General features: G+C 47.5%; 11 protein-coding genes and 2 long non-coding RNA genes across 26 annotated transcripts; 8 read left to right on the forward strand and 5 right to left on the reverse strand.

Moving 5' to 3' along the window:
- The first annotated feature begins 4,742 nt into the window (after window positions 1-4,742).
- Window positions 4,743-59,389, forward strand: SGIP1 (SH3GL interacting endocytic adaptor 1). The gene is made up of 25 exons (XM_051798707.1): window positions 4,743-5,066; window positions 17,981-18,044; window positions 20,931-20,955; window positions 23,723-23,779; window positions 24,236-24,290; window positions 25,186-25,361; window positions 28,697-28,708; window positions 29,336-29,347; window positions 30,242-30,266; window positions 30,650-30,701; window positions 32,022-32,107; window positions 33,508-33,600; window positions 34,863-34,937; window positions 36,779-37,222; window positions 40,124-40,245; window positions 41,104-41,230; window positions 43,785-43,844; window positions 44,632-44,691; window positions 49,756-49,867; window positions 50,238-50,393; window positions 50,766-50,898; window positions 51,190-51,392; window positions 52,226-52,290; window positions 53,367-53,531; window positions 53,941-59,389. Exons 1-25 carry the CDS (start codon window positions 5,057-5,059, stop codon window positions 53,961-53,963), a joined length of 2,412 nt encoding a protein of 803 aa, XP_051654667.1. The 5' UTR covers window positions 4,743-5,056; the 3' UTR covers window positions 53,964-59,389.
- Window positions 59,390-60,276: 887 nt separating this feature from the next.
- DYNLT5 (dynein light chain Tctex-type family member 5) lies at window positions 60,277-62,778 on the forward strand. The gene is made up of 3 exons (XM_051798662.1): window positions 60,277-60,398; window positions 60,480-60,604; window positions 61,083-62,778. The coding sequence occupies exons 1-3, from the start codon at window positions 60,362-60,364 to the stop codon at window positions 61,284-61,286; spliced, it is 366 nt and encodes a 121-aa protein (XP_051654622.1). The 5' UTR covers window positions 60,277-60,361; the 3' UTR covers window positions 61,287-62,778.
- A 39-nt stretch (window positions 62,779-62,817) lies between these two features.
- Window positions 62,818-64,708, reverse strand: INSL5 (insulin like 5). Its single transcript, XM_051798651.1, is given in 3 exon segments — window positions 62,818-63,050; window positions 64,293-64,479; window positions 64,481-64,708. Coding segments are annotated over 3 exon segments (534 nt in total). The 5' UTR covers window positions 64,595-64,708.
- Window positions 64,709-66,349: 1,641 nt separating this feature from the next.
- DNAI4 (dynein axonemal intermediate chain 4) lies at window positions 66,350-80,345 on the reverse strand. 4 transcript variants are annotated; one of them, XM_051798009.1, is made up of 17 exons: window positions 80,297-80,345; window positions 79,093-79,270; window positions 78,098-78,171; window positions 77,481-77,590; window positions 77,148-77,304; window positions 75,797-75,936; window positions 74,849-75,007; window positions 74,180-74,344; window positions 73,296-73,540; window positions 72,009-72,095; window positions 71,186-71,337; window positions 70,400-70,557; window positions 70,113-70,234; window positions 69,401-69,499; window positions 68,704-68,930; window positions 67,805-67,958; window positions 66,350-66,549 (listed from the first exon to the last, which is right to left on the reverse strand). In XM_051798009.1, exons 1-17 carry the CDS (start codon window positions 80,326-80,328, stop codon window positions 66,505-66,507), a joined length of 2,304 nt encoding a protein of 767 aa, XP_051653969.1. In that variant the 5' UTR covers window positions 80,329-80,345; the 3' UTR covers window positions 66,350-66,504. The 4 variants fall into 4 exon arrangements, with proteins under 4 accessions (XP_051653969.1, XP_051653985.1, XP_051653977.1 ...); XM_051798017.1 differs by lacking the exon at window positions 80,297-80,345 and adding an exon at window positions 80,144-80,287 and having other exon boundaries at window positions 66,352-66,549; XM_051798025.1 differs by lacking the exon at window positions 74,180-74,344.
- Window positions 80,346-80,479: 134 nt separating this feature from the next.
- On the forward strand, window positions 80,480-116,043 carry MIER1 (MIER1 transcriptional regulator). Of its 7 annotated transcripts, none has more exons than XM_051798269.1 (14): window positions 80,480-80,742; window positions 80,886-80,978; window positions 94,686-94,710; window positions 95,569-95,714; window positions 100,478-100,645; window positions 103,130-103,262; window positions 105,060-105,124; window positions 105,433-105,505; window positions 107,492-107,643; window positions 108,208-108,289; window positions 109,072-109,166; window positions 109,848-109,975; window positions 111,660-111,799; window positions 112,949-116,043. In XM_051798269.1, the coding sequence occupies exons 4-14, from the start codon at window positions 95,616-95,618 to the stop codon at window positions 113,272-113,274; spliced, it is 1,461 nt and encodes a 486-aa protein (XP_051654229.1). In that variant the 5' UTR covers window positions 80,480-80,742; window positions 80,886-80,978; window positions 94,686-94,710; window positions 95,569-95,615; the 3' UTR covers window positions 113,275-116,043. The 7 variants fall into 7 exon arrangements, with proteins under 7 accessions (XP_051654229.1, XP_051654250.1, XP_051654260.1 ...); XM_051798300.1 differs by having other exon boundaries at window positions 80,656-80,801; XM_051798290.1 differs by lacking the exon at window positions 95,569-95,714.
- A 378-nt stretch (window positions 116,044-116,421) lies between these two features.
- SLC35D1 (solute carrier family 35 member D1) lies at window positions 116,422-125,962 on the reverse strand. The gene is made up of 12 exons (XM_051798496.1): window positions 125,706-125,962; window positions 125,151-125,184; window positions 124,989-125,075; window positions 124,577-124,644; window positions 124,030-124,101; window positions 123,275-123,343; window positions 122,898-123,000; window positions 122,242-122,334; window positions 119,951-120,018; window positions 119,522-119,600; window positions 119,236-119,318; window positions 116,422-118,669 (listed from the first exon to the last, which is right to left on the reverse strand). Exons 1-12 carry the CDS (start codon window positions 125,927-125,929, stop codon window positions 118,561-118,563), a joined length of 1,089 nt encoding a protein of 362 aa, XP_051654456.1. The 5' UTR covers window positions 125,930-125,962; the 3' UTR covers window positions 116,422-118,560.
- LOC127476173 (uncharacterized) lies at window positions 122,981-123,546 on the forward strand. Of its 2 annotated transcripts, none has more exons than XR_007906491.1 (2): window positions 122,981-123,085; window positions 123,226-123,546. It is a non-coding gene; the product is annotated as an uncharacterized LOC127476173 (long non-coding RNA). The 2 variants fall into 2 exon arrangements; XR_007906490.1 differs by having other exon boundaries at window positions 123,242-123,546.
- A 2,267-nt stretch (window positions 125,963-128,229) lies between the features above and the next one.
- IL23R (interleukin 23 receptor) lies at window positions 128,230-144,454 on the forward strand. Its single transcript, XM_051797994.1, has 16 exons — window positions 128,230-128,380; window positions 129,969-131,254; window positions 132,296-132,378; window positions 133,317-133,622; window positions 133,736-133,859; window positions 134,710-134,897; window positions 134,989-135,134; window positions 135,799-135,958; window positions 136,571-136,653; window positions 136,915-137,131; window positions 138,778-138,975; window positions 139,373-139,456; window positions 141,275-141,325; window positions 141,919-142,015; window positions 142,451-142,541; window positions 143,208-144,454. The coding sequence occupies exons 2-16, from the start codon at window positions 131,127-131,129 to the stop codon at window positions 143,823-143,825; spliced, it is 2,574 nt and encodes an 857-aa protein (XP_051653954.1). The 5' UTR covers window positions 128,230-128,380; window positions 129,969-131,126; the 3' UTR covers window positions 143,826-144,454.
- Window positions 144,455-149,315: 4,861 nt separating this feature from the next.
- IL12RB2 (interleukin 12 receptor subunit beta 2) lies at window positions 149,316-166,084 on the forward strand. The gene is made up of 16 exons (XM_051798737.1): window positions 149,316-149,687; window positions 152,875-152,940; window positions 153,975-154,298; window positions 154,739-154,853; window positions 155,069-155,244; window positions 155,443-155,582; window positions 156,289-156,433; window positions 158,142-158,224; window positions 160,524-160,740; window positions 161,348-161,548; window positions 162,600-162,701; window positions 162,780-162,935; window positions 163,420-163,557; window positions 164,249-164,336; window positions 164,964-165,063; window positions 165,330-166,084. The coding sequence occupies exons 2-16, from the start codon at window positions 152,883-152,885 to the stop codon at window positions 165,855-165,857; spliced, it is 2,571 nt and encodes an 856-aa protein (XP_051654697.1). The 5' UTR covers window positions 149,316-149,687; window positions 152,875-152,882; the 3' UTR covers window positions 165,858-166,084.
- Window positions 166,085-168,325: 2,241 nt separating this feature from the next.
- On the reverse strand, window positions 168,326-186,963 carry SERBP1 (SERPINE1 mRNA binding protein 1). Of its 4 annotated transcripts, none has more exons than XM_051798408.1 (10): window positions 186,494-186,963; window positions 183,174-183,333; window positions 182,042-182,179; window positions 181,830-181,901; window positions 181,176-181,250; window positions 178,815-178,992; window positions 175,643-175,690; window positions 172,584-172,757; window positions 171,587-171,625; window positions 168,326-170,652 (listed from the first exon to the last, which is right to left on the reverse strand). In XM_051798408.1, exons 1-10 carry the CDS (start codon window positions 186,852-186,854, stop codon window positions 170,596-170,598), a joined length of 1,302 nt encoding a protein of 433 aa, XP_051654368.1. In that variant the 5' UTR covers window positions 186,855-186,963; the 3' UTR covers window positions 168,326-170,595. The 4 variants fall into 4 exon arrangements, with proteins under 4 accessions (XP_051654368.1, XP_051654362.1, XP_051654379.1 ...); XM_051798402.1 differs by having other exon boundaries at window positions 181,830-181,925; XM_051798419.1 differs by lacking the exon at window positions 175,643-175,690 and having other exon boundaries at window positions 181,830-181,925.
- Window positions 186,964-188,844: 1,881 nt separating this feature from the next.
- Window positions 188,845-192,294, forward strand: LOC127476193 (uncharacterized). Its single transcript, XR_007906504.1, has 3 exons — window positions 188,845-189,247; window positions 189,931-189,999; window positions 190,728-192,294. It is a non-coding gene; the product is annotated as an uncharacterized LOC127476193 (long non-coding RNA).
- A 10,286-nt stretch (window positions 192,295-202,580) lies between these two features.
- GADD45A (growth arrest and DNA damage inducible alpha) lies at window positions 202,581-204,614 on the forward strand. Its single transcript, XM_051798665.1, has 4 exons — window positions 202,581-202,764; window positions 202,844-202,945; window positions 203,019-203,232; window positions 203,833-204,614. The coding sequence occupies exons 1-4, from the start codon at window positions 202,721-202,723 to the stop codon at window positions 203,944-203,946; spliced, it is 474 nt and encodes a 157-aa protein (XP_051654625.1). The 5' UTR covers window positions 202,581-202,720; the 3' UTR covers window positions 203,947-204,614.
- Window positions 204,615-206,820: 2,206 nt separating this feature from the next.
- Window positions 206,821-224,981, reverse strand: GNG12 (G protein subunit gamma 12). The gene is made up of 4 exons (XM_051798693.1): window positions 224,878-224,981; window positions 216,701-216,758; window positions 208,393-208,509; window positions 206,821-207,839 (listed from the first exon to the last, which is right to left on the reverse strand). Exons 3-4 carry the CDS (start codon window positions 208,486-208,488, stop codon window positions 207,714-207,716), a joined length of 222 nt encoding a protein of 73 aa, XP_051654653.1. The 5' UTR covers window positions 208,489-208,509; window positions 216,701-216,758; window positions 224,878-224,981; the 3' UTR covers window positions 206,821-207,713.
- Between the last annotated feature and the right edge of the window lie 1,447 nt (window positions 224,982-226,428).

Below are 226,428 nucleotides of genomic sequence, written 5' to 3' on the forward strand. Positions count from 1 at the left end.
CTTAACAGGGCTGTTGGCACAGGAGTGGGTGCGACCCGTCCTGCCTGGTCAATAGTGGATACTGTTGGTCCCACAAGATGCTGTACTTGGTTTTGGGGGAACTACTGCCCTTCTCCTACCCTGCTGTGACTGTGCCATGGCCTTCATTAGGGGATTTCTCATGTCAGGTATGGTTTGGGGTCCTGTGGGATGCTGCTGTGCTGGGTCTCAGTGTGGGCTGGGCTCTTCAGGGGTGCTTGGTGAGGTCTAGAGCATTTTGGGGGTGAAAAGCACCTTGTAGGGTGCCCTATGGGGCTGTTTCCTGGGGGCAGGTGCTGGGGGGAAGGGGGACAGCATATGCCTGTTCTGTGCTGGGTCTGTGTTGCTTCCCTGGGGAGTTCATTCCATGGTGGAATTTTGCTGCTCTCTGTATTCAGAGAACAGCCTGGTGCACTGAGTCTCCCTTCAAATGTACGATAAATATATTTTTCCCAGTGCTGTTGGGAAAGCAGGAACCCCATCTAGGTCTCCTCCTCTCCCTCATATGTCCCAGGGGTGAGGGCTTGCTCCTACATCCCTTACATCTCTCCTTGGAGCAGCTCACTGAGGTGGGAAGGGCTCAGTGGGAAAACTGAGGGTGAATAGAGCAAAAAACTACTACAGCAGAAGGTAACAGGCTCCATTGTGGAACTAGGAGCAGCTGCATCCTGAGAGGGCTCTGACTGGGCAGGGAACATGGGATATGCTCCATTCCTCCTTCCAGCACTGAGCATCCATGGTCCTTCCTGTTCCCCGTGGGATGAGATGGGGGCTGGCAGGGCTTGTTCCCATGAGCTCCTCAGGCTGGTCCAGCCCTGCTCCTGTCGGGAGATATGGGATGCACATGCAGTGCTCTGGCTGTGCAAAACAAGTGTGGGGTGGTCCCAGGAGCATCTCCAGATGGAGCTTCTTTGGGTTCTGCTTCACAGGCAGTGGCATCTGAGGGGTATGTGCAGGGGCATTTGGTGCTCGGGACCTGGGTGATAGGATGATCCACCTCCATGCCCTCCTGAGCTCCTGGAGACTTGGGTGAGGTGCTCCTGGTGATGCCTTATGTCTCACAGCCTTCTTCTTTGTGGGGAGATATGTTTTGAGTAAGGAATCCTGTAAATAGGCTACAGGGAGACCTTAAAGCCCCTTCCACTGCCCAAAGGGGCTCCAAGAGAGCTGGAGAGGGACTTGGGACAAGGGCCTGCAGGGACAGGACAAGGGGGAATGGCTTTCCACTGCCAGAGGACAGGGATAAATGGGATATTGGGAAGAAATTCTTCCCTGAGGGTGGCGAGGCCCTGGCACAGGTTGCCCAGAGAAGCTGTGGCTGCCCCATCCCTGGAAGTGTTCAAGGCCAGGTTGGATGGGGCTTGGAGCAACCTGGGATAGTGGAAGGTGTCCCTGCCCATGGCTCCTATAAACTTGGTTTTATAGGAAAAGAAGCAAATGGCTGACCTTTTCTGGAAAGCCTGTTTTGCAGGTGAGGGGGGAGCAGTCCTCAATACTGTGGTGATGGGAGCTCTCAGTAAGGAGGGGCTGGGGATCTGTCCCCAGCATTCCCACCAGGAGCAGACAAAGGATGAGCCTATTCTTAGCAAAGGTTTAATTACGGGTTAGCGAAAGGGTTGTGGGGCCATGTATGGGGAGATGTAAACAACCCCCTGGCTGTCCTTAATGCCAGGGGATTTGCCAAGGCCAGATCCTGGGTGAGGATGAGGCTGGAGGATTGGGGTTTTATTTAGCAAATCCCCCTCCACACTGCTCGCCCGCCCCAGGGCCACCGTGTCCCTGCGGCCGGGGGCCAAGCCGGGCTCCTCCGCTCCGCTGTCACATGGACCTCCAGTATGACTGTGCTGGGGTATGAGTAATGCACTCCGGTGACTCATTTGCTGCCTCTTTATTTTTTATTTTTTTTTTTAATCTTAAGGCCCTTAGCTTCATCTGTTGCTGTTTGCTGGCAGTTTCCTGACGTGTCTCCTTCAGGAGCTGCCCGAGATTTCCAGTGTTTTTGCTGAGAATTGTCCTTGTGTCAGTTAGAAGGGTTGGAAATAATTTGGAAATCTGTAAATATCAGTTTTACCTTGAGCAGAGAGGGGCTTGCTGGCACACTGCCCTCCCTGGGGACATGGGTGTGCTCTGCCAGGGACCTGGCTGTCCCTGTGCCACCTGCCTTTGGGAAGAGCCCATGCCAGGAGCAGGTTTGTGGTGTCCTTAGTTTGGGGTTAATTTTGCCCTGAGGAAGGTGAGTTTTGGTCTTGCCACATGACAGGAAGGCTTTCATAAGGCCAAGAACATCCTGCAGAGCCAAGGAAAGCTGGAGCTGTGCTGGGATGAGCAGTAGCCAAGGGATCTCAGCTGTGCTCAGGCAGCAGGCACCAGTGGCAAACCTGCCCAAACCCAGCACTGAGTGGGGCAGTTTGGTAAAAAAATTTATTGACCCATTGCCCAGCCTGGGAGGGCATTTGTAGGGGGGTATCATGGTTCTTCTTACTTGGTTAAGGAATATCAGCCCTGTGGAACATCACAGGAACTGTGATGCTGTGGAGCTGTGGGTCTGTCCTGGCTGGCAGTGGAGCCACCGGGATGTGGGATCATAGAATCCCAGACTGGTTTGGGCTGGAAGGGACCTTAAAGCTCCTCTTTTTCCACCCTCTGCCATGGGCAGGAACACCTTCCACTATTCCAGGTTGCTCCAAGCCCCATCCAACCTGGCCTTGGACGCTTCCAGAGATGGGGATACAGGGACTGTGCCCTGCTGTGCAGCAGCTGTATGAAGTTTTGGAAGATAAGTTATTTTAGTGTGTCCAGGAGGGGTTTGGACACTGCAGGTGTGTGCTCATCACTGGGGCATCCTGCCATGTGTGCCAGCCTGGCTCCTTGGGGAGTTCTAGGGTTGGGCTCAAGGAACAGCAGGGTAACATTCAGTGCTTTTTGCTTGCCCTGGGATTACAACTGGAATTCCTAAAAGCACTGGGCACCCTTCCCTGTGCTGGAAGCACAGGCAGTGCAGGCAAGTCACAGGAGCTCCTTGTGTGGATTAAGGAACCATCTGTTAAATAATCTCATCCCTTTTCCGGGTGCTGTGGCATTTCTCACCAGCTGGGGTGGGTGAGGGCTGTGCTGGAGACACTTGATCTGGAGACCCTGTTGTGGTGCTGAAGCACATCTCCTCACTGGTGTATCCACACCCTTGGAGTTGCTTGGCTTTTAGATTAATTTTTAAAGGTGGAAAAATATTTAGGGTTTTTTTAATTGCAGAAAAATGGGGGGGGGGAAAGGGGGGGAACTGATGTTGTTTGTTGGGTTTTTTTAATGGAGAAAACCATTGTTTTTTGTTTTAATGGGGAAAATTATGTGAGTGTTGCTCTCCCTGTTTGTGAGTGAAGTCCTGAGAAACACATGTGGCTGACTGGGATGATCCTAAAGATGCTGATGCGCAGTGAGAGGCAGAAGTGAAGTTTCCATTACTGATACAAGGTCACGCTGAAAAGCCACATTTGAGTGCGCTGAAACGGGCTGGTTGTCCCTAAAATGCCACTGTTGTGCCCAGCAGGCAGCAGAGAGGGGGAGGCAGCTCATCCATCGGGCAGGTTGGTGTTGATGGTCCTGATCCCGGTTTTTGCCGGGTGCTGGAATGCGGTGGTGCCCTCGGAGAGAGATACTGGTTGTCCCCTGGGATGGGGCTTTCCCTGCTGTCCCTTGCAGCAGTGGGTGCTGTTTGGGATAAGGATGCCAAAGATGCACCTTCTGCTCCTGCAGCCAAGAGTGGGAACTGCTTCAGGACAAGAGTGAGTTTTACAGTATCTTTCCTGCCAGCAAAAAAACCAAACAAAACCACAAAAACAATAACAACAACAAAAAAAAAAAAAAAAAAAGAAAAGGGAAAAAATCAATAAAACAAACAAACAAGAAAAAACTCGAAAAAAACCAATCAAACAAAAAAAGCTTGGACTCTTGGAGCTGGTTAAAGATCTTGCATTTCCTTGGATAATCCCAGTAGTGTCCCAATAACTCCTACATTGGCATTGCCCGTGCCTCCAGCCGGGCTCCCCCTGCTCCTGCAGCAGCTCTGAGAACTGTTTTGAAGGTGGCGAGGGTCGCACACCCCGTCGGGGCTGGCAGGGGCTCGGGGAGGCTGGATGCTGTGGCTGGCAGAGAAATGGGGTGACAGGGTGGTGCTGGGTGGCATCTCTTCGGGCATCAGCTGATGAGGGGACGTGGAGGGTCCCCAGGCAGAGCCTGGCTCGGCTCTTGCAGCCCCCCCGCTCCCTCCCCAGCCGCTTTTGTTCCCCGCTCCGGAGATGCTTAGGCTTCTCTTCATGCGAAATTAATTCCCGGGCGCTGTTAGGAGGCAGTCGGGGAGAAATTTCTTCCCGCATCATCCTTTCGGGGCTAATTGCTGGCGATGTGACGTCAGCCGATGGATTTCTCCCTTGAATGGCTGCGGGAGAGACGAGGAGGGCCCAGCACCCGCGCTCACAGCCCTTGTGCCGGAGCGAGCTCCGCTGCCTTATCCAGCCGGGATTGATTTATTCTCCCCCTATTCCCAGCCGGGCTCCCCGCACGCTCCTAATCTGACAGCGCCCGGTAATTAATCTGGCTCCCCCGGCCGCTGCAATAGGATTAAGGGAGGGGAAGTGCGTCACGAGGCAGGAGAGGGGTTATGCTTTTGGTGAAAGTGGGGGGGAAAAATATGGGAAATAGGTTGGTGTGTTCCCGGGGGGTGTGTCGGGAGCGAGCGCGCATGTGAGGAGGTGCGGGGCGGGAGGCATCGGCTGCGCCGGAGCCGAGCCCGGCTCGTCCTCCCTTTCTCTCAGCATCCTCCGTGATGCGATCCTGGAGGTGATACAGGCACAGCAGCATCCATGGCCTGCCCTTAGCGCCAGCATTCCTGCTTTATCCTCCGTGATATTCTGGCAGCGAACCGAGCCCGGCGTCGGAGGCGTTTGGTTGGCGAAGGGCTGACGTTGAGTGGCTGGTAACCGGGATCGTATTCTCCTGTATTTTTTCAGGCTCCTTGGAAATTGAGGAATGCAATTCTGCCACCATGATGGAAGGTAGGTGATGAGCTGAGCGTGTCTTTCGGGATGGCTGGAGTTTGTGAAGCCACGGTGGAGGATGCACTGAACCTGTCTATGGGGATCCTTTCTCTTTCCTAAATAAAATAATAATAATAATAAAAATTAAATCCTCCCCTCCCCCTAATCCCAGCCCAGCCAGAGCTCCCTGCCTGCTACCGGGGAGCTGGCGGATGGTGATATAATATCAAGCCCATCAGATTATTTGCAGTTCCATCCCCAGCCCTGTGTAGGCAGCTCAGGGTGTGCAAACACTCAGTTATCCACGGACCTGCTGGTTCCTCCAGAGCCCAGATCAGGGTGGGTTGGCCGGAATTGGGGATCCTGTAAGGATTATTTTATCCTCTGCCTGGAAACCCTGGTTCCCAGCCTGACGTGATGCACAGGGGATGAATTAGGGTGTTTTCAGACCTGGGCTGTGCATCCTGATGGAGTTTGGTGTTTTTAGCTGGATGGAGGAGCATCATTTCAGTAGGAAACAAGGAAATTGGAAGTTAAAGTGATTTTTGCAATGTCGTGGCACTGGTTTGGAGATGCAGGCTCTGGGGAAGGGGGGTGGGTGTTGGGTTGAGGCTTATTGGAATAAAAAAGGAAATGTGAAGGAAATATGGGCTCAGGCACAAGATGCTTCAGGGAGCGTTGGGAGACTGTGTCTGATCCTGTGTGGGAAAAGCCTCTGGGCATTACAGGAATTTTATCCAATGCCGTCTGTCTCGACCATATGTAAAGCTCTTTTTTTTTATAATTTATTTTTTTAATGCCTTCTGGAGTAAAATGCAGGAAGGGATTACTTTAATTGCATTTTTTTTTAGCAGAATAGATACTTCAGGGCCAAGGAGATCAGAATATCTATATTTTTTTGGTTTTATGGCCCGTTGGTGGCAGCAGCAGGGCCTGTCTCGGCGGAACCACATCCAACCTCGGGCTTGCAGCACTGCCAGCACATGAACCAGGCAACTCCCGGCCTTCCTGAGATGACAGGCAGAAATCGGGCTGCCTCTTGGTGTGTCCCTGGAAATCAGGGTCTGCTGCCCTGCTCGAATTAACCTGGAAAGGTGTCAGGCCTCACAAAACCAGGACTTATTGTATTGGTGTAAAATACTTACCTAATCTTGGGAATTCGGGTGTAGTCATGGCCATGTGTGGACACACAGGAATGGCTTCTCCCTGGGTTTTTTTTTGTCTTAAGAAAATGAGTTTGGTTGTCCTTTGATATGAGGAAGTGCCTTCAGTGTCTCCTCTAATACTGATTAGCAAAAGAGATTTTAATTTTAGCCCATGATATCAAACTCATCCTACCGTGCCGAGAGACACGGCACGTTGGGAACCAGGCACAGCCTGGGCAAGAACAGGGTATTGTAGAGAATATGTCATTAACAACGTGGCTTCTCTCAAAAATTTCTGTATTTATGAAGGAATTAATGTAGATAAATTGAAATTGGTCTGTTATAACCTTGGTTTGGGTTATTTAATTAGTTTGGAGGCTGGTTGGGGGAAGTCACTTGGTCTTTTTAGGTTCTTTTGGGATTTGGGCGTTTTGTTTTGGGGTGGGGTTTTTTGTTGTCTTTTTGTTTGTTTGTTTGTTTTATTTTTATTCCTTGAGGATTTTTGCCTTGCTTATGGAATGCCCGCTATGTGCTGCTGTGCAGGAGCTTTGGCCACCGTAGCTGAGGCAGGTGGGGGCTGGCAGGAGGTGCCCAGCCCCATGGTGGAGGTGGCATCCAGCTTGTGCTCTGGTAGAGGTGGAATCACCTTTCATGAACCAGTCTTGCACTTGGAAAAAAAAAATACTAGTCATAAAAACTGACTTATTAAACTACTTGAGATGTTGTTCCTCAACTACTTGATGCATACGAGAACCTAGAATGGAAATGAGAAAATTAGGAGAAATGATTACTGCTTTTGATGAGTTTTAAATGGTTGGAAGCTGGTTGTATTTGTGGAAGAGTGGAACTTCTATCCAAGATCCTACTGAACCAATGCACTTCTCAGAGGTGATTTATTTTAATATAAGAATGGTTTTAACATGCTCAGTTTAATTTGATCTGAAACTTTTAAACCCATACAAAATGCTGGGAGTTCCCTACAGTAAATATCTTAAAGGGGTTTTATTATTATAATGAATTATTTAAATGACTTGTCTGGCCAAAATGTTGGACACTGTGCTGGAAGTGCAGGGTGGAGCTAGACTGTGATAGTGCAGGATGTGAAGCCACCCAGCATCACCCAGGGCCAGCAGGATGAACCTGGCTCAGCTGATGGTTTTGGATCCTCTTCTTTGGAAAGAAGGTGATTTGGCTCATTGGGAATGGTGCAGAATGAGCAATTTTTACTGGATATGGTCCTTATACTCATTTATATGGAATATTTCTTCATTCTCTTGGTAGATGGGGGGAAAGAGTATGTTTTTCACTTTATGATTAAAAATCACAACAATACCTAAAATAACTGTGGATGCTGTTTTAAGAACCCAGTCCTTGCTGGGAGGAAACCAAACCTGTGCTGTGTGGTGCCTGAGCCACCAGAAGAGGATGGTCCTCCCCCTCCATGTCACGGGGGTGAATGAGTGTTGCCGTTGCCCACCCTCTGCAATGGGGATGGACTTTCTGTGCTTGGCCTTGCCTGAACACGTGGAAAGAAGGTTTTGGGCATGGGGATTAAACCCCATCATGTGCTGGGAGAGGCCCCTGCATGTGTGGCTGTAGATGTGAGAGGTGTTTAGATGTTCCCTTTGATTAAAAAACAACTCTCCAGTCCTTGGAAATGCACTGGGTGTGTCGTCGAGGTGAACAACCGAGCACAAGAACAAGTTTGTCTCCTTTTTTAATCCCTCTGTTGCTTCTCCAGTGTACTGAAGGCATTTACACAGCTTAATTAAGTTTTGAAATCACTGCTGCACCATGTCACTCGAACCAGAAGCTCCACAATGTGTGGAGAAATTAGACAATGACGTGGCAAATGGGAGCAGCCAAGGGTATTTTGGAGAGGGTGGTTTCTTCTTCCATGGGAGATGGTCCGTGTGTTTTTCCAGACCCCAAATCAGATCTTTGCTGGGGAGAAGCCTTCCCAGAGTGGGAATTTCTCTGTAACTCTCTTCTTTCTGGGAAGTTTGATCACTCAGGATGTCCCATCCCTGGAAGTGTCCAAGGCCAGGTTGGACAGGGCTTGGAGCAACCTGGGATAGTGGGAGGTGTCCCTGCCCATGGCAGGAGGTGGAATAAGATGAGCTTTAAGGTCCTTCCCAACCTAAACCGTTCTGGGGTTCTATGACTGGTCACATCCAAAACGATAAAAACCTTCTTGAATCATCTTTTAGCACCAGTTGTCTCCAGCCTTTTATTTTCATTGTGCTGAACAGATAGAATTGGGACCAGAGGCATCTAATGTCACATTAAAAAGTCTTTTTCTTGATTAGGCAAGAAAATTGACTTTATTATATTTTAGGTGATCTTGTTTCAGTAAATGGTGTATTTGAATGTGCTCAGTGTTGTCTGTGGGACTCAGTAAGGAAATGACCTGGTAGAAAAATTTGGGTTTTGAGAATGCCTCAAACCTTCTGCTGGCTGTGAACAAAAATTCAGGCACGGTTGACAAAACCACCCTGGAAAATACATGGAGCCCATAAACATTAAATTAGGACCTGTATTTTTCAACATGCTTTTTGAGCAGAAACCCATGACTGAGCTTGAGCTTGCAAAGAAAGTCAGGGCTGTGGTGTGGTTGGGCATCTCCATCTCTGACCTCTGAGGTGGAAGGGGGATCTGCTGGAACCTTCTGCTGAACTGATAGGCCTGGCATTGGTGAGAAAAGTCGTTTCTTGTGGATGCAGGAGAAGATTTTTTTGACCCTTCTGTCATGCCCAGCAAAGGGTGATGCTGAGTCTAAGCCAGTGGCTTAGCACCCCTTGTAGCCCAAAGTGGGCAAAGGGATGACATCCCACCACTTCTCAAGTTCAAAGATGTGAATGAAGCCTTTTGGGATGTGTTTGAAGGGCTGACGCAGGGGGCGTTGAGTTCCCAAGGATGAGATATGTGGAAATGGGGGCTTGGGAAGTAAAAAGTTGGAACAGGAATGAGAGGGAGCTCTGTAACTCTTGGTTTTGAGGGTTCAATAGCAGGACATAGGGCCAGTGTGTCCAGCCCAGAGCTGCTCAGGGGATGGTGATGTGCTCCCACACTGCGTTGTGGTGCTCCCAGAGATGTCTTGTGCACTCTGGCCTGGACCAGAAGAGCATCCCAATCAACACAGGTTGAATTTGTTCATCAACCTCTATTTAATTGGGGGAAAGAAACCCAAATGATTCCTTTTTTCAGGCATTCAAACCCTTCCCACTGAACTGGTTTGGGTTTTTCAGCTCTAGTCCACTGGCAGTATGTCCCTTCCTGCTAAGGGAGAGGAAGGAGCAATGGCTGCCGCTCAAAATTCACAAAGGCCCCACCCAAACCCTCTGAATTTGGAAAATGTTTTGTACTGGGGCTGGTGGTACTTGCCAGTTAAAACCCGGATGGTGCCAACGTGGTGGTGTTGAGAGTTTAAACCAAAACATGGGCGAGGCGGCAAAACCTGAGGTTTCCCTTGCACCTGAAATGTTCAGTGGAAGGGAGGGGTGGAAGCAAAATGCCGACAGAGTTCTATTTTGAGAAGAAAGAATAGAAAATATGGGAAAACTCAACTACTTCATGTGATGCAGGTCTGCAAAACTCCTCCTTGAAGTGAGCCCCAGTTTAAAATGTGCCCTTGGGCATCTCGAACTGCTGCCCAAACATAGTAATTTGGGTTTCTCTGCCAAGGCAGAAACTTTCTGCATGATTCATTGGCCTTACTCAGATTTTAAAGACATTGTAGAAAAAAAACACAGGTTAAATCAGGTGTTTAGTCACCTTGAACCTCCATTCCAGGGTATTCTGTTAAAGGTGGAAAAACACGGTTGGTGGACCCCGACCCACCACTGGAATGGGAGAGGAGCAACGTGCAGGGAAAAGTGGAAAGGAGGGGAAGGCAGAACTCCTCCCCAAACCAGTGACCTGGAACTGTTTGGATGCCCAAAACCTGTCACTAAGGATCCATCTGCCTTTAGGAAGCGATGGGGGTGGGATGCTGGCCATCTCCCTGCCTGGACTGCCAGCAAAGCTCATGTCTGGTAGCATTCCCATTTTCCCTGCTAGCCAGTTATTTTATTTCTTTTTTTTTTTTTTTTTTTAATTTCATTCAATATATTTAAATTTTTACATGTTTGGTAGGAAAAAGGCAATCTCTGGATGCTGTGCAGGTGGTTTATTAGAGGAGCGAGTTGCTCACGTGCAGTGCAGGAGCACAAAGTGGGGCCCTGTTTGCCTTGCCAGCTATTGAGTAGCATCAGCTCTTTGTTTTTAACCAAAATTCACTTGCAGACTGATGTTTCTGGGGGCTTCCAAATGTTCTTTTGCTTCATCTGTGTGAATGGAAGAGGATCAAGGCTGGCAGTAGTTACAGCTGCTGGTTTTTTGCACTTGCAGCCTCACAGAATGATTTATTTTTAATCTCCAGTTTAGTTGTAGGTGGTTTTTTATTTTAGAGTGTGTGCTTTCCTGGGAACCAGAGATTTTGGGATGGTCCTTCAGGAGCAGGCATGGAATTCCTACCCTGTCCTATAAATCCCCATCCCCTCCCCTGGCGCCAGTGGGCTTTGCTGCAGGGGTGGGAAGGGGAAATTCCCTCCCACGTCCCTGTTTACACTGAATTAGCACTGATAATGATGATAATGTTTGAAAGCAGTGAGATACCAGTGCTGAAAAAATCCTCCTGTATTATCTGAGAGCCGTTCCTTGCCTATCCCAGCCTCGGAAAAGCACTCATAACACTGGCACATCTTTCTTGGTGTTTAAGCTATGATTCTTTTTGTGTGTATTTTGAGGGGTTTGTTTAGTGATGTACTGGGGGGGAAAAAAAAATCTCTTAAAGTTCTCCACCCACGTATTGCAGGGAATTTAAAACATCAGCTAGAGATTAGTATCACGTGTAGGATGCCTGGAAATAATCTTGCAGGGAGGTTTAGGATGGGTTGGGATGAGGAGAATGGAGTTTCACATCCTGCCCTTGTCACCTGCTTCAGGTGCCTCAAGGATTTCATGCAGCCCCACAAATATATTGGTTTTCTACAGCTGGATTTGTAGAAATCATTGAAGATGCACCTTGTTATTAGAGCTAATCAATAATCCTAGAATGGTTTGGGTTGGGAGGGACCTTAAAGCTCATCTTGTTCCACCTTCCACTAGTCCAAGATGCTCCAAGCCCGATCCAACCTGACTTTGAGTGCTTAAGGAGGCTGTTTAAGTTTATTAATAAGAAGATAATTTATACTGCATAAGTAATTAATAGTAAGGTCATTTCTGCTTCATGTTTACCTGGCTCCTTTCACCTGGGGACCTCAAGCTCCTCTGCAGGGACACAGACAGGTGGAAGAAGCTCTGTCAGTTTTTTTTCAAGCCCTGCCTGGAAATTAAACCTTTCTTTGGGTCATGTCTCCTGCTTCTATTTTTAGTTCCACAGTTAATCACTGCTTTAAAATCAAGGTGCTCATTTGGCAGATCGTGGGAGGAACAGGACAGTTAAGGGAACTGGAGAGAAGTGTCTTGTCAGGCTTCATTTTGGGTGTAAATCCTCATCATATGCAATTGTGAATATTGCAAATTTTGGGTTGGATAAGCAAATTCAGGGCAAGTGATACTTTTCCCTGGTAGCTTGCCCAGAGTTGTACCTTGTCCCCAAGGAAGTGGCTCCTGCATCACACAAGTGACAAAAGCCACCCTGACAGCCCAGGTCTCCTGTTTGCCTCCTGGGAAATAGGGAGTGGGAGTTGGAGGGTCACGGATGTCCCTGCAGTGGGGTGGCTGGACAGTTGTTTTAATGTCACACCCAGGCAAGGGTTTAGGTGGGTTTAATAAGTCCTTATGTTCTGCATAAACAGTACAACACCAAAATTGGTGGATTTTCCATAAATATTGTCACAGTAGTTGCTGGGAGTCTGTGGTGTGTGTGGAGGTGATGGATTTTAAGGAGATACCTTTTACAACTGGGCTGTGAGATAGGACAGGCTGTTGGCTGAGGAGCAGATGGAACGGCAAAGCCTCATGAAGAAAAGGAGAAGTTTACAGTGAGATTTTTTTCTTAGGGGGGAATACCAACATGGGGTATTCATATTTAACTATATTTAAAAATATATTAATATATATTTGTACATATAATGTATGCAGGTTCCCCTGGATGTGCTATGTGAGCCCAGTGCCCTCCTGCCTCTGCAAGGAGCACTGTCACCTCCCTTTCTTTATACACCAAAAACCCCCTAAAAATAGAAATCTAAGTGTCATTTGGGAGGGAGAGCCTGTCCTGGACAGCTTCTTAAATAGCACAGCAACCTTTGGAGGCGCATCTGGTGTTCCTGTGTCTGTGCCAGCCAGGAATGAAAGCCACAACTGTCTCCAGCTTTAATTCCTTGATAGTATTGGAGGAGATGTTTGTCCCGTGGCCCTCAGTTGCTGCACACTCGGGATCTCAGAGCTGATATTAAAAATCTAATCTTTGGGGAAAGTAGGCGGTGAGAGATTCCTGCAGCTGCTTCACTGAGGTTGGTGAGGAACCTGTGAGCACCAATTTGCAGCCTTCTGATATTAAACAGTTCTGGGATGCTCAGCTCCTTTGCAGGAGGATGAATTGATGCCCTGTTTATTGGGATGCATCCTGCTGATGCTACCCTCGATTTTAAGGACAGCCTTTAGCTGCTGGCCAAGCAAAGCTTTGCTTTGGGCTTGGGTCTTGCTCTGTGTCATTTATTCCATTTATATATGGAATATAAGTACATTTCCATGGTTTGGGGTGTATTCCCACATCCTGAGGCTGCAGTTAGGTGCTGGGGTCTTGTTCCTGAGCTGCAGGTACATGAGGTATTTGAACTGCCTGCGAAATGAAGGGGTTGGACTAATGCCCAGGCAAAGGTTTTTTTTATCTGGGTATATTGAAATGCCAGGAAGGTTCAGGTTGGATATTAGGAAAAATTTCTTCGCTAAAAGGGTTGTCAAGTGGTGGAACAACTGCCCAGGGCAGTGGTGGAGTCCCCATCCCTGGAGGGATTTAAAAGCCATGTGGATGTGGCACTTGGGGACATGGGTTAGTGGTGGCCTTGGCAGTGCTGGGGGAATGGTTCGACTTTATATTGGAGGGATTTTCCAACCTAAATGGTTCTGTGATTCCAAATCAGCCAGTGTGTTCTCCCTCACTGTGCTGAGGGTCTGCAAAGAGTGGGTTTTGACTCCAGGGCTCTGGCATTTTGAACTCCTGGCCCCAACTACTGCAAATGGGTATTGGGGGAGTTTGCAAAGGGAAGGAAGTGCAGACCCACAGGAAGGGGCAAGATGTGCAGGTCTTGGGAGCTTGAACCCCTGTTGGTACGTTGGGATGGACACTGGACACATGTCAGCAGCCACAAACCCAGAGGTGGCCACAGGACTTCCTCTAATTACTTCACATCTCATAGCTGGAATATGGTGTTTGTTTTTAGAAATGTGTTGGATGTTAATTCAAAATCTCCTCAGCCAAAGTTTACCACAACCTGATCAGAGACTTAATTACTGTCACATTGGAAATCTGACTGTCTTTTTGAGTCAACCACAGGATCTTGTGTCGCATCTGTCCTTTGGAGTGGAGATCCCTCACCACTGCATTTCCATTCCTGGGTAGGCACTTGGACTCCAACACAGCTGTTCTAGATGTCCATCCAGCACAGCTCCAAACCCACAATCTCCTGCAGGTGCCCATCTCCATCTGCTCCAACTTCCTGGCTGCCCTGGTCCCTCTCCCATCAGCCATGTACCAGCCCAGGGGTCACCCCAGGCTGAGCAGGAACAAGACTGAGTGTGGTGCCAACTCTCTGTTCCTCCTCAGCATGACTCTGCTTGATGGTGGGGCTTGGCTTTACTACAAAACTTTGGATCTCCTTGATGTGACTAAGACCACCATAGCTGGACTCCTCAGTGGTTGGTGACATGTACTGCATCTCAAAATTCTATTATTCACAAGGCTCAACCTCCTGGGACTTTGACCCAGGACCAAACAGTCCTATTGCAGGAGAAAACAATCCCAGAGCAGTAACTCATGATGTTTTATTTTGTTCAGGCTTATTTGTGATTTTGTTTTAGACTCTCAAACACTGCTAGTCCTCCAGTGTCTCCCAACTGAAATTTCTGATAAGGACCAAATTTTTCAGCATATATTTAAAAACAAAAAACAAACAAAACCCAGCATATATTTAAAAACAAAAAACAAACAAAACCAATGACCAAGTCCACAATTGTTGCTCACTTTTGTTTTCAAGTATTTCTCTTTTCCTGAGAGCCACAGCAAGATGCCAACAATGTTCTGCTCTGGCAGCGAGTGATAGAACTGTAGTGGGGCCACCACCCCTTTTCCCTCACTATTTTTTTTTTCCCTAAAGGGGAGAAACTGCTGTGAGCATGTGGAGGACTGTAATCATAGAATCATCAAATGGTTTGCATTGGATAGGACCTCAAAGCCCATCCAGTCCCACCCCCTGCCATGGGCAGGGACATCTTCCACTATCCCAGGTTGCTCCAAGCCCTGTCCACCTTGGCCTTGGACACTTCCAGGGATGGGGCAGCCACAGCTTCTCTGGGCAACCTGTGCCAGGGCCTCACCACCCTCTCAGGGAAGAATTCCTTTCCAATATCCCATCTAACCCTGCCCTCTGACAGTGGGAAGCCATTCCCCCTCATCCTGTCCCTCCAGGCCCTTGTCCAAAGTCCCTCTCCAGCTCTCCTGGAGCCTCTTTAGGCACTGGAAGGGGCTCTAAGGTCTCCCTGGGGCTTTTTCTTCTTCAGGCTGAACAATACCAAATTTCAAGGTGATGGGTTTGTTGCTGGAGCCTGGTGGCACCACAGCAGGCACAGGGAGCAGCAGCAGAGCTTGTCTCCTGAAGGATTTGTGCTACAACCCTTTCTGTGGTCTGCAGGGCTGGGCTGGTGCAGGATGAGCCCTTCGGCTGCCACAGGAGTGGTGCCATCACCGCCCAACTGCCACTTGCTGGTGTCCCTCGGTTTCTTCTCCAGAATAAGGTCTGTAATTAGACTTGTAAATGAAAGTGGTTGAAATATTCATGACTTTATCAAGGCTGTGTGCAGAGGGCTCCGTTTTTCACTGCATTATTGAGGCCACTGAAAGGCTGGTACTGTGCTTTAATGCAGAGGTTGGTATAGGTAAAGCATTTTATGTAATGAAGACATATAATAATTACAGATAAAGTGGACAAAAACAAAAACTGAACTGAAGCAGTGTGGCTTTTCTGCTGCAGAGGATGAAGCAATTGGGAATCTCTGGGTTTGTAATGGACCAAAATGCCTGTTTTCATGTCAAATATGACATTGGTGGTAGATTCAGACTGCTACATTTGAGACATGACTGTTTGGGTATTTATTTGGGGCTTGATGTGGTTATACCCTCGCTTCTGAAAACTTGATTTACTGTTCAATTTTTCCTCTGGATGTGGCTCAGAAGTTTTCAGTAGTTTTGTCTGACCTTTGGTTCTATCTTGCTGAGCAGAGAGGGCTGTTATTTCTTTAGTAAAGTGGACCAAAACCAGAGTCCTTTGGCTATGGAACAGCACATCTCTGGACTCAGCAAAGGGATTTGGTAGGAGCTACAGGTTTGTGTGTGGTGGGGAAAGCAGATTGTTCAAATCCAGCTCTGAAAAACCCACACACAACCAAACCAAAAGAAAATCAAACTTAATAGTGACTATTTCTTATTCCCCTACCCTATTCTTCTCCCTTCCTTCTTTCCCCCTCCCCACAGGTACTTTGGTCTTGAGTCTCTGCCATGGCCATAGATAATATTTTTCTCTGCACAGATGAAGTAGAACTAATTTCGAGCATTTTTTTCTTTAGTTTTCCTAGAAGAGCATTTACACTCTGTCTCTCCTCTTGGAGAGGTGTGTTGCTTACGAGTTCCATCCTCCTGAGTAAGTAACTCTTTCTCCATGGACCCCCCTCAATATTTGGGGCTCCAGAGGCAGCAACTGCTCCCACTGCATGGGGATGGAGGGCAAGGGACTGGATTTGGGAGAACAGGGTTGTTTTTCTTCTAGAGGTGTCAAGTCTTTGGTGTAGAAAATAAGATGTTGGTAATTCTCAAGAAAACACTACGAAGCTTTACATATTTTGAAGTAGTAGTTCCTGTTTCTCAAATCCCAATTCTTGGTTATGGCAAGGAAAAAAAAATAATAGTAAATTAAATATGAATTATACCCCACATGGATATATATACTCTGTTTTCTTTCATGCTTTCTTCCATGCTTTCAGCCTTTCTGCTGCTTCACTGACTCTTCTCTGCTGTCTGTCCCACTTACCATCACCTTTTCTCTTCCGGCAGTGGATCTCTTATCCTGTGAGGTTCCAATGAATCCGTAGTATCTCCATGTAGCATTCCCTCCACAGACAAGATCTTATTATTATTTTTAAAATAATTGCTCTTGCCAGGACAGGTTTTATCATCCTTCAGCTACTAAAAACAGCTGAAAGGAGATTTGAGGCCCAGAGTGTGCAGAACCTTTCTGTGCACAACTCTCGCTCAGCCCCTGCACCACTGGATGGGGCATTTCACCATGTCAGGGGGGACACGAGCTCTTCTGAGCTGCAGCCACTGAAATTCTGGGAAAATTCTACTCCTGGAAAATCACTGTGTCATACCCCACTGACCTGAAGACCTTTCTGATTTCACTATCGGGGCAGTCAGTGGCATGCCCTGCGGTGACAGTGGGGTTTGGTGGGGGACCTGCTCCCACTGGCTCCCAACAGCCATCTCCAAAGGAAAATGTCAATTTTGTTCTCCCTTTCCTAAATATCCCTTTTCCCCCTCAATCATAACCACTTCAAGCAGATGGTGGGCCTATTATATAACTGAGCAGAAGGCTGTGTTACAAAATTTAGCCACATTGGGTGCTGCTTCAGATAAGACTAAACAACTCATTTCTGGGGGTTTTGGCCTTTCCTGTTCTATTTTGAGTTTGGAGGATGAAGTTATTCCGGGGGGAGATTAATGGGAATGTTCCTCTGTTATTAATGACTCATCTGAGTCCTGAAGAAAGTAGGAAAGATGAAAGGCATGGATATAGTAACACCAAAACTGTCCATGAAGGTGCGGGATGAGTCTGTGGGTTCCAGCTGCTTGTGTTGCCCTTGGCAGGTGGGATGTATGGATCCCATAGGCTGGGGGTGTATGAGCAACCTGGACTAGTGGAAGGTGTCCCTGCCTACGAATGAAATAAGCTTTAAGATCCCTTCCAACCCAAACCAGTCTGGGATTCTGTAAAAAGCGGGAGAAGCTTGGAGAAACCCACTCTCCTCCATCTGGCTTCCAAGTGTTGTGGTGGTGGCTGGTGCCCTGATGGGCTCTGGGGCTTCCAGGACTTCCCACTTCCCATCTGGCTCCAGCATTACTGGCACCAGGCATCATTTTAAGCACTGTGCAGATCAAGAATCACCACAGAAGATAACCAACCTCATGGTTTAAACCGTTTTTTAACACCAAAGAGGGGTTTCCCCTCCATGCATTAGAGCCCACACGCAGCACGAGGGTGTGATTAAGACAGAAAGCTTAGAAATATTAACTGTGAAATACAGCCCCACACGCTGGGATCAAGTTAATAAGTGTTAAGTGAACAAATAAATGGCATAAGCAAATGTACACACAACCTGCAAAGTCCTGCTGGCAGCTTCTGGGGTTTGGCTCTTTCCTTGTTTAACCTTATTTATGGATTACAGCCAGCAAGGGAATAAGGAACCTTTTGGAGGATTTACTTGAAGTGTTGTATTAATATTGCATTTCTTCTGTGTTCCTTCTACCCACAGGATTGAAAAAACGTACCAGGAAGGCCTTTGGTATACGGAAGAAAGAAAAGGACACTGATTCCACGTGAGTCCATGAGACATAAACCACATTAATGTATAATGATGCCAGGGAGGAGTGGATGCCAATGTATCAGGACAGGCAGGAAGCTGGGCCATCACAGGCATTTATTAGATCAAGTGTTTAATAACAAATATGTTGAAGCTGCTTCCCCTTGTACATCCAAGGGCCAACAAATCAGGGGTTTCCTCGGTGTTGCTGCGGAGATGATCAAGCAGGTTCTCTGTGTGTGTGCGGTTTACAGTGACAGTGAGTGGTGATCAGAGGAAATCTACTCCTCTGAGAGTTTCAGCAGATAAATCTCTGCCCAAACTACTAATTTGCCTTGTCTGCTGAGCTCTTTATAGATGCCAATTCAATTTAAACAGATGCTTGTGGAGGCAGTGGGGCTGTGTGGTTGGGGCAGGCTTGGGATGATGGGGAGCAGGGGGCTGGTGGAGCACAAGATCTTTTGCCTCTGCTGTGAGAGATAATTTTGCTTTCCAGGAAAATTTGTGGGGGGGGATCTTCGGGTAGCTGGCAGGGGATGCTCTGTGTGGGTGCAGAGCTGTTGGTGGGGTGCTGATACCAGTCCAGGGATTGTTCTGGAGAAGGGTCTGGAGCACCAGGAGCTGCTGAGGGAGCTGGGGGGGCTCAGCCTGGAGAAAAGGAGTTTCAGGGGGGACCTTCTCACTCTCTGCAACTCCCTGACAGGAGGGCGGAGCCAGGTGGGGGTTGGGTTCTGCTCCCAGGGAACAAGGGACGGGATGAGAGAAAATAGCATTATCTCAGACCAGGAGAAGCTTAAGTTGGGTATTAGGGGAAATCTCTTCATGGAAAGAGCTGTCAGGTATTGGAACAGGCTGCCCAGGGCAGTGATGGAGTGCCCATCCCTGGAGAGATTTAAAAGCTGTGTGGATGTGGCACTTGGGGACATGGGTTAGTGGTGGCATGTGGTTAGTTAGTGGCAGTGCTGGGAATGGTTGGACTTGATGGTCTGGGAGGGCTTTTCCAACCTCAGTGATTGGCCACCACTACTGTGGCTTTGGGGTAGATGTCCCAAAGCATTGTGACAAAGGAGCCTGTGCCACCCATAGCCTGGGAACAGAGCAGGAGGAAGGCAGCAGGGAACCCCATTCCTGCATCTGCAGCATCACTCAGGTGCTTAATGTCTGGCACAGCAGACACTTCAAGGTTTTTTTTTATTTCATTTAGATTTGTTTTCCTGAGCTGTTTTATGTCTTGGTGGCTGGGAGTTTGGAGGTTTCTTGTGCAAAGGGACATCTGCAAGGCCTGGCCATGCACTGGGGCCATGGTGTGCCTGGTGCAGGGCTTTGTCTGCTGCAAAGAGGGGACCAAAAATAGGCAGACATGGAGCACATCTCAAAAGAGGGTTGTGCAGCACTGAGCTGTTCTCTGGCTGGCAGAGAGTGGCTTGTCACCGGGACTGGTGGCATCCATCCACCAGCCAGGCAATCAGTGGGACAACCAGGAGCTCCAGCCATGTATGGGTTCACCTATAATTTATCAGAAGGATGGGCAGGAATCAGCCTGCTTTGATTTTCCACAAGAAGGGGAAACAGCTGGGTCTCCCTCCTGCCTTACCCAGTGCCACACTTTCCATGCCTGCTCTGTCCTGCCCTTCCGAGCGGCTGTGGGAGCCGGTGCCATGGGAGATAAGGAATCCTGGGGTGCTGGGGGTGGGAACTAGTTCGCAGAGAGGCCACTGTGGAGGACACTGCAATTAGCACAGCAGTGATTAGCAGGCGCGGGGTCACGGCACGGTCACAGCCCCGGACGGCTCCGAGCGCTCTCCAAATCCCCCGTCCGGGCTGGGAGGGGCATTGGGAGAGTAGCGGGCACTGACAGGCCCCCGTCACCCTCTGCCATGGCCAGGCCACCACGGCCCCCAGTCCTGGTGGTGGGCACTGTGGTGGTGGTGGCTCCGGAGGTGCTGCCTGGTCCTGGAGAGATGTGGGATCTGCAGAGCTGCAACACTGTAGTGAGGACCTTCCACCTCTTCCCTCCACCTGAAGAACAATGATAATCTCCACAGCAATTCCAGCCAGGATATGACCAGGTGACATCCCCTACACTGGGAGGAAACACAGACGAGATTTTTGCTTCTCCCAAAGAGTTTCAAAGACCTTTGTGCAAAGAGATTAAGCAGAAGATTGGAGAGATGGGATGCAGATATGTTTGAGTTGGAGGAGTCCAAGGAAAGGAGTTATTCCCTGCTAAAACAAACAACTCCTGACAGGGTTACCAGGATGCCCTGAGTCAGACATGAATTGGTGGCAAATCCCATAGATTTGCAATGCATAAGTCTCGGGAGCACATGGGAGGTGGAGAAGCCTGTCTAGATTCCATAAACATTTGTCTTTGGTAAATAACTTGGCACCCCTGGGCAGTGTTGAAATGTGGCTGTGGAGCTGCTGTGACCGAGCCCAAATCCCATAATCAGTTGGGGATTAGGATCCCTGAGGAGCCTCATCAGTTTTCAAATCCATTCCAAAGAGAAGTGACTGTCCTTCTGGCAGAATGAAATTCTCGAAATTACTGTAGAAATGGTTTTTGTCTTCTGCAAAAGAATGTAGAGCTGGAACAGAGGTGTGGCCATGGGAGGGTGCAAGGAGCCAGCCCAACTCCTCGGTCAGGACAGACCATCAGCAGGAGCACTTTATCACTAATAAACATAAAATTTGTCATTTGATAATGAGAGGACAATGGTTCTGAGACCACTGGGTGGGTTTCACAAGGAGCATGTGGGACAGTTAATTCAGGTTTGCTGATAATTTCATAATTACGACCGTTGCTGCTGTGGATTCATTAAGAAAACCATTTCCAGAAGTTAATTAAGCATTGGTGTGGTTTGGGCACTAACACAGCTCTGTTTCTTTCTGCTCTTTGCAGGGGTTCACCAGACAGGGATGGCATCGTAAGTATTGCCCAGACCCCAGTCCCACTCCTATTGTGGCCCCTAAAGTGTCACTTCCCCCACCCGCCACCATCAGCATTTTGTGAACAGTCTCCTCATTTCTGTTTAATATAGAAAACAAATTTCAGTAAGAACCTCTCTTTGAAACAATGACCTATTCCAGGTTTCCTGCAAAATTAACACAAAGAAAATAACAATACAGGGAGACCTGAGGAGCTCCAGGGCAGAGGGACCAGGTGTCCTACTAAAACCCTCAGCTCCTCATCCTTGTTTCCACTCCTGCTAATTGGCTTGGGTCAGATTTGCTGTGTGAGGAGTTAAGGGGAAATTGTCAGAGCAGCTGCTTCCAATATCTATTTTTATTTTCTATATTAACCTGAAAACAAGGAGATACTTGAGGTTTTTTTAATTATTGCTGCTTTTATTTCTTGTGTTAGGCAGAAATGTCCCTGCTAGGTCTGGGTAGTAGATGGGCCCTGTCTCCTTTAGCCATTTGATACCAATAAGTCAGATTAGGAGTGTGCTGACTTTATTTCTCAAACAAATGATGTTAAAATTTCACCTTAAAAATGAGCCCCTTGGGAGGCTCAGCAGGGAGAGCAGTGCTGGGGTGTCCTTTCAAAGCCATATGAAAGTTAAGGTACCAAGCTGCTCCTTCCAAGGGATCACTTTTTTCCCCATCTAACCCCAAATCCTTGGCTTTAGGCTTGCCCTGTGTCTGTAAACTTGTTCAGAAATAGAGATTAAAAAATCAGCAGCTCAGGCAACACTTTAACCAAGGCTCTATTCAGCAGTGGTAAATGAATAAATAACATTAACAGGTTCAGGTTCAGCTGTGTCAGGGAGGTTCAGGTTGGACATTAGGAGGAATTTCTTTCTGGAAAGGGTGGTCAGGCACTGGAAGAGACTGCCCAGGGAGCTGGTGGGGTCGTCCATCCCTGGAGGTGTCCAAGGAATGACTGGACGTGGCACTCAGTGCTCTGGGCTGGGTGACAAGGTGGGGATTTGGCACAGGTTGGACTCAATCTTGGAGGGCTTTTCCAACCTTAATGACTCTGTGAACATGCGGAGAACAGCCCAGAGCTGTTCCTTCTGCCACAGAAATGCCTTGGGCAGCTTTTCTTGCCAGATGGGGGTGCAGGGACTTCAGGTGAGCTCAGGTGCCCTCTCCATGGGGCTCCTACTCATGTTTTCCAAGTGGCTTGTTGTTTGAGGGGGGTGCAGGGCAGGGTCTCCAGTGCTCCAGCAAGCTGAAGGATGCAGAAATGCAGTTTTTGGGGGGTATAATGAAGCTGCTGAATGTATTTGAAGCAGGGGAATTGGAGATGAAGACACTGAATATAATTTTTCCTCCTAAAACATGTTCTCCCCATAATGTTTGCAGCCACTGGAGTAGCCAAGAGGCAAATCCTCCAACTGCTGAATAGAGCCCCCAGTAAAAACTGTGCTTAATCCTGATGGAGCCATAGCTGAGCCCTCCTTTCTTCATAAATCAGTGTTTGCTAGTCCCTTGTGGTTTATTTTTGTGTATTTAAAAAACCAACAACCAAGGAGCAGAGACTTTTAACCCTTTTTCTGCCACCCCCCATCCCTTGCAGCAGCCCAGCCCTCATCCCAATGATCCATCTTGCAATAGCAAACCCGAGAGTGCGCGGGAAGGAGGAAATAACTCGGTAAGGAAAGCAGAGCTCGGTTCACAGCTACTAAAGTGTCCTTAAAAACAGTGAGTCCTTCTTGGTTTGAAATCCAGAATACAGAAAAATACTCTTTAGGTTCAGCCAGGATGTGTGTGGGTTGGTAGAAATGGGGTTAAATGGAAACGGATGGGGGAAAAGCAGGAATGCCAAGGAACAGCATCCAGAAGTCCCACACAACAGCATCCAGAGGATGTTTCTTCATCCTTGAGCCTCTCAGGAAGCTGCTCCATCCTTAGGCAGCATCTTGAGGTCTGATGGGTAAGATATGGAGGGTGAGGGTGCTGGGTCCAGCCCCAGGCCAGTGCATTGTGTCACACCCTTGGCAGGGTGCTGGGGTGAGGATGCTCCCTCTGGCAGCTCAAGGGAACTGGATTATCCAGTTTAGGTGTCCAAAATTGAGCCCAGCCTAAGGTGGGTCCCCACTGACATGGCTGTTCATTGGCTGTGGTGGCCAGTGGGAGCTCTGGGTGGGTTCTGGGTGCCCAGAGCAGACCAGCAAAGAGTCCCCCAGGTGATGGGTGCCCAAAGCCTCCTTCCAAACCAGATTCCCTTGATCCAAAGCAGCAATAACCTCTGTGTTTGTTGGTGTGTCATGACATGCACTAACACATCATCCCAGACACCTGTAACTGCTCCATCCTGGCATCACCGTGGGCTGGGGCCATAAATCCTGTCATGTTGGGTAACAGAATCTGAATCCTTTGTGGGTGAGGTGTTTGTCTCCTGATAAGTTGTGATGTTACCTCTTGCTTGACAGGCATCGGGAGCCCCCACTGCCACCAGCTCTCCCCATGGGCTGGAACATCCCAGCACATGGAGAAATGGTGTCATTTGGTGCTTTTCCTTAAGAAATGTTGTATTTTCAGCTAATGATGTTCCAAAAACACTCTTTCATCTCTCTGGTATGGGAGACCTTCCAGAAACGGGGAACGGTGATGTATCTCACTGATGTGCACGTGTGGAAGTTCCACAGTGGCATCCCAGCCATGCCAAGGCACAACTACAAGATATGATGTCTTCTTGTTTCCTTCATTTAAAACATGGAAATTTTCTTTTCCAATGTGTTGCAGAAGAAGACAAATGGAGCCCCGAATGGATTTTACGCAGAGATTGACTGGGACAGATACGTAAGTGTCCCGCAGAGCTTCCCGTCATCCAGCACATGTACAGATCCTTGTGGGGAACTCAGGCTGTTCCCACACCCTGATTTTGGGCTTTTTGGGTGATGTCTGGGTGTCAGTTGTGTCCAGATTTCCATTTCATATCTGCAAGTCAATCAGGTCGTATAAAACTGCCCAGAAATGAGGTGCCTCTGGAGAGCTCTGTCTTGGCCAACAGGATGTTGTACTTTATCCAAAGAAAACCTTGGTTTACAACCAAGAATTAAAAATGCTTTCCTGCAAAAATTGAGCACTGCAAAATTAATTGTGAACTTTGAAAGCTGTGCCACAGCACAGGTTGCCTTTGCTCTGTGTAGCCCCAGGGGCTTGAGTTTTGCTGGACATCACTTGCCACAGGAGGAAAGAGCTGCTCCAGCTTTCCAGGAACAGAATTAATATTCCTAATTCTATATTCCTACTCAGAACTCACCTGAGCTTGATGAGGAGGGATACAGCATCCGACCTGAGGAACCAGGCTATATCCTTTATTGTTGGCTTTGTCTCTTGCGTTAGAAATTGTAAGATGAGCTGGGGTTCACAGTCAGGCCACTGGCTATCTTTATTTCATTTTTATTATTTATCATAATTTATTTCCTAATTTTTATTTTCATTTTGAGCTATCATTCCACGGCTAAAACTAAATTCCAGAGGGAATTACCTGAGGCATTAGAACAGAAGGTGATTTTAATTGCCTTTGCTCCACTGGTGTGGAGTGAGGAAGCGTGAGGAATGTGGGAGCATCCCAGTGGGATGCCCCCTGGAAACCACCATGTCCACCATTAGCCTGGAGAAAAGGAGGCTCAAGGGGGACCTTCTGGCTCTCTGCAACTCCCTGACAGCAGAGTGGAGCCAGGTGGGGGTCAGGCTCTGCTCCCAGGGAACAAGGGACAGCACAGAAGGAAACGGCTTCAAGTTGTGCCCAAGGAGGTTCAGGTTGGATATTGGGAAAATTTCTTCCTGGAAAGGGCTGTCCAGCCCTGGCACAGTTGCCCAGGCCAGTGGTGGAGTGATTTAGATGCCGTGTGGACATGGGTCAGTGGTGGCCTTGCCAGTACTGGGGAGGGTCGGACTTGGTGATCTTAGAGGGATTTTCCAACCTGAACAATTCTGTGAAATCCAGATGTGGATACAAACCCCTGTTGGACTAAACCAGGGCTGGAATTACCCCTGTGAACGCCACTTCCATGTCCTCTGCCCACACATGGATGAAGCAGTGAAAGATCACAGCAGTGACAGGCACAGCAGGAGGATTCACTCCTGCCCTTGGGCATTTGGGATAAGCATTTGGGGAACACCTGAATCCTGCTCTCCAGGGAGGCTTCAGCCTTGGAGTGCCAGGGAAGCAGAAGGAATCTTTCTTAACTGTGCTCTACCTACCAAAGGAAAGCACTTCTACTCTTCAAGTGAATCCGAGGAGGAAGAGGAGGCACACAAGAAGTTCAACATCAAGATCAAGCCCCTGCAGGCCAAGGATGTCCTGAGGAGCGCGGCCACTGTGGATGAGCTGAAGGCCTCCATAGGCAACATTGCACTTTCTCCATCCCCTGTGGTGAGTCCTGTGTGTTTCCCTCTCTCCTGCAATTCCAAGAGCAGTGGTGTTCCACAGGGAATCATCCCAAGCACGTGGGAAGCTCTGCTTTCCATGCTGATGCTCCATGAAATGTTGAGGTGGAGCCTCTTCTCTGCCTGGGTGAGAGGGCACTTTTGTAGGAATTATTCTGGCTGCTTGAGCTGCAGCCACTAAGGCAGAAGAGTTTCGGATTCCAACCAGTTTAATGTTATTTTTTCCCCTCCTGAAACACATAACAGGATCTTAAAAGGCAGCTTTTTGGTGAGGTCTCAGGCCTTGATTTGGGAGTTGACTTAGCAGGTAGTTGATGAGGTCTGTCACAAAAATTTCTCAGCTAAATTATGGAGGAGGGAAGGAAAGATGACATTATACTGTAGTCTTACTAGTGCCTTTGGAAATGCCTAAAAGTGCTACATATAAACTATAAATGAACATGAACTGTATATATTCTTATCATGCTATTGTGGCTTCACATCATGCTTTGGGTTGATACTATGCTGTAAATGAATATAAACTATAAATGAACATGAACTGTATATATTCTTATCATGCTATTGTGGCTTCACATCATGCTTTGGGTTGATACTATGCTGTAAATGAATATAAACTATAAATGAAGTGTTACATATAAACCATAAACCCAAGGGAATGACTGGAACTGAGTCAGGGGAGGTTTAGGGTGGACAACTGAGATCAGGATATGTTATTCCTTTTTTTCCCTTTTCCCTCATTTTTTAATGTAATCATCATTCAGAAGATAAAACAGAAGGGTCTTGTCCTGATTCCCAGGACAAGGAAAGTATCTGGGGGTTTTCACACTGCCATAGGATGTTAGAGGGACATTTCTCATCCTGGGGGTGAATCCTAGTTCCTGGAAGGAAAGATCATCTCTTCTTAGTCCCTCCTGGTATAAATACCATCACTCTCTGCTTTTCCTAAGGCTTGTTAAGATTTCTGTTGTCTCGCCTCAATCTGTTCAGCCATGAAAAGATTGGGTTTTGGTCTTTCAGTGGTTTTTAGTGTGGGCTTTAATGTCTTTCCAGATGATGCTTCCCATGATTTATAAATAACCTGTATCTGAAGTGTGAATGAATCTCAAACCCGAAGCAAAGATGAAAGAAAATCAGTGTATTTTATTTCTTCTTCCTTTTCTGTCTGTTGGCATTCAAGGGTTAGAAATTGCAGTTGGATGCTTTGAGAAGCACAAAAAAAAGGGGGGGGAAAACAACCTCAAACCCAACAATTAAAATAATAATAATAAAGCAGCAAATGCAGAAAAATGGGAGAGTTTGAGACTGGCAATTATTTGCCAAATAGGCAAATAATGATTGCAAGATAATTATACTAAATATAGGACTAATTTATTGTGAAACCAAGCAAATTCTGGCTTGGCAGAGTGATGACCTCAGCATTTTGTTGCACATGTGTATGTATGTAATGTAGGTGACATTGGGAGGAGAGAGGAAAAAGTGCAATATTTTAAAAATTGGAAAAGGAAGGCACTGAGAATTTATTTAAGGGGCCGAGTCTGTTTGTTGCTTAGATTTCTGCATCCCTTGCAGGGATGCTGCAGGTTGGGAAAGTGTCCCTGCCCATGGCAGTGGAGTGGGAACAAGATGAGCTTTAAGGTCCCTCCCAACCCAAACCATTCTGGGATTGAAAGATTTATTGAGAAAAATTTGGGCGGCCACACAAAGGTCCTGGCAGCGCAAAGATTCTTGGTGGTTTTAATTTTCATTGATTAAATACTTGAAGAGTTTTGCACTGATATATGAGGATTAGGCTGTTGTGATCAGCATCTCTTCTGCCCTTCACTTTCTCCAGGAAAACCAAATTCCCACAGAATGTGAATTTTGCTAAATAGGATTTTTGTCTCCTCTTTTCCATGGTGTTTTTCCTGCTGAGGTGGAGGGATTTTGCCATAATTTAAAAAGGGTTTAGCCCCTGGGGAGGAGGATGCCTGTGTGATGTGGTCCAAAGGCTTTGGGTGCTGGGTTAGGACACTGTGTTGTGCCTTGGGATAATCCTTGTCCCTGGCAGAGCTCGGCCTTGGGCTGGAACCTGTTCTTCCCTGTAAAGCAGTGCAGACGTGCTCAGGGAAAAGCCCTGTGCCAGGCTGGACAGAAGGATCCATGCTGCTCACCCATGTGGGGATCCAAAACCCAGTGTAGGTAGCCAAGGTGTGCAGATGGGGAGTGAGCAGTGTCGCTGCCAGGCACTCCTGCTCTCCGGATCCTGGCACATGGCACTGCCCTCACTGCCCAGGAAAGCACCACTGCCCCAGGCAGAAGCTAGCTGAAGGAGTTTTGCATCCACAGGAGTTCCATGCTTGCCTGTCAGGTCCTTGTCCTGGGCTTGTCTTCCCTCCAAAACCAGCTGCAAAGCCCTGCTCTGGCATTGCATCCTCCTGGAATAGAGCAATGGGATGGTAGACTGTGGAATCTCAGACTGGTTGGGTTGGAAGGGACCTTAAAGCTCATCTCATTCCAGCCCCTGCCATGGGCAGGGACACCTTCCACTATCCCAGGTTGCTCTAAGCCCCGTCCAACCCGGCCTTGGACATTTCCAGGGGTGGGGCAGCCACAGCTTCTCTGGGTAGCCTGTGTCTGTAGTCACTGTCCTCCCCATGCCTTTGGGATGTGAATTCTTGTGCTTTAAAATTTAGAAACAAGAAGAAAACTGGAGATGCTGGTGTAAACTGGTGTCAGATGCTCCCTCTGTTTGAAGCCCAACAGCTCAAGGTCCATTTCTGGTGCAGAAGATCACAGGTGTTGGTGGCATAACCTGCTTGTGCCATGTGCCCTGCCAGCACAGCCCAGATGCTTCAGACCTCCCACCTGTACCTCTGCTCCTGCTGGCTTTGCTCTTGGCTCCATGAAAACTCAGACCCAGAAACAAGGATTTTGTGGGAAAAACAGTGACTGGCTTAAGATGATGAGTAACAGCCTTAAACTTAAGCACTTAAAAACAACATTTCTGCCCCTTTGACTTTTCTCCCACACGGACCCTTCCAAGGAATGAAGTAGGCTGGGAATGGCTGTTGCCTATAGCCAGTGGGACCTGTTAATGATAAAGTGAATTGCTTCTATAAGATGGCTCAGACAAAAGTTTTTTATATTTCCATATGCTCTCCTTCTGTCCAGTCTCCCAGCTGGATGGGTGACAGCCTGGCTGGTGCACTCGTGACCCTCTGCTTTGCCATGTCTTTAACCTGATGCTTTGGTCATAATACAAATCCTTAATTTCTCTGTTACCCTTTTGAGAAAATATCTTATATTCTCATTCTTTTTTTTTCTCTTTCTGCATTCTTTTAGAGGAAAAGTCCGGTAAGAAACACAATTTTTATCTCCCTAATACTTTAACCCAGCCTTGTATCCTCTGGTCACACAGTGCCTGTTCTGCACATCTCTAGAGCTGAAATGGAAAATGTAAATAACAAATCCTGCCCTTCTAGAATGATGTTTAATTTCCTTTATTGTTGACTTAGAACATTTAAAAATAGAGCATTTAAAAATAGAGCTAAGCTGTCTTTGCTTTGAGTGTTCAGTCTGGGGGTGTAGTTTGGGTGAAAGGTGTTTGGACAAGATGCGTAAGGGCACTCTTATCTGTGGATTGTGGCACATCCAAAGGTATGAGAAGGCAGAAAACCCATCTGTGATCCATCACTTGTGTGATTCCTGTGTGCAGAGGAGTTGGTTTCCTCAAGAGGACTGAGCTACCAACTGTTCCGAGCCCAAAATGGGGAAATTCACCCAATTTCCAGGGTTTGGGTTACCTCTGGGTGACTGGGTGACCCACAGGGTGTTGTGCTCTAGTGGTGGAGGCTGTGTGGAGGAGAAGCCCACCCAGTGCAGTGGTGACAGAGGGGTATGATGGGCTCTGGGGGACTTGGGGTGCTGACCTGTCACTCTCTGACCAGGTGTCTCTTCTCTCTTCCTTCTCGCTGACCGCAGCGGCGCAGCCCGGTAAGGACCCACTCCTTTCCCCTTCCTCCTCTACTGGGAATGGGAGTGCTGCAGGGAGCTAAGTTAGTGCTTGATGGGAATAGGGAATGGGGACTGGGTGCCAGTTCCACTACCCACCCTGCTGTGTGACCCCAGGTGATGGTGGGATCAAGGGGATTGCCTCCCATTGGTAATGCAAAGGGCCCCTCAGTGATAGGTGTTCTCCAAGGCTCATCCTGCATCCTTGCAACCTCCTGGAGAGCCTGCTTGTGGTCCCGGGATGTCCCCACTGACCCCCTCTTGTGGGGCTCTTGCTCCCCTCTCTGCTGCACAGCTCCAATTCTCTGACTGGGGGGATTTGGCTTTGGAACAAGCTTCCCAAGGCCAGTGCTGGGGTCCCCATCCCTGGAGGGATTTAAAAGGTGTGTGGATGTGGCATTTGGGGTCATGGGTCAGTGGTGCCCTTGGCAGCGCTGGGAGATGGTTGGACTCGATGATGTTACATGGCTTTTCTAACCTAAATTATTGTGTGTGGGGAGGTGTGTGGGAGGTGGCAAGAGCAAGGACTTAAATTTACTAAAACACATTATTAGATTGATTTGCAGCCATCAAACATAAGGATTTGGGGCTTATGCCATTATTAATGGGGTGAGGGTGTAACTGACCCCCCCCACCCCAAGGCACTGGTAGCTGGGATGTCTTCAAAAGCAGAACTGCCAATGATGGCTTCAAGTGGGTCAGAAACCTCCTGGCAGGGTTGTCAGGGTTGTCTGCTCTCTGTATTTCAGCCACATACAGTAAATGTCACTTTAGACAATTCCTGCCATGTCTGCTAGGCTGTTTTGCTCCTGGGTGACAATTGGCATGTGCCTATGTCCCCGTGCATCCCACTTACCTCTGTGTTTCTGTTTCCAGGGGACAATTAAAAGGAATTTATCCAGTAAGTATCTTCTGCAGCCTGGAAAAACAGTCAGCACAGTTGGTGGAGGTGTTTGGGGTAGGGGGGGAAGGGAGTGGGGAAGGTTTGCTTTGAAGTGGTCCTGGCAGAAATGATGACACCCAAAAGTTTTCCTTAAAATGCCATGTGGGATATTCTTGGGGTACCTGGAGTGTACTACAGGGAGTATAGTGTGCTATAGCAGTGCAGCTCCCTAGTTCAGTGCTCTACAGAAATAAATCTAAATTAAAAAGCAGATTCTTTGCTGGGGTGGGATGTGTGCCGTGCTGGTGGCACACTGGGTGTGAGCCCTCCTGCCAGCACAGGGTTTGGGAGGAGTGGGCAGGGAATGACTCTCACCCTGTGCTGTCTGTCCTGTGCCACAGGTGAGGAGATCACGCGGCCCCGGCGCTCCACACCAACACCAGACCCTGCCAGGTCAGTACAGAGCCCCTCAGTGGGATTATCCAACACATCCATGTCCAGGCACATCATCCCAATGTGGGTTTTGAGCATTCCATGGGCAGGTGAACATTTAGACTAGGCTGAATGTGTTCTCCTGCAGGTTTTGATCCTTTATCATCTACATCAAGGTAGGGCAAACACAGAATAAAGAGCAAATTCACTGAGTATTTGCTACCCTACAACTGTTACCAACCCATCAGTGAGCTGAGCTGCTCCAGTTTGGCTCATCAAAGGCACCACTGCAGCAACATCACTTTTATAACCTTTTAGGCTCCTGAGACAGCTGAACATCTGTGTTTGGCTTTAAATACACTGAGAAAATGCAGGATGCAGCAGGCACAGGGAGATTTGGGTCCATGGGCTCTTTGTTGGATTCTGGAGAAGATAAGGCTCCCAAGAGACCTTAAAGCCCCTTCCAGTGCCTACAGAGGCTCCAGGAGAGCTGGAGAGGGACTTTGACAAGGAATGACAGGACAAGGGGGAATGGCTTCCCACTGCCAGAGGGCAGTGTTAGATGGGATATTGGGAAGGAATTCTTCCCTGTGAGGGTGGTGAGGCCCTGGCGCAGGTTTCCCAGAGAAGCTGTGGCTGTCTCATCCCTGGAGGTGTCCAAAGCTGGGTTAGATAGGGCTTGGAGCAACCTGTTCTAGTGGAATGTGTCCCTGCCCATGGCAGGGGGTGGAATGGGATGGGCTTTAAGGTCCTCCAAACCCAAACCAGTCTGTGATTCTGGCAGAATTGAGAGACTGTGATGGTAGTGGCACCCCCAGTTTCAAATGCACAGTGTCCATCCTTGTACTCCTACAAGAGCAGCAAGGACATCCACTCCTGGAAGCCACCTTGAGCCTGATCAATAGGGAGAGCTGACAAACGTTGTGCTGGGGGGATATATTGATTTAGAAAAGCAAACACACAAGTTTATATGGAGTAAAGCCAAGTGTTACTGTGAATGTGCCCCAGGTAGCTGCAGGGCTCGACTCAAGGTGTGTTGGACCAGAGTGCGGTCCAGACCTTGACTATTTTTAATAATCCTTTCCCATGCAGTTTTGACTAATTTTGAACCAACTTAAACTGTCCCAGCAGCTGCTCTGGCACTACAGGGTTGGCACCACAGTGCTATAGCCAGTGCTACCACTGTCCTTCCCTTTTCACTGCCCAAACCCCCGTGTTTGCCCAGGTCCTTGTTAGTCTGAAATGTAAACACTCCCTGAAAATATTCGTATTTGCTTCAAACTCTTGGTTTGAGCACAAACCTGATCCTCATGGCTCCTCTGTGCTTGTCTCATCCTGCAGCAAGAAAACAGGGGAGGATCCTGCTGCACTGGCTCCACTCTTCGGGCCCCCCTTGGAGTCGGCGTTCGAGGAGCAGAAGCTGGACGGTGGGCTGGGGACAGGGGTGGCATCTTCTGGCAGTGCCTTGGGGACAGCTGGCAGCATCCAACTCTGCCAGCAAGCAGGGCAGTGATATGAGAAGAGGAAATAATCTCAAGTTGTGCCCAAGGAAGTTTAGGTTTGATATTGGGGAAAATTTCTTGATGGAAAGGGTTGCCCAGCCCTGGCACAGCTGCCCAGGGCAGTGGTGGAGGGATTTAAAAGCCATGTGGATGTGGCACTTGGGAACACGCTGGATTGGACTTGATGTTCTTAGAGAGCTTTTCCAACCTAAGCAATTCCCTGATCAGGTTCCTAACCCTCCTCTTAAAGAAGGAAAAAGAAAAAGCTAAAGCTGAAGGCAAAGGGCAGGTGACAGGGTTCCCAGTCTGGGGTTAATACGGGTTAGATGGAAACAGAGCAAGTGTTTAAGTCAATTAGTTAATTATGTGGTCTGGGACAGATCCTGACAGGGAACAGCTAATGAATATCAAAATTATTGACTCTCAAATCAAACCATGGTTATACCAAGCCCCTCGATGCTCCCCAGAGTGTGGGGAGGAGTTTAACACCACCCCAACACCTCAGATCTGCCTTCAATGAAATAGCAGGATGCTGGATGGAGCTGTTGGACAATGCCTCCATTCTCAGGAAGATGCTATCTCAATAATGTCATTTTTTCCCCAAAACCAGTGTTTGCTTGGCAGAGACACTTTGCTCCTCCCCAGGCTTGATTTTTTTCCCAGCTTTCCCAAAGTGCAGTGATCTTGCAAGGCTTGTTTTCCTCAAAGAACAACCCCATTCACCCTCTGGAGCAGATTGTTCCCAGAGAGATCTTCTCCTCCTTCTCCCAGAGCTGGCAGACTCTGCTCCCAGGGAATGGCCACTGCCCTTGTAGCCTCGTTATGTCTTGTCATTTATGACTCCAGTTAATTCTTTTAATCAAAGCTATGTTTGCTTGCAGTTCTCTGCACACAGCCCCTCCAAAAAGTACAATAAATTTAATTTACTTAGAAAATTTTTTTCCCTACAACCTCTGTGAATATATTTGTATCTTTTCATTTTAATACTTGATGGGGTTTTTTTGCATATCCTAAAATATCAGACAATTTTTGCAATTAATACAATGTCTCCCTCCATGTAATAAACCTCTAAATCCATCAATGGCATTGTTTTGTTTGTCAAGCAGCATGAGTGTCAAACTAATTGCATGTCCTGTTTCAAAATCAGGCAAGCTTTTAATTATTCACCATTATAGAACCCCCTGTCTTTAATTAATGAGAGATTTGTGTCACTGTTTGGTTCCTCTTTTCCCAAGCCTCAGATGAAGGTGTTTTGGTGTTCAGAAGAAGATGGTTAGTTTTCTCATTGCTTTAAAAGGTTTATTTATTTATTTTTGATTTTTCAGCTGCTCTAGATCAGCCTGAGATCTGGGGTTCAGTCCAGCCCATCAACACAAGTGTAGAGTCCCCAAAACTTCCGAGACCTTTTCCAACTGGAAGTAAGTGACTGTGCAGGTTGTCAATCAAAAAATAATATATACAGAAATCAGGACAAATATTTGACTTTTCCTCATCTAGACTGTGCGATTCCATAACGTTTTATGTTTGAGGGTTTTTTTTTCCCCTGGCTTGACTTGAGCTGCAGTACTGCAGGATGGAAGAAGGAATGGGATTGGGTGAGGGATGAGATGGATGGTACTTGGGATGGGAAAGAAGGGTGGACGGTACTCTGGGCGTGAGAGGTTATGCACAGCCTCCCTTAGGATATGTGCCACTGCCACGAGAGCTGGGTTTCCAACGTGAAACCTCTCCAGCCAGGACAAATGTCGTGCTTGGGAGCTGTTGTAAAAGACACGCTGCCTTCAGAGGCCAGGAATACCAGATCATGCATGTTAATGATCTGGCTGGAGAGGTTGGAAACACCGGGTTTTTTTGTCTGGGTTAACATATGGAAGATCAGCACAACCCCCAATCCCTGATTTTTATTGCAGCTTTCCCCATTGCCTGAGGCAGCTGGGGAACTGCAGCTTTTCCTCCTCCCAAGCCGCAAGGTCATTTTTTCCTCCTTTTCCTACTCTTCCCACCTCACTAGCCATGAGCCCAACGGATTTCATGCCAAACCCACCCTGGCCCTGGTGCTGATGTGCCAAGGTCAAGGCAGCTTCTGGGCACATCTCCACCTTCCAAGGGGACTGGGATACTGATGATGGAAACCACAGTACCTCACGGGCTGCTCCTCCAGGAGGTTTGGCCTTGGATCTGATTTGCATCTGCTTGGCAAAAATGCCTCTGTAAAGCAGTACTGGTCAATTAGCCACTGTTAATTAGCCAGTGTTCCTGTTCCCCTGTGTGCATCCTGACTCTGTGTGGGATGGGCACATGAGAAACACAGAAGCAGATCTGTGCCTCAGAGGCTACAGGTTTAATTAAAATGGTAATTCAGGAGTTTAAAATGTGTGAGTACAGTCTGAGAATTAAAAGTGGGGGAAATAAAATTCATAAAACCCAGTAAAAATGGCATTACACTGACAGAGGGTAGAGATAGATGGGATATCGGGAAGATATTGTTCCCTCTGAGTGTGGTGAGGCCCTGGCACAGGTTGCCCAGAGAAGCTGTGGCTGCACCATCCCTGGAATTGTCCAAGGCCACGTTGGACGGGGCTTGGAGTAACCTCATCACTGTCATATCCCCCATTCCCAGTAAAACTGTGTTTCCTAAGACACTGTAACTGAATTTATTCCCCTCTCTGCTCTCTTGCAGCTCCTCCACCACTCCCACCGAAGAACATCCCGGCCACGCCGCCGCGCACCGGCTCCCCCCTGCCTGTGGGAATAGGTAAAACTCAGTGTGTGCCAGGGTACAGCCTGAGAGACTGATCTAGAGCCTCCAGGGGTGGTGCTGGGTGGGGGGTGGTTCCCCATGGCTGTGTTTGGGACACAGATTTGGTCCTTGTGCATCCTCTTCCCTTTGCGTTTGTAGAATTCCAGACTGATTTAGGTTGGAAGGGACCTTAAAGTTCATCTTGTTCCAGCCCCTGCCATGGGCAGGGACACCTTCCACTAGAGCAGGTTGCTCCAAGCCCTGTCCAACCTGGCCTTGGACACTTCCAGAGATGGGGCAGCCACAGCTTTGTGGATGCTGCAGTTGGGGTGATGCTGTAGAAGCAGCACAAAGATGCCTTTGGCCCCCAGGTTTGTGTCATCCTGCTGAAATTAATGTTTTCTCCACTCTCCCTGACTTTGGGGTCAGTCACTCTGGAAATGCAATGCAGCATAAGCCTTAATATCCTGCTCAAAATTGGGAATATATAGAACCCTGTTACCACCTGAAGCAGCCCTGAATGGTCTGTGGTTATGGAGTAACAGGGCAGTGTCTGCCTGTGTCAGGGAGCTGCTCCTGCACTCCCTGTCCCTCAGATTCCTACTGCTGCCAGGGAATGTGGGAAAAGCCCCTCCTGGTCTCCCAGCCTGAGCTAGAGAAGAGAGAATGGAATGGTGCTGGGAATGAAGGACAACCTGAGGACAGGGAGGGAAAGAGATTGGTTGCAGCCAGAGAACATAAAGTGCTTATAAGTATATAATTCATGGTGCTGGCAGGGTGCCATCTGATGGAGCAGCAGGATTTGAGGAGGGGATACAGTGCCTGGCCTTTGGATAGGGCACTGCATGGGGACAGACAGAGCACCTTGGGATGAAATTACCTTTCCATGAAGAAATCCCCTGCTCTGACCTCACTGCTCTATCCATCAACATCTCATTCATGCTCCCATATCTTGATTTTTTCCTATTTATTGGAGCAGCCAGGCTGGCAGAGTGTCCATCTCCATACATTGATTCATCCACAGGAGCAAATGTCAAGCCCAGCCATGTGTGTCGGGCCATTTGCTGGGCTCTGCCTTGTGCATCATGTAAAGCAAGAGGCTGAGGTCTACGTTGTTTGTTTGAGAAAAATTCTATTTTATCCCAAATGTAGAACAGCAGATGGCTCCCCCAAACATGGGAGCAGAGGTGGGGTGATGCTGACACAAGGAGCCCAGAGAGCATGTTAGTTTTAGGATCTCCCTTCCCTGGATATGTAATGTTTGGCTGATGGATCATCTCTGTGTTGGTCATGGAGTCAGATGGGAATGTTGGTGTGTGGTGGCTTGGTTAGTGAGCAGAGCTCTGAAATCCCCTGATCTGCTGCTGCTTGTGACTGAAGAACATTCACCCTGTCTGCATCCCGTGCTGCAAACCAGCATGTTCAAGTATATATATTTATACATGTGTGTTTATAAATATATATATATATAGTGTGGGGTGTGCCAGAGCGCTGAGTGCGTAAGTTTAATATCTGCTGATAATCCAGAGTGATGGTAAGGACATGCTGTCATTTAGAGGACATGTAAAGGCTGTAACTTTTGGGATGATATAGTACTGTTGGATGTGAGTGATGGAGGAGCAGGGCTTGGCTCATGGTGCATGTTTACTCATCCAGCCTTTCGACCCAGTGTGGTTCATTTTATGTTGCACATGGCCTGATGTAGAACTTTGTTGCACATGAATTATATTCCCCAGCAGCTTATAAGAAACCATGTTTTTAGAGCATCTCCTCTAGAAGTAGCTGGCACAGAGCCCGTAGAGAGTAGTGCAGCCCTCGCTTAATGCCAAGTGTAAAATAACCTCCTCTGACCACAGGAGGGGACCAGGCAGCAGCAGAGCCTAAAAGGGACAAACTCCCGTCCATCAATGACTTGGACAGCATTTTTGGCCCTGTGCCGTCCCCCAAATCTGCTGCTGCAAACGCAGAAGACAAGTGGGTCAATTTTTCTGATCAATCCCCGGAAAACGCGGCTCCAGAGTTGACGCCCCGGGAAAAAGCGGGATCCCCGCCGGCGGCAGCGGCCGCTCCAGCCACTGCTCCCGCGGCGGAGCCCTCCCGCCCGCTGCCCTCGCCGCTGCACCTGGAGGAGGTTCACAAGAAGGTTTCTGAGCACCTGAAGGATGAGAACGTGGAGCCGGTGGCCTCTCCCAAAGATTTTGGGCCGGGACAGAGAGCGACCCCGCCGCCCCCTCCGCCGCCCACCTACCGCACGGTGGTCTCGTCCCCCGGACCGGGCACCAGCACGGGCAGCACCAGCGGTACGTCCCGCGGCCGTGGCTGTGCTTCGGGGGGGCCCTGAGCGCCTCCGGCGTCCCCTCCCGCCTGGCTGTGCCTGCGCCCGGGCCCGTCTCGTGCTTCCACGTCCGTCGTCTGCCCTCCGCCTCCTGTGTCCTCCCCCTGCTCCTCGCTGCGTGTCTCGTGGTGGGATGGGGCTGATGATCTTTCCCCAAAGCTCCCGGGAGCCGCCCTTCCCACCTCTGCCGTGCACAGAATTTGGGATGGGGTTGCCATTGCTGCAGGTCTGTCCTCAGTAGGTTTGAGTAAACACAGTCAGAAACATTTCAGGCAAATAATCTGAGCAAGCCTCAGCTCCAGGGTCCTTTAAATCTGTTGCAGACAGGTCACCACACACTGTCACCCACCCAGCTCAGAGGTAGCACAGGTCTGGACAGTGCTTGGTCCTTTTTGGCTCTGAGTGTGAAGAGCCAGGAGAAATGTCTTCCAGAGTGAGCCTCTCCCAGGGCAGAACCTGATTGGTCTGTCTGGCATGTGCTAGCTGCCTGCTTAATTATAAATTATTATTATTAATTATAAATGTCAGTGCCCATTAGGGCAAATGAGCTTAGTGCAGGTCAACTTACACACACTTTCTGAGAGTGTTTGAGGGGGTGCAACCTGAGCCTGTTGTTTTAGGGGCTGACCCCCAAGGGTACTTACTGGGCACCTGTGCTGCCATCCTGCATCCACCAGAAGTTATTTTTGAGGGAATTACCCCCTCAGGGCCCTGAAGAACCTCCACCCAGGTGGGGGAGGTGAGGGGTGTGTTGGGTGTGCAGCCCCCAGACCTGTCCCCCAACATGTGACACCAGCCTCATGGAAACTTGGAAGAAGTGTCATTCCTCTGGGTTGTCACCTCCATGGAAGGGGGGTGGAGGGGCTGCTGTGGGTGTCCCACCATGTGAGGCTGGTGCTGCAAGTGTGGCTTTGCTTCAGTGATGGTGGCTTTTCTGTGCTGGGAGGGTGGGAATCCATGTGGGGGCTGCTAGTGGCAGTGGTTGGAGCTGGGACTTCTGGAGTTTGGCAGCAGGAAACAGCAAGATTCTTCCACCATGCTCTCCAACCTCATGCCAACTGAGTAACTCCTTGTGGGAGTGAAGAGCCACAGGATGGGGACATGCCAGGGCTCCCCATGTAGGGATGGATGGAGGAGCTGTTGTTTCCAAGAAGATCCAAGTCTCTTCTTCAGGAATTGCCTCCTGTCTCAGTCTGGACTGCTTTACATTCCACTGTCACCTCAGCCTTCCCCAGTGCAGCAAGCTGGAAAATGCAAAGTGTTAACGTACCCACAGAAAAATTGTGCGAATATTCCAAAAACTGCATCCCCTGGCAGATGGATCCAGCATCCCTCACACTCCTCTCCACCTTTCCAAGGCCCCTGGTTCTGCATTTGGTCCTGGGCCTGTCCCGTTTTTGGATGCTGTGGAGCAGAGCCACCACAGGATGCCCTCCTGCCTTCACATCCCATGGGAGCCTGGGCTTGTGGGTGTCACTGAATCAGGGCTGGGGATGGGTGTAGACTCATCATGGAATGGTTTGGGTTGGAAGGGATCTCAAAGCTCATCTCATTCCAACTCCTTGCCATGGGCAGGGACACCTTCCACCAGACCAAGTTGTGCCAAGCCCAGCATCCCAGCAGGCTTCCGAACTTGTGCTTATTTCCACACACTGCCACAGTTTCTTGTGGCAGGAAATACCTATTCTGGGATGGAAGCCAATGTCTGGCAGGTCTTTGGCTACCTGGTGGTCACAGGACACTCCCTTGAAGGCTCCATCCTGCCACACTCATTCAGTGCTGCAAGGCTACTTTCCCTGAATAATTCCTATTTTATCAGGCTTTTATTGGGATAAGTAAGGAAAAATTCAGACTCTGATTCCCAAATTAGGCTTTTAATTAAAAATGGCTTGTACTTTGAAGTTGTGCCAAAGAATGACTGGAATTTACTCCGTTTAAACAAGCCCCTCTCTTGGCTTAGCCTGCTCTCCTTTACCTCCTGGTCTCATTTCTATAGATCTAGCTTTGGTCTTTCCTTAATCTGAACTATCACCCAAAAAATGTAGGAAATGATTCTCTTGTAAGTCAGAAAAATAAAGCCAAAGTCCTTGTCTTATCATCAGTCTGAGCCAAGCATGGAGCTGCTGAACTCTGTGGAGACTAGTGGCAAATGCCATGTCAGTTGTCCTGGGAATGGGGTCTGAATTTCCTCCCACTCCTTGTGCCCCTCATGTCATGGTACCGTCTCTGACTGCTCTGTACAACACCAGTTATTGCTGAACTTCTTTGGGAAGGAATTTCTGTGCATGGAGCAAAAGTCTCCTGGATATTCTGTAAAGCATTTGTCAAAATTTCCATCTGATTACAAAACTTCCCCTACACAGCAGGACAGCAACCGCTGGGGACCATGTGAACACCACTTGTTCTGCAAGACTCTTCCAGAGGGTTGGGAGATGTTACACTCCCAGCAAAACTCATAACCTTTCTGTTCTGCCCTCTCCCCTCTTGCTGGGACAAGGCTTTGCCCCTACTACCCATCCTTTCCACCAGTTGTGCCAGCCCTAGAGCTGTGGCACCAGCACCAGCTGCTGCAGGGCTTCAGCACCATATTCCTCCTGCCTACATCTGTTTTTTGGGAAAGCCATAAGTCTCCTCTGATAACAATTTTGCCTAAAGCTCCCTGGCTGAGGGAGCGGGATATTGGGCAGCCCTTGTGAGGAATTCTTCAGCATCTGCAGTCCTGGAATGCTCTGTGCCCTGGTGTGAGGCTGTTGTTACAGGGAGCTGTGTGGGGTGTGCATGGGCACCCCTGGGTGGGTGGAGGGTCTGGGGTGGGGAGCGCTGGGGGCACTGTCTGTGCGGTGCTCACGGCTCCCGTTTGTTGCAGGTTCCTCGTCGCCGGCTCGCCCTGGAACGCCACTGGCCACCTGTGGCACTCCCCCGCCACCGCCCCCCCGGCCCCCCTCCCGGCCCAAGCTGCCCCCCGGCAAGCCCCCTGTCGCTGATGTGGTACGTTGGGAGGGAGCGGGGGGTGGTGGGTGGCATTCCCAGTCCTGACACGGATAACGGAACAAGTGACTGGCAGGGGCTGCCAGGGCAGGTTGGGGTTTTCTAGGATTTGTCCACTGAGGTAGGTTCCACCTGGGAAGGGCTGTAACTGCTTCTGGTTGTCCATATTGCGTATCTGGTTACCATGCATGTGGTTATCAGGTAGCCCAGCCTGGTAATGCCAAGCGCAGGGAAACCATGGTCTGCAGTCATGACAAAAGGCAGAGAATGGGGTGGGGCAGGAGTGGGAAGGGTTTGGGGGTAAAGCAGTGTGGATCCAGCTGTCCTGGGAACGGTAGCTGGCTCAGGGGGATGCAGCAATCTTTGGTGGGACTGCCCAGCAATCTTAGGTGGGGTGTTCACCACCGCACCATCTGGGCTGTGACATTCTGTCCTGCCACTCCAGGCTGCTTCAGGTAGGTTGGGAGAGTTTTTTGATTCAAGATTTGAATAAAAAAATCGTCCCTAAAGGACCCATAAGGGCCTGATAAGCTGCTCCCTGGTGAGATGGCACCAGATGGCACCGCTCCCTTCCCAATGCTAAGTGCATTCCATCCATCCCGCGGCCTCTGGAGGTCCCATCCTCAGTGTGGATGGGAACTTCAAACACCCAGGCCCACGTGATGGTGGGAATCACCTCTCATTTTTCCAGGTCTTAGCTCTAAAAGAACTAAAGTCATTCCCTTTACTCCTCTGGGATGCCAGCAGAGCAGCTGGCTGGAGTTCCTGAGGTTCACGGCTTCAGGGAAAAGCTTGTTTGTTTGATGCAAACGTGTCTGTGTTTTCTTTAACCTTGTGTTATTTTATGTTTTTCTACAGTCCAGGCCTTTTAGCCCTCCTATCCACTCATCCAGCCCTCCTCCGATAGCACCTTTAGCCCGTGCTGAAAGTACTTCTTCCATATCTTCCACCAATTCCCTGAGTGCAGCCACCACTCCCACCGTTGGTAAAAACATACAGCTCTGCTGTTCTTTCACCTTTCCTACCTCTAAATGTCCTTAAACGATTCTTGAAGCCTTTTGATTTGCTAGATTATTCTTTGGGTTCACATTAATTACTTTTCATCAGGTTTTTTAAGTGCAAAAAGGGATTTGAGGGGGCATGATGCATCAGGAGGGTGATGCTGTCAGGCAAGCTTTGGGGCAGCTCCAAATGTTGTGGAAAATGGATGTTTGGTGGAAGTCAAGGTTATCACTAAGGGAAATATATCATAAAATACAGTTATGGTCTGTAAATTTGAACAAAATAAGGTTTTTTTGCAGGAGATGCTTGTGCTGGGAGGGGGGCTGGAAGCCAGACCTTGGGATCTGGGAAACAATTTTAAATCTTTTTGAATGCCTTAATTTTGCACTTTCCTTTAAAGTGGTAGTGGGAAATGGGATCTTGGAAAAGGTTCTTCCAAACCATTTAGCTTGGCACATCCTAAGGCAGAATAAAGTACTGCAGTTTTCTTTTGGAGGAATGTCCTGAAAAACATGGGGTTTGCCAAACCCCCCAGATGCCTGAGACAAGCAATGGGAATAAAGTCTGGCTGGCAGCTCCCAGGCTCCAGGTGCTGGGTCCCCCTGTGCCTCCCTCCTCCATTCCCTCTGTCCCCACCTCCCTTCCATCCCGGTTGCTGGCACTCCGTCTTCTGCCATCACTGCCATCCCACCTGGCTGCCAGCTCTACTGTTCCTCGCTTCCTGCAGCTCCATCTTCTCCAGGATCTCCTTCCTCCTTCTTCTTTTCTTTCCAACCCTCCAAAAACCCAGCCTGGCTGGTTGGTGTGTACTTAGCCACTGGCCTGGCTGTGGCATTTGTCACCAGCTGTCACCTCACAAGTGGTGGCATCACCACGTGTGATGGCTGGAAGGTGCTGGGTGTCCTGAGCCGTGTGCCAGGCGCTGTCCCCACGGTGCCAGTGGCACCGAGCCCTCCCTGTGGGTTTGCTGGAGTCTCCAACCTGCGTCTCCATCCTGTTGTTTGCTTCACTCTCAAGGTGTCGTAGGTGCTTGTACTTGTTCGCCGGCTGTTGGTCACTGTCACAGCGTGTTGCTGGAAAACAAAACACCTGGAGAAAGGGGCAGCCAGCCCTGAGCATTCCCAGTGTGTTGGTCCTGTTCGTGCCTGCTGTCCCCCACAATGCCAGTGGGATTGGCACAGTGCCTGCTGGCACAGTGGCCATGGGGCACCTGGGACTACGGTTTTGGTGGGGGGACCAGCCAGGCTGAGGACAGGGATGGTTGTGGGGGCTGCAGGAGGGTGGGAAAGGGGACATGTGTGGAGGATGCATGCTGGTCCTGTCAGCTGAGCAGGTCCCTCAGGCTGTCATATAAATTTATTTTTTTCTCTCTGACGCGTATGTTTTTATGAACAAAAACTGCTGCTTGATGTTTTTAATGACCTACCCATGCTGAGCAGTGGGCATGACACTGCTGGGGGGGTGAGAAGCTGTGCCCGGTGGTACTAGCATCTCCCACCCTCTCCATGGGGGATTTTCCTTGCAAGACAGCTGAAATCAGGGCTCTGGGGTCACCCCTGGACTTGGGAACTCCAAATGGGGCAGCCAGGAGGAGCACCCCAGATTGCAGCTGTTGTACTTCCAGCTCCATACAGACTAAATCATAGAATTCCGGAATATCTTGAGTTGGAAGGGACCCATCAGGATCATTGAGTCCAACTCCTGGCCCTGCACAGGACACCCCAACATTCCCACCATGTGCCTCACAGTATTTTCCAAACACCTCTTTAGCTCTGGCAGCCTTGGTGCTGTGACCACTGCCCTCGGGAACCTGTTTCAGTGCCCAGCCACCCTCCGGGTAAAGAATCTTTACCTAATATCCAACATAAATCAAGCAGCGGATGCCACATTGCCAGGATTTGGCTTGGGAAAAGCTGGCTGGGGTAAGGCAGGAGCAGATGGGGTTTGGGACCCACTCAGGGAAAGTCCAAGCATCTCCTTGTCCCCACCAAGGCGAGGGTGGGTACTGGTGCTGGATGAGCATCCATGAAAATCCATAGTGAAGGAGGGAGCACTTTTGATTCCTGGGGATTTTTGTGGAAAGAGGAAAAGCTGAAGTGGAAGGTGTGCAGGGATGGGCAGGTCAAGGACCACTGTGGGTCCTGGGGGGCTGGGACAACCCAACCCAGCTGGGGCTGCCTGCAGCCCTGTGCTTACTACAGGGTCCATCTCCAACACTCTCCCCGTCTTCTGTTTCCTGTGGCAAAGTCTGATGGAGTTTGTCCAAGAGCATGTGAAGGGTTGCTCCATTTCCATGTTGTCCGTGCTGCTCTGGTGTGCTTTTCCCGTGGTTGCATGTCAGTCTGAATAATTTCGGGCAAAGAAAGAAGCTGTTGCTCCCGCGTCAGTGCCCCTTCCCTCATTTCTCTCGTTAAATCACCTCTCTGTCTCTCCATTGATACAACGCGCTGCTTGGTTTCAGTTGGGATCCGTGTTCTCATTCTTTGTGTTTGTTTTTTTTTTTCTTTCCTTTGCGTTTCTTCTGCTTGTGTTATCAGAGGATGATGCTTTTATTGACAAACTGCCCGCGTTTGAAAGGCGCAGTGAAATGCCAGCAGGTACTGTACTGGCAGGGAGCTTTCCAGACAATCCGCCTTTGGAGCGGGCGACACCCACCGCTCGCATCACCTTGCATGACAGTTTCTCAGTGACCAAAAGGACTTTGAGGTGGAAGGTTGTCACCTCCTGAATTCAAGGAGCTTAATTTAACAGCTCCAAAAGCTGTTTCCCCCCACACACCCCGAGTTATTTCAGCAGTACCTGGAGTCCAACGTGGCTTTTGAGGCGGTGTGAGAGCAGGGAGCTGGTGGTTGTGATGGGAAAAGGAAGATTCCAGCTAGGCAGCTGCTGCTCTGTGTGCGTGTGTCTGGTTATCTGCAAGTGTAATGTCCTGAAATGCAACAGAGAACACTCCATTTCACTGTCACTGATTGTGCACACCGGTGTGGCATGTGGAGCAGCATCCCACCGGGAATGCTGGCGGAGACGACGCCGGAGGCGAGGAGGACACGGCATGTTTGCCCAGATCAGCGCAGTTAGAACATGCTGATGGAGTGCATGAGCCGACAAGCCTCTTCTACTGTAGCCAAAAAAAGAGAAAACCTCTCAAAACTCCTTACCAAGCAAAAGGACTCTTCCATCTGGGCTTCCATAGCTTTGCTTTCTGCTTTCTGTCTCCCAAGCCAACGCCCGAGTTTAAAGCCCCCGTCCCTGCACGTGAACGGCTTGCAGCGCCTCGCCCCCTCCCCGTAGTGAGATAAATGACCTGCTCTGTGACTCACACTGTGTCCTTCTCTCTCCCTCTCCTTAACCTGTCCCATCCCGCTTCAACTCCTGGCCATACAGAGAATGAACAGCCTTCCCTCGTTTGGTTTGACAGAGGAAAGTTTTATTTGACTTTCGAAGGTAAGTAGTGCATAGCATACCCTGTAACGACTCGCTCCCCCTGCTCTCGCTCTCTCACTCCCGGGGTTCCCTCCCAAGGCTCCATCCAGTCCGACTTTCCATGCGAAATGCTATGGCTACTTAGATGACATCGCAAGTTCAAACAGAACAATTTTGATTTGATTTGTGCCATTTGTCCCTGTGATCTCTTTCCTCGTTTATTTATTTTCTAAAAAAATCCAACCCAAACAAAGCAAGACCCGAAAGAACATTCTGAATATTCCCGTACGGAGGCTGCAGTGAAAACCAGAGAGCGGAACCGCTTGCACTGCCAAGGAACTTGACTCTGTCAACCAGAGCTTCTCTCTACTCTCCCTCACGAGCTGCTCGTTACCCTGAGTGGGCTGGGCCACGTGCTGTTAATTAACACCCAAAGGATGATGGGTTCTCTGCCAAGCTGGGGCCTCCTCCCCACCTCCCACCAGGTTTTTTGGCAGTGAAGGGTTGGGAGCTGAAACACCAGCAGGTTGTGCTGCTGGGGTGGCTGCTTGAAGGTCTTGGGGCTTCTGGGGTCCCCCGTAGATGAGAAGGATGCAGGGAAGGGAAAAACTTGTCGTTTGTTCTCCAAGCAGCATCAACTCCCAGGTAGGGCAGAACTGTAGGTGGCTGGGCAGCCAAGTCCCACTCCGAGAGCACCAAGGCTTTGGGGGAAGCCTCATCTCACATTTTGCTTTTTAAAAACAGAAATAAAATCAGGAGGTTTGCTTGCAGCAGGAATAGGTGCTTTTAATCGCCAAGCAAGCAGTTTGGAGCTGTTGTAGTGCTTGCAGGCAGGGCTGGGGTGAGCTGGAGGATGCTGTTGGCACAGGACATGCCAGAGCACTGTTTCCACATGTGAGTCCCAAAGTGTGTCCATCCCAGAAAAATGCCAAGTGGCCTGGGATGGGTACTGCCAGGCCACTGAGGATGGGCTTGGAATCACGGAGCAAAGCCCATTCTGGTGAGAGTGATGGAGTAGCAGCAGCAGAAGGCAGGAATTGAGATGGCATTGACCAGGGAGTTGGTTCCTTCCTTTCCTCCCTTTTTCTTGGCCCAAGGTCCCTGCTCCAACAGTCCCTGCTTTGATGGTCCTAACTCCAACAGCAGCTCTCAGCTTAGATCCAGGGGGAGCTGCTTCTTCCTGGTGCTCATTGCCATTTTGCTGTTCCCTGCAAAAAACCCTTCCTGGGTTTCCCAGGTGCCACCTGCCTGTCCAGAGCTCCAGAAAGAGCTGAGGACAGCAGGGACAATGTTATCCCTCAGCACAAGTATTCCAGCACTGTGCATCCCCCTGCTCTGTGCTTCCTCCTCCCCTCGCTCAGTCCAGCACCAGCCCCGCGAGCACATCCACCTCTTGGGAGTTTTCTTGTGGTTTTGAGTATTGAAGTTATTGGAATTCTTTGACTTGGTTCTAGCAGTATGAATGGTGTGGAGAAGGGAGTGAGTTTGTCCTGGAATGCCAGCACAGCAGCAGGCCTGCAGGAGTATGGCACTGCCTCTGGGCTCAGGTCATGTTCCAGAAAGGAGTTATCTCACTTTCACACACTGTATTTCCTGATTTATTTCTAAATATCTATGTCCAACTTTTAAAAAACCCCCGAACTTCAATGCTCATCTACAGGGAAGTGAGAGGAGACCTTTTGTGTTTGGCATCTGAAACTCTCAGGACATGGAAGGCCAGAAGAGTAATAATAGTTTCTTTCTGAATTTTGAGGGTTTTTTGTCAAGATCTGTGTATTTGCTGAACATGGGGTAGTTTATTTGTGTGTGAAAAGATTTGGTGATGCTCTCCTGGCCAGGATTGCTGTCACTCATGTCTCCTTATTCCACAGCTGTATTTTCCACTTTTGCATAGGGAAAAATAAGGCAAATGAACCTAGTTTGCTGCTTATGACTGGATTCAAAGCGCCATAAAATGGATTTGGGTTTTTTCTCTATTATTGTCAGGTCATTTGCCCAAATGAAAAGTTTCTAAAAATTACTTTTGAATCAGTCACTAAAAAGCCAGGTTTTGGGTGGACGTGTGCCATGGTAACTGAATTTGTCTTGTGTTTCTGGAAAATCATGTCATTGCTTCAAATAGATTATACTTTTCTTTTTTAGTAAAAACCTTAGTGTCAAAGGTTATTTGTTCTCTGAAGTCATTAAGAGAAGAATATGCAGGTTCATGAAGAAAGTGGAGGGAATCAAGAACCTCAATTCCATCCACATGATTTTTATTCAAAGCTGGATTAGAAATGAGGATGTTTTGTTGCAGTTGCTGCTCAGGTGAACTCAGATTCCCACAGCCTGGCTGAGCCTGGTAATGGGGATCCATGAGACCAGCCCTTTTGTTCCTGTAGAGGTGATTTTTCATTCTGGAGAATAAAGGAATCTTATATATGTGCAGAGGAACATGGGGAAAAAGAGATGGGAAATCAGGGAAAAGGTGCATTGGTATGAGAGACACCTGCCCCTCATTCCATGCTCTGGTGCAGGGTCCAGGCTAGACTCAGCTGCCATTATGAGGTGGTTTTAGTCCTCTCCCAAGGAATAATGATTATATTGCTAGGGATTGCATGTGGGCAGCTAAAGCCCTTCTCACCTTCCCTATGAGACAAGCCTGATGCTCCTCTGCTGGGTGTCACCTCCGGTCTTTCCCCTCCATAACCAGCCTGCACTGACACTTCTGAATCCCATCTGTATTTCTGAGTGGATGTGATGGGAATATCCCACTGGATTTGGCTGGAGGTCATTGCTGAGTGTGTGGGGAGCAAGAATCACCCAACAGTGGTATTATGGAAAGAATTTATCTAAAATATGTTACCCCAGCAGTCCATGGTGCTGCTGCTGCATGTTCTCTCTGTCACAGAGCCAGGAAATCAATGTGTCCCATGGGTTTGGGGAGCTGCCCATGCTCTCACACATGGCTGGCACTGGCATGACCACTCTTCAGCGGGATGTTCATCCTAATGGATAGCTCGGGGCTGTGGCCCCAGGAGCAGAAGGCTTGGGGAGCCACAGGCTGCCCCGCTGGGCTCATTAGGATAATTAATGTGTGTGTGGTGATGGGTCTGTTGTGTGTGGATGAGATGCTCTGGCTGCCCATCCCATGTGCTAGGACACTCAGATACCATTCCTGATTATCCTCATTCTGGGCTGCAGCTGGAATCACTTATTCCCCTGAGCCTCTTAAGATGCATGACTGAGGTATAGACATGGCTACATGAATTTTTTACACCTTTTTACGCTACATTAGAGATTTGAAGGGAAAACCCCATCACTGGAAGGGCTCATCTGTGCCTCTAGGAGAGAGCACTTGGGGTTTATCCATTAATGCACAGGTGCCTGGGTAAGGTGTTAGGAATCCTCCTTGTTGGCAAATATCACAATTTTTTCAATTAATATATCGAAACTCAAAGTGTGATTGAAGTGATGAAAATGTTTTCCCCAGGAGATGTTATGAACCCCAGTTTTCTGCACCCAAACCCTGTTATTCACTCACAGTGGTGGGAAGCAGCAGATAAAGAAGGGGAGGGATAATTTTGGAGGATAGCCCAAGCAGAAGAGCAGGAGCTCATCAGGAACATGCCACATTTCGCTTTGCTTTCCCCTGGCCCTGCTGCCTGTGGAGGTGCTGCCCTTTCCCGGGCTGGCATTGGAATTCCTGCAGCTTTGGCTGGAGCTGGCACGTGCTTGCATGTTCCAAACAAACTCCAGGCTGGATTCATCACCCCTTTCACCTGCCTGACTCAGACCCTGGCGATGAAGGTGACGGAGTGAGGGGTGTTGTGGTCCCTGGGTAAGGTGCCCCTCTGGAGACCTTTGTCATTCCTGGTTTGGGGCAGAATAATCCTCGTGCTTAACCTGATGTACAGAATGTGATGTAAACAAAAAGGTCCCAAAACGGTGCATTGCAGGAAATAGATGAGGCTGAGTCGCCAGTGCCAGGGCAGGGGCATGACCTCTCCAGGATTTTTTGGGTGTCCATGGGTTTAGCACCTTGTACATTGGGTAGGTGACCTGACACTAACCCTGGGCTGATCTTTGGACACTTTCCATGGGGAAAAGGTGACGACTTTGCTGTGCCAAAAGCACCTTAGACTCCCCTGGTGGTGGGCACAGGGAGCAGGATGTTGTCTCCCATGCAGGGTTTCCAGCACACTTGGGGCTTCTGAGGTGCACTTGCAGTGAAGATTTCATCTTCAAATTCTTTTGGAGAAAGAATTCCTGGTCAGCAAAGGGAAACCTGCGAGTGATCCTGCAGGGCTAATTATTTTAGAGTTTGCCGGGTGTCCGTGGATGCACAGCATGACCAAAGCAAACTTTTCTCCTTTATTTTAATCATGGAATCCTAGAATGGTTTGGGATGTCAGGGACCTCAAAGCCCATCTTGCTCCACCCCCTGCCATGGGCAGGGACACCTTCCACTAGACCAGGTTGCTCCAAGCCCATCCAACCTGGCCTTGAACACTTCCATGAATGGGGCAGACACAACTACACTGGCCAGCCTGTGCCTCTGTAGTTTCAGATTTTTGATGATTTTCAGATTTTCTGTGGGGTACTGTGGGATTTGTGGGGTGAGTAAGGAGTGGGGGTCCTCTTGGCTCACTGGGCAGGAGAGGAGAGGGGATTGCAGGAGTCTCCGCAGGTTGGGGTTCAGGCATCATGAGACTGCTGACACCCTACTTTCCCACAGGCAGCCTGAGCTCTCCGGTGAAGAGACAATGAACCCCCCTAGCCCCTTTTTCCGGGGCTCAGAGACCAACTGCAAAAACTGTCATGCAAAGCCTGCCGTGTGGCAGCCCCCATGCTGGGGGGCCACGGCCCTGCATGCTGCTCCTGCCTGGGGCTCCTCCATCATTTTCTTTGCTTGCTTTTGGAGGGGGAGGGAAAGATAATTTAAAACTGTTTTTAAAGCCTCATCCAAAGCCTGGGGGATTTTTTGTTATTATTTGCCCATGAAGTGAGGCTGGGGTTCCTGGTGAGCACCCCCTCGCCCTGGGCTGGGGAGAGTGGGGCTGTTCATCTCTGTGGTCCCAAGTGGGGGTGTCTGCTCTGTTGCAGGGTCATCACGGGGGCCCAGCCCCCTCACCATGGGGGCACAGGACACCCTGCCTGTCGCTGCCGCCTTCACAGAAACAGTCAATGCGTATTTCAAAGGGGCCGACCCCAACAAGTAGGTGCTTACCAATGGGGTCTGGATGTTGATATGGGGGTCTGGGACTGCAACGGCTTGGGGTGCATCCTGAGGGTTTGGGAGGGAGGACAGGAGGTGCTCTGGGCTCAGCACGTGCATGTTGGGGTGTCACTGCACTGCACCAGGTGGGGGTCCAGCATCAGGACACTCCTGCAGTGCCCCATGACCATTGCCCCTGGCGGGCTGTCAGCCTTTGTGCTTCTTCTGCTCACTCTGAGAATGCAACAGTGTCATTACCTGGGGTGGGAACTGGGGGGCTGTCACCACCATCCTTGGTGCAAGCCCTCCCCTCGTGCTTCATTTTGAACCTCCCTTTCCTGACCCTCCGTCTCTGTGTCTGGCACTGCAGGTGTATCGTGAAGATTACAGGGGAGATGGTGCTGTCATTTCCAGCAGGCATCACCCGACACTTTGCCAACAATCCCACTCCGGCGGTGCTCACCTTCCGTGTGCTGAACTACAACAGGCTGGAGCATGTCCTGCCAAACCCCCAGCTCCTCTGCTGGTAAGGACCCACCTTGCCAGCGTCCCAAATGAAGGCGGGTTTCCAGAAAACTAGGGGACTTTATAAAAAAACACAGACCCATGCCAGGTAGAAGAGCACCAGCAGTGAGGAGCCAAGTGCTTTGTTTGTCCTTTGCTCTGCTCATTAAACCTCCTCTTTGCAAAATGAGATGACCTATGGGTTATATTTGCTGTGCCTCCCTGGAGGCAGCTGAGGACAAGCCAGAGATGTGTGGGAGGCAGCCAATATTCCCATAGATGTGGGACTGAGTGCAGTCACTCACAGCTGGTTGCTGCTGTCCCATGTGCTTTGTAGAACAGCTTTCTCCTGCCAAGGCAGGTTCTGTAAAGGGTTAACTCTCTCTGTCTGCAGTGACAGCATGCAGAGTGACACCAACTCGAAGGAGTTCTGGGTCAACATGCCAAATCTGATGACTCACCTAAAGAAGGTATCGGAACAGAAACCGCAAGCCACCTATTACAATGTGGATATGCTCAAATACCAGGTAGGGGTTTTTTGTAAGATAAAACTGTGCCAAAAAAACCTCTGCTGAATTATAGACGTAAAAGCTGGTGTTTCCCTAGTGCAGAGTGTAGCTAATGTGAGGTGGGGGCATGTTATCCCTTTAGTCCCTTCTTGTGGCACTAGATTGTCTGGCTTTGAGCCTAGTACGGAGTTTTGGTGGGAGTACAAGGTATTGCCTCCTCTGAAACCGAATGCGATGAGCGCGGCTGTAAAACGGGACTTCTCCCTTCACCCCTATGGAAACTAAATGTTTTTTCTGTCATTTTGGAAGGTATCTGCCCAGGGTATTCAGTCTACTCCATTAAACCTTGCAGTGAGCTGGCGGTGTGACCCTGCAAGCACTGACCTCCGCATCGACTACAAATACAATACAGAGGCAATGACCACACCGGTAGCTCTAAACAACGTCCAGTTCCTCGTCCCCGTCGATGGAGGAGTAACCAAACTTCAAGCTGTGCTTCCTCCTGCTGTCTGGTAGGGATTGAGCTCCTTCCCTCTCTCTGCTGTGTCCCTGCCTAGAACTGCAGGAGCAGGCTTGATTCAGGAGGGTCTGTGGGTGGGAGCTGGGGGCACACTAGGAACCAAAACCTTCCCTCCTCTTGCAGGAGGAAGGCTGCAACCCCACTGTGATTTATTTTTTCTTGCCATTCCCACAAGAAAATGGTCAGAGATGAATGCATGTGTGTGGGCAGCAGAGCATCAGCCCTTATTTTGTGTTATGGCTGCTTTTTCCGGGGCTCAGAGGGGTGCAGGGCCATCACTGCCATAGGCCCTGGCACAGGTTGCCCAGAGAAGCTGTGGCTGCCTGCCTCATCCCTGGAAGCATCCAAGGCCAGGTTGGACAGGGCTTGGAGAAACCTGATCTTGTGGAAGGTGTCCCTGTCCATGGCAGGGAGTGGAATGAGATGAGCTTTGAGGTCCCTTCCAACCAACCCAGTCTGGGATGCTGTGGTCCTATGGAGATATGCACGGCTGTTGCTCCCATAGGCAGTGGCATGAACATTTCCCGGAGGGCACAGCACTGCCTCTTGCCCATCGCTCACCTGCAACCCAAGGACAGCTTTTTCCTGCTCAGCTCATACAATCATAGAATTATATTGGTTGGAAAAGCCTTCTAAGACTATCAAGTCCAGCCATTAACCCAGCTCTGCCAAACCCAAATCCAAGCTCCCAGAATTGCAGCTCCAGAGAGCAGCACCGGAGCAGGTCGCCCCCACCACCAGCCCACACAGCCTTTAGCAAAATTCAAATGACTTCTTGGCAATTTCTTGTTTCCTACAGAAATGCTCTTCTTCGTTTGTTTTCAGGAACGCTGAACAGCAAAGGATATTGTGGAAGATCCCTGATATCTCTCAGAAGTCAGAAAATGGAGGTAATCCTCAAAATATGCATGTTATTAACTCTGAATCCTTAAATCAGACACTGACCCGTTTATCATGCCGGCACACAAGCCCAGACACACAGATTCCTGCTGGGGCTTGCCAGGGAGAATGCTATTTAAAGCAGAGCTTAGAAAAGCAGGGCTACGTGCCACTGGTGCTGCTTTGCCAAGTGCCTTGGCATCACAGGAGGGTATTAACACACCAGGTTTGGACGTGGTGGTTTGCCAAGTCCTTTTTCCCTTGACCTTCTGTATTTGAAGGCTGAGGCCCCACATTGTGTCCCCATTGAGGTGACCACAGTCTCCCACAAGTGGCTTCTCCATGTGTAACCCACATACTCAGCTGCTCCTTATCGCTGGGGTGTCTGAAAAGTCAAATTCTGCTGAGAGGATGAGAGGAGTTTGCCTCCTGCCCCAGGGATGCTGGAGGGTTGGGGAGCCCCATGAGACTGGGCTTCACCTGCGATGCTTTGGGCATCTCACAGAATCACAGAATATGTGAGTTGGAAGGATCATCAAGTCCAACCCTCAGCCCTGCACAGGATCCCCAAGAGTCACACCAGGTGCCCCAGAGGATCATCCAAATACTCCTTGAGCTCTCTCAGCCTTCGTGCTGTGACCACTGCCCTGGGGAGCCTGTTCAGTGCCCAAGCACCCCCTCGGGGGGAAGAACCTTTTTCTAAGATCCAACTTAAACCTTCCCTGACACAATTTCAGGCCATTCCCTGCTACTGGTCCCCACAGAGCAGAGATCAGTGCCTGCCCCTCCTCTTCCCCTCCCAAGGAAGCTGTAACTGCAATGAGATCCCCCCTCATTCTCTTCTTCTCCAGCTGAACAGACCAAGTGCCCTCAGCCGCTCCTCCCACAACTTCCCCTTAAGGCCCTTCCCCATCTCCGTTGCCCTCCTTTGAACACTCTCTAATAGTTTCATGTATTTCTTATATCATGGGGCCCAATATAAGAAACGTTTTAAGCCATTAGAGAGCTTTGCTGGCAAACCCAGTGCTGGGGTGCTCCGTGTGCCTCTCCAGGCTTGTAAGGGTTTCATGTGGCACTTCCATTGCAGGTGTGGGGTCTCTGCTGGCCCGGTTCCAGCTGTCAGAGGGGCCGAGCAGCCCGGCCCCGCTGGCCGTGCAGTTCACCAGCGAGGGCAGCACCCTGTCCAGCTGCGACATTGAGCTCGTGGGCGCCGGGTACCGCTTCTCCCTCATCAAGAAAAGGTTTGCAGCAGGTAGGTGCCTCGCCAGCGGCTCCTCTCTGCCTGTGCTGGGATGCTGGGAATGCTCCTGCTGTGTATTTGTTGGCTGCTCAAGCCCAGAGCTCCTGCCACAGCTCAGCGTGATGGGGCTGGCTGGGGACAGAGGGGCAACAGCTCCACTGCATGACATAAATCCTGCTGCCACTTATGGGAGCCTGGAATTGCATGGGCTCTTTCCTGCTCGGGTGTTCCTCCATGAAAGGCAAGGTCTGGGATCTGCTGCAGAGAAATACAGGGATTCTTCCATGTATTACATTGCTGCAGAGAAATACAAGGATTTTCCCGTGTGCCCTGTGGGAGCGGGGCGGGTGGAGGTGGGCAACCATCCCTTAGGAACCAGGGCTGCTCCCTCCCCTCAGTTGATTTCTGATCCCATTTCTAGGTAAATACTTGGCTGATAACTGATGGAAGCTTATGCAAGTCTGTGGAAAATACTATGGAAAATACCCAAGGACTGCTGTGTGTGGAACGGGTTTTAACTACAGTTTAAGGAAAATGAACTAAATCCTGCACTTGGGACATTTCTGTTGGAAGTGTCAACAACTTTCAGCATTTTTTTTCCTTGGAAAACACCGTCTTGACCAGTCCTACAGTATTTACTTCTAGATGTAACATTGTTAATGGTTTTAAAATGTAATTATTGTATTTGTAAATTGTACTCATTCCAGTAAGGCTGTATTTTGGCAGTTAGACACTTGAGTTTTAGCATTTTACCATTCATGAAATGGATGTAATTTAAACTGTGGTATATAAATCTAATAGTAGTACTGTTGAATGGCACAATGCTTACAGAGGTAGATTACATTTTGTCAATATATACAATTTAAATACAATACTGGTAGCTGTTATGAAGGGGGTGCCTCATCAAAAGAGAGTTCAGTAGAGCCCACATGCTGATTTACTTTCCCTTCAGTCTTTAGTACGTCTCACAGCGATGAATAAAAGCTTAATCTTCAGGTTTAGCTGGTTTAACTCCAGAGAAATATCGCTGTAAAGGTGGAGGTTCCTAGCACAGTCTCCCAGGAAAAAAATCTACAAGGAGTATTTACTCCAAAGTCCCAACCTGCCCCGTGTTCTCTTACAGCTGCAGATTCCCTGTCAGGAGTCCTGGCAGCATGTAGGTGACCAAAACGTTTCTCTTTACCCCATGTCCATATATTTTGCAGGGATTCAGATAAGGAAATAAGCAGCAAAGAGACTGGGTGGTAAATCTGAGCTCACAGCGCTGTCAGGAAATGTTCCTGCTGTTTTTAAGGATGCGTTTTCCGAGCTGCCTCCAGATTTTTGGTTGCATTTTTACGTTCCTTTGCTCGCTTTTCTGCCTTTTCCCCCATTTTTGAAAGCCCTATGGGTTTAGAAAATGTTTTAAAGACATGCAGCCCCCCAAGGCCTTTCCATTTTACCACTAAGGCAGGAAAGTGTGTATGGACTGGGAAACAACTCCCTGGGGAGCTGCCAAAATACAGTGGGGCAAGAGCCAGCCTTGCTGGCACTGGGAGCAGCTCTCTCCTGGAGATGGGAAAATACATGAAAGTGCTAAACGGGAGGCTGGGGATCAAAAAATTATCCCTCTGTGTTTTTCCTGGGAGCTGGTGTCCTGCTGCTCATCCCTGTGCAGCGTTTGGGATCTTGTTGACGTTGGTCTCATCCTACTTCTGGCAACATGGTGATAGCACTGGTGGCATTAATGGCACAGCATCTGCTGAGATGTGGAGCTTGTTTAATGGGAGAATTTGGCAATATTGGGAAAGAAAAGAAGGGCTCTTTACAAAATTAAACACAGTTGCAGTTCAGATGCACAGAGAAGCTCAGGAGCATCCACTGAACTGGGTGCTGGAGACTTTGGGAATGTGTAAGATGACAAATAGTTCTGATTTTACAGTCACAAATGTTGCCAGGATTAGGCTTGTGCATTTGCATAGGAAAACTTAGACTGAGCATGTTAGGATGTGCTTGATTATTGAGCAGTTTGGATTGATGTAGAAAAACAGAGAGCGGTGCCCATCTGAAAAAAAATAAGGAAATTTGGAGATATTTCAGGTCTGAGGTGACTTCCAGGCTGTGATTTGTAAGATTGAGGGGTGAGCTGTGTGTGTGCATTCACAAAAGGCAGCAACAGGGAAGATAAAGCACAATTTGGTTCTGCAACTTCCCACATCTTGGCAGATTTTGGAAGTACACTCAGCAGTGCTCCTGGATGGAGTGTCCCACTCCATTAATGATTTTCCCCCTGAACTGGAAATATGTATAAAGTGTGTAACCCACCCCTTTCTGACACAGGAATACAGGGCAAACCCTAAGAATCACATCACTTCATGCTGTGTACAACTGTTACAAACTCATTCTTCCAAAAGAGATCTATGGCATAGGCCCAAAAATAAGGGGTTTATTGTGTAAATATTCCCAGAACATAGAGATTTTACTTTATATTTCATTCGAGAGACAAGGTGTTTACATAGCATTGGGTTTTTGAATGCTTTTTAAACAGAAAAACCCATAACCCAAAGCTTCCAAGCTCATCCCATTTGTGCTGTGGCACAAAATGGAGTCACTTTTTTGGGATGCAGCTCCTGTGGCCTAGGTAGAGAGACGGGACAGTTCTGTGCACTTTCTGGGGTGAATTGGCTGGCAGGGCTGTGTCCAATGTGCCATCACACTTCCAGCCCCACAGGGATACGGTTTCCCCTCCAGCCATGGGCAGGTGACACCAAACCCACAACACCGGGACCAAAACCAGCAGTTTGGGACAGAGGACAGGTTCCCTCCATACTGCTTTGGCCAGGTTTTTTGCATAGTGCTTTAGCAGAGTGCCACAGGGATGCTGGTTTTGCTGGGCGTTTGTCTTGCACGTACGAATGTGGCGCCCCAGTGTTACCCCATGCGGGGAACACAACTGTTGTTCCCGAGTCCAAAGTGCAGGAGCCTGGTCTTCCTGCCTGGCTTTGAGAAGGTCTCAGCAGAAAAAGGTTATGGGCAGCAGCTTAGGTTGGTCTGAGTGTTTAATGTAGAGCATCAAATAGGAGCATGTATAGGGATGTATATCGCTCACAGCCAAGAATTACTTCCCAATATCCCATCTAACCCTACCGACAGTGGGAAGCCATTCCCCCTTGTCCTATCACTCCAAGCCCTTGCCCCAAGTCCCTCTCCAAGTCCCCTTCCAGTGCCCCTTTAGGCACTGGAAGGGCTCTAAGATTTCCCTGGAGCCTTTTCTTCTCCAGGATGAATACCCCCAGCTTTCTCAGCCTGTCTCCAGAGCAGAGGAGCTCCAGCCCTGGGAGCAATCCTAGCGGGAAGCACCACTGCTCTGTTTCCCAGCATGTGGTCCAGCAGGTCTTTTGCCAAGTCAGACTGAGGCTGGAAAGGGGGCTTAGCCCTCTGGCACTGCCCAGCTCTAGCACTCCTGAGCTCAGCAGCACTCTGATCTATCTGAGTGAAAAAAAGGACAAATAAAGGAGGCATTAAATAAAAATATATGGATGCATGCATAGAAAGGCTTTAGCTCAGTTACTCCCACGGACCCTTCCCTTTAGACTGTGTCTCAGCAACCTCTCCCAGAGGAATTTTCCCCTGGGAATTTCAGCAGCCCACACCTGCAGAGTCAAAGTTCCTCTGATGGAGCAGGAGGGTTTTCCCCCACAGACACCCGAAGACTTGGGTTTTTAGATGTCAAGAGCAGGAAGTAAATTTTTTTGGTAATTTTTCTCCTGTTTGTCGTAAGCAGTCAGGATTCTCAGTCAGCTTATGGTGCTCCTCACAGGAGACCTTTCAGACCAATTTTCTACTTTAACAGTATTTCTTAATAACTATGAAATCACTCACTAGTATGAAATACTACCAAATAATGAGCTTTTCATTTGGTGCCTGCATTTGGTGCCTCTTAAATATCGCTCTCCTGTTCAATAATTCTTGTTTTTTCTGTCATTCAGGATTTCATTTAAATTACTTTGCCTTTGATCTGCCCTTTCAGGTTTTATCTATTAAAAGTTTTTTAAAACATAGATGGGAAAAACCTAGAAATTTCTGTTGGAATGTTATCCTGTTTTAGCCAGGCAGGAAGAGGATGGAGAGGGAAGGCTGCAGCCACCCAAGATTCCTCTAGCACAAGTATCACATAAAGAGTTACCACTTCCCTTTCTCCCAGCAGAGGCATTTTAAAAGACTGGAGTGCACTGAGAAGATTTTTAAAAGACTTAAGAAGGAATCAAACATCTTTTACTAAAAACATTCAGACCTCATCCTTGGCTACCAATCTCTGTCAGCAATTGTTTCCGGGCCCACTGGGCACCTGGGGCAGTTTTGGGTCACAGAGGAATCCTGCTCCATTCCACCTTTTTTTTTGACATACAGCCCATGGATCTGTTACCCAAACACCCAACATCTTAAAAAAACCTCACATCCATACACTAAGTATGGAGTGGTTTTCCCCCTACTCTTCTGTTGGTTCTATGTGAAAACATCTTGGTTAAAGCACTTAATTTTGAAGCTTGACATATTTTATATGTAACATCATGTCATACTTTCCTGATAAGAAATTACTGCCTCAAAGATTTCATTTCATAGCCAGAATTCTTCTGTTCTTCTTTTTCTCACCATTTCCCAAGGAAAGTAATCCTTGCAGAGCTGGGGAGGTTTTATGATAATCAGGATTTTAGTTCTTATTTCAATCAGGATTTTAATTCTTATTTCACTGCAAGGCTAGAAAAAGATTTGCAGGAATACACCCTGCTCCTGCCTTCCCTTTCCCTTTAGGAGGGATGATGCTGCTGGCAATGGTTCTTGAAACCATGAGCGTTAAAGTGGTGATGCTCTTCCAAGGTTTTCAGACAAGCAGGACTCTGCAACAGGCCATGCAGGATGTGGTGAAACACAAGAGGTTTTAGTGAGGTATTTGGGATATCTTGTTCCTCCATTAGAAATCCCACTCTTTCTGGGTACAGCCGTCCTGCTGTCAGGTTTCTCATCCACACAGGGATGGGCTTTTCCGCTCCAAAATGCTTTAAGGTTGATGAAATCACCTGGTTGCTTGGATTATATAAAACATGTGGAGATGTTCGTTGTGGTGAGCTAGGAATCCCATTGGGATGTGTTGTGAAGCTCCTCTCCTGCAGCCAGGGCTGGTGGGTGGAGGGCATGGAATGCAGGAGAACCTCACCAGGACACCCCAGCAGTGAATCAGATTTCCCCAGGTATCACCCTGTATCATTTTATTAACTCCCTCATGTATAAAATGTTTATAAATATTTGTGGATTAAGATACACAGGTCTATTTTTAAGATTTAAGTTAAATAAGTTAATGAATGGCTGGCCTTTTTTGCCTAAACGTGCAATGAGATGTATTATACCTTTAGTCTATGATGGCCTAGGTACTGCTTAGTCTGTGATGAAAACTTTGCTGCTTTCCTACTGTTCTCAGAGAAAAAAAAAAACTGTAAAAGACGTACAGGTTTGTTGCACAGGGACTACTGCAGCGAAGCTTTGTATTTGACCACTGGTAATATGAATGTGTTGTATTGACTTGTTGAAGATAATCATGAAACAACATATTTTAAATGTTACTTGCCTTATAGATTAGAGTACAACTATGTGGATATCATTTTTGTAAATACTGTTTTTTATAAATGTCTCTCCTCCATTCTCCCTGTCACCCATTTCACCGAATCTCGAATATGCAATTATTTACCACGCATAACGTTGCGACAGATAAATCCCCATGTCAGAACAAAGTTTATTAATTCTATACATAAGATCCACATTAAATACCCAATTGAGTTGCAATTTAAATGTGATTATTATTTTTTCCTTGAAAATAAACAAAACCAGTAAAACAATACTTTTTCTGAGTGAGCTTTGCTTCCATAAGCAAGAGAAGCCAGAGGAGATGGGCAGAGGTATCGGGGGCTGGACCAAAAAAGGGTCCCTTACCCAGAAAAAATCATCTCTGGCCCAAAACCTGTCATCGCTGCTGGAGTTATGCACAGTGTCCCACATGGGGACGGGTCAGGGTTGGCATGTGGGGACATTGGGAATCCACAGGGACCACGGGGACGGATGGAGCTCGAGAGGACCCATGGAGGCCATGAGCATATGTCAGGACTGTAGGGACATGTGGGGTCTATGTGGATCCACAGGGGTCATAGGAATCTGTGAGGGCTATAGGAACCCATGGGGACCCACAGGGGGACCATAGGGACGTTTGGGGGAGGCTGTGTGGACCTGTGGGGGCCACAGGGACCTGGGACTTTTAGGTGTACGTGGGAACCTGTGGATACTGTGGGGACCTTGGGGGAGTCTGTGGGAACATGTGGAAGTCGTGGGGACATGTGGAAGTTGTGAGGACATGCAGGGACCTGTGGACTCTGGGGACCTGTGGGGGCTGTGAGGGAATACAGCGACCTGTGGAAGCCATGGGGACCTGAGGGGGCTGCGGGGACATGCAAGGACCTGTGGAGACTGTGGGAGCCATGGGAAACCTGTGGGGGATGTAAGGGGACACCAGGACCTGTGAAAGCCATGGGGACCTAGGGGGCTGTAAGTGCACACAGGGACCTATGGAAGCTGTGGTGACTTGTGCTAGCCATGGGCACCTGTGGGAGGTTATAGGGACTGGTGGAAGCTATGGGGACCCAGGGCAGCCGTAGGAATACATAGTCCCCCGGGAGGCTGTGAGCACGCAGGCGGAGGCCGGGAACGCAGGGGCCGGGAACGCGGAGGGCGACCTCCCCCTCCCGGTGGCCGCCGCCCGGCACTGGCCGCCGCCCTTCCGCCTCCCTCCGCCGAGGGGGTGGAGGAGCGCTGAGGGGATGGATGGCGGTGCGGCCTTGAGCGACCCCCGCTCGGGTGGGTCTGGGTACGACTGCACCTCCAAACCGCCTTCCGCCCGGCAGCTTTTTCCTCATAAGCCCGAGCTTTGCCTCACAGGTCCTTCCAAGCGCTTCCCGGGGGCAGCAGTGGATGAGATCCTGAGGGATGTGGTGGAGAGTTACTTGAGGGAGCAGCGCTACGAGCCGGCGCAGTGCAGGGAGGTGGCGAAGGACATCGCTGAGGTAGGAGGGAGCAGGTGGATATTCTGCCCTCATGGTTCGATGGGGTGTGAGGGAGGTGGCTGCTGGGGAGCTCCCCAGATATCCCCCAAAATACCTATTAAGTGTGAAATAAAGGGTGGAGGAGGGTTGCTCTGAGGAGGGTGCACGTGGATACGAGTTAATAGAATGGTTTGGGTTAGAAGGGACCTTAAAGCTCATCTTGTTCCACTCCCTGCCATGGGCAGGGACACCTTCCACCAGACTAGGCTGCTCCAAGCCCTGTCCAACCTGGCCTTGGACACTTCCAGGGACGGGGCAGCCACAGCTTCTCTGGGCAACCTGTGCCAGGGCCCCACCACCCTCACAGGGAAGGATTCCTTCCCAATATCCAGTCTAACCCCATCCTCTGTCAGTTTAATACTATTTCCCCTTGTCCTGCCCTGCTAAACGTCTGTCTCCATCTTTGAACACATGGACTCAACTTGTTTTTCTCTTGCAGATGGTTAAAGCGCGGGTGAAAGACCTTGTGATCCCACGGTACAAGATTGTGGTGGTGACACACATTGGGCAGCTGGATGAGCAGAGCATGCAGATTGGGAGCAGGTGCCTGTGGGATCCTGTGAGCGACACGTTTTCATCGTATGTGTTCAAGAACACTTCCCTGTTTGCTGTTGCAAATGTCTATGGTGTGTATTTTGAATAGGGAGGTAGTTGAGCTTAACAGCAGAAGAAATGGAAGTTCAGCCTAACTCTTCCTGTTTCTGTTGTTGAAAACATTTGTGAAGGACCAAAGTGCTCTCACCTGTTTTGAAATGTGGCTACTATGAGCCTTTGGGTAAATGTAATTAACTGTTTCCCAGAGCTTTCTCTGGGAAGTGGTTCTCTCTGACACACTGTTTTGCACCTAATTCTTGCTACTTTCAGAACTTTTCCTGCAGGGAAAATAATATTTTAAGAATATTCCCTATAATGTTTTTATCTCCCTGAATTTGCCTTCATTCCATGATCCCCGAGCAGAAACCACAGAGGGTTTTTTGGAGAGTAAAACAAGAGCATTTTAAGACAATCTCTGTTAATGATGTTTGCAGGCATTTAGTGCATGCCAGGCCTGAGCACAGAAAAGGTGGCTGAGAGAAGGTAGCTAGTTCTGCTTGAATCATAGAATCCCAGACTGCTTTGGGTTGGAAGGGATCTTAAAGCTCATCCAGTCCCACCCCCTGCCATGGGCAGGGACACCTTCCACTAGACCAGGTTGCCCCAAGCCCCATCCAACTTGGCCTTGGACACTTCCAGGGAGGGGTAGCCACAGCTTCTCTGGGCAGCCTATGCCAGGGCCTCACCACCCTCACGAGAAAGAATTTCTTCCCAATTTCCAATCTAACCCTGCCATCTTTCAGTTTGCTACCATTCCCCCTTGTCCTGCCACTCCATGGCCTTGTCAGTCCCTCTCCATCTAGGAAGAAGAAGACCAGTGAAATAAAGTGAAAATTGTCTTTAAATGATACTATGTTTAGAGTATATAAATCTGACATATCTGGGCCCTTCTAGTGAAAGTGCTTGAATCGAGAATACTGAATTTCAGCTGTGGTTCTCAGCCAATACCTGCCCTTAGATAAGAGATGCAGTACAGCCCTCAGCTCAGAAGTGTGTTTTCAGTCTCCCTGGGTGCAAATTAACTGTCTGTTGAATTGGACTTAAGGGAAATGTTATTGAAAGCAGCTGGATTAGGAGATAAACTGTGGGTTTATGCCCATCCAGTTTAGAGGCTGGGGCTGATGGTCCCAGGTCTCTCCCAGTGCAGCCTTTCCCCACTGGTTGGGGTCTGGCTGACCTTGTAGTGTGACAGAGCTTCCTGTGCCTTCCTCTGATTCTGAAACCAGACTTTTTGCTTCTCCTGTTTCCCAGCTGAAACCTGCTGTTGGATTTTCCTGAGTAAGAGAACAAACCTATCATAAATTGCTTATTTTATTACATTTTACATGCAAAGCTGAAACTAGAAGAGTAGTTAGTTAGAAAGAAATATTTGTACTCATGAATGAGTTTAACTAAACCTCTTGTAAACCCTGTGAAACCCAGTCAACCTGAACTGTTACTGCAACCACTTGCTAGTGTGCACTATGACATTTAACACTCAAAAGGGTAAAGCTACAATTAAAGAACACAACTAATTGTGGTTTATGTCATGATTATTTTAATCCATGGAAGCTGTGATATTGAGCCTCAGCAGCCCCGTTTCAGCACAGGGAGCTGATCTCCCTCCTGCTGCAGCCCACGTTGCAGCAGGATGTGGTGAGCAGCTTGGCTGCCTCACGCTTGCTTAGCACAGACATTTTGCTGATGTGCAAGTCTTGCTCTGGCTTGGACTTGACCTCGTGGGTTTCTTCGCGGTCGGTCCCCAGTCTCTGGTCTGTGTAGGTTGAGGAGTCGGCGTCACCGCTGTGTGGGAAAGGCTGGGGGTTTTCACTCTCTGGGGCATAAAAATTAGAAGCTAAGAGTTAGAAGTCACGGAAAGATGAGTAATTTAAGTATTTATCTTTACTAGAAAGACACACCAACCTACAGCCGGGGAGGGAAACACTCCATGTTTCTGATGTGAGCAACCAACATGTACCAGATCACTGACTTGCTCACAGTCTGAGCAATGTGTTTAAAAACCCAGTAATTCATGGATTTATATTTAAGAGTATTCTTTGTTGCCTTGTCAGTCTTACACTGATATATTTGCTTCCAAGGGAAAAACTGGTTAGATGTGTAAATGGCACTTGACTGGCACATTAACTTGGGCCTGCCTGTGGGATTCCTGATATGCAAGTTTTGCATTAAGGCATCACCTACCCCACAATTTCATAGTCCTGGGTGTTCCCACTTCAATTACACTAGCATTTCAGCTGCATTTCAAACACTTTTGGACATCTGGGCACTGCCTTCTGGAGTTTGTAAAGGTGGAGTAGTTCTTGCTTAGTGTAGCACCAGACTCTCACGGAGGGTGTTGTGGGTGGCATTTCTTTTTGTATTTGTTTAGAGCTGCTGCTATAAGAAGTTTTCCAAAAATGCAGGTGTGGGAAGTGCAGAAAGTCTCTATTCCTGTCATCTGCTTCAGTTATTTTCTTATTTTCTATTTATTTTAATCTGTCAGAGTGCAAATTCCTAGCAGCGCATGTAATGGCTGAATTTTCTTGCTATCCAAAAATGTGCTAACGAGTATAGATATACACAACAGCTTGTGAAGATACTTAAATTGCAGAGTAAATATTCAACATGCTTTATTTATAATATTCTTAAGTTGTGATAAAGTTTCTGGTTTCCAGTGGGGAAAGTGCAGGCAGCAGTAAGACACTTGCATTGCCTGCAGCAAAGCTCACCGCTGGCACTTGAAACGAGATGGCAGAAAGATTTTCAATGATAGCCTTGGTTTTACTCCTGTTCCTCAGGTGGACTTGAAAAATCTTGAGCTAAATGTTTGGTTTTTTTAGCAAAATAGCACAGGGAGCTAAGCTAGGCAAGCTGGAAGGAGAGAGAACATGTGGAGCTGCAGTGCTTCACTTACTGTCTCCCAGCACAGCCCATGCTGCTGGTGCTGAAGCTATTGAGGGGAACAGTGGGAGTGGAGGGCTCCTGAGGCACAGCCTGCAGGGACTGTGCTGCTTCTGAGTCCCCTTGGAGCTGGATGCACTGGGGATGAGCCTGTGATGCTTCAATTGGTACTTACCCAAGAGATAGCGATGATCAGTCAGATGCCTCTTCCAGCGTGAGCCGCCACAGGTGAACACGACAGCTCTGACAAAGTCTCTCCCACAGAGCCTCACAGTGTTTCCTTCCCCTTGTCCTCCCTGTGCCACGATCAGGAGAGTTAGACAGGCCAGTGCCAGCGCTGTGCCCCTCATGGTGCTGAGGGTTCTTCGTGCCTGGTGTGGGCAGGGCAGGAGGGACCAGCCACGCCGAGTGCGGAGCTCTGCTGGAACCTTCCCATTTATACCCACAGCCCGTGCGCTCCACTGGGTAATGGCCCATTCTGGGGGTGACTTCATGTTTGCTAAAAACATGTTAATCACTTGTTTCCGGTCATGTTTGAAGTGCTTTGGGATCTTGGTCAAGTATTAAACACTTCTTAAGGCTCCGTAACTGGTTTACTAGGAACACGTGAGGTATAACATGTTTATGGGGTACGGGCTCAGGTGGATGCTGTTAATGTGTGTTCTGCAAGAGCAAAAGGGTGTTTATGACATGATCTGTAGGTAATGGGTTCTATGTCTGTTCCCCACACAGGTGTGCTGAGCAGCCTGTTACCCAGTTCTGCCTGTTATCACAGTTTAAGCAAGGGGGTCTTTCAGTGTTAGTGATCCCAAAGAAAAAGGGAGTTAACTCCTTCCATGATGTCTGCAGTTGTGCACCTCTTCATTCCCTGCCTTATTCACAAGCCAAGCTGGTGACTGAGGATGACTGGGAGGAAAAACCTGCCAGTTCCAGGCCTCCATGAGAAAATCAGGTATTGAGGGGGTTTGGGGGCTGTGAGGCCTGTAGTTGTGGCCCTTGTCCAAAAAGGCATAGAAAAGAGGGGGAGATGGCACTGAAGAAAGCACAGAATAGCTACAGGTCAGCATCCTGGCCATCCTTTGATTTTTGGTAACACCTGAAAGACAGAAGTGGGTCCACTAAAGCAGTGTGGAGCTGCTCTGGAACCAGATATCAGTAAATTGGTTATAAACACAGCCCCTTCCTAATGCTTGGGATGTTGTTGGCTGCAGTTGCTGTAAGCTTCTATAAAAAATTCTTGCAATAAAATGCCTGAAGGAGAAAATCTATCAAATACAAGGTTTGAAATTCCATGTTTAACAAAAATTACAGGAGGAACCTTGAAGATCTTGAGCCCTTCCTAACACCACAAGGGTTTTCCAGCACCATAATGTTACAGTTAATTAGCTTTCACTGTGTGCAGGGTGGGTTAGGATGTGTTACAGCCTTGATAGAAAGCTTGTTTTGTAGCTGCAGCATTGGTAAGCAAACAGATGATGGAAAATACATGGTGTATTTTGTTCAGATTTGTAATAATGATTAACACATGATTCATCTTAATGGGTGTCTGTCTTTGAAGTGCACAAAGATTTATTTTATGTCGGGTAAGTTTGCATGTTCCCTGTTGGATGTGCAGCACATAGAAATGAATGTTAATGCGTCACAAATGATCCTTAACTTCAGTGATGTGTTAAATGTTGGATGTTTATTGTCAGGGCAATCAGAGAGGCTGAACGTTGGGTATCTATAAAATACACATCTCCACACATAATGTGCTCGCTGGGCAGCAGGGCTACGACTTGTGCTTGATCACTGCTCTGTGGGGATTTTAGTATTTTCTGTGGGCAGGAAGTCCCTGAAAATCTTTTTTTCTGTTTCTTCTGCTCTTCCCCCCCAGAATCCAGCCTAGGCAGCCAAACTCTGCCTGTTTCCAACCAGCATGCAGGCTGAGCAAGTTCCCTGCCTAACATCACTCAAAACTCAGCATTCACCTTTGGTGGTGGGTTATGGGAGAAGATGGAACTGATGGAAAGTCCATGTATTTACTGGGTGATTTCACTGGGAAGGTACAGATACATCTAGTAAGGGCTGAGGTTGTAGCATGGAGGTGATTTTTGGTTTTGAATAAACCAAGGAGAAAAGACCTTGGGGGAAAAAAAAGGATAAAGACTAAAGGAGAAAAGACTATGGAGACTTTCCCATTATCTGTATTACAGAGAAGGCCATCCATGTATTAACACTGTTTGTCTAAGGAGGGGGACTTCTGGGGGAAAAGTTAGGGCATTTGAAAGCAATTTCTAACCAGTGTGGTTTCAAAGAGAAACTTTAATTATTGCAAAGGAATAAATGTTCATACTACATCGTGTCTTTCCTGCTGTTTCCCAACAGAGAAGGGGCAGCAGTTACTGTTAAACAGCTCCAACTGGACAAACGATGTCATGCAAGGTACCAACCTGTAAAACAAGAGGAAAAAGAACTGGTTCTTCCTTGGAATTCTGTTACTGCTATGGTTACCTCTAAGAGTACTCCTGGAAAACAGCACTTTTTTGGCAGACCTGGTTGGATTGCATTTGTACTGTCATGTTTGACAGCATACACAGATATATCTTGTTTATAAAGGAAGTTAATTTTCAAGATGATACCTGTATAGTAGCTACACTTAGATGTGATTGTCCCTGAGCATTAGCTGTAGTATGGCTATAGTATGGTCATGCTGAGCCTTGTCCATACCCAAGCCTAGGGAGACTTTGCTGCTACAAGAAAAGGGAGTGACAGAAATGGGTGATGCTGGAAAGTGGGGCTCCCTCTGGATAATGTGACCAGTTATGCTACTTGCCCAAAGCCTATGAAGTGAAGCACTTTCATTTCTGTTCTGGTGACATACTCAGGAAATTATCCCTGTGCTGAATAACTGATGAACTTCTCTGCTCAGAGGACTCAGGCAGCTTCATGGTGGTTTGTGGGAGAAAAACCCACTAATTTTATTTTCTGAGTTTAACAACAATAGCCTCCCTCACTTTTTGTTTTTAAGGGAAATATCGTTGTGGTTTACAGCACTTGGCAAATGAGGCTGGTAATTACCAGGATTTCTACCTGCAGTGCTGACAGTTGTGAATTATTGATCCATAATATCCTAAGAATGAAGGTTAGATTGACGTCAGCATTTTCCTTCTCTCCAGCTTCAGTGTTTTGCGCCGTGTAATCTGAAGGGATTTATAAAAAGCAGCAGTCCCACTTTATAAACTGGCCACAGTTACAAGGGTCTGCTGGGTCTGACACCCACATGGTGAGACATTGTGTTGGTGGCCAGGGGAGGACACGTTGTGTCTGTGGTGGAGCAGGTGAGGGCATTCAGCCCACTAGAGTCTCCTGCAGACTGTTTAGAGGGAGTGTCACCTCCCTGCTCTTGCATCCCAAATCCAACTCTGTGTTGTACCTCTGGATTTGCAACCGAGTGAAACCTGCAGTTGACCTTCACTTGCAGTCAAGTGAACCCAACATTGACTGAACTGTTCCTGAAGTTTCTAGTGGTATGGCAGCAGAAGAGCAGGAACAACCTCAGCTTTAATCTGGTTATAGAATTGTATGTGATTCCACCTATTTCAGTATCATTAGTTGGATCTTTCACAGTAGCTCCTTCCTGAGGAATGAGGCCCCAGAGCAGCACTCAGCCTCTGAGCACACCGCCCTTCTCCAAGCGTGTCGTACCTTGTTGCTGCCAGGAGCATCCAAGTTGAACAGCTCCCACACCCCAACTCCACCGAGGCTGTCTCCCAGCAGAAGGCAGTTGGTGTTCTTGGCAAAGAGGATGGACGTGAGATTGGCTTCTGGGTTGGCAGCGTGGGAGATCACGGGGTTGAAGCTGCAACCCAGACAAGGCAGGAATTAATGGGTACCTTGCACTGACCTGAGTGCAGTGGCCTGTCAGTACAGCAGCCTGAGAAGTGCTGCATGTTTCACTTCTTGTGTTCTAGATTAACTCAAAAACTAGGAAGTGAGGCAATATTTTGTTTAGTCTCTGCCAGAACAAAATTTCCAACTGCTATTAACTAAGATATCCTGGTTGCCTAAAACCTGTCCTATTGCCTGATCTGGGGGGTGGTGGGTAATATGGATATTATATTAATAACTTACATTATGCTACTGCAGGATTTGGGGGCCTCTGGATCCACCCTGGGTTTGACGCCGTCAGTAATAAATACAGACCACCCGTGCAAGGCCACAGATAACTGAGCCACCCATGATTTGTGCATGTGGTGCACAGGAGTGGGAAAACATGAGAGGTATCTCAGCTTCAGACCATCGTATTTTATAAAAGTAGCTCAGTTTTGATGTTTTGTCTTTTAACTATGGCAGTGGTAAAATCTCTGATTTCTGCAGAAAAAACAGGCAGTTTTACCCTTTATCAGCTCCGTGAGGCATCCAGCTCCTGTTCTAACTCCATTTCTCTGGTAATAGCATCTGCTTTTACAAAGTGAGTATTTCAAGATGCAGTGCTTTCAATAGCTGAATAAGCTGTCCTGATCTGATAATTTCGATTAGGCAATAATTTGTAGCCTTCATGCCATAAGGTTTCAGAATTTTCTTTGAGAAAAGTAATTACTTACATGCTGACACTCAGATCCCAGATTTCTACCCTGCTTTCCTTCACTGCTGCAAATATGAAGGCTGATTTTGGAGACCACATGATGTCATGAACAAAAGCTCTGACAGAACTGAAAGTTAAAAGGGGCGTCTGTGAGTCCCGGTGCCATAAAATGGTGCTCCAGTCTGCAGAGCAGCTTAGGAACATGTCTGTGCTGGATGGATTCCAGGCCACTCTGTACACAGGACCCTTGGAGTTTGGGGAGAAACAAAAAACAACTTGGTGTTACTGTAGAGCTACAGAATCTCTTGTAGAGCTACCCATCTTTCTGTCAGAAATAAGACTATTTACCTGTACAGGACAATCACATTACTGATTATTTTCTTAAGCCAGGACTAAAGCTTTAAACCAGTTTATAGAAGTTTTAATAACGTACTTAAAAAAACCCTTATAGCGTAGAAAGTAATCCTGTAAGACTGTGATGCTTCATGCCAGGGGAATTCATTCTTAATATAAGAAGAGAACTTTTGGTTTCTTTTGTTGCAGATGTTACATTTATAATGTTACATTTATAATGTTACATTTATAATGTTACATTTATATATACATATATATAATTATATATTATTAGACATTATAATATAAGCAAAGAAATTGTTACATTTTTGAACTTAATTGAATGGTTTCTGCTGTCATTATGTTTTCTGTACATCACTCACTTTATGGCCTCTGTATGTTCCCAGAATCTGCTCTTTGCCTGAGCAAGAGCACTGGTAGATGTGGCCCTCATCTGTTCCAGCAAGATAAATATCCGTATCCTGAAAGAAAGGTAAAAAAAGCCTCAGTTGGATTAACCAATTTATCGCTTATCTAGAAATCGTAAAGGGCTGGATGAGTATGGCAGAGACAGGCTCTGAAGAGCTGAGGTGGAGCTGCTTTGTTGGGCCGAGGTGTGTGAGGTGAGTATAGGGGGGTCAGAATGTAGCACATTTCCTGTATGTGTTCTCTCAATCAATGCAGAACTTATGCTGGGATTTTTGACTCCTGAAAACCTTGGACATTCAGCAGTCCGTGTGGAAAAGGCATAAATTCTTCAAGTGCTCTGCGGAAGAAAAACTCAGCTGGATAAAGAGAAGCACAGCACCCTATGTCCTGGACTTGGGAGATGTTGAACAAATCCTCACAGACTTGGTGAACACAGAGAGGGAAACTGCCCCAGGGTCTGCCCAAGGAAATGTGAGTAGCATGGCTGAGAGGACAGAGCTGCTCATGGGCTTGGTTTACCATTTCATCCTTTTGGGGTAAAACTTAGGCTTCAAATCCAGTGCCGAGTCCCCGACTAGTATTGAAGTAGCTCCAGCTGAGGATCCCACCTCTGCTATGTAGTTTTCCTGGGCAAAACTTTAGCCAGGATGGACTTTCTGAGCCTACCTCTGGGTGGAAGTCAAAGCACATTCCAGCTGCCTGTTGAGATATCGGAGCTTCACTTTTCCTTTCTTTCTCACCTGGTAATTTCTTCTTCTCCCTTTCTGTTCGCCTTAGTTTCATCAGATCTGTGCAAATAGAAGGAGTTTTTGTCAAACAGGTGTGTGACAGCCCTGTGAGTAACTCATGCTGCTCTGGAATGCCGAACTTAAATCTTTTGTGTATGATAACTGGTGTAAAGAATGTCACCTGAAATTAAACAAAGCAATTTCAGATATTTTTGCTCTGCTCACCAATGCAGTCCAGTCTTTGCTGGATGAGCCACTCAGTTACTCGCCCATCTGCTGAGATACACATCAGTCTCTCCTTTTTGTCACCTTCTGTTGCACCTCTGTCCTGTTCCACCCACCTCAGCTGCCACACAGCACCTGTATGTTTATTTAAGGATGCACTGGAACACAAGATGCACGTGGTAAATCATATCTGAACGAAGACAAGGCAATATAATTGAAAAATAATTAATCTTCCACTTTGTAATGAGTGTCAGATCTTATGATAGAAGTGTTTAGCTTTTCTTTAAAAAAAATAGTCTGAACATTGGTTGTTTTCTCCAGGAAAATTTTTTCTCTATTAAACATGTTTGATACTTAGTTTCAGGGCACTGTTTATGTGCTGATACCTTTCAGTGACACCTGAACCATGAAATCAATCTGTACCTTGTAGGAGAGAGCCCAGATCTGGGGAGCTGCCCTTAGGGCAAATGTCTCCCTCATCACCTTCCTCTCTCTCTCATTTTCTTCTTAATTCCTGCTCACTCCTCACCTGTTCTGATGTTCTCTGCATTTCTGGCAAGTGGAATCAGGGAGAAAGCACCAAAAGATACCACTGGTCACACCAAAGGATTTATTATCTGGGGCAGGATTGTCTTGGATAGGACATGGAGTATAAATGATATATGGTGGTAACTTGCTGCATTTTCTTAAAACTTCAAAGAACAGGACTCCTTTGTTTCACCTTTCCAAAGTGTTATTTGGTGAGAGGTGCCTGGAGTGGGAGGAGATGGGAGATCACAGCCTCACCTGCTGTCCAAGAACGCGGCGTTGTTCTGGCTCCTCACATCATAGACTGCAACAGATCCACTAGATGTTCCAACTGCTAAAAGGTTTGGACTTGCCAGGGAAAAATCCACAGCAGTAACACCATGGTCACACTGGAAAATGCGCTCTGGCCACTGACCAGGAGAAAAATACCAAGTATGTTTTAAGGTAGTTTCTTAATTTACCTCCATCTTCTCAGCACTGGGCACTAAATTGCTCTGCTGGAAAACTCAAGTGACCATAGTGACTTCTAGATAGAAATCAAGTACTGTGTTCTAAACTGCTCCATTTATTTCTTGCTGCAGCTGATAAAATTAGGAAAAAATAAAGATTGTGCAGAAATATGACACTGTAAAATAAGTTAGATTGGGTTACTCCAAACCAAATATCTAGAAGGGTCTATGGTGGCATCAGGGAGTCACTAGAGTATTTGATTGTTGTTGATGTGGTAAAGATGCATCACAGATTTGAATATTCATGGCTTAAATTAGTCTAATACACAGTTTTGACGAAGTAAAATTTGTAGAAGAAATCAAACTGAAGTTGTGTAATTTGATGGCAATCAGATGGTTTTTACTGTGACACTTCATTACTGAGATTTCCAAGATTTTTTTAAAATGGCTAATTTTAAAAGGATTCCTTTCAAGATAGATCTGTAAAGTATATATGTTATATCTATGCAATCCACTTTCTTTTTGGCACTATTGTGAGAAGTTAGATTAGATAATTATAGTTAAAAAGGAAATAAAGAAGAAATAGTACAGAGAAAAACACATTGAAGAAAAGCAAACTGGCTGCTCATTACCATGGGGTTCTTCAGTGACCAACAGCAAGCCAAGCCTTTCTTCTGATCTTTAGAATCAAACTCTCCGTAACCAATGGCTAAAAGATCCTGAAAGCACAAATTAACAGAAATCTCTCAGTTTAACTTGAATTTTAGTGGTGTATTTCCAAACAACAATTTTGTGTTAGCAGTGACCGTCAGGGCAAAGTCTGGAAAAACAATGCTCATGTCATATGCAGGTGGAATAACACACAAGATGAACATTGTTCTATAACTGTATTTGATGAGCAATATTTAATGGAATGCATAATAATACTTCTGGTTTTCTCTCTCAAGGTTACTTATAAAAGGAGCTTCAGTGAGCACCACAAACTCCTGGCTTTTAGCTTTCTACAGTGGGGTCCAATGAATTCCCGTAATTCCTTTCCATGGGCAGAAGTGAAAAACAGCAGCAAGACTTCAGTCTTCAGCTCCATTAATTTCTCTTTTCCTACACTTTCAAAGTAGGTGTTTGTTTGCCCTGTATTCTAAGACTGGGGCCTCTAAATGTGGCCAACTTTATAATATCTGGGGATCTGGTGTACTAAGAGTATGAAATGGTCTTTGTTTTCTGTCTTTTTTGCCCTTACTGGTTTTCTGTTTCATGTCCTCACCTGCTTTTTACCTTCCTTCCATTCATTATTTTTGTGGTGTGGGGAAAACTGAGCCTTACATGCCTGAGTATGGAGATGTCTGAGTCATTCTCACTTCCACTGAAACCAAATTAAACAAACTTGGGCCAACTGCTTAGAAATCTGTGCTGTTATTATTTATCTTATCCTTAAAGTTTGATGATTGCTGCTTTTTTGGGGAGATTACTGTTAAAGCCAAAGATGTGTTTTCTAAACTATCATGAATAAACTCCATCACTGGTGATAAAGTTTAGTAGTAGGAGTTTAAATTTCAACTGCCAGTTCTATCACAGACCAAATTTATTAATGTCGTTGTTCAGGTGACTGCCCAGGGTAAACTTTGCCCTGAGGGTCACTGCTAGCAGAAAATTGCCTTTTGGAAATACACTGCTAAAGTTCAGTTAAATTTTGGACCAATTAAAGCTGTTGTGATACATGTGTAGGAAAGCCTGGTGCTGCTGTTCAACCTGTAGATTAAGGGAACGAGGTTGTTATGTGGAAGGCCAAAAACAATCCACATGGTTGCAGGGATGGATCCATCTCTCTGAGATCCCTCCCAGCAAAGCACACCAAAATCAGGACTTTATTTACACTGCCACTTGCTTGTAAAGAGCTCAGGAGTGACTTGTTAACTCACAGGATTCACTTTGTTCCAGGCCATGCTGCTCACGCTGTGGCCGCTGGTTAAATCACACGTGTAAGACCACAGCTGTTCCAGCCTGGGAGCTGCATCTTCTTCTGGGGTTTTATTTATTGTCATTGATGGGTCAATTAATCCTTTTCCTTCTTTTCCCTCATCCTTCTTTTCCTTATCATGCTCTTCCTCTTCATCTTCTTCCATGGCTGTTGCTGTATCACCCCTGTCCGAGGTAATGTCAGGCTCTGAAATGCACAGATATGGTGGAGTCTGAGTAGGAACATTTCACTCATCTCACTCCAGTAGTTCCCATCAGTGGAAAAAATTTGCCCAGCAGATATTTTGCAGCAAAAAAAATGTGAAGATTTGAGGAATTGAGACATCCTAACTTCTAAAACTGTGGTTGAAATATTGCTGGGGACAGAGAAAACAACTCGACAAGGCTGTGGTGTGCCAGGTCTGTACTACAGGTGTGAAACGAGCATATTTAGCTACCCAGCAACAAGGTAGGAATTTATGTCCACCCCCCACCAGGAATGTTTCTAATCTCATGTATTTAAAAATGTGTTTAAATAGATTGTTTTCAAGTTAGATGCCAAATTTTAAAGCACCACACTACACATCAATGCTGTAACACCACAGCTGAGTTTCACAATGCTGTGATAAGTCTCCTTCTAAAATTAAAATTAAAAAAAAATATAAGAGATATTCCAATGCAAAAAGTGGTGAGAGAAGTAGCAGAATTTATCTCCTATCTCTAGGAAACAAGTTTGACTAATATTTTGAATAAGTCTCTATTTGTCCCAGTGAGGGACATAACTCCCTGACTTCCAATAGGACGTAAAGCCTTGTGCTGGAAATGGGATACTCAGTAAGGAACAAACCTATAAGGACAGGAATCTGCCGATAAGCTGCAAGTTTGGGTTGAAAAATATTCTCCATTAAAATCCTCTCCATGATAACTAAATCCTGCTTTAAGTTTTCTGATGTTAATATAGCTTCTGAATGGCATTTCTCCTCTTCCTGGCTCCTGACAGGAACAGCACTTTCTGAAATCATTAGAGAAGAAGTTGTGATGCCTGATAACAGATAATATGGGAAATAAATGGTTTTAACACAATAAAACTTTGCACATAAAAGTTGAGAGATAAGAATTCTCCTCCACCTGCAAAAAGCATAGAAGAATCTGTCAGGATCAAAGAATACTTCCATTATGAGTTTTTTCTTGCTTTAATTTTGTTTTCTTTTATTGCTCAGATACTCAGTATGATGAGATATTCTGGAATTTTTCACAAATGGCGTTCTGCTTCTACTGTCCCACGTGAGTGAGTGAGTACCAGCAAGCCTTGTCCCTGACTATTTATCTTTATTTAAGGTAATTTCTGATGGCAATGGACAGCAAAGGCCTCAGTGCAGCCCTATCTAAGATTCTTTAGCAAACTCTCTTTCAGGCACCAGTCAGGCCAAGCACGTTCTTCAGGTAGTTTCCCCACACAGATTGTGATGTGCCTGTTTTAGAAGGATGAAAACAGGGCAGAAATGTAAAATGTTACCTCTGTCAGAAGAGACAGACACAGTCTGCTCCTGCTCTTTCGTTGTCGGAGATTTGCTGCTTCCCCCTGTTGTGGCTCCAGATCCTTCTGCCTGTGACGTAGGTTCTGTTTCTGATGCATCCAGTGAATTGTCCAAGTCCCAGGAAGTGACCATCGTCCCTGGCAATGAATTTCACTGCGTTATACACGTCTCTCATTTTGGTACATTATTACAAGGGCCTTGAGCAGGGCCAGCTCCCACCCAAACCTCACCTTTATATGCTCAGCTCTTCAAACAGGGGTTGGAACAAGCCCTGCTGATGCTCAAGGCACTCAAAAAAAAGTGGCAAATACGTTTTCAAATCAGATTATCTACTTCTTTTATTTTTTCCCTCATTTTACATGCACTAACAAACACAAAGGAAAAATGTTTTAGACAGCATTTCCCATAGTTTTCTTTGGCCTCCTACACACAAAAGGCACATTTTTTTTAGAGCGCTGAGGTTGTACATTCCGTAAAATTGCATCGATCTTGTGAGACTGCCAAGATTTCCTGCTTTCCTCAAGGTTTTAAATCTCATCACAGAGGTTCCCTTCTTTGCATTGAGACAAACAGAAATAGAAACCAGCATCACTGAAAAGTTAAAGGGGGAAAAGGAAGCTGTGTCCTTTCATGTTCCAAGGGAAGAGCTGAGGATTAGCTGGAGAAGCTCTGCTTGCAAAGTGCTGAGGCAGGCAGGGCACAGCAGCTCTCATTTAGTGTTCATGACTATTTTATTGCAATGGATACATTGTTCCAGCAACAAGTTCACATTTTAGGAGGGCCAGAAAAGGCCACCACAAATCACACTGCCCTGTCTGAACTCAAAGCTCTGGAAGTGAAAGTTGAGGAAACATCCCAAGATGGAAGAAATAAAAAAGCCCTTTTCTCAGTGTTCTGCCGGCTGCAGGGAGTGTTTTGAGTTTTACCTTTATCTTCCATGATAATTGTCTCACATTGCACTTCCTTGTTTTTGGCAGCCCCCGCCAGGGTTTGCACCATTCTCTCTTCAAAGCGTTCGCTGCCAGCTTTGGTTTTGCACATGTCAGCGTAAATCTTATTCCGCTCCCTCGAAAACAAAGGAGACAGTGTTTGGCAACTCTCTGAAAAACTTCTGCATTCAAATTCTCAGTGTCTTTGAACAGGAGAGGACACTCCATTTTTTACATTTATTGCTTGGATGTTTTTGGATTGCTAAATGTTATTTCAGTGTTTGTATTTCTCTCAGCAGCTGTTTCTGACCTTTGTGATGCTGTTCTAAAACAGGAATGGCTTGTAGAGAGCAGGACCAGCAAAAATCCCTACCCCAACTACCTGTACATTTTGGGGGAATTCTGAGGAGTTCTCTTCACTTGGGAGTGAAGAAATACGTAGCTCTCTTCACTTGGGAGTGAAAGGCAGAGCATCCAAGACACAAAAAGGAAACTGCTCCATTTCTATTTCCCCCAGCCCTCAAGTTCTGTAGGGATGTCAGTGGGAATTGTGAACATTTTTTATTATTTTGGTTTCACTATTTGAGCAGATGATGTGGGTCATACCCCACTCCTGCTGTGCTCAGGAAGAATTACTGTTCCTGTACAGCTGGCCATACCCTCTGTGCACACCAGTGAAACCTGATTCGTTGGATGCTCATCCTCTTCCCAAAAAGCCCACCAGTGTGATTGACAAACATTGGGGTTGGAGTCCTACCATGAACTTGGTGTGGACACAAGCAAAAAGAGCTTACTTAGAGGAGTTGTTTGACTTGTCAGCTGCAGCTTTGGGGCTTTGTGCTTCCAAAAGCTGTGTGACAGGTCTGTCACATGGAGAGAACTTTGCTGCTCTCTGCCCCAGGCAGCTCCTGGGAATAAGCCAAAAACCTGGGTTAACTCCCCACCAAAGCTCATGGGAGTCCAGGGAGGACTCTGAAGTGGGAATACTAAGGGGAGATACAATATTATGGTTCCTTCTAACTAGAAGCACTGTGAGGAGCTTCAGAGGAAGCCAACATTTAGTATGTTTATCTCTTCTTTATTAATAAATAATTAGCTGTAAAGCTACACACAAAGATGAATGCAGAGGTTTGTGATTTCCTACTGTTTTCATGAAAATTTAGTCATGTAATTCCTTATCACACGCTTCTCTTTCCCTGACCCCCTGCTTTTCCTAACCTGCCTTAATTTTTTCAGTGAAAGACAGAATGAATTTCATCAACGTGATGGAGTTGCAAGAAATTTAGCCTTGTCAAAGAGAGACCCAAGGCTTTGAACACAGATGAAATGGGGGCCAATCTATACCTACAGAACTCTCCCAGCATCTTCTGCTTCCACAGACACCATGACAGAGGGCATATCAAACATCCAGAGTGTGTCTGTCTCTGAGAGGTAAATATCCACTCTCTGATCCAGGTCTGCCTCTGTTAATTCTTCTTCCGTCTCCTCCTGCCCCACCTGCACAGCTGAAAAATGAGGTGAACAAGTGCTTTTCTGCTCTGAATTTAAAAGAAGACAAATTAATTCTTAAAGTATTGTGAACTACCGAGTTCCTTTGAAGTGCTGGGCTGACTCAGTGTCTCACAAATCCCAGTGCTCCAAAGAACAGTTTAAATCTATAATTATAGTGTCTGTTCTTTACCAGATAAGCTCAAAGTTGGGTCTTGTCCAGAGCCAGGTTCTGCTGTTCCCTCGAGGCCAGACTTGGTTGTTGATTTGTTTGATATCCAAGTGCTGCTGCTTCCATATGTCCTTCAGTGACAAGAAATAAGCAGAAATTGTCTCAAAAAAAGAGATGTCTTATTTTCAGGAGATACTTTATATTTTTTAAGTCATTTTTTGTCTATATTTGCTCCTGGTTGATATCCCAGCCTCTGGGATTATACGTTGTAACAGCCAGCCTGGGAAACATGACAGAAGGATGGTCCTCAAAGAGCCATTTCTTTATCTTAAAAATCACATCTGCAGTTATTTATTGCATTTTGATACAGTGATGTGGCTCATGATTTTTCAGTTTAAACACAAATAGTTATTTACCTTCTTTTTGTATGACTTAATTGAATTTGTCATTTGGATGCACATAATCACCCAGAGGTAACTGGTTTAAATTAGTAAAAGAGAGAATGTTAAGAAGATTTGTATATTTTTAATAATTTAATGTTTGGATTTATATATTTTACATTTTTGTAAAAAAGATTGTCTGTACTTAATAAGTATTATCAACACAGATAAAATACTTGAAAACAAAGTTTGCCTTGCCTGGGTGTGGCAGTATTTGGGTCTGACTGGAAGAGGGGATGCGGTGTCACATTCTTCCCATCTTCATCAAAAACCTGAAGAAATATTTAAATAATTAAGATAATTTCACTGTGTTCCCAAGGAACAGGGATGACACTTGTGAAGGGGTTTGCATTCCTTCAGGGATCAGCTCAAGAGGGCTGATCAAAGTCACCTTTGCCTGGGACTTCTTTGGAACCCTCTTTAATGGGCGGAAATAGCTGGAAAACCCCATTTCTCTTTGGTCAAACTTTGTGGCTTTTTCAGCTCATTTATTCTCTAATGACCTCCAGGAGTGACTGAACTGTTGAAGTCCAATTAAAAGTGCAGCCAAAGTAATGAGATAATTATCCATCTTTTTAATTATAGTGTTCAAGGTATTTTATTGTAGGAAGGTCAGTCACGTCTTTAAATGCAGTTCCTGACCCAGCCTGAGTGCGGGAATAGAAAGAATTGAAAGCCATGGAGCTGTTAGAGCAGGTCCAGAAGAGGCCATGGAGCTGCTCCCAGGGCTGGAGCCCCTTTGCTCTGGAGACAGGCTGGGAGAGCTGGGGGTGTTCACCTGGAGAAGGCTCCAGGGGGACCTTAGAGTCCTTCCAGTGCCTAAAGGGACTCCAAGAGAGCTGGAGAGGGACTTGGGACAAGGGCCTGGAGGGACAGGACAAGGGGGAATGGCTTCCCACTGCCAGAGGGCAGGATTAGATGGGATATTGGGAAGAAATTCTTCCCTTTGAGGGTGGTGAGGAGCTGGGATGGAATTCCCCGAGCAGCTGTGGCTGTCCCATCCCTGAAGTGTCCATGGCCAGGTTGGATGGGGCTTGGAGCAACGTGGCCTAGTGGAAGGTGTCCCTGCCCATGGCAGGGGGTGGGACAGGATGAGCTTTCTGTCCCTCCCAACCATTCTGTGGTTCTGTGATCATTCCTGCAGGTCGATTTTGGACAGCGACCATCGTTCAGGAGGTGTCCCTGGCTCTCACCTGCAGGGGCCCCTGGGTGCCCACGAGGCCCCCCCTGCGCACTGGCCGTCCCTCGGAGGCCATGGAGGTCCTGCGGGAGCTGCTCACGGTGCTGCCCCGTCTGGGGGAGACAAGGACCCCCCCGGTTCCTGCTCCTGCTCCTGCTCCTCCTGCTGCTCCTTCTTCTCCGGCCCTGGCCCTGCAACACCCACAGAGGCTCCTCCTCAACCAGCACAACACCCAAAACAACACAGCACCCTCAAGTTCCAACGGCGCTTTACACGATTGAAAGGTTTAAATAGAAAAGATTGTTTAAAATATAGAGGATTATATTAAATAAAAATGTATCAGATTATGAAATAGAAATGATTATTGAATCTAAAGGATTAAAAGGGTTATCATGTTATTGTTAACCCTACACAATTGGCCCAGCCCTTGTGAGACAGGACTTAATATTATAAAATATCATAAATGGTAATAAAGGATTTTTACCATTTATTTATTATATTTTATTATTAGACTACTGTGTATCACATATCAATTATTTTAAAGGATATAAACCATTTACAATTAAGTATTTTTATCATTTCATTATAATTTATTATATACAATGAATTATATATTATCAATTACTTTAAAGATTTAAACCATTTACAATAAGGTATTTCACCATTTATTCTAATTTAATTTATTATATGTATGTTCTAATGTATTATATATTACCAACTATTTTAAAGGATTTAAACAATTTAGAATAAAATATTTTTATTATTTATTATAATTTACCATGTATTATAATTTTTATTTATTATATATTCTAATGATTGTATATTACCAATTATTTTAATGTATGTAAGCCATTTATATAAAGGATTTTTACCATTTATTTATTGTAATTAATTATATTTTTTAATTTATTATACATTATAATTTATCATATAATTCCCAATTATTTTAAAGATGTAATGAAGGATTTTTATCATTTATTATCTATTCTAATTTATTATCTCTGCTATTATATATTCCCAGTTATTTTAAGGGATTTAAAACATTTATAATAAAGGAATCTTACCATTTATTTATTATAACTCACTTTACATTACAACTTATTATCTATTCTAATTTCTCCTATATTCCCGGTGATTTTGAAGGCTCTGAGCCATTTTTAACATTAAATAATATTTGGATGTTTGGAAGGTTTAAAGCCCTTCCCGGTCCCACTCACGGCGGAGGCCGCGGCCCGGCGGGGCCCGGCATGGCGGCGTCCTCCGTTACCACGGCAACGCCGCCCAACACGCCGCGCAGGGATTGGCCGCCAGCACCGGCACCGCCCATAGGCGGGTGCGCGCGCGCGGGCCGCGCTGTCCCCGCTCCGCAGCCCCGGGACTGCCCCGGGTTCGGGTCCCGCCCCCGCCGGCACAGCGGGAGCCGCACTGGGAGCCGCAGCGCCGGGGGGGCTGTTCCGCCCTGAGTCAGCGCAGACCCCCGCGGGTGCTGCTGTGGGCGCTGGGCATGCGGCTCCTCGCCTGTGCCTGACCCGCGCGGTTCGGGCGCGGCGGGGGCTCCCCGGGCCGGGGCGGTAACAGCCCGGGGCGCGGTGTCCGCGCTTTGACAGCCATGCCCGCCGAGCGCGGCCCCGCGCCCGCCCGGGCACGGCGCTGAGCCGGGCAGGTGAGGCACCGCGGGCTGCGGGGAGACGCGAGGAACGGGACCAGACAGCTGCATTTGGGGTGGGTTGCCTTTTTGGGGGGATGGTTTTCCTGGGTTTTTGAGTGTTTTTTTAACCTCGAGCTGTTCTTCTTGTGCCACCCAAGAGCCTCACGCACGGCAGGAGCCCCCGTTGCCCGAGGACATTCCATTCGCTGCACGGCCGATGCGACCCGCTCCGCCCCTCTGCGGCTCCGCGCGTGAGTACGGCAGCGGGGCCGGGGGAAGGGAGTGGCACCGGCACCGTCCCTGGAGCGGGAGCGGCGCGGGGCGGTGGTGCCGGTGCCGCGGAGTCAATGGGGCGGGGCCGGGCCCTCAGCGCTGGGGGGGCGCGGCCTGTGCCTTGAGTGACAGGCGGGGCATGGCCTGTGCCTTGAGTGACAGGCGGGGCGTGGCCTGTGCCTTGAGTGACAGGCGGGGCGTGGCCTGTGCCTTGAGTGACAGGCGGGGCGTGGCCTGTGCCTTGAGTGACAGGCGGGGCGTGGCCTGTGCCTTGAGTGACAGGCGGGCCATGGCCTGTGCATTGAGGTCTGCGAGGGGGCGTGGTCTGCGTATTGAGTGACACCTAAGGGGGCGCGGCTTGCACACTGAGTGACAGATAAGGGGTGGGGCGTGAGAGACGGCGGCGGGATGCGCTTCAGAGCTGAGGGGGGCGCGACCTTGCGATTGAGTGACAGGCGAGGGGGCGTGGCCTGCACCCAGTAGCTTGTGAGGGGGCGTGGCCTGCGCTCTGAGTGACAGGCAGATCCCGCACCCTGACTAACAAGCAGGTGCGTGGCCTTGCGCTCCGAGTGACAGGCGGGGGCATGACCGATGCCCTGAATGACAGATCATGGGGCGTGGTCTGTGCTTTGAGTGACAATGAAGGGGCTCGGCCCCAGTTCACAGGCCTGGCTTGGTCTTTGAGTGACAGGCTGATGGAGGCGTGGCTTTGCGCCCTGAGTGACAGGCGAGGGGGCGTGGTCTTGCGCTGTGAGTGACATGTGATGGGCGTGGCCTGAACCCTGATTAACATATATGGGGTGTGGCCTAAACCCTGAGTGACAGGCCAATCCCCTGAGTGACATGTGAGAGCTTGGCCAACACCCTGAGTGACAAGCGGGACCCGCCGCCTCAAACACCAGGCTCAGGGGGCGTGGCCCTCAGCGCCTGCCTGGGGGGCGTGGCCCGCGCCGTGATTGACAGTCGCGGTGCGCGGTGACGTCGTGCGCAGCGCGGCCCCGCCCCCTCCCGCCGCCGCCGCTGCCGCTCCCGGAGCCGCTCCCGCCCCGCTCCCCCCTCCCGGGACTGACGGCTCCTCCCGGCGATGTGACCCTTCCCCGCGCCCTCAGCGACCATGGCCGAGGTGAGACCGTCAGGGGGGCGCACGGGGAACTTGTTGCGCGGGGCTGCAAGTTTGTTGCGGGGAGCGGAGGCCCGTGAGCACCGGAGGTCCCGCCCGCTCCCCCCCTCCGGGGCCTTCAGCCCCCGGGACGGCCCGAACAGGCCGTCCCGGGGGCTGAAGGCCCCTGAAGGGAGTAAGCGGGCGGGACCCAGGGCGGCGCCTCCCGCTTTTTGTAGCACCACGTCTATTTATTTGCTTTAAATATCTTTTTTTAGTCGTTAGGACAAAGGGGGGTTGGTTCAGAGGTAGGGCAGTGGTCCTGCGAGGGGAGAGCCTTCTCCTGGGAAACGCAAGGTTTCCAAGGAATTATTTGGGGGTAATCAGTTGTGTTCTATTAATGGGGATAGCATAAAATAATGAAAGGGTAATAATGGGGTAATTAAAACAAAAATAAAACCAAAAACACACCTCTTTTTTGAAGCATGGAGTCATTGGCGGGGTGGGTTTGTCCATCCCAGTGGGATCTGGGGGAGCAGCTCCTTCCCCTGCTCAGGAGGAGAGCTGGGACAGATGGATGGGTGTTTCATTAAGTTTTCTTCGAATTAGCCCCAGATGCCAATCTCTTGGCGTTGGAAATGCTGAGTTGAGAAGTACCTGTTGGGAAAATGAAACCTGTGGGACAGGCGTCACTTCCAGGGGAGTTGGAACTGTCAGGATTAGGATATTTTATACATGAGGCTTCTTCCCTTGGAATTCCTGAATAAACACAGATTTTCCCTTAAATTATTTTATCTTTTCCTCCCAAATGAGAACTGTGATGGAGCATTCTTCCTGTTGTTGAGACAACATGTCCTGAGCTAATCTTAGGAGTTAGAAGAACCTGCCTGTTTGGTTTTTTTATCTTGAGAGGGGGAGAATCACGGCTCTGATCCTAAAAAATGTGAATATAAAAGTCCTCCCATCTCTAGAGCTGGAGAGACAGTGGGGCCTTTGCTCTGGGCATCACAGGATTTGGGATTTGTCTCTCACGGAATTCAGGATTTCTGTCTTGAGTTTCACCAACTGCCTGGAAGTTCTGTCATTTTTTTTAATTAACCACCAAATCCTGTGATCTGAACCCCAATATCCTCTCAGTGCTGTGTCCTGGGGGGCTGAGCCTTTTGCTGATGCTCAGGAACTTCCTACTCCATGTCACGTCCTCGGCACTCTGAGGGCTGGGGAAGGCTGTGCTGCCCAGAGCAACAAAAACGCACTGGAATGTGGAGCTTGGGTTTTCCCTTCATGGATTTTCCAACAGCTGGGGCCTTTATTGGTCTTGATATTTGGCTAAGAAAGGAAAAGGGTTTTCTTCATCTTTGCCATTTTGAAGGTGAATTCTTTGTGCTGTTTTGGTGTTTTTATTTGAGCAGAAGGAGTAGGAGGAGCAGAAAGGGCTGGGAGAGCTTGGATCTACCTGAGAGAGCTTGGATCCACCTGTGGATGAGTTCATGAGCACGTGGTGTTCATTCCCAGTCAAGTTGTGCAGGAAACTGTTGTGTCTGAATTGAGACAAAATCAATACTTTCAGTGATTTAAACCAGGAGAAATGTTCTGAATATGGTTTGTGTCTCTGCCCATGGCAGGGGGTTGGAACTGGATAGTCTTTCAGGTCCCTTCCAACCCAAACCACTCTAGTATTCTATGAATTTAGGGAATATACAGGGACTAGGTTGGGAATCCTCCTTAGCATGGCATTTCCTCTTAGCTCTGGTATCGAACTAAAGGAACTGAGGGTGATGAAAATGTGGGTGGAAAGGCTGTGAGGTCTGAGACTGCTGTTGTGCCTCTTGCCCTCTTCCCCATCCTTCCTTCCCCAGTGGAAAATTGTTTGTGACTGTTCTGAAGGAATGCACAGGAGCTCATCCCTCAGGCAGGAATGATCCTAAAAGGTTGTGTTCTAGAGAATCAGCTCCAGATCTAAACCTCAAAACCCAATGTAACTATGAAACTTGATGGGTTGGACAGGAAGGCTCTTCAGAAAGCAGCACCCAGCATGGTTAGTGAGAGAACGAGTCCAGAAAGTGAAACTAAAGTGACAAAAATGCTGGTTCACTTTTGCAGAAGCAATTTGAATACAGGACAGACAGGAAAAAAAAAGGCTTTAGAATATATATTAAACTGAGTTTAGGCTTGGGATTAATAACCTGTGTTAGGGTTCTTTTTACATGTTCACGTGATTCCTCATATTCCAACATGTTAGAAGTTTGTTCCAGGCATAAACCAGAAAGAAAACACCTCTAACTTAAGATCAGCTGAAGCTTTGTGACTGTTATAATATCCTGCATTAAGCTGCTTACTGAGTGTTTGTGGTGGAGGAAATGCTGATACACAAATTTTCTCCAAATACAAGTATTTTAATGCCTCCTGAGAAGAAAAGATTGGGACCGAAAAGCTCGATTAGCAGCTGAAAGAGAATGTTTTTGTTTATTCAGCCATTATAATGTTTGAATAAAATGTAAGTGAGAGAATGAGATTTTCTGATCCCAAAACTGGAAGAGCTGGGCTTGGACTTTTGTGTTGAAAAGAGGCAGCTCAATCAATACCTACTGCAATTTCCAGAAGTGCCAAATTCCTGCTGTTGTTCCATGATAGGATGCACATTTACAGGGATGCTACAGGATACTGAACAGGAAAAAATAAAGGGAAAATGACAAGGTTTGTGTTTGGTTTGGGATTTTTTTCCTAATTCACTGAAGAATAGAAGTATCAGGGCTGCTGTGTGGGGAAGAGGGTGGTTGTGTTTGGTCAGAGGTGGGTTGGGAGCATTGGGAACAAAATATCCCTGATTTTTGATTTGCATATTTTGGTTCTAACCAGTTTAATTATGGGTTGGGATGATCTAACAGTTCCTGGCTGCTCCAGGGGGGAGATCCTGCTCCTCCTGCTGCTTTTGAATGGGTGCCCCTGAACTTCTCCTGTGGGTTGATCCCTCTCACTGGATTAGAAAGGAACCTAAAAGCTTCCTGCAGGGCAGGTGTCAGCTGATGGAAAGATCCTGCGGGGACTGGACCTGGAGTGGGGATGGGGTGGGACAGCAGATCCTCAGGAGGCTCCAAGGGGACCTTCTTGCTCTCTGCAACTCCCTGACAGGAGGGTAGAGCCAGGTGGGGGTCAGGCTCTGCTCCCAGGGAACAAGGGACAGGGTGAGAGGAAATGGCCTCAAGCTGTGCCAGGGGAGGTTCAGGTTGGATATTGCCCAGGGCAGTGGTGGAGTCCCCCTCCCTGGGGGGATTTAAAAGCTGTGTGGATGTGGCCCTTGGGGACATGGGTCAGTGGTGGCCTTGGCAGTGCTGGGGAGTGGTTGGGCTCGATGGTCTGGGAGGACTTTTCTAGCCTAAACCATTCTATGAATCTCTTCATGTTGCTGGAACATTTGTTTCTCCCAAAGCTTGACCAGCTCCTGGTGTTTCTCACCCATCACTGAGATTATTCAGTCTTGTGACCCACTGGAGTAACAATTTAAACTTTTCTTCTTCAGAGGGAATTTCTGTGGGGCAAGTATGGGAAGAGGCAGGAGCTGCTTGTCCTGGAGCAGGACCACTCCTCTTGTGGTGTCAGTGGACAATTAAACGGTTCAACCTAATTTCTTTGAAGGCACTTTAATGTTGTTTGAGTTTCTGAAAGTTTAGTTGGTTTTGACCAAAAAATCAGTTTATTAACATCGTGTGACAGTGCTCTAATAAGTCATCTTTAAATTCCTATTGTGTGGAAAAATTTTCCTTTCATCTCAATGCTATGCTTTTTTCAATGGAAGAATTCTAAATTTTGTGAATGTAACCACATTCTATTTTCATATTTTGAAACAGCTTCAGGACAGATGTTGAAGAAATACGTGATCTAATAACCATTCTTAGTAACCTTTTTTACATTTTTAATATTTGTGTTTTTACTAAGCTTGGCTATTGCTTTAAATCAATCTGCATAAAGCTGTAGTAGGAAGCAGTAGTTGAGTTCACACAGTCACTAATGTGGTTGCAAATTGAGTTGTTTGAATAGTCGGGGGGGGGGGGGTCAGAGCTTTTGAGTAACACCTGGATACAAAACAAGGTGAAAACAGATTAAATCCAGGTTTCCTACTGACTGATCTAAACCATGATTAAAGTTGGTGATTCACATCAATCTGTTCTTTGAGAACAATTATATTTTTTTTCTTGTTTCATCTTCATGTAACTAATTGTCTTTTTTGTGTCATTCTGGAGCAGCGTTTGTAGAATGCTTTACAGAGATATTTGTGAATGTAATGTACATCTGGGAATTCAGTTTTTTCAATTCCTTGGTAAGGGAATAAACCCCAAAGTGGCTGGGTTTAGCCACCGTTTGTATTTCCTCAGTTTTGATACGAGGAAAGGGAAAGCACAAGGGAATGGCAGGGAAAACAATGGCATTCTGCATTTCTAATCTGCAAAAAGGGGATGGCTCTAGGGTGTTTTTGTCATAATAGAAGAGATTTGTGAACATTTTTTGCATGTGATAAAATCTTGATGTTTCTGGGTTTACAGCTCAGGACTTAAAGTTCTTCCTAACACAAGGATTGAGGCAGACAGTGGAATTCTTGTAAAGTTCCATTTCTTTCTGTGCTTTTTCCTAGCCAGAAGCTCCAAGTTGTATTAATATTTCCCTTCTAATCCATTAACGTCACAAATTATCCATAAGAATGTTTTCTTGTGGTGCTTGGCATATGACTGTAGGTGGTTTCATCTGAAATCCTATGGCATGTTACAATCATTCCATAGACTCTCAATTTTCCTTAGCAAGATATCTTGCTAAGATTATTACAAGAAGTCAAGGCTGGTACTGTATTTTGTCGTGGAAATGGGCATTAAATAATTAGAAAATGTTTATTTGAAGTGTGTGCTTCATGCAAGACAGAGATGGTGTGTTCTGGCGGGCTGTTATGGTTGTGTTCCCCAGTACTCCTTGGAATGGGAAGTTCTCTAGGGAGCATCATGTCCTGTCAACCAGGGCATCCTCTGATACAGCTGCCTCCATCCAGAAGCTCCTTCAGCCTGGAGCATCTCCTGAGGACTCAGTCCTTTAGGAAATTCCCTGCGCATTGCTTATTGGGATACAACTGGTGAGTGGGTCCTGGTTCCAGCCATCGACTCTGCTCAGAGCAGGAGATTGGGTTCCACTTTATTTTACAGAAGTCAGTGTGTGATTTCAGCAGTGTCTTCATGAGCTGTTGGACAGAAGCTCCTTTCACCACCCTGAACTTTGCTGTTCCTTCCTGGGACTTGGAACCCCGAGAACTACAGCTCCAACTGCTCTGCAGGACTTCCAGATCTTTGTGCTCAGCTTGGGGAGTGAGTGTTCAGGCTGGGATGGTCCTGATCCCCCAGTCCCAGGGCGGGGATCGGCCGCTGCCCTAACGCTCATCTGTCGTTGTCACCTGTCCTGCCTTGTTGTCCCCACTGGAGACCTCAGAGCCCCTCCCAGTGCCTAAAGGGGCTCCAGGAGAGCTGAAGAGGGACTTGGGACAAGGACACAGAGTGACAGGACAAGGAGGAATGGCTTCCCACTGTCAGAGGGTAGAGTTAGATGGGATAGTGGGAAGGAATTCTTCTCTGTGAGGGTGGTGAGGCCCTGGCACAGGTTGCCCAGAGAAGCTGTGGCTACCCCATCCCTGGAAGTGTCCAAGGTCGGGTTGGATGGGGCTTGGAGCAACCTGGGCTAGTGGAAGATGCCTCTGCCTGTGGCAGGGGGTGGGACTGGGTGATCTTTGAGGTCCCTCCTGTCGCAAACCATTCCATGATTTTCAGGGTACTATTTCCTCTTGCTGGAGACTGCTCTCACAGCAGTGGTTGGCAGAGAGGAAAGTATGACATTGTCACTCATGGAAGCCTGTAAATCCATATGGGTTTGGGTGCACCTTCATGGTATGATAACCCCTGACAGTGGTGTGGAGCAGGTAACAGGCTGGGAAAACGTAAACACCCCGGGAAGATTCATCCCCTGACACCCTTCAGCCTGTGCCTTCCCCTGAAGCACTGATAGTTTTTTTTCTTGACTTTTTTAAAATTGCTATTGCTACTTTTGTTAGTGTTGCAGCTGAAATACCTTCCTTTTTAGGGCTTTTCATTACAATGTTGATGTCCCCAGGGGATACAGTGTCTTCACTGCCAAAACTAAGTTAAAAAGGCTACTTAGGAGAGTCATGATGTGTAGGGATGTCTGAAAGATCCACAGAAACAATATCCCTTCTGAAATATTCTGCATAGTCTGCTTTCTGACTTTTCCTGGTGAAGGGATTTAAGTAGGTTGGTACAGGACTGAGTCAGTTGCATTAAAACTGGCCTGTGGTTCTTGCCAGCTGGGCCCTCTGGAACTAGTCCGGCAGCTTCTCCACAAACACTGACACTGCTGGGTTTTAGGTTTGTTTGGCTGGGGTTTTTTCAGTTCACAGAATCCCAGAATGGTTTGGGTTGGAAGGAATCTCAGAGCTTGTTCCAGCCCCTGCCACAGGCACGGACAACTTCCACTAGCCCAGGTTGCTCCAAGCACCGTCCAAACTGGCCTTGGACACTTCCAGGGATGGGGCAGCCACAGCTTCTCTGGGCAACCTGTGCCAGGGCCTCACCACCCTCACAGGGAAGAATTTATTCCCAGTATCCCACCTAACCCTGCCCTCTGGCAGTGGGAAGCCATTCCCCTTTGTCCTGTCACTCTGTGTCCTTGTCCCAAGTCCCTCTTCAGCTCTCTTGGAGCCCCTTTAGGCAGTGGAAGGGGCTCTAAGTTGTCCCTGGAGCCTTCTCTTCTCCAGGCTGAACAATCCCAGCTCTGTCAAAAATGTCAAAACAGCATTATGAGATAATTTGGGGTGGAAAGGAGCTCAGGAGGTCTCTGATCCAACCTTCTGCTCACAGCAGGATCTGCTCTGAGGTCTCCCTGGCTTGCTGATGGCTATCTCCAGTCTGGTCTTGAAAACTTCCAAGGAAAGAGGTTGGGAAAAAGTCATCTTTATAGAGGAATCAAGTCTCAGAAAGAGATGACCAAGCCAGGGGACCTTTGCTGAGGTGGCAGTTTCAAGGCTTAGATGTACATGTCTGGGATCTGTGAGTTCAAATATTGCACTCAATCCTTGTGTTCTGGAAGTACAAGAGTTTTGTCATTTACCAATCAAACTAAGAAGGTAAAATTCCATGTATATAAAGGCTTCCATTTCAGGGGTGTCACTGCAGTTTGGGCTGTAGAAGCGTTCACATGTAGAACTGTTAAATGAGGACCAACAGTATTTTTCTTTTTTCCTTACTTCAATATGTTGCTATTTTCTTCATGAGGTAAAAATGCCGCTTTTCCATTTTCTAACACAAGCTAATTTGATATACAAATCGAATATATATTGATTATATTGAGAGAGGGAACAGGCCTTCCACTGATGTACATACCTGGTTATGGAAAGGGACACATTCCCTCTTGAGCAAAGGATGCTCTTCATTTAAACCAGTCCTTTTCTCTAGGCCATCATTTAGCTCAGCTCAAGAGAGTTTATTAACTTTAGGGTATTTTCCTGTCACAGAGTTCAAAAGACCTGAGCAAATTGATGGGTTTGTCAGACATATTGCTGTGAATATAGAGAGAATTTAATCCAAGATTTTAACTGTTTTATGTAACAGTTAAAGAGCTGTTAAAGGTAACTGAGTCAATTTGAACAGGATGTATATTTGTCGTGTAGATACTGCTGATTTTGGGATGTTTCATTATTACTTGTTTATATTAAACAGTGTGAAAGATGGTAGCAAAGACAACAGTAGTTTTGTGGGCAGAAATGAAAGTCTGTAGTGTCCTGTCAGTCCTGTTCAGGTGGTTTTGCTGTAGGAGAAATGTGAAGAGAGAAAACTCAGTGCATTCCTTCCACAGTTTGGAGTATCCCATTCCAGTCTAAGCACCTCTGAAGTGTTGGAATAAAACCTGGACATCTCCTGCCAGCATCCAGCACTGGGCATTGCCTGGAATAAACTGTGCACAACTGGTGTCTCCTGAAGGCTGTTTGCATTAAATAAACTGTCACAATGCCAGTTTGGTTTTAGTTTATCTTCCATCACAATTGACAGTGATCCAGACACTTCCCGAAGTCCAGGCAGTTGTTGTTGTCAGAGTAACACTGTGGATGTTTCCATGTCTGGCACGTGTTGCTGCATTCACCACTTGGCAGTCAAAGATGTCTGGCCAACTTCAGTCCCATGTATTCCTCTATCCACGTGCTGGAGGATGTATTGGATATGATCTTTTGGCTGGTTCTTGCTGCAAGTGTCTCTAAGCTTCTGAAAACATGTACTCAGCCTGGCTTTCCTGAGACTCCAAAAAATACACATGGAATAAAAACAGTGACATTCTTTTAGTGCTGATGTTTCATGGTTCAGTGTCTTTTCTTCTCTCTACCATGAGGTTTGTTTTCTTCATACCTCAGAGTTGGTATTTCCTTCTTGTTGCTCAGATGGAACTTGAACAAATGTGCTCCTTGGTGTATCGGGACTCCTTGGCCACTTGAGTTTTCCTTGTTGTCCATGGATTAGGAGTTCATGAATGTTTTTTCATTCTTTTGAACCCACAACAGAGATTCACTGTTATCTTTTCTGATGGTACAATGCATAGAAAATTGGAGTCTGTCAGCCTGTATATTGTCAGTATCCTACAGTTTTTCTCTCTCAGGCCTTGGATACCATTATCCATTGATAGGTAGCAGCTCTTTGTTCCCTTGAGTGCCCTTGAGGCAAAACACTGCTTTGTGCTTCTCTCTGAATGGCTGCAGCAGAAAATGAAAAACCACTGAAGTACAAGGGTGTCCTTTTCACAGGAACTCCTGTTCCATTGCCATACCATAGCTTAGGAATTAGGATCTGCTGATGCCAATGCAGCCATATGATCTTTAACCACTGCCAGGAATTCTTTATAATCAAATGCCCCCAAAGCCATCTGTCCTACCCTGACCAGAGTCACCATCACTTGGAGGCACGAAATAGGACTGATTCGTCCAGCCTTGCAGTAACTGCCTTGCAACAACTCTTAATCAGAGGGTGCTCTTTCCCCTCCTGTGTGATGCTGACAGACTGTCACTGAAGGGTTTTCCAGGCCTCCCACCACATTCCCTTTTCCAGGTGTTCAACTCCAAGCTCGTGCTGGGGACTGTTTGCAGCACATCTGGCAATCGCAGAGGCCCCGGATAAAGTCCTTTGGCTCATGGATAGAATGGAAAAGTGGTGTCAGTCATCTCTGAGATGGGGCTGCTGAACCAGCATGTGCTGCAGCTTCCAGTTGACTGGGCCTGGCACAAGTGGCAGAGACATGGAGTGGTGGGAAGAGGTCAGGACTACCTTTGGCAGCAGCTGCTCATTAATGCAGATGGGTTGTAATTGGACACTGTATGTACCTAGAAATAGAAGGAGGAAATGATTGGCAGTGCATCACACAGACTGGAAACATAAAATGCAGAGAGAACAATCCACAGATGAGGCAGATGTGGTTGGCAAAGCTTGGGAAAAAAGAATAGAGAACCAGAGGCTGCTCTCCCAAAAGCTGCCTGTGGAGTCTGTGGCAAAGAACGGACTAGAACCTCTCAAGGATGGAAATGGTGTTTCTGCAGGTGGCTGGATTTTTACAGATTTCCTGGTTTGACATTTGTATCTATTTTCTCCTATAGGCTGGGATTGTACTGGTTCTATGTTTTGGAGTTTTTAAAGTCCCTTAGCAGCATTTCAGGCTGTAGGGAAGGTTGTTTCCTTCTTGAGCTGTCAGGCCTTATCCGTGCCATTCCAGAATATTGGGAGCTGAACATCGTTCCTTCAAGTGTGCTTGACTTTTCTGAGATCTTTTCATGCCCCACTGTGGGTTTTGTCCTCTCTCAGCAGGGAAATCCTTCATTGTGCTCAGCTCCATTGCAGTCTGTATTGGAGCACTTTAGTTCCAGAAGTGTTGGAGTTGGAAGGAACATCTGGAGATCATTCAGACCAAGCCATGGCTCAGGGCTGGCTCAGCAAGAGCAGGTTCCCAGTGCCAGTCTGGTTTTGTACACCTTGAGTGCAGACACCACAACTTCTGGGGGCAGCATGTTCCCACATTTCATCCCTTTTACAGGGAAAAAAGCTTTTCCTAGTGTTTAAACATATTCCAGTTTGTTCCCACTAACTCCTGTCATGGGATGCCATTGAGAAGTGACTGGCTAAGTCTTCTGTTCACCCTTCTGTCAGAGATTTATGCACATGAATCTGATCCTCCTAAGCCATCTCTTCTCCAGGCTGAACATCCCAGGCTCTCCCAGCCTCCCACCTCTTTGGAATCCCCTCTACATGAGGCTCATGGGCCAAGACCTTCTCCAGCTCTCATTGGCAAGTCCTGAACTGTGGCTGAAAGCAAGGCTGTGCTTTTGGGGTTGGATTTTGGAGTCATGGCTCCCTGAACTCCTGTTATTCCTGATTTATATGCTATTGTTCCTTCCCTTCCCCTTCCACTTCCCCTTTTCCTTCCCCTTCCCTTCCCCTTTTCCTTCCCCTTCCCCTTCCCTTTTCCTTCTCTTTCCCCTTCTCTTTCTTTCCTGTCCCCTCCCAATGGATTGCAACCCTTTCCATGAAGAAAAGGGAAGGGTCTTCATGGTTTCCTTCCTGGCCTGGCAATATTGAATTTATTTGCTTTTCCACCTGTGATTGCTGCAATAAATACACTGAAGGTTTGTTAACTCACACTAATAATCGTGTATTACATATTTTAAATCACCCAGTTTTGCAAGTTTATCAAACAAAATGCACCAAATAGAGGTCAGTTCTCGCTGGCTGATCTTGATACTCAGCTCAGTATGTGCAGGAATACTGGACTCTGGAATTTGTTAGCATAATCTTTGCAAATAAAGACTTTTCTGGATGTAGTGATTTGCAAAACTTCCTCTGGCATTGTGCAATATTTTGCAAAAATGTTTTTAGTTCTTACCCACTTCGTTTGAGTTTGTCCAGGGAGACCTCAGAGTCCCTTCCAGTGTCTAGAGAAGTTCCAGGAGAGCTGGAGAGGGACTTGGGACAAGGGCCTGGAGGGACAGAGCAAGGAGGGGGAAGGGCAGGGTTAGATGAGATATTAGGAAGGAATTCTTCCCTGTGAGGGTGGTGAGGGGCTGGGATGGAATTCTCAGAGAAGCTGTGGCTGCCCCATCCCTGGAAGTGTCCAAGGCCAGGCTGGACAGGGCTTGGAGCAACCTGGGATGGTGGAAGGTGTCCCTGCCCATGGCAAGTGGTGGGACTGGATGGGCTTTAAGGTCCCTCCCAGCCCAACCCATTCCATTATGTGATCCTATAATTCAGTATTGTCCAGGTATGATTTTCCTTGGCTTTTAAAGCTAATCCTGCCTTAGATACCATTTCTCCAAGTCAGCAGGGATGCTCCCCAAAAACTAAAAATATATTTGGATGTTAATAAATGTGGAAAAATCCACCTGTGGTGGCTCTCCCTGAAGTCAGTGGATATATTCTGTATTTTCTTCAGGCTCTGCAGTGTTAGGAGAGCACAGCTTCTTCTCTTGTATTTTCTCTCCTCCCTCCAGGCACCTTCTCCACCCTTTCTGCTTGACACAGGGAAATACATTTTGAGGTTCTGCAGCTCTGAAGGAAAAAGTCTGTTTTCCTAACTCGGAAAAACCCATTTCACTAGGTCTGTGCCTGAAAAGAGTTGAAACATTTGCTTGAATTATCAAAACAAATGAGGTTTGAATGTCTGACATGCAAATGTCATCCCAGGAGCTTAAAGACTGGCAAAGGTATAACCAAGGGAAAGCAGAATGTTGTTTGTTCACATTATAAATATCAGGTTATCAAATATGCTGGGCCAGAAGGTGACTCTGTTACATGTATTATTGGGGAAGTCTCGTTTTCTTCCTATATCTCAAAAAAATTATTAGTTTTGTAGCCTGTGTCCATATTAATTTGTGTTTTAAATGTACTCAGGAAGAAAGTCTGGTTTGTAAAATATTTTTTTTTATGTTTGTTTGGTTTGAGGTGGGTTCTTTGTTTGTTTGGCGGGTTTATTTTGGTTTGGTGAGGGGGTTTTGTGGGGGTTTTATTGATTTTTTTGTTGTTCATTTTGGTTTGGTTTTTTTTGTTTGTTTGTCTGTTTGGTTTGTTTGTTTTTGTTGGTTGGTATTTTTCCTCACAGCTGGGTCAGAGATTTAAGATTAAAGATTGCTTTTCCCTTTGTCCCCTGAGGAATTCTCAGAGTGATTTGGGATTACCTTTAAAAAATGTGGCCCTGTATTGAAATAGAACTGGGAATTTGTGTTCAGCTTCAAATGGGAAGAATGATTTCTCTTCCACTGTGCTTCCCTGCCCATGTAATCTGGGATATACCTGGGGTATATTTGGGATATTCCTTCCAATCTGGGATATACCTAGGTTGTGGAAAGGGGATTTAGTTCCTGGAGTTAGAACAGAGCTGGATCTTTAAGTTACTATTTACCTTGGAGCTTTATTTATCAATATGTTTTTTATAGTGACTTGCTTCATATCAGCTGAATTATTAAATTGACTTTGTACAAACTAGCAAAAATAATTTCCTTTCTTTTCTTTTTTAGCCTTCTGTTGAGTCTTCAAGCCCAGGTAAATATTTTTTATGATTTCCAAGGTTTTATTGGCATCCTACTAGTGGAAAAGCTTTCCAGGAGCTACTTGAGCTGGACTGGTGTTATCTCTTGAGCTTTTATTTCTTTCAGAGAAATAATTTATTGCTTTTAAGTTAAACCTCGTAGTCACACGCTTAGTGTGAGTACAAGCTTTGGAAAATGAAATTTAAATTGTCCAAGAACGCAGGTGGAAAAATATGAGCAGGGTTGGAATTAAAACTCAGGTATTGCTGAAGGACATCTGCCAAACCATTCATCCATCCATTTCTTTTTCATTGTCACAAAATATAACCAGACCTCCCTACAAAGAACTGTGAAAAATAAAGGCATGGGGGAAAATAACTCAGAAATAAAATCTGCATAACTCTGAAGCTTGTTTAATGTAAATTTTGGAGAAGTCATTAATCTGTCTTTGTAGTTGTAAACAAAGAAGCTTCCAAAGAATAAAGGGAACGACTGCCCGGAGTTTGTATTTTATGAGTATTTCTGCTCCCAGTAGAACTCGATTTAGGCAGGTTTATGGTTATTTAAGAGTAAAGTGTTCAAAACCTGAACATTTTCCAGACATTTAACTAGGGCCTGATGTCCAGGGCTAGGGAACTGGGCGATCTGGCTAGTTATTCACTCTCCTGGTTCTTTCTGCCAGGACCTCTCCCTATCCAAAGCTTTCCCTGAATAACAAGCCTGCCTTTCCCTAAGGTAAAGGATCGAGGCAAAAGATTTGGATTTCTGAGTATAATCTACGCATTAAAATGTCATCAAATTAATAAAAATAAATTAAACTCTGTGAGGCCATAATGTAACTAAAAACATTGTTTAAAATGTTTCCCATCAGGAGGTTCAGCAACATCTGATGACCATGAGTTTGACCCATCAGCTGATATGCTGGTGCATGACTTTGATGATGAACGGACATTAGAAGAGGAGGAAATGATGGAAGGAGAGACAAACATCAGATCTGAAATAGAGGATCTTAACAGGGTAGGTGGCCTTAAGTAGTCCTAAAGCAGAACCACAGCCTCACACAAAACATATGCAGGGTTTTAGCCCTTATATTTGGAATTTTAAAAAATAATCACCCCAAAACTATTAATAGGTAAATAATAGAGAGGAGGGGGAAAAGGGGCTGAACTAAATGTCTCAAAAATTGCGGAAAAGAAACCATTACATAAATACCTCATATATATATATATATATATATATATATAAAATAACTACTTAATAAACATATTTTATATGTAAATAATATACAGATACTATATAGTATACATATACTGTGTATATTATATATGCACTTTATATATATTTCATCTATATAATATACACATACTGGTACGGAAATACTTTATATATAACATAAATAAGATACATATTTTATATATAAATACTTAATATACATATGGTATATATATTATATATACTATGTATACTGTATATACATTTTAGATATATATATAATATACACATACTGGAACATAAATACTTTTTATACATAAAATAAACACTTAATATACATATGCTGTATATATAAAATACACATATACTGTGTATAATGTATATACATTTTAGATATATATTATAGGTATAATGTACATAGACTGATACAGAAATACTTAATACTGGCACATAAATACTTAATACTGGTGCATAAATACATAAATACTTAATAAATGTATAAAGCTGTTCTTCTTTAGTTTCTTTTTCCTTATTTTTATTGTATAGGTTTTGCATTTTAGAGATTGCATTTTGAGTTAATATAAGTTAAAATGTCCTCTGACTAGACTTGTATATTCCACCTGATTAGTGCAAGTTATTATTTTATAAAGCACTTGCACTTATATGTAAAGAACACGAACCTCATAATTTTGCTTATCTTTTGCATTTTTATACAAATATCTATATAATAATACAGTGGAGCACATAGGAATATCATAATTTTAAAGGAAAATGCAGAGAAAATTATGTATAAATCCTATTTAACCTAAGTGATTATGCCCATATGACTTAAAATTAATTTGGTGCATTTAATCTGTAGTTCCAATGTAAATGATAATTTCTTTCTGGTGATTTCAGGTTATGGTGTCACTTATGTATTGTCTTCAATTATTTCTCAGGCAGGAATAATATCCTTAAATTACCAAGTAGGTTTATTATAAATGCAGAGCAATTTGGGTACTGTCTGTGGCCTCGTTGTCTGCAAAGGCCTCCAGAACAGCTCATTAATGATTCACAGATGCATATTCAATGTACAAATCCTATTTAGCATAGGTAATTATGCCAATATGACTTTTAATTAATTAGTGCGTTTAATCTATATTTCCAGTGTAAATGATGATTTCTTTCTGGTAATTTCCAGGTTGATATAAAATGGTAAACATAAAGCTAAATAAATAGTTGGTTAAGCTAAATATGCTTCATCAAGATCAAATGAGAAATGGAGCTCCACATGTGTGTCATGTGGATTTTAAGTTGAAAATATGGCGCTTTTCCCATCATATTTTGTGTAATTTTATCACCACATTACAACTCTTCAGTTTATCTCCTCATATCCAGTGCTTACCTCTAGTTGTGGGATAGCAGGTTTATGTGTGTGTATATATATATATATATACATATATATATATACATACATATATATATATATAACTTTATCTTTTTTAAGTCCTGGGTGACAGGCCATCTAAATCTCAAAACTACTGTCATGACAAGTGCTATCCTCTCATTTTCCCCCAAAATTTACATGTATTATTTCAGATTTCCCCAGGCTGGGAATGTCCCTGATTGACCAGTTCAGTTGGGTTTTGCAAAAGCATTTTTGAACTTTAATGGTTTCACCTCTGATTGTCATAAAAATTCCCCCTTCCCTTGAGGGTCGGGGTCTTTTCTACTCATGAGTTTAAGCTCTGGTGCATCTCCAATGTGTTGGTCCTTGAGGAGCCAGGCTGGGAAAGATGGGGGTGTTCACCTGGAGAAGAGAAGGCTCCAGGGAGACCTTAGAGCCCCTTCCAGTGCCTAAAGGAGCTTCAAGAGAGCTGGAGAGAGACTTTGGACAAGGAATAGAGGGACAGGATAAGGGGGAATGGTATTAAACTGAAAGAGGAATGGGTTTAGATGGGATATTGGGAAGGAATTCCTGGCTGTGAGGGTGGTGAGGGGCTGGGATGGAATTCCCAGAGAAGCTGTGGCTGCCCCATCTCTGGAAGTGTTCAAGGCCAGATTGGACAGGGCTTGGAGCAACCTGGGATAGTGGAAGGTGTCCCTGCCCTTGACAGGGAGTAGAACTGGATGAGCTTTAAGGTCCCTTCCATCCCAAACCATTCCAAGATTCCATGACTATGAGGTTGAGCAGCACCCCGTGCTTCTCTTTGCATTTGTTTAAAGGCAGTAGAATATCTGCATCTGCAGACCAGGAGTCACCCTCTGCTGCTCTAGTGTGGGAAACAACACAGTTCCCTGAGAGCAGAGCAGTAGGAAGGGGATCCAACTATTGGATTTGGTGGTTCTCAGTGATACATCTTGAAAGTTCAGGTTTTTTGAGCAGGAAAGCCCTGCAAAGTGGTACAGCAAATTATCCTTGATCATACCCAGACAAGTATTCCATAATACCATTTTTGTGTGTAGGAGTGTCTGTACCAGATGTGACCAAGTCTCCCTCACCTACTTCTGCTCCAGACACGAGTTATAATCCATTCCTTATGGAATCAGGGAATGGTTTGGGTTGGGAGGGCCATTAAAGCTCATCCAGTCCCACCCCCTGCCATGGGCGGGGACACCTTCCACTATCCCAGGTTGCTCCAAGCCCCGTCCAGGTTGGCCTTGGAGACTTCTTCCACATAAGGATTTTTGATGTCTTGGATAATCACTGTGATCTTTTCAACCTTTTCTATTTTTGCAATCCCAAAGCAACAGAGAAATCACATTTTGTATTTTCTCTGTGAGAGTTGTTGGTCCTTGGAGCTTTTTGAATTGTAATGAACTATTTGAAGTTAGGAGGCTCTACCCAAGAAAAATGTTGTAAATACAAAACCCCTTTCCTAGGTAACATACAGTCAGTAATATTCCTATTGCATAGTTCACACATACCTGCAAATTGCAGTAAAAGTTCTTTTTAATTCTCAGTTGTCTTTACAAATGGGATAGGGGTGCTTAAAGAAAGTATATTACTTTCCAAAATGTACTGGAGAACATTTGTATAACTAGGAATAGGATTTTTCTGCAAGCTGTGCCAGATTTTAATTAAGACCACAGTCCTTTCATGTTGTCTATGTCAGTAAAATATTAATTTTCCACTTCTAAGCGTTCTTTCCATTAAATGACACGATGGGAACCAAGAAATCAAGAGGGAAGGGGAGGACATTTAAGTCCACATGGTCTGTGTGTAAAGCTTAACCAAAGAGTAGAGCACTAAGTGGCAGAATAGCTTAGTTCTTTGAAGTAAAATAAAATAAAATACACAGACAACAAGTACTGGGAACCCCTGTGTTACTCTTATTTTTACAGAGCAGAACTAACTCCCCTTGCCTTTTATAACTGGTATTTTTAGGGTGTTTCCAGAAACTAGAAATCTGTTGATCAGTGAAGGCCCTTAGGAAAGGTCAGCCAATACTAAAAATATCTGATTCACATTAATTAGAGCAAGCAAACACCTCCAAATAATAAACAGAGGATTTGATCTTGTGAGAAAGAGAATTTTAAAATGCTCTCTGAAAACTTCTGCTCTGAAAAATCTCCTTAGGGATATCACATACTGCCCCTGAAGGCTGGATACTGAATATTAAAAGTAATAAAAGAAGCAATGTGCAGACCCAGCAATTAATAATTTTTATTAATAAAGTGAATGCATTAGGTAACAGTTTGGGAGCCACTAAATTTGAGAACGTTTGAAATGTCCCTTCAGAGGGGACTAGCTTTCTAAATATCAATATTTTTAAATGTGTACATATATTAGCAGATTTGCTTCCAGCTGTGGATGGATTTGTAAAGAACCAGCTTAAAATATATGTAAGTCTGTAAACATTAGTATCTTAACCTGGATATCAGGTGATCCCTCATTTTTTGTTTTGCTCAGAAACAGGAGAGGTACAGAGAGATAGAGAGGTGCATATTTTGGGTGTAATTTTGTATTCAAAACCAGGGTTGTAGAACACTGTAGAACACTGTCCCTGCGGCACAACTTCCCAACAGAGACTTAATTCCACATTGCAGCCAGGTACTGCAAGTTCTGGGCCTCATTGTACTGAATTCTTGGAGTCACTGCAGAAATTCCTGCCTTGCACTAGGACAAGTTTCTACCTCTCACTGTCTCAGCTGCCCGTGTGAAGCAGTTGCTGCTGACACACAACTTATCCATTTCTTCCACAAATGTGTACTAAATACCATCATTTTTTCCACTTGTTTTTGGGCAGCAGAGGGAATATCAACATATATTCCAATAAGGAGTGTGTTTGCTCTGGGTACTGAAGGGAGATGATAAAACCAAGCCCTTTTAACGAGCCTTGTGAGATTGTTAGTACATGGGGTCTGCTGTAAATTTATAAAGATTTGGGAAATAAAGTTATCTGCATAAAAATAACACAGCATATTTTTCATAGGAGCCGAAACTTCAAATTTTGCCTGCCCGTTCCTTTTGGAGTGACCATCTTGGTGTGTTGCTGTTATAAAGTGCTCACCTTTGTGCTGTGGAGCAGATGTGGGATGTGGAATACCCGTGTTAAAATCCCAAACTTTGTTTGGATGTTCCTCAGGAGAGTGATATGCCAATCCAGGAGCTGCTCAGCCGCTATGGCTACGACGGCACCATCCCACCGCAGGAGGAGGAGGACGATGAAGAGGAGGAGGAGGATGAGGAGGAGGGAGAAGATGATGACGATGTTGATAACGATGACAACAGTGGCTGCAGTGGGGAAAACAAGGTAAGTGTTTATCCTCTTTTGCATATACATGATTTGCTTACTGCTCAACCATTCAAGATCCCAGGTCATGGCAGAATATTTTGTAATAAAGTTGATTTCAGATGCTTTGTGTACTGAACTCTAAGGTTTATTCTTAATTACCCATCTGTATTTCTCTTTAATTGCTCTTAATTCCATTTCTGTCATCCTAAACTGTTGCTGAGGCAAATTAAAATACATGAATACCTACAACATTGTGTAAGAAGGGATCGTAATTGCACTTCAAAACTGACATTTTAAATGCCTGCAGACACCTTAATAGATGTGGCTGAATACTTGTTTCGAGGTGAAAAGCTGATTACTGAAACTCCTCAGTGTAGAATTGAATTAAATGTGGCTCTGAGTGTTGCAGATCCTGCAAGTTTTGCAGCTTGAGCATTGTATTTTTCAGCCTGGCAGCCCTGGTTGTACTTAAATTAACTGAACCTAATGCTTCGAGTACCTTTGCAAACTGTTTAGTTTTGAGCTTAGCATCTTTAAAATCCCATTCTGTGTGCTCTTAAAGGAATTTTCTGATTTTAGAAGTCTTTTCTACTTGGAATGTCCTATATATTTGTAACAATTCTGTCACAGGCACAGCTGTAACTTCTCCATTACTGCTACCTCCTGAATTCCATTAAAATACAAATTCCTTTGAATTGTCAGTAAATGAAAAAGCTCAGGCATTAGTGAAAGTTGCATTACCTAATCTGGCTTTAAAAAGGATGCATTTTGCTTTTTTGATACCCATTTTAGAATCTCTGGAATGTGACAGAGAGACGAGGAATGATCCACCTGATTCAGAAAGTGAAGTTCTTGGGATTTACAAGCTTTCTTGACAGATGCTGTAAAAGATTGTTATTTGTGTAGGTTGAATAGTTCAGAAGGAAGATCCATAGTTAGATTACATAGGGAAAGGTTTAGGAAGCTGGATAGAGGAGAAAACTTATGTAACATGAAGGATGCAGGAATAATTTTGGGAAGAGTTCTTCGAGGAATAATTTCTTCCTGGAAAGGGTGTTCAGGCATTGGAAGGGGCTGCCCAGGGAGGTGGTGGAGTCCCCATCCCTGGAGGGGACTGGACATTGCACTCAGTGCTCTGGGCTGGGTGACAAGGTGGGGATCAGTCACAAGTTGGACTCTGATCTTGGAGGGCTTTTCCAACCTCAAGAATTCTGTGCAGAATCAAAATAAGACACTCAAGTGTTTATTTTGTTGTGCATGGTGAAGTCTCACTTGCTCCTTGTGCCTGTCCTTCTTAATTCCTTCCTGACACAACTTCAGTGTTCTGCAGTAGCTGATTTAAGACCTTGCCTATCTTTTCACTGGATGACATGTCCACATGTCCCTGCTGTGAGGAGCCACCTTGTCCCTTTGCAGGGCTCAGACCCTCTGTAGGACGATGCAGAGCCGGCGCCTTCCTCCCGTCAGCACCCACAGCTCAGGGTCTGCCCAGTGACCACCAGCAGTTCAGCCTAATCCCAGTTTGGCACCTGGGAGCAGGTGTTCACCAGTCCCACCCCAGTTTGGATCAGGCTGGAGCCAGGGTGATGGGGAGTGAGCACGGGATATGGGATGGGAGCTCTGAGGTGCTGCAGGCTCTGGAGTGGAGAGGCAGAAAATACAGCTGTGGGGGTGGAATAATTGTATAAATCATTCAAGCTTTCTCTGCAAGTGCTCATCTTTGTACAGCCTATTTAGCTCTTCTGCACTTAGCTGGGTTCTATTTTTAATCTGCTTTAAGCTGCTCATGTGACAATACTCTGGTTGCTGGTAAAGGTGCACATCAATGTGTGCTGGGCCTGATGCTTCTGGGTTAGAAGTAGCAATAAAATACAGAAAAGATACAAACAACATGCACTGAAATAGAAAGCATGGATTTTTTTCTAAAAAATATTTATGGTTTAAATTTTCCCTGATTGTAATAATTCCCATAGTTGTTGTGGTTTATCTTCTCATAAAGAAACTTGTCCTAATTTTTGATCTTGACTCTACTGATGTGCTGTTTCTGTGGGGTTGAACCACTCTATTGATGTTAATTTTTATGGAAGGTACCATTTCCATGGAAATAATTCCTCCCCTTTTTGTTGAAAATTCATTAGAAAGGGTTTTAAAGACCAAATTAAAATTTGAAATTAAATGAAAACCAGAAGGATTTGCTTGACTGATTAAAAAAATTAAAGATTAAGATTGATTTGAGGTTTATATTTGTGATTTGTATGGTAGAGTCTGAGTGTTTGTTATATTGATCTGCTTAAAATGCTGGTCAAAAAATAACCTGATGATGTGTTTACACATTTGTGGTGGCTCAGCCTGGACAGGCCACAATCCATCCAGTCACTTCAAGTCAGATAAAAGCTACTTGGATCTGATATATTAATAATCCTGGAAAAATGTCTCGCTAAAATAGTGTTTGTCACATACAAAGGAGTAACTGATCTGCTCTTTGGTTTTTTTGTGTGCAAGGAGGAGGCCATAAAAGATTCATCAGGGCAGGAAGACGAGACACAGTCGTCGAACGACGACCCGGCGCCATCTGTTGCATCTCAAGATCCCCAGGAGATAATTCGCCCTCGTCGGTGTAAATATTTTGATACAAGTATGTCCAGTTTAATGCTCAGCACAGCAATCTCGCTGTGATTGACCTGATTCCTAAAAACATTGGTTTTTCTTGTTCATTCTGCTCTTGGTTAGCGTCACGCTCAAAAACAGGAAAACAAATTCTTGGTTTTAGCTGAATGCTAACTCTGCTCTGCTGACTCTCTATAAGGCCAGGAAATAGACTTTCCTTAAAAGAAAGCATGAAATTTCTGGGGAAATTTAAATTTTACAGTTTTAAAGAGCAGGCTCTCAGTCCAGTTTATCCTGCAAATTGGTTTGTAAGGATGTGCCTTCAGAAAAATTACCTTGCACACGAGTCTGGGTGCAGTAAGTGACTATTTAGTATGGAATTACTTTGCCATCCTGGTGTCAGCTGCCAGTTCACGTTAAGGATGGAGGTAAAAATATTTGCAAAAATATTTACAAGTAGGAAATGCTCTGTTCCAGCCAGATAATTGCTATGCAGCATGTGGTTATCGTGCCAAGGCTGGGTTTTGTCCTCACCCAAAGGAGCTGAGAGTCCAACTGAAGGGAAAAGTAAAAACTGAAATTTTCTACAAATAGAACCCAGATTTCTTCAAGCAATAAAATCTGGAAAAGGCCAAGAATGGTTTACCCTGAAATACCAAAGTGGGAGGTCACAATGACAAAAATTTACTTCAAGAATTCCACAGTTCTTACTGTTGTCAGCATTGAACTGATCATTTTCTCTCTTGTTTTGATTAAAAACTGGTTTTGCATCCCTTTGAGACTGTTGGCTGTTGTAGCTGTCCCTTCAGACAACTCCTGTTTCCATGGAATCTTTCCTGATGGGACCTGAGCCTTTAGAGCTGGCAGCAGGGCCCTACGGACAGCAGATATTTTACCTTTCTTTAATGAAAGTGACTGTTGAATTCCTATTGCTCTGTGTTTTAACAACACTAATTTCCTTACCATACCTTATTCTTGATGCTTACTAATCATGACATTGTAAAAATGCAATTTTCTAATCTGTACTTTATTTTAATCCAAAGTGGCCAAGGAATCTCAGTAGCTGTGCAGAGAATTGCAAATATCTTAAATAAATTCCCATTTTTAAGCATACCAACTGTATTACATTAGGTTTGGGGTTTTTTACAGTGTTCAGCTGTGTATAAAATGTAATTTAATGTATAAATAATTTTAGTACTGCTATATCACATCCTATGCATAAACCAGTACGTTGGGAAAGGCAACTGGGCTATATCATAAAGAGCTTAACATTTCTGGCAATCCTTATCCCAAATAATCTATTTTAAATGCATCCAAGGCTCCTAAATCCCAAGAAGACACACTTACAGATTCTCACACCTTGTGCTGACATGTCCCTTAAATTCAGTGCCAGCTGCTTTAAGGGAAAAAGAACAACAGGAACTAAGCCAGGAGCTCATGGAAAAGGGTGTTGAAACCCACATGTGGGTGCTGAACATCCACAAAAAATACTTCCAGAAACTTCAGAGTGAATTTGGATGTGGATCACTCAAAGCTGGGTGAGGGAAAGGAAATTTTATTTTAATAGCAAAATTTATTTGTGCCTTAAGTTTTCAGAGCCTGTTGTGTATCTTAACCCAAATGTGAACCTTGGGTGGGTCAATTTTTAATCTCGTCAATACTGAAATATTTATGTTGACCCTAAAAGTGCTGTTAGCAGTGGTGTGGGATGAGATAAGGGGGGAGGGAGGAGAGCAGGGCTGGAGCCTGGTGGGGTGACAGGCTGGGCTCCTGTCCCCTGCCAGCCTTACTGTTTTTGGCTAAATGTTTCAACAATTTCTTGTAGATAGTGAAATAGAGGAGGAATCTGAAGAAGATGAAGATTATATTCCCTCAGAAGACTGGAAAAAGGTAAATGCTAAGCCTATATTTCATAAATAATAAGTTGATGTATTACCTAGTAACTGTGAGCTCTGTAGAGCATCCAAGTCTTCTCCAGTTTTTCCCCATAAATAGAGTTTTGATAATGAGAAATGTTGAAGACCTCCTCAAGCAGTTAAAAATCCATTTCCATATAGTGCCTGTTGACTGTGTTTTTAGATTTTAAACAAGTCTAAAGTTTAAAGCAGGGGGGGAAGATGTTGTCATCCTTGTGTTTGCTAACAAAAAACAGCAGGGATATGGTTGCTTAACTTCTTGTTTCTGGTATTTCAAAACAGGAAATCATGGTGGGCTCCATGTTTCAAGCTGAAATTCCAGCTGGCACCTGCAAATACAAAGAGAATGAAAAAGGTGAGATTTGGCACTGTGACCATTATTGCTGTGTTTGTGATTGTTGTCTGTTAGGGAGAAGTAAAACGTTTGATTGATGTCATGTGTCTTGTGAAATAAATGAGGTCCTTCAAGTGAAAACTCTGGTCTCAAACTGTACTTCATCCTATACTTGACCATCAGAGCTTGAGGCTGGGAAGGGGAAAAGAAGGATGATATTGCTGGCCTGGTGCCTCTTGAACTCTTGGATTAGTGATGCAGACCAGGTTTAACATCTTATTTATTTACTTTATGTAAAACCTAATAGCTAATGGGGATATTGTGTCTCTGGAATTGGATTAACATATTAAAAAGGCAAAATGGTACCAGCAGCTTTGGCTTTCAACCTTTTAAAGGTCTTCAATCAATAACAAAAATGTTCTGTTTTTGGTTTTGGGTTTGGGTTTTTTCCCCTCCTCGCAACCAGAGCCTTTGGTGTCCTGCATAGGGCCAGGAGTTGGACTCCACCGTCCCTGTGGGTCCTTTCCAGCTCAGGATATTCCATGATTCCATTGACTTCAAGCAGGGTTACACATTCTGGACTTTGTAGCCAGAGAGGTTACACAGAGTGTAATTTATATAAGTCGGGAGCTTCCATTAAAAACAGAAAGTGGCAAATTAGAAAACATCTGCTTTTTAGCTGGGAAGAAGCTGCTCTTTGCAGGCTTTCCTGCTTCTGACTGGAAATAGAGCTGGAACTATGGATTTGCCTGAGGTGCAGTACATTATGCTTTACTGGTCACCTGCTTTTCCAGGTATTTACTCAGCTCTAAATGGCTTCTGGCCTTCAACAATAAAACAGAAATAGCTGCTCTGTGCATTGCAGTACCCAGTATAAACCATTTTTTTATCATCTTGCTCACTGCTGTTTGCAGGGCAGAGAACCTGCTTCAGGGGCAGGAACTACTGAGGGGAAAATTAAACTGTCACTAATGGTGCTGTTGCCCAGAGAAGCTGTGGCTGCCCCATCCCTGGAAGTGTTCAAGACCAGGTTGGATGGGACTTGGAGCAACCTGGTCTAGAGGAAAGTGTCCTTGCCCATGGCAGGGGGTGGGACTGGATGAACTTTAAGGTCCCTCCCAACCCAAACCATTCAAGGATTATATTTCTATGACGATTTCTCAGATTTTTTTCCCTAAATGAGCAACCAAACAACAGATTAGTTCCAGCCTTTGAAACAAAAAGCTCCCAGAAAACTCTTGAGAGCTCTTTCCAAACTGTGTGTCATCAGTGAAATGAAGCTCCTTTCTTTGCGAGATGATCATTTTCCTTACCAATTTTGGGCTTTTATTTGTATTTACTTTCCTGTTAAAATACTTTTCTTTGAGTAGAAATGTATCTATTAACCCTCTGGCCTTCTCCCCTGCAGGGAATGCTGCTGTATCTTCCCTTCCTGTGCTGACCCTGCTTTCCCAAGGGCTTCCTTCTTCCTCTTGTCTCACAGAGCAAATGGAATCAGTGTTAAAATTTCTTTCTTACTGTTTTTTTGTATGGTTGTTAAAGACCACAAACAAGATCTGGATACTTTCCTGATTCTAGTTTTTTTAAAAACCTGAATTCCACTTGATTTTGATATACTAATATTTTAATTCAAAGCTTGCAGATTCTTCTGAAATCAAACTGGGAGGTAATTCAGAGGATATGTCATTTGCCTGTGTTTTTCCCATTGATTTCAGTTTGTATGGCTTTCCTGGTCTGAAATATCCTGTAAAAGGTCTGGAAAAAATGGAGATTTTGTAGTCTTAGTATTCTGGAGTTTCATAATGGATCCTGGGATCTAGAGAACAGGTTATGCCAGAGATCTGAGGGCAGTCTAAAGTATAACATCCAAATCTTACTCTTTTATCTGTCCCTCCGTGTGTTTGGGATTAATGTCAGTGCTCCAGTGACCTTCCAGGGTTTCAGAACCCCTTTATCAGAGAGAATAAATGTCTCTGTCATTGTTTTATCTTGCTTGTGTTCATTCAGTGTATGAAAATGATGACCAGCTCCTCTGGAATCCTGACTTCCTACCAGAGGATAAAGTGATTGAGTTCCTAAATGAGGCCTCAAGGCGGACGGGTGAGGAGAAAGGCCTGGATGCAATTCCTGAGGGATCACATATTAAAGACAATGAGCAGGTATAGAAAAATAAGTAGGATTTGTAGCTTAATATTAGAGAATTAATCATCCCTTTATTTTGTTTTACTGCCAAGAATTAAAATTGTGTTTGAAACAGTTTTATTATTCCTTGTGGAAATAGAAATCTGATGGATTTTCTACCTCTCAATGAATATTAAACTGTTAACTTTGCTGTATATAAAATAAAATGCACCAGTGCTTTATATAACATATAAATGTGTGTGAATTAATTCTTTCAGTTATAGAATTTTTAAAGCTGTATGAATGCACACTTATTTTTTTCTTCATACCCAGAAAAACCCCACATCAATTTTACAAATGTATGTAGTGGATATAAATATTAAAACACTTTGCCTGGATATATTCTTGGTTATGTAATTAGAGCTTTGGAGATTTAAACACAGGAAATATGTCTTTGTGCTGACTTAAATTTTATTAAATTTATTCAAAGCGTTTATTTTTAATCTTAATAGGTGTCAGTGATTTTCTAAATATGCTGCTGTGGCACAGCATAAATCAGGTGGTCTCTGGAATGTTAAATATGTGTGTTTTCATCTCTCCAGGCATTGTATGAACTGGTTAAGTGCAATTTTGATACTGAGGAATCGTTACGAAGGCTGAGGTTTAATGTCAAAGCAGCCAGAGGTGAGCAGACACTGAAAGGGGAGGTTCTGTTCCTGACTTTTCATTTTATTTGTTACACAGGTCTTGAGGTTTGCCCAGAGCTTAATTTAAATGCAGCCCTCAGTGAATCTCTCATTGTTCTCTGAGAGAATGGAATTAGCAGATGTGTAAATTCACTTCCTGTCCATAGAGCTTGATATAAATATCTGTGACTTCAGCCAGCACGTTAAAATTGAAACTTACTTCTTAGCAACTCAGTTGTGCATTTCTCAGGCATTTTGTCTGTGTTCTTGTAGGCCACTTCAGTCATCAAAGTGAATGCAACAAACATGAAATATAAAATAATTCAGAGTTATAAATAAAGGAGAAAGAGCATCTAAAACTTTTATTTAGCAAAGTGTAACACTAAAACCCCCCTGTTTTTAAAGGTGCTTTTGGAACCTTGAGCATTTCCTAGTCTATTATTGATCTTTGTGCTCAAAGGAACAAGAAACTAAGAGAAGACATGAGTTATTTTCCTACACATTGATCTGTTGGTTCTGCTTCCAAACCTCTACTGAGTTCCCTGTGCAAAACAACAAGACAGGAATGATCACATAAAGAAGATTAATTTGTTCTCCCACTATTTTAAACCTTATTTACTTGTGACCTTTAAAATCAATGAGGCCAAATTATATTAAGTTTATAACAGTCCCTACCAAGTAGCTCCTCCAATGTGTTTTCTGTCACTTCAGTTGTCTTTTATTGATTGGCTTTTTGGTTAAGTATTTTCTTTATTGCTTTTTTTTTTTTCTTTTCTGTAGAAGAATTATCTGTTTGGACAGAAGAAGAGTGTAGGAACTTTGAACAAGGGCTGAAAGTCTATGGCAAAGATTTTCACGTGATTCAGGCAAATAAGGTAAATGCTGAGTTTAAGTGAAGTTCACATTTTTTATATTTTAAAGCAAAGTAATTGTAAATAATTTCTTATCTTAATTTCCTTAATAAATTACTATATTTACTTCTTTTATTTTTTTCTATGGAATCACAGAATCCCAGACTGTTTGGGTTGGGAGGGACTTTAAACCCATCCAGTTCCATCCCCTGCCATGGACAGGGACACTTTCCACTAGACCATGCTGCTCCAGCCTGACCTTGAACACTTCCAGGGATGGGGCATCCATGGAATAATCTGTGCCAGGGTCTCACCACCCTCACAGGGAAGGATTTCTCCCTATATTTATGCTCAAATTGTTTTCTCAAAGTCCAGAATTCTCTGTGACTGTGGCTGTGAACCCAAAGTGCAGAAATCCTGCAAAGTCCTCTGAGAAGAGCTGCCTCCTCTGAAAAGACTGTGAGACAGACTTGGAATATTCCCCTAGAGCTGTTCCTTGCAGCACCTCACAATATCTCCAGTATTTTTAGAAACACTATTGACCTTACATCTCAATTCCAGGCCTCTGAAATTTGGAGCCAGGAGTTTCCATTGTCCAAAGCAGCATTGACTTGGAATTTCACACCTTTTGATTTGAATGCTGGGGGGTTATGGCAAAAAAAATGCTTTTAAATTGATGCAGACTTGCCTGGCATTGTTTCCTAGGTCCGGACACGCTCCGTGGGGGAATGTGTAGCATTTTATTACATGTGGAAGAAGTCGGAGCGTTACGATTTCTTTGCCCAGCAAACCCGCTTTGGAAAGAAGAAATACAACCTGCACCCTGGTGTCACGTAAGATGGGCATCATTTCATGTGTATTGGGTCTAAATCTTTATTTTATTCTGCTCAGAGCTGAAATGGAATGAAAACCAAGGGATTCCAGAGTCCCAGTTTGCAGCAGGAAAACAGCCAAGGTGTCAGAAAATTGCACTAGTGTGTATAATGTGATGTCTTAAATAAATTTATTTGGAATAAGGGCAACAATTTGCATTGAGCAGCTTTTGAATTTAGTTTGTTTTCTTTCTAAATGTTTCACATTTCTGCAAATAGGGGTGGTTTTAATCCTTGTTTTATTTTAAATATGTTTTATAAATGTTTTATACAATGGCATCAGTCACATGTTTCAGGTGGGATTTGCAGTACGTTGGCAAGAATTCTGGCCAGCACAGCATTCTGCCCCAGGGCTTTCTAAGGTGCCCATGGCTCCTGTTCCCCTTTCATATCCCTGCTGGGGAAGGAGGGAATGTCTGAGCAGAACTGCACCCCCTCAGCTCTGAACCAGCATGTTCTCCTGCCCCTCATTCCAATGCTCTGATTTTATATCCCACTCTTTCCGCTGATTCTTGCCAAGCCTTTTTACTATTATTTTCATTTCTCATTTGTTCCTGGCTTCTCTGTTGATCCTTCTTTGGAATATTATTGTTTCTCCAAACATTTTAGAGCTGTGTGTTGGACCACTGCAGTGAACTCGCAGGGTGACAGTCAGAGTTGCCATCTGTGGCTTTGGAGAGTGTTACAGAGAGTTCCTTAACTGCTTGTCAGGGACTGTCTGTCTCCCCTTCTTCTTCCATCTGGTGGTGGGGGTTTTTTCCCCTTTTTTTTTCCCAAATTAGTAGACATTTTTGGTGGTTAATCACTCAAAAGACTCTCTTTTTGCAGTTGGCTGCATATGGGGATCAGCAGCAGTGGCATTCAGGATTGTGCTTGTCTGTTCTTGAATGATTTTGCAGATAAATGTGGGAATTCAGGGTGCAGTGTCAATTCCAGCAGAATTATGTGTGAGGATATGCTGTTCCTGGAGTTAATCCAGACTTAACACCATTGGTACAAGGGCTTTACCAACCAGCTTTCTTTGTTTAAATCTTTCATAGGAGATTTACCATTAGTGACCTGAATTGGAGGACTGGAATAGATGGCAGATTTGGGAATGTCCTTAACTCTGGAGTTCTTAATTTGCTTTTAACTTTACCCCTTTGGGGTTTTTTTGTGCACCAATGTTACTTACTTTAATGGTTTGTTATTGCTGATGCAGCAAATTGCAAGAGCTTAGTGGAAATCTGCCAGAAAGCATCACCGTGAAATCACAGCCCACAACACAGAGCATATGGAATCAGGGAATGGTTTGGAATGGGAGGGACATAAAAGCTCATTCGGTTCCACCTCCAGCCATGGGCAGAGACATCTTCCACTGCAGCTGGGCAGAGACATCTTCCAGGTTGTTCCAACCTGGTTTTGAACACTTCCAGGGTTGGGGCAGCCACAGCTTCTCTGGGCAACCTGTGCCAGGGCCTCCCCAGCCTCACAGGGAAGAATTTCTTCCCAACACCCGAACTAAACCTGCTCTCTGTCAGCTGAAAGCCTTTCCCACATAGAATGTGAATTAGCCACACTTGCAGTGTGTGCAGTGAGTATTTTTTCACCAATAACACCAACACTTCCCACAGCCAGGGCTGAATGAGCTGTATCTGTTGTCTAGAGATTACATGGACCGGCTCCTGGATGAGAGTGAAAGTGCTGCTTCCAGCAGAGCTCCGTCCCCTCCTCCCACAACCTCCAACAGCAGCACCAGCCAGTCGGAGAGGGAGGACAGCACGACCAGCAGCAGCAACCAGAATGGTGAGTGTGTGCCCTGTGCCCCCTGAAGAGCTGCCAAATCCTCACAGAATCCCAGAACGGTTTGGGTTGGGAGGAACCTTAAAGCTCATCCCGTTCCGCCCCCTGCCATGGGCAGGGACACCTTCCACTAGACCAGGTTGCTCCAAGCCCCATCCAGCCTGGCCTTGGACACTTCCAGGGATGGGACAGCCACAGTTTCTCTGGGAAACCTGTGCCAGGGCCTCACCACTCTCACAGCCAAGAATTCCTTCCCAGTATCCCATCTAATCCTGCCCTCTTGCAGTGGGAAGCCATTCCCCCTTGTCCTATCCCTCCATCCCTTGTCCCATGTCCCTCTCCAGCTCTCTTGGAGCCCCTTTGGGCACTGGAAGGGGCTCTAAGGTCTCCCTGGAGCCTTCTCTTTGCCAGGTGAACACCCCCAGACACAAACAGCCTACTTTCCCAAGGTGTGAGCAGCTCTCAAGTAAAACTGGTTTTTAAAACAAGATATATGTTTGCTTTTAGACATTGGTCATGTATGGAAGATAAATCTCCACTGGAATTTCCTTTTAATTGGAATTTATGTGTTCTTGTTTCCTCTGTGCTGGTATAGAGGTGTAATGTTAATGCAGTGAGGAGTCCTGTGCAGGATATTTAAACATCTAGGGTGGGAATTGGGCTGTGATGGAGCACACTGGTGCTCCTCAGGGACACCAGGAGCTACTCCTCCCAGCCATGGGCATGGAAGGGAGTTGGGAATGGGAGAGGAGCCAGGGCACACTCCCTGTGAAGGAAGAAAATCCCAAAAGTGAGCAGAGCTGTGCTCTGCTCAGGGAGCAAGAGGAGGGAGGAGCTGGGGACTGAATCAGGTTGTGGAAATCAAGAGCAAGCTCCAGAAACTGCTCAGGTGAGGAGAGTCCACCTGTAGCTTGTGGAGTTATTGGACTCTGGGACATTTTCAGTTGCTTTTAAGGGCTGCCATAAACTCCATCATGGTAAGTCTGTCATTTGTGTGCACATAAATCACTAGTTCAGTAAGGATAAGGAGAACAATACTGGCTTTTTAGTTCAGTGGGACTAATTAAAACTGTGCTTTACTGACCTGTCACAGACTGTTCTGTTCCTCCTGATGCTCCTGTGCCTTTCTGATGCTGTCTCTCTCTCACACAGGTGTCTCTGCCAATGGCCCAGGGGAGGCACCAAGCAAAGAGGAAGCAAAACTCGAGGGATTGCACGTAAATGGACCTTCCAGTGGCAAGAAAACACCTCACACGGAGCTGGATACAAATGGGTATGAACCTGAAAACCTTGCCATTGACCCCAAACTGGCTCATTCAGCCTCAAGAAACGACAATGATTTGGAAGAGAAAAGTGAAAGACCTCTAAAAAGAAGAAGAATTAACAGCAGTGGGAAGGAGAGTCCGGGGGCTTCAGAGTTCTTCCAGGAAGCAAACTCCCATGGGAAGCTTGAGGAACTGGAAACTTTGGATGACTGAGTGCAAGGAGCTGGTTTTATTCCTTGGAGTAAATTTTGGGTGTCTGAAATTTTCAGGGTTGATGGGTTACCTTACAAAATCCAGTTCCATAAACAATCTGCTGAGATTTTTTTGTTTTGTTTTCCGGATACCTTTTAGTTGGCTCTAAAAATCTGATTATTTGATTTTTTTCAGTGCTGAAAAGCAGCAGGAGAATATTGAATTTCTCAGAGCTGGCAGCTGCAGTTCTGGGCTAAGAGGCTCTTAAATATTTGAGGAACAAATCAGTGAGTTTCTGCAAAAATACTCCCAGCCTAATACATTAAAGAATGTGTTAATACACCTTTTAATGTATAATACACCTTTTAATCATTGGCAAAGTGAACAAAGCATCCTATTTGCAGCAGGGGCTGGTGCAGATGTTGCAGGAAGTTAAAATAAAACAGAGAAAGCCAAGACAGAGTAGACACAGAAATTTCCACTCCTGCTGGTGAGAGGAAAATGTCATCCCATCACTAAGGAACCCTCATGAATCCTGAAAGTTATGAGCACAACTATTTTTATATATAGAAGTTTTAAAAGGTAAATAAATAAACCAAGTCAGGTTTGTCTATGTAAAATTGTTGACATCAATGATGTCTTTCCATATTCTTTATCTGGGCTAAAGAAATACATTCTGTATTTTTCCAGATTTCTTTGTAGCCTTTGAAAGATTTTTACAGTACTTATGTCTTGATTGAACTGTCCTTTCTTAAAACAAAAGCTTGTATAATTTTCTTACCTTGTACAGTTGGTAAACTTTTATGAGAGAGTTGATACCCTGAGTCTAATGTCAGCTTCCTTTTATTTTGCTGAAGTCTTTTCTAAAAAAAAAAACCAACAAAAATAACCCCAAACCAAACAAATTGACTTAAAAATCAATCACCAACGTGTTATATTCTTCCCAGAAACTGGTAAATAATTAACATAAGAATGGTTAGGAGTCATTTGATTTTGGAAACATGTTTTTTTTTCTTCTGTTTTATGGCAAATAGTGATGCTAAAAAATTTGTTACTCATGCTGCTTGCACTGCACACATTTCCTTGCTTTCTTTTCTCACTTTATTTTGAACTTAGATAATTTTCACAGCAGCCAAATGCTTGAGTTTACTAAACCTTCTTCACCCAGTTCAGGTGTTAATGATCCACTGATATATTTTTCAGTCTGTGTCTCACCTGCCACATTTCACAGAGCACAGGAAAGGGTCCAGTCTGGCTGTACTGGGTAGGAATGGATGTACAGCTGGAATCTGGTGCTGGACTGGAATTTCTGAGGACCATAGGGATGGTTTCAATGGGAGCAGGGAAAGCACATACAGGTATTGGCACCCAGGGACACCTGGGAGAAGGGAGAGGAGGAATGGATAACTAATTAAAGATTAAAGTATGGTCAACTAATTTAAGAATAAAGTGTGAGAAACAAAAATTCCCGATAAATAAGTGTGGAGGGGGTCATGTTCACCCTCCCATCAGCACAATTTGAAAGTTGTGGAAATAGAATTTACCATCCATTTTTAATCTGAATTAATTTTTTTTGGGTTTGTTTTTATTTTTAAGCCACTTTTTTTGGTTTTATTTAAACTGTACTTCTACTCTGTTAAAATTAGAGAAATGGTTCATTTGTATAATTTATAACTCTGTGTTCTCCTCCTTACAGCTGTGCTGTTAATTCTTACTTGGTTATTTTAATTTAAGGTTCATAAGTCTTTCTGATTCCGGTTTAAATGAACGGTCCTATGGTTTGAAATTCATGTATGCACCCAAAACCCACCTGCTGAGGGGCTGGGTTGTTTTCTCCTCCAATGACCTGTACTTGGACTTCATGATGATTAATGATCCAGATTTGGCCTGGATATGTTATGGATGTAGGAACTTGTTCCCAGAAATGTGGGGAATGATCCACATTTGGATCACTGGAATAATGCTCTACCTGGTTTAGAGGGTGACGCCTGCCAGGAATCAGCCAGCCCTGTACCTGGAGAGACTCTGGGTGAGGTTTGTTAATTAAAACCTGCATTAATTAAGGAATTAAGTGATTAATCCCAAGGCATAGGTTGCTGTTAACTCTCCCCTCTGGATTAGTAACAGAAACCCAAAGTTTCAGCCTTAGATCAAAGACGGTCACGAGACGGTTCCAGACAACCAGAGCCCTATTTTCAGTTTTATTTTTATGCATTTTTTTGTTTGTTTGCAAGTTGGAAATACTTCCAAAAATTTATAGGAAAGTTTCTAAGTGAATTGTCTCAGGCCTGTGTGTGAAATCCAGCACTGTGTATGTTTTCAGGAATGTTGCTTTGTTTTTTATCTTACCTTTTTTTTGGTGATATGTAGAAGAGACCTGACATTCCATAATCAACTATGTAATGCTCAGCTAGACTTTAAGAATATTTAATTATTATTTACCTTTTGTTTATGCTGGTGTTTTATACAATACTTTGTTCATGTTTCAAACTGCAGCCACTATAACTCGGTAAGTCATTGCACTACTAAAGCTATTTAAAATCCTGGAAATCTGGTAACTTTGGTTTCATTTTCAAAGCCTTCAGTACAGTTTGGAATCCAGTTCAACAGAGGAAATCCTTGGTGGGCTTCCCAAAAGGTTAAATGTGAATAAAAATCCAACCACACACACACAAACTTACAGATTAGTTGTATCCATTTTTCTGCAGAGTATTTTGCACTGTTAGTAATTCCCTCCTCTTATCCCCACTCCCCCTCTGCAAAAAGCTTATTAAAATATTTTTAAATGTACTGTCTGCATTAAAAATTCCTGAGTTTTTTTGCTGGAGTTTTCCTGCTCAGAGGACAACTCTGTTACTGCTGTTACTCTGTTACTGCTGTTACTCTGTTACTGCTGCCGTGAAACACATGGAAACAAAATACCCTTTTGGGTTCAACTTTGAACTGCTTCTTTCATTCCCTCAAAACAGGCTTGTGCTCCCACATCCCTCTTCCCTTCCCAAGGAATATTTAAAGCTGGAAAACCCAGGAGATCCACCCAACCCCCACTTCCTCCACTGGGCAGAGCCCCCCTGCGCCCCTGTTTTATTCACCCCCCAGCCATCTCCATCCTCTCCAGCCTTTTCCTGCAGTTCCAGAGAAGTGAGGGATTAGGCAGGAGCAGGCAGGGCAGGTTTGGTTCATTGGTTTATTTGAAGCAAATACAAAAATACAGAGGCAAATCCTTTCTGCTCTCATTACTGACATCCAAAGCCTGCCATACATTCAAATCAAAAGGTTGCCCTTTTCATCACTAAAATGCTCATTTTGTAAATAGATTCTACATAGAAAACATTTTTTTTTAGTCAATTAATAGCATAGAAAATACTGTTAGAGGAGCTCTTGGCTTTCCCAGTGTTTTGGATCCCATCCCAACCCTGGCACACACAAAATAACCTTTAAAAATACTTTACCATTAGGACACCAAATCTAACCAGTAGATTCAAAAATAAACATAAAATCATAAAAATCTCCTTTGACAGAATCAACATCCTGACTGTGGACACAGCAGAGTCAGAGCACATGTGGAAAACAGGGATTTGGGAATGTTGCAGCGAGGGGAAGATCCACCAGCCCCAGCACCACCTGGCTACTGGGAGCCAGCACAGCACCAGTAACCCCATGCTGGGGAGAGTCTGGGCAGCTCTGGGGCTTCTGCACAGCAGGAATTGTTCATCACCTTCCCTCTCCTGGCAGCGCAAAGCCGAGGATTTACCAGAATTTGGGAAGAGACAAAAATAATCAGGGATTTTTTATTTTTGTTTTAATTTCTCCAATTCTGTGTGAGGGGGAACCTGCTGAGGAGCTGCTCCAGGACACCCTGACTCAGCCCTCAGTTACCACACCAATTCCAAAGAAAAGGGAAGTCCCTGGTTCTGGAAGAGCTGGCAGACTCATTTCACACCTTTACCAGCACCTCAGGCTGTTGCAGCATCATCCCAGAAAGTCTCTTTCATACCTAAAAACTTCCAATAAACTCCAACAAATGCGGCTTTGCCAAACAGCAGCCACAGTTTTAGCAAATATCTCCCAAATATCTCAGTGGCTAGAGCAGCTGTTTGCATGGATACAAAAAAACCTCTAAATACATTGTTTTACCAAAATTTTTTTACCCAAACTTATAAACAATTCTTTTTAAACCAAAAGGCAATCCAGGGAGACCTAGAAAGAAGTGCTGTGCAAGAGAACCTTTAAAAATCAGCAAACTTATTAAACTGCCCAACTTATTAAAAATCCCATTCTTTTAATGGGTCACAGACCCAGAATGACTTATTCCATGAAAAACACAAATTGTGGGATAGGGCTTGGCCCCCCTTCACTTGCCAAAAGGTGATTTCAGTCCCTGTGCCTCTTCCAGGTGTGTGCAGGTGGGTGGGATGGGGATTCCAGGGGCAGGAGCAGCAGCTTTTGCTTGGCACATTTCCTGGACCATGCTCTGAATGCCAGGTGGGATGAAGTCCTGTGAATCCTGCAGCTTCTCCCTGTTGGATTCAAACTGCCCAGCGAGGTCAGTAGCTTTCCCAAATCCAAAAGTTTCTGCCCCGGGGTGGTTTGAGGGAGGCTGCCAGCTCTGCCAAGCTTACCAGTGGCAGGTAAAACCTTCCTGTTGGGAATATCCCTGAGCCTTGAAAAGCAGGAAAGAGAGGGGTGAACGTTTGCAGGGCTCTAATAAACCAGCAGGGCAAACCCAGCTTTAGAAGTGGGTTAATGAAACAAAAAATAAACCCAGAAAACAACTAAAATTTCAGTTCAGAGAGCACTGAACATTCATCCAAGAGGTTTTAGCCCAAATCAGGAGCATCCTGCATCCTCCAGGGGAACACCTTCCATGGTCACCTGCCCTCGGAGCCGGATCCCACAGCCTCCCTTTCCTGCAGCAGCCAGAGGGACCAGGCTGGGGGTACAGAGCAGAGACAGAGGCAGCCCCAGCATCCCAATCCAGGCTGAGTAGATCCATGGAGCAGATCCAGCCAAGGCTCCCCCGACACCTCCTCCTCTACTTGGCGCCGCCTGCTGCTCGTGCCAATCTCAGCTGCCAGATCTCAGCTTGATTAGAAACCTGTTAATTCCTCATGATCAGACTTAATTAGATGCATTCCTCCCCGTGCAGGCAGTTCCCTTCCCAAGGATTTGTAAAGGCAGCAATCGAGGCTGTGCAAATTAAGAGCATCACGGTGGCTCCTGGCAGGCGCCCCGGATTCCTTCCCGCATTCTGCCCGGGATCAGCCGAACAGAAAGAGGTTGTTTCCAAAAAAAGCCTCTCCCTGGTCACACAGAGCTTTTTCCTTTAATATCCAGCTTGCTGCCAGCATCAGACTCCTTGCTCATTTGCTCCTCGGTGAAAGTGATGTAGGAATACACCAGGCTTCCAGCAATACTGCAAAAAACAGTTGGGGATGAGATAAATGGATCAGCCACACAGCCCTGCCCATCAGCTGCCAAGGAAAAGCCGGAACCATGGGACTGAGATCTGCTGAAAGCATCAGTTTGCATGAAAAGTCCCTGTTTTCCTCCTAAATCCAGGTGTTTTGTGTAATTCCTGCCCAAACACTTCCTAGCCTGGTCCCAAACCTAATGCTAGATCTGTTCCACCCCCAAAGGGATCCTGCTGAAGGACAGGGAATGAACTTTCACCATAGGAACACACACAGAGAAGAAAGGAGACTGTTAAAAAAGCTAAATAAATAAAAAAAAATACTTTTTTGCCGCCTTAATTCCCTGACTCTGGTTGGCAACTCTGAGAAAACTCAAGTTTGCTGATAAAATACTCCTGTGAGTCCTCCTAGCTTTAAAACAAGCTGAGTCTGGGAGTTCCCCATAAATACCACTTCCATGCTTCTTTTTTTTTTGAAAAAAAAAAACCGCATTGATTCAGTCAAACCAGTTTCATCCCAATTTCCACTGACAAATCATAAATAAACAGCCAAGGCCTGACGTTCTTACCTGATATTTAGACCAATGAAGTTCATCCATGTAAAAATATAGTCTCCTCCAAAAAACATCCCAATATAGGTTATTAAAATATTCTGCAAAAGAATAAGATTTGAGGAACAAGAACACAAGTCTGAGACAAGGGGAATGCTCCATGCATGGAAATGGGAAACCCTTGGATGCAGAGTGTGGGATATGGAGGAATGGGGACTGCAGCAGCTGGTTAACACGATTTCCAAGGAATAATGAGTGAGGTGCTCACCTGACATTTCCCCTGGGATCAGGAAAAGCCACTCACCTTAATGCAGCCAACTATTGTAGTTGTAAGAGCAGAGTTATACTGAGTGCAAAGAACCGTGGAATACATCAAAATAAATCTGCGGAGGAAGATCCAACATCATCCCATCAACCTGGGCTATGGAAGGAGTCCCAGCCCAGAGCATGGGCTTGGAACAAGGTGAGCTTTAAGGTCCCTCCCAACCCAAACCATTCCAGGATTCCATGATCCCTTCCCCTCCTTTCTCCAGCAGTATTTATCCCTTTTTTGGCTAAACCTGCACTGAAGGAGGGTAGGAGATAATTTCCACCTGCCACAGCTCTCAGAAATAGGGTCCTTATCAGGACTGAAGGTTTATTATTAATTTTTAATAGTAATAGGGCACCAAAATTCCCTATTTCTGGAACAGAGATGCCTGCCCTGCTCCCATCCCAGCACCCAGATCCTTACCCCATCACACACGACAGCATGAACTGCACGAGGAAGAATGTGTCTGCCCAGCCCTGGTATTCCATTGCCTGCAGGAAACACCAGCCTTTAGAGGAGGAAGCACAGGAATTCCCAGCAAGACAAGGAACAATCCCCCAGCCTTGGCTTTCATGTCACAGCAGGAAAAACCAATCCAAATCTGAGCCTGGTGTGACATCCTGGGCTGAGGAAGGCTGGATCCACACGAGCATCACCTCCAGCTGCAGCACCCAACTCATCCCTCCTGAAAAAAGCAGGGACTAACGGTGCCACAAGCCAGAGGAACCAGAAGAGACATTCCCTGCTGGTTATTACCCAGAAATGGACAATTTTGGAATTCATTCATTGCAAACCACAACACTCAGACAGCACATCTCAAGGGAATTCTAACCTCTGGAGATGGTGCTGACTACGTGACTAAAGGTAGCCTGGAATTCATGAAAGGGTTTTTGCCTTGTGCTTTCAGTTTCTTGGAATGCCTGGAGTGCTGGGTCCAGCACTGGGCTCCAGTGCCAGAGACAGGGACAGACTGGGTGGAGTCCAGAGGGGTCACTAAGATCCTGCAGGGAGTGGAGCATCTCCTTGAGGAGAGGCTGGCAGAGCTGGGACTGCTTGGCTAGAGCAGAGTAGGCTTGGGGGATCCCACCCAGGTGTACAAACACCTGTGGGAGGGAGCTAAGGGGATGGAGTCCAGTTCTTCCAGAGGTGCTCAGAGGCCACAGGCACACATGGACACACAGGAGGGTCCCTCTGGATGTCAGGAGACACCTTGTGAGGGTGACTGAGCGCTGGCAGAGGTTGCTCAGGGCAGTGCCAGAGTATCCATCCCTGGAGATACCCAGAACCCAGCTGGAGTACTCACGTGCTCCAGGGGGACCAGAGGAACTCCAGAGATCCCTGCCAGCCTTAACCAGGAGGCAAAGGCAGAGCAGGTTGAGAACTGGCTCACCCATTCCCTTCCCAGCTGGACAGGGCTGCCAAGCTCCCGGGGATCCTGCCAGGCAGCTGGGAAAGCACTTCCCACCAGAGACACAAAATGCTAGCCTAGGAGGGCCCTTCCTGCAGGTCATCCATCCCTGTCACCCCAGGAATTACTTGCAGGGCACACCCATTTCTTCTCTCACAAAGCAGCACATTGTTACCTTGGATGCTGCTGAATGAATACAAGACTTCCCAAATGCACAGGCATGGGAAAGGGTCCCAGCACCCCCCATCCAGGACGGAGCCCCCAGCCCCGGCCACAGGCCCCTCACAAGGGGGTTTTCATGGAGCTGCACACGCGGAGTTTCCTGGCGGCAGCCCCGGCACAGAGCAGAGCTTTGTCCAGCACCACAGCCGGGAGCTCAGCCCGGAGAAAGAAGTTTATTCAGGGGAAAAAAAAAAAAAAAAGGCCATTTCTCTCTCTGGGCTGAACAGAGGCTGCACAGAGCACACAGAGCAACGTTTTGCTGCCCCTGCGCCAGCTCCTGCTTCTAAATGAGCACTTTATCCCCAAATCCTGCCCTCAGAGCTGCTTGCTGGGAAGGGCAGGTCTCAGCTACCTTCAGCCCCTACCATCCCTTCTCCTTGCAAATCCCAGTCCATTATCCCAGGGCATTAAGCTCACAATGAGGACAAAGTCACCAGGCTCTGCAGGGTGGGGATGGACAGCAGGGGGGCTGCCAGGGCCCCCACAGGGTCACCCATGGGGTAGGTGACACCTCCAGCTTTTGCCATCTTAATTCCCTCCACAGGAAGAGGGAGATGCCCAATGAACAGGCATGAAAAAGGAGTCTCTTGCTCAGCAGGGCCAGCCCAGTACAGCTGTACATCAGGGAGTGCAAAAAAAATACAAATAAACAAAAAAAAATAGTAATAGCAATAGTAAGAATAAGAGTAATTTCACAAATACAGGACCACAGGTAAATCAACCCTGATAGAGCAGCACAGGCAAACGAACTCTCAGAGCAACTCAACAAAACCACCTCAGCAGAGGGAAGGACAGAAAAAAGTTTGAAGAAACTCATTTTTTTCCAAAAATACTTAAAACTTCTTTAAATAATATTTGGTTTTGCTTATTGCTCTCCACTTCCCCATTCCTCAGGCATTACAAAAATGCTTGAATGGAGCAACTCTGTGGATTTAAGTCCAATGTAAGGCTTACAGTTACTTGCTGCTGACGTGGTTTTGGGGTAGTGACCCCACCATCCCTTCCCCCACCTCCTCCTCATTATCCCATTCTCTTCATATGACATTGTGCCACAAAAAGCATGGATTCTGGACAGGAATCCTACCTTCTGCGCGTCTCCAGTGAAGTAGGCAATGGTCAGGGTGGGGAGGATCATGAACAGTGCATTGTAATAGAGCAGACCATATTTTCCCAGCTCCTGGAATCAAGAAATATCCATGTATTTAACTTGGAACATGAAATCTTATTCATATTGCTACTGAGAGTGGGGCTTGTAAGGTAAATCCAAATTCTCCAAGACAGAGGAGTTGAAGGGTGGGGGTTTTTATATATATCACAGAATCCCAGAATGGTTTGGGTTGGAAGGGACCTTAAAACTCATCTGTGCCACCCCCTGCCATGGGCAGGGACACCTTCCACTAGCCCAGGTTGCTCCAAGCCCCTCCGAACCTGGCCTTGGACACTTCCAGGGATGGGGCAGCCACAGTTTCTCCAGGCAACCTGTGCCAGGGCCTCACCACCCTCACAGGGAAGAATTTCTTCCCAATATCCCATCTAAGCCTGCCCTCTTGCAGTGGGAAGCCATTCCCCCTTGTCCTGTCCCTCCAGGCCCTTGTCCAAAGTCCCTCCCAAACTCTGGACAGGAGATTTTGGGAAAGCAATAGGGTGTCACCAGGAAAGCCTCACTCCTTTGCCCTCTCAGATGCAGGTTGGTGGCAAACGAAGCCCAGCCCTGAAATGCCAGAGGGAAGGTCATCCTACCTTTGAATCCAGCTTCTGTTTCACATAGGCACCGTTTGCAGCTGTTAAGGCATCATTAATAAGGATAAAAATATATCCTTCCAGGTCGAATGCCAAGTCAGCACTGGGAAAGGGGAAAACCAGAAGTTAAAGCTCTAAGCTGGGCAGAGACAACGCTTGGAAGATTCCTTCCACCTCCTGTTGAGCCAGTAAGTTGTCAGGAAAAGTTAATCATGGGAGGAGGGGTGGGGATTTGGTTCAGTAAAACATTCTTTCCTACTAGAGAGCATGTCTGGGGGGGGGAAGTTAGTGTTTAATCTGCCTTCTTGGGACATTGGATTCTCTTTAGCTTGAACCCTTTGCAGACACAGGATGGGGACAGCAAACTGGGAGCTCACCTGGCAGCTACGAAGGCGCCAAAGATCATAGCAAATACTGTCATCTGAATGCTCCAGGAAAACTTCTTCCTGGAAAAGAGAGGCCGGAGGACATGGCTGTCAGCCACAGTTCAGTCCTCGGGAAAGTACTGCCAGGGCTCTGGAGAGGAACAGGGGACACACATGGAAAGGGGGAGAAAACCTCAAGGAAACCAACCCGTGCAAGAGCCATGAGTAAAAGACACTTTTAGACAATTCTCTCTGTAATTTAAAAATAAATAACTTGGTCTCGATGAAGTGTGAGTTTATGGAGAGCTGAAACCCTGCCTGGTGCAGAGAAGGGCTCAGCTAGGCATGGAGCAGCTCCCAGCCCCATGGAGCCAGTCCTGGGAAAAGGGCTGTTGGCACATGGTGGGAGCAGTATGGGGGTCCCTGCAGGCACCAAGGGCTGGTACAACACCCTCCACATCCAAAACAGTGCTGCACAGCCAGGCTGCTGCAAGTGGAGACAGAGCACAAACCTCTGCCCCGCCTGGCAGCTCCGCAGGGCCCCGCGTGTCTCCCAGCTCCCTCCGGGCATGGGAAAGGGCTGTGCAGATCAAGGCAAGTAGCTCCCTGTATCACTTCCTCCGCCCACCCTCGCTCCCAAAACCCAGCCCGGAGCCAAAACCCCTGGCCACACAACAGCTCCCTCACACTGGGCATCATCCCAACACCTCTCAGTTTCTGTAACTAACCAGGATCTGTCACTGGGAGAAGGGGCTGGAAAGACTCACTTGAGTAAGAATCCTTCGGCAAGCATCGTAAACAGGATGGAAAACCTTCGCAGGACAGTGAACATGGGCAGGCTGCAGGAGGAAGGGGCAGCAGGGTGAGAGGTTGTTCCTCCCTCCCCGCTACAAAATGCAGCTCTGTGGCCACTCTGGAGCGGGCGCCGGGATATGGGCTCTGGAGAACAGAGCATGGGCAAGCCTTGCCCATTCTCTTATGAAAATGGCATTACTCTCCTCCCCAAAAGGTATCGCTTCTATCAGACCCTGACAGGGCAGGGTGCCCTGGGGACACCCCCACACCCTCACCCACAGTGGGTGAGGGCCAGACCCATGTCCCTCTGTGCCCACTGGCTGTGGGAAGCATTTGAGAACATGCACGTGGCACACATTGGCATGGGCAGAGAAGAAAGAGCATCACCCCGAGTGGCTCCTGCCAGGGTCACCCACAGCCTTGCACAGCCCCAGGGCCCAGCAGCAGCTGCCTGGGGTTCTTGGGGACCCCACAAGGACCCCATTAAACACACTCCCCCATACAAAAAAACATCCATACTTCAGTTTCTTTGTGCTGAACAGTCCTGTGATCTGGTTCCCGAAATACAGAAGAGGTAGAGGAAATGTCTAGAAATAAGAGGGATAAAGCTGAGTGAGCAACCGCAGGAAGCTGGGGAGCTCCCAGAGCACCCTCAGAGGATAAATATAGATATGAAGTTATTCCCACCCAGCCATGGAAACGTTCACACACACACACACGTGTGTGGCTCCTCAGCCCAGAGCTGCTCAGTGGCCACAGGATCCCGGGAACACAGACACAGGGATTCCACTGCCAAACAGCCCGTGGTGCCACGGGGGGGTGAGGGGATGGGGCAGAGACACTTGGCTGGCCCTGAGGCAGAGGAGAGGTGCCCAAGGAGGGGAGTTGGGTGCCCAGGGAGGGGACTTGGGTGCCCAGGTTGGGGTCTTACCCGCCGTGGGACATGTCTGTCGAGGTCAGGGAACTTCACCACCCGCAGCGCTTTGCCCGCCCAGAGCACGGCCACTGTCGCCAGCATCTGCAAGAGAGGGGGGGTGTCACCCCACAGCCCCCCAAATGGGAGGTCTGGGGGGGACAGGGGCATCCTACTCACCTGGCCCAGCCCTACGCATAGCGAGGAGGGAAACCTGCAGGAAGAAAGCAGAGATCGGGGGGGGGCCCAACACTGGGGGGCATCCACACCGGGGGTCCCAGAGGCCACACACCCCATTGTGTGTGTGTAGGGGGACAGCAGCAACCCCGTCCCCCCAAACCTGAGAGCTCACAGCCATGGGGGGCACTGCCCAGGGGAATCCCCAGGGGAAAAGGGGACACGCAGGGAGGGAGTGGCAGTGCAATGGGCTCCTGGGGGGGAGGAGAGAGGGTACGGGTGGAGGGGAGAGCCCCACATTAGGGGGTGCATAGGGGGTGTCAGGGGCTGTGCAGGACCCCAGGGCGGGGGGGCGTTCATGGGGGTCCTCGGCCTCCAAGGACGAGGGGAGTGCATGGCGGGATCCCCATGCTGGTCCCCCGGGAGGGGGGTGTCCAATGCCCATTCCCCGGGGGGGGCTCCGCGATGCCGATTCCGTAGAGAGTCCCCACGCCGAGCCCCCCGAGTGGGGGGGTCCCGACACCGCTCCCCGGGGGGGTCCCGCCGGCCCGGCCGTACCCGTAGGTGGTGAGGACGCTCTTGTTGACCACGACGATGAGGAAGGAGCTGAGGCCGTAGAAGGCGGCGGCCATGAGGCGCAGGCAGAGCGGCGGGGCCGGCGCCGCCATGCCCCGCTCCGCATCGCCGGGCGCGGGGGCTCCGGCGGGGGCTCCCCCCTCGGCCGCCCCCTCGGGCCCCCCCCCGGCACCGGCTGCGGGGCGTCTGCGCGACTCGACCGACATGGCTGGGGCGGGACCGGGGCGGGAGCGGGCGGGCGGGCGGCGCGGGGAGGGGCCGCGCAGGCGCCGCGGAACGGGGGAGCGGGGGCAGAGACTGGGGGGGCTTCGGGCGGGGGGCTGGTGTGGGGGAGGTCCAGTGTGTGGGGGGGCTGGTATGGGAGGGGCGTCCGGCAGCGGGGGCATTGCACGGGAGTCTGGTACGGGGAGCACTGGCGGAGGGGGTGATCGCCCAGGGGGCTGGTATGGGGGGGTCTGGTATCGAGGGGTCCGGCACGGGAGGGCATCGCACGGGGGGCTGGTATGAGGAGGGCTGGTAGGGGGGGCATTGACGGGGGGCATAGAATGAGGGGGCTGTAGGGGAGGCATTGCAAGAGGGGCAGGGGTCTGGCGCGGGGGCGCTTCAGGTATCGGGGGTACAGCACGAGGGGGCGTGGCACTGCATAGGGGTGGTTTATGGGGGGGCACAGCACAGGGGTCTGGTATGGGGGCATTGACGTGGAGAGTCCCGGGGGGCATTGTGGGGGGGCCTGAGAGGGGGACCATTGCCAAGGAGGGCACCGGGCACGGCAGTGGGCTGGCGGCACTGCAGGGACAAGGGGATGCCAAAACCACATGTCCTCTCTCTGGGCAGGGGGACGACGGTCCTTCCCTGCCTCTCCACAGCAGGGGAATCAGACCCACTCTGGCACTGCTGTCCCAGACACAGTGGCTATGGGGGCCCAGCACCCTGCTGGGTGTTGCCCTCGGGTGACCCCACACGCAGGATTTTGGCACTAGCCCTTCCCTTTCCGAGATTAAATCTTCCCCTCCAGGCCATGCTCTACCAAGTGGAAAAATCCCTAAACAAGCCAGCTTGAAGCACAAAAACACCTCCATCCTACAGGGTTATAGTGGAGAGAACGGATTTTGCTGGGAAACAGGACTGACACACTCACCTCAATCTGTCACTGCTGGGGAATCCGCTTCCCATCATCCTGATCCAAGCCAAGGAGCCAGATCCTACCGAGCACCAGCTCATGGTCCCCATGGGGCAGTTCAGGGGGGTCTGTGTCGTGCAGCCCCTGGAGGGATAGGACAGAGATGGAGGGACAAAGCTGCAGCAATGGAGATGCTGCAGTGGGTGGCTGTGGAGGAGATGGAGGGTGGGCATGGGGGCTTGATGCAGAGGGATGTGGGATGAGCCCCAGTTCGGCAGCCACAGCACTTCCATGGGATCTTAGGTTGGAAAAGACCATGAAGTCCAACTGCCCCCTCAGCACTAACAAGGCCACCACTAGCCCATGTCCTCAGTTCCACAACCCAGACATCTGTTAAATCCCTCCAGGGTCATTTTTGGGGTCTTTCCCAATGTGAGGAGGGAAGGCAGCAGTGAGACATTCATTGCCTGTAGCCATGACGGTGTTTACAGAGGAAACAGCCCTTTTTGGAGAGCTTTATTGGCAATTATCTCCCTGCCACGACCTGCCTGGGCACAGCCAAGCCCTGCAGCCTCCAGTGGAAAATGTGGTGTCGTGGCCCCACAGGCACAAGCTGCCGCTCGTCCTGGCACACTCAGCTCACCCTCCCCTTGCAGTGAAAAGTAAACTCTTTGCCCAAACTTTCTTTTTCCTGGCTGATTCATGTCCCTGTTGCTGCCCCACTCATGGGGAAGGAGCAGGAGCAGGAGCTGTTCCCTGGCATGGCTCACAGGAAGGACAAGCTGACTTTAAAGTCCAGGAGCAATTTCTCCATATCTTGGGTGTCCTTTTGCCCTGGCCAAAAATCACAGTCAAAACCTCTTTCTCATTGGCATCAGCTTCCTTGTTCCTGCACTGAGCCCTATCCGTCCTTATCAACCTGCTGTGCGGTCTTGGACTTGGGAGTATTTATTCCTCCAGCAGCAGAGAGGAACCTAATCCTGCACGGACACCAGTGCCAGCGGAATTGACGCAAGCAGCACTGATTCCCAGGGCTGCCCTCCCTCTGGCACAGCCGTGTCCCCCAGGGAGCCCCACTGGGGGTGCAGGGAAGCCCCCATGAGTGCAGCGTCCACAGCGCAGATGCCACTGTGGTGGTTTCAAGGTCAAATATTTGAATGTCACCCCCACAACGGAGCCAGCACGGCGAGAAGGGGACGAGCCTGCACTCCCAGGATGGCCATATCTGTGCCACCTACATCCTTGGCGTCCCCCGTATCCCCCATGCCAAGCACAACTCTGAGTATGACACAAGTGCTCCACTTTTAGCAGCAGAGCCGGGTCTGTCCCGACCTTTCCTTCCTGCTGATCTCAGCCTCTGAGTCAGGGCAGGAATCCGAGCGTGCCCACCAAAAATAACAAATGTTAAATTAATCCAGTTTAATCTTAATCTCGTTTGACAACCAGCTCAGCCGGGGGTGCTCCCCGGTGTCCAACTGACCAGGACTCCGGGATGGGGGGAAAGGGAAAAGGGCTCCGGAGCCCGGCACCCCACACGGTATGGGGACAGAGGGAAGTATGGGGGGCACGGGGGTGGTGGCAGGAGCCAGCAGCTCCCGGTGACAGTGGCAATGGGGGTGGCACGGGGGCCAGGCGGGGCTGGTCCCGGCACAGCGAGGAAGTCACGGTGAGATCCCTATCGCCTGCGCGGGGGCGGCCGGGAAAGGCACGGTACAGCGGGGGCGGGAGTGGGGCCGCCTGAATTCAGGGCTGACAGTGCCCCCAAAACCTGGGTCCTGCTGTGCAGGGGGAAGAGGTAACTAACCCCAACCCTGACTAGTGTGCCAGACTGGGGAGCACCTGGATCCCGAGGGAAAGAGGCACTAAGGGCTGTAGGCACTGTCCTGGGTGTGCTGGGAGAAGCCTGCACGGCTAGGCTGAGCCATGCCAGCCCCTGGAGGGACTCTCTGTATGGCATTTCCACTTCTGGACATAGAATCACAGAATCCTGGAATGCTTTGGGTTGGAAGGAACCTTAAAGATCACACAGTCTCACCCTCTGTCATGGGCAGGGACACCTTCCACTATCCCAAGGTTGCTCCAAGCCCCATCCAACCTTGAACACTTCCAGGGATGGGGCAGCCACAGCTTCTCTGGGCAACGTGTTCCAGGGCCTCACCACCCTCACAGCCAAGAATTTCTTCCTAAATCCAATCTAACCCTCCTCCCTCAGTCTAAAGCCTTATATCTGGCTGTAAGGAATATCTAAACGAACCACAAAGAGCCCCGAATGAACAAGAGGTGTGATGGGGTTTGGAATGATGGAGCAGTGTAGCTGCCTCAGAGGAAGGCAATAGCAACTGAGAATCCTCAGCATGGGAAGGATAAATCCATGGGAAAGAGTCTGGCATGAGGGCTCACTCTGCTTCCGCCCCGCTACGCACTGAGCTGCAGCTCGACATGACTGCTCAGGAAGAGATAAGGAGACATCAGTTTAACCAGCACCAGAAGATCAGTGGTATGGGAACCAGCAGCTCAGAGAGGCTGTGACACCTGTCCTGGGAAGGCACACTACTCCACGTGCCACTGCTCTGTGCTGGCTCCAGATGTGCTGCCCTGGCTCCAGATGTGCTTGTCCTTGGGGCTGCCCCAGCCCCAGATGACTTAAACGGGCTCCAGATGTGCACACTTACCATCCTCTCCCAGCTGTGCAGCCCCAGCCCCAGCTGTGTCCCCACACACCCAGAACATGCCAAAATGAAAATTCCCACTGAAACCCTCCCAGTCCTGCTCCTGACTATACAGTACCATAGCCATATAGACGCGTTATATACATTACTATCCATTACCATGGCCATACAGACACATTATATACATTACTATAACCACACGTTATAGTTTCATCACCCAGTGAGGTTTTACTCCCACTGTGCTGCCAGCAGGCTCATGCTCTCACTTCCACTAAAAAGTCCCCATGGATCAGACAAAACCTAGAGCAGCTGGCACTTGCTGGCAGAGGAAGGCTCTGTCTTGCCCTGGGGGAGAAAAATTCTGTTCCCCAACATTTCCCTCTTCAAGGCAGAGCTGGGAGCTGTGCGGTATTTCCTGTGGTTGCAGCCTCTAATGAGGTTAACACTGTTTTTGAGGTTTAACTCTTCAACCGACATGAGAAAGGAAGCCACAGGCTCTGCAGAGTCAGGGTTTGGGAGCAGCAGGGAGCCAGTGGGATGGAGGGCACTGGAGCATCCCTGGAGCCTTGGACCTTTCAACCCTGGGAGTCTGCAGCTTGGAACATCCTTGGATGAGCTGGTGGCCAGCACAAGCAGAGGGGGTGCACTCACTGCTGGTGAAAACAACCTCACTCATTAAGGACTCCTCATTCCATGCTTCTGGGATTAGCAGGAAAATGTCCTTTCCCTGATGCAGCTCAGCCCAGCACACTCTGCTGTGCTCCTGTCACCTTGTACACAGCAACACAACCATAAAAATCCATTTGGGATGGATTTAACTTTGTTGGGGTGTCTCCAAATTCTGTAAGAACTTTCAGAAGACACTCCTTCCCCCAAGGCTGCTCCTTTAAGGGATGCTGGGTTTTCCCATGGACTGACTCAGACTGGAAACTCTCCATTTTTGGTGCTGTTATCTGGGTCAGCCCCACTGCTCACCTCGCTCACACTCACCGATGCTTCTTGCTGCGCTCGGCAGCTCCGAGCAGGAGGAGGATCCCAGCAGGATCCTGAGGACAGCCAAGGTAAGAACCCTCTACTCTGCCCAGCTTCCAGACCCCTACATTTAAATACAAAATATGCCAGCTCATTGTCCTCACCTGCTGCTCCCATGCATTATCCCCTCCTGGCACAGCTGCCGGTGAAGATTCCACCTGGTTTGGGCTTGAACAACAGGACAGCTTTTTCCTTCTTTTTTTACTTCCCATTTCTTTAGCTCTAATGCACGAGGAGACTTTAACAGAGACAAGATCAAAGCCCAGCATCTGCCAGCAAGGGAAACAGTCTTGTTCCTTTGGCTTTGGAGTTTGAAAATGCCTATAAATTGGAATAAAAATATGAATGTGAGTGATTCCCAGGGGAGGCAGAGCCTGCAGTCCCTTGTAAAGCTGCCAGTGGGCAGAATTAGTGTGTTTTCAGCTCTTTTTGTAGAATACAAGTTGTATTTTTTCATTTGCTCTGACTTGCAGAAGGTTCATCTGCTTCTCTTAGTAGGTCAGGTAATAGGGAGGCACTTAAAATTTGACTCACTAGTGATGAGTATTTGAACATCCCTTAAACCAAACAAGGTCAGTTCACATGGCAGGAGAAATACCGAAGTACTTGCTGCTGCTGGTGGCCTGGTTTGGGTTGAAAAACAGCATTTTGAAGCTTTCACTGTGGACTCTGCTGTCTCTCCAGGGAAAACTTGCCATTCCTGACTTCAGGTATTGCATGGGGTTATTTGAAAAGAAAATGAGGGAGTTGTGGGGCTTTTCTGGATGTTCAACCCTGGGTAGGGGAATGGGGTGTCAGGTCTGGTCAGGGTCTGCTCCCAGGAGGATGTTTTTCATGAAAAAGAGCAATTTTCCCCCAGGGAGTTGCATTTCCTTGCACTTCAGTCCGTATCTTGGTTGTTTCAAAGCTGACCCATCCCCACATCCCAAGTCCCACAGGGCTGGTGAGATTAGGCTTCCCGTCTGGAGAGGGTTTGTCCTGGTGGGATGCATCCAAAGAAGCTGGGGAGAAAGTCAAAGGGAACAGGGAAAAATTTAGGCAAGACTGTGGGATGCAGACACAAGAGTGGCTCCTTGGGGAGAGGTGGGAAGCCCTGGCCTGAGGTTTTGGGGCTGTCTCGGGGGGTTCACTGCTTGCAAGAGCCATTGTTCAGCTTGGACAGGACCTGTGGGAAAGATCTTATGGAAATGAAAGTTTTGTCCCACAAAACCATGTCTGAGCATCCCAAGGGATGGAGACTGTAGGGTGAGCCCTGCTGTGTGGTTAACATTAAAGAGCTTTTTCTTATGTTTAGCTGGAATTTTCTGATTTCCAGTGTGAGCCCATTGCCTCCTGTCCTTTCACTGGGCAATGCTGGGAGGAGTTTGGCTCCCTCATCTTTACTTCCTCGTCTATACCCAAGGATTTAAGCCTCTTTGAGCCCCTCCTCTCCAGCAGCTCTCCCAACCCTTCCACATTTCCCAGGTGCTCCCCACCCTCAGGCATTTTTGCTGGACTCCAATCTGTCCATGTCTCTCCTGTCCTCAGGGGAGCCCAGCCCTGATCCCAGCATTCCAGATGTGCCTCCTCAGTGCTGAGCAGAGGGATACCATCCCCCTGACCCACCAAACCCGTCTCTTTCAAGGAAGGTTTTCAGCCTTGATTTCCCTGCTGTAAATCCACGTTTTCCTGCTCCCATCGCCTCCTGGTGCTCCTGCCTGTGCTGGAGCTGGTTTACAGGAGGATTCCCTCCATCCCCTTTCCTTCCACAGACTATGCCATGCGTGGGCAGTGGCTGCAGCCCAGGCCATGGCAGGGTCTGGCAATGCTTTGGTGCTCTACATCCTGGTCTGCTGCCTGTGCCAAGGTAAGTGGCCACCACATGGCTCAGCACGGCCACCATGGTCTCGCTGACCACCAGAGCATACCCTGTGGTCCTACAGGGGATTTAGGGTGGGAATAGGACAGTTGTAGAGCTACAGCTGTGGATTTTGGGGGGAGCACTGCACTAGCATTGCAAAGGGGTCCCATGTCCTGCGGCACCTTCTGTTTCCCACTGACATCCTTGGAGCAGGACCATGTCCAGCCTCATTGCAGTGGCTGTGCTAAGCAGTGGGATGTGCCTCCACAGGCATAGCCAGAGCACAGCCTTGCCCTTTCCAGGAAGGCCAGATGGAGTCTGATAGTGGCTGTGAGCCCGAGCTGCCTGGGCTAGTGCAGAGCTCCATCTGATAGCGCAGGGCAGCGCACGCCTCCGCCGCCCTAATCAGGGGATCAGAGTTCTCGAGACTGTGGGTTATTTCCCTGCACTCATTTAAACATTAGAGCAAAACCTAAAATTGTCTGTTTCTGATCTGCTGGGATGAGTCACTGGGTGCCGGGGCATTGCTGCAGGCAGGGGTTGGTTTCATCACAGATTCATAGACTGGTTTGAGTCGGGAGGGACCTTAAAGCTCATCTTGTTTCACCCCCTGTCATGGACAGGGACACCTTCCACTATCCCAGGTTGCTCCAAGCCCTGGCCAACCTGGCCTTGGGCACTTCCAGGGATGGGGCAGCCACAGCTTCTCTGGGTAACCTGTGCCAGGGCCTCACCACCCTCACAGCCATGAATTCCTTCCCAATATCACTCATGACCCCTAGTTTCTCCCTATCCCATGGGGTTCAAGGGGGTGCTGGCATCCCCTTGCTGCAGGGTCCAGCCATGCTGCTGCTGCATCCCCTGTGGAGTGGTGCAGCGCAGGGGCATCCCTTCCTGTGGGACACCCACCCAGAGCCACCCTGACCCAGCAGGTATTGGCACAGGTGCTGCAAACATCAAGTGCTCAGGGCACGTCTGGGTCGACCCCGCGCCCGTAGTGCAGATGGGTTCCAACATCTCCATCAACTGCCTCTCCACCCTCGGCTGCCCCTCAGCCAAGTTCATCATCCTCCTCAACTACAACCGCACTGAGGGTCCCCTACACCCCCTCAACAGCAGCTCCGTCCAGCTCCGGCTGCGCGATTTCCGGCTGCCCTTCGGGGCCATCGTCTGCTTTGCCCGCTGCCCCAACAGCGGGAGGGACCAGCTGGTGTGTGGCACTGAGGTCCGGGCCGGCTGTGAGTACCTTGGAGGGGGGGCTTGAGGGCTTTTGCTGAGCACCGAAAAGTTGGGGCATGCAGTGTGTGGTTTTGGGGGATGACCATACTTTCACCTGTCCTTACCCCTGCAGACCCTCCAGACCCCCCCAGCAACCTGAGCTGTGTCATTGCCGAGGGCTCGGAGCACCTGGAATGCAGGTGGGATGCAGGGAGGCCGCCCCACCTGCTCACCCACCACACCCTCCACCTGCGCAGGTGAGGCCCCCAGGGAGCAGGGGGGCTGCAGGGATGAGAGGGAGCGCGGGACCGGCACGTGGCAGCCACAGAGCCGGGTGACAGCAGGGCTGCTGTGAGCGGGTGCCATGCCCTAGTTACACTTCCTACAGCTCACGTTTGCTCATCTTCTGCTCGAAAACCACACGTTCCACCACTGGTTGAGTTCTGCATGAGTAACCTCCCGCACTCAGTGCCGTTACTGACCCAGCACACATTCCATCATGCTGTGGCACATGGAAGCAGCACGTTGTTTTCAGGTGCTTGGACTCTCTCTGAGCTAAAAAGAGGGTGAACCTAATGCTGCCCAAATCCCAAAACTGAAACTCCAACCTGAAGCAGAGGTGCTGGCTGCTACATGGTGTGCCACAGCCCATTCTGCCCATCCCAGGATGCTCCCTGCTGCTGAAGTCCCCATGGCACTAGCCTGGTATGTCACAGTCCATCCTGGGATGCTCCCTGCCACTGAAGTCCCCATGGCACCAACCTGGCAGGCTTTCAGTTACTCTGACTCAATTATTGAAGACATTAAATTCCATCATACTTGGCTTTATGAAGAGAAGGGATAAACCTCCTGTCTAAATTTGCTTGGGATCAAACTGAACCATGCAGCCAGAAAGAAAAGTTCCCTTCCTGTCATGAAAATGCGAATTCCCAGCAAAAATGTCAGGAACTGAAGGGAATAACTTTCCAGTTTGCTTTAGGAGTGACAAACTCCGGGTTTGGGGATGACCATGCCCTGGTCACGAGCTGCGACACCTCGGGAGTGTCACCATCCCAGTGGATGTCTGGTGCTGGGATGGGCACTGACAGGCTGCCTTCTGCTTCCCAGGTTCGCGGCAGAAGATGAGGAGGGTGCTGAGGAGGAGGAAGAAGAAGAGGAGAAGGTGTTTCCTGCAGACTCACCAGTGCCCCTGAGTGCGCTGTGCAACAGGAGCCACTATTCGGTGTGGGTGCAGGCCAGGAATGCACTGGGCACTGCCCACTCGGCCCCACAGCTCCTCAGCCTGCAGGACATTGGTATGTCTGCCCTCCCATCCATCTGCCCACCCATCCCTCTATCCATACGAGGGCAGCCCCCCACCCCACCCGTTTCTGGCTCTCCCCACAGTAATCCCCACTCTGCCCCTGGTCACTGGTGCTGAGACAACAGAGGCATCCTCTCCCACCACCACGATCCACTGGAGCCGTCAGACACAGCTGGAGAACGTGCACTGCGAAGAGCGACACCAAGCCAAGGGCACTCCAGCATGGCATGTGAGACCCCCAGGACTCCCCAGACCTCCCCCATGTGCAGCATCAGGCCCTGTTAGGAGAGGTGCAAGTCCTAGTCCTGTTGGAAACCCTCTTAAAAATGAGAGCATTTGGGGTCATTCAAAACCTACCCATTTGCTCTGGTACTGGTGGGGAAGGTGCACCCCAGCCACAGGCAGCTCCCGCTTTTGGGGTGCAGGAGAGCTGGTGCCATCTGAGAGAACAGGTGGCAGGGTTATCTCAGCTTTACAAGCAAAAGGGCAAAATTCAAAATGTTTCCAAACATTATCTGCTCTGCAAGGACAAGACACAAAATCCTCTGGGATGCTCAGTGCAGACCCACAGATACAACTACACTGGGGCAGCTCCACCTGAGTCCCTTTGGAAACATCCCTGGGTGCTGGCAGGGGCTGAGCTGGATCCCAGTCCCCATAGGAGCCCCCAAAATCCCTGTGGTGTCAGAAGCCCAGCAGAGAAATGGGATGGGGGTTCTCTCTATGGCTCCACAGCTTGCCCAGTGCATTTGTAGAGGGGACAGTGTGGACTCTGCCCATCCCCACCCATGCAGATGAGAAAGGCAGTGACCACCACTGTGTCTGGGGGCTGGTGGTGGCAGTGGGGGCCCGGCTGGGTCCCACTTCCCCCCAAGACCCTGCTTCCCTTGCAGGTGGAGGTGTGGGACAGTGCAGCACAGGATGGGCCCCGCTGGCAGCACAACCTGCAGAGTGACACCCAGTACCTGTTCCAGGTCAGGTGCAGGCTCAGCATCCCCAACAGTCCCTGGAGTGCCTGGAGCCCCCCCTTTCTCTACACCACCCCGGAGGCAGGTAGGCTCAGCTTCAGAGACACCCCTGTACATAGCATTTCCAGAGTGCCCAGAGCAATGGTGGAGTCCCTATCCCTGCTTTTTAAATCCCAGAGATTTAAAAGCTATGTGGATTTGGCGCCTGGGGACATGGGTTAATAGCGACCATCCCCCAGTGCTGGGGGAGTGGCTGGACTTGGTCATTTAGAGGGCTTTTCCAACCTAAACAATTCCATGATTCCACGATTCCACAATCATTGATAGCCTCTTGCCCTGGGTGGAAAAAAATCACACCAGTCAGGGTGTCACACGAGCCACAAATATCTGTCACCTCGTGCCAGTTTCCCCCTTTTCATCCTGGCTGCTAACACCAGGATGAGGTTGGAAAGGGCCGGCTCAGTCATCCCGGCCGGCAGCGGGACGAGATGCCCGAGGAGCGTTGCCCTCACATCCCGGCTGTAGTGAGGAAGACGTGCTCGCCCCAAAAAGCAGCGCCCGCTGCTGTTTCCTCTCACAGCGGCAGAGACCCGGCCAGGCAGGGCTTCCTGCTAGGGCTGTGTGTGTTGGGGGGAGCCCCGTCGGTGGGTGTCCCCCGGTGCCTCAACCCCCATCCCACGCTCTCTCCGTCCCGCAGCCCCCGCCGCGGCTCCCGACGTCTGGCGGCGCCTGGGCCCGGCGTTCCCCGACGGCAGCCGCGAGGTGACGGTCTTGATCAAGGTAAAGCGGGTTTTGGCAGCCTCTGTGAAATTTTGGCGTGCTCTGCTCCTCCCCGAGCAGAGAAGGGAACGCCCTCCCTGAGAAGCCCTTCGACCAAAGGGATGGGCGGGGAAGTGACACCCCAACGTGAAGTAAAATCTCTCCATCTTTGTAAAATCCACGTGTGTGCCACCCAGCCAAGGGCACATCTGTGGGATGTGTCTCAGTGTCACATCCCACACCCGTACCCACGGGACGGACTGTCTGCCTTGCCGTTCACAGCCGCTGCCCCCCCGGGACGCCCGCGGGAGGATCCTGGGCTATGCCGTGGCTGCCGAGACCCCCGGAGGAATGCTGGTCCTCTGCAACACCTCCAGCACGGAGTGCGATATCACGGTGCAACCGGGAACCCACACCCTCCTCATCACTGCTCACAACTCCAAGGGGGCTTCCAGCCCCGCCAGCATCACCCTTGGCCAGGGTGCCAGCAGCCAGGAAGGTAGGATGTCACCTGCAGGTGTAAGGATGTCACAGGCCACTTGCAGGTGCAACAGAGACTGGCTTTTATCAGGGTTGCAGGAGGAAAACACTGAACTGTGCAAGGGAAAATCTCGGCAAATATTTTCCCTCAGCAGCCCACTCTGCTGAGGGAACACAACATCCCCCAGGCAATTCCAGCATTCCCTGGAGATGGAGATGCTATACAGGTGCATATAGAATCATGGAATCCAGGAATGGTTTGGGTTGGAAGGAACCTTTTTAAAGCCTATCCAGTCCCAACCCCTGCCATAGGCAGGGACACCTTCCACTATCCCAGGTTGCTCCAAGCCCCATCCAGCCTGGCCTTGGACACTTCCAGGGATGGAGCAGCCACAGTTTCTCTGGGAAACCTCTGCCAGGGCCTCACCACCCTCACAGCCAAGAATTCCTTCCCACTATCCCATCTAAGCCTGCCCTCTGGCAGTGTGAAGCCATTCCCCCTTGTCCTGGCACTCTGGGTCCTTGTCCCAAGTCCCTCTCCAGTTCTCTTGGAGCCCCTTTAGGCACTGGAATATCAGCCCTTCACCACCTAAGGCTGTAGTACCTTGGCTGGCAGAGCAAAGGGTGCAAGGCTGCTCCTTTGCTCCCTGCCCCCCAAAATAGCTCCTGCAGCCTCTGCCAGGGAGTCAGCCCCTGCTGTGAGCTGGGTCCTTGCAAACAGAAAAGGAAAAAGTCCTTTCTGAGCCACAGGCTGTGGTTTTCCCCACAACCATGCTTTCCTATTTCTGAAAAACGTCTCTTTTAATGAGCAATGGAAGGGGAAAGTCCCATTCAAACTGAGGACAAATACATGACTAAAAAGAAACTGAAGAGAATTGAAGTGGAAAAAAGCTCTCTAAGCTCTCAGTTACCTGAATCATGTGCATTTCTTGTAAGAAATTACAGGTAAAGCATTTCAGGGACATGACAAAGCTGACAATGTGTTTTTGTAACACATGTACATAAACATAGGGGAGGGAACGGAGCTGGGGAAGGATCTGGATCTCCAGAAGCAGCTGAGGGAGCTGGGGGGGCTCAACCTGGAGAAAAAGAGGCTCAGGGGGGACCTTCTTGCTCTCTGCAACTCCCTGACAGCAGGGTGGAGCCAAGTGGGAGTCAGGTTCTGCTCCCAGGGAACAAGGGACAGGACAAACAGAAACAGCCTCAAGTTGTGCCAGGGGATGCTCAGGTTGGATATTGGGAAAATTCCTTCCTGAAATAGTTGTCCAGCCCTGACACAGCTGCTTGGGGCAGTGGTGGAGTCCCCATCCCTGAAGGGATTCATAAGTGGATGTAACACCTAGGGACATGGGTTAGTGGTGGCCTTGGCAGTGCTGGGGGAATGGTTGAACTCGATCTTTAAGGTCTTTTCCAATCTAAATAGTTCTATGAAATATAGAACGATATATATATAAATATATATAAAAATCTATCTTCGTATATTTTGTGTGTTTATAGATATTTATATATAAACCCCCATATTCTATAATTTCTTGTTCCCTCTTCAGTTTTAAAAAACTTCCAGGAAAGACACATTTTGCCTGGGCTTAGCTGACCCTTCCCAGTCTCCTGCTCTCCAAAGATGAGTCTGTTGGGTGACACTTCCCTTGCCATCTCTCTCGGCAGAATTCCCAGCACCAGTGGCTCTGGAGGTCAAGCCCGACAACCAGAGCAGGGTCTTGGTTCACTGGCAGCCCCCCCAGCACAGCAAGAGCCCCCCACTCTGGTTCATAGTGGAGTGGGTTTCCACCTCCCAGTATCACCAGGAGGAGCACTATTTTTGGAAGAAAGTCCCATCCCAGGAAACACACACATACATCCAAGGTAAGATATTCCAGAAGTCCTTTTGCTACTTGGTGCAGTTCATCAGGACATTATAAATCCAAAATAGATTATAAAGGTAGTTTCATTTGAAGCTGAGCCCCCACCCACTTGTTTCTGGGGAGTGGTACAAAGAGTCCTTAGGAAACAAGAAGTGAAGAAACAGGAGATGTGAGGACAGACAGTGGGATTTGGTTCCCTGGGTGAAGGTCACAGGGAAAGAATGAAGTGACAGGTGAGCTGGCAGCCAGGGAACCACACCAGACCTGTGGAGGCCTGTGCAAGCACAGGAGATGCTCCATCTACTTCCACCACTCAGCAACACGCCCTTGAACAAACCTAGAGCCCTCACAGGAGGCTACAAACATATATTAAAGGCAAACCTTGGTTTTTTTCCCAGAAGAGGCAGCAGCTGGGTTTCGCATCAATGTGTCGGTGTACGCGGTCTACACCGGCGGAGTCAGCAAACCCAGCTCTGGCAAAGGTAAGCCTGGGGGGGGGTGGAGATGCTGCTGCTTCTTCCCACAATCTGGCAGTTTGGTAGGATTACTTAGTCTCAAACACAAGATGAAAACCCCTCCCATTGACCTGAGGAAAGCAGAGCTCTAGATGGCATCCTCTTGACTACGGGATATGAAAATAGAGGTTTTTGTCAATATGTCTCTATTAAAGCCTTCTCTAGGTGATCTTTGCTCCTGTGCAAAGATCTAATGTATTCAAGAACCACATCTTACTTTATAAGATACACCAATGGACTCCTTTCCCCTTTAGAAAGAATGAATTTGCTGCTTTGCACATTTCACAAGTGGTTCAGACAAACCAAGACACAGAAAACAGCTTCTACAGAGACCAACTGGCCCAGCCACAGCTCACCCCTCCTTACCTGGAGCGGGAACCATGGAACACTTGGGGTTGGAAGGGACCTTTTAAGATCATGTAATCCAATCCCTCTGCAATGAGCAGGGACATCTTCAACTCCACCAGCAACCTTCAGTTCTGGAAATTGTTTTAGGTAAGAGCATGAGCCAACTTGCAGAGGAACGTCAGCATCTCCAGCATTGTGGCCTGGCTTTGGTTGTCCTCAAGAGCTGGGCAGGTCCCTGAAGACAAGGGAGGGATGACATCAAGTCATTAATTCAGACCAGAAATTTGACCTCTAGAGCCCCTCTAGCACAGCATAAGTGGAGACTGAGGGCCCAGACTGAGCTTAAATAGAGCCCCTGGGCAGGGGTGTGGGTGGAGGTCCCAGGTGAGGCTGGTCAGGGTCATTAAGACCTGTCAATGCTCTCGGTGCCCTGACAGAGCTGGATGTACCTGCAGGAAGCACCTGAGGATGTTCTTCACTGTCCTGGGCTGTGATGCCATTTTAGATGGGTTATCTGAAGCCGCTCAGATACTTTCCCTATGACAAACCAGCTCCCTGTTTCTGTTTGACACCTCTCATGGCTTAGAGAAGGGCAGTTATTCAATTTTTTTGCCAAGAAATGGAAACAAATATTCCTGACCAGTTCATCTCAGGCTATGCACAGTCATTAGCTTTGTCCTCACGGACACACTTTGGCTCTGGACAGGACCCCTTTTCTGCAGCAGCAATGGCACCACCTGTCTGTAAAGGAGAAGAGACCCCAAGGGAATTGCTGAGTTTGGCCTGGACGGAAGCTTGCTGCTTATTGGAGCAGAAATACCCTTCTTACCATGGCAGGCTCATTAGTTGCAGATCTTCCCTCACCACACAGCCTGCCACACAAGCAAATTATTAGAAATTCATTCCCATGGGGTTCAGGTAGTTTGGGAAATCCCAGAGTCCTGGAATGGAAGGGACCTTAAAGATCATCTTGTCCCACCCCCTGCCATGAGCAGGGACACCTTCCACTACCCCAGGTTGCTCCAATCCCTGTCTATCCTGGCCTTAAACACTTCCAGGGATAGGGCAGCCACAGCTTCTCTGGGAAACCTGTTGAAAAACCTGTAGGTGCTCATGAAAAAGGATGTACAGTTCCCCAGCCAAAATAAATTCTTGTTTCAGGTGCTGAGGGGAGCAATGTGTGTGGAAGATGTTTTGTAGTTGTTGATCAATGTCTCATTCAATTGGATCTCTGAGAAACAGGATATTGACCATTGTCCAGCCAGAGCTGGAGTTATTAATTACTTCAGGGATTATTACTTCAGCTTATTTTTTCTCATTACACCATTATTTATGTTTCTAAATAATATTAACAAAGTAAAACCCAGACATAGCTTCTGTGTCACCCACAGTCCTCTAAGTGAAATTATGGACATTTTTTCCCCTTCTCTGTTTCAGTCCCTCCAGAGGAGCCGCTCCTGGGCAGCATCTACAGTGAGAATCCCCATGGTAAGAAGACCTTGGGTAGCTCAGACTTATTAAGCCAGGCTTTCTCCTTGGCCAGCAGTGGAAGGTTTAACCCAAGAAGCACCTGCAGCATTTGGGCATGCTCGCATCAGCGAGCTCATGTACATTTGGGGAGATCAGAGCCAAAAAAAGGGACCTTTCCACTCGGTGGGGACGTGACCCACCTGGAGGGAAGGCTGCAGTGATCTCACATAATGCAAGCCTGGAGTTTTGCTTTCTTATGAGACTTATAATGTACATTACAATTAGGAGGTGAGAAAACAAGGAAAACATAATATCAACATATATCACAACAGCAAGAGGCTGTTTCCATCTTGCAGTTTGAACCGGGGACTCATTTAAGCACCTCCCACCCATTTTTCTAACGTTGGTGATGCTCTGGTTTGCACATATTCTGGTAGAGGTCACGTTATGATCTGTTGCAACACTTAAACCAAAAGCAAAACCAACATAAGCTGAAGAATTCACTTCAGCATTTCTGGAAGGGAAGGTAAGGCCATGTAGGAAATGGTTACTGACTGAATCACTTGACTGAATCCCCTGGCATGACCTCTTCCCTCTCCATCCTTTTTCAGATGATGACATCAGAGTTTTCCTGGGACTGGGCATCAGCATGGTCATATTATCAGTTGGTTTTGCAATTCTGATGTTTAAAAAATCAGTCAGAAAAAGGTATTATTTTCTCTTCTACACATTTTTTCCTTATTTCTAGCTCATACCTTTTTTAGTATGTATTTTTAGTATGTAGAAGAAATTTCTTCTAGGATATTTTAAAATCAACTCCAGAAGCCAGTCTTTTCAATGCAGCCTTTTCGCTGAGGGCAGCATCACCCATTCACCAGGTTGTTGTATGAAAAGACATTTGTGTGCTCTACAGTAAGGCAGAGACCAACAAAAAACCCCAAAACATAGAATCATAGGATTGGTAAAATCATAGAAAGGGGAAACCCACCTGTATGGGGTGAACCTGCAGCTTCCAAGCCACCCTCAAAGTCTGGATGCACTTTGTGTTCCCTCCTGCCAGGACAGTTTCATGCTGCATGAGGAATAACTGATTGATAAAATGGACTGATATCTTGGGCTTTATTTTTTTTCTTTTTGCTAAAGTATTAAAGTCACCACTGTGCAGCTTTTGCCAAAATGGCTGTTTGAAGAGTTTCCCCACATGGAAAACAGCAACGTGGTAAAGTCCCTCCAGGTAAGTGCAGCAGTATCTCCTTTTGCTTCACCTCAGATTAAAGCTTAGAATCATAGAATCACAGGATTGTTTAGGCTGGAAAATCCCTCTAAGTTGAGGAATCGAGTCCAACCATCCCCCAGCATTGCCAAGGCTACCACTGACCCATGTCCCCAGGTGCCACATGCACATGACTTTTAAATCCCTCCAGGGATGGGGACTCCCCCACTGCCCTGGGCAAGTGTGCCAGGGCTGGACAGCCCATTGCAAGAAGGAATTTTCACTAATATCCAACCTAATACTCCCCTGGCAGAACTTGAGGCCATTTCCTCTTGTCCTGTCACTTGTCACTTCGGAGAAGGCAACTTGCTCTGTTGCTGTGAAAAACGTGGATGGGAAGACGATTAAGCTCTAAAGGACTGGAAACTGCTCAGGAATCATTTCCCAAGCATTCGTAAGGTGTATGACAGCCCAGATTAGCTGAAGTCTTTAAACCTTGCCCCAATATAGTCTGTATTTAGTGGCCACAGCTGTCTCAAGCTGGAAGGGACCTTAAAGCTCATTCTATTCCATCCCCTGTCATGGGCAGGGATCCTTCCACTGGAGCAGACTGCTCCAAGCTCTAATGACAGATCTCCTGTTAATAAAATTTTCCAGTTTGTTACTACAGTCCTCATTTTTTTCCAGACCAAGAGTGATTTAATGAGTGACAGTTTCCAGGATCCACTCCTGGACACCAGCGACCCCACAGTTATGGAAGTCGAGGAGGTGCCGGCGCATGAGGCACACGAGAGTGTGGCCACCCCAAGGAAGCCCAGCAGAGATGTCATTGAGGATGGGGAGAACCCAGGGGCCGTGGCTCCTGCCAGCACCACAATCCTGGAGCAGATCAGTGACTACAAACCCCAGATATCCAATGGGAACACACTGGGATACATCGCTGCCAACATTTACCAGACGCAGCCCCCCACAGTCCTCCCAGAACCAGAGATGAGCATCTTTGGAGACTACACGAGCCCCGTTCCACACCTGTGGGATGGGGAGGGAGGGGCACCCCAAGTCTGTCTGCTGGAGAAGATCAACCTCATCCTAAACAACAGTCGGAGTGGGCAAAGCCAGATGTTTGTCCCAGCCCAGGGGGGACACGCGTCCCTCCCAGAGAGCCAGTGGGGACAGAGGCTGCCCAGCCATGACCAAGAGCAAATGCTGGTCCCCAAGGAGCTACTCTCCTGCCTCAGATCCATGAACAGGGAGTCAGTGGATATAAAGCCCTACTTTCCACAAAGCATTGGAGGGTTATTTTGAGAGGAATTGTAATTGTGGTTAAAACCCCATAAGTGGTGACCAAGGCAGGTATCAGATATTTGAGATCACCAACAGCAGAGCTGGAGCAAAACCCCCAGTCAGAAATTTGCCCTCTTGCTCACTACAAGTTCTTGTGGCTGCCTGGAAAACTTGGGCCAGTAAATCACAATTTTAAACTTATCTTGTATTGACACAAGCAAAAAAACTGTAAAACCTGGATTCCTGTAGGAACTGAAATGCCAAGCAGGTGATTCTTGCAAGGTGCAATGTGTTTTAATTATTATTCAACATCGTTCTCTTGTTAAATATTTGGAGCATTTCGTCCTTGGAGATGATTGTGGTTACCATTGATAAAAAAAAATCCCTCAGACATCCTGCCAGAGGTGTGTAAAATATTTTGGGATTACTCCTGATGAAGAGACACTGCACCAAGGAGGATTTATGTATCATACATAGGTGCCAACAACTCTTCTGTTTGACAGAATAACCCAATTTCATTTTCCTCCCATTCCATAATAAAAACCCAATGAGGTAAGAACAAGCCTTCATTGCCTGCCAGGCTGATTTAAAATCCCTCTGAATCAGTCCCTGGCCTAATCCTTCACTTTGGGTGAGGGATTTATCACCTCAGAGCGCTTCTGTCAGTGCCTCAGCTTACTGTGTGAAGCACAGTGTGGCACAGCAAAATGATATTTTTTTAGGCATGTGACTGGGAATTTGGATCTTCTGACATCCAGAAGGTGAAATGCAGGAGTCTTCTTCCTGCTGAGCAGTCATGAAACCATTTACAAGTTTTCCTGGGACTTACAAAACATTCCCAAAGTATATTTCTTTCAATTTTTCCTAGGCACTGTATGCATTTCTCTATCAGCTGTCGCACAAATGGATCAATTTTGTTGTTTATCCTGGATACTTCCAAACCAACATCCTTGTGGGCTGTGTTTGTTTTCTTCTAACACCCCGAGAGATCTGTCACTGATATTTCTGGAGTAGTAGATACCTGGCTAAGTGGGGTAGGATTATTCTTCAGAAGCAGCAAACTGTTTCCAAGGCAGAAATGTGACTGTTTCATGTAGGTGAGTCTAAAATTAGTGATTGCTGCCTGAGCAGGAAGGAAATTGTAGAACAGCTACATACCATCAGTGTGAGATGGGGAAGGTATTTTTTTCAATGTCCACATCCTGAAACTTGTGCTGAACTTTGTCACCTGAACTACCAAAGCTCACAGGGGAAAATGCTTCTTTTGTCAGCAAATAAGGCTGAAAGCTTGGTCTTACCTTTCAGGCTCTTGCTGGTTGAATTTCCAGCCCTAATAACTCCCTCCAGCGTGGATCCCTGCAAATATATCCACGGCCAGGGGAGCACAGGGATGAAACATTGCCCAGATCACGCCATGGATATTTGCCTCAGCAGTGCCAATGCTCCCACTGATTTCTTAGGTGCTGAAGGAAATATTTCTCCTTTTCATGGGTGTGGGGATGCATCTGGTAAATTTGGGCTGGTTACTGGAGGAAATGGAAAGAGAGGGGCACAAATGTATATTTACATAGTGCTTCACCATATATATATGTCGATACAGTGAAGCCCTGGCACAGGTTGCCCAGAGAAGCTGTGCCTGCCCCGCCCCTGGAAGTGTCCAAGGCCAAGTTGGACAGGGTTTGGAGCAACCTGGAATAGTTGGAGGTGTCCCTGCCCATGGCAGCAGTGGAACTGAATGATCTTTAGGGTTTCTTCCAGCCCAAACCAGTCTGGGATTCCGTGATTCAAAACACTGGGCCAGGTTGTTCCAAGGCCCGTTAAACCTGGCCTTGGACACTTCCAGAGATGGGGCATCCCATTAACCAAATCATGATGTCACTCTCAGTAGATTTATTTTAACATCTCAGATTCCCTCCCTCCCTCCCTTAAATATTACATACTCCCTAATCCTTGATATCAGTATTTTCTAACGTTTGGTTTTACTGTTGGCAGTTGGATCTTGTGCCAGCGATTTCCACTAGTCATTTATCAGCTCAGGAATGAATTTTATGGGTTGTTCAGTGCCATCACAACCTGGGTTTATGTACCTTGGAGGCACTTAAAGGAAGGGTACACTGAATAATGTCTCTGCCCACAGAGAGGGAGCACCAAAAACAATGACTGGTGTAACTCACTGATTGCAAACTCCTCTGTCCATGATCCCCTGCGAGTGACATCTGTGTGTCAATACTTAATGATGAGACATCCTTTGTTCTGAATGAGTAACATGGAGCAGTGTTCTTACACGTTACTTACACCTACGTGTACTGTAATAACTACCAAAGCAGAATAGCTCACGACCCACAGAGATGCACCACAACACGGTGTCCCATCGCTACCCAAAGTTCTAACACAACCTCCCTGAAACAGATACTTTTATAGAAATAGAAGGAGAGAACAGATGAAAAAGAAATAAGAAATTGGGTGTTCAAAGCTTCAGTGGGTTTGGAGAACAGCAGAGTCATCCACTCCTGCTCTTATCTCCATCCCCTCCGTAGAGCAGGGTGTATCTACTGGGTGTATTGAGTGTGACCTTGAGGCAATAGAAGTTACCAGCACCACTCCCTGCGGGACTTGTTTACCACCCTTCTTCAAAGAGTAGAGTTGGAGATTAATTAAACCAAATGCAGAATGCAGAGATTATAAATAAATTTGACATGTAATAAATTATGCATCAAATGTACATCAATAGCTACAATGTTATATCATTTATACCTCTTCTCTGCCCCTGTTATCATGCAGGAGGACATGGAATTCATTCTGGTTTGAGGTTTGAAGCACAAGAGAGCTGGGTTTAGTCACAGCTTAGTCACCAACTCACCGTGTGACCTTCACAAGCGCTTTGTCTTCATTTCTTATTCACAGAGTCTGAATAGTAACAACTACCACTGGTAAAGCCTCAGGATCTGAGGTCAAAAGCACCTTAAACTCTTTGGTAATAGGAACGGGACAAGAAGATCATTGAAACATCTTCTGAGTAATATTGTGCAGCTTGATTTTATTCTGTGTCGCATTTACAAACCCACCCCAGGCTGGAAGGTTTGCAAGGGCTTGGTTGTCAGTAAACTGTGGGAGAGATTCAGTGGCAGATAAAGATGCTGCAGAGGCTAAAATTGGATTACAAACTTGAGCATTTCACAGAGCTAAGTAACACCCGTCGACCTCCGGGGATTTCTGAGTGCACAGACCGAAGATCAAAGCCCAGATTGTGACCAAGGCTCGTGCAAAGCTGCAAAGAAGTGCCTGGATCAGCAAAAGCCTTCTGGAAACGTGGCAAGGGGGAAACGGTCGCAGATGGAATGACCTGACAACAAAAGTGGGAATATCCATTAAAAATTATGCTATTTGGTGTAGTCTCTTCCACCCTGAGTTTTGGGGGGTTAGTTCTTATGGAGGGAGGATGAGGAGTTGTGCTCGGGGTGGGAGGGCTGAGAACAGCGGCAGAGACTGAAACCAAACTGGCATTTCAGAGAAGAGGATGTGAGAGGTGAGACTGTGGTTTGGGTCTCGTCGGGCTCCACTGAATGCCACCTTCACAGGGAAAATCACATGAGAATGGCTCTTGCAAAGCCATTGGAGCAGGGCTTGGATTCAGGAGAAAAGGAACCTTGAAAACAGCAAAAAGAAAACAAGCTACAAAGGTGATCTAGTACAGGGGATTTCATGATTGCTGCTTACCAACCCAATCAAGCCTTTCCTGAACAGAGAGGGATTAATCTTGCCACAAGAATATTAGAAAAACCCAGTATTCTTAACCTCAAAAGGACCCAGGTGTTGATGCATCTTGTGCATAATCTGTATGATTTCCTAGAGGGTGTGATTTCCACACTCTCCCTGTGGATCAAGCCTTCCTTGGCTTTCTTATGTGCAAGAGGAGACAGAACAATTACCTTTACCAAACTAAGTGACTCATTTCATCCTGCTGGATGAAGGCCAATTCAATGAGAGTCACTGGCACACAGAGCAGATGGAAAACTAACAGAACCAGAGCAGAGGGGACCTGCAGTACTGAAAACAGACACCCCTGCACTGAGTTATTGCTCATTCTGCTGCTGCAGCTGTAACTTAACAGTGCTGGGGGCTGGGTGCCACAACTCCACTGTCCAGGCTCCAAGGAACCAAATACCTGAGCAGCTCAAAGTCATTAACATGAGAAGGAAGCTATAGACCTGTTGGAGTGAGTTCAGAGGAGGACACGGAGCTGCTCCAAGGACCTGAGCACCTCTGCTCTGGAGACAGGCTGGGAGAGCTGGGGGGGTTCATCTGGAGAAGAGAAGGCTCCAGGGACAACTTAGAGCCCTTCCAGTCCCTAAAGGGGGAGCCTAAAGAGAGCTGGAGAGGGACTTTGGACCAGGGCCTGCAGGGACAGGCCAAGGGGAATGGCTTCCCACTGCCAGAGGGCAGGTTTAGGTGGGATATTGAGAAGGAGTTTTTGACTGTGAGGGTGGTGAGGCCCTGGCAGAGGTTTCCCAGAGAAACTGTGGCTGCTCCATCTGTGGAAGTGTCCAAGGTAGCACTGGGCTTGGAGCAACCTGGTCTGGTGGAAGGTGTCTCTGCCCATGGCAGAGGTGGAACTGGATGGGCTTTAAGGTCCCTTCCACCCAAGCAAGTCTGTGATTCTGTAATTCTCAACAAGCCCTCTCAGCTCTTACATTTACATGCCTCTTGGTGTCTGCTCAATTCACGTACAAGTTCACCCCGTGCAGTCACTGCAGACCAGCAGGGCTGGGGCTGGTGGAGCTCAGCCAGCACAGCTTCCCCTGAGCTCTCTGAGGTGACACTGCAACCACCAGTGTCCTCTTGCTTTGTCCTCCCCCCATATGCAGCTTCTGTGCCTCACACACGGCTCCCTCTGCCACTGCCATCACCCAACAGCACCAAATATCACACCCTTCTGTCAGGGTGCTTTCCCCGGCTCCGCTTTCAGACTCACAGACACCCCCTCCCCCTAGAGAACGGATTACTCTGTACTTTCCTTGACATCACCCCATGCCAGGGGCACCAGGGAGGGTGGTACAGCATCTTCAGGGCACCAGCAGCTCCATTGGCAGCAGGACCTTGGACTCTGGTTCCCTTTGGCTGTGGTGAGTACCACATGCTCAGCAGAAGTCAATGAAGAAAGAATTGTAGGAAGAAGCAGAATTTGGTGCTAAAAAATAAGAGAAAGGGAAAAGGAAAAAAGGAAAGGGAAAAACGGAAAAGGAGAAAGCAAAAAAAAAAAAACGGAAGAAGAAAAAAATAAGAAAGAAAAAGGAAAAAATAAAAAAGATAAAGACAACAAATAAAAAAGAAGAAGAGAGGAAACGGAAAAAGAAGAGAAAGGAAAAGATATAAAATATAAAATAAAGGGGGAAAGGTAAATTACAAAAGAAAATTAAAAAGGCTTAAGTACAAAAGAAAGGAAAAAAGGTAAAACAAAATCAGAAAGCAGAAAGAGAAGAAAAATAAAATAAGAAAAAATAGAAGAAAGAAATAAAAAAGGAAGCAACTTCATTTTATAGAGGGTAATGGACTGGGGATTTTTGGTTTAGCTGCCTCTCACTAAAACACAAAACTCACCTGGACCATCTGATCAGCATCTTCCCTTAAATATATCCTGGATGAGTGAGACAGCCCCATTCCACTGCTCCCAGCTGAGCTCAGGGTGCGAAGAGTGATGGAGAAATCAACACACGGGACCTCAGCAAGAAACACGGATTAGATTCCGTATAACTCCTATTGGTGTCCTGGTTTAAAATCAGCTGAATCCTGGTCTGGCCGCGTGGAGCTGGAGCTGTGCTGGGAAGGGCTCTGTGAAAAGGCAAAGTGTAACGTGAACTGATGAAGGCAGAGGAGAAAGAAGAGGTAAAAGAATATGTTGATATTTGGGATTTTGTGGGGTTCTGGCTCACCCAGCTCACTCTTGGCATGTTAATGATATGATGGCAGCTCTGGAAAGGAGCACAAATGTTGCTCCACGCTTTGGGAGGAGGAGAAGCAGATGGAGGCTCAAAGGCAGAATTTGAGACTCTTGGAAGCTGCAAATGTTGTTCTCCCCCTGCCCCTTCATTTCAACAGCTGCCCCTGAAATACCTATGCTGTGGTTCCAGGTAGGAAAATGTGATTGTAATCAGTGAGGAAAACTGAGTTGATGTTAAGAGAAGGAACAATAGCAATAAGATACTCACTCATTGAAAGCTCTCTTAAACATAGTGGCAGGTTGTGGGAGTGCTGAGAAAAATGAGAGAAAGCAAAAATCCTGTTAAAGAGAAGATAAAAATCAGTGTGGGTGCATCTCTGGACAAGCCCCTTGCTCCTATCAAGGGAGGTTGGAATTTCTTTTCTTTTCTTTCTTTTCTTTTCTTTTCTTTTCTTTTCTTTTCTTTTCTTTTCTTTCTTTTCTTTTCTTTTCTTTTCTTTTCTTTTCTTTTCTTTTCTTTTCTTTTCTTTTCTTTTCTTTTCTTTTCTTTTCTTTTCTTTTCTTTTCTTTTCTTTTCTTTTCTTTTCTTTTCTTTTCTCTTGCCCTGCTTTCCCCTTTTCCCCCCGCCTTTCCCCTCCTGTCCCGTTCCCGGATCCCTGGGCGGGGGCGGGTCGGGCCATTCCGTGCCCTCCGCGCACACGCGGGATCCGCCGCGCCGGGAGCGGCCGCGGGGCTGGGGGTGAGTAACCCCCGCTCGGGGGGCGGGGGGGCTGTGGGACGGGCATCCCCGAGGGTACCGAGGGTGGGGATCACTCCTGAGGAGCGGTATCCCGCTTCGGGCAGCAGTATAGCGGCGCGCTGGGAAAGGTGACATCCCGCGAATGGATGCCCCGGGATGCTGCTGCCTCGGGATGCTGCTGCCCCGGGATACTCCCTGCCTCGGGATACCCACTGCCCCGAGATGCTGTTGCTGCAGGGTGCTGCTGGCTCGGGATGCTCCCTGCCTCGGAATACTCCCTGCCGCGGGATGTTCACTGTCCTGGGATGCTGCTGCGCTGGGATGCTCCTTTTCCCGGGGATTATGTTGCACTGGGATACTCTCTGCCCCGGGATTCTGCTGCCCCGGCATGTTCACTGCCCTGGGATGCTGCTGCCCTGGGATATTCCTGCCCCGGGAAGCTGCTGCGCCAGGATGGCGTTGTGCTGGGGCACTCACTTTCCCGGTGATACTCCCTGCCCCGGGATGCTGCTTCCCTGGGATGTTCACTGCTCTGGGGTGCCGCTGCGCTTTGCTTTCTCGCGGGGATGCTGCTGCACCGGGATGATTCCCTGTCCCGGGATGCTGCTGTCCAGGGATGCTCCTACCCGGGGATGCTGCCCATCTGGGCACACCACCTGCCCTGGAATGCTCACTATCCCAGGATACCTCCTGCAGTCTAGGATAGAGCTGCCTGAGGAGCGCAGAGCCCATCCTCTAGGAGCAACTCTGTCCCTTTCCTTCATCCCAAGAGGTCTGATTAAATTCCTCGCTCTCGGTAGCTTTGGGAAGAGCCACCAGCCCTAGGCGAGATGTTCCCAAGGCTGTGGGATGACCCGGGTGCCACTGTCCTCAAAGGGCCTGGGAAGCCAGGACAGCCGGGGGGGGGAGTTTCCCTAAAATGCAGCCAGTGATAGTTGTCAGTTATAGCTGGGGCACAAACAGTGGTTTTTTCTGGGTGAAATACAACACCACAAAATGTTCCTGTTTCCACTGGTTGTTCCTGTGAGTTCTTAGAACACACAATGAGCTTTGCATGGAGCTTTTTTTAGGGAGAGGTGGGGACAAGGGCGTAAAAGGTTGGTTCAAGGCCAACTCCCAGGCTGTTGTGCTTCACAACTGGTTTCATTTCAGAGCTCAGGGGCTGTAGTTACAGCTTGTGTCACTGTGGCACATCCACGGGGTCACAGACTGTGTGGCCCTGGTGCTTTCAGCTGAGATTTCAAAGATAAGAGCACAAAGAGGCACCACCTCAACCCCCACAGACTTCTCATGTACTTCCTTCCACCTTTACTCCAGGACAATGTCCTTTGTATTTCTGTACTCTAGGTGTAGCAATAGCAATTTTTCTCATTGCTGTGGAATATGGGTTTTTTCCTCTTAATTTTTTCCCCATATATCTCTATCCTGAGCTTAAGGTTGTTTCTAGTTCATTTCTCATCATTCACTCAATCATGGTTTACGTCTCACACTTCCCCAACCAAACCACTGATTAAATTATTTGAAGCCAGACTGTTTTTGCCTGTTGACTCAAATATTTTGGGTAGTTTTGCTGTCAGAAGAAGCTGTCTGAAGGGTGTTTACACAGTCACCAGGCAATTTCAGTTTATTGGAAGGCAGAGCATTTACTTGAAGAACCTTGGGGTGCTGTGTTTGCTCATCCTGGCAGTTACTAATCATCTACAGAAGGCACCACATGAAGAGGCTTTGGGGAAGCTGAGGCACTGCAGCAAGGCTGAAAGTTACAGCCTGAGGAACATCTGGATTTAGTTTAAAAACATTATTTATAAAACCTGGCTTATTGCCACAATATGCATTTTGGCAAATCTTATGTATTTTACATTCAATTTGAGTATTGGATCATTTAAAAACCATCCATTTCATTATCTAAAAACAACCTGAAATAACCATTTTTGTTGTTTTTGTATTAATATTCACATGGCAAAGACTATACTGTGCATGGAAATGCCCCTGGCATGAAAATCAGCCAAGATTTAAAGTAGTAATACTGGGATAAAACTACTTTCAAGCAGTTTGTTTCTGGTATGGCATCAGGTGCTTGTTGTGTATTCACTTCTGAAGTATCCAATGTATTCCCACTGCTTCTATAGTTCTGCAGGTGAAGGATAAAAAAGGGAATATTTGTTAATGCTTGTTGTAAAAAGTATTTGAAAATACTGAGCTCGGTTCAGGTTGAGCTTGAATAATTTGTGTGAAACATTTGTGTTCAGAACTTCCTGCATTGTGTCCATTAGAAAGGTCTCCTGAAATGAGCATTTGGGATTTTCTGAAGTTGTAAATCAATAAAACATGAAGATCTGTAAATTATATCCCCACTCTTTAAGAACTGTTAACGGGAAGTCATTTCTCTATAGGCAGCAAAATGCCATTTGCATGGATCGTGCCCTCAGCAATTTGGCTGGTGATGCACTTCACAGCAGGTAAGATAAATTTTTTTCCCTTCAGAAAAATGGTCACTTTAAAAGAAGCACCCAGGCTAAATAGGATGGGTTTTTTCAGCTTCTGTGTGGAGTGCTAGTGAACATCTTCCTTATTGGAGAGCAAAGAGTTGCTAATTAGTTATGCAGGGAGGTTATTAAGTTTATTTCAAGGTAGAACTGTTGGTTACATGAGAAAACAGTTCCACAATGAGCTCCACTGAGACTGGCAGAGCTCATGAACAGGGAGAAATGGTACTCCAGCACTTTCACAGAACCATAGAATGGTTTGGGATGGAAGGGACTTTAAACATCATCCAGTTCCACCCCTGCCATGGGCAGGGACACCTTCCACTAGACCAGGTTGCTCCAAGCCCCATCCAACCTGGCCTTGGACACTTCCAGGGATGGGGCAGCCACAGCTTCTCTGGGCAACCTCTGCCAGGGCCTCACCACCCCCACAGCCAACAATTCCTTCCCAATATCCCACCTAAGCCTGCCCTCTGGCAGTGGGAAGCCATTCCCCTTTGTCCTGTCCCTGCAGGCCCTGGTCCAAAGTCCCTCTCCAGTTCTCTTTAGGCTCCCCCTTTAGGCACTGGAAGGGCTCTAAGTTGTCCCTGGAGCTTTCTCTTCTCCAGGTGAACACCCCCAGCTCTCCCAGCCTGTCTCCAGAGCAGAGGGGCTCCAGCCTTTGGAGCACCTCCATGGCCCCTCTTGACTTGCTCCAGCAGCTTCACATCCTTCCTGTGCTGCCTGCCACAACTTTCCTGACACAGAGACACATTCTTAACCCAAAATGAAACAAGAGTTCTGGTAGATTTTCCCTGGGGTCGTGCTGGTTCATTGGTGACTGATTGTGATCCCGTGGTTGCTGATCCCAGTTAATCAGACTGGGCACAGCAACATCCCACAGGTTACCATGCAGAGGCAGGAATTCTTGGATAAGACATTTGGGGAAACTCTTCCTTGAGCAAAATATGTTGTGGAAGACAAGGGATGGATTCCTGTGAAACTTTTGTTTTCCGATTCTGTTGCAGAAGCCTGCAGGAAAGGGATCATGACTTCCAGCAAAGCTCCCCGTGGCACTGAGGAAATCTGTGATAAAGGCAGAATGACGGCCAACACTGCCAGTGCCATCCAGCCTGGGACCAACGTCACCCTGTCCTGCTACCTGGGAGACTTGCAGACACCTAAGTGCAGGATAGGGATTTTCCTTAACAACTCTGAGCAAGCTAAAAATTCTGGCCGTTCAGTAAGCAAAACATTTCCAGTCAATACCTATGGCAGACACACCTTCACATGCAAAACGATTTGTGGAGGAAGGAAAAAACTCATTTGTGGAATCGATATCAAGTGTGGAAGTAAGCAGCATTGATTATTAATTATTCCTGGTTCTCAAACCTTTCCTGTGGAACCTCTGAGCCACATGGTAGAGACTGGCAGTGAGTGCCCTTGTCCAGGACAGGTGTTGTCTTAGAGGGGCTCTTTGTATTTAAAATATCCCTGGCTAGAACTGTGCAACTCTGTTATTCCTGAAGGGAGAGATGCTAAATCAAACTGCCCACTCAGAGCAAATAACATCCTCTCTCCCAAGCATTTCCTAAAATGTTTCGTAACATCTTTAAGGAAGAAACATTGAAAGCCAGGCTGGACAGAGCTCTGAGCAACCTGGGCTGGGTGATGTCCCTGCCCATGGCAGGGGGTTGGACTGAATGCCTTTTAGAGGTCCAACCCAAACCAGTCTGTGATGTTAAGACTATATCTGTTTAAGATCTAAGATGCTAAGAAATATGTGTTTAAGATCCTCCAGATGAGCCAGGAAATGTGTCATGCATCCAGATGGGAACAGACAGCCACCCCGTCTGCACCTGGGATAAGGGAAGGCTCACATACCTTGACACCACGTATGTGATACAGTGAGTAATGTGGGGATATAGATGCTTCAACACCTCTAATTACATCTTGGAGCAGTTCAAACCCCTTTTCTGGTCATGCACCACAGCAGGTTGGCCCCAGCTGGGTTCAGAAGGTAAAGAGGGAATGCCAAGACACCCCTTTGGAATGGGATCCATGTCCCCACACACCCAGGTCTACAGAAGAGCAATAACCAAACATCTTCCTTCTGTTCCAGGCTCTCAAATGGGACACATGACTTGTGCTTTTCAGAAGAAAGTCTGAATAAGACATTTGGCTTGCTGGCTCTGAGAAAGTTGAATTTTGACTCCAATTACACGGTTGTGGTTTCTGCCTCCAATAAGTTGGGAAGTGCTTCTTCACAGCCATTCACCTTCACATTAATAGACATAGGTAAAGCAGGACCTTCCACCTCTCAGTCAGCCCTAGCCCTTTGGGAAGACCGGAGACATTCTGAGCACTTTCTTTTTTAAACCTCTTGGGAAGATCCTCCATCCAGCCTAAACTAATAACTCTGTGTTCCATCCAACCCCCATTCCAAGTTGTGTTGTGTTTCTGAGCATCCTCTGCTTCTTTCTGTTTTGCTACCAGTGAAGCCACATCCTCCTGACTTTTTAATGGAATTTGACAGTTCTTCTGCGACCAACTGCACTCTTTTTTGGCACAATGAAGCACAAGCACAGCACTGCAGGCTGAGATACCGTCCCCTCACCCGGCACTCCTGGAGCACGGTAATTGTCTCTGGGATAAAGGAAGTTATGGACTTGCTGGAGAAGAGAAGGCCTTAGGGAGAGACCTTAGAGCCCCTTCCAGTGCCTAAAGGGGGAGCCTAAAGAGAGCTGGAGAGGGACTTTGGACCAGGGCCTGCAGGGACAGGACAAAGGGGAATGGCTTCCCACTGCCTGAGGGCGGGCTTAGGTGGGATATTGGGAAGGAATTGTTGGCTGTGATGGTGGTGAGGCCCTGGCAGAGGTTGCCCAGAGAAGCTGTGGCTGCCCCATCCCTGGAAGTGTCCAAGGCCAGGTTGGACAGGGCTTGGAGCAACCTGGAATAGTGAAATGTGTCCCTGCCCATGGCAGGGGGTGGAACTGGGCTTTAAGCTCCCTCTCAACCCAAACCAGTCTGGGATTCTGGGATTCTACAAAGTCTTTGCTCTTATTTTAAGTGGCAAAAGAAACCTATTGCTAGAAGTTGAGTCAAATCACACAAACAGAGATTTTGCTATTGTCACATAATTAAATGAGGGGATTTTCAGATGAAGCCCTGCGAGCCTGATGATTCATTGCATCATTCTTTGAGTTATTACAGCCACCTCAAATCAGGGTTTCCCTGTTGTTTTTTAAAGCTTCACATGGACACTTGTGATTCAGCTGCCACCGCCTTCAACCTCTGTCTCCTCGTGAGTTTAATATTACATGTTCTTCATCTCCATTAAAGGTTGAAATCTTCAGCAGTGAACAATACCACCTTCATGGGCTGGAGCCTGACACAGTCTATGAGTTCCAAGTCAGCTGTAAAATTCACCCCGAGCGAGGGCTGTGGAGCGACTGGAAAATGAACCAAACCCGGACTCCGGAAGCAGGTAACACAAACCTACACTAAACCTGCACTAAACCTGTGCCTAACAGTTGCATTCAATGGGTAACTTCAGCTAATGAAGTCAAACTGCTGCTGGTTCATTTGTGGAGACACTGTGGATCCAGACCCGGACCAAGAGAGAAGTAGCTCCTGTAAGAGAATTGCTTTTTTAATGAACAAAGATGAAGCTGTCTGAGTTTCTTGCAAAACAGGAATTTCAAGAGTTCACTGAGAAGAGCTGAAGGATAAAGGGGTTGGAATAAAATGATTTTTAAGGTCTTTTCCAGGCCAAACGATTCTGTGATTCTCTGATCTCCTACTTGGCTTTGGTTGCTCTTTTTTGTGAATTACTACAAGCCCTCCAGGCTTGGGCTGTTATTACTCATCCCATTTACCACTGTGAGAGCACCAGTTTCTGTAAGAAGCATTGATTGATGCAGGAGATGTGAACTTTTCCTTCCCTCCCCCACCTTCCTCTCAACAGTTTTCTCCACTTCTTGTTGCACCCTGACGTTTGTGGTCATCACCCCTCTCCCCAGCCCTGCTGCACAATGAGAATGAGAATGTTTTTAGCTGATCAAGGAACACTTTGTGTCACCAGATGAGGTGACTGTGAGGGGAGGTTGCAGACTAGAAGCTCTGGTACATCATGTTTAGTCCTTGTTGAAGGAACTGAAGTTTTATGCATGAACTGACTTGTTGCAAATCCAGAATTACACCTTTTCAACGGGATGTTCCTTTTCCTGTTCCTTTTAGCTGACCTGCCACGAAAGCTGCCTTATGCAAGCCCTGTTCATTAGTGAGCATATCTTTTTCTTTCCAGCCAATTCACGCGGTTCATGAACTTTCAGATCCAGTCTGGAGGCCAGCAGATGCAATCCCATATCCTACTTTTTCTGCTCCCTTCTGAGGGAGCTCACCCCTTCCTCCCTCACTCACAGCCGGTGAGCTCTGGTTTTATTTCTGCTGTTGCTCCTGCTTCTTGTTTCTGTTCCAGTCACTATTTGCAGCTAATACAGGACAAACTGCTCCAAACATCACTGACATGGAGGGGTTTTGTGTCTTTGAATACAGCAAAGAGCAGGCAGCCCTGTCCTTGCTGGGTTCTCCATCAGCTGCCTCCTGCTCTGACTGTTAGCAGCAATTAATATTTGAATTTGATGAGTTTATGTTGGTCAGGGACCCTGAGGAACCAAGCTCTGTCACATCAGCTTTCTTGACACGTGTATCTCTGGTTCTGAATTTTTGGAGCTCATTCACCAGCCAGAACTTAGCTTTAAAGACAATTATTGCCTAGAGCCAAACAGCAAAATTCTACAGATCCCACAAACCCCATCATCCTGTTGTTCCAGGATTGATTTAGCCAACCCCAAGGACCTTAATAAGCCTCAGATTTTGCAAAGACAAGAGATAACACTGTCCATTTGATGTGTGGGTTTCCTTGGGAGCCATTCCAGTTATCAAGGGCAGAATAAAGTCATCAGAAGAGCAGAACTCCCTCCCTGGTTTATGACTTGTTTTCCTCACGATACCCATCCTCAATGAGCTGAACTCAAGAGCAAACATGAACTATCACATATTGCATCATTTCAGGGACATTTTAAAACTGAAATTTTCATTTTCTCAGGGTTTTTACCCCCTTTACCTACTCGTTGTCTTCTTTGCTTCAAACCATGGCCACTCATGCTGCTCACCTTTTCCTTCCACCCCAGAGCCGACCGGGATCCTGGATGTCTGGTACCGGCAGGAGCAGGACCTGGGCTCTCAGCAGCAGAACATCTCACTCTTTTGGAAGGTAAGTTAAGTGAAACCTAAGCAGAGGCAGCAATAACCAGCAAGGTTAAAGGGCAAACCAGTTTATGTGGTTCTGGGAAAGGACTGAACCCTGTGAGAGCACAAGGCCAGGGCCAGGGCCATGGACCAAGGCTCACCTCCCCTGGGAGGAGATTCAGCAACACTTTTCTACCTACAATTTCTTAGAATGTCAGGATGATTTGGATTGAACAGGATCTCGGACATCCAACCATCTTGTTCCAAACCCCCTGCCATGGGCAGGGACACCTTCCACTAGCCCAGGTTGCTCCAAGCCCCATCCAACCTGGCCTTGAACACTTCCAGGGATGGAGCAGCCACAGCTTCTCTGGGCAACCTGTGCCAGGGCCTCACCACCCTCACAGCAAAGAATTCCTTCCCAATATCCCACCTAAGCCTGCCCTCTGGCAGTGGGAAGCCATTCCCCCTTGTCCTGTCCCTGCAGGCTCTGGTCCAAAGTCCCTCTCCAGCTCTCTTTAGGCTCCCCCTTTAGGCACTGGAAGGGGCTCTAAGTTGTCCCTGGAGTCTTCTCTTCTCCAGATGAATAATGGACAACCTCATAGACTTCCTAATTTGTTTTCTAATGAGTATCTCCCTCTCCTCATTCTCCATCTTGTTGTTGTTTTCCATGGTTGCCATATGTGGTCAGGACAGGAGCTCAGGGGGGGCAGGTGGACACCATGGCTCATGTTCTCATATGCACTCACCTTGGGTGTCTGCTGCCTTCAGAGCTATTTCAGCTCTGCTTTGTTTATATGAATCACAGAATCATTTAGATGGAAAAGCCCTCTCAGACCATTGAATCCAACTGTCCCTCCACCACTGCCCAGGCCACCACTGACCCATGTCCCTAAAAGAAGAGCAGAGCAATGAAAAATGGAGGAGGCTGAAAGGGCAATTTTTTATAACAACCCCTTAAAAGGACTGAACTCCCCAAAATCTAAGAGCTGGATATAGTTTAGGCAGTGGCAGGGGTCCCGTAGGGTCACTGCTGTGTGGAGGGATGGGGTCGGAGATGTTGTTGTACAGCAGGAAGAGGAGCTTTCTCCACAGGTGTAGAACCACACAAACAAGGGTTTCTAATACTAAAGCTGCAGATCTGAAGCTGGACAGAGTGAAAAAAGCTGGGGTATCTTCCCCCCACACCAACAAGCACCAGGCTAAAAGTGAAAGCAGAAACTCTCATGTGATTCTGTGACCCCAGACGTTGTGGCTTTAACTTGAAGACCTTTATCTTGCAGCACTTTCTTTATCAGAACTGACTTCCTGCAGCATCATTCATAAAACGAGGCAATGAACTGCCTCTACAGTTTTCACAAAAGCTACAAAGCAAAAGGTTGAAAGTACAACATCCTACCAAGAAATGTGCTCCTCTTTTCAGACAAATACCCAAAAAAGGGCTGCAAATTTAATTTCAGCAGTTCCTCAGAGTGGTTCCAGTGCTGTGTCTGTCCTGAGCCACTGCCAAAGCACTTGTAACACTACCTTTTCCTATTTTTGAAAGTGCTTTGTTTTGTTATGACAAAATTCAGCCAAACAAATGAATTCACATTATAGAAACATCAGGAAACTGTGAAACTGAGACTACAACTGCAGATACCCAGAGGGGAGGAAAAACCAGCGTGAGGTGTTAATGGGATAGCACAGACTGTCAGAGATGTGTTCTAAGTGTTTCAATTTAAATAGTTTTTTATCATGGCTTTAGGTAAAATCCATATTTTCCACCTAAATCAAAAATAGCTCATTTAAAAAAATTCAGGTGCAGTTAATACTCTTTTTTTTCAACCCTTGGGAAAAACTTGGCTTGAACTCAGCCTCAGGACAGGAGAGGGATAAGTGTTTCACCATCTCCAGCTCTGCTGCTGCTGGGAAAATCAGCAGCTCACAGCAAAAGTGCTTCACTAAACTGGAATTAAACGGGAAAAATTAATCGTGGGATGGTTTGGGTTGAGAGGAAGCTTAAAGATCACCCAGTCCCACCCCTGCCATGGGCAGGGACACCTTCCACTATCCCAGGTTGCTCCAAGCCTCGTCTACCTCGCCTTGAACACTTCCAGGGATGGGGCAGCCACAGCTTCTCTGGGAATTCAATCCCAGCCCCTCACCACCCTCACTGGGAAGAATTCCTTCCAATAATCCCATCTATCCCTGCCCTCTGGCAGTGGGAAGCCATTCCCCCTTGTCCTGTCCCTCCAGGCTCTTATCCAAAGCCCCTCTCCAGCTTTCCCAGCTGACAGCATTTTTTCCAGAAGAAGACAGTAACAAATGTACTTTCCTCACAGGCTCTGAGCAAGTCAGAGGCAGGAGGAAGAATCCTGGGGTACAGAGTGACCTTTGAAGCCCTGGACCATCGGAACCTCCCCCCAGAATCCCACCAAACCACCCACACCAGCTACTCCAAAGTCACACCAAGGGGGGACTACAGGATCACAGTCACTGCTCAGAACTCTCGGGGCAGGTCCCCCCCTGCATCCATCCTGACCAACCTGGGCATCCAGGGTAAGGCTTCTGCTGAGTCTGGATCACTGGGAAAAACACCAGTGCTCTGTTGTGCCACACACTGTGGATCTGTTCTGGTCGCACCACCTCGTGCCCATCAATGTCCACTTCAATGGATCTTCAGGCATCTACAGATCCCGTTTTCCCTGAGGTCTCCCTGGAGCCTTCTCTTATCCAGGCAAACACTCCCAGCTCACCCAGCCTGGCTCCAGAGCAGAGGGGCTCCAGCACCAAGAGCATCTCTGTGGCCTCCTCTGGACTTGCTCCAGCAGCTCCACATCCTACCTTATGGCTCCAGCATAGCAGTGGGATTTGGGGATGTGCTGTGACATCATCTTCTCAGGGTTTGGGGATGGCACAGCCAAGCAGTACTGTGGGTGTTCAATCCAATCTGCTAAACCATGAGACAAGAAAAGAATGTGACTGTTCCTATCAGCATAAACCTTACTCTCCCATAATGACATTTTCTTTCAATTATAGTTTATTTTTATGCTCCACATGGTGCCAGACTGGACAAGACACAATAAAACATATCTTAAAACTTAATGGTTCCACTTGAGGTTACAGCAAGTTTGTGCTGACAGTGTCTTTTTGTTTGGTGTTTAAGATCTACCACCTCCTCAGCAAGTCTCTGCCATGGCCATGGGGAACAGCAGCATCCTGGTCAGCTGGAAACCACCCCTCAGATCTGCTGTGCCCATCAGTGGGTACGTGGTGGAGTGGGCAGAGACAGGGAGGAACCCACACCTGGAGCCCCATCACACCTGGGCAAAGCTTCCTGCATCCAACCTGTCCACAGTGATAGCAGGTAAATATACCCCAAGGTTGGATACAACCAAAGTACCAGTTTATTTTGGAAATATTTTAAGGAACAAGTCAGATTGGAATTTTGCCTCCAAGGCCAGGTTGGATGGGGCTTGGAGCAACCTGGTCTAGTGGAAGGTGTCCCTGCCTGTGGCGGGGGGTGGAATGACATGAGCTTTAAGGTCCCTTCCAAACCAAAGAGTCTGTGATTCCATCATTATTACTAATTCAGCATAAGAAATTATGGCATTGAAAGCTTTTTGTATAGGAGAGAAAACAACTGGTGGCTGCCCTGGGCTGAGCTCTGCAACTGCTCTCAGCTGAGCTTTGTATCTGAAAGTAAAATGTCTCTGAAAAACCAATCTCTCCAATATGAAACAAGCCAGATAGAGGTACCAGAGATCAAAGGCCTAAGAAAATGTTATTTCCTTTCTACTAATTTTGGTTACTAACCCCAAGCAGCACAATGTGTCAGTGCTCTGCACAGTGATAGCCGTGAAGTTACAACAGAGGTGATTGTGAGAACCCTCGTTAGTCTTCCCTATCCTCTGTCCTGGTGCTGTGTCTCTATCCTCTCATATCCCTGCTCCAAATGAGCTGGAAAAAGCAGCATATTCCATAGAAACCCAGACAGGTTTGGGTTGCAAGGAACCTTAAAGCCCATCTCATTCCACCCTCTGTCATGGGCAGGGACACCTTCCACTAGACCAGGTTGCTCCAAGCCCTGTTCAACCTGGCCTTGGACACTTCCTGGGATGGGGCAGCCACAGCTTCTCTGGGCAACCTGTGCCAGGGCCTCACCACCCTCACAGGAGAGAGTTTCTCCCTAATCTCCAGTCTAATCCTTCCCTCTGGTAGTGGGAAGCCACTAATTTTCAGTTTAATGTCCAGTAAGGCTCTGCCTAGATCACAGAGAAGGTTTCTTTCCCTTCTTTATGAAAGACCTATAAATAATCAGAGGATCCATCTCAGATTTAAGCAGCTGATGCAGACACTTTGGCCAGTAGTGCAAATACTATAAAAGGTAACTATCCACTTTTAATTCCTTTATCTAGAGCACATCAAAGATAACATGTGCTACCAGATCCGTGTGTTTGCTCTCTACCAGGACAGAGCTGGACAGGCAGTGTCAGTCAGAGGATACTCCACAGCACAAGGTAAATCACAGTAATGATCTTCCAGATGTTTTCAAGCTCCTTAAGCTCAGCTTTCAAAGCCAGTCCTATGTCTTGCAGCCCCATCAGCTGGGCCCCAGATGTTCACAATCCCGCGGGCCACCGGCGTCTTGGTGTCATGGGAGGAAATCCCTGTTCCCCAGCAGAGGGGCTGCATCACAGGGTACCACGTGTACCTGCAGACCAAGGACAGCCAGGGAGACCCCCAGGTCTATGGTGGGTGTCTGGGAGCTGGAAATGCTTCTCCTACTCCCATTTAATTACTGAAGGTTTCTAGTGGGATCATTCCAAGCTCCTTTGAGTGTGGAACTATCAGATTTCTTTCTGCTTCTTCCTCTTCTTCTTCCTCTTCCTCCTCTTATTATTCCTATTCCTCATCCTCACCTTATTCCTCTTCTTCTTCTTCTTCTTCTTTTTCTTCTTCCTCTTCCTCCTATTGTTCATCTTCTTCATTTTATTTCTCTTCTTCCTCTTCTTTTTCGTCCTCTTTTTCTTCTTCTGCTTCTTCTTTTTCCTCTTTTTCCTCCATTCCTTGCTCTTCTTCTTCCTCCACCTCTTCTTCTTGCTCTTTCCTCTTCTTCATCCTCCTCCTCTTCTTCCTCCTCATTTTTCCTTGACTTCATTCAGAACTTCATTCCAGCTGAACACAGTAAAACCCTGGTGCAGGTGCTTCATGTCCTTCTCCCCCTTTTCCCCGCAGCCATTCCCAGTGGGACGGCCCCGGGGTCCCTGTACATCCCGGACCTGCAGCCAGGGGAGCTCTACGACCTGTGGGTGACAGGGTCCACTGCGGCCGGGGAGGGGCCCCCGGGCAACAGCGACCGGCTCCGCCTGGAAAGTAATGACACTGTGCCGGGGTGGGGCCAGGAGGGTCCTGGTAATGCTTTTCTTGCTCCTCTTTAATTACCAAAGGTCTCCAGGAGACCTCTTTATATTCTTCAAATGCTGAATATTTCTAATTTCAGCTAATTTTAAGATGTAGCATTTCTTTCTTTGCCTTCAGGCTCCCAGTTCTGTACCTAGATATTTTCTTGGAGTCGAAGGGTGGTTTATTCATAGAATCACAGAACAGTCTGGGTTGGGAGGGACCTTAAAGTCCATTCCTTGCCACCCCCTGCCATGAGCAGGGACACCTTCCACTAGACCAGGTTGCTCCAAGCTCCCTCTAACCTGGCCTTGGACACTTCCAGGGATGGGGAAATCCCTCTCCACATTGTGGGAGCAGGGCTGCTCTGGAGGCAGACTTCTCCCATTAACTGGGGGACAAATCCAGGGCGGTGACCAGGAAAGGAAATTAAAGAAAACAGGGCACCTTAAAAGAAAAAGGCTTCCTGGTATAAAATCTGGATTTGAGACAATTACATTTTAAGCAGACAGCGCAAGGGCAGTAAAAAAAAAACCATGCTGGTATGTTTTGTGAGTGCAAACACCAGTCAGGCCATGACTTCTTATCGACCAACTTGAACTAGTGTATTTAAATTTTTTAATTCTTTTTGATGAAGCTGAATGAAGGGTGCTCTGTATTTCAGGTGCCAGGGGCTGGGTGACTCTGGTGCTCACCTGCAGCTTCTTCATCTTCTCAGCCTGTGTTTGTTCTGTGCCTCCAGTAAGAAAAACGTGAGTGGATCCATTTGTTAAATAAAAGAATAAAACTGGAATAGTTATTAGAAGGGATTAACCCAAACTGGTTTGGGTTGGAAGGGATCTTAAAGCTCATCCAGTCCCACCCCCTGCCATGGGCAGGGACACCTTCCACTCAACCAGGTTGCTCTAAGCCCATCCAACCTGGCCTTGGACACTTCCTGGGATGGGGCAGCCACAACTCCTCTGGGCAACCTGTGCCAGTGCATTGTAATCATCTTCTTCCTAATAACAAATCTAAATTGATCCTCTTTTAATTTAATACCATTCTTATTCGTCCTATGGGATGGTCATGTCCTCTCAGGACACCTGGGAAACAGTGAGGGTTGTTTGGAATGCAGGTTTCAGAGCACATAATAAAAACACCCACTGAGATTATAATATGGCAGTAGTTCACAGATATTGTGAGTTTTTAGCCCAGATCTTAAGGTCTGCTTCCATCAAAACCAAACTGAAGGGGTACAAGCCTTGGGAATTAACCCCACCCAGCTGGAGGCAGATCCATGATCACACCAAGCTCCTGGGTTAATCCCATCCCAAGGAGCACATGGGTGCTGCAGGTATCCCTGTTCATGCCTTTAATTGCATTTCTCCCCCCTGCAGGTTCCACTCGCTCCTCTCTGTGCTCCTGCCACAGTGGCAGAACAAAGCCATTCCCGACCCAGCTAACGCCACGTGGGCCAAAAGCTTCATGGTTACCAAGGTAAATTACAGGGGGTTTGCATTCTAATCCCACGACCTTCAAAAAAACCAGCGACTGGAGCCATGCAAGCCAGTAATCTCCTCAAGCAGCAAATCCAGCAATCTCTGGCAGTGGATAATCCCCATGCTCGTGCTAGACCAGAGGAAGTGCTGAGCAAATTAGATTCAAGAAGAATGCAGAGATCTTTGGTTTTAGCAGGATGAGCTGCTGTGGGGAGGGATGTCTCAGGATATTCACCACAGAATTAATTCCATGTCCCTCCACAGGCAGAGCTGAGCTCATCCTCTATCCTGTTCCTGCCCAGCACCATCGGCTTTGAAGAGCCTGAACCAACCCCCGTGGAGGAAGCTTTCATGCAGCCTGATCCCCCGGACCCTGGGGACAAGCTGCTGGTGGGCAGCGCTGGCAGCAGGAGGCATGGGGACTGGACACAGGAGAGCTCAAGTTCGGAGCCGGGGGAGGAGCAGCAGCTCCCTGAGCTGTACCAGAGGCTGGTGGTGGAAGCGATGGAGCACCTGCAGCCTGTGCCCGAGTACATCACCAACCCCGGCCCCACTGACCTGCCCCCACCTCCAGACACCACCAGGGACCACCCCATGGACCTGCCCGAGTACATCACCAGCCCCAGCCCCACAGACCTGCCCCTGCCCGCAGACACTCCCATGGACCACCCCGAGCTCGAGTGCCACCTGCTGTCCATCTTCCCAACCACCTTTTTGGCACCCACCCTCTGCTGTGAAGGGAATCTCACTTTGGACAGAGTGAAGCTCAACTGTAGCTCCTTCACAAGGTAGGTGGGGGGTGGGTGATGGGAGCCTGGCCTGGTGTTTTGCACTTTATGAAGCATTTCAGTGTGGACAGACAGACCAGTCACTTGTACATGACACCTGTAGGTGACACAAACCCCGACCCACAAACCTTTCCAAGTCATACCTCGCTGTTCAACGTGGCATCTCTTCATCCACAGCACTCAGGCACAGCTTGGGATGGCAGAGCTGGCTTGGGGAGAGGATCATTAATTACTCGGGTTGCCTTGTGCCCTGTCCCACTGCCTGGTCACGAATGGCCCAGCCTGGCTGGGTCCACCCCAGGAATCAGAGCTGTGCTTAACATCATTTCAACCCAGAAAGAGCAAGTGGACTACAAGACAGAGGGATGAAAGAGCTCAGCATCCAGCCGAGCAGGACGTGGGCTGCAGCCCTTGCTCCTTCGCTGGCACAAAATCCGAGCTCCCAGTGACACCAGTCCCATGGGGGCACTGAGGGACACGGCTGGGACTTCCTGGCTCAGTTCAGAAAAGGAGAATTCCTCCCCAGAAACAAAAGCAGCAGGCAGCACGTGTACTCAGCCAAATGGACTGTCAAGAGGAATTATAATCATTTATTGAAGTATTCTAATTACAGGTTTGAAGTGTGTTACACATTTAATGACTTTGTTTATGAGATGTGTGTGTATATAAATAAAATGTTGGAAATCTGAAATTGGTTTCCTGTTGTTTTCTCTGGTCAAGCTCCAGGGCTATGCTGCAGCTTTACACAGAACAAGGTGTCTTTAAAAACAAAAATAAAGCCAAAACATTGCTGCTACAGATGTAGTCCAGGTCTGAACTTACCTGGAGCACCCTCCTCTTCCTCCCCAGGCTCAGGTGGCCACTCTCCATCCACTGACAGCTACACAAGCAGTGGCAAAACTGCTGACGAAACCCTTCTGTGACACCACCATCCCAGAACACCTCCATGGACAGCCATTATCCCACCTGGCAGGAACAGCAAAGGTCTCCTGGCAGAGCTGTGACAGAGATGCACCTGCACCACGAGGTTGATACAGCAAGGCTGGGGCTCTCCACACTGTCTCGTGTGTGAAGAGACAAGCAAATCCCCAGGGCCGGGTTTGGGGGATCCTTCTCAGTCTGTTCCCTGTTTTCATTCCAGTTGTGGCTGGGTTACCTTCTACAGAAAGCCCCAGTGCTCCCATGTTCAAAGGCACTGCAGAACAGGCTCATGCCTGTCAATACCCACACACTGGCCCTGGAGACATAAACAGCCCGGGGTTATGCTGATAACTCAGCTCCATCTGGACTGTGACACCAGTTTCCTGCTCTCCACACCCCACCTGGCAACCTCCCTGCCAAGAGGACTGGCTGGGCATCATATCACAAATCAGTACCTCAAGTCGGTTGTACCTCAAGTACAACCAAATTAGACACCCAGAAAGGCAAATCAGAAGCCAAAAAAGTGTTTTTTTTTAAAAAAGCATTATTTTGTCATTCATCCACTTCTGCGTGTCGATCTTCTACTTCAACATATAAACAGAACACTGGAGCCCTCATTCTGCACATCTCCAGATAAAACTTCCACACAGAGCACTTTAAATCAAGTGTTAAGTCAAGAATCATTAGTAGGACAATGATCAGACTTTTTTAACTCCAACCTGGAAGTGTTCCAGGAAAGGACCTGAGTCTCCCAGTAAGGGCAAAGGAACCATTTTCCCCCAGTCAGGTCGCCCATCCCAGGGCAGCACCCACCTCATGGACCCTGCCTGAGACACCCAGCCCTGCTCAAACCCCCTGAGCCTGGTCCCTAGGGATGGCAGAGCAGCCCAGGAGTACAAAGGGAAGGCAGTGTGGTCCTTGGAATGATTTTAGGAAAGAAGCAGGTTGGCACATGCTGGGTAGTGGCAGCTTTAGGTCCAATTCTTGCCTTCATTAAACCAGAGGTGTGGCTACACAAACCCATCACCGTGGGCAGAGTTGTTACAGGTCAGGGTGGTCTGAGCTCCTCCGGTTGCAAACACCATGTGTTCCCACCAATTTCTGACATTCCAGGAACATTCCATGTTCTTTCCCACACCCTGCTAATCCTTGCATTGGTTCATCACTCTTGTTCCCTCCCAGCACCACAGCCATGCACTGGCAGCACTGCAAGATGAACTTTCATGCTCCAACCTAGCCATTGTTACATTCCAAAGCCAATTTGCACCGTGTGTTTCTGACTTTTTCCGCTTGACCATCTTTTCCAATGGATCAGATTTTAAAAGATCTAGTCCTCTAGATCTGGTGTGACAGCAGAAGCAGGAAGAGGACAGAAAATGTTCCTAAGAGCAAGCTCCTTACTCATAAGCTACTTGGGTTTTCCCAAGGCAAAGTCCATCCTGGGAATGGGAATGCCTGGGCACCACCACAGGCAGGCTGGACCTCTTGAGGCAGAACCTAGATGAGACACTATTAACCTAAGTGGTTTCATTTCCATGTGTTTTCAGGACATTTTTTTAAAAGAGCATGAAAATAAACTTTTATTTCAGTTAACACCCACCAATATTAAAGATAAATGTTCACAGTTTTAGTTCTTGACACAAATGGACTGAAAGAGGCAAATTTACATCTGTCAGAACAGCAGAAGGACCATGTGTAAGTACAAGCTGTCTTGAAAACCACACATGAGGTGCTGTTTGGGACTGTTCTGTGCTACATGGCAGGAGAAGGGAAAGCCACTGACTAAATCCAGCTTGCAGGGTCCTAAATCCCTGCCCAGAATCACTGGATAAAAGCAGAATGGCAACTGGAATGGCAAACACACAGTTTGGATAAGGGGAAGAAAGCCTATACTCCAGAGAAAGCTTTGCTCTAAGTGTTTCTGCATAAAGGTTTAGTTGTGTTATCCAAGGTGTTCCCAGTGCTGGAACTGCAACACATCCCATCAAACCACAACAGCAGGGGGAAGAGGAACAACTCCATGTTGGACCCACTAAGTACAAGGTCAAGAGAGCTGAACCAAGAGATTTTACCACCCTCCTCCTCACACCCTGGAGCTTTAAATACAGGCGAGTGCACTGAACAACCAGATCAATGATTATCCACAGCGGTTCACAACACAAGCGCTTGCAGAAAATTGCTCAGGAAAAGCAAGGCAGCCACTAACATCACAACTGAGGAGGCTGGGATTTCATATTCAAAGGTCTCCAACACTTCTTGCCAGTCCTGTACAGTTTTTAAAAAAATAGGGTGTTACCTTTAGTTTTCTATCTACCTAGTTAAGAAACTACAAATATGTTCTAAGCTGTCCAAAGAGTAAAACATGAAATAAAGTGGGAAATCTGCTCCTGATCTCCTAACAAATGCTGCAGATAAAAACCCTAAGAAATCCTCTTTCTTAGTCATTTGTTCAACTCCTTTTGTGTGTGGTGATGTTCCTGCTCACAGGGATGAAAGCAAACCTATGGTGAACTTTCAGAGGGGGAGAAGGAGTTTCTTACAATCACTCTCAGGAAAACATTCACGGTGATCTGCCAAACAGATCTTGAGCACTGCACAAAGCCAGGGCTAAATTCTGATGGACAGCTGAAGTGCTGGGAGACGATGAGCCAAAAATCCCTCCTGCCACAGCCAGCAAAGGCCTGGGGTTCCTTCCCCAGAAGACCTGGGAGCAGTGCTGGGAGTACAGCAGGTACTGATGTACCTGTGTGCCAGACAGTGCCGCTCAATCCCACATCCCACCTGAGTCCAATGGGACTACAGAGCCACAGCTACTGCCTTCCCCCCACCTCCCATCTCCAATGACAGGAACTACCCCCATCTCAGGCTATCCCAGCTCCCACAACAGGAATTACCCCAATCTCAGGGTATCCTCTCAAACAAAAGCCAAGGTAATTTAAAAACTCTTCTTTTTTTTTTTTTTTTTTTTGCCAACAAAGCATCTTGTTCTGTTGAAGGAAGGAGGAGGGAATAAAGGTCAGAAGGGTGAGTGAAGGTGGGATACATTAATTTTAAAAACCTGGTTTTCAGACCAATTACCCACACATCATTCTGGATCAATACAGGTATTGAACTACAAACCAATGTGCTTTCGATCTTGATTTCAAGTATCTGGTATCAATTTTGTATAAAGGTTTTGTGTAAACAAACTACCTAACAGAGATGAAAAATTACTGGTTTTCCATGTTTGAAATTAAGCATTAAAACTAAAGTACTCCAGGAGTTCATTCCATACAGCACTAACAGTCTGCCAAATTCGTATTCCACATATTCCAAAAGACCACGGGCTGAGAAAAATCTGCTAAACAGAAATTAAGGAAATGGAAATAGTGTGCAATACTTAAAACCCAGTTTGGAGTTGGGAGAAAAAAGTCTAAAATCCTGAATTAAAAAAATGAACACAAATGAAGGGAAAGCTTTTAACTGGTACACACTGTTCACACCTATATTTCAAGTTTGGAAACGCATATTTTCAAGCAGCAATACAAAAAAGTATCCATGAAGAATGCATAATCTCTGAAAAAATTATGAAAACATCCCTGCTACCATTACATTTCTAAATACAAAACTGACTACCATATTGTTGCTTCTGTGTAGCGAGAGAAGTTCATTTTCAAAACAGATAAAATTCAGTCTTTAGGTGTGAATGGTATGAATGACAGTCTCTTTTTTTTTGTTTTGTTTTGTTTTTTTTAAGTTTCTTAGTTGTTTTAGGATCCTTAAGCATGCAAGCCTCGGAGAGGAGAGCCCGACCAGGGCAGGGTTGGCTTATGACATCCAGTTTAGGACAGAGCTGGGAAAGCCTCTGGGTCATCTACGTCAGGAGCAGAAGCACTTGACTGAAAGAGAAATGTCAGAGTTATTACCTTGGTTTAGAGGTGCACGGCAGAGTGAGAAGTCTGGGGCTGGATAATGTAGTACAAAAGCAATTTTTTAAATCTATTTCAAGGACCAGAAATAGTCCTTATACTTCTTCTGGAATCAAACCTATCTGAAGAGGAATTGTAGGCAATCAGACTGTGCTTGCACATCATTATTGCACAAGGTTCCAAGTGCAACTCTTCTTCCATCATAGAATCTTGGAATGGTTTGGGTTGGAAGGGACCTTAAAGACCATCTACTTCCAACCCCCTGCCATGAGCAGATCCTTATCTGTGAGCTCATGTCATTTTACTGGCACAGAGCCATCAATCCTTCCTGAGGGACATGACTGAAGTGTTACAGAAAAGGCCTGTTTGTAGCACAAATTAAGGTTCCTGCTTTTAATTCTTCCCAAGTCACAAACTACATGTCGATAGAAAGAATTTTTGTGCCAACCTAGCCCTAAACATTCGTACGTTAGCCAAGAATGTCCTGAGTACGCCCCAAAAGAGTTTTTTAAAAGGCTCTGAACCACATGTAAAAGCCAGTGCTGCAGTGAAATGCAGAAATTAAGTATTTCAGGACACTCTTCATTTTGTCCATGAGGGATATGGGATGAGTAGAGTAGGAAGAACCAATATAGTGGAATTTCCTGTCATGGTATTAATTTATCAAGGAATACATTTAAACCATTTCAATAAAAGTTGTATCAACACCTATAGACAAGACTAAGATTCTGTCTTGCCTAGCTAAGACTCTGTGGGCCACAAACCAGAACTAAAAAGTAACAGCAGGGTTTTAAGCTACAGCCTCAGCATCTTCTGTGGCTCAGCACACAACAGAAAGCCAGCCAATAAAAATGAGGGGTTTTGGTCCTTGACCAGAGGGAACACACGTGCAGAGATCACCAACCTGGTTGGGCGTGTGGATCACGTCAAACTCCTTAACCAACTGGAAGGAAACAAAGGCAACATAAAATCAGGTGCAGAAAAGCTTTGAACTACTTAATGTCAGCATTCTTTAAGAATATTAGTGAAACAACTCAGAGCAAACCACCGCTGTTTAATTTAAATTCTTTAAAATGCTCTTATATTGGTATCATGAAGGAGTTTCCCAACTAATAAGCCTAAAACTTACAGAGAAAAAATTTGCGTCTCCTGTAAGAGAAAAAAATGAGCAAGTCTGATCTGTGTGAAGCCACAGCACACAGACTGAGCTCATTTTCTAATTAGTAACAATTTGATTAGATGCCTTTGAGCCAAATAAGTGATCCATATTAAATCAAATCTTCTCTGTAGTTACACTACAGTACCTCAACTTCATATATTTCTTTCCCAAACCCCAGTCAGTACTTTTCCAGGGTATTTCCCCACTGCTTTAGCAGCAGAGAAGGAAAAATATTACTGAAGGTTAGAGAAAAAACAGTGAGTCCTATTTCCCCATGAAAAAATCTAAATTCCTCAAATTCAAGATATGACATGCAGCTGTAAAACCAGTCTGTCACCCCCAACAGGTCACAATGCACAGAAAGTGTCCTGACTGTGTCTGAAAATAACCACTCCAGCACGTGGGGTTCTGCTCTGGCACAAACTGAAGCAGCTCATGGTACATTCAGGTCTGTCCATCCTGGAAAGTCGTTTTTCAGGTTCAAACACAAAGACAGGTGCTTTTTTTAATTCAGCCTACTCCCAGCCCTCCTTTTTTTGTGTTTAATGACAACTCCGCTCAAACATTCAATAACCTTGTTTAAAGTAAGCTTGTAAGAAAAGACACTTTAGCTGGTTTAGAAATGTGCTGTTTTCTGTCAGGGGCATCTCCCCCAGGAATAAGGAAAAGTCCTAAAACTACCTGTAGGAAAATCCCAACAAGAGGAACTCACCCCCCGTGTGGGTGAAGCTGCAGCTCTCACCTTGTCAGTCCTGCCTCCACGGCTGGCCCTGCCTCCGCGCCCTCGGCCCCCCCGGCCCCCTCTGCCACCGCGGCCGGGGCGGCCCAGGTCTCCAAAGTTGATCTCCAGCTGGGATGTGATGTCATTCGCGGGCTTGCGGAAGTGATGATCCATTACAGAGTCCTCAGCATGAGCCTGGAACGAGGGTTTCTCCATGAGCAAGAAAAGTCACCAAAAATCACCACCTTTTCTGCACCTGTAGCTGCGCTCGTGCCACCACAGCCCGTGCTCACCTCCAATCCCACTGGAAAACTGATCATCCGCTTCTCCGAGCGATCCAAGAAACTTGGAATTTCTCATGAGAAATCAAGTCATACCACTTGTGCAGACCATGAAACTCCACACAGGGAAGCAAACAAGCACTTGAGCAAAGGTGTTTTGCACTTCCAAGGTATTTCAGGAGTACCCAGAACACTGAGGTTGGAAAAGCCCTCCCAGTCCACCGAGTCCAACCTGTGCCTGATCCCCACCTTATCACCCAGCCCAGAGCACTGAGTGCCACGCCCAGTCCTTCCTTGGACATCTCCAGGGATGGGGACTCCACCACCTCCCTGGGCAGCCCCTTCCAGTGTCTGACCACCCTTTTCAGGAAGAAATTCCTCTTGGAATTCCACCAGAAGAACATGTTTAGGCTTATCCAAGACCAAACTGACTATCACCAAGCCACTACATAACCTCATGTTCTAGCAATTCTCACTTTGTATCCTGAAGAATGTTCTGGTTCTATCAATTCATTCCACTCTTTTTCAATACTTGGTCACTCATCCTTATTTTGCTCCATGAGGATTTACACTTTGTTAGTCCTAGTATAAATATTTAAAACCAGGGAGTTGCTGGGAATTCCTCATTGCTTTGCATTCACTGTAACAGCAAACGAGGCATTAAGAGCTCAAACACACATAACTAGAGGAGATAAAACAGAGAGAACGACTCTCACCAATGATACTGGAAAATATGGCTCTCGGCACCTTTGCCATGATATTCTCTGACTGGTTTGTTCCCAGTGCATTCAGGGGGAAACCTGAGCATCAGGGAACAAGTGATTGTCCCAAGAGAGACATCAAATCCCATCAATGTGATTATTGAGCATGTTTGAGTATTTCAGTTGCACACTGAACTCAATCAGTGTTTTAAAAAGCAATTATTTTTTCTTTTTTTGTATAAAACATTTTTCCATGTGCAAGTCAGTTTTTGGCACTTAGGACGCTACACAGAACCTAAAACTCTACCTATCACAAGGCCCAACAATCATGTTTTGGTAACATGACAACATACGATGTTTTCTTGCCCTCTAAGCCCCCAACTCCTGGCACAGCAATTACCACTTACTTTGTTTCCCTACACAAGTGCCATGTGCAAGCTCAGGTCTCCCAACTCCAATTTAGTTCTCTGGTGTAGTTACACAACATTATGACTTTCAAAGGCAACACATTGTGCAATTAAGCTCTGTACACTTTCATTACCATTTGTGGAGCCTTCACAAGGCTGCCAAGGGATGGAGCAGTCTGGAGTCAAAGCCGCTGTCAGGGATTCCACAGGTCAGTCACAAGCACCTCTATGGACAGAGCCTTAACGACCCTTCTCCATCCCCACTCTCACAATCCCTCTTCCTGCCCAGCTGTACATTTGCCCCCCCAATATCCTACAGTGCACAGCACCACCATTTCATGGAATCATCACAGAATGGCCTGGATTGGGAGAGATCTTAAAGCTCATCCCACTCCCCCCCCTGCCATGGGCAGGGACACCTTCCACTAGCCCAGGTTGCTCCAAGCCCCATCCAACCTGGTCTTGGACATTTCCACAGATGGGGCAGCCACAGCTTCTCTGGGCAACCTGTGCCAGGGTCTCATCACCCTCACAGGGAAGAATTTCTCCCCAGTATCCCACCTAAGCCTGCCCTCTGGCAGGAGGAAGCCATTCTCCCCTTGTCCTGTCCCTGCAGGCCATTGCAAACAGTCTCTCTCCAACTTAATTAGGCACAATGAGAAATACCCTCCATGCTGCTTCATTTTCAATACATTCCACTGGGATGGATTCTACACTCCTGATTTTATAGGTTTCATTGTACACCCTTCCCTCAGAGATCTCTGCCAGCCTCAGGAAGTTTGCTTGAGCAGTTATTTCCCAGAGAAAAGTCATTCCACACCTCAGCCTGACAAGGCACTACTCAAACCAAAGTACATCAGTGCTTTGTAAAACAGTACAAAATACCTCAGTTATGTTTTTTATTCCTCTCTTACTACTTCATTTTTTATCTACAGTTTTAATCACTGCAGAGTACTGACATTTTATTTTCATCTACTGGTAGCCATGTGACATTCTCTTTTCTGAGCAATAATGTCAATGGATTTCTACAGTAATTCTGTGATTTTCTTCCCTAGGCTGTTTTTGTTTAAAAACAAATCACTACAGTTTACCAAAAACCACTCTATTTTCACAACTTTAACCACTGAACCAACAAAAAGCAAATTCCACACATAACCTATTTCTCTATCCAGAGTAACTAAAGCTTATTTAAAACACCAATAAAAGACTTGGCACATTCTCCTCGGGCTCTTCAATCACTTAGGTGACAAAAGACAGACATACTGAACAAATTGCTTATCCTGAATAATATCTGGAAACATAATTTCTATGTAGTGGCAACTCTCAGTAGTGCTCTGATCTCATAACCAGTGCTGCACTTAAGGGCCTAGGGGAAGGCTGACAAAAATTAAGAACAAATTACCAAGAGGGCCAAAGCAGGCAGTGAGAGATGTAAAAACACCAGCAACAAAAAAATAAAGACTCATGACAGAAGCATTTCTGGTCAGGTTTGAAACTGGGTGAACGAGGAGCAAGGGGACTAATCATGAAGGGTGCTGTGCACAGTGAGACAACAGGCACGGACAGAAGAGCTCCATAGTGAATCCACTTGTGTTCTCTATTTTGGTGAGTTTTTACTGCGCAAACTTTCCCTTCTGGAGGGGCTCATGTTAACACACAGGTATCCCCAGTTAGATAGAAAGGATCAGTACCTCATTTGAATCCAGCAGACTCCCCTGCATTTCTGTCATCGCCTTTGTCTGATGAAAGTTGCGTGTCCACGCCAAAGTGACAAAAGAACAAAGGGAGAAAACAAAAGGAAGAAATGAGACTCAACTACATACAGAAACAACAGGTAATCAGGTCACATGAACTCGCTGGGTACAGATGTCACTGAGCACACAAAGCAGCAAAGGGATGAGATGAAGCTGTGCAAGCACCCAAAGAGATTTAGAGGATGGATGTGCCACAGCGGTGGAGACAAGAGAAAGCTCAGATGGACACCAGGAAGGTTCACCAGGAGCTACTGGGAGCTCTGGCACAGACCACACATGCAGGCTGGTCTCCAGCACCATGGGGAGATGGGCAGGGAAGAGCAGGATGTTAAAATCACTGTTAATGGAAAAGCTTCCTGCAGAGCCTCCAGCCAAGAGTCGTTCCTCCAGGTTTTGAGAAGATGAACTATTCTTTTACAAAATGTATTTCTCAGTCTCCCACTGCAACCTCCTCTAAGGAAGTGATTGGATTAATGAGAAGCTTTGAAGGCACACAAAGAGGCACAGCAGGTACAGAGAGCAACAACTGATTAGTGTATCAGTCTTTCCAGAAGTCCAGCCTTCAACTTTTGGAATAAATTTTAAGATCTGTCCACAATGTAACTCCTTCCTGGTTTGCTTTTGTTTGGGTTTTTGGGGGGTTTTTTTGTTTGTTTTTTTGTGTAGAAATTAAAGACTCAAGCCCTAAACCAGCTGCAGAGAAGTTAAAAAGAGGATCTCTCTTTTATGGCATAACCCAATCTCCTGGAAAGACGCTCATCAGACCAGGGCTGCCAATGTCCATGGAATTCAGATTAAACCAGCAAGAATCTGAGACAGTATTGAGAATTCATTTTACCCAAAGTATCACTTTCTAGTAACTGCAGAGAAAAAAATGAAAAAGAGGAAAGACCTCAGACATGGTCAAGCATTTCACCCCTCAGTGAGGAGCATGAGGAGGAGAGTTCTTTCCCAAGACTAAGGTAGATGAAAAGCACTAGATCCTCAGGTTCCCTTTTCCCACAGACTCCTATGGCAATTTTCCAATAGTTCTCAACTATAGGAATGAGGGAGCTCATCACAATACGTCAATCCAAATTTCTGAGAAAATCTACTGGGACACATGGTGGTTTTCAGTCATAAGAATACAGAAGATTTGGGGCTGAAACCCACAATTTACCTATAAACCAAATCACTTCCACACATCATCTCCCTTCTTACAAATAAGAATCACAGAAACCTTCGAGCAACCTAAATTTTGTGACTCATAAGTAAGTCCAAGAGGACAAAGAGAGGAAACAGCAGGTGACTGGTACGTTTTCTGAATATTCCACCTTCACAAACGAGTTGCAGCAAAGGCTTTCCTAACAGAAAGCTATTACAGAGCTATTCTTCAATAATCCAGGGAGAAAATCCCCACACTGTTTCCCATGGGATCAGGAAACAATGGATAAGTGAGATGGGGAGACACATCTGCTGGACAGACAATAAAGCAGGCTAAAAGCATCTAAATTTAAAGGCAGATTTGTTAATACCTCACTTTCATGCTTACAAAGCAAGAGGCTGTTAACTTCTTATGTGACAGTGCTAAAAATATCCAACTTATTTATCTGAAGAAAAGTTAACCTCTCAAACAGAACAATCTACTAATCATGTCGGTTCTTCCACAGAAGTAAATTGATTATTCTAATTGGTTTGGTTTGGATTTGTCTGTTCTTTGGGGGTTTTTTCCTTGGTTTTTTTTTCATTAAGTGCTGATTCAGTTTTCAAATGGAAAATACAGTATGGATCTTTCTAGTCTCTAAATCGCTCGTGAGTACCATCATCTTATACTATCATACATGCTCATGTGTTAAAAAAGACTGTCCTCAGCTGATGAAATGTCAAATAAACCTGATCAGAAAGACTGAGGGAACTCGAAGGACTACAGGCTTAGTAAATTTCAGTAAAGTACATAAATTCTTAGTACCCAGCAACATTAAGTGCAATTCAAATTCCCTTTTCTACACGTGCCAGAGAAAACAGCATTTAATGAACACTTCATTAAACAGCTTAAGGAAAACAGACATGCAATCATTTAAAGAACTGAACTACCTCACACAGCAAGAAAATAGCCTGACTGTGACCAAGTCAAACTCAGAATGAGTTCAATGAGAACAGAAATTGAGTTTTCATTGGAAAACTGGAAAACACCTCCCCATCAGTATTATGACCCAGCTCACAGGATAAGAACTGGCAAGGTGTGAAAAGGCAAGAATACATATTAGGAGACCAAGCAGAATATTACATATTATCTAGTTACTTCAAAGAAGCCATAACCATCTGTATACAAAGTTGCACCCACCAATCTCTTAAGTGAGCTACTTAACATATTACAGAGTGTTAAAAGCGAATATTAAAACCAAAGATTAAGGCAGCCCTGCATTACAAAACAGAGCTCTCAGCACTTCCCTCCCTTTACATCTCTCCTTGCCACTCTTGGAACAGAATAATTAACATTTCGCAATGTCTGAAATGAGTATGCTTGAGAAAACTCCGATTTTAAAACAATTCTATAGGAACTATGTTGAGTATCGCTGAAGCATATAAATACATTTCAACTGGTTTCCCAAAAGCTTGTCTGTATATCACAAAATGAGAAGACACTCATGTTAGAAATTTAAGGTACACAGCTGAGGTATTAAGGTCTCTGAGGCATAACCAGTCTTCCCTCAATCTTACACTGTGATTAGCAAGCACCATAACTTTGTGTATTGCTTAACAGAGACGCTAAATAGCATTAAATTTCCTTTATTAACAAGAAAACCTGACAACCTTTCTCTAAAATCCTCACCAAGAGGCAGTTCTTACAGAGTTACCTGCCTAGGTGCAGCAGTAATCCAGGCTTATCTCTAGGTTATACCAGACTATATGCCAGCCAAAGGGTACGGCTCACCCAAAACCAACCACAGTCAGAATGGCCACTTGTGCTACTGCAGAACTTCAGCTCAGCTAAAAGAATGTTGTTGCACTTTATAAACTTCCAGCTGCAGGTCAGTGTCTCACACAACGGTGCTTCCACTCCAAGAAATGCCTATCAATAACAAAGCTTTTATAAACTGGATACCACAAGCATGGAAAGTCACTTTACCTCCTCGCTCTTTGACTTGTGAAGAACAAATCCTTTTTTCCATTGTCCATCAGCCCCCTCGTTTGGTTTACGGATGTTGAACTCAACTTTTGCACGATCCTTGCTCTGAATGGCTTTCCACTCGTCCAGGGTCATTTCCTTGGGGCCTTCTTCCTTAACTTCTTCAACCTCATTCTCTCTGCAGTAAATTCACGGATATTACAATCATGACCTAGAATTTATACTCCAAATACAACTCCAAAATCATTTGCTAGTTAGCTGGCACCAGATTATAAATTCAATTATAAATATACATTTGTCAAGTATTTAGAAGTTAAGAGCTGTATGTATATAAACACACACTTGCACCACAGGAAAATTCATCTCCTTTAGCCAGAGTACAAAATCAAAAAAAATTACACCCAGTCACCTTCGAGCAACTAAACAGTGAGCACAGCAAAATGTTAAAATTAAAACTGACCTGTGCCATCAATTCTCCACACTAATGACAATTTTATTTATAAATATTAAAGACTAACTTCTGCAATGGACATGTTTGGAGCTCTACCCGTTTTTTGAGGCACATCTCTCATTAATAATCAAGTTAGGGCAGTGAGAACTTGTTCTTCCAAGAGTTTTCACGCTTTTTAGGGTTTTTTTTTTAAAAATAGAATTTAATAAAAATTGGAGAGCTTGTTTCCTTTATTAAACTAAAGACAATTATTTCAAACAAGTTTTACTTTCAGCTTATTTGAAAAAACAACAGCACACAACTTACTTGTGAGATACATCACCTCTGCCTTCTGCCAAAGAGCTATTTTTAAGTAAAACACACAACCACTATGCCCAGTAATAGACATTTTCCAGCTACACAGGAGGACAAGCCTCTGGACACTGTTCAGTGTGTTTATGCAACTAAATTTCTGATTTATAGAAAACGAGAGCAGCAAAAAGATCATGAAAGCCTCAACCTCAAAGGTCTTTATTTGGTAGCCATTAATTTTGATGTAACAACGCAGAGATTTTATGTCAAAATTACTGTATTTCTTTTCTCATTGTGTAGGACAGAGTGATTTTTGACACTGTATGTAATCACAGGAATTTGTTTTGTTCAAGGCAAAGATATTACCTGCACATTTTACTGCAGAAAAACATCCTACAATTCTGCTGAAACATTTAGGGTAGAGATCCACACCAAACCAGCCAATTTGAAAAGTAACCCATGTCAAAATGCTTTCCTATAAAGACAACTAATGATTACAACAGATGTTTTATGCTTGAAACTGAGAATTTTCTGCAGATTTGATGAAGAAAAAAAACATCCAAAGAGCTGCAGAGTTGTGCAGGTAACTGATCTGCACATGGATGGGTCAGTATCTGGTCAAGCACCAGGCACTGCTACTACTAAAGATCCAGGGAATACTGTAGATAAAGCAAATTTATTATATCCAGATTTCTACTACATAGAATTTTTTTAAGGACTAGCTAGCCTGCATTTTCTGACCAATGCCCAAGTTTTAAGTCCTTAAAAATGTCCTTAACCTTGGATCACAACACTGGATAAGTAAGAATGTTTAGTCTTTTTTCAGTTAAACTAAATCCATTTCTTACTTTCTAGGCAATAACTGGACCTTCTTTGTCAAAGTTATTAGTGAGGAAATCAAGGTACAGCAAACTCCAGATCAGAAATCAAAATTCTGTCTTATATATTCGCCATTTTTTTTGAATCCACTATAAAGCACATTCCTCGTTAAAATACAGTATTTTATTGTACTGTGCTACCATAAAAATTTTCATCATATTTTCACACCAACTCAGTAACACTTGTTCTGCTTCTCTGGTTACTCTTTCACTCACCCAGTCACTGGTTCCTTCTGTAACAGTGTCCAAATGAAATGGAAAGAGATCCAGACAACTCTGAAAACTGCCTGCACACACAGAGGCTGAAGAATTAGAGATACAACCTTTCTCCTACAGCCAGTGACACAGTCTCAAAGTTATTTAGGAAAACTAAGGTTAAAAAAGTTGCCTTCCACTGGTATTTTGTCCCTTTTGCTTGGTGGTTCTACCTAGTTCTGAGCACAGGTGCTTTTGGATTTGGAATCAGGAGTTGCAATCTTGAGACGTAAAGTGTATTAGAAATTATTATTAATAAATAAATCTGAAAGTGACCCAAGAGCCTGCAGGACACCAAGGAACATTTTCAAGACCACAATTTTCAGACATGAAGTTTTTGACATGACAGTGGTTCAGCAGCATTGTGGATCATCTACTGACAAATCTGAATTTGGCAAAACTGATGGGGGAATAAACGTCAGAGGTTAAAGGCAAAGCACTAGTACCTCTGGAGCAACCAAAGACACGAAGAGGGGTGGTACTCACTTATTTTCAGAATCAGCAGGCGGATGCTCCTCTCCCTCCGGCGTCTCCTCAGTTACAGCTGACTGATCCAATTCACTGCAATTACATAACGGGTGGAGTTTGGGCTTTTTACAAGTTCATCCCTCTTTAAAGCTACATGAGATTAACAATCAAGATCTATAGAGGATTTACTATTTTATTAAGGACTGGTGCTGTCTGTGTCTTTCAAATTCTATGCTTTTCACCCAACTAATGGTTTTCCCCAACTCTTCCTTGAACCCCTCCTGAAAGCCTCCCATTGTCCCTCTGACACAAAATGGATTTGGGTCATTGAACTACTAAAACTATTAAAAATAGTTTTCAATGTAATACTTGAATTTTTGTAATAGGAAAAGCATGTTTAACCCGATCTAAAAACTGTTCAAGTTTCTAGTAAAAGAATTGTTCAAAGATCAGCACAAGACCTCCCAATCTAAACTTCCCCAAAATTCCAGTTTAACAGTGAAGCCATCTCTTAAGTTACAAGAAATTGCTCGTTTTTTAATTCTGCAGAAGAGTAGTAAAATTATCAAAATCAAAGGTCAAAAGGCAGGTAAATCTGTGCGTTCTGTAAGCTCTAATTAGGACTGATTGACACCCTGCTAATATTTTAGTGAGCAAGGACAGAGTACTCACGTGAGCTCGTCTTTGACGGTTCCCCAGTTGTGTGAGCCGCTGCCACCGCGCTTGTCCTCGTGCTTTAGGCCGCTGAAATGTGAATGTGAAACAGAACTAACAAAACTGAGTTAACATCATAGTGTCCAGACACAGAGATTCAAAGAGCAATTTTCAATTGCGTAAGAATTGTAAAGAAAAGCCGAATAGTTTAGAAAAAGTTAAAGACTTACGATCTATCGCTGCCACTGTGTCTGTCAAATTCCCGTTTGCCACGGGAGTCAAACCCATCTCCTCGGCCCATCCCGCGGCCGCGGCCACGGCCCCGGCCCAGTCCACCACGTCCACGCATGGGTCGGTCAATGATGGGCCTGGCATGGACAGACAAACGTGAGTGACTCACCCCCAAAAATCGACAGCATGGTTTTTACTGCTCTTGTCCTCTTTGCCAATTTTACTTACTTATTTTTCCTTTGTAACTGGGTCAAAGCTTTAGTTTCAAAACAGCCACTTGTACTCCCCATCCCTGGAAGTGTTCAAAGCCAGGTTGGGGCTTAGAGCACCCTGGTCTAGTGTAAAGTGTTCCTGCCCATGGCAGGAGGTTGCAACTGGATCATCTTCAAGGTCTGTTCCAACCCAAACCATTCTGTGATTCTGAGATTTTAGAATCCGGAAAGAAATGCTCGGGATTATTGTTTGTTTGCATTCTCTGGCATTAAGTTCCAATTTAGTGTTTGTATTCTTCTACATAACTGGCTGATACTACAATTCCAACTTAACTCACTTTTATCCAATTTATTTTTAAAAGGATTTTAATTCTGGCTGCTAAAATTTTAATATTTGAACATTACTTGAATTATGGATCCCTCAAATACTCGAGCCACTTTAAACCTCACATTGGCCTAAGATGACTTCACTTCTTCCAGGTCTGAACCCACTGCAGCCGAGGTGTAAACACCTACGTGGACAAACTTTTGCTGGCTTTGAGTCAGCTGTACAGATTAAAGCCACAGTTGTGACAGCAAAAAAATCTCATCCTGCAGGAAATAGCTACATTTCAGTTCCTTTCCTGAGCTATCTGCTACAGATTTAGAGAGATATGGTGGATATCTTGATTTAAACCACAATTTCAGTTACACCTATGAAGCTATTTATGTAGATCACTCCCAGCCTAAAACTTAAGTCTGCAAACAAAATCACAGAAAGGGAAAGAGAATTGTACGACATCTGCTCTTCTTTTGCATGACAAAAATTTAATCAACTTAATTATGATTCAATCAGCTTTTTTAACTTTACAGCAGAAGGTAGGACAGCCCTGTCCTGTCAGAAGTAGGAAAGCTCCTTATCCTGCAAGACAAAACTTACTTATCGACAGAGAACTCTCCCCCTTCTCCCTTCTCCTCGGCAGGTTTCTCGAAGCGGCGTTCCCGGGGAGGTCGTCGTTCAGGTCTCCGGTCGATGGGTTTGCCATCCCCCTGCTGCTGCTGCTGCTGCTGATCAGGCCTCCTGCCAATCCTCCTTATCCCTGAAACATCAGGCCAGACACACCAACGGAATGTGGAGCTGCTCCAGGACAGATACCGACCCCCAGCACCCTAAAAACAAGCTGCTTCTACAAAGTCTGAGCAACTCCACCTTCATAAAAAAGTCACTGTAGAGCATCTCACTCTTCACATTTGTACCCAGGATTTCAATCAAATTGTGTTTGATTGAAAATACTGGTAATCTGTGCTGAAATGACAAAGTCAACTTTCAAACAAGGATCAAGGTAAGCAAGATTTTTTAGTATTTTTCTTTCTCTGAAAGGTCCTTTTCAGGCAAAAAAAAAAAGGGGGGGGGTTTTATTTTGATGAACACCAAAACAAAGTGAGTATCACATCACTGGGTCCTAAGACAGTCAACTCTGTGCTCCCTAGGACAGTGACCCTGTGCTGTTCTAAAGGCTGGACTCATGGATCTTGGAAGTCTTTTCCAACCTAAACCTGGGATTCTGTTCTTGGAAACTCTTTTGGACAGCAGTACAATCCAGGCAGGTCCACCTGTACCAGACAAGTGCCATCTGCATCCCAGTACTGCAGGTACTGAACTGGTGCCCCCATCCACATGGATCCTCCCAGTCCAACAGACATTCCCTGACAAAGATTCTCTTCCTTGCTCACTGCTTAAAATAGCTTAAGAATCCTGTGCCCTGGAGCTGCCCAGTGTCCTTCCTCCCTCCCTAGGCCTTCTGAGAGGGTTTTTATTTTAAATAAAAACCTCTTCTTCACTAAGCTATCTGAAGGATCTAACACAGTTTTCTTTTCCACTCAAGTGAAAGGCCTTGTTTACTCTTCTTTAGAAAGATCCGCACAAACATATTGCTGCTTTGTTATACCATTTTCTTGCCAAAACACTGGCTCAAGAATTATGAACTAGCTTTTAAATTAAAAGCTGATTTTTGAATTTTTTTAAATAACCAAGTTCCTGCTTAACAAGCAATGTCAAATTTGGGTGGGGCTACAGAAGTTACAGTTGTAATGATATCCAAGCCAACACGCCCAGATGAACAATGACTCCCTCACCTTACAGGCTGTACTTAACATGAAGTTTGCATGACATTCATAGTTTCTTAAGCATTCCTCGCTCGCTGAGGAAACAAGGGGTTAATCTCCTCAGCCTGCACTTGGAAAAGGGCTCTCCAAGGAGGACAAGCATTCCATGTGAGGAGGGGAAGCAGGGAAAGGAGCAGGTCGGTGGCACAGAGGAGGTATGCTGCAGAACTGGAATAGAACAGCCACGGCTTTTGAATTTCCACTTCAACGCCCTGTGCTCAGCAAAACCCGGTTCCTGCTGAAGCCTAACCCAAAATACGAGTTATTTCTCAGTATCACCAAGCTTTGAACTGCTAATTCACCAGTCAAATCACCTGCAGCTTCGTGGAGTAGTGGAACACTTTTAAATACGTTCGCACAGGAAACAAACCTTGGCACTAGGCACCTTTATAATGCCAGAAGTGCAAAAACAGTCACACACAAAAATAGACGTTTTCAAACTGGAAAGTGACTTTGTTTACCACACTGCTCCACGGCCACTGCTTCAACAGCAGCCCCCTTTCTCTGTTTCATTACTATAATAAGCCACGAAAATATTTATTTTTCACACTGTTCTTGAAAACAAGATGTGAAAACTATGAGGTAAACACGGCCTGCCAGCCCTGCCCAAACCCCTCAGTGTCCTGCTGAGGTGCCAAAGGCACTGCCATGTTCCAGGTGTACCTCGTGGGGGACACCACCACAATCTACACCTGACCAATATTTCCAGAGGACACTGGCTTAGCAAACTGTGAGTCGGGACAAATCCTTGCATCCTTCACACTGAAAACACTCTCGAGTGTTAGGGAACAAGAGATCCATAAGCAAAGACAACTGCAACACAGTTCCTAAATTTGTCTTTTTACAAGGCGTTTTCAAATAACATTTAGAAGACCCAGTTTCCAAAACAACTATATTAAAACTATTTCTTTCTCAAAAAGCATAAAACACAGTGCAGAATCATTTTTGCAACCCAAATGCTGAAGCATTAAGATGCTTTCACGTAACATCAAGATTTCTGAAAAGCTCGTTTAAACTGCAGTTAACATGTTATCCCCTCACCCCCACATCACCTGCTGTCACCACACTTTGCTGCATTTCAAGGATTCCTTTTAATCCTAGTCCTGATCCACCTGACGAGCGCTGAAGTTTGGGCGCGGTACAACATGGGCTGGGGACGCCATGTGTCCACATCTATCCCTCTCCATGCGTGACCCTGTCCTACTAATTGCTCTGTACACACCATATTCCTTTAACCTATTTATACTTGGATTTCTTTTTTCCAAGGTTTCCCGTGTGGATGTCTTAGGGATTTACACAAACAGAGCTGAGAACCCATACGAGCTATTATTTAAATATATGAAGACACGCAGATGATTGCTATCGATGCTGTTCACCAGAAAAACGACCCGAGTGGATTTTGGAAAGCCCAGGGACTGCTAGATATCCCGTCAAATCCGTTGGGCCACCCAAAACACGACTCAAGTTCAGGATGTCAGGTCGGACGGGATTTGGAGCAACCTGGTCTGGTGGAAAGTGTCCCTGCACATGGTAGGGTGGTGGAACGAGATAACCTTTCAGGTCCTTTCCAAACCAAACGATTCCAGGATTCCATGTGCTGGTTCAGATTGCAAACTAGGAAGAAATTATTCCCTGTGAGGGTGGTGAGGCCCTGGCACAGGTTGCCCAGAGAAGCTGTGGCTGCCCCATCCCTGGAAGTGTCCAAGGCCAGGCTATACGGGGCTTAGAGCAACCTGGGCTAATGCAAGGTGTCCCTGCCCATGGCAGGGGGTTGGAACGAGACGAGCTTTAAGGTCTCTCCCAGCCCGAACCACTCCACGATCCTATACACTGCCAGGATTTCCCATTTCACGTCAGTTCTCTCCCTCTGCCGGGCCCGGGCCAGCCCCGGGCGCCCCCCGCACGCCCGACTCCATTTTGCGCGGGACACGTGTGGCCGGGCGGGCCCGCGGCCGCCGCTCCCGCTCCCTCTGCCCGGGCGGGCTCCCGGGCGGCTCCGCCATGCGCGGCCCCACGTGCGGCCCGGCCCTGCCCGGGCCCCCTTTGTGCGGGCCGGGCCGCTCTCCCTTCCCCGCGGCCCCCGGCCCCGCTCACCCTCCTTCCGCAGCGGCGCTCCGGGCTGGCCCCCGCCGTCCTCCCGGCGGTCCCCGCCGGCGAAGGGCGGCAGCGGGTTCTTGCGCTCCTTCTGCGACTCCCTGCGCAGCTGCTTAGCCGCGCTACCCGCGCCGCCGCCCGCCTGGCCCGCGCCACCGGCCCCGCCGGAGGAGCCGCTCTGCGCGCCCGCCGGGCCGCGGGCCCCACCGCCCGCTTGGCTCCCGCCGCCGCCGCCGCCGCTCTCCTTCCTCCGGCTCTCCGCCGCGCGCAGCACCTCGAAAGGGTCGGACTCGTCATCGAAGAGCTGGTCGAAGCGGTTGGTGACGACGCACCCGAAGCCCTCCTGCAGGTGTCCGGGCATGATGGGCCCCCGTCGGCGGGATCCTGCGCGGATGCTACCGGGGCCCCCCGCGCCCTGCTCGCTGCCGCACAAGATGGCGGGCCCTAGGCAGACGCGCTTCTCTTCCGGCGCGGCCGCATCCGGGCCCCTCGGCGGGGCGGGCGCTACAGCGCCGCCCGCGGCAGCGCCGGGAACTGCGCCCGCTTTGTGTGCGAGCCGGGAGCGGGGTTTCCCGCCGCGGGCTGTACCACTGGCAGGGAGGGGGGAAAGTGGGTCGACGGGGCAGGCGAGGGGGGCGCGGTGCGGGGCTTCGCCCCGCCCCGCGTCCCCCCCCGCCTGCCCCGTCGACCCCCGCGCCTCGCGCATGGATGGTCCCTTCCGTTTCCCTCACAAATAAACCCGAAATTATATACTAATATATATGAAAATATGATTATGTATTCATATACCAGTGTCTCAATAGATCGGTATATTGACGTGTAATTGTATCACTACAATAATATTAATATGGAAACACTGATATATTACTATGCGATATGCAGTATAACGATATTAATGTAAAATATTCATTACGTAATATATTATATATAATGTATGTTATCATACACTATATATTATCATCGATACAATAATATACTATATATTGCATATGATAACATATGGAAATATATGATATATATTCATGCTGTATGTTGTATATTAATATGTTAATACCAACAGATTGATATAATTATATGATATATGATTTTATATATAATTATATCGATGATAATATATAGTATATGATAATGTCCTATATATACTATATATATATGAAAATATACTATATATGATATTATACTATATATTATCATCAATACAACAATATACTGTATATTGCATATGATAATATATGGTAATATATGATATATATCTCTCATATATATGCTATATGTTATATATTAATATATTAATGCTAATAGACTGATATATTTATATTATATATATGATTTTATATATAATTATATCCATGATAATGTATAATGTATGGTAATATGCCTTATATATAATACCATACTTAACGAGTATTTTACATTAATATCGTTATACTGTATATTGCATATTAATACATTAATGTTTCCATATTAATATTATTCTAGTGATACAATTACACGCTAATAGACCGATCTACTGAGACACTGGTATATGAATACATTATAATATTTTCATATATGTTAGTATCCAGTTATAGCCAGAGTGGGTTACCTTAAGAGATTAAAACATATTAAACAGGCACAGATTTGACATGTTCTTCAAAACACAATTTCCTATGCTCACAGTTTATATCCCTAAGTTGTAATTAAATGAAAATCGTAACAGAATTTCACACTTCCATGGACATTTCTACTCATCTAATCAGCTGATCTATGCAATTACCAGGCACTATCAAGTTAATGTGATAAATATTAATATATATTAACATATTTATATATTAATATATCTATATCTTAATATAATATATCATTATATATTTTATATATAGTAGTATCTAGTTATAGCCAGAGGGGGGATTATATCAAGACATTAAAACATATTAAACAGGCACAGATGTGACATGTCTGTGAAAACACAATTTGAATGCTCACACTTTAAATCTGTAATTTTTCAGAAACTTTTGCTACATATTATAAAATTAACTTTGTGCTCAGCAAGGATAATATTTCTAATATTTGCTTTGCCTGCTCCAAGAAGCCTGAAATAATTGCTTTAAAAAGTAATTTAATTACATTTGTTCATTTTTTGAATGTGTGTTGCTCATAAACTGAAGACTCCAAAACCAACTGGTTTGGAAAACTCCATAGTTTAGTTTTTTTGGGAGAAACTGAAAATTATTTTGGTTGCTTGGATTGTTCTTCATCAGGTTCCCCTGCAATCCCACAGCTCTTTTTTGGGAAGGTCTTCGAGGAAACCCCTCCTGCGGTGGATCTGAGGGGGATCAGAGCAGCTCATCCCCTTCTTGGGATATTAATAATCACCACAAATTACACCCTAAGAACTCAAAACATTGTTTTCTCAAAGCCTTTTTGCTTTTGGGATGAATCAAATGCCACCAAGCAACACTTAATTAAAACTCTTTGTGTTTACAAGGCAGGTATTTCCAGGAAAAGCCTTGATGCCCAGTCACACACTCTGAGGCCATGTTGCATCACACACATTTGATGAATAAAATCCAAACGTTTCCTACTCGGATCCCTGACGTGCTCCTCGCCAGATGGCACAGGCAGCTTTAAAGGAGGAGATTTGCTCACGGAAATGGACATCTCGGCTGCCTGTCTCTGAGGCTTGGGATTTGTCACTCCGAGGGAAGACAGAGCTTCTCCCTTTTGTTGCTTTGAAAGCATGTTCAGATCCCCTGTGCTGCACTCAAAGCTGGTGTACGTTCAGTATTCCAAAATTTTCCAAATGCAGACATGTTATAGTGGGTTTGGGTGACACCTTGAATTAAACACATGTAAAACACATGTAAAACACATAGTAACAGGACAAGGGGGAATGGCTTCCCACTGACAAAGGGCAGGATTAGGTGGAATATTGGGAAGAAATTCTTGGCTGTGAGGGTGATGAGGTCCTAGCACAGGTTGCCCAGAGAAGCTGTGGCTGCCCCATTCTTGGAAGTGTCCAAGGCCAGGTTGGAGCAACCTGGGATAGTGGAAGGTGCCCCTGCCCACAGCAGTGGGTGGAACAAGATGAACTTTAAGGCCCCACCCCAACCCAAACCACTCTGTGGTTCTATGGTGAAAACATGTATTTTAATATAAACAGGGAAATCGATCATCATGTGAATACAATCACCAGAGCTGTGCATTCCCTGTGGCAGGAAGCAGGAATTGGAGCCTGCAGGAAGCTCCAGCTCCTCTCCAGACTGTCACACTCCATTTCTGCACATTAGTTTGCATTAAAGAGCCCCACAATCAGCCACACGGGTCAAAAGGCCAAATGACAGTGTTGTCCACTGAATATCATCAACAGTTTTCAGGGACTTCTGGCCATAAGACAACATTTCTATTCCTAACATTAAAAAGGCGGTATTAAAATATTTAAATTAACTTCCTTGCAGGAATCGCAGCCCACACTGGATCAGGACATAGATCATACTGCAATTGCCAAGGGAAGGATGGATGGCAAGGTCTGGGGCTTTGCTGCTCTCCAAATGTTGGTAAAATTTCCTACCAGAGAATCGTTCATGCATGGTCATCACTACTTAATCAGTCCTGAAGATCTGAACCACAGACAACCATTGCTTGTGAATTAAATAGCCAAGGACTATTAACTCAGCACTTCTGCTCCTAATCAGAGACATACTTTTATATTACGTCTTCCAAATCCCCAAAACCCCACACGTGGGTCTCAGGGCAGCCATCTCATTAGTGCTGCTGCTGATTGCACTCATTAGGCACCAGCAGACAGTGAGGGAGTAATTAAAAAATCCACATAACTCTTCCAGGAGCTGCCACCAAGAGCTGGACTGGCTGCTGCCATCCTCCTGCACGACAGACACTTGTGTTCTCCTTTCCCACTGGAGTAAAACCAGCATTTCCACAGGCCAAAGGAGCAGCTTGCTGTGCTATTTGTGGCTGGGACACGCAGAGATCCTTGGCCAAAGCTGGCCTATAGATAACCTGCCTCAGGAGCTGCTCCCAGGCTGCTGCCCAAAAGAGGCCTGGAGAGCTTTTGGACACGCTACACTTCTCTGCTATTCCCTAGCTTTGCCAGCAGCTGTCGGCTGCCTGCTTAATAAGCAGGAATAGGAAATACAGCAAGTTCAGGACACAGGGAAAAGTATTCATCTGGGTCCTTGCTCTGTTCCCAAAACCTGATTTTCCTAATTTTTAACTTCATAATTTTGTTTTGCAGGTTTTCTCCAGATGCATGTGGTACTTTGCTGTCAGAATGGACAGTATATGGACAAGGAGGGGTTTTTTTGAGATGGACTTTTTCCTAGCTTGGACTCAATGTCTTTTCCAACCTTAATGATTCTGTGATTCTGGGCCATAGGAAATACAGGGATTTCTTGTACAGAAAATATTTGCTTCCAACTAAAGCCAAGTATGGCCACAACTTCTGAGTAAGAAAAAACTCAGGTGCATCACAAAGAAATTTAGCAACTTCTTGTCCAGTTTGCACCCAGACATGGATCCCTTATGAGAAGAACTCCCAGAATTAACCACTACACAGGGAGACAGCACAAATGAGCAGGAGTAGTCAGAGGTGACGAGGAGATACACGATCTGCACCACAGAGCTTAATCCTCCCACGTATCCTGCTCATTTCAGCACAGCACTACATTTTTTTTTAATCTGCCAGAATACCCAGCAGTTTCATTATGAGGAGGGCAGTAAACATGTGAATAACAACTGCTTTTCTACAGTAAGTACGTGCAGTAAAACTAACCACCCCCAGTACTGCTCTGTGCTTTTAAATGTGCACAGACAAGTGAAGCAAATCATGCAGACACAAAACTTGGCATGTAAATTAAAGCAGACTAATTGAGCTCTGCCTGAACTTTCTTCCCCTGAATCCTAAACAACCTGCTGAGCAAGTGTTCTTCCTTACAGCAGTCAAAGTAAGAGGTGTTTTTAGTCTGGAAAACCAGCACTGGAGCAGTACAAAGCAGAAGGTTGGGTACACCAACCATGAGGTATGTACTCATAAAATCACAAAATAGTTTGGGTTAGAAGGGACCCAAAACTCATTTTGTTCCAACTCTCTGCCACGTCCAGGGACACCTTTCAATAGACCAGGTTGCTCCAACATGGCCTTGAACACTTCCAGGGATGGGTACACAGGAGCCTCCTCAGCTGCAGCAATCAAACAGCACCCTTGGGAACAGCCCTGGAGCACAGAAGCTTTGCTGCCTTCCTAATCTGAAAAGACGGAGAAGAGGAGAAAAATGTTTCCCCTTCCTAAAAGGCTCAGCAGAGCTCAGGGGCACTGGGATCTGGGTGCTGTGGGACCTAGAGGAACCTCCCTCCCAGCACCCACCACCACTGGGATCAGCTCCCTGAGGGCACTGAGCCCCTACAGCTGCCACCTCCAGCACCCACGGCAGCTCTTCCCAGGGTTATTACTGGGAGAAATTAGGGATGAAAAACAGAAGGTGTCTCCATGAAACAGCCACTAGCCATGTGCAGCAGGCTGGGAACACTGGGGCATGCCCACGTGAAACCTGCTGGGCCGGCTGGTAACTGAGCCAAAAGCTGCTCCTCCCCACCAGTTAAAGCTGCCTCCTGCTTCCATGGGCAGGTTCCTGTCCCGGCTGCCTCTACCATGGCTGCTTTCTGCCTGCTGCCACCTCCCACGTGCCACTGTCACCACTGCTGTGCCGACACAGCGCCTGCAGGAATGCACTGGCAACTGGAGCAGGGCCCCAGCCTGCCTGGAAAAAAGTAAAGGTGCCGTGTTTTCCCCCTGTGTTATTTCATTTCAGGCTGGCTGGGTTTGTCCCACAGTGGGTGGCAAGAAAGGGAACACGTTAAACCGCGATTGCAGCCCAGTGCTGGGCAGCTCGTGGTTGTGTGTTCAGTGTTGGGAGAGGTGTTTCCTCCACTCTTTCTCCACTGCCTTTCTTGGAGCAGCTCAGCCGCCTCCTCCAGGCTCACTGCTGACCCTGACCCACAGCCATGGGCTTTGGTGCTGAGGGAATCAAGTCCCTATGGGATTATGCCACCCTAAGAGGGAATTTGGGGATGCCCGTGATGACTGGGACTCCCTCACACATGGAATGTGCACAGGAGCCCAGGTACCTGTGAGAGCCATCTTTGCAGCAAGATGACTCACTGCCCCGTATGCCGAATGGATGGGCAGCCAAAATCTGGACCAGCACCAGTCTGTGAGGCACTGAAAACCCCTGGGGTACAAGTGTCAATATGCCCCACACTGCCACTGCCACTGAGGCTGTCCAGGAGACCCTCATCCGGACACAGTCCCGCTGGGGATGGAGCTGTGCTGGGGATGGAACTGTGCTGCCTCCAAGCCCTGCCAGAGCCAGGCCCGACTTGTTCTCTCCGTGTCGAAAACCAGCCCGTCCTGTTTGCGCACCCAGCTCCGAGTCGGATGGGCTGGAAGGTGTGGAGAGCAGCCAGGGGAGCACTGGGCTGGGCTGCTGAGCTGGCAGCTCCGCTGGGACACACAGGAGAAGCGAGAGAGAGCAGGAGAGAGCACTCTGAGTCACCTGACATTGCCTCTGCCCCCATTCTGCCTGCACACCTTCATCATCCTCAGCCTGCCAGCTTTCCTTGCTCCCTGTCCACAGGGCTCAGCCTGCCTGCCCCTCCTGCTGCCACACAAATAAAAAGGGCCTTTTTGTTTTATGGAGCACATTGCAGAGCAGTGAACAAGCACAGGTTTATTTTGGGGCACAGCCAAGTTAGTGTTGAGTTAAGGAAGACAGGGCTTCCCACCTGGCAGCAGCAGAGCAAGGATCAGGAGCGAGATCTGTGAGCTGGCAGCTTGGCCAAGCTTCCTGCTGCACCAGCAGAACCCTCAGCCCTGTGGCACTGGGATAACCTGTCCTGGAGCATGGGATGGGCCTTCCCAGCATGCACAGGAACCCCACACATGTCCACCACCACCAGGCACTTGTGGAAGCAGCAACACTTCTGGGCTGACAAAGAAATGCAGCAATCAAGAAAAAGAAAATTTCTACTGTATCAGAGTATTATCAAAAAAATTACATTTTGATTCATCTGTAACTGCAATAATAAAGATATATAGGTGTATATTTATACTACATAATACATCTATATTTAAATATAAATATACATATAATAGATATACCTTTATAACCTGCTGGCTTACTCGTGGTTATGTTGAGGGTGTTACAAACCTCAGTTCCCAGGAAGTCACCAGTTTAATGGGATAGAGAAGACTTGGTACCCTAAACCCAGCTCTCCCACACATCTGTCCCACAGTTCGCTCTCTCTCCACCACCAAAGTCTAACAAGGATCAGTGTAACCCATTCTAGGACCTCTGTCCTGCCAATCCCATGCTCATTTGCTTCTCCCCACGTGAGGGACCGGTTCCAAACACAACCCAACCTTTGGTTTTTCTTGTCCTTGCAGATGCATTTGAAACAAAACCAATCTGAGCCAAACCCTTTGTACCAGCAGCCCAGCCCAGGAGCACCTGGCCACGGCTGTTTGCAGATGGGGCAGGGCCCCCAGCTCCCTTTGTCCTGCCTGATTCTCCTGCTTGTTTGGGTTCCAGGAGGAGCAGGAGCCCTGCAGGATCCCTGGGAGAGGGGAGATGCCCTCAGGAGGTGTGCAGCACATGAGGTGACCCCGTCACCAGCTCCCCAGCCCTCAGCTGAGGCTTTATTTGCTCTGCTGTGCTTGATTTAAACAAGCTTGGGGCAAACTAGAGGAACTCCATGGGATTCTGGGCAGAGTGGGATGCACAGGAGCAGCAGCTCCATGCAGTTACGTGTATTACGGCGCGTGGATGACACCGCCTCCTTCACTGGCGTGATGTCAGGTTTGGGCAATCATCCATTCCTGCTGGTGCTGTCAGTCACTCAGGAGGCACGTATTCCCAGGAGGTGAGCAGGGCACAGGCAGTAAGTCCCTGGGTGCTGGCAGTGAGCCCCAGAGAACATGGGCTCAGCCAACCCTCAGACCACGTGTGCTCGACCGGAGCTGCTGTGGCGGCGGGCTGGGCCCAGCAAGGAAGGACAGGAATAGCCAGATCAAACACGCCGAAAGCAGGTCACAGAACTGCCTCTGCTGCAGCAGGGCAAGGCACCTACTCATTAGGGTGATTACAGGCACCCAGCTCTCTGCTAACGAGTGGCTTGGGCTGCCTGACCTGCAGGTCTCAAACAAGCCCCAGGGCTGTTGTTGCACGTTCAGCTCAGCTGGTGGCTTGGGGGGTGTTCCCACTGCTCTGGCCTGTCTCAGTCCACTACCCTCCAAAGGGGACCTCAGCAGCACTGGCATCCCAGTTCCTGGTAGTTACAGTGCACCCAGGGCAGGCTCACTGTGTGCCCTCTGTGGAGCAGGAACTGGGGTGCTTCCTCAGCCTGTAGCTCATGTACATCCAGGAATACTGAGGTGCAAAGACCACCCTTCCCATGGATGGTGCGAGGGGACAAAGGGGCTGGACCTCAGTCAGGGCCACTGGTGAGGCCACAAGGAGCACAGAGGAAGCTGTTCAAATCAGAGCATCCAGGGTCTGGCTCTCCATCACACAGGGTCCTCAAGGCATTGGCCTCAAAATGCCAGAGGATGTGCAATGGCTCTGGATGTGTTTGTGTAAGATCCCAAGTGCCCTCAGCTCCTGCCCAGGCAGCGAACCTTTTGCCTGGCCACCCATCCTGCCTGGCTCCCACACATCCTGTCTGGCTCCTATCCACCCTACCTGGCTCCCACCTGGCTCTTGAGGTGCAGGCACATGCCAGCACATCAGACCAATGAAAGGTGCTCAGCCCAGGACCTGCAGTAAGACCCTTGACCCTTCTCCATGCTGTGGGTTTAACCTAGAGTGCTCCACTGTGTGCCTTGTATCACTCACAGACTGTCCCAGTGCTGATATCCCACAGGGCCCCTGTGGCTGCTGGGTTAGATAAGGAGACAAACGAGTAGGGAGCCACGGGGCTGACGGCTCTGATAAGGCACCATGGGAAGCACGGCCCCCAGGCTGGTGGGGTGGTGGATATCCCATCCTATTCATGGTCAAGGTCACTGAATCACAGAGCCACAGAATGGTTTGTGCAGGAAGGGACATCATCTTGCTCCAGCAAATTCTAATTTTAACGAGAAAATTATGCATGTTTTAAAAAATAAATTTATATTTCCTTAACAAAAATAAATCACCCTTGTTAGAAGTTCATGTAAAAGGATTGGCCTGACAGGTGCTGCTCTAGGTACCTCCACAGGAAACAAGGGCAAGTCCTCATCCCCCCATGGCAGGTGGGAAGTGGTGTCACCCACATCCCTGATGACATGGCTGTGTTTGGGGATGCTGGAAGCCTCTGGTCCTACTCCTGCCCCGCAGAACATTGCTGCTCCATGAGGCTAGCCAGGAAGCAACTCCTTGCAGATACCCTGGAGCATGTGCTGCTGCATTTTTCTACTCGTTTCATCCCCTCTAATTGCTCCTAAAGAGCTTCTGGGCTGGGGGACAGAAGCCTTACATTCCCCCAGGGATGCAACCGTTCCCTGCACCGCTGGGGGAGAGGTTTGGTGGGGAGATGCCATCCCATGCTGCTCCCTCTGCTCCTGCAGCCGCTGCCTCCATCCTTCTGGCATGGGATGGTTTCTCACCCTTTTTTCTCTGGTTTTGCAGCCCAAGTGACACCCTGGGATGTGAGTGGCTCCCAGCCTGCAGCCCCATGGAGGAGCAGGGGAGTTAACACAAACAGATCCCAACCCCATTGCTCCTGCAGGCTGAGCCAGTGTCCATGGGGACCCCGTTGGGGTCACTGCCTTCATTCCCTTCAAAAGGCTGTTCAGACCTGCTGTGAGCCCCAGGACAGGTTGCCCAGAGAAGCTGTGGCTGTCCCATCCTTGGAAGTGTCCAAGGCCAGATTGGACAGGGCTTGGAGCAACCTGGGATAGTGGAAGATGTTCCTGCCCAGTGCAGGAGGTGAAACTGGATGATTTCTAAGGTCCCTTCCAACCCAAACCATGTCAGGATTGCATGATTAAAGGCTGGACTGATGCGTTGCTATGTGTTGCTCCTTGGGTCTTTTTTCCTTATTGCAAAACTACTTTTTTTTTTTTTTTTTTTTGAACCGCCTTTTTCCTGCCGTGCGGACCCCGCCATGTCCCGGGTTGAGCGCCAGAGGGCGCCGGAGCGACGGCGCCGCGTCCACCCGGGACCGTGACTGGGCAGGGACCCGGAACCCCGCACGGGGCTGATCCAACCCCGTCCAGCCCGGACTGGGGCACTTCCAGGGGGATGGGGCAGCCACAGCTTCTCTGGGCAACCTGTGCCACGGCTTCACCACCCTCCCAATCAAAAACTCCTTCTCAGTATCCCATCTAAGCCTGCCCTCTGGCAGTGGGAAGCCATTCCCCTTGGCCTGTCCCTGCAGGCCCTGGTCCAAAGTCCCTCTCCAGCTCTCTTTAGGCTCCCCCTTTTAGGCACTGGAAGGGGTTCTAAGTTGTCCCAGGAGCCTTCTCTTCTCCAGGTGAACCCCCCCAGCTCTCCCAGCCTGTCTCCAGCCCTGAGAGCATCTCCGTGGCCTCCTATGGACTCACTCCAACAGCTCCACATCCTTCTGCTGTTGGACCACCAGAGCAGCACTGCAGGTGGGGTCTCATGCATTTTATATTTTATACTAATATTTATGTTTTTAAATCTACTTTCAAATAAACACCCTGGTTTCATCATCTCCTACTGCAACAGTTGTTACTGCAATGACCATCAAACTCAGGGCTTCATTCCAAGTCCTTCCCTTTTTTTTTCCAAACATTCCCCCCTTCCATGCATTTATAGGAGACAAAATTAAATTGCATTAATGTCCCCCCTGAGATCCCTGCTACCCACAGGAACACCAGTACAGGTGACTGTAACTGAAAGGCTGAGCCAACCCAGTTCTCTGTTTCCATGTGTGTGGCTGGGGGATGGTTTTGAGGAGGGTCCAGCCCTCTGCTCATACCAGGCCTCTCTTTCAGGCATGGGGAAAGCAAAGTGCTTGGGAACAGGGAGCATCCCGTGGAAGGCAGGACTGGGGGCCGATGAAGCTGATTCTTTGCAGAGCGAGTGCTCAGGGCAGGAGGGTTCACTCACACCAGTGCCACCTGTGTGCTGTTTTATGGCTCCATGCTGATATTAAATGGGATAAAGTTTGTTTTTACATTTTACTGCAGGTCTGACTGTCCCGATCCCGGACTTCGCTCAGCGCTGCCAGAGGGATGGTTCCCACTAGCACCCAGGGCTGCCACGTGTGCCCGGCCTGCTGGGGGATGTGCACAAGATGGGAAAAATGCCTTCTTCATCCAGAGAGAAGGGATGTAGGGATGCACCCAGGGCCAGGGACAGCAGTGGGAAGGGGCAGGCAGAGGGAGTGTCACTGCCAGGAGCAGCAGCAGCCCTCTCCAGCACATTTCAGGAAGCAGCACAGGTTTCTGCTACACTGAATTCACAGGTATGAGGAGCTGCCGGCAGCGGAGCTGAGACTTGCAGCACATCGTGGACTGCCAGACTTCTTCTGAGGAAGGAAAAGACATTCCAGCAGCTACCCAGGGAGGTGTGACATAGGTGAAGCATAAAATCACAGAATCATAGAATTCTGGAAGGGTTTGGGCTGCTGGAAGAGACCTTAGAGTTCATCTTGTTACACCCCATGCCATGAGCAGGGACACCTTCCGCGACCCCAGGTTGCTCCAAGCCCTGTCAAACCTGGCCTTGAACACTTCCAGGGATGAGGTATCCACAGCTTCACTGGACAAACTGTGACAGTGTTTTACCACCCTCACAGCCAAGAATTTCTTCCTAATTTCTAATCTAAATCTCCCCTCCTTCAGTTTAAATCAATTAAAGCACTCCCAGGCTCCCACTTGTGTTCCCTGTTTGTGGGGTTCCTGTTGCTGAGCCCCAGCGTGTGCAGCTGGTGAGACCCAGCTCCCTTTCAGTGATATTTTAGCAGCACTGACAGCAGGAATGTGCTGAGTTTGGCAAACCCAATGGCATAAACACATCCCAGATCCCCTGGACCCCCAGTCCCCTGCCCTCCCACCTTTGGGAGAGGTAATCCTGGGTCAGGAGTCTGCACAAGCACTGCAAAGTAGCTTGGGCCAGGCTGCTCTCTGCCAGGGAAGTCCCATTGCTGCTCCATGCTGCCTGTGAAGCACCACGGAGCTGGGCTCTGGGCCACACTCCTGTGACCTGGGAGGTTGGGAAAGCCGCTGGCACAGTGCCTGGCTTCGGAGCCAAACCCATCTGTGTCCAGACTCCCCGGCTGCCCCGTGCACTCCCAGGTCTGGCCAAAGTCAAACCGTGAATGCCAGCAGGGATTGCTCCAGCTGAACCCTGCTTTTAGTTCCATCAAGGATGGAGAAACTGCAAGCAAATTGGGGAAAATATCTTTTTGTCCTTGTTTTGCTGCCAGTGCTGGCAGGAACATGGTGCCCATCCAGGGGCTTACACTGATGGTGCTGAGGAAGCCGGGTCCTGGGGCAGTCCCAGGATCTTCCCTTCTCCACAAGGAGGCAAAGTCAAAGTTTGCTGAGCATTAGAGTCCAGGGAATCTGCTCCTGCAGGGCTCCAGGGCAGGATGCCCTGGCCTGAGAAGGTGGATGTGCCTGGATCCAGCAGCCAGCTGGTGCTCTGGGGTCAGCTCAGTGACATGGGACTGGTGCCGCTGGGAAAACATAGTGACTGTTGGAACAGAGGCTGCCCCTGGAATGTGCAAGCTGGCGTTTGCTTTGCAGAGGCACTCGCTGCCCTCGTCCAGCAGATCCAAAGGGGAGCGGGAACACTCAGGCAGAACGCGCAGCCCCGGCACGGCAGCATGGCCGGGGTGCTGGGCTGCACAGGGCACGGGTGTGTGTCCCAGCACATGGAGAGAGCAGGACCTTCACAGAGCAGCAGGATGGACAGGAGCCAGTGGGGCTGGACACAGGTTCCACTGGGACAAAGCAAGGCAAGGAACCAAGGAGCAGAGTAGGGACATCCAAACACAGGGACAGCACAGAGCCAAGTGGAAAGGGAGCAAAATGTCCTCAGCAACTGCTCTGTGGGACTCAGGGTCCAGGACCACCCAGTGGGCAGCTACCCGGGAAGGGGCTTGGCCAGCTGCCAGCTGTTTCAGCAGGGACAAGGCTTTGTCACCTCTCCCTGACACTGTTTGATGGTTGGTTTCATTCCCAAAAACTTAAATTAAACAACTTGATCCTCTTACGTGCAGGAAACACCTCTCCAGCTGGCCCAGAATGTCCTCCAACAGTGGCAGCTCCCATCAAGAGCTCCCATGGGCAGCTCCCACATCCCTGTGTGTTAACCCACTGCTCACCAAGCTGCCTCCAACCACAAGTATCCAAACCTCACAGCCTCAGGAAACATTTGGGATGAGGGTCTGCCAGTGGGGGGGGGAAGAGCTGAGCCCCCTGGCTGAGCCTGAGCCCCTCAGCTGGGCCTGACACAGCTCCTGGCCCCCTGTCTCTGCAACGCTGAACACAGAGGGGATGGCAGGCACAGCCTGGGGAATTATGAAAGTCAGGATTAAAGGGCAGGGGGGGAGCAAAACGCCCTGGATGCTTTTTGGCAGGCGATGAAAGGAAGGTTTAGCAGCAGCTGCCAGCTGGGAGCTGATGGAAGGACAACTGTGGGTCCGGCTCCATGCCGGGCTCCCCAGCTCAGCACAGCCACTGACTCTCCCTGCAGCAGAGCAGAGGGACTCACGCACCTCCCGAGCATCCCTGCTGCTCCTCTGGGCAAAGGGAGGGATGGAAAACTGCTCCCAGATGGGAAACCTGCAGGGAAAGCACCTCTTTAGAGCAGTGCCTGCCGGGTCTGGGAGCTGCTGCCGCCCAGGAGAGAGAAAAGATGCTTCAGCTGCTTCCCAGCTGCCTCCCAGACAGATTTAGCTCTGGGGCCGGCACAGATGGGGCTGCAGGGCTGGACCTCCTGTGAGCCACAATTGGAGCCCTCTCAGCAGAGCCAGGGCCTGCAGTTGCTAATAGAGATAGAGCAAATTAAGCGAACTTAATTCGGAGGGTCACCACACAATGCTCCCACCTGTTTTGCTGTGCTCCAGCCATCTGCCACCCCTCCACCTGATGCAAAAGGGGCTTTTTTCCCTTTCTCCTGATGCCAGGGGCTTTGTTAAGTCGTGTTGTCAGGCTGCAGAAGCAGGACGGTGGCAGCAAGAGCTGAGCTGGGGGGCACATGCAAACTCCTGGGAGGTTTCCTCACTGGAGCCAGTGCAATCGAGGGGCTACTTAAATCACTCTGTAATCCACCATGAAAAACAGTTTCATATGCCCCATCCCTGGAAGTGTCCAAGGCCAGGTTGGATGGGGCTTGGAGCAACCTGGGATAGCGGAAGGTGTCCCTGCCCATGGAAAGGAGTGGAACTGGATAGACTTTAAGGTCCCTCCACACCTAAACTGTTCCAAAATTCCGTGATTCTATAATATCTTGTTTTCCAAATGGTAATTAAATTATTCTGCAAGTGGTGCATGGAAGGTGGTTCTGCATCACTCTCACAGCACTCAAAGCTGTGCTTCTGCAAACACTGCCTTGAAAAACAGCTCCTGCTGTTCTGGAGCCAAAGTAAAACACCAACGCGAGCAAAGCTTTGACGCACACATTGCCAAAAGCCCTGTGAGGGACCCCAAAGGGTCCCAGCTGCAGCCCTGCTCCTCCGGAGCCAGTGGGACTGAGCCAGCTCACAGACGGGTTGGGAAAGAGTTTTGGCATCAGCCACGGGAGGATAGAGGTTTTTAGGGGCAACAGCTGACAAAGCTTTGACACCATGCTCGTCAGAAGACATCCTCCCCAGAGGTCTGCAGGGCTGAGAGAGGCCAGATGGTGCAGAGGCAACTTCCCGGAGAAACACCAAGTTCTTGGAAACCTGCAAAAGGCCTGGCGTGGGTGAGATCACAGAACTACAAAGTGGACAGGGACACCTTCCACTAGCCCAGGTTGCTTCAAGCCCCGTCCAAACCGGCCTTGGACAATGCCAGGGATGGGGCAGCCACAGCTTCTCTGGGCAACCTGTGCCAGGGCCTCACCACCCTCACAGGGAAGAATATCTTCCCAATATCCAATCTAAATCTACCCCCCTGTGGAAGTGGGGTCCAGGCTGTCTGTGGGTCCCTCACACCTCGCCAGCTCACTTTTGGCAGAACTGCAGCTGTGCTGGTGCTGTCAGAAGCTGCTAAGTCCTGCTGGTACCAGTGTGCTGAGGGATCCCTGGAGCACATTCCTGGTGAAAACCACGTCAAGAGATTGTTTACTTTCCCCACTGCCGGTGCCACAGACTGCACTGGGTGTTTCCTAGCAGTGTGTGTGGAGGATTCAAAGGTTAGTGAGGTTGTGTTCTGACAGCGCTGGTGTTCACTAGAAGGGGAATGGCAAGAGTGCAATCCCTGTGGAGACAGGGAAAACAGACACCTGCATCCATCCACAGAGGGATTCTGCTCCTCTGCCCTGCTCAGGTGAGATCCCACCTGCAGTGCTGCCTCCAGCTCCGGGGAACAACAGCAAGAAGGGTGTGGAACAAGTCCAGAGGAGGCCACAGAGATGCTCTGAGCGCTGGAGCCCCTGTGCTCTGGAGAGAGCTGGGGCTGTTCACCCGGAGAAGAGAAGGCTCCAGGGACAACTTAGAGCCCCTTCCAGTGCCTAAAGGGGCTCCAAAAGAGCTGGAGAGGGACTTTGTAGAACGGCCTGCATGGACAGGACAAGGGGGAATGGCTTCCCACTGCCAGAGGACAAGGTCAGATGGGATATTGGGGAGGAATTGTCTGTGAGGGTGGTGAGGCCGTGGCACAGGTTGCTCTGAGAAGCTGTGGCTGCCCCATCCCTGGAAGTGTCCAAGGCCAGGTTGGAGCAACCTGGGCTAGTGGAAGGTGTCCCTGCCCACGGCAGGGGGTGGAACGAGTCGGTCTCAGGTCCCTCCCATTCCAAACCATTCCCTGTCCCGGCTCCCGGCGCCGAGCGGGGTCAGGCCCGGCCGGGCTCGGCAACGCGTGGGCGGGGCTCATTTGCATAACCCAATAGAAGGGCGGTATGCAAATCGCGGCGGTGCGGGTTGGCCGGGGCGCGGCAGGGGCAGCGCGCGCGGGGCGCCTTTGTCCGGCACGGGCGGCGGGGCCGGAGCGGCCGCAGCGACGCCGGGGACGGGGCTGTCCCTGTCGCCGTGTCCGTGTCCCCGTGTCCGTCCCTGCCCCGCGGCCCCGTGATGACTCTGGAGGAGCTGCCCGGGGAGCGCCGTGCCGCCGGGAGGTGAGGCCGGGGGGGCGGAGGGAGGTGCGGGGATCGCTGCGGCGCGGGGTCCCCGTGACGGGCGTTTGTCCCGGCGCAGGATGGAGCAGGCGGGGGACGCGCTGGAGGAGGTGCTGAGCAAGGCGCTGAGCCAGCGGAGCCTCACCCTCGGCGTCTACGAAGCGGCCAAGCTGCTCAACGTGTGAGTGACCTCCCCTTTGCCCCCGTTCCCCCTTGCCCGGTGTCCCCTCCGGGTGACGGCGGTTTCCCCTCAGGGACCCCGATAACGTGGTGCTGTGCCTGCTGGCGGCCGAGGAGGAGGAGGCGGGGGACGCGGCGCTGCAGATCCACTTCACGCTGCTGCGGGCCTTCTGCTGCGAGAACGACATCAACATCCTGCGCGTCAGCAACCCGGCGCGCCTGGCGCAGCTGCTGCTGCCCGCCGCGGGCCCCGACCCGCCCGCGGACCTGCACTGCGTGCTCGTCACGGTGAGCACGGGGGGCACGGACGGACAGTGGGACCCCCGCAACTCGCCGTGCCCGGGGCTCGAACCCGCGGACTCAGCGCACCCGCTCCGGGAGCTGCGCGGTGCTTCCCACGCCCCAGGGAAAACGGGGTCCTTCTTCCCTCCTCTTTATTTTCCCCTCTTTCTCCTTTGTTTCCCCCTCTTTCTCCTTTTAGCTTGTTCTTTCTTTCCCTCTTTTTTCTTCCTTTTCTTTTTTCCCCGTTTCTTTCCCGATTCCCCCCTTTTTCTTTCCCCGTTTTCCCCCTTTCTTTCCCTCTTTACCCCCTTTTTCTTTCTCCCTCCTCCCCCCTTTATTCCCTTTTTCTTCCCTACTTTTTCCCCTTTTCTTTCCATTTCTTCCCCTTTTCTTGCCATCTTTTTTTTTCCTTTCCCTCCGCTGCCCCAGAGTCCAAAACTACAAAACTCCTGACATGCTTCCCGGCTTGACTTGTTTGTTTGCCTCGGTAGCAATTTAAGATGATTCACACTCCTGGACTTTCTGCTGTGCTTTTTTTTTTCCCCTACTGCCCTGCGCGGGCTGTTTTTGCTGCCGTGTCCAAGCCTTCCCCCATTCCCATTCCAGAACCCCCAGGCCTCGCAGTGGAAGGATCCAGCGCTGAGTCAGCTGATGTGTTTCTGCCGGGAGAGCCGGTACCTGGATCAGTGGGTGCCGGTGATCAACCTCCCGGAGCGGTGACCGCTGGAGCCCATCCCGATCCCGATTGCACTGGAGTGTTGCAAGACTTTCGCAGTTGCTCAGGAAGTAACTCCCTGCCCTGGCACTAGGATTCCGGGGGAGGAAAAATAAAACCCAACAAAAAAAATAAAAGCTAAAACTGACGTCGGGGGGGGGTTTGGCTGCAGTGGAGCGACGTGTTGTGTGGGGCTGGAGCAGAGCAATGCCGGAGCGGTGGGAATGAGTGAGGAAGTGAAGGAAAAGTGGCAGGATGAGCCCAGCCTGACATGCCAGGGGTGCTCATGTCCCTCACCGAAAATACCCTTCACTTTCTATCCTTAAGTGCAACTTAAAATTCCTGTTTTAAACACCTTAAAGAGCAAAAATCGAGGCATTTTGCCAACAATGTTATTGTATTTTTGGGATGTTAATTCTCATGTTTTTATGCTAAGATATATAATAATTATAATAATAAGTTATTTTCTGATATCGATGGGAAAATTATTTATACTTGGAGGTTTGAGAACCGAAATGCCCTTAAGCCGTTGGTCTGCAACCACAAATCTCTTACCAGTTGGCTGCAAAAGCAGCAACATTAATATAATTGTTTGAAATTTGAGTGTTCTTTGGGGGGGTTTGGTGTTTCTGTTTTGTGTTTTCTTTTTTTTGAAATAAAGTTTCCAATCAAACCTTTGGCCCAGGGTTTTATTTCCTTGCTCCATTAGTGCACAGGCAAAAGGGCTCAGCAGCAGCTGCTTCCTTGTCCTGGCAGTGGGCAAGGTCCTGTTGTGCTGCTCCGTGTGGGTTTATTCCCAGCTCCTCCCAAGCCATTAAATGCCAAAGCAGCCGATGTGCTGCAGGAAATGTTGGGAATGTTATTTATTTATTTTGCTTGAATGCTGCAACAACAGGAGCTAAGAAAAAGAGAGGCAGCTTCATTGCAGAGACTCCAACCCTCCTGCAGCACCTGAGTCTTCTTGGAAGGGGGGGGGGAAACCTGATTCCTCGGTGGAGGAAAACTTGACCTGATGTTTCCTTGCACCACAGACTCTGCAAATGCTCCTGGATTTTTTCCCTATGCACCCTCAGCACAGCCCGTGCCCACCAGGGTTGGGAAGTCTCTGTGCCAGGCTTCTCTGTAATTACAACTCCAGGCTGGCACACAGCAGGGATTTCTCCATGTGGCAGGAGAACAGCCTCTCCTGCCCACGCTGCCAGCAGTGCCCAGAGGGCAGGCCACGGGGACACCACTGACCCACATTGGACATCCCTAACAGCACATGTGTGACCCCACAGCAGTGGCACCAGGGGGTCAGTGTCCCCAGCCCCAGCAGGATCGGTGCCAGCCTAGCCAGGTGGTGAGGCTGGACCAGTTCTCCCGCTCATGGACACTCTGGCTCAAGGCCACCCATCCCTATCCATGTCTGGCACGTAGCTCAGGACCAGGCAGGTGCCATCCTGTGCCCTGGGACGCTGCAGGAGCAGCATCACCACATTCGCTGTTTCTCCAAGCTCAAACTCAATCCAACCCCCCCTGAACCCCTGATTTCTCTCAGTCACCCCTCCAGCCCCTGTCCCCACACTACAAACTGGCCAAGACCTCTGGGTGGACCTGGGGGAACATGGCCCAGCACGCAGCCATGCACCCAAATGCTTGGTTTTTCCCCCAAAATCAGCCAGCTTGGCCAAGGGGAGAGAGGGGCAGCATGACGATGCACCATGGTGGGGTGGCACGGCAATGCGGCACGGTGGGGCATCCCCATGGCACCCCACAGGTTTCTCTCAGCACCTGTGGATAGCCTCATTTCTCCTTTTTTAGAAAATTCTACAAGAACAGAGGCTGGATTTCCCCTAAATTTTACAATTCCTGGGTTTTGTCCTGGGAATACTTACAGCAAAAAGCGAAACGCAAACGTAACAGCTCCAGATTTCACGAGTCCCTGTATATTATATATAAAAAATAGTGAGTTTACAAAATATCTATAGATTAAATGCTGTCAGATGCAAGCTGATGTGCTGGATCACCAGAGTCTCACAGCTGGATTTCTGGCTGGATCACACGGCTGGATCACCCACCAGGGCCCCACATCTGGATCACAATCCAGGGTCCCAGAGCTGGATCACCACCCAGCCCTCATGGTGAGCTTTATTCAAGGGCAAACACAAAGAAGGCAGACACAAAGAGTCCCCCAGCAGCCACAATGGGGAGCTGGTTTTGGGTTGGGAGCAGGGATCTCTAACCAAATAAACCTGCAGATTCCTGTGGGAACGCCAGATTGCTGGGAAGACAATAATCAGGCAACAGTATGAGGTTCTTTCCCTCCCTGCACCCCATGTACCTGCCTGGCTACCTCTGGGCACAGCTGGAATTCTCAACAGCTACAGCCTTGCAGCCCCAAACTGAGTAATTAACTGAGCTCATTAATTCTACCTATGTGTGTGATAAAATGATAGACACAAACACAATAAAAAAGAATCAGTGTGGAGCTACATTATTGTTTTCTTCAATTGCCTCTAGAAAAATACTCTATAAAAATAATCTGCACGTAAGCACAGGATAAGCAGCACAATTCTCTGTCAGGCTGATTTTGGAGCTCTTTGTCAAAGAGGCTTGTTAAACAAAGATATAGGTTCTTAATATATATCAATAGTGAGTCTATAATTTCATATAGAAATGACAAATATGCAACATAAATGACAAGTAGTTAATAAAGTCTGTAAATATCCTCACAGAAATGCACAGTTATGGCAGATCACAACTTCAGCAGGATGCAGAAAAGGACATTTGCAGCCAACTGAAGTCAGTATTATTTTCAAACCCTTCCAAATTTGCTGTTAATATGCAATATTTGCATAAGTACAAAGTTTATGTATATATATATATATACACAGGCACACGAAGAAAGACTTTTTTATTATGTGTATATATAAAATATATACTGGATGAAAAGGCCCTCCATTTATAAATGCAGAACCACAAGCTGAATATAATTTGGCATTTTTCCCCTTTAAAAATGAATTTTTTTTTAAAAAAAGAGTCAAATTCTGACTCCCTGCACAGAATGTGACAGGGATTGTGAGTGAGGGCAGCGTTCTTTCCTGCCAGGGCAGTTCCAGACTTCCATTCTTTTGACAGGATGGTTTTTATACTAACAGGGATTTTAAATTAGAGAGGAAAATGCAGAGCAGCAGAATCCAAGTTGAAAATTCTGCTTTTTCAACTCTTAAAAAGCAGGAAAAGCAATCTGCAGGTCTCTGATTCTCAACTCTCCACTGGGAAGAGAGGCCAGCAGGAGGAAGGCTGTGGCACAGCTCCCTGGAGCTCCTCAGCAGCTGCTACAATCATTTTGCAAGGTAGTTTTTTTGCTAGAAAATGCACTTTAAGCATACCTGTGCACGAACTGGTGCTGCCAGCACAGGCACAACCCCCCTCCCAAAAAAATTAATCATTTAAAAAAATGTAAACCCAGTGATGTTTCATCAGGTCTCTACGACTTGGCCTCTGCTTTATCAGCAAAGCTCAGGCAACTTTGGTCTTGTTTGACTTGGCAAATGCAACCAGGACCCCCCTGTGCAGAGACCCCAGTGCTGCTCCCATTCCCTTGTCCAGGAAAGACATGAATTCAGCTTCCTAATAAAGATAAGGATCAGAAGGAATGCTTTGGAAAGCTTAAGGACTTAGACACATGGTAAAAGAGCAGCCGCTCCGAGCCAGGGAACGGCTGGGACCTTACAGAGTGTTGGTGCTTGGCCTTGCCTAGGTGGGCTGGGGAGGAGCTGCCCCTCTCCTATAACAAAATGCAGGTTTTCTTGTCCTTGAAAGGGTTCTCAGAAGCAGGAATGCCCATGAGCAACGGGTCCTTCTTGGCGTGTTCCTCACAGTACAGCATCAGGTCTGCCGAGGCTTTGGACACCTGCAGGAGACAGGGAAAAGTAAACAGAGAACAGGGTTTCCCATGGGAACAGGATCAAAGGTGCTGAGAGCTGTGATGGGTACAGAGTCCCTATCAGGGATGGGAGAGGTACTTGGAGATAGACACATTCTGTCTCCTTGCTTTATCCTCAGGGAGGAGGAAAGGATGGACCCTGCTGCTCTTTGGGATTCATTTGTGACACCAGGTAAAGGTTCCACCTGGCTTCTACACAGAAAACTGGGAATAAACAGAAGGGGGTTCAAAATAATACAATGGGTTGTAATGAGGAATTTCTCATCTATCCTGCAGTGACAGGGAAGAAAATGGAGAAGGTTCCTGCTGCCAGAGGGCAGGGTTAGATGGAATATTGGGCCACAAGAACTGGATTTATTTACATTTGCTGAGCTGAAATGTTGATGCCACATTTTGAGATGGGAAAAAATCACTGAGTTGTGGGTGCACAGACACACACACACTCTGTTATGTTGTCCTACAGCTGGAAGGGGAAAAAATCAAGGAAAGAAAGGAGGGGTGAGGAAGGATGTGCTGTCACCTTTATCCTCTCTATTGAGGCTTCTATCCTGAGCTGCTGCACAGTCCTTCGGGCCTGAGCAATGTTGTTGGTCGTGGTGGCTGTTTTGCCAGACATTTTCAGTGGAGCAGGGAAGTTCTGTTTGAAAAGACAGTGGGTTATTTTTCCAGAAGGTAGCACAGCACCTTAAACAGCTTTTACACAGAGGCATCCATGACACACTGCAAAAAGGGCATTTTTTTTTGTTGTTATTAAGACACCCAACAGGAACAGGCAGTTGAGAAACAGCTCTGGAAGTAAAACATCCTCCAAAAAAAAGCATGGAGCTTCTGTGCAGGTTTCTGCCCCTTGGCTGAGCCAGTGGCAGTGAGGAGGATAGGCAGAGCCATGGCTGGTCTGGCAAAAATTCCAGCACAGCTTTGGCAGCTTGATTCCCATTTGCAGCTCCCCATGGGTTTCCAGGAGAGCCCAGTGTGTACCAGGATCCATGTGCTTTCCTGAGCGCATGGAAGGAGACTTGCCCCTGAGCCCACCAAAGAGCAAGGAGTGAGCCAGGACAGAACCATGGAATCATTTAGGTTGGAAAAGCCCTCTCAGATCATCGAGTTCAACTGTCCTCCAGCACTGCCAAGGCCGCCACTGACCCATGTCCCCATGTGTCACATCCATACAGCTTTTAAATCCCTCCAGGGATGGGGACTCCACCACTGCCCTGGGCAGCTGTGCCAGGGCCGGACAGCCATTTCTGTGAAGAAATAATATCCATGGCACAGGCTGATCTCAGCATCCCTGACTGTTTCATAGAGGCTCATGGTGGAGCAGACACCCACCTGCAGCCCATGGAGGGACTGAGGACTGTGCAGCACTGCATTCCCAAGGATATCCCTACAGGCATCGCAGCAGCCAAGAGTTTAGTGCTAAATTAGCCTAGTGCTAAATGTCCAAGGCCAGGCTGGACAGGGCTTGGAGCAACCTGGTGTAGTGGAAGGTGTCCCTGCCCACAGCAAGGGGTAAAACAAGAGGAGCTTTAAGGTCCCTCCCAACCCAAACTAGCCTGTGATTCCAAGTTATTCAGGTCTCCAGTACCCAAAGAACCTGTTTGGACCAGCCCTGCCCGTGTCACTGTCCTGTGTCACAGTCTCTAGAGGACTCTGCACAAACCCTGCTGCTTGTCTTCCACAGGTCCACAAGGAAAATTGGCTCCATGGGGCTGTGCTTGAATCATTTATGGCAATACAGTGACCTGAGTCCAACATGACTCTGTGTGACCTTTCCAAGCGCTGCCCACAGCGGTTCCTGCAGGATTCAGGTTTCTCTCACCTCAGCCTGGGGAGCAGGGGTGTTTTCCAGGCAGTGCCCATGCCTGCCCAGCTAGCTGGGAACAGCATTATCCTGCTCTGAGTCCCCATTTTGGGGGAAAAATTCTTGGAAAAGCTTTGGGCAGAGGAATTGCTAAGTGACAGGTAACACCACCTGCTCAGGCTCAGGTAGGAGGGACATTCACACCTGACATTTGGTATCAATAAAAACTTAGTTCCTAAAGCAAATATTAAGAACATGCTCCTGCAGATCCATGTGGATCCATGGATGTTCCGCCTCTGTAACAATCTGACCCCTGGTCTGTGTCAGTCCTGTGCTGCCCCAGCTCCCCACAAACACCTCACAGCCCAAAAATATCCCTCAGGTTGTGCTCCAGAGAGGTCACCTATGGAGTGAGTCACACAGGATTCACTGCTCACCACCCGTGGGAGGGAATTCATGCAAAATTCAAAAAGCCAACAGAATTTTTCCTCTGGAGCGTTCCCGCTACGGCACGGGCTTAGCCCAGGACACAGCCAGCACTCATGGAATCACAGGATCCCAACTACTTTGGGTTGGGAGGGACCTTAAAGCTCATCCAGTTCCACCCCCTGCCATGGGCAGGGACACCTTCCACTAGACCAGGTTGCTCCAAGCCCTGTCCAGCTTGGCCTTGGACATTTAGCACTTGGCTAATTTAGTCCCTGCAGTTTTCGCTTACTATATTGAAAAACTGTGGTGTGAAAAACCCAACCCAAAGCAATTAATTTTTATCAAGTAATGCATGCATCTCTGAGGAGATAGTTCATGATTTTCTAGTTCCTGTAATTTTAGTACTTTTACAAAAAAAAAAAATAGACATAAGGTTTAAAAAATTATTGCAAAATTAAAAGATAAACCATTCTCCTCTTGTTTTACTGGAGCAAGACCAGTGTTCCCTTCCCCAGCCCCAAACCCCTTTTTTCAACTGGAGAGGTTTGAATCTCTGGATCCCTTTCCAATCTCCATGGATGACCTCCTTAGGAAAGTTCCAGTGCTTATTTTCCCAGCTGGTTAGCTTTGTTAATAAATTAGATGTTTTAAAAAAAAAGAGAAAACGCAACCCAAACCATAACATTTGAAAATTAAATTGCTGCATTTCCCCATCTTCAAACAAACACAAGCCTTAATACTCCTCCTAAGATCACTAAATCTCTTCTACAGAGAGATTTACAAACAACTAGGTCAGCACCCAATAATACTGTTTTCCCTCTGAGTTCCTGGCAACTGATCCGAGCTGCTGTGGCCTCCTGGAGCCACTGGATTTCTCCCAGGATGCACTGGACTTCAGAAAACTCCTCAGATTTAAATTGGTGGTGTCCACAGCTCTGCAGAACTTGGGTGTTTGTGCCCTTGGAGCCGTGGGCAAGGTTTTCTGAGGTAGGGAAGTCTCCCAAGAGAATGAAGTCACTCTCTAAAGAAATGGCCGTGCAGTCAGACAGGGCACCGCTCCGATTTCTAGGAAGCAAATCCTCATGCTCAGCAGGCTGAGCCAAAAGCAAAGATATCCCAAGAGCCTGACTCATTCCAACACTTTCCCATTAGGATTTCTCCTGTTCCAGCACTCAGAGTCATGACTATTCATTCTGTGCTAAATGGACCAAAATAAATTTCCAATAAGTTTTTCCACTCACCACCTAAGACAAAACACAGCTGGTGCTCAAGGTCAGGTTGGACAGGGCTTGGAGCAACCTGAGATAGTGGAAGGTGTCCCTGCCCATGGTAGAGGTGGAACTGGATGGGCTTTAAGGTCCCTTCCAACCCAAACCATTCCATGATTTTATGGTGACAAAGCTGAACGAAGGTTTGCTGGATCCAAGGTTGGTGGTGACAGAGATTCCTAAACCCCAGAGCAGCTGTGGGCATGGCTGCAATTCTCACTTGTCTCTGACTCACAAACTAAAATGAGACAAAAGAATCAGTCCACCCAACAGCTTCTCTGGCCATCACCCCCTGCCAAGGACACTTTCCACTATCCCACATTGCTCCAAGCCCCACCCAACCCAGCCTTAGACACCTCCAGGGATGGGGCAGCCACAGCTTCTCTGGGCAACCTGTGCCAGGGCCTCACCAGTCCCACAGGGAAGAATTTCTTCCTAATTTATCCATGGAAAACTGAGACCAGTGTTTGTTTAGATGAGGTAGATGCTCACCAACTGCACTTTGCCAGTGAAAGGGAAAAACAAATGAATCCTCCAGTGTAATTCCTGCAGGCCACACACCTGCACTTTTTCCTTCCTTGAAATACCTGCAAATGGGTGGAGCTGCCCCTCTTCCCTAGAAAACCCCTGTTTTTCCAGCCTTGTCCTGTTTCTTTCCACAGGCTTTAGGTAATGAGATGACCATGCAGCAGGTCCCCAGATCCACCTCGTCTGGGCTTTGAACTTCAGCTCCAATGGGATTATTAAACCTCAATCTATCTTTTTAACTCTTTTAGATCCAGGACTTACACAGCACCTGCAGAGTGACAGGTAATTAAATCACCACTGATAAAGCACGGCCGAGAATCTCCCAGCAGCTCTGCCCTGTTGGATAAACCAGAAGCAAGTACCACCATGGAAATTGTTCTGCTTTTCCTAAAAACACAGGAACAGGGGGAAAAAAAAGAAGGAAAAAAGCAGTCGGACAAGTCCAGAACTGCTGCTCCAGCTCATTCCCTGCCCTGAGCTGGGGGAGAAGCTCATGCCAGGCATGGCTGCTGCTCTATTCCCAACACAGGGAAGCAAACACTTCCTAAGGAGCTGCTCAGAGGTGCCAGTTGGCATTTCTGCTCCAAACCCACCATCACATGGTATCTCAGGACATTGTGTTTATGGTTTCAGCGATTCCACAAAGAACTCTGCTGGCTTACAAGTGAAACTGTTCCCAGTCCTGCAACCTCACTGGTCTTTGCTGGAAGGATTTTAAGCTGCATCTGATTTGTGTATCACCACCACTAGTACAGGCTCTGCTTGATGCCTCACAGCCCTGCCTGAAAACCATTTTACTCCCCACACCATCCTCCCCTGCATCCCTTCCCCACTCTGCCTTCAGCTGGGACCCTGCAAACAATCTGGGAATAAAATACCATGGAACCCCAAGTCCAGTTGCTTCTTCTTATTGGCTCACACTCCCCACAGCTCTCAGGAATAAAAAGCCAGAAGCTTTGAAGTCAATTTTGCTTCTGAAAATGCAGAGATTTGTTGGGCAGGAAGGTGGTTGGAAGGAGGAAGAGGGGCTGCAAACAGCATGAAGAGGCACCAGACAAGGCCAGTCCTCATGGAGAGCAGGGAAGAAGAGCCACAATGGCCCCTGGAGGGGTGGCATAAGGAGGGGCTGACACCAGAGCCCCTCTCTAGCACCTCTCCCATGTGCAGGGGCAGGACGTGAGGTAAGATTTTAGTGGGTTCGTGCACGTGCCACTTTCCCAGGAGCTTGTGTGGGAGCAGGAGGGCTGGAGGCCAGTTGGGACTTGAATGGTGGAGGTTGGTTTTACTACAGGGTGCTCGGGAGCAGGTTTGTTACAACTTGCAGAACCCAAAAACTCTCCCAGTCCAAGCCAAGAGGCCAATGCTGACATTAAAGGCAGGTGCAGAAATAAACTAATCCATTCTGAGGGCACATCAGAGCACAACCAGGTACAGCAACGGATGAAAGAGCTGCACACAAGCATCAAAATAATCTGTATTTGTGATACTTTCTGGCCTTGATTTTTAAATATTTAGGTCCCCAATGGAAGAATGTGTCAGAGGAATCTCAGTGTGCCTGGTACTGCCTTCTGCCAACATGTGCCGCAGAGCATTTGGCATCCCAGCAAGTGCTGACATGTCCCCTCCCAGATCCTGCACACCCCGGAACGCAGTGGCACCTGGCACAAGGTGACCCACAGGGAGGGTGGGAGAGGCACAGGGTCCCTGATGGTAGCAGTAGGTGAGTGGGAGAAGTATCTAGGGACGCCTCTACCCACCTGAAACCCAAACCCTCAGGGGGTGCTGCTTCCCACCCAACATGGACAGAGTCAGGAGCTGAAGGAGGTACCTCGGTCTGGCAGGACAGGCAGCAGGCCCAAGGGTTTTGCAAAGGACTTGGGAAGTCCAGATGTGCAATAAGTGTGGAAAAGAAGTGGAAGGGTTGGCACAGAGGGAGCAGGGTGAGCAGCCCTGACCTGTCACCCACCGACCCTGCACGCGTGTCCCCCCAGCCACTCTCTGAGAACGCTCCTTATCACACCCACACCTCCCATGTAAACACCATAAATACTACAAAAGCTCTTCACGCTGCTCTGCCAGAACCAGGGACCCACTGTCCCAGCTGTAACCCTAATTAGAGAGCACAGGAACGAGCCAGGCACGTTCCACACTCCTCCTGCTCCAACCGGTTGCTCTGCTCCAAGAAGGAAAGAGCACTTCCAGCAAAACAGCCCCTTCCCGGCTCACTCAGCCTCGGCGCCTGCGCAGGGTGAGCCCATCCTCGAAAACCCTGCTCTGGAAATGCAGCCAACCTCGTTTTTCCAGTGGTGGGTGCAGCCAAAGGGAAAGCCCAGGGCTGGCAGGGCTCTGCTGGCCCGATCCCTGCATGGGGCCGTGCTGACACCCAGTGGAAACACCGGTGCTGGAATCATTTGCCACACTACCAAGGAGAATGGAAAATAAACCTGGGCAGCTGAAAAACACCAGAATCCTGCCCTCTGCAGGAAAATAGAACTGAGTGGTAAAATGAAAGAGGAATTAGAGATGCTTTTGGGTTATTTCTCTTTTTAGGATACTCCATGCCTGGAAGTGCCCAAGGCCAGGTTGGATGGGGCTTGGAGCAAGCTGGGATAGCGGAAGGTGTCCCTGCCCATGGCAGAGGGTGGAATCAGATGGGCTTTAAGGTCCCTCCCAACCCAAACCATTCTGTGATTCTATGATCCTTATACCCCACACGATGGATGGACAAGGTGGTGGGATACACCAGAGTTTCCCAGGAGGACCTGGAGCCACTTGAGCACTTTGCAGACTGAACACAGCACCCACAGAGCAAACCTCCCAGGAAAAGCAGCGGTACGGATCACCCATAACTTCCCCACTGGCTCCAGGGGTAGCAGTCCCCTGCTCCCTTGTCCTCCCTCAGCACAGCCCCAGCCAAGCCCGTGGCTCTGGTGCCTGCAGGAGCTGCTCCCATCACAGGGATGGATCATCTGTGGCTAGGAGAAGCTTTCTGCTCCTACCACAAACCAAACTGTGAGGAGTAGCTCCCTGGTTCCTGGTAGGTGAGAGGGACTGGATTTTTAAATAGGTATCAAGCAAGAGTTAAAATCACAGCACAAATATTTTATACACAGTAGAAAGAGTATGGGTTAGGTAAAAGAAAACACGATCCTCCCCAGACAAAACTAACTGCTTCACGTACTGGAGAGTCCACACTATGGCACAGGGAACCTAAAATATGTGGCAGCTGCAGGACTTGGGGAAAGATGTGAGTGCTTTGGGATGCACACCGTGCACAGCACCACAGCCAAAGGGATCAGGGGCCCCAGATTTCAAACCCATTTTTACAGTAGAAAAGCTACAGCAAGGACAAACTCTGCTTCCATGCTCCTCTCAGAAGAGGTGCAGGAGTCAGGGCTGGGTTAGCAATGGGAAGTCTGGACACAGATACACCTGGTTTACACAGAGGTTAGCAGCCCATCAGTGCAAACGGAGAATAAAAGCCCCTTAGAACACAGAACACCCCCTTCTGATGTTTCCTTTTTCAGAGAATTTACACTTGGGAATACTGAGAGATTTTACAGTGGAGATCTTTTTTTCAGTTATAAACAATGCTGCCAGTGTCTTAATTAGTCCTTTTGAAACAGATTAAAAACCATAAAATACTGTGAAATGTAAGGAAACATACAACTCCCAAGACGATCAACTGGATTTGGTATTCTAGGTGTTTAATTAAGGTTGTGTTCCTTCATAACCTCCATCCCACAAGTTACTGCAGTACCATCCTGCTGATCAAACCTGGGCTACAGCTCCGTTTGATTTTCAAAGTCAGCCGTCATTATGTGATTCTGTCAAACCCAATGTACATGTTAGGAGATGAGTAGTGGAAAAACCTGCTTTTATTTTCCTCTGCATTTTTTTCTGACTTAACTTCTTGTATCTTTGGTACACATGAAAGCCATGAAAAGTGACTTCTAGATCAAGGTTCCTTTGAAAAACATCTGAGCAATATTATTTTAAAGACATCAGCCTGAAGCCATTGGAAAAGACAACGAACCGCAGGGCAGTTTATCCACAGAAGGTCCTTGTTTTTCCCCACAGGGCACTCCCCAGCTAAATCCCACCAGAAAAGACACACAAACTACTAAGAGGCATTTGCAAAGACACTTTTAGCTGTATCAAAATCAGCTCCTCTTACAGCATGTAAAGCAGGAGTGGTCTGTGATTAAAGCTCCAGACTGAAAGTCACGGGATGCAGTTTGGCCTCAGGTTCTGTGACCTTCAGCAAATTCCTTCGTCTGCAAGAGATAAAGCCGAGGACGCAGGCGGGAGATGCTCTGGGAAGAACTCTGTGGGGCTCAGCTCAGAGAACTGGCAGGGTGCAAAGGATTTCACCAGCTTCTTGGCTACAAGAATTTATCAAAGCACCTATTTTTCAGGATGGGGTGAATATAGGAAGAATTTGTATGATGATACGGTCAAACAAAATGCATGTAACGCAGCAGAGGCAGAAATGATGAAGACTTGCATGTTGCCTCTTCCTTACTGGGGGAATAAACAAGAAAAAGCCTAATTTCCATGGGAGAAGCAGGTGTTTTTACCCCATAAATTCAAGTCAGTTAAAAACCCAAGGTGAATAGTGTGAGCAACCAGTACTGCCAATACCAAGCTGGTGTTGCCCTTGTAGCTCTCCTCCACAAAGTTGCCAAGTATTTTTTATTTGTTTTGCTCCAGAAGAAAATTAAATTGCTGGAGTCTGGGACTTGTTGTGCTGCTTTATATTTTGCATGAAAGAAAGGAACAAGAGTGGACTGGAAACTCACCTACATAGGCAGACTTGCTACCTGTCCGGCTTGCTTTGATTTTATCGGTGTAATGATCCTGAAACAGAGTAAAATAAAAATTATAAGGACTTCATAGTGCAAGAAAGCCAAAGCTAAGGGGGTTTGGTACTTGTGGTTTAATTCTAGTCACAAAAACTACAGTATTTTGAGATTGGCCTGGCTGGAAAATCTACCTCAGACCTTTCTTATTGCCAGTTTCCCTACTTCCCTTCTCAAAGACACGGCCACGGGCGCCCAATTCCCTCTGGCCCCCTCCCAGATGGGAACGAAGGGAACAAGTTTACACAGATTGGGGTGCTGCCGGCATGGCTCCTCCTGGAGCCCACGCTCTGAGGGACAGGTCCCACCCAGACCTGGGGCAGGTGAGTCTAGAGGCAGCTACTGGAAAAGCCACTGCCTTTAAAACGAGTTTAACTACTCAAAGTAAAAGTCAGAGCAGGTTTAGTTAAGCACCACTGTAGCCAGTGTTGAGAACACGTAGAACCTGTGGCTGCCTCCATCCCTGGAAAAGTTCAGGGCCAGGTTGGATGGGGCTTGGAGCAACCTGGTCTAATGTAAAGTGTCCCAGCCCACGGCACAGGGTGGAACAGGATGAGTTTTGAGGCCCCCTGCAGCCCAAACCATTCCAGGATTACTTTGCCCCTGGAGACTTCTCTGACCTGTAAACCACCACTGAGATATTCCAGCAGCTGGGCTTAATTCCCTGGAGAAACAAATCTGACAGTCCACGTTCCCTATAGAGGCCTTTACACACCCAGAAAAAAACCTGGAATTATAACAGTCCAAAAACATACAAGTTCTGCTACCAGATCCTGTTCACTGTTGCAAGACTGGCAAATCCAGAGCACACCATATTTAACAATCTTCCTAAGTTTTTATTGTAAAAAATTATAATTTTGAACTATAACAATTCAACGACAATTCAATGAAGGCAGCAATTTTTTAGGAGTGTTGGCCATGAATGACAGTGGAATTGGGCACCTGACAAGCACAACTTGGCATTGCCAAAAACAGAAACCAGCAACTGAAGAGATCTGAGAGATCTAAAGGGTTATTTATTTAAACCATCCACCTACAACACAAACACAGATCAAGTTGGCTGCCTTGATGCTACAGGTGAAAGAGAATTATGGAATAGTTTGGGTTGGAAGGGGCCTTTAAAGCCCATCCAGTTCCACCCCCTGACATGGGCAGGGACACCTTCCACTAGACCAGGTTGCTCCAAACCCATCCAGACTGGCCTTGGACACTTCCAGGGATCCAGGGGCAGCCACAGCTTCCCTGGGCATCCTGTGCCAGGGCCTCACCACTCTCACAGCCAACAATTCCTTCCCAATATCCCATCTAACCTTGACCTCTGGCAGTAGGAAGCCATTCCCCCTTGGCCTGTCCCTGCAGGCCCTTGTCCAAAGTCCCTCTCCAGCTCTCTTGGAGCCCCTTTAGGCACTGGAAGGGGCTCTAAGCTCTTCCTGGAGCCTTCTCTTCTCCAGATGAACATTCTCAGCTCCCAGCTTGTGAAGGTGATAAAAACCATAAGGTGATGGGAATTCTGTGGGACCTGGAGCAGGGACTGTATTTACAAGTAAAATTATCTTTCCTTATTATCCTCTCCTGGCTGTGCTGCTGCTGGAAGCCCATTCACTGCAATCCCCACACAGGTGTGCAAGTATACACAGCAGGTTCTAAATCCAGTGACTGATAATCCAAAATGGGCTGGCAATTTCTCTGTTCCCCTTTCCTGGAATTCCTACTGCACATTCACACACCTCTGTGCCCCTGGAGATACACCCACTGTCCCTGCACTGCGGAGCTCAGATTGGAGGCTCCGGGCATTTACTGAGCTGGCAGAGGAGCCAGGGCACGGATACCTCATTAAGCAGGGCATGGCAGGATCCAGGATTGCTACGGACACTCTTTGGAGGGAAAGCAACCATCAGTTGCCAAGGACTGGTGGAGCTCTGGCACCAAGCCCTGGCACCACTCCACACCTGCCCAAGTCACACCACGAGCTACGACGGGCTCAGAGAAGCCACAGCAACACAGCTCCCTCATTCCCAGGAAATGAGGAGGAAAAAAAAACACCAAAAGTTCCCAAGGGATGGTCCTTAGCAAGGCAGGGAGGTGGCAGGCAGCACAGACAGTGTCCCCTTTATAATCACATGCCACTTCCTGTGCTGGAAACGGGATCACAGTTTTAATAGGTGCTGTTAAAATCACTGTATGGAGGAGGAAAATAAATTGTGTTAAAAAAGAGACTGTCTTGCCACAGCCAGTCCTTGTCCCTGTGCCAGGCTTGTCCAGTTCACATCCAGCAAGGAAACAAAAATAAATGTCACACGTAAACTCCTTCACAGACGTATGACTGCTGCATAAAATCAAAGTTTAATGGAAAAACTGCTGCTTTGCTTATCTGTGCAAGTTCTCATTCTGCTCACTCACCCTGAAAATTGTTAAGGAAAAATAAGAAAAAAATTCAATACTGACTTGTGCATCCTGAGGGAGATCAAAACACAATCAAAACAATCACAGATCACAGGGAATGGTTTGGGCTGGGAGAGACCTTCAGGGATCCAGTCCAACTCCAGCTTTAAATGCATCTGAAAACTAACTCTGGCTCCCGGGGTCACTTCCCTCCTCAGAGCCCGGGAGACTTCATATTCCTTCCTAATCAAAGCTCCAATCAAACTAGCCATAAAAACCCACAAACTCGACATTGCTGGCATAGTTTGAGGTTGGCGTAATGCACCCCTCCAAAATCCTGCATTCAGAGGTCAGGCCACGCTCGGGAAGGAATAAATCAGGGAAGGACATGTGGGAGAGAGATGAGAAAATTCCATGGCTGGACAGTTCCCAGTCCCTCCAGCCAAGGCCGGCAGCATCAACCTGAGTCCTCCTGCTCTGTGGGCCCTGGCAGGCAGCTCCAGCTGGAGTATACCTGCTGTGCAGGATGGATGCCTTGTTGTTTACTGCAACATAAACCTTATGTTGTTTACAGTAACATAAACCACAGTCAGCCAGGAAAAAGATGGTCCATCTTCCAAAATCATCAGTGACACTTTCTGCTTATCCCAGCTCCAAGCTTAGACCAAAAAGTCTGACTTGAAGCTACAAACAGAGATGAAAATGTATTTTGGGATCTGCTCAAACTTACAGCAACCACAGAATCCCAGACTGGATTAGGAGGAAGCTCAAAATTCATCTCATTCAATACCCCTGCCATGGGTAAGGACACTTTCCACTATCCCACATTGCTCCAAGCCCTGTCCCACCCAGCCTTGGACACTTCCAGGGACAGGGCAGCCACAGTTTCTCTGGGCAACCTGTGCCAGGGCCTCACCCTCCCAGGGAAGAAATTTATCTCTGATATCTCATCCAAACCTGCCCTGGAACTGAATTTCTTGCACTTCACTGCAGTATGGCAGCACAAAAATTAGCATAAATGCCTTTGGTGTCTGCTTGATTTTAACAAATAGAAAGGAAATCTTCTTCTGGAAATACTCCGGCTAATCATCAATATGATTAATGACACAGAAAAGAACCTCTTTTTCGTCTATGAACTGGGAAGATACTCACAGATACATCAAATATCTCAGTCACTGAGCAAACAACAACAACAGAGGACAGACATCTAAACATATCCAATGAGGGACTGACAGTCCAAGAAAGGCCTGCTGGAGACATTGCAATCAACTTCAAATTAAAACTTCAATGTATAAACAATCAGAATGTTCAGCTGTTTCTGCTGAACGAGGCCTCTCCTCTTAGGGCCACCCCCTGTCACCATCAAGTCCTCCTTGCAGAGCTTCCCAATCCTTCCTGTGGCAGTTCCTGCTCCACAAGCCAGACCTGCGGCTTCTGTAGGCACAGCAGTTTTTCCTGGTTCTCAGCCCATATTTTTCCCTTCCTATGACACCCTCCTGAGAACATCCCACATCACCTCTGGTTCAGGCAGCGAGGGCAGTGCTGGGTCCTAGGGCATCCCCTTATCACAATGACGGAAACTAGGAGGGAGGATTTTGCTCTCCTCAGCTTAAACCACCAGAAAACTTCCTGGTTTTGTGCTCTGAGGGAGCTTTGCCTGATTTAGAGAGGAAAATCAGGCAAAATCTCCCCCATGTGCTCCCACTGCCCCTGCTCAAGGAATGGTTAGGGATAACAAAGGGGTGATTCCACAGAGCATCAATAGGATTGAATTGTGGGCTGCCAGAGCAGCCTGGACTGGGGAAACAAGCCGGGGAAGCAGGCTGCTCCCTTCCCAGCAGAACAAACATGGGCTTTTCCACCTCCAAACACTTTGGAGAGCTGGTGTTGGAGGATCAGTACCCACACAGTGAGCAAGGGCTCAGAGCTCATGGCATGTGTCGGAGTGGACAAAAGTTCAGATTATGTGTATGTCCCAAACCAGACAGTACCAAAAAGTGACCTGTCCCTGTACAGAAGGTTTGGAAAGACACAGGAGAAGGGATGGGGGAAAAAATGCTGTAAACAAAGGGGGAGCAAGTCTGGTTCCTGCTTGAGTTGAGCTGAATGTTTAAACAAGATGATCCCAGCAGCCACATCCTGCCGTCGACAGCGGCTGGAATACAAATAATCCTCATAACACACTTTTTTCCTTTTCCCTCCTCCCTCTGTAACTCTATCACATGCCAAGACACTGATACGGACACAGGAAGCTGAATATAAACACATTGCCTGTTTTACCAAATATTCAAAGGAACACAACTAAAAATACACAGCTGCTGGTGTCCATGAACATCTTAAAGTTCTGATCCACCCATGCTGGCTGGGGCCTCAGGAACCAAGGAGCTTGTATTTGGGGTACACTGCAGCCCAGGTCTGTTTTCACAGAATTTCAGACTGGTTTGGGTTGGGTTGGAAGGGACCTTAAAGCCCATCCAGTCCCGTCCCATGCCATGGGCAGGGACATCTCCACTATCCCAAGTTGCTCCAAGCCCTGACCAATCTGGCCTTGGACACTTCCAGGGATGGGGCAGCCACAGCTTCTCCAAGCAACAGGTGCCAGGGAATGGATGTACCCTCACCATGCCCCCACCTCCCCTGGGTACCCTGACTGCTCCCTTCACCTTCCTGCTTCTACCTACCTCCATAAAACACCATGGAGAATTCTACCATAACCCAGTCACCACAGGACTTCTGTCACTGCCTCTGCTCTCTTTGCTACTTTTCATCAACCCTTGTAAAACACGGAGTGAAAACTTTTTGCTTCTCTCACCAGTATTTTCTCTTCTCCTTCCCTTCCAAGTTTCCCCCCAGGTTATTCCTGGGAGTAAGAATTGATGTCAATCCCGAGGAGCACCCAGCACTGACCATGTGATGAACACTGAGGTTTAGAAAACCAAGACCCAGTTGTGTAATATTGCAAAATTCAGCTAAGAGCTGCCCGATTCCAGCAGTGATTAATGTGGAGCAAATCCCGAGGGTCACCAAACATCTGCAGCTTCCATTTCCCAAGAAACGGCAAGTCCACAACAACCCTAAGGATCTGGGGGGACTTGCTTCCCATTTCATCCCAGCTAATGCAAGTGTCACTACAATTCCTACCTCTGCACAAGGGTATTTCTGCGTAAGGACACGAGACCTGCAGCCTTCATCCACTCCCATGGTTTGTGTAAGCACAGATGAAGTTGCAGCAACACAATCCTCCCTGGAATACCCCTCTAAGCCTCTGCCAGGGCTGTGGTGGTGTTTCCCATGCTAACTATACACCCCTTGGGAAGTATTCCCTCTGTTCTCTGCAATGATCTCTGCTCTGGCAAAGGGGACAAAGGGAAAGGGCTGAGGGGAAGATTTATAGGGCTGTACCATGGATTTCTGGAGCAATTTGGACTTGCTTTTGCAACAGATTCTATCAGAGGGTTATGAATTGGGATTTGGGAAGCTGTGTCTGGGGAGGAAGGACATTCCCACCATGCAGAGCCGTTGTGTTCAGTATCTTCCACTCAACATTCCAGCAACATTTGCAGGGAAAGCAGAGCCATATAGAAAGGAGTGACAAGGACTTCTTAAAGGGGCAGATAGTGCCAGGATAAGTGGGAATGGCTTCCCACTGCCAGAGGGTAGAGTCGGATGGGATACTGGGAGGAAATCCTTCCCTGGGAGGGTGGTGAGGCCCTGGCACAGGTTGCCCAGAGAAGCTGTGGATGTGGATGCCTGGAAGTGTCCAAGGCCAGGTTGGACAGGGATTAGAGCAACCTGGTTCAGTGGAAAGTGTCCCTGCTCATGGCAGGGGGTGGGACTGGATGAGCTTTAAGGTCCCTCCCAACCCAAACCATTCTGGGATTCCATAATTCATCCCAGGCCTTGCTACAGAGAACTTGTTGTGAATCTGGCTCAAATATTCCAAGTCTTTTGAGGAACAGAGCCTAGGAAATCAAGAACTTTTAGTACTCATTTAAAAAGTTACTATGTAGCCAAAGAGACATTATATTTGAAATAAGAGAAGTATCTGAAACCTACAGCACAACTCAATATTTGGATTTAACACCACCAAGAGATGAGAGATGCTGGAAGTGGCTCTGCTGTCTGGAAGCCCAAGAAACTCCTCCAGGATGACAGGAGAGGTTTGTTTTTAAAGGAAAAATCATCCATTGGCTGAGTGATTAGGAAAAAAGCTCACCCCCAGCACCAGACCTCATCCATTGCTCTCTCTGGAGTTTATTGTTGCTTTAGTCCTCGATTAAAGATATCTGGCAATCCATCCCATGCCGGGATGAAATACGGGATTGAGAAGTCATTAACTTCATACTAATCCCTCAATCTCATTTAGTGGCACTGGAGTACCATCAAACATCAAATCCTCCCACTGTCCACTACTCATCCTTTACTCACAGAAATGTATTTCTAACCCAATTTACAGCCCAGATAAACACAAACAAGTAACATGTCCCTGATGCTGTGACCTCTAAGCTAATAAAAACACCAGATAAACCCCTGGCAAATCGCTGTGAATTCCATTTGAGGTGCCACACTAATCAAATCATGGAATATATTGAGTTGGAAGGGACCCACAAGGACTATCCAGTCCAATCCCTGGCCTGTCCAGGACACCCCAACGATCCCATCCTCTCCCTGAGAGCATTGTCCAAATGCTCCTTGAGCTCTGGCAGCCTTGGTGCTGTGACCACTGCCCTGGGGAGCCTGTTCAGTGCCCAACCACCCTGTGTGGGAAGAACCTTTTCCCGATATTCCCCCTTGATGCAGCTTCAGCCATTCCTGCTGGCTCCGCCTTCCCAAAAGCACCAGGCTAAAATCACAATATCCACTCAAAAAACCCTTTCCTCCCCCCCAAAAAGTAAAGAATTTAAGCTTGGAACAAAGTATTGCAATTTAAAAGTTACTAAAGTTCCAGGAGCTGGACTCAATGATCTGTGTGGGTCCCTTCCAGCTGAGGAGATTCTGCAATTCCCTGATTCTCAGTAAACTTGTTACTGCAACTGGGTGTGTAATCTCAGTATCAACACGAAACCTCCTCGACTAATGACGCTTCCCACTAATTAACCTCCTTCCCACACTCATCCCACAACTCCCCACAGGTGGGAAACTTCCTCCGTCAAGCAGAGCTCTGTGATTCCAAGGAAAACTCATCACCTGACGGCTGGGAATACTAAAATTGGTAAAATTTAAAGGATTTATCTGAAAGCTGTGGCTGCTCTGGTACAGTTGGAGCTGCCAGCCCTGGGTATCCATCAGTGCCATGGGGAAGGGCTGGATGGAGGGAAGGAGGCGGGAAGGAGGCAGAAAGGCCGTGCGACGCCGTCCTCGAGAAAAACGCCTATTTTAGTACTATTTTTACATAATTAAGCAGATTCGTTTTTACATAATTAAGCATATTTCGACCCATTCCGGAACCGCAAGCAACTTGTTGAACTACAGCACAACTGCGCGCTGCCTCCCACCGGGAATTCCCCTCTGGACAGAGGGAAAAGGGGGGGGAAACATAAAAATCAACCAAACAAAAAAACCTTAAAAACACTCAGGCACCGCTCGGGCCCAGCCTGCCCCGCCAGGCCCAGCAGCAAAAAAGGGGTCGGGCCGCCGCTTCCCGCTGCTCCGCCGGCTCCGCGCAGCCCGTCCACGGCGGCAGAGCTCGGTATTCCCGGCGGGAACCCCCTCTGTCCCGGTATCCCGGTACTCACCCACCGCCGCTCCCGGTGTCTCCACGGGCGACGGCAGCGGGCGCGGAAGCCCCGCCCATCGCGGCGCGGCCCCGCCCACACCCACCCACGGACCCGCCCACTCCGGCCCGGCCCTGGCCCGCCCCAATGGGGCGGGGCCGGGAGAACGGTGGGCGTGGCCACCTGGGGGGCGAGAGCGCCTCGTGTATCCCTAATCGAGGCGGAATTCCAAACCGGTTTATCTTGTTCCAAGGTGGATTCAGGCGTGCCAGTGGTGTTTGGGAAGGGGTTGAGGTAGGGAAAGTGTGTGCGCGAGGGACTGGAGCGATGGTGGAGAATCCCTGGTGGTGGAGCGGTTGGAGCATCGCTGTTCCCCCTATCCTGGGAATTTTAGGAGGTAGGAGCAGGGCTGGCATCTGCAAGGGCTTGTCTGCTGCCCAGACGGGCCTGGCGTGCCTCGGCTTGTGGGGCTTTGATCCTGGAGTCACTTGGGAATACATTTGTCTCCAGAGGGAGGGGAGGGCGTGGATTAAAATTTAAATACAGCTTCCTGGGAGCTGCAGGAGGGAGAAGAGTTGGAAAATGAGGGTGGAAAAACACTGGCACAGGTTGCCCAGAGAAGCTGTGGCTGCCCCATCCCTGGAAGTGGCCAAGGCCAGGTTGGACGGGGCTTGGAGCAACCTGGTCTAGTGGAAGGTGTCCCTGCCCATGGCAGGGGGTGGAACTGGATGAACTTTAAGGTCCCTTCCAAAATAAACTAAATTGGGGAAGCTGTTGTACCCATCACTCCAGCCCAAGTGTGCCCTGACAGAGCATCCCTGTCCTGCAGCAGCTCTGAGAGTACCAGGAAAACCCTTCCTCACTTTTTTCCATGGCCATCCTTTGTCCAACATCACCACAGCTGTGTTGTTGCTGTGCCTGGCACAGCCAGGTCCTCCAGGCCACCAGCCTGGCTCGGCAGGCAGGTTGTATGGGAGAGAAGATGGGATTACCAGCCTGTTCGTCTCCTCTTTATTGCGTATCTCCCACGTTCCAGCCAGTAACATAGGGATGCACAGGAGGACGTTGTCAGGCATTACACCCCAGTGAGAAAACAACCAACCCAAACCTTCAGGAAAACTGTCCAAAGAGAAGGAATTCCTTTTGCAATTCCTAATTAAAAACAGAGAAAGCCACTTTTCCCAAGCGTGGCCACCAACTGGGCGGGAAGCATTGCCCTCTCGTGGGCTGAAGCAGCAGTTTCCCATCATTCACTTCTAATCGTGAGCTTAATTAAGCTGAGTTAATTAACTACCTGTGGCCTCACAGTGCAGCCCTCCTGGGCGAGCAGCCCTGACCCAGGCAGGAGCTTGTCAAGGATTCCCAGGAGCTTGTTGAGGGATTCCCAGGAGTTTGTTGGGGGATTCCCAAGAGTTTGTTGGGGCTCCCTTCCTGTCCCAGCCAGTTTGCCACAGAGTGTGCACTGGACACACTGGGAGGACACATTGGGTGAACTGGAATGTGCACTGGAGCATAGACAGGGGTCTCATCACGGGTGCGATAATAGCATATAATAATAATAAATACATTAAA

Source organism: Manacus candei, unplaced genomic scaffold (assembly GCF_025592945.1).
Source record: "Manacus candei isolate 608988 ecotype Guabito, Panama unplaced genomic scaffold, ASM2559294v1 h1tg000005l, whole genome shotgun sequence".
In the NCBI taxonomy this organism is placed as follows: domain Eukaryota; kingdom Metazoa; phylum Chordata; class Aves; order Passeriformes; family Pipridae; genus Manacus; species Manacus candei.

Coding starts and splice junctions, on each gene's coding strand:
- SGIP1 (XM_051798707.1), top strand. Junction 34,938..36,778: donor CCCCCTGCCTGTGGGAATAG/GTAAAACTCAGT, acceptor CTCTGACCACAG/GAGGGGACCAGGCAGCAGCA. Junction 50,394..50,765: donor AACCCCCAGCTCCTCTGCTG/GTAAGGACCCAC, acceptor CTCTGTCTGCAG/TGACAGCATGCAGAGTGACA.
- DYNLT5 (XM_051798662.1), top strand. CDS start 60,362: ATGGATGGCGGTGCGGCCTTGAGCGACCCCCGCTCGG. Junction 60,399..60,479: donor CTTGAGCGACCCCCGCTCGG/GTGGGTCTGGGT, acceptor TTTGCCTCACAG/GTCCTTCCAAGCGCTTCCCG. Junction 60,605..61,082: donor TGGCGAAGGACATCGCTGAG/GTAGGAGGGAGC, acceptor TTTCTCTTGCAG/ATGGTTAAAGCGCGGGTGAA.
- DNAI4 (XM_051798009.1), bottom strand. CDS start 80,328: ATGCCGGGCCCCGCCGGGCCGCGGCCTCCGCC. Junction 77,591..78,097: donor CCAAATACTGCCACACCCAG/GCAAGGCAAACT, acceptor TTGTCACTGAAG/GACATATGGAAGCAGCAGCA. Junction 68,931..69,400: donor GAACATACAGAGGCCATAAA/GTGAGTGATGTA, acceptor CCAAACTCCAAG/GGTCCTGTGTACAGAGTGGC.
- MIER1 (XM_051798260.1), top strand. Junction 107,644..108,207: donor ATATTAAAGACAATGAGCAG/GTATAGAAAAAT, acceptor TCATCTCTCCAG/GCATTGTATGAACTGGTTAA. Junction 108,290..109,071: donor TAATGTCAAAGCAGCCAGAG/GTGAGCAGACAC, acceptor TCTTTTCTGTAG/AAGAATTATCTGTTTGGACA.
- SLC35D1 (XM_051798496.1), bottom strand. CDS start 125,929: ATGTCGGTCGAGTCGCGCAGACGCCCCGCAGCCGGTGCCGGGGGGGGG. Junction 123,001..123,274: donor GGCGCCTTCGTAGCTGCCAG/GTGAGCTCCCAG, acceptor CCCCTTTCCCAG/TGCTGACTTGGCATTCGACC. Junction 119,601..119,950: donor ATGCTGTCGTGTGTGATGGG/GTAAGGATCTGG, acceptor CTTCCTCCGCAG/ATTTATTTTGATGTATTCCA.
- IL23R (XM_051797994.1), top strand. CDS start 131,127: ATGGCAGGAGAAATACCGAAGTACTTGCTGCTGCTGGTGGCCTGGTTT. Junction 132,379..133,316: donor GCTCTACATCCTGGTCTGCT/GCCTGTGCCAAG, acceptor CTGACCCAGCAG/GTATTGGCACAGGTGCTGCA. Junction 139,457..141,274: donor CAAACCCAGCTCTGGCAAAG/GTAAGCCTGGGG, acceptor TCTCTGTTTCAG/TCCCTCCAGAGGAGCCGCTC.
- IL12RB2 (XM_051798737.1), top strand. CDS start 152,883: ATGCCATTTGCATGGATCGTGCCCTCAGCAATTTGGCTGGTGATGCAC. Junction 158,225..160,523: donor ACATCTCACTCTTTTGGAAG/GTAAGTTAAGTG, acceptor CTTTCCTCACAG/GCTCTGAGCAAGTCAGAGGC. Junction 161,549..162,599: donor CCTGTCCACAGTGATAGCAG/GTAAATATACCC, acceptor TCCTTTATCTAG/AGCACATCAAAGATAACATG.
- SERBP1 (XM_051798402.1), bottom strand. CDS start 186,854: ATGCCCGGACACCTGCAGGAGGGCTTCGGGTGCGTCGTCACCAACCGC. Junction 183,334..186,493: donor AGCGCCGCTGCGGAAGGAGG/GTGAGCGGGGCC, acceptor CTGATGTTTCAG/GGATAAGGAGGATTGGCAGG. Junction 170,653..171,586: donor TGATCCACACGCCCAACCAG/GTTGGTGATCTC, acceptor TTTCTCTTTCAG/TCAAGTGCTTCTGCTCCTGA.
- GADD45A (XM_051798665.1), top strand. CDS start 202,721: ATGACTCTGGAGGAGCTGCCCGGGGAGCGCCGTGCCGCCGGGAG. Junction 202,946..203,018: donor GCGGCCAAGCTGCTCAACGT/GTGAGTGACCTC, acceptor GTTTCCCCTCAG/GGACCCCGATAACGTGGTGC. Junction 203,233..203,832: donor TGCACTGCGTGCTCGTCACG/GTGAGCACGGGG, acceptor TTCCCATTCCAG/AACCCCCAGGCCTCGCAGTG.
- GNG12 (XM_051798693.1), bottom strand. CDS start 208,488: ATGTCTGGCAAAACAGCCACCACGACCAACAACATTGCTCAGGCCCGA. Junction 207,840..208,392: donor CCTCAATAGAGAGGATAAAG/GTGACAGCACAT, acceptor TGTCTCCTGCAG/GTGTCCAAAGCCTCGGCAGA.